This window comes from Microtus oregoni, unplaced genomic scaffold (genome assembly GCF_018167655.1).
Source record: "Microtus oregoni isolate MIOR12 unplaced genomic scaffold, Mior012 000044F_ref0000062, whole genome shotgun sequence".
Taxonomy (NCBI): domain Eukaryota; kingdom Metazoa; phylum Chordata; class Mammalia; order Rodentia; family Cricetidae; genus Microtus; species Microtus oregoni.
The window spans coordinates 10,105,658-10,394,015 of record NW_024543218.1 but is presented as its reverse complement, the minus strand read 5'-3'; the positions used below and the strand labels follow the sequence as shown (position 1 = coordinate 10,394,015).

The 288,358-nt window shown below is 43.2% G+C and overlaps 3 protein-coding genes, 2 long non-coding RNA genes and 2 pseudogenes across 10 annotated transcripts in view; 5 read left to right on the top strand and 2 right to left on the bottom strand.

Moving 5' to 3' along the window:
• LOC121434764 overlaps positions 1-2,519 on the bottom strand; it is a 15,994-nt gene extending 13,475 nt beyond the window's left edge. For both annotated transcript variants that reach the window (XR_005972501.1, XR_005972500.1), the window contains exon 1: positions 2,367-2,519. This is a non-coding gene — a long non-coding RNA (uncharacterized LOC121434764). The remainder of the gene's footprint in view (positions 1-2,366) is intronic.
• Positions 2,520-2,654: 135 nt separating this feature from the next.
• LOC121434739 (peroxisomal carnitine O-octanoyltransferase) lies at positions 2,655-41,290 on the top strand. Of its 5 annotated transcripts, none has more exons than XM_041633677.1 (18): positions 2,655-2,746; positions 3,255-3,340; positions 5,886-6,021; positions 14,694-14,818; positions 17,237-17,418; positions 18,088-18,212; positions 21,701-21,809; positions 24,318-24,411; positions 25,997-26,122; positions 27,526-27,627; positions 29,510-29,593; positions 29,954-30,061; positions 30,282-30,412; positions 33,562-33,685; positions 34,462-34,540; positions 34,622-34,715; positions 34,815-34,934; positions 40,436-41,290. In XM_041633677.1, the coding sequence occupies exons 3-18, from the start codon at positions 5,907-5,909 to the stop codon at positions 40,554-40,556; spliced, it is 1,839 nt and encodes a 612-aa protein (XP_041489611.1). In that variant the 5' UTR covers positions 2,655-2,746; positions 3,255-3,340; positions 5,886-5,906; the 3' UTR covers positions 40,557-41,290. The 5 variants fall into 5 exon arrangements, with proteins under 5 accessions (XP_041489611.1, XP_041489607.1, XP_041489612.1 ...); XM_041633673.1 differs by having other exon boundaries at positions 2,684-2,746; positions 3,194-3,340; XM_041633676.1 differs by having other exon boundaries at positions 2,721-2,746; positions 3,238-3,340.
• A 3,586-nt stretch (positions 41,291-44,876) lies between these two features.
• On the bottom strand, positions 44,877-97,953 carry LOC121434725 (phosphatidylcholine translocator ABCB4). Its single transcript, XM_041633646.1, has 27 exons — positions 97,859-97,953; positions 95,481-95,535; positions 92,542-92,692; positions 87,673-87,730; positions 86,631-86,822; positions 85,120-85,291; positions 83,527-83,651; positions 81,068-81,239; positions 78,549-78,662; positions 78,104-78,214; positions 77,773-77,898; positions 75,230-75,433; positions 74,497-74,667; positions 73,431-73,592; positions 69,230-69,406; positions 67,864-68,010; positions 66,348-66,452; positions 64,808-64,885; positions 63,617-63,700; positions 62,409-62,612; positions 57,483-57,583; positions 55,362-55,502; positions 52,882-53,038; positions 52,123-52,320; positions 49,444-49,650; positions 45,625-45,771; positions 44,877-45,133 (listed from the first exon to the last, which is right to left on the bottom strand). The coding sequence occupies exons 1-27, from the start codon at positions 97,936-97,938 to the stop codon at positions 44,927-44,929; spliced, it is 3,846 nt and encodes a 1,281-aa protein (XP_041489580.1). The 5' UTR covers positions 97,939-97,953; the 3' UTR covers positions 44,877-44,926.
• A 24,929-nt stretch (positions 97,954-122,882) lies between these two features.
• LOC121434822 lies at positions 122,883-123,032 on the top strand (annotated as a pseudogene).
• A 35,995-nt stretch (positions 123,033-159,027) lies between these two features.
• On the top strand, positions 159,028-163,622 carry LOC121434637. The gene is made up of 3 exons (XR_005972498.1): positions 159,028-159,125; positions 160,815-160,938; positions 163,516-163,622. It is a non-coding gene; the product is annotated as an uncharacterized LOC121434637 (long non-coding RNA).
• Positions 163,623-164,479: 857 nt separating this feature from the next.
• Positions 164,480-272,179, top strand: LOC121434746 (kinetochore protein NDC80 homolog). Its single transcript, XM_041633695.1, is given in 17 exon segments — positions 164,480-164,601; positions 165,416-165,559; positions 224,871-225,026; positions 228,284-228,445; positions 228,529-228,701; positions 229,751-229,853; positions 240,794-240,862; positions 245,382-245,475; positions 246,722-246,828; positions 247,693-247,837; positions 251,728-251,933; positions 254,138-254,290; positions 257,575-257,664; positions 258,314-258,406; positions 259,559-259,689; positions 260,272-260,374; positions 272,042-272,179. Coding segments are annotated over 16 exon segments (1,983 nt in total). The 5' UTR covers positions 164,480-164,601; positions 165,416-165,499.
• Positions 215,824-217,008, top strand: LOC121434647 (annotated as a pseudogene).
• Positions 272,180-288,358: the final 16,179 nt, after the last annotated feature.

Sequence of the window (288,358 nt, the reverse complement as noted above, 5' to 3'; positions counted from 1 at the left end):
AGTTTGGTCAAGAGAGAGCTTGACTTACAAGCATGAGGACGAGTTTGAACCCCAGAAACCAGCTAAAAAAGAGAGAGAGAGAGAAAGGTATAGTGGTACACACTTGTAACCTGGGACTGGAAAAACAAGTGGAGACAGGAAGATCACTGCTAGTGTCGCCTACATGGAGAGTTCCAGGACAGTAAGAGAGTCTATCTAAAAAGAAGAGAAAAGGGTAGACGGCACCCAAGGAACACGCTACGGTTCTTCTCCGACACTCGCACCTGCACACACATAAACACATCACAGAAAATCAAAGGAAATTAACTTTCGCCTGATGAAGGGTAAACAAAATATGGTATATTCATCAATACAATGTAGTATTATTTGACCTGTTAAAATAAAGAAATGCTGTTATAGACTAAAGCACAGATGCATCTGAGCAATGTAAGTGAAAGAATTCCAGTTCCAAAAGGTCATATAACTTATGGTTCACACCGAGTGCCTGGATCAGGTAAATCCACAGTGACAGAGAGTGCAGACTGGTTACACAGGGCTGGGAAATTGTGGGGAGGGCTGGACACCGAGTGACAGTTAATGGTATTTCTTTGGGGGAATGACAAAATGTTGTAAAAATCACTTTATAACTGTGCTAGTTTTCCCAGCTTAACACAAACTAGAGTCACCTGGGAGGAAGGACCCTCCTTTGGGGAATGGCTGCCACCAGATTGGCATGTGGATGTGTCTGCGGGCACTTTTCCTGATTGATGTGCTGTGTCTTTCTGGGCAGGTAGTCCTGAGATAAGAAAACAGGCTGAGCAAGCCGTGGGAAGCAAGCCAGTAAACAACAGCATTCTTCCATGGTCTCTGCTTCATTTGGGGCCTGGGCTTCTCTTACTCATAAACAGTCATGTGGAAGCACAAGCCAAATAAGCCCCTTCTCCTCAACTTGGTTTGTAATGAGCTAATGAAACCTCAGGTGAGCTGAGAAACTCTGGACAAGAAAGTTGACATGCTGCTAACAGCTTCAGCGGGCAAGGATCTGCAAGCACCTGATAAGATAAACATAACCTCCTTCGGTGTTTGCAACTTTGAGACCACAGGGGACAGAACAGACTTCTGGACAAGGGACAATTTGCTTCTGTACAGCTCGGTCTATTTTATTGCCAAGGATTTATTTACTTCCATGGATCTTGATCTAACAGAATTGGTCACTGTCTTACCACAGGAACAGATGGCAAATTAATACAGACTATGTAGTTGTAAATATAGTTAAATATTTATTTATATGCTTCAAAGGGGTGATTTTTGGTATGTAAATTACACCTCCATTCAGCTGTAAAAATTAAATTCTCAGTTTAGCCATAAGGAACTTGTCTGAGATGTGAAAAGGTCATCGTTAAATCAACACTTCCTCCAGGACTTGGGGGGCAGACTTTCATATAAATAAATATCATCAATGACAAACAAAGTCTGTGGCTGGTGGTAAAGTGAGCCCATATGTGAAACAGGGTGCATGTGCTCTGAGGGCCCAGTGAGACAGCACAGTTAACTTTTTGTATCTAGCATACTTTAGTTTGCTATCGGCTGTTTCTCAAAATAACCACACCTATGCAACCTCCTGTCATTAAAAATAAGAAAATATAAGCGAAGGGACTCTGGACAGCTTGAGTATCATGAGTATGGCTCTGGCAGGCCTTGCCCTTCTCCCCCACTCCTCCATTAGGTCACATTCCTAGCTAGACCCCAGGATCTACTCCCTTACTTGGCCACTTCCTCCTCCCGAGGCTGCCTACCAAGGTTCAGCTATCAAAGTATCGAAGTCCAGCAATCAAAAGCCCCCTTTGGCTCACCTAGTAAACATGCCTAATTAAAATTAAACACCTCATCATTCCCTCTGTACCTTTTAAACCTCCATTTTCCTCTATGCCACATCTGTCTCCTCTCTATTCAGACACTCCTTTGTCCCTCCAGGACAAATACCCTTGCCACATTTCCCTTCTTCCCTTCCCATCCTGCCTTGTCCCCTATATCCTCCTGTGTTTGCCTCTCATCCTCTGCCCTTAGTCTCTCTGGGGCAAATACATCTCCTTTGTGCTGAGAAGTTGGCACTGGGGGTCCTGAGCTGATACTTCTCAACTCAATAAGTATTTCTTCAACTTGCTTATTTGGGGTAAATTCAGAGTAAAAATCTACCCCACAGATTAGTACTATATATTACATTCCATTAAATTCACAAGTCTTATCAGTAAGCAAGCTATGAACCTGCAAAGGAGGCTCGCACTCGCTAGGGGGAGGGACGACTGGGCGTGAGAAGAGACCGGGACACGGCGCCCTGCAGCGGAGAGGTCGAGTGAAAAACCAGGCTGAGCCGTGGGCTTCCTTACCCTTCCGCAGGGTTGTGCCCGTGCGTGGGCGGAGCCGCCGCCATCTCTCTGGACCGCGGCCAACGTGCCGCAGAGTCCAGCAGGAAGATGCTTTAGCAGGGACTGCAGGACGCTAATCGGATTTTCTGCTCGCGTTCCTAGGGCGCAATCCGGGCCCGGAAAACCGCCGAGGGCGGGGCCAGGGCCGGGGGCGGGGCAGCGAGCCCCGGCAACCCACCCCTTCCAGCACGGGGTTGGACCCTCGAGGCTTTCTGTCCAATCGCGTTCCCCGACGTGCGCGGGGCGGGACCCTCGCGGCTTTCCGTCCTAGTTGGGCTCCTGGGCTGCGCAGGGCTGGCAGGCCGTCGTTGCCGAGGACCCTGAGAGGGGCGGAGGTGAAGGTGAGCGTGCAGCTGGCTCCCTCCGTTCCCTCCCACGGCGGCGAGCGGTCAAGGGGCAGTGGAGCTGCGCCAAGCCGAGCAGGGTGCAGTCGGGCAGCGCCTCAGAAACTCCGGTCTGGCGCGGGTGTGGCGTCCGCAGGCATCTCGCCCTTCGGGTCCGGGATATCCCCCCCCCCCCCGCCCCCCGCCATTGCAACGTCCAGCTAGCGGGTCGGGGTGCTTGTTCCTTAATTTTTCCCGATTTGTCCTCATCCCCTGCGCCGAGTTGCCCTTGGGTTGGTGGGAGGAGTTTCTGAACTTTCTTGCTGCTTTTTGCTTCTGTTTCAGCCTAAGTGCGGGTACCGGAAGGTGCTCTGTGCCCCTTGGGTCCATCTAATTAGATGCCTGGAACATAGCTAGCTCTGCAGCGATTTAAGCTAACAGATGACCATTCTTCTGTTTCTCCAGCTTCTTTCACTTCCTTTCCCCTCACTTTCTGGTCTTTACTTCAGCGCAATTCTTCCTACAGTCTCCAGCCTTGTTCAAGCCCCCGTGGTTTCACATCAGAATTGTTGGAGCTTCTGGCAGTCCTGAACACTTCATCTTGGTTTACTGGTATGTGACACTTTGTTTGCTTACTCTTCCTGGTTCTTGTTCCTGCTTCTTTGAGTTCACATTACCTTACTCTCAGGAAATCCACTCTAGTTAAACCCATAGTAATAGTGTTCTTAATGTTATTGTAATCCTTTAACTTAATCTATGTGGTCGAAAACTTAAGACAACTCTTAGCGAATCTGCTTTACCTGGTCCAGGGTTTAAGCAACACAGTGGTCATAAAATTAGTATTCTCTTTCTCGGCTTTGGGGGGGTCTGTTAAGTGACAGGGAAGTGGAAAGAGAGCGGCTTGCCATATTAGTTTCCTGTTGCTACCACAACAGATGATCTCAGGCAGTTAAAAGAACAGACTGAGCTTCTGTGAAGTCTGAGTGAGTTTAGCTGTTTATCCTACACAGAATCTCAAAAGGAGAGATCAAGGCGCCTGAGTTATTCTCTGAGGTTTTAGGGTTCATTCGAGTTGGCAGAATTTAATTCCTGCTCACTTGCAGGATTGAGGATCCCATTCCTGTTAGCGCTTTTTTGCCTCTGAGTTCCTCCAGGTCGTGGATGTAGACATAGAAATGGCAGCATCTCTACCTCACGGACTCAAATAATTCGGTTAAGTCCTGACTATTTAAGCTCATTTTTTTTCATAGCTGAAACCCAGTTGCAACCATAGGAGTAATGATCTCCTATCATAATGACGAGTTCTGGGAAATAGAGAGTGTAGGTAGCAGTTGAGGTCATCATAAAAATTTCTGCATACTCTAGTCCATAATATACTTGTTTCAGGATGAACTGTTTTTATGGCATGCTTTTTAGGGCATGCCAAAATAAAAAATCTGATGACAGTATGATTATACATTCAAAGGTAAAGAGATTCTATTACTTACTTGCCTAGAGTTTGGTGAGTATTAGTGGCACATACCTTTAATCCGAGCACCAGGGAGTCAGAGGCAGGCAGATCCGTGTCAATTCAGGCAAGCCTGGTCTACACTGCTAGTTTCAGGCCTGCCAGGGGTATATAGTGAGATTCTGTCTCAAAATAAGTAAATAAATAAAAAGGGCAAATTTTGAGGTCCTTTGAGATGTATTGTTAGATAATGGCACCTGCAGCCAAGTCAGCTAACCCATGTGTGAGTCCAAAGGACCCACAAGGTAGAGGAGAAAAAACTCCTGCAAGTTTCCTTTAACATGTGTGCTGTGACAGCCCACCACCACCAAATAAATGCTCCCAGTGTTTTCCAGTCACTTACCTAGCAGCAAATGGTTAAAAAGTAGCTGAGTCTATTTTTAGGACCAAGAACTACATTTCTGTTAAGTCCAAAGCGGTTTATCAATATTCAGATGGGATGTAAGGAAAACCATTAAGAAGAGGCTGAACTTTGAGGTCCTAAGGTATTAGCCAAAATAGTCTGCCTTGCCTTTGTTTCTGATACTGTTAACTTTTATAACACAAGTAGAATATTTAGCTTTGCCATTTTAAGATATGATATGAAAGGGCAGAAAGTTTTCATTTAATATTAATTTCTTGTTTTCTTAGTTACTGTTTTATTATGGAATTTATAAATTATTCATTCAGAAATCTTATTATTTAATACCAATATACCCTAATCTTAAATGGGATTAGTTTTATTTTGACAAGAATACCACAAATCTAGAACATATTTAAGATTGGTTTGTGATACTCAAAGCCAGTCTGATTAGGTCCCATGCCATCTGCACAGTTTTAAGTTAGATCAGCTTGTCACATGAAGTCTTACAGTATGTAACATCTATGACCTACTCTTCCACACGTCTGCATTGTTTTTCAGACATAATATTTTCCTACACACCTAATCCTACCTACCCAGTAAGACTCTGGAGGTTCCCTAATGTTCTGTAATGTTGCCTTGTGGAAGGAGAGATTACAACCTAACAGATCTGCCTGGGTACCAAGGACGACCTCTCAAACCAATGACTAAATCGGAGATTTCGGTTCTCATATGCGAGCATGTTTTCTGTAGCACACTGCGCTAACTATCTGGTGTTTGATGAGGATGGCTACTAGTCCCGCTGATGATGCTTTGGTTCCCTAGCTGTAGTGAGGAGTGGTGGGCTGCATTTTTCGGCCGCCTGGCTAGCTAATGCCCCGAAATAATTATACACGGAAACTGTATCCTTTTAAACACTGCCTGGCCCATTATATCTGGCCTCTTCTTGGGTAACTCTCATATCTTGCTTAACCCATTTCTAATAATCTGTGTAGCACCACGAGGTGGTGGCTTACCGGGAAAGATTCTGGCCTACATCCGTCTCGGGTTGGAAAATCATGGCAACTGCCTGAATCTGCTTCTTTCTCCCAGCATTCTGTTCTGTCTACTCTGCCTATCTAAGCTGCTGTACTATCAAAGGGTCAAGGCAGTTTCTTTATTAACCAATGAAAGTAACACATAGACAGAAGACCCCCCCCCATATCACCTAGCATATTGAATTAATGTTAAAGTTGGTTTTCTTTGTCCAACAAGTTTACAAATACTTAAAAAGTTGAAGTTGTGACGGATGCTGTTCTTCTTTTCTTCAGTTTTTCTACTGTGATTATATCATGGAAAATCAACTGGCAAAGTCAGTTGAAGAACGGACATTTCAGTACCAGGATTCTCTCCCATCATTGCCTGTTCCTTCACTTGAGGAATCATTGAAAAAATACCTTGAATCAGGTACATTTATAAACTTCTAGTATAGATTAATATTGATAGTGACATAGAAATGACAGAGACTGATGAGAGTCTAACTGCAGATGCCTCTAGACTCATAAAACATGCAAAGCTTTTAGAAGTTATTTTTCCACGGTGTGAAAAGCCCGATAGTATTAATAGGCATGCGGTGTAAATGTCAATTCTTTTTCTCCATCTGTGTGTACAAGTCCCACTTTGGCAAAGATCTTGAAATCTTTCTCTGCTTCTTTTGCTAGCACCATATTTGAACTAATCTTATGTTTCTTGAACCTTGTAATTCCTTCAAATGGTTGTGTAGTTTGCTGCTAATGCCTGTCCACGCATCTGTACAATCCATCATGCTCACATTTCCCCTCTGATTCTTGTCACCCATATACAAAGTCACCATTCTAAGTCAACAGCCACCTGGTTTTAGTAATTCTTTCTCTTAAGTCTCCTGGCTATTCAGGGTTGAGAGCAGTGGTTCTGAACTCTGTAATGCTGTGACCCTTTAATACAGTCTCTCATGTTGTGGTGACCCCAACCATGAAATTATTTTCATTGCTACTATATAGCTGTAATTTTTCTACTGTTGTGAATCCTAGTGCAAATATCTATGTTTTCCAATGGTATTAGGTGACCCTCAAAGAGGTTGTAACCCACAGGTTGAGAACCTCTGGTTTAGTTGTTCATAAACGAGCCAGTCATTTACTTTTGGGACTTGTTGTATTTCCACCTTCTTTTTCATTTCTTAATTTTTTCCTTTGTATTCAAATTTATTTCTAAACACTAGAATGAATGAACATTCTTGTATACAGTTAGACATAAAATATTGAGTCAGTTTTATTTCCTGTTAAAAACGTGCATTGTGGAGCTCTCTTTTCCCCTCTTCTTCTCTCCTTTCCCCTTCTCCTTCCCCCTTCTTTTTCCCCCTTCTCTTTCCCCCTTTCTTTCCCCCTCTCTTTCTCCCTCTCCTCCCCTCTCTCCTACCTCTCTCTACCCCTTCTCCTTCCCCCTCTCCTTCCTTCTCCTTCCCCCTTCTCTTCCCCCTCTCCTTCCCTCCCTCTCCTTCCCTCCTTCTCCTTCCCTCCCTCTCCTTCCCTCCTTCTCCTACCCCTTTCTCTTTCCCCTTTCTACTTCCCCTTTTCCTTCCCCCCTCTCCTTCCCCTCCTCTCAATAAGGATAGACTGCCTTGAGTTTGCTCCACAGCTGTGATTCAGGACATTTCAGTTGCCAGCAACCTGGCAGCTCTCTTCCCTTCTCTCCTGTGTTCTCTCTTTCCTGTCTGCTTTCATATGTTGCTCACCCTTGTAACTGCTTACAAAAGAGTATTTGAGAGAGCAAAAAAAAAGAGCTAATTGTTTTTACTTGATTGTTTAGCTCTGTGTAGATTTCTGAATTGGGTGTGCTTTAAGAATTCTGAAGGCCTTGTTTGTTCCATATGGGAAATATGGTGTCGTTCTGATTTTGGGACCCATCCCCCTAAAGATTATAGTACCTCCCATCCGATCATCTTCCCAAATTTATGTATTTTTTAAAATTATTAATTTATTTAACTAATCCATTGATTCCAATTGGTGCTGCCTATATGAGTAGAGTGTCAGTCATCCAGTGGGGGCGTGGGAAGCCAACTAGATGCTACACTAAAAATAAAAATGTAACTTTCCATCCTCATCTGTCAGTTCCTCAGCTAGGGGTAAAACCTTGGGAGTCCCTGTTAAAATGAGCTCTTTTGATCTTGTGGAGGTCTTGTGCTGAGTTCATGAGTGCCAGCACCTCACAGCACTCCTTCCCAGCCTTCTGCTCTCATATGCACTCCAACCCCTCTTCTGTGACACCGCAGTCTTGGTGTCCCATCGACTGTCACACACTCGGTCACCTGTTCTTGCCCTTTAAACAGTCATGAGTCTCTGCATTACCCCTTGCATTACCCATTGCAATAAGAAGCTTCTCCTACTAAGGTTGGGAACAGCACAAATCTAGGAATATATTTAGAGAACACTTTGACAACATGGTCATTTAGGAAAATATCAGTAGGTTCTCTTTGCCAGGGCTTATGATTTCTCTTTTGATGGGTTTTAATTATATTTGCAGGATGAGGCATGGATTTTCTCCTGAAGAGCAGGCCTCAGATCCAGAAAAGAGAGTGGTTGTTGCCCCCATAAGCAGTCTTGCCTCTATTGCAGCAGTGGTTACAATGTTTTCTTAAGGTTGGTAGTGTAGCATGCAGCTCCCAGCACTGGATACACTTTGATGTCGTTTATGCACCATCAGACTCTGTAGTACCTTCCAGCAGTATGCAAGCCAGCGAGCAGTGACGGTTTTCTGGTTAGTTCATTGATTTCTCTGTGGCCAGCTACCAAAATGTGTGTGATGTCTTTAGCAATAAGGTCTTATCCTCTAGACTAGTGGTTCTCAACCTTCTGATGCCGTGACTTTTTAATAGTTCTTCATGTTGTTCTAACTCCCAACCATAAAATGATTTTCCTTGCTTCTTTATAACTGATTTTGCTGTTGTTATGAATCCTAATGTAAATATCTGATATGCAGAATATCTGATTTTGTGACCCCAATGAAAGGGTTGTTTGATCCTAAAGGGGTTGCAGCCCATGGGGCTGAGAACGGCTGATCTAGCCACTGTGGGCAACAGAGAACAACAGCAATAGCCTGTAGTCTGTGTTGTTTTTGGTGCCTCTCTGAACAGTAACTCACAGGAAGGGAACTCATCCCTGGCTCAAGAGTTCAAAGCACCTGATACTTTTGAAAACAAAGAGAAAATGAAGGGAACAGCATTGTTTGCTAATATAGGGCACCTTTGTACAACCTGCCCCCCCCTTTTAATGTATTTTTGATTATGTCACAAATTAGTGAGTTTCATAAATCCTTAGTTTTGGCTAACATACCTCTCTACCTCCTTTCTCCCACCCCATCCCCATCCCCTCTGCATCCTTTGATTCCGTGTGTACTCTATCCCCTCATACTGTGTATATTACGTAGTGTGCAAAAGCCCAGGTTCCTACATGGTCTCCTAGAGTGGTCTTCATTTTGGTTGCAGCTTCTCCTGGCCTTTTGTTCCTGTGCCCTTTACTTCATTTGAGTGACCCAGACAGGTCCCCTTTTCTCTTTCTTTTCTTTTTAAATTCCCCCTGTGGCACTTTATAACCCCAATTTACTTTCCATTCTAATTCACTCAGGTAAATTAGATTCTTTCTTACCTTATAAAACTCACGATTCATTATTGGACTCAACAAAACAGTAAAACCCTGCAACCATCCCAACAATTCTGTTTTATTATTTTTTTTAAAAAAATACTAATTCAAATTCCCACTCCCTCCCCTTCTGCCATTCCCTCCACATACCCTCTCATACCAACCCCCTCCAATCCTAAGAGAGGGTAAGGCACCCTGCCCTGTAAAAAGTACAAGGCCCTCCCCACTACATCTAGGCTGAGCAAGGTATACATCCCCAAAATAGGAGAATAGGATTCCAAAAAGCCAGTACATGCAGTAGAGACAAATTCCAGTGTCACTGCCAGTGGCCCCCAGTCTGCCCCAGCCATGCAACTGTCAACCACATTCAGAGGGACTAGTTTGGTCCTATGCTTGTTCCTTCCCAGTCCAGCTGGAGTTGGTGAGCTCCCTTAGCTCAGGTAGACTGTTTCAGTGGGTGAACCCCTCATGGTCTTGACCTCTTTGCTCATATTCTCATTCCTCCCACTCTTCAACTGGACCTTGGGAGCTCAGTCCAGTGCTCTGATGTGGGTCATTGCCTCTGTTCCCATCTGTTGTTGGATGGAGGTTCTATGGTGATATTTAAGATAATCATCAGTCTGATTACAGGGCAAGGCCAGTTCAGGAACCCTTTCCACTATTGCTTAGAGTCTTAGCTGGGGTCGTCCTTGTAGATTCCTGAACATTTTTCTAGAGCCATGTTTCTTGCTAACCCCATAATGGCTCCCTCAATCAAGATATCACTTTCCTTGCTCTCATATCTGTCCTTCCTCCATCTCTGCTATCCCATTCCCTCAAGTTCTCCTCAACCCTTCCCTTCTCTCTTTCCTTCTCCTCCTGCCCTCATGCTCCCAATTTTGTCAGGCGATCTTGTCTGTTTCCAATTTCTAGGTGGGTCTGTATTTGTTTTTCTTTGGGTTCACCTATTACTTAGCTTCTCTAGGATCATGAACTATAGGCTCAATGTCCTTTGTTTATGGCTAGTATCCACTTATGGGTGAGTACATACCATATTCATCTTTTTGGGTCTGGTTACCTCAGTCAGGATAGTGTTTTCTAATTCCATCCATTTGCGTGTAAAATTCAAAATGTCATTGTTTTTTACCGCTGAGTAGTACTCTAATATGTAAATGTGCCACACTTTCTTTATTCATTCTTTGGTTGAGGGACATCTAGGTTGTTTCCAGGTTCTGGCTATTACAAATAATACTACTATGAACATAGTTGAACAAATGCTTTTGTAGTATGATTGGGCATCTCTTGGGTATATTCCCAAGAGTGGTATTGGTGGATCCTGAGGGAGGTTAGTTCCCAGTTTTCTGAGAAACCACCACACTGATTTTTAAACTGGTTGCACAAGTTTGCATTCCCACCAGCAATGGATGAGTGTTCCCCTTACTCCACATCCTCTCCAGCATAAGCTATCATTAGTGTTTTTGATCTTAGCCATTCTGACAGATATCAGATGGTATCTCAGAGTTGTTTTGATTTGCATTTCCCTGATAGCTAAGGAAGTTGAACATGTCCTTAAGTATCTTTTGGCCATTTGACCCCCTACAGCTGATAAATACCTTCAGTGAAGTGGCAGGATACAAGGTCAACTCCAAAAAACCAGTAGCCCTCCTATACACAAAGGATAAAGATGCTGAGAGGGAAATCAGAGAAACATCACCTTTCACAGTAGCCACAAAGAACATAAAATATCTTGGGGTTACACTAACCAAGGAAGTGAAAGATCTATTTGACAAGAACTTTTAAGTCTTTGAAGAAAGAAATTGAAGAATATACCAGAAAATGGAAAGATCTTCCATGCTCTTGGATAGGAAGGATCAACATAGTAAAAATGGCAATCCTACCAAAAGCATTCTATAGATTTAATGAAATCCCCATCAAAATCCCAACACAGTTCTTCACAGACTTTGAAAGAACAATAATCAACTTCATATGGGAAACCGAAAAGCCCAGGTTAGCCAAAACAAGCCTATACAATAGAGGAACTTCTGAAGGCATTACCATCCATACCAACAATTCTTTTTTTAAAAAAAATATTTATTTATTTATTATGTATACAATATTCTGTCTGTGTGCATGCCTGCAGGCCAGAAGAGGGCACCAGACCTCATTACAGATGGTTGTGAGCCACCATGTGGTTGCTGGGAATTGAACTCAGGACCTTTGGAAGAGCAGGCAATGCTCTTAACCTCTGAGCCATCTCTCCAGCCCCATCCCAACAATTGTTAACTGCAATAAACTTTCTTCCCTACCATACCTAGGAGCAGTCATGTCCTTCCCTTTTAAATTTCTTTTGTCATTCATGAGCCAGTACTTCATGTCATTCCCATGTTGTCTGGTTTAGTTGCCAGATCAGAGGCTATCATGGAGAATGAGTGCCACCCGCATGTATTTTTTTCTCGTTGTCATTCTTCCCTTCTGTGCAGTTCTTTCCTGGGGACAGGTAGTCTCAGCTGTGCGTATTATCTATCGCCTAGAGCCGGGGTAATCAGTCGCTCCCACAGCAGGGAGACACAGCCTTCCCTGCAAGGAGACTCCGGTGTCAGACTTGCTGTGCAGCTCCTCTCCTGTCAGCTTGATTTAGTCCACGTTTCCTTCCCATTGCAGCTGGGCCCTAAGCCGCCTTTCTTTACCTCTGTTGTGTCTGTCTGAGCATCAAATGTGTTAACTTTTCCAAGGAGACAAAAGCAACTAGTTGTTCATTAACCCTAGATAAGGCACCAACAACAGACCAAAAGAATAATTCCGCTGGAGTCCAGTTTGGTAAACCAAGGAGTTTATTAGGCTTGTTTACAAGAGTATGGGTGACTTCAAAACAGTCAAGTCATTGAGAACTCCTACCTCCTCCTGCAAGCCGGAGAGCTGGACTCTCTGCCTTCAGTAAACCCTCTACTGTCTAAATACTCCAGCATTTCCTTCTGAGATCACATGGGAGCCCAGTGACCCTATGAAGGCAGGAGGGCCACAGACAAAATTCTGTGAAGGTTTCGTAAATGTAGACTCAGTGCTATGATTAAAATGGTATGGCCATGTTGATGTTATACCCCGAGGATTGGTCTCCACTACACCTGCCCATCCTTGGGCATTCACATTTGTGATTGAGATTCTGAAAATCTCACTGGGAATGGTTTGGACTTGGTGACTAGTGGATCTTACTGTTGAGTGTAGGACAGAGACCTAGTAATTTCATTAGCACACACCTGAATTCCACCACTCTTTCCTGAACTGATCAGTTTGGGACGGGGAGAAAGCTGAGCATATAACTGAACTTTTTAAAAATTTAAGTTAAATTCAAGCTGTTACCTTGAAACAAAAATATATACATATTAGCTGGGTACTATGTAATTTCAATATATGTATATTATATAATGTAGGTCAAACATCTGTCTCTTCAAATATTATTTCATCATGTTGAAAACATTCAAAATCTTGCTTCCCGAGATACTCAGTATGTAAATACTGTCCGTAGCAGGATTCCAGACCTTCTCATTTCTCTCTCATTTTGCTCCCCCATCAACCTTCTACATCCTTCTCGCACTTCCCTCCCCATGTATCAGTGTTGCAGAAGGTGCTGGCTTCTGTTGTCGGCTTGGTTACTGAGCGTTTCTAGTTGTATCTGTGTTGTAGTGTCGGTATTTCATTCTTTCTTTAAATGGCGAATGAATAGCTTTTCCATGTATACGTAGTATAATTTCTTTCTATTCATCAGTTGACAGATACTTAAGTATTTCCATTTCCTGAATTTTGTGAATAATACCTCAAAATAAGATCTATAATACCTTATTTTTAGTATGGACCAAAATCCAGGTTTTTGTTTTTATCTGATTCATGTTTCAACTTGATTTTCCCTAGCACTGGGCAAACCTTGTGTGGGTGGGACGGCTGTCTCTCCTGGTTTGGGGGAGACATCGTGGCAAACCTTGTGTGGGTGGGACGGCTGTCTCTCCTGGTTTGGGGGAGACATCGTGGCAGTCTCATTTCACCCTTTGTTTTTCCTTTTTAGGGGACCTTGTGACTTAAATCTTGAATCTTGGGTTCTGCCACCAGAATTGGCTTATTTATGGACTTACATTTACCCCACTTGTATTTTCTGTAACCTTTTATTCCTCAGGCCTTAGATATTTTCTCTGTTTCACGAAGCCAGTCATCTCTTTCCAGTTTATTCTTGTTTGTTTGGTTTGGTTTTTTGACAGTGTCCCAGTTTATTGCCCAGGTTGGCCTGAGCTCCTCCAGCCTCGGCTCGCCAGTGGTTGGGACACTACAGGTTTGCCACCTTGTCTGACTCATCGTGTTTCCTGGGTTTCTGAAATGTCTGCCCACCAACCCCTGGTCTGTCTGTCTGCCTCCCTGTCTCGTTTGTCAATTTCATTCCCTTTTATTACTTAGTTTAGATTTTTTAAATGTATTTTATGTATCTTTCTGCAAACCAGATTCTGTTAAATGGTTGTGAGCAGCCATATGGGTGAGGAAATCAATTCAGGACCCCTGGTTGAGTCAGTGAGCTCGACCACTGAGCCGTCTCCTGCCCTGTATTCCTCCTGAGATAGCTTTACTCTCATTTTACTGGGTTTCTAGAGGGAGTGGAGATAAATAGGAACTGGAACAGGTGTGTGTGTGTGTGTGTGTGTGTGTGTGTGTGTGTGTGTGTAAATGTATGCTGTTATGCTGTTCTTTTTTTATTATTGGTTTTTTGGGGGTGGGGAATAGTGTGCACTTGCTTGCTTCTGCTTCATACTTTATGTTTGTTTTTAACATGGGTTTTTGCTAAAAAAAAAAAAAAGGTATACTTTCTCCTCCTCTTTTAAGTCTACCTTCTTCTGGGAACACTAACCTTTTTGAAATTCACAGATTATTGCCTTCTAGAGTACTCACATTTTCTCTCTGAACACAATATTTTTATATAGGACTTTACATTGTGCTCGATAGATTTTTTTAAAGAAGCAAAAAAACTTATTAGTTTCTAATATACTTTAATTTTTAAAACAATTGATTTTCATGGACTAGGAAATTTGGATGGTCTTCGTATTTCCCTTTTTCTTTTCTTCCTCCCTTTTTTCCCCTTAGTAGAAAACTGTTTTTTTGGCTCTCAGGCACCCTAAATATATTTTACATTGCCTATGTAAGAGTCATGGTTCTAATTTAAACAGCAGAGGTAAAGGCTTTAATTTCTCTTACCTGTGGTTCAGTCGGGCTTACCTTCAACTGCATAATAGCTATGTGGCAGCTTGCCCCTTTAACTGTCATCAGGAGTACTTTGGTGATAATATCAGATATTGTGACTCCATTCTACAATATCTACAGTTTTATTTCTGCATTTGCACTGCATTTTTCATGCTGTAGACTAAAACCTTACAGTATGCTAGTGATGTTTAGAGTTGTATAAAAATGAGTGAGGTGATATGGGAACACTTATAATTAATCACTTTTTTATAGTAAAGCCGTTTGCGAATGAAGACGAATATAAGAAAACTGAAGAAATAGTTCGAACGTTTCAAAATGGAGTTGGTGAGAAATTGCATCAGAAACTACTTGAAAGGGCTAAAGGAAAAAGAAACTGGGTATTTATTTTATTTATATACTTATAATTGGAAACATGATATTTAAAAAATTTAAAATGTATATAACTTTCCTGTTTAAATTATTGCATAAAATGCTTGGAGTCATTGTCATTATGGTCACAAAAGAATGATATATGTCATTGGAGAGCATTTATTTTATAAGTGAGCTTTTGTCTTACCTGAGAATGTATTAAAATGCAGGTTTCCGGGAATCAGTAATTTTTGACTCAGTAAGTCCAAATGAGACCCAGAAACCTTTATTTTAATTCCTCTGTGTGGTATATGTTTTGGCCAATATTTGTCATAGAGTCCAGAGTTATACATGCTGGGCAAGCTCTTTACTACTGAGCCATACTCTTGCCCATCCGTGTGGTTCTGAAGCAGGTGGATTTAAACAGCAGGTGATGGAGAAGTGGGAACCAGTTGGACATATTCTGAAGTTCCGACTTCTGCAGGAGAAGCTGCTGTGGTCACCAGGTCTCCATTAGCCAGCAGCTTCCTGTTGTGTGGAGCAGCGGGCTGCGTTCCTGCCACCCTGGCTCCCGGCCACAGGCTACCTTTATACCCGAAATAATTACACGGAAACTGTATTCTTTTAAACACTGCTTGGCCCATTAGCTCTAGCCTCTTACTGGCTAATTCTCACATCTTGCTTTAACCCATATTTAATAATCTGTGTAGCACCACGAGATGTGGCTTACCAGGAAAGATCTTTTTTTTATTATTATTTTTATTTTTATTTTTATTGAGAAAATGAAAAAAAAAGTTTCCCCAACCTCCCAGCCTCCCATTTCCCTCCCCCTCCTCCCACCCTTCTCCCCCTCCTCTCCCCCTCCCTCTCCAGTCCAAAGAGCAGTCAGGGTTCCCTGCCCTGTGGAAAGTCCAAGGTCCTCCCCCCTCCGTCCATGTCTAGGAAGGTGAACATCCAAACTGGCTAGGCTCCCACAAAGCCAGAACATGAAGTAGGATCAAAACCCAGTGCCATTGTCCTTGGCTTCTCATCAGCCCTCATTGATCGCCATGTTCAGAGAGTCCAGTTTTATCCCATGCTTTTTCAGTCACAGTCCAGCTGGCCTTGGTGAGCTCCCAATAGATCAGCCCCACTGTCTCAGTGGGTGGGTGCACCCCTCGTGGTCCTGACTTCCTTGCTCATCTTTTCCCTCCTTCTGCTCCTCATTGGGACCTTGGGAGCTCAGTCCAGTGCTCCAGTGTGGGTCTCTGTCTCTATCTCCATCCATCACCAGCTGAAGGTTCTATGGTGATATGCAAGATATTCGTCAGTATTGCTATAGGATAGGGTCGTTTCAGGTTCCCTATCCTCATCTGCCCAAGGAACTAACTGGGGACATCGCCTTGGGCTCCTGGGAGCCACTCTAGGTTCAAGTCTCTTGCCAGCCCTAAGGTGGCTCCCTTAACTAAGAATTATGCTTCCGTGCTCCCCTATCCAGCCTTAACAGGAAAGATCTTAACCTGCGTCTGTGTCGGGTGGGAGAATCATGGTGACTGACTGACTCAGCTTCTTTCTCCCAGCATTCTGTTCTGTCTACTCCGTCTATCTAAGCTGCTGTCCTATCAAAGGCCAAGCAGTTTCTTTATTAATTAACCAATGAAAGCAACAGACAGATGACCCACCTCCATCAGCTTCCATCTCTGATTCAGCTCAACCACTTTTCAGAATGTGAGTTAGGGGGTGACTTTTCCTAATTAAAAAGCATTGCCTTAGCTGGAAACTAATGATGGTAACTTACAATTTTAAAAGGAAAGTGTCTGGTTTTTATATAAGGCATTTATCCTTTTGATGAAAAATAATTCCTACTTACAGATTCCTTTGTTCTCAATGTTGAGTCGGGCGATTTTAACTAAAATGGGGAAAAGGTAAAGAAGATGTCGCTCTGCTTGTATTCATTTTACTCTGGTCTCTTTCTGGGTTAGTAGCTACAGTTTGTACCATCATTTTAAAAAAGCAAAAACCTCCAGGTAAACTGGTAAGATCTGGTATCTCTTTACTCGGGTAAGAAATCCAGTTATGTGCTGTGAAGGGGACACAGAAAAGGACTGTCAGAGAAAAGTCTGAGTTCGTTTGAAGCACACCGAAGGGTCTTGCACTTCTAACTGGAATTTCAGTTTCTCTTCGGCAAAGAGCATTATAAATGGCTGTTATCGTTAAGCGAGGTTTCAGGGAATGTCTTTTATACTCTAGGAGTTGCCTAAGTACCTTGTTGATAGTGTAGTTAAACCAACTCATATTTAGTAGTTTACAGCTCCAAAAGTGAGAGGATAGAAAGGAAGGGAGGTCAATACAGTGGGTCTTTCACTGTCTGTAGTGACGTAAAATAAAAGGAGCAAGTATTGCATGCTTCCTTTACTGGCTAGCACTTACATATTCTATTTTGAAGAACCAATGTTCTTATTTTTTAGCTGGAAGAGTGGTGGCTCAATGTCGCCTACCTGGATGTGCGTATGCCATCCCAGCTGAACGTGAACTTTGTGGGCCCTTGTCCTCATTTTGAACACTACTGGCCTGCGAAGGAAGGCACACAGTTAGAAAGAGGAAGTATAATTCTTTGGCATAACTTGAACTACTGGCAGCTGCTAAGAAGGTAAGAATGTAAGGGCCCTAACACGGGCTGAGCCATGAACATAAGGGCTCTGGACACGGGCTGAGCCGTGAAGGTGAGGGCCCTAAGGACCCTGGCACGGGCTGAGCTGTTGTGGGAGTTGCGGGTTGCGTTCCTGCCTCCCGGCTCCTGGCTGCCAGCTAGCTTATGCCCCGAAATAACAACACACAAACTGTATTCATTTAAACACTGCTTGGCCCACTAGCTCTAGCCTCTTACGGGCTAATTCTCATATTTTGCCTAACCCATTTTTAGTAATCTGTGTAGTACCAGTCTTACCAGGAAAGATTCAGCATGTCTGACCTGGTGGCTGGCTGTATCGCGTCTGCTCGGGAGAGGGGAGCATGGCCTCTGAGCTCACTTCCTTTTCTTCCCAGCATTCTGTTCTGTTTACTCCGCCTATCTAAATTTTAACCTATCAGGGCCAAGGCAGTTTCTTTATTTAACCAATGACCTTCCTCTACCACTGACCTGTGAAGGTGAGGGCACTAAGAACCCTGGCATAGGCTGAGCTTAGGTTTGCCCATTGTGGGAAATAAGAAAATGGTATCTACCCAGCTCAGTTATTCAGTGGAAGAATGATACAGTTGAGATAGCCTGATAGTGAGTTTTAACAATGACTTTTTTTTAATCAAAATACTTTTTTAATAGAGAAAAATTGCCTGCACATAAATCTGGGAATACTCCTCTAGACATGAACCAATTCCGGATGTTGTTTTCCACCTGCAAGGTTCCGGGAATCACTAGAGATTCGATTATGAATTATTTTAGGACTGGTAAGTAAACACAGAGACCATAGATAATTTTTTTGAAAAGTCTTGAGATTTGGGGAGTTTTGCTATGATTTCTAATATACTATTTGAAATAATTGGGGTTTTATAATATTTATCAGAAAGTTTCTGTGAAACTATCTTTCTTCCATTGCTAGCTCAGTAATATTCTTGATGACTTTAGCTTCTAGTTCTATGTTATCCCCTCATTTCCCTTAAATTCTATTCCTTAGTAAAACCTTTCTCCTGCAGACATGGCCCAGTTCCTGTCAGCTCTTAACCTAACCCTTTACACTAACCCCACATGCTGCAGTTTCTGTATCACTTGGATCACCGTGAGCACCCATATCCGTCAGTACCCCACCTTGGCTGTTTTTGCCTCCACATTGTGATGTACAGTCCATGACCTTACTGTTCTGCACAGCTATGTTCTTCCCTCTCATGGGGGCCATAACATAATGCTCAGTTTATTCTTTCTTGCCTGTTTCTTGCCTTTCTGCCTTATTCTCAACTAGTGAACTGTTTTCTTATTCATCACAAATACAGAAAAATTGCTCTTTAACCTGAGGTTGACCAGCAGCTATAAGAAGAATAATCTAGAGATGCCACATCCCGGTCCTCTGCAAGGAGGTTAGGGTTGTCAGTTGCCCTGGAGATGAGGTTATGCTGAACTAATCACAAGTCTGAGAATCGTATGGGTTCTTAGAGAAAAACAGAGATGGCAGCACAGACAGATTGTGATCTCCCCTTGATGGCTTTGAAGATGGAGAAGGGGACTCCTGAGCTGAGGAAGGGATAGCATCTGTAGAGCCTCTGGAAGGAACACAGCGGCACCTTCATTTCGCATAGAGAAACATGCTTCCGATTCATCCTGCAAACCCTAAATCATAACGGTGTGTTGTTTCAAGTCCCTTGGTAATTCTTGGTCGTATATTATAGCGCATTTGTACACTTCGCACTCCTTTTTGGAAAGTAGATGAAGAAAAAGCTGTGGTACAGCCTCGTCAGCACCTGTGAGGCCCCAGCAAAGCACAGAGAACCACTGACAAAACCAACTTGTCTGATCCTCAGGATGCTACTAATGGTGTGAGATCCCCTTCCTCGTGTTCGTTCATTATCCTCTCTTTCTCCTCTGCATTTCCAGTTTTCTTGCTTTGGTAGGTTGCTCCAATCTGTGTTACCGCTCATACTAAAAGGAAAGTTTAGCTCTCCCCTCTAATCCTCAGGCAAGCTTTGCTGGAGCACAAACACGACATTGCTGCTACCTGTTTACTATGTAAAACCACCTGCTGGCTTCCTTTCCACCGTGCTTAACACTGAAGCCCTGAGAGTCACAACCGGTCTGGCCTCAGCCTCACCTCTGCTCAAGGTTCCCTGGGCTTTTTGTATTAAGCAAACCAGTTCAGTTTTGTCTTAATATCTTTATACTTCCTGATCCTTCTGTCTGTACTATGCACAACTTCCATGGTTCATTTTCCCATTTCATTCAAATCTCTTTTCACGTGTCCTGAGAAGTTAGTTTTGGAGGACCACACTCCTGGCACACATTCTTCCAACTATTTATTTATTAAATGGGTGTTTTGAATATGATGCAAGTTGGGATCTTGGCAGGTGAGGGCTGTGGGCAGGAGACAGATACACTATGCAGGCAGAGTTTATTGAGAGAAGGGTAAGGGGAGGGGGAGAGAAAGGGAGAAAGAGATAGGCAAAGACCTGCTTGCCTCTTCAGAGAGTGAGAGTAGGCGGGGCTTGTCTCTTAAAGGGACCTTTGCACCTGCAACAGTCAGGGTACTTCTTGCCATGCACAGAGGCAGAGGGTTGACCCACTGTGCCATGTGTGCTTGAATGCTAACACTTGGTATCAGAAGTGGATATGCGGTTTATTTTCTTTTTCTTGTCAAGCTATGAATTTTGGAAAGGATTTCAGTAGATGCTGGTAATAAAGGGTATTTCTGGTAACCATGAAAGGATGGGGTGATGTCTGAAGGGGTCAGAGAAGAAATGACTTGGAAATAACCCGAGGAGCAAAAATATTTATCTCCTTGATACTGAGGAAGTTGGGTATAAGAGAAAGTAACGACGTTACCAAAAGATGGTCTCTCCTAACAGTGGATAAATACAAGAAATCATGTAAAAGCAGTGAATTCTGAATCCCAAGCAGTTACCTTTGTTCCAGTAGTACCGTGTGTCTTTACTCCCTTTCACTTTCCTGTCTTAGAGACAAGGACAGACGTAGACGAGGACATACGTCATCTTCCCCTGACACTCAGGAACATAATGATTTTTTTCTACTGAAAACTTTTCTCGGGGTCCTGCCTGACTAATTCGTCTATACTGGGAAGAGGGTTGAGGATTAAGAAAGAAATAGACAAGAGATGACAGATAGAATTGGGGGGCATCCAGTGAATCCTCCCAGATTTGTTTCTCATAGCCCGTACACCCCAATTCAAAAGGAGGGGAAGCAAAAGGCTTCTTTACCATGATACAAAGAACAAATAAATGTAATTACCTCCTTACATCTCAAAACATGAAGTAACCACACCTTAGAGCAAAATACCCTTTTCTAGGCGAAACATCCTGTAGCCACACTGAGGTCAAAACATCCTGTCATGGAACCTTGAAGGAGCAAGAATGGATCTGAACTCTGACCTTTAGTCAAGGTAGAATGGATTCACTCCTGAGGGCTCACTGAGGAATCCTTGCTAGAGAGTGCTGCAGTTAAACTGTCCCCCATTCAAGTGCTGAACCCCTGCCAGTGCTCCACCCTCCTTCACTTTGCAGTGAGGGGAGGGATTTACACGGTTCAGACTGGAATAGCTGTAGTCAGAAATTAAATCATCTGATGAGAAACTAACATTGGAATAATCTCAATGAGAAACTTCCTCAAGTGTCCATCCCTTTCCATTCCCATTCCTGTCTCTTAAGGAAAACTTAAAAGTTCTTATAGCACAAATACTCGGAACTCAAGGATTTCAAGATTCACATGGATAACTTTCAAGAGTATGTGTTTATGTCATAGAATCTGGAGTTCTGTTAACTGGTGATTTCTTCCTTGTGGCTATAGGGAGCATACTTGGTTTTGGGCACAGTAGACTTTAAGTATAGCCTTGAAGCTTTTCATAAATTGTGTTTTTTATCAAATAATTATAAACCTAAAAGTTGTATATTGATCATTTTAGTGATCTATCATATATTGTTAACGAGTGTCTACATTATAAAGTCAAGTTAAACTTGCCTGTCTCTTAAAACATCTGTCATTTCCTTAGCAAATCATAGTTTTTTCTCTTAGCGTTTTGAAATTTACTCTTGTCTGAGCATAGCTTCATGTTATTAAAGATTCTCCTCATCTTCCCTCCTCCATGAGAACTTTGTCCAAGTAATATATTTTATACCACACACATGCACGCACGCACACACACACATATTAAAAGAATTATATTCTGTTGGCTGAACGCAGCTTTATTGAGTCTTATGTTTTCTGTGTCTTTTTCCAGAGAGTGAAGGGCATTGTCCATCCCACATTGCTGTGCTGTGTCGTGGCCGAGCTTTTGTATTTGATGTATTGCATGAAGGGACTTTGATCACCCCACCAGAGCTTCTCAGGTTTTTAAACTACATTTTAAATGAATTATACATTTTGCATTTTAATTACTTAATTTTGTTCTTTGACAATTTTATACACACATAGAATGTATTCCTATTATTTTCCCCTTCCTTTTACTTCTCTCCTTGCCTCCCTGTCAGCTCTCCTTTTCCGTACAGCTCTCTTTCATATCCATGGCTTTTTGTTTTGTTGACGCAGTGAGTTTGACCGGGGCTGTCTGGGCTCAGCAGTGGGCACACAAGTAAAGGCCACAGTTCCCTTCTCTGAGACTCTGTCAGAAGTCAGCTGTCTTCATGACTTACCGTTCTGTTGCTGTAAAGAGACACCATGTTTTTAGCTAAGGATCTTACTTGGTTCTGGTTGGTAACTGTCTTGGTTAGGGTTTCTGTGCTATAATAAAACAATACAAGCAAAAGCAATTCTGGGGAAAGGAGTTTATTTCAGCTGGTATGTCCTGATCATAGTCCTTTATGAAGGGTACTCAAGGCAGGAGCCTGGAGGCAGGAACTGATGCAGAGGCCATGGAGGAGCCCTGCTTACTGGCTTGCTCCTCGTGGCTTCCTCAGCCTGTTCTTATAGGACCCAGGACCACCTGATAAGGAGTGGCACCAGCCACAGTGGGTCTCCCATATCCATCACTGATTAAGAAAATGCACCACCGGCCAGTCTGGGTGGGGCATTTTCTGAGTTGCAGCTCCTTCCTCTCAAATGACTCTAACTGTGTTGAGTTGAACTAAAACTGTCCAGCACAGCTAACAAGAGGAACAGCAGGAGACTATACTATTTGGTGTCGAGGGATGCTTTCTGGGGCTCCCTGGACAACAGCTCCTATGGAAGTACCCCACACCTCTCACTGCGACTTTTAGTCAGTGACCTGTTGCTTCTAAAACCAGCATTATGTAGCCTGTGGGATATCTTCCTTCAAGTTCATTTTTATGTTTTAATTTGGTTAGAAGATAGTAGGGTTCTATGGCTTTTTCATACCTGCTTTTAAAAATAGCTTTATTATTATTTTTTTTTAATTAAGATACAATTATGTCATTTTCCCTTTTCTCTCTCCACCCCTTCCCAGGTGGACAATACTTCTGCTTTGCTCTTTTTCAATGACCTCTGTTTCTTAAATTGTTCACACACACACACACACACACACACACATTTGTTTTAGTTAACCAGCCATCTTGCATTCCCTACCCATCCTATTTAAACCTTTGTGCCTTGTTTTCCTCCTGTCTACATTCTAAAACTGTAGTGCTAGCACCGGCCTGTCATTCCAGCAAGAGGATCAGGGATTAAGGTGTTCAAGATCATCCTGGCTGTAGCCAGCTCCTGACCCCCTGGGATATCTGAGGAGTCTGTCTCAGACTGCTTTATTGGATATCCTTTGCTTTCAAGCTCTAGCTTGAGTAAAAAATAAAATAAAATAAAATAAAATAAAATAAAAAAAAACGAATGTCCAGAATTGCCATTCTCTAAAATGACATAAGCTATAAAGGAAGAGTTTCATACCTGCTGTTGTACTGGGAAATCCCTTCTCTGAGACCTGGCAGTCTGGGTTATACCCAGGAGGATTCGGCAAGTCCTGGGGCAGATTGCACTCAGCTTCAGAAAAGATGAGGATGGGTGGTCGGCACAGTCCTACTAAAAAGCACCCTAACTGATAGGTGGATGCTGTAGTTCTCTGCACAGGAGCTCTTGAAAAGCACCCTAACTGATAGGTGGATGCTGTAGTTCTCTGCACAGGAGCTCTTGAAAAGCACCCTAACTGATAGGTGGATGCTGTAGTTCTCTACACAGGAGCTCTTGATTGGATGTGTGTGTTCTACACACAAGAGGCTGATTTGGTCTTCTGCTCTATTGAGCAATTTTTTGATAATCCTTTAATTTGAATGCAATCAGCTTATTAAACTTTGCCACATGAACTCTATTTTTGTATTTTTATTTTTTTTCTCTAAGTGAGCAGAAAGAGGCAAGACAAGTGTTTTATGAAGAAATCCTCATGCGCTCATAGAATATCTTTAGTTTCAAGATAAAGCTGAAAGCCAGCGGGGCGGTGGTGCAAGGAGGGAGAGACAGGTGGGTCTCCTGTGTTTGAGGCCAGCCTGGTCTACAGAGCGAGCCAGGACAGCACACAGAATCCCTGTCTTGGAAAAAAAAAAAAGAAGAAGAAGAAAGACAAGAAAGAGAAATTTTTGTTGCAAGGAAAGTATTTCTTGGCCAGTGTCGCAGATACAAATAAACAGAGGAAACTGGTATTTATTTATCTGATAAATAAATTACCTGGAAATGCATGTTTTCAGTAAATGATATCGTCTATGCTTATTTTTAAATATAAATTATTCTCCAATATACTTTTTGTGTAAGTAAAATATATAATCACTTTTTAAACACACACACACACACATATAACATATATATATATATATGTGTGTGTGTGTGTAAAGACTTCTGTAATTCCTATGTGTCCTGTCCATGCTCTTTCTGAGATGCTTTTTTAAATCTTCCCTAAGACAACTGACGTATATCCACCAGAAATGCTGTAGTGAACCTGTTGGGCCCAGTGTAGCAGCACTAACTAGTGAGGAGCGAACACGATGGGCAAAGGTAATAATTTATATTATTCTTTCCATGTGCTAATTTATTTTCTGTCTTTATTTGTTGAGAATTCTAAATAGTATATTTTTATCAGGCAGCTGCTCCCAGATCCTCCTTCCCTTTCTGCCCACCAAACTTCATGTTTTCTCTTAAAAACCAGAAAAGCCACTACCGGCCCGGAGTCAGATTGTGTTGACTAGCTCTTTCTCCACTACCAGCCCGGAGTCAGATTGTGTTGACTAGCTCTTTCTCCACTACTAGCCTGGAGTCAGATTGTGTTGACTAGCTCTTTCTCCACTACCAGCCCGGAGTCAGATTGTGTTGACTAGCTCTTTCTCCACTACCAGCCCGGAGTCAGATTGTGTTGACTAGCTCTTTCTCCACTACTAGCCTGGAGTCAGATTGTGTTGACTAGCTCTTTCTCCACTACCAGCCCGGAGTCAGATTGTGTTGACTAGCTCTTTCTCCACTACTAGCCTGGAGTCAGATTGTGTTGACTAGCTCTTTCTCCACTACTAGCCCGGAGTCAGACAGTGTTGACTAGCTCTTTCTCCACTACCAGCCCGGAGTCAGATTGTGTTGACTAGCTCTTTCTCCACTACCAGCCCGGAGTCAGATTGTGTTGACTAGCTCTTTCTCCACTACTAGCCCGGAGTCAGATTGTGTTGACTAGCTCTTTCTCCACTACCAGCCCGGAGTCAGATTGTGTTGACTAGCTCTTTCTCCACTACTAGCCCGGAGTCAGATTGTGTTGACTAGCTTTCTCCACTACTAGCCCGGAGTCAGACTGTGTTGACTAGCTCTTTCTCCACTACCAGCCCGGAGTCAGATTGTGTTGACTAGCTGCTTCTCCACTACTAGCTTGGAGTCAGATTGTGTTGACTAGCTCTTTCTCCACTACTAGCCCGGAGTCAGATTGTGTTGACTAGCTGTTTCACTACTAGCCCAGAGTCAGATTGTGTTGACTAGCTGTTTCACTACTAGCTTGGAGTCAGATTGTGTTGACTAGCTGTTTCTTCACTACCAGCCTGGAGTCAGATTGTGTTGACTAGCTCTTTCTCCACTACTAGCTTGGAGTCAGATTGTGTTGACTAGCTGCTTCTAAGCATGAGGCCTGCCTGGAGCCAGGCTGCCTTGTTCCATAGAAGGAACCTGACTTTCTGTCTCCAGCAGCTGTCATTTGTGAGCACTGGGCCTTCACAACCAATTGTCACCAGGTTGAGCCTGTGTCTGTGAGCCTGGGCAGGTCATGTGACTGCTGTCCCCCTCTCTGTGAGGTCATGTGTACCCTCTATGCCCTGATGTGTCTGGAAAATGCCGCTTCCTTCAAACTGTCCACCACTGCTAGCTCTTCGAGTCCTCCCACCACCACCCCCTTCTGCATAAATCCCTGAGCCTCAAGTGGGGGTGACAGCGACATCCCACTCAGGGCTGAGCGCTCCGAAGTCTCTCAGGCTCTGAACACTGCAACTGTGAGTCTCTGGGTTTACTGCAATCTTGTGCTGTTCTTAATAGACTTTCTCTAACAAACTCTTGATATTTTCTGCATGTGTAGTATTTAAATTGAATATCCATTTATCTCCCTGCTCTTTAGGCTAGAGAATATCTGATTGGTCTTGACTCAGAAAACTTGACTTTATTAGAAAAAATTCAAGCCAGTTTATTCGTGTATTCCATGGAAGACACTAGTCCACATGTAACCCCAGAAGACTTTTCTCAGGTAATTGTTCTGTTACCTTTCTATGCAGTTTTCTGGAGGATTCTTATTATCTGTTGAACATGAGATTTTTTTTTTTTAAATTGGGGTCTTAGAATTTTTCTCAGTTATGAACTACATTGTGTGCTAAACCAAATCTCATGCATAGTGAATAGAGCACTGTAAATACTTGATGTTTAAGTCTGTTTAGATGTATTTTGGACCTTGTTTAAAGAAGTGTGGCTATTTGCATGCATGTCAGTGTTTTCTACTCTTTTCATCAATCGCATACATAGAATATTTGCATAGAACATTGAGGCAAATTAACGTCTCTTTACAAAGGTGATGTATGACTCTACCTGTAATTCACACCAGTGTACCACATCAGTTAGGAATTGTATGTAGCACACATTCGGAATTATATCACCCTTGCAAGCAATTGATTATATCATTCAGTTTTATTGAACATACTGTTCAAGTGTTTAAGTTCATGGATAATGTGGCTTGTTTATATTTTTTATTTCCCAATCCTGGATAATGCCTTTACCTTCTAGTTTATGGATAATGTGGCTTGTTTATATTTTTTATTTCCCAACCCTGGATAATGCCTTTACCTTCTAGGAAGCGTAGTCAACCACATTAGTAAAGCCTTTGAAAGAACCTGTTATTTCATCATATATTCATCTGTATTAAATTATAGGGGAACTAATCCAGGATTTAAAATCTTGTAGTAAGAAACCAATTTTTATTTCAGACAGGAGGAAATTGCTGAAGTACCATTTAAGGAATAATTCAATGTTGTTCAAACCATAGTCTGTACTTGGAAACAGATTTAGCCCGCTATAATTAAATATACATGCACACACAGACACACACCCCTCTGCACACACACACATGTAACTGAAGTTTCACAAAACAATGAGTACTTTTACTATCTGTCATGTACTCTATTTCTATTCTGTTTTATTGTTTGTAAGGAATATTATTTTATGCTGCTGTAATTGTTTCATGACTTATTAGTGTGCCAGAATCTACAGTTTGGAAAGAAATGGTCTCAGTGTCATGTGAATTGTTAAAACATGTACTCTGAACTTATTAGGCTTCCTATACTACCTAAGTTTTGAAATGCTTTTTCTTTCAAGTATATGGATGTTCTGGGAACATTAATGAATAATGTTTTAGCATTCTATTTTCTGGATAGATTTTCATAACTTGAGGTTTAAAAAGTAGCCAGAGTCAGACCCAGAATTATTATCTGTATCTGTTGAATCTTTTGTTTTGAGACAGGGTTTCTCTGAATCTTAACAAAACTGCCATTTTATTAAACTCAGTTGACTTAAAAATAAAAAGTGAAATATGTAATCTTAAGTCTACTTGCAAACTTATGCAAAACACTTTTAATTAGAAAAAAATAAAATGTGTTTTAGGTCTTGGAAATGCTTCTTGCTGGAGACCCAGGAGTACGCTGGGGTGACAAGTCCTATAACTTGGTTTCCTTCGCTAATGGAGTGTTTGGCTGTTGTTGCGATGTGAGTATGCTGTTTCTAGGGTGCTGGACCACTTTCTTAAGTTAACTACCAATACCTGTATCATACTTCTTTTAGTCTTACCTCATTGTAGTAAAAGGTTTAGGTCTGACTAGTCAGTGAAAGCAGAACATAGGTCAAGTTCTTCCTTCTGCTGTAGGCTAACCATTTGGAGCATGCAAAAAGGATTTTGAATGTGATTTTTCTTTGCAGTGTAATATCTTAAAACCTACTGTTATCAGATAGCTCTCCCTGGGAAGAGCACAGCAGCTGATTGTGTGGTACCAAATGGTCATCCCTGAAAACATATAAGTAACATTACACAGGCTGAGCAGGTTATATTTAGAAATATATATATATATATATATATATATATATATATGTATATACCTGTGCATATATGCACATAACAGCACATGAGAAAAGAGGCTGTGAATTTCAGAGACAGCATGAGGGGTCTGTGGAGGGTTTGGAAGGGGAAAATGCTAGGATAATATAATCTCAAAAGGAAAAGAAAAAGTATTTTCAGAAAACAGTGAAAAATTTGAAAATCTATTTTCTTGCTAAAATTCACACCCTAAGTTGAAAGATACCATTTGCTATTGTATAGATGTTCTGTGTTTAAGGAAAAGACTACATGACTGTTTCCCTAAATGGCAGGTTATTTGGGACACAGTAGAATGTCTAGAAATGGCTACCAACAAAACAAAACAAAAACCCTGTTTCCCTTGTTTTTCTTTTTCTTTTCCAATGAATGCACTTGGCCAGCTCTGTCTTCCATTTGAGAAATCTGTAAACCAAGGAAATGAAACTAAACAGAGACCCCAAGCAAGCCTCAGGCCTGCAGTGGGCTTTGTTTGGGGGCGTGGAGGTTGAACAGAGGGTTTTGTGTGCATGGTAGGCAACAGTCCACACTGAGCTACAGTCCTAATTTTGTCGATGGTTTTATTGATCCTGCACTCTGTTTTATTTGATGAAATATAATCTGGAATTAGTTTAGAAGATGTTGGTATAATTATATTCTTAAATGTGAATAATACAGACGTAGTGTCCAGATATTTCCGTTATAAAGATATTTCCTCAGACTGCCCAATGTGATCATTGTAGTTACAGCTTAGGGTCGCTGCAGCTCTCTTAGCTGTTTCACTCCTGTGGAAATTGCCAAGTTGTTTCAATAGCTCCAGAAAAGGTCCCGAAATAGTTCTCATTGGTTATTATTGGCTTATGTGGAACACATCCTCTTGTTACCCTGGCCGTGGCCACTGTCTAGACTTGGAACCTCATGGGTAGATTCAGTCTCCTTATATTTAACACAGGGTGGTCGCCTAAAAAATAGTAGAGTAGCTGTTATTCCCGAAGTAGATGGATTGTTGATAAATAGTAAGAGTAATGCAGCCCATCTCCCCCCACTGCTGAACATCACAACATCTAGGCTTCCTTGTAGATCCGTACACAGCAGCACTGCTTTCTGCTGCTTACTTAGTGGTCTTCTCTTAGCTAGAGATATTCATGCTCTTCTCAGCTGCCCTAGTCTGGTGTCCTCACCTGAACACTACACTGTTTTTATAATTTCAGAATATTTTCACATGACACAGGGTGTGCCTGCTTGAACTCCCCGTAACCTCTCTGGGTTGTGTTTACAGTTACAAAGCCAAAACTAAGAGCTTTACTATGTGCTTTCAATTTTGAACGCTTGTTTTTTTTTCCTTGTCTTGAAAAATAAATAGTTCTCATTGTGTAGGAAAGAATTGTATTATGTCATCATTAGGAAGTCAGGTACTGGAAGTTGGGCATATCTCATCCATTAAACGTGAAGAAAGTAAAAAATACTAGCTCACATTTTAATCTGACACAAACTACTTAAAATCTTGTATTTTCATTTTAGCATGCTCCTTTTGATGCAATGGTTATGGTGAATATTGCCCATTATGTTGATGAGAGGATCTTGGAGAACGAAGGAAGATGGAAGGTAAGTCAGAGCAAGTCCACCATGCAGTAACCACACAGAAACACTGTTTGACCAGTGACTCTAGCATAGTCCTAGCTAGCTCTGATGTTACATATTAACCCACTTTATTAACTGTGTATCAGCACGAGGCTGTGGCTTACAGGTAAGGATCCAGCATCTGTCTCCTTCAACACTACATGATGTTTCTTTGACCCTGCCTACTTTCTATATCTCTGTTTGGGTTTTTTGCCTGGTTTTATTCTTTCCTGCTAGAAGCCAAAGCAGCTTTTTATTAACCAGTGGTAATAAAATATATTCATAGCATAGAAATTTCACATCACTCATGTTCTCAAAGATATAATTAAAGCCCTCCATTTTCAGGGATCAGAAAAAGTCCGGGATATACCACTTCCAGAGGAGTTGGTTTTCACTGTGGACGAGAAAATACTAAATGACATTTACCAAGCCAAAGCCCAACACCTCAAAGCGGTAGGTGTTAGTTTTTCTTTTAGATTAGTAATGTTTTCTCTGTTATCTGCCATATATGAAAATGTGACTATTAGCCAAGCATGACTTCTTAAAACATTTTAAAATTATAACCTTAATACCTTTAATTCTTTGCGTCTGGTGATTAATGCAAATAATCATGTGATCCTCTTTGACCTCTCCCGTCCGGTGATCTCTCACTGCCGCTGTCCACCTTTGCCAGGCATCTGATCTGCAGGTCACAGGATACACTTTCACGGCTTTCGGCAAAAGGCTCACCAAGAAGGAGGCGCTGCACCCTGACACCTTCATTCAGCTTGCGCTTCAGCTCGCCTATTACAGGCTCCACGGACGGTAAACCTTCGCTTCTCTGTTTTCGTATCTTGACTTCTAACTCCACAGTGGATTTTCTCACCTTTTCTTTCTGTGGGGTCCCATCAGTTTATCAGCATCTAGCCCGTGACAGTTGTGTGGGTTTTCCATTCTTTGTCACCAGTGTTTGGTACTTTTGAAGGATCCATTCTCTAGAGAGCTTTACCGTGTGAAATTGTGACTTGAAGACATTAGCCCCCATTCTGTAGGATGTCATTTTCTCTCTTCGCAGTATCCTTTGACTCCCACAGTTACATATTGATGAGAACCAATATATTTTCATTTTCGCTGGTTGCTTTTCAATGAAATCAACCAAATCTAAAGCAGTAAAGATTTTCCCATCTCCTAAGATTTTATAGATGCTAGTTCTTACTGTAGATCTGTGGCCCGTTTAAGATCATTTTATCTATCATGTAAGGAAAGAGTCTATGTTTGAATTCTTCATAGAATCAGCCTGCTTTGTGTATATCCATGTGGTTTGGGGGTCTTAAAGGGTGAAGCTTTTGATGGAAATTGGCATACAGAGGCAGTGACTTACAGTCCCATAATGCACTCTGGTGCTGTGCTTCAGTGTGAGCCTAGATTCTGAGAAGTGGATCAAATAACAAGGTCTATGTCCCAATCTAGAGCTGAGTGAGCGCCAAGGACTGGAAGCCCCGGTGTCTGAGGGTCCAGTTCTGAGCCCCAAGGACCGGAAGCCCCAGTGTCTGAGGGTCCAGTGTTGGGCCCCAAGGACCCGAAGCCCTGGTGTCTGAGGGTCTAGTGCTGAGCCCCAAGGACCGGAAGCCCCAGTGTCTGAGGGTCCAGTCCTGAGCCCCAAGGACCGGAAGCCCCGGTGTCTGAGGAGAGGAAGAGAATGCTCCAGCTCATGGGGTGATTTTTTTCCTGTCCTCTGATTTTTTTTTCCTATTCAGGCTCTCAGTGGATTAGATAATGCCCATACACATGGTGAGGACCAACTTTTTCTGATCCATATAGCTCACTGATACAAATGTTAATGTCATCTGGAAACACCCCCACTTTCTGATCCATATAGCTCACTGATACAAATGTTAATGTCATCTGGAAACTGAAGTAATAAAGGCGGCGGCGGGGCTGCGTCCCCAACACCCCGGCCGCCTGCCCAGCTAGCTTATGCCCCGAAATAATTACACGGACACTGTATTCCTCCAAACACTGCCTGGCCCATTCTCTTCTAGGCTAATTCTCACATATTAATTTAGCCCACCTCTAATCATCTGTATGTAGCACCCCAAGGTGCGCTTACCGGGGAGATTCCAGCCTAGTCCATCCTGGGTTGGAGCTTCATCCCGGGAGCGGGGCATGGCGTCTCTCTCTGAGGCGTCTGCTCCCGAGAGAGCTGTGGAGTCTCTGACCTCACTTCCTCTTCCTCCCAGTGTTCTGTCCTGTTTTCTCCTCCCACCTATCCTCTAACCAATAAAATGGGCCAGGGCAGTGCCTTTATTAGCCAATGACCTTCCTCCATCAGGAAACACCCCCACTTTCTGATCCATATAGCTCACTGATACAAATGTTAATGACATCTGGAAACACCCCCACTTTCTGGGCGTGTGTTCTTCCAAGGAAGTTAATGTCTGAAATTAGCTGACCGGGTCCAATTTCATACCTTCCCCGGTGGATATCAAGTTCCCCCAGCGCTGTAGAGGACGCTGAATATGTGGAAGCCTTCTGAATATGAAGTCAGCAATCTGTAACAAGTGCTGTTTTCCGGCGTGGGCGCTTTCCTTCCTTTCTCATGGGGCTGTGAGGCAGATGGAGGTGGAGAAGTAGACGTTCTCTCTTCCTGTGTTACCTGGGTTTTCACAGAAGCCCTGTCCCTGGTCTATTGTGTGTTGTGAATGAGTAAATACTTTTGTCAAATGCTTTTCCATACCTACTGAGATGAGTGGATGAGCCTGTTTTTGTGGTCTTGGCCAGAGTCCTCCTGACTCGTGCCCTGAATGCTAGTAATTCTGCCCAGAGCCCTGTCCTCCAGTGTCTATGCTTGACCAGTGATGTCCTGTTCATTCACGCCAGTCCTTCTGTTCATGAATCTTAAGAACCAGCATTAATCAACTTGTCTAACAAACTATTTTTATCTTCTCTCCACATCTTGGCCTTTAAGTCCTGGTTTTCTTGACAAATTTACAAAGCCTTGAGCAGCCTTTTTAAAAACTAAAACCCAGGGGCTGAACTTCCCCTCACTCTCTTCTTAAAAAGAGATATTAACTTTGCACCATTAAAGTCCCAGTGGCATCATCATTCAGACTTCCCACTCTCACTAACTTGATCCTCATTCACTATAACTAACTTTGCTTCAGCAAAATAAGAACACTTTGTATCTAAAAGTGTGTTATTCATCAGTTGGGGAAGCAGCTCAATTCTCATCATTCAACAGCCAAGAACTCCGTATGCATTCTGTGTAATAAAGTATGAAAACCATACTGATTTAGAACTCAGGTATTGGTTGTAGCGTAGTTCCCATAGGTGAGTAAGTACAGCACAGTATGGCTGGTGCATGTCTCATGCACTTGTGGTCAGAGTACTTCCAGCACCATGTGCATTTCATCTGCCAGTTCTCCTGAGGGAGGATCTGTCTGTGAGATCACCTCAGCTACTCCCTAAGTGCAGTCTAGAGAAACGTGTTCGGTTTTTAACTGCCTACTCCACTCCATACGGCAGTTCTCACCGTGGTAATTGGCTTTTTTTCAGAGCAAGGAAGTAAAAAGGAGAACTCTCTTTGTAAAAAAAGCCCTTGACTTTTGCTATTGTCTCTGCATTGAATGGAGTCACTAACTCCAACCCACATTTAGAATGTGCCAAAACATGACTAGCAAGAGGTGTGGGCCACTGGCATTCTTTGAGAATGCCTGTCACAGACTATGAAGCATACCTCATATAACATAAAAGCAGCCGAGCCTTTGAAAACAGCCTGCTAACAAACTGGTTTTTGCTCTTTGGTTTTGAAAACAGCCTCTGTTGAAAGTCTCAATTCTGGAATGATTTGTAGGCCTAGACGAGCCTCTGTTGAAAGTCTCAATTCTGGAATGATTTGTAGGCCTAGTCTGATCTGAAAGTTGCTTAGTATGTGACTATATTTGTACTAACACCAGAACATTTCCTTATTCTAGCCCTGGTTGCTGCTATGAAACGGCCATGACAAGATACTTCTACCACGGCCGGACAGAGACTGTGCGCTCGTGTACAGCCGAGGCCGTCAGCTGGTGCCAGTCCATGCAGGATCCCTCTACCAGTGTGAGTATTGGAAAGAAGAAACTCACAACATTGGAGTGACTTCTTTGCTTCTGTCCCCCCTAGATCATTAAAACACTTTAAGGCATTTTTCCTAAAGTTTTCAAAGTATTAATTTGCCACTGAAGTGTGCCAGGAACACTAGTCAGCAGATCTGAAAAGAACCCCATTGTGTGATTTTCTAAGGCAGATGACTTCAGTACAGAGTTTGTCAGCACTGTTGGTCTCCATTTCGACCAGCATCAGCGCAGTGTAGAACTCTCCAAAGACCTTTGGAAGAAGGCGTCTCCTCATGTAGCTGAAGGTCTGGTTTTTCTTGAAGTCACTAGGACGAGAACTGGTTGCATATGTTTTATTTTGAATCATTTTAAGTATTTAGACAACAATGTGTTTCTTTCCCTATTAACTTGAAATTTTACCTGTTTTAATTTGAAGAGACATAATTATGTTATTTTCATAGAAATTACATTTTAGTTTTAAAATTCCACTTTTTGTTTGTTTATTAATATTACAAATGTCTCAAAGCAGTTTTCAGCGCTGCTCTTTCCAATTTCAGAAAAGAAGAAAATAAAAAGTCAAGGCTCTATGGGGACAGAAAGGCAGTAGAATAAGGAAGGACGGGAGCTTGCATCACACCTGCATCTCCTTTCCCCTTCGTCCAGATTCTAGCATGGCGACATCAGTTGTCTTTTGCTGCTGTTTATTTGGGTTATACCGTTATGTTATTGATTTGATCTATGGATTTGTATTCAAAATTACTGTTCTCGCTCTTGACACAGCTTCTTGAACGGCAGCAAAAGATGTTACAAGCTTTTGCGAAGCATAATAAGATGATGAAAGATTGTTCAAATGGAAAAGGTACTTAGCATGAGTTGTTCTGTTTGAAAATTCTTTTACTGGAAGCTTTGTGTTTGGCTTACATTTGGGATGTCATTGCAGGGTTTGACCGTCACCTACTAGGTCTCTTGCTCATAGCAAAAGAGGAAGGTCTCCCTATCCCAGAGCTGTTTGAGGATCCACTTTTCTCCAGAAGGTATCTTGGGCAGTGGGCTGTTGTGTACATCATATGGTTCTCCCTGGATGTTAGAAGGAATGCAGCACCTACCTCTGATCTTTCCTTTGTGCCACACAGTGGAGGAGGCGGAAATTTCGTTCTCTCAACAAGTCTGATTGGTTACATGCGAATCCAGGGAGTTGTGGTTCCCATGGTACACAATGGATACGGGTTTTTCTACCATATCAGAGACGACAGGTGAGCCCACTCCCCTTTGTTCTTCAGGTAGAATGGGAACTCTGATGCATTTATAATTTTAGTATTTGTCTACATTATGGTTTTACTCGTGTTGTCTGTCATTTGCTAGAGGACTAGCCTCTTTGCCACCTGGGTATTCAACATGTCGATATTTCTCTACTCTGCTTTTGAGATCCTTTTAAAATCACTCTCTGGGGTGATTATGCAGAATGATATTTTAATATATTATAGTAACCATACCATCATCTGTGAAACCTGTACATTTTAAAAACATATCTGACCTATGCAAGATATTATTTTGACAAGTCAAAATTTATAAATATATGTGGCTTTTCATATGTGTGGGTCTGCATGTGCAGACTAAAATCAGGCTTGGGCACGTCAGGCTGGATACAGAAAACTCAGAAATAGTATACAGGACATTAGTATTTCAATTTCTAGTTCCATACATTCCCTTCAGAGAATTTTATTATCTGCTTTCCTTTTGCATGGTGTGTGCATAGTTACACAATGTTACTTGTCACTCGGCCTCTGAGACCCTGGATTGCATATCACCATAGGATTGTTTATGCACATTAATGTACAGATTAAAATGTAAGCAACAAGTTATACATGGATCTTGATATTTTCATGAAAGAATTTGAGGACCAAAATAATAATTGAGCATGAATAAGCATTTTAACATATTCCCTGATAGATAATAGGTTCTATGTTCTACCCAGTGACGTAAGTTCAGGCTCAGCTAGCTCAGTCAGTAGATCCTGTAACTCTTAATCTCAGGGTCATGGATTCGAGCCCACGTTGGGTGCCAAATGTAGCATGAATAATAAAAACCCAAAGACAGATATTGGGGTTCAACCCAAAAACAAGAAAAGAAAAGCAGCCACTAGAGAAGTCTTACTTATACCAAGGCTGGGTGACTGCAGACTAAGCAGACTAAGCCTCTCCTCCCATTTTATATTCCCTCTATTGCTGGAATTAAAGGTGTGACTCCTTAGAACTGGGATTAAATGTATGAGCCACCAACACCTGGATTTGTTTCAGCATTAATCTTGTGTAACCCAGGGTGGCCTTGAACTCACAGAGATCCATCTGCCTCTGTCTCCCAAATCCTGTGACTAAAGGTGTGTACCACTACTGCCTGACCTCTAGCGGCTTAGTTTTGCCCTTCTTTAGGCATACTTTATTTATTAAGACATAAATAAAATATCTCATTTTTTTTTAAGAAAACTACTTTTAATGTTCCTGGAGAGAATATCCATTCACTCATTTAGGAAATGTTTAGTAGACTCTGTAACAGTATGTCCTTTGTTTTGGGTACAAAGGACAAAAGACAAATAAGATTCTCTTTCTTAAAGACTTCATTTTCTACTTATAGATTAGTTAATTAATGGTGAATACTGTGAAGGAAATGACCTGCCAGCACATCAGTTGCTTCACTGGTAGAGAGGAGTGCTTTGTAGAGCATGGTCAGGTCCCTCCCTGAAGAGCAATAACAGGACTCAGATGTTAAAGATGAGGAGTGATCGGTTGTATGTATCAAGAAGATACTGCTTTCTAGAATGTGGAGACGTCTCCTAAGCCACCATCCTTTTTATCTTACACATCCTACCCTATCAACCATTCTGTACACTGATGCTCTGGTGGGCCTTCTAAGAATATGAATCAGGGATAGCAAGATGGCTCAGAGTTTAAAGGTTAAAGGTTCATGCTTGTAAGCCTATGACTCTGCAACCCACATGGTGGAGAAACTCAGGCCATGTCATTCTTCACAACTTTGCTCCCATTTCGCTCACAGTAAAATCCAAAGTCCTGCACTGAGACATGTAGGTGGCCCTGCTCTTGCTTGTCTTTGTGGCTGTATTCTGTGACACACATACTGGCTCATCCTACTCCAGCCACACTAAGCTTAGTCCATCCTCAAGGCAAGTGCACTTCTGCCATGTTTCCTTTTTCTTGAGATATAGAGGAATAACCCCCCCTCCTTAATTCACTCAGAGACCCCTCCTGAGAGGCCTTCCATCATCATATAAAATGGCTCTACTTTCTCTAATGAAATACTTAGGGATTATGTCAAAATTGTTTTCATTTTTAAATTTAAAGATTGTATGATTTAAAGTACTTTGACATAGCACTTTTCTTTAAATGTTCTACATTTCCATTGAAAAAAGATATAAAGTATCAAAACAGAAAGTTACTTAACGTTCCTATTTCATTGCACATAATCATTAGATAATACTTCTCTTATTAAAGATGTGTATTGTGTTTAATAATCTAAATCATTATTTTGCATCATTTTTTACTTTGTTTTTAGTAATTTCAAACAGTTCCCATTGCCATTTACTATGCTTTGAGCTATTTTAAATTTGAATAATTTAGCCTTTTTATGAAGGACTTACTCATGTACTAAGGAATAATTTTCAATCTTCCATGAGATTTGTTAATACTTTTCTACTTTGTTTTCCCACCATTACAAATTAGCATAGGTATTATATACCCTTTGTCATTTCATCATATAATTTCCAACTACAGGTTTAACAAAAGTAATATAACTTCAATTTTTTACTTATGTAGAGAGACTTTTTTCATCATTATTGTCATTTATGCTTTGTGAGTTGTCTAAGTACAAAAGGCTGTTTCTATAATTTAGAAATATAATTTTTAAAAAAGTAAAAGTTTAAATACAAATAGTTACTCCTAGAAACATTTTTATTTCTTTTTAAATATAATTTCTTTATTGATTCTTTGGGAATTTTACATCATGTACCCCAATTTCACTCATCTCCCAGTCCCTCATATCTGCCCCTCACCCTTACAGTGCTCCCCAAAAAAGAAATTTAAAAGAGAGAAAATTAAAAACAAACAAAACTTCTTTGTTCCTCCATCTTTCCTGCCTTTCCAACATCTCTTCACAGGAGTTGCATATGTCACATGGTACACCCTTTTGTCCAATCAGCTTTATCCATTGGTCTGGTTCAAAGCCTCAGGTTTTTGGTATGCCATCCTCACTAGACTGTCACCAAAACTCCTCTGCAGCTGCCCTGAGTCGTGGAGATCCTACAGTTACTGTTCCACAGGACCAGTTCCTACATGAGCTCCAGTAGGATAGAGATGGGGTAGATGTTAGGGTGGGCCAACCCAAGGCCCAGGATGTAGACCTGGGTGGTAGCTGAACTGGTCAGTCCAAGCCATGGGGCTGCTCACCTTAGGCAAGGGCGGAGCCAGCTCTGCTATGCTTGTGCCATCAGGGTCAGTTCTGTCACGTGCTGGGGGTGGCCCATCTAGTCTGTGTTGGTTGGGGCCAGGCTTCTTGCTGCAGTGTCCAGCGAGGAGCGGGGCCAGTCCTCCCAGGGCTAGCGAAGGGCACCCATTCCATCACTCATGGTTCTGTGGGTGGGCCTTAGACATAACACAGACCCTTGCTGCAGCAGGACCATAGACCTAGTCATGGTTCTCAGCAGCAGCAGGGCCTAGATATCACTATTGCCCCATTGGCAGCACAGGCCACTCAGATCAATGTGACCCCAGGGACAACATGACTCTCAGACACCAGCACGGGCCCAGGTGGCAGCTCAGATCTCTGGCATCTGCAAGGCCTTCAGTGGTAACAAGCCATGACTGCAGTAGGGTTGTGCACCCAGACATGGCCTCCTCTGCAGCTCTGGCCCAGATGTCACCATGGCAGTGGGTAGCAGCACAAGCCACTCAGGTCTGTATGGCCCCAGCTGCAGTTTGGCCCTCAGACACCAATGTGGTCTCAGATGGCTGACCAGAAGGAGCCTTGGATGTCAACTCAGACTCTGACTGCTGTAGGGCCATTGACCCAGACATGGCTGTTGGAAGCAGCTTAGGCCCAGACAACACCATGGCCCCAGGTGGCAACAGGCCACCCAGATTGGCATGGTCCCAGCTGCAGCGTGGTTCTCAGATTTCAACAAGATCACAGGCTGTCGCCTAGACCCAGAGCTTACATGTGGTCTTTGTTGGCGACATGGGCCATGTATCCCAGCTGTGGTAGGACCATGGACATTTGGCAGCACCCAGGGTTCATATGTTACCATGGCCTTGGGTGGCAACCAGACCAGCCACATCAGCCTACTCTCTCACCATCTTTACTCTTCATTCTGCTTCTCTCTCTCCCATTTCTCCACCGCACATTTGCTCATCATAATGGCTCCCACCTTGTGGCAAGGAGCAGACCCAGGCCGTGAGACTGGTCTGTGGGTGGTTATTCAGCCTGACATGAATGGCATCAGGTGGGTTGTAGATGTCTTCCCATCAGCCAGGCCTTGAGGACCCAGACCAGCCTGTGGATGGCTGACACCCTACTGAGCAGAATGGCATCAGGCAGACCCCTGGATCTTAGGAACATTTTGATATTACTAAATAGCCGAGAATTTTATTCACAGTATGACTATAAAATGACTCATACTACCCTTGAATTATTATACTCAAATAAGGTACAATTTCAGGATTCTCTTGTGTGTTTTAGCATTTGCTAAAAGTACACAAAGCCAGTTTATGTCTGAGGGTGTAACTGAACAGTAGTGGAACTTCCTAGCATACAAGAGGCCTCAGGCTCTCTAACATTGCCCAAAACAGTTCCATCACTAGAGCAGAGGGGCAGAGCAGGCTTTCCTTTCATTTTGCTTGAGCTAACGCCCATGTTGAAGATGTGCTTTGCCATCATTTCCAGTGATGCGAAGAAGGCATGGCTGGCCAGAGTCTTTACCCTGCTCTTCGGCTTTGAGCTTTGTCCAAAAACTTCCTAAATGCTTTGCAAGGCTAGTCTGCAAAGGGTAGGAAGCACATGTTCTGTTGGGAGTCTTACAGAAGCCAGCTTCTCTCCTGTTTATTCCAACTACCAAGAGCCCCTTTTTTCTCACTTCCAGATCTAGAATTGTACCATTGGGGGATCTAGTAGGAGATGGTAGAAGGCAAGACTTGTCTTAAGAGACCCCTCTTGCTTTTGTAGAAATAGAGAAAAGATATTTTTTTTCTCTCCTTTTAAAAATGCTTGTCAAGTGCTATACAGGTCAGATTTTAATACAAAGAATGACATGAGCTCACACTATAGCCCATTCTGGTTGCAACTTCTAGGTTCTTTTAAAGTTCTTGTGGGGTTTTGTTTGCTTCTTTGGTTGCTTGGTTGGTTGGTGGGTGGCTGGGTGGATGGATAGTTGGTGGTTTGGAGGGTGCTTGGTTGGTGGTTTGGTTGGCGGTTGATTGGTGAATGGTTGGTGGTTGGGTGGGTGGTTGGTTGGTTGGTTGTTGGTTGCTGTTGTTTAGTTGATTGGTTGGTTGTATTTAAACATAATCTCCTGCTCCAGAGGTTGCTTGTGGTCCATAGCATTGTGTAAGTGTGTGTAACTGTGACTCTGTCTTCAGCTGTACCAGGTTACATATAGCTAACATCATCACGAATTCCTATTTTATGTGTGAGCAGCCAGATGAAGCATGGTTATGCTATGGCATAACCATTCATGTTTTGTATTTCACAGGTTTGTGGTGGCGTGTTCGGCCTGGAGGTCATGTCCGGAGACTGATTCGGAAAAGCTAGTTCAGATGACTTTTCATGCATTCCATGACATGATACAGCTGATGAATACCTCTCATCTTTAGAAACTCAAGAGACACACACAGATCAACTCGGTACAGAGAGTAGCTGGAATGGGAGGAATGTTGACTTGAAGGAGATTTGTTAACTGTGGTAGTAGTAGGTTGTACTCCCTAGATTTATTCTACCTTAGAATGTAGAAACATCTTAAAGCTTCCTGTGTTGCAGCAGCAATGCACAGTCAGACATAGTGACTATAGGACTATGCAATGTTAAACAGGAGCCTCAACAATGCAGACCCTACTCTGATTTTAAAATATCTTTGTTGACACATGTATAGATGGCAGTTGTCCCCTGTGAACATAATTGTAGACTACTTTTCAAGCACTTTAATATTTTCTAATTGCCAGAGGTTATATGAAGCACATGGTTAGTTGCTAATGTCCATGAAGTCAGTGCCTTCTATACCCAGCACAGGGATACAAGCCAATTAGGTTTCATGAAAAAACCACTACATTTCAATAGTGATCTAAAATAGCTCCTTTGAATAGACAAAAGTTTCAAGTATAATACAAATATTTACATTAACACAGGAAAAAATCCTAGCAAAACCTATATGATATATTGTAATTCATTTTGTGAATACAGAATGAAGGCACTTCCATTTAAACCCAGTTGTTAGAGCTAGTGACTTTGAAAGGGTTAAATGTTGAATATTCTCAGGACTTTACAGTTGTTTCCCATTGCTGTTCAGTTTTGTGGTTTATAATTCTCAAAGAATAAAGTATCCAGAATCCTATAGCTTTTCAGCTTGTGTTTGAGAAGAGTGATTCCTGTTCTCTTTCTTGGCATTTTCTGTTATCAGTTAAATATTGTATAATAAACCATTTAAAAATTTAGTGTCTGGGCTGGAAATATGGCTCAGAGATTAAGAGCACTGACTCTTCTTCCAGAGGACCCAAATAATGCGATATTATGCATAAGTGTCACTTAAAATTCCATCAGGAAACAGCTACACTTTGTGTTTGATAAACACTTTCAGCAAAATGGCTGGATACAATATTAATTCACAAAAATTAGTAGCCCTCCTATATACAAATGACAAATGGACTGAGAAAGAAATCAGAAAGACAGCACCTTTCGTAATAGCCTCAAATAATATAAAATATCTTTAAGTGATTCTAATCAAGAAGATGAAAGATATGTGTGATAAAATTTTGATTCAAGACATTGAAGAAGATATTAGAAGACAGAATGTTCATGGATCGGTATGAAGAATATAGTAAAAAAATGGATGTCATATTAATTACAATCTCTATTAAAATCCCAACACAAGTTTTACAGATTTTGAAAGGACAAATTTCAGGTTCATGTGGAAACACACACACACACACACACACACACAACAGAATACCTAAAACAATCCTGAATAATAAAACAAATGCTGGAGGTATCACCATCTCCAATTTCAAGTTGTACTGCAGAGATTTTGTACCAAACCATGTAATATAAAAACATGGTATTGGCACAAAGAAACAAAATCAGACACATTGGGCTGGAGAGATGGCTCAGAGGTTAAAAGCATTGCCTGCTCTTCCAAAGGTCCTGAGTTCAATTCCCAGCAATCACATGGTGGCTTACAAAATCAGACACATTGAATAATGGAATTGAATTGAAGATACAAGCATAAATACACACACCTATGGACACCTGATTTTTTTTTTTTAAGAAGCCAGAAAACAATGAGGAAGGTAAAATAATGGCAGCCTCTTCAACAAATGGTGCTGGTCAAACTAGATGCAAATAGATTCATAGATTCTGCACAAAACTAAACTCAAATGGATCAACGACCTCAACATCATAAAACCAGATACACTGAACCTGATAGAAAAGAGAGAGAGGAACAGCCTTGAACACATTGACATAGAAAGGTTAGCACAGGTACTGAGATCAACAATCAATAAATAGGACCTCATGAAGCTGAAAACTTCAAAAACACCATCAAGAGCACAAAATGGCAGCCTACAGAATTTGAAAAGATCTTTACCCACCCCAAATTGGACAGAATGCTGATATCCAAAATATATGAAGAATTTAAGGAACTAGACAAAAAAAAAAAAACCAACCAAATAATCAAACCTTAATGGAGAATTCTCAACAAAGAAATCTCAAATGGCCAAGAAGCATTGAAAGAAATGTTAAACAACCTTAGACATCTGGGAAATGCAGATCAAAGTGACACTGAGATTCCACTTTATACCTACCAGAAAACACAAGTGATAGCTCATGTTGCTGAGGGTGTGGAGCAAAGGGAACACTCCTCCATTGCTGGTGAGAATGCAAACATGTACAGCCACTTAGGAAATTAAATATGGTGGTTTCTCAGAAAATTGGGAACCGAACCACTTCAAGACCTAGATACACCACTCCTAGGCATATACCCGAAGTATACTCTACTGTACTACAAGGGCATTTGCTCAACTATGTCCATAATAGCTATATTCATAATGGCCAGAAATTGGAAATAACCTAGGTGTCCTTCAACCTGAGAATGTTTATACAATGGAGCATTACTCAACTGTTAATAACATTATGAAATTTGCTGGCAAGTGTGTAGAACTAGAAAAGTTCATCCTGGGTGTGAAACCCAGAGTCAGAAAGACAAACAGCGTATGTAATCCCTTGTAAGTGAATATTAGCCATAAAGGAGGATAACTGTACTACAATCCATAGGCCCAGGGAAGCTAACTAACAATGAGAACTCAAGAGGGCACACATGACCCTCACCATGAAGAGAAAACAGAGTGGCATTGCTCGTGAATGAGGGGGTGTCTGGATGGGGAGGGTGGAGATGGAAACAGGAAGGATCAGGTATAAGGAGGATCTGGGGAGAGAGTACTGGGAAAGACAACTGAAATCGGGCCATTTCTGGGTCAAGATAGAAACCTAATGCAATGGAAACTAGATCCATAGATTCTCAGGAATCTATGAAGCTGACCCTAGCTAAGACTTCTAGTAATGGGAGATATGGAACCTGAGCCAGCCATCTCCTATAACCAGGCAAGACTTCCAGTGGAGGGATTAGAACACCAACCCAACCACAAACCCCTTAACCTATAATCTGTCCTGCCTACAGGCTGTGCTGGGTAAAGATGGCACAGAAATTTTAACAGTGGCCAACTAATGACTGATCCAGCTTGAGACCTATACAGAAAGGGAGCTCTTCACTGACATAGCCTGGAAGTTCAGGACCCAGAGACTTGATAGCCCAGAGACCTGGTAGAGAACCAAACATGACTGGAGAAAAAAAACAGCAAAAAAGAAAATGAGGCAGCATACAAAATATATCCCCACATGACCATGTTTCATTCAGGAGTATTCATAACAGCTAAGGTGTATAGTCTATCTACATTGATTTCTGTCAATAGAAAAATGCATAAAGAAATTGCTATATTTAGTCATAAGGATGAAAGAAACCTAAGCTACATGTTAAGAATGTATGCCTACCCTAAGTTTGATCTCTAGTAGCACAAGAAAAAAAAAAGCCAGCAAATGAGATCATAGTTTTCAGCAAAATGGATGAAATGGGTGTTTTGGGTTTTTGTTTTGTTTTTTGTTTTTTCGAGACAGGGTTTCTCTGTAGCTTTGGAGCCTGTCCTGGAACTAGCTCTTGTAGACCAGGCTGGTCTTGAACTCACAGAGATTCACAGAGATCCGCCTGCCTCTGCCTCCCGGAGTGCTGGGATTAAAGGCGTGCACCACCACCGCCCGGCGAAATGGGTGTTTTTTAAGTGAAATAAGCAGGACAGAAAGAAGAGTGCCACACGTCCTCACTCCTGTGATGCTAAACCTGACTCCTGCATGGAGAGTACTGATTACTGCTCACTGGGATGGGTTTGTGAAGGAATGGAAACCGGTGTTTGGATCTTCTCATGCGTATTCCATGTAGAGCAATACCACACGGAACCTCGTTAATATGTAGGATGGAACGTGTTGATAAAAATAAGTGTTCAATATGGCCACAACAAGCAACACCTCCTATTGCACACTGGAATAATTCAGAGTGTAAATTTAACTTTCCTTTGTACTCAGAAACCTGTTCCCGAGTCATCTTGTCACACACCTACCTATTCGGAACCATGGGAACTTGCTCCTGGTTTGGGGTTTCTATTAATCCTTCTCACTCACGTGCCTGAGCTTTGCTGCAGGTCTCCCTGGGTGGTGCTGATGGCTCGGGGAGAAAGAGCCACACTGTAGTTGGTAGACATCACTTTTGTCAAGGCAGGTGTCCCTTCGAGACCACCAGCCTCGGCTGCTTTAAACTCATGTGGAATAAAGTAGATCTTTACTTTGTAGCTTCAATGAGAAACTTCTTCTACACGTCATAAGTGTAAAACGTTTTGAATTTATTTTAAAAATACACTGTAACAAGAGTTCATAAGTTCTGGGCACCAGCCTGAATATTGACCATTGAGAAATAGATGCCTTTCTGGGCCAGCAGCTGCTGGTGGGTGCCCTGCTCCTTGACCTTGCCGTTCTGAATCACCACGATCAAGTCCGCGTTCTGGATGGTGGACAGGCGGTGAGCGATCACGATGCAGGTGCGGCCTTCCCTGGCTTTGTCCAGGGCTTCCTGCACCACCTGTGGAAAGCCAAGAGGAGCTGTGTACTGAGAACCACAGCAGCAGGCGTGCTCCCCCATCCTAATAACATCAACTCCCAGAATCCCCTTCTCTTCGAACACGGCTTTATGTATGCATTTCACATAGCTGTTAGTGTAATCTACATTGTTATGTTTTACTTTGCAATCATAACAGAAACAGGCTTCTATGATGCAAATGACCCTGGCAAGTATTTAGACTTTCTGACTCATTGCCATATCAACTTATCTAGCTCCTTTTTTATTTCAGTCCTTTTGAGTTTTTCATTACAGCTAATGTACCAAAGCTGTTATGTCTCCTTTTGAATGCTTGCTTTATGTTTAGGAAATATATGTACTTTGTTAGAAAAATTGGAATCATATATTCTATTACTTTAAAACAATTGTATCTCTATGTAGTGCTTGCTCTCCCTGTGTCTGCTTTTCTCATTCTCCTTTTCATAGGTTAGTGGGACAGACAGGCAGAGGCAGACCTTTTCACTCTCCGTGTCCAGAGCCGACGTGGCTTCATCCAGCAGCAGGACCCGAGGCTGTCTGATGAGGGCTCGAGCGATAGCGATCCTCTGCTTCTGGCCTCCTGAGAGCTGAGTGCCCTTGTCTCCTACTCTCGTTTCGTATTTCTGCAAGTTAGTCATCAATAAACGCAATGCAGTTTTAAGTCAGCTCTTTTTACAAAGGAAAACTGAAAATCAGTAGGCATTTCTATAGTAAGATATTTGTGTTTTTAACAATACATTTTCAGCTCCAGGGAATGTTTGCCTTCAAAACTTAACTAGAACACAGTGTCTTTAGTTTTCAATAGTATTCTGTCACAGGAATTTGAGATATTTTAAATTTTTTCATTCACATTAGTATCATTTTATATGACTTCAGAGGAATCATAGCTTAGACTTATAAAGGATTTTTTTCTTTTTTTACAATTTGAAGTACCTATAAGACCCATGTATAAACTAGTTCATTCTCTTTTAATAGTTTAATAATATTTACTTAAAGGTTTATTAAGAATTATATTACACAATATAAAAGAGAATGGGGGATCAGATGGAAGAAAGACTTTTAAAAAAAGAGGAGCGAAATAGAGGAGAGAAATATTTGCTTAGTGCAGGGGCTGGCTTTAGGAAAGCTCTCGGCTGGGGAGAGCACAGGGGACAGGTACATATTGGGTTGGCATCTTTGCAAAGCTCGGGGGATGCACACCATCCAAATTCGTCTCCCGAGGTCCAACATCAGATTAAAAGGTGAAGGTTTAGATTTCTCCTACTCCCAGTCACCACTGCTTGTCTGAGGTCAGAGTCTAGGCACAAAGGTTGAAAGGAGGTCGTCCCAAAGAGTTTTCAAGTCCTTTGTGTGATTCACTTGGGATTCCCAGAAGAATGCAATGGAACAAATAAAGTTCTCCTGCAGTTGGCCCTTGAGTTCTGGATTAATTCATAAAACTAATTGCATCGGTAGCATCACCCTACTGAGAGTTATCTTGCCATACATATATATGCTGCAAGCAATGTGTAACAGAATGGACCACATGCAGAAGGTGAGAGCCACAGCAACTAGAGTCTCTAAAGACGGAAGCATCTTCCAGACAGGGATGTGCAGGGATGTCACAGATTTGACATCAGAAGGGAGATGCATGAAAGGAACATAAATCTGACCTCACTACAATTAGAAATTCCGTTCTGTAGAGGAGGAACGCAGTCTCACTACGGCTTGGTATCCCATGAATTGCTGATATTCATGGGATGCCCACAGGTATCTGAAGAGAAACAGTAGAAGAGGAGTGGATGGGGCTGGGGCATGTATGTAGGGGGAAGACTTCGATAAATAAGCAAAAAGATCTGTTCTGTAAGGCATCTGTTTTAAATAATAGAAAACCAAATCACAGGCTGAGGAAAGTGTCTAGAAAGCACATATATAAAATTAATTAGAATAAAGGAAATACTCAAAGCTCAACCATAAGAATAATTAGAAATTTTGAAGAGATGTTTTACCGAAGTGGTTATATAGCTGCAGGTATGTATTAATGATATGAAGCCTCACTTTTCCTTTGATAAACACAAATCTACTGGGACATATCTTACATTCTATCAAATGGCTGCAAATAAAAATCTTGGGTCCCCTCACCAGCTGGAGCACCCAGAAGAGTGGGCATAGTACCACGCCTGGGCAGCACACTAGAGCTGACCCTGTTGGTAGGGACACAGGGGTAAACCAGGCCTGTGGTTCACTCCTGCTCTCTCCCTTGTACGCCATAGGATGGCAAAGGTAAGGGAACTATGCTCTCCCTTTCCCTTGCAACCTGTGACAGGCAGGGGAGCCAGTTTGGGGGGCCTGAGAATGGAAGGGTAGCCCTGCCCCCATCACTTGGTCCAGCAGTCCAGAGAGCAGCCCTGCCTCTAACCTGGCCAAAACCGTAGAGCTGGCCTGGAAGTGTGGGTTCAGGTGAGCAAGAGAACCGACCATGCTCCTTGCCGTCTGCTGCACTGGGCAAACAAGCTAGGGCAGTGCCGGAGAGGAGCTCTGCTGGTGACCATGAGGGAAAGCCGATAGGCTGACCAACCCAACTCCCCGGACCCAGAACCAGGACTATGAGGTAGCCCACCCCGACATCCACCTCATCTGTGAGCCTCTGGGGCATGTGAAGGGACCTGCAGATCCAAAGCTACAGGATCTCCATGACACAGAGCAACCCCAGGATATCCAAGAGGAGTCCCAGTGAGGGCCCAGTACCGAGGGTGTAGCAGAAGCCAGAGGCCTCAAACCAGACCGATGACTCATTGCAACAAATACAAGTAAAGATGTCAAAGGACTAAGGGGTGTACTGTGTGACTCACTCGGCCACACTGCAGCTTCCACACTGAGATTTTATTTTTTTTTTTGTTTATTTGTTTTTGTTTTTACTCCTAAGTTTTGTTGGAGTTTTTTGGGGAAGGGAGGATGCAAGGGCAGAGGTTGGAAGTGAGGGGATGGGGAGATGAGTGAGACTGGGATGCAGGACACGAAACCCACAAACAATATATACAAAGTTTAAAAAGTCTCCTATCCCCAGTAAGTACCGGCAAGTCTTTAGAACCTGCATCCCTCATCCATTGCTGGGAGGGCTGGAATGGCAGCTACAGGAAACTTCCTGGTGTGTTGCTTTGTAAACCAAGCATGCAATTATGATATGTGTCAACAATTGCACTGCTGTAATCCAGAAATACTAGACCCTAGGTTCACATAAACCATCAAGACTCACATTTAGATGAAGCATGATAAGTTTCTTCAGGAGAAAGGTAAACCTGTGGTCCAGCCAGGCATGAAAGGCCACTCAGCAAATCAAAGGGCGCAGATGGATGCTTCAGGTAGGTGCTGAGTGAGAGCTGCCCCCACGAGTTTACACACTGTGTGCATGTAAGATCCTAACCGTGGAAAGCGGTGCGAACTGAGGACAGATTAGTATTTACAGAACTGTGGGGACTGAAGTGGGGGAGTGGACTATGAATGGAAAGATGGCCGTGCGAGGGACCTTCATGTGCCAGAAATACTGTTGTCTGCAGTGTCAGTGCAAGAGTGTGCACCTGCACTGCAGCGTTACAAAATCCGTACTGCCACTGCTCGTGTGCACACGCACACACACACACACACACACACACGCACGCACTCACATGCGCACACAGGCACATGCATACATGCGCGCACACACACGCACGCACATGCGCACACACGCACGCACACACATGCGCACACAGGCACATGCATACACACACACATGCACGCACACACATGCCTTTAATCCCAGCACTAGAGGTGACGATAAGACGGGAGGAGACAGCGGCTCAGGGCTCAGTCCGGAGGTGCCCACCTTGGGAGAGATTAGGCTTTTCTAGAGGTTTGGTTGTTTTGTTTTTCTGATCTTCTGCTTAAACCCCAATATCTGCCTCTGGGGTTTTATTAATCGTGCTACGCAGGTATCTCTGTATCTCATGCCACTGTATGTGCATCTATAGGATCTCAAAATAAAAAACTTAAATTTGGGCGTGGGGAAGTAGCACATGAACGACACTAAACCCTAGTTGACATGTGGTCCAGATGTGAGAACTGGTGTAGAGCTCTCCGAACTGAATCTTACCTTGTTGGTTTCTCATTACATGAGGGTGGTGGAACACCCTGTCACCCACGTCAGTGCTGTCCCCAAAGCGACCATGTTGACACATCAGCCCATTCCTGACCCGACTGCTGGAAGAACTTTGGGGATTGCTTCCGGGATAAAAAGGAGCCTGCCTTGATTTTAGCTAAGAAGTTCTGAGTTAACTCACTTGGGGCAGTGTCTCGATGAAGGGGTGGATGTTGGCTGCTTTCGCCGCCCTCACGATCTCATCCTGGGACACGACCCGGCTGTTGTCTCCATAGGCGATGTTCTCAGCGATGCTGCAGTCAAATAGGATGGGCTCCTGGGACACAATGCCCAGTTGGGCTCGGAGCCACTGGACATTGAGTTTCTTTGCTTCTTGACCATCTAGAAGCTAAAAAACAGAAATCCACAAACTATTAGAGTCTTCAAAGAAAAGGGAAGCAATCCTAAACAAGAAGTGACTGGATCGGGTAGGCTCTTGCACTGTGCACAAGCCAAGTCTCATGTCTGATGTCAACATCCCAAAGGATATCATGGCTAGCAGAGTGACTCTTACGGCAAGCCTCTTTTGCTGTGCTCTAGAAGGTAAAATGAAACACATGTAACCTTGTCTTTTGTCTCTCTGTGCCCTCATCAGGCATCTCTGTGCCAGGTGCCTTTAGGAAGTCTGCGTCAAAATCTGACACTAGCCCTCCTGCCCCTAATGACCTTACTCCTTCAGTATGACTCTCCTTGTGCCCCTAATGACCTCACTCCTTCAGTATGACTCTCCTTGTGGCCCTAATGACCTCACTCCTTCAGTATGACTCTCCTTGTGGCCCTAGAAAAAGACGAGTGGATTAGTAACACAGCCCTAGATTCTGATATTCTGTGAAAGCAGCAGTCTTAAACATCACTCCTATTTTTGTGTATGTGTGCATGGAAATGATCGTGTGGTGTACACGCATGCATTTGTCTGCACGTGCACGTCCTAGAAGTTGATGTTGGGTATCTTCTTCAACCATTTTTCACCTTAGTGTTTGAGCCAGGGTCCCTCACTGAACCTGGAGCTCCTGAATGCGGCTAGACTAGCTGGCCAGTTAGCTTCAGAGCTCTGCCCCTCTCTGCCTCCCTAGTGGGGGATTTCAGACAAACACCTCTATGCCAGACTTTTTAAATTTATTATTTTATTAAGTTTCTTGCATATATTTGGATCATATTCTTTCCCTTCCCCAACTCCTCCCAGCCAGTCCATCTCCCTAACTATCCAACCTTACTTGCACGCAAGTGTGTCATCTCTCTCTAAAAACAAACAAGCAACAGAAAACGAGGATCAAAACTCCCAGTGAGACAAAACAAAACAAAAAGTGCATACACACACACACACGCACGCATGCACACACACACATACACACACATACACACACACACACATATACACAAACACACACACACATACACACACACAAACACACACACGCACGCACACACACACACACACACATACGCACGCACGCACACACACACACACACACAAAAAAAAAAAAAAAACCAAAGAACATGAAATCTGTTTTGTGTTGGCCAAGTCATGGTCCACTGCTAACGTCTACACTATATCAGTTAGAGACAACTTTACCTAGTGAGCCATCGTCCACTGCTAACGTCTACAGTTGCTGGGTGTGAGGTAAGTTCTGGAGGTTAAGTCTAAGTCCTCATGCTTGAACAGCAAGACTTTACCTAGTGAGTCATGGTCCACTGCTAACATCTACACTATATCAGTTAGAGACAACTTTACCTAGTGAGCCATCGTCCACTGCTAACGTCTACACTATATCAGTTAGCGACAGACTTTACCTAGTGAGTCATGGTCCACTGCTAACGTCTACACTATATCAGTTAGAGACAGACTTTACCTAGTGAGCCATCGTCCACTGCTCACGTCTACATTTGTTGACTATATCAGTTAGAGACAGACTTTTCACTCAGCGAAGAGAGCAAATGCCATAAATTTATGATAAAAGCCGAATGTGGCCGGTTGTGGTGGCGCACGCCGGTAGGATTTGCTGAAGGAGGCAGAGGCAGGAGGATCACGAGTTCGAGGCCAGCCTGGGCTACACATTTAAGCCGGGCGGTGGTGGCGCACGCCTTTAATCCCAGCACTCGGGAGGCAGAGGCAGGCGGATCTCTGTGAGTTCGAGGCCAGCCTGGTCTACAAGAGCTAGTGCCAGGACAGGCTCCAAAGCTACAGAGAAACCCTGTCTCGAAAAAAAAAAAAAAAAGCCGAATGTGAACGAGCTGGAGTTTAAGGGTCAATGTCAGAGAGCCTAGAGTTCAAGGTTAGAGAAATGAGGCCAAGCAGATGGCGGCGAGGCAAGAAGAGCCGGCACACCCCTGTCCTGAGAGTCTGCGTGGAGTGACGTCAGCTTTCTTCTGCTCTCTCTGAGGGTTGCCAGCCTGCAGCTTCCCTTCTCCTTTCTCACAACACAGGCCAGGGATTCAGTGGGAGGCAAAGCAGAGATCACGGAAAGACAAGCACACAGAGAGCAAAGCCGTCGGGAAGTAGTCTTGTTCCTGTTTTGGTTGCTGTGTGTGGAGGATGCGGTCTCCTTCCTGCCTTCAGAAGGCAGCTTAGTTTTGCTTAAGAGGACTGGACTGAGACAAAGTCCCCCGAGGCCAGAAATCCATCCTATACCAGCTTTAGTGCAACGCTTACGTCTCTGATATCCTTCCTCAAGTGCCCCGTCTATTTGTTTCATACAGGTGCCCGTTGAGAGTTTACAGGCCGTGGTCAGTACGCCAGACAGAATTTTGGGCCTTCACTCATCTCTTAGTCTGATCACGTAAAATACAACCTGCAATGGGTTTGCTAAGAAAGTGTGCTCACCACTGTCCCGGCCCTGGGGTCGTAGAACCGCTCCAGCAGCTGGACCACTGTGCTCTTCCCGCAGCCGCTGCTGCCCACCAGGGCCAGCGTCTGGCCCTTCTTCACCTCCAGGCTCAGCCCCTGAAGCACTGGGATGTCGGGTCGGGTGGGATAGTTGAATACGACTTCATTAAACGTCACACTTCCTTCAAACTTATCCTAAAAGTTTTTACAATATTTTTTTTTATTAAACTGATCTCACAATCATTGGAAATAAAAGTAGTACTTCAAGAAAATTTTACCACAAACAATGCCAGTGAAACATGAAATGCCTGTTGGGTGCAGTGCCGGCACAGTTTATGCCGAGAGCAAGATCGTTATCATAGAAACAAGATGAGTTACTAAAAGTCGGGCTACCAAAGCACAGCTTCTGATTCATGTAAAGTAAACACTGAGCCAAGAGCTTCAGAAAGCAGCAACAGTGTCTAAAGCGAAATTGCAAACTACAGCGCCCTGACTGAAATAGATGCGTAGACCTTCCTGCAGAACAGACTAAGCTCTTGTCAACAATATTTTGTTTCAGATATCTTCATTTTTCTTATTAATGTGCATTTATTTATCTTCATTTTTTTTGTAAAGTTTGTGTTAAAATTTTAAAGTGCCAAAAAGTTGATGAGATACTGGCAGCATAAATATCCCACCGATGCAGATGACGTCATTGTGATCTAGCAGAAAGAAAGCCTTAGGACAAAGCTCTGCCATCTGGCCAGAGGAACTTACAGGCCACAGCCCTTCTCCACTGTAGCTGTCAATCAGAGGCTGTCTTTCAAACAGGCTGAATAAGTGTGCAGCAGATAGCTTGGCTTTTGCATAGTCTGGAGCAAAGGAGCTGGCGTGTCCTAGGGCCACTGCGCCAAACACAATTGCTGAAAACACCCTGGATGGAAGGGGAGGTGTCAGAATTAGCTCCGTGGCATTCAAAGGCCAAAGACAAACTTTTAACGAATATTTGCGTGTCTGTCCTTCAACTGTCGTGTCCCAAAGCCCACACACATTTCTGTGAGATTCCAGTAGCAACGACAAAGTCTAGAAGGGAGGCAAGACCCACTGTCTCGGGCTGTTTTGTCTGTTCGCCTTCCAGCAGCAGGGCTCTGGCTCTGAGCTAATGCGACCTTCCAGAGGTTTTCACTTTCCTGAAGTGGCTCATGACTGAATCTTATCTGTCATCTCAGCTCATTTTAGTTGCCGGCTGTGCCCTTTTTAAGACTGAAGGAGACTGAAACCCCCAGGACCAAGGGGCTCAAAGAGTGGCAGATTGAATGACGAGACTACTGCCTTCCAGTTTGAGGTTTGGACAATCCTGCATCACGGGTGACAAGAGTCACCAAAGCAAACAAGTTTTTAGACATACATTTACAGACTATTTCATCTAATAGAGTATACATTCTAAGGAGTTTGCAGAGCTCGCTCTAAAATATACCAGTCTATATTAGAAATAATTAAGATCTCATATCTTTTCTGGTCACAAAGGAGCTAAAGGAGATGCCAACAATGGAAGACATTTTAGGGTATTTATAAATGCCTGGAGACGGAACAAAGGCTTGTAAATGAACAGTAGGCTACTAACAGAGTCAGAAAGGATAAAAACAAGCCCCCCAAACAGAGGCAAGTGTAGGCACAGCCTACTACAACTTGAGGGTTGCAGAAAACTAACACTGGGAAGAAACTGTCAGTGCCAACGTCAAAAGAGGAAAGGTTTCAAATAGACAACCTAAAAATGCATCCCAGGGCTTAGAGAAGCAAGAATAAGGACCTAGGGCATGGCTCAGTGGGAAAAAACTCGAATTCCCCACAAGCCTGAAAAAGGGGACAGACTTCCAAAGACTATCTTCTGACCTTCACACATGTGCTGAGCCAAATACATCTTCACCTTCTGTTTCTCCTCTTTCTCTCCTCTCCCCCTCCTTTTCTCTCTCTCTCATACACACACACACACACACACACACACACACACACTACACAATACTAGTAAAGTAAATAAGAAAGAAAAGCATGCACAAAACAAAGCAAACATTAGAAGATCAGAAAACAATAAACAGGAAACAAAATCAGTACAAATGATAAACACAACAGAGTTGGTCCTTCAAGAAAATATGAAAAACTCTTGAACTAGATTAGCCAGAAGAAAAAAACAGAAGGCCCACATAAGTAAAACGAGAGACAAGAAACTACAAACCTATCTCACTTTCAATAGTTACAAAAATAAGTAAATGAATAGCTCTGGAATAGACTTGACCAAGAATGGAAATCCACTGTAACAAAAATGCTGATTTTGGAAATTGAAAAAAAAAAAACAAGAAAAGGAAAATTCTTGTATGTTGTTTAAGGATTATATCACCCAAAGCAATCTATAGATTTATTGCAGTCAGTAGCCGCCAAAATACTAATGACATTATTCACAGAACTATAAAAAGTCTTTAAAATCATATAGAACTATGCACATAAAAATAGAATACAACTGAGCAAAAGGAATAAAGCTAGAGACAGCACCATACTTGGTTTTGGTACAAAATTCAGAGCCACAGCAACCAGGTCAGCATTGTGTTGACATAAAGACAGACTCGTAAACCAAGAGATACAACAGACACCCTAGAAATAAACCTATGCATCTTTATCAAGTGGTTTCTCAACAAAAGCATCCAAACAGATGCCAGACAAAGGGCAACCCCTATAATAAACAAAGACGCAGGCAACCCTGGGTGACCACATATAGAAGACAGACACTTGATAGCTGCCTCTCGCCTACTTAGGGGAAAGAGCCGGTTTGCTGGACTTTTGTCTGAGATCCCCATTGCATGGTCAAGGCCATGTGTTGGTTACAGAAAAGTAGCAAGCTACTTAACCTAACTCTGTTTTGAGCCTATGAGCTTCAACGACTTTCTAGTTACACTAGTCACACTCATACAACTTCCTCTGTTACATTCCATCCCAAAGTGGCTCACATACACAACCCGCCTCGTGCTTTGCAATCAACTTCACAAGGCTTCGTGAATTTTCAAGCACTCATATGATGAAAGTCTGCTGGGTGTAGTGACAAGATCAGATTTCTGTGCCTGCCAGGGTGACAGCTATAGGAGGCTAACTCCTTGATCTCATCTCCGGAGAGTTGTTTTTCCCGAGCCACACCTGTGCATACGCCTAGTGGCAGATGCCCTACGACGGGGCCGGAGAAGTCACCTTGCTCTTTTCAAGCTACTCACAGAATGACATCCTTGAAACGCATGTGCCCGTTCACAATGAGGTAAGCGCCAAACCGGAAACAGGCAGCGTAAGAAAAATACATAAATGCTTGTGAGATGCTGAACGTGATGCCATAGATGTGTGCCTTCCGCACTGAATTCCTGAAAAGCAAATGCATTTGTTCACAATTGATACTCGTAGCCGTTATCCTGCTTCTCTTACCCTCTGTCTAGCTAAAAGCACAGCTTAGCCTGTCCAGTCTGGGCTAAATGCCTGTCTTCTAGGGTATTCGGTTAAGTAGGGAAACCAAAGTATTTCTGACTTACACAATGAATCGTCTGTGGTTTTGAGAACTAAATGCACTAAACGACATGACTACCTACCATAGTATCTAGCACATGGTGGTTTTTACATTATAGCTGCTATGATACATTGGTTAATAATTCAGATATTAAACTATATTATGTAATAATTATGTCAAAAGTACCACAGATACCAATGTTATAAATAGCATTGTGATCATCTGTATATAATTTGTTTACGTATTCTTTTTTTTTTTTCGAGACAGGGTTTCTCTGTAGCTTTGAAGATTCTCCTGAAATTCCCTCTGTAGACCAGGCTGGCCTTGAACACACAGAGATCCACCTGCCTCTGCCTCCCGAGTGCTAGGATTAAAGGTGTGCAGCACCATCGCCCAGCTTGTTGATACATTCTTATCATGGGTTCTGTACACACAACAAGCTGTAGTCACATGTCAAACTTATTTCAGTTTCACAAAAGGTGGATAATTGACATTTGTATAGCTATACATCCCAAACTCTCCAAGCTAGATCCTGCCAGCCCCATACATAAGTTATTCTATACTGTTTCTAATTAGAATTGTTGCTACACTTTTTAAGATTTCTGAATCCAGCCCCAGTAATTTCTTACTCTTAAACCAGGAATTATTTGGTCAAGGAGATTCATTGTATTGTTGATTTGGGAGGCGTTGCTTGTGTACTGTGACCATGGTGTTATGTTTATTTGGGCATTAACTTGAATACTGTAATTACAATGTTACACTTAACATTATGGCTACATAATTAAGTTTTGATCAAATTAATAATTTTTTTCAGCTTTTTATTCTTTGAAGTTAAAACTACACCATAAGATAATGGGGTAATGGTGCACATACACATTAAATATCAAAGAGAAATGGTAGCTGTGTATTCTTTAGCATCATGGAAGTACACACAATGGACGAACCGGAACATGTTGAGGATCCTTGCTCAGATATTCAAGTGTTCAAAACTACTGATTCCTTAAGGCAGGTATGGTGGTACATGCTTTCCAACATGTGGTAAGCTGGGCAGAAGGATCACGAGCTCAAGGTTAGCCTAGATTGTATAACAAATTGTAGGTTAGCCTAGGCTACATAGTAAAATCCTGTAAGAAAGAAAGAGAGGAAAGAAGGGAAGATGGGTGGAAGGAAGGGAGGGAGGGAGGGAGGGAAGGAGGGAGGGAGGGAGGGAGAGAGGGAGAAAGGGAGGGAAGATGGGAGGAAGGGAGGGAGAAAGGGAGAGAGAGAGGGAGGGAAGAAGGGAAAGAAAGAGAAAAGAAAGGCTGTATCTACTGCTGTTCCAGTCTATACATCATGTTAATTTTGTCAGAGTGAAGGTGGTTTGTTTACAAAACCAGACAAGTAGAAAACAGAACACAGGGAGATTTCAAATGAGCCAACTCTAAACCATGAAAGGGGCTTCATGTCTTTTTCTTCAGAACAGCCTGGAACTGGTCCATATTTAGAAGACAAGGGAGACACTGTCCTCTGGAATAAAGCCAATAGAACTCATTCTTAAAGCAGCCTGTATACTCAAGAAAAGATAGGTTTGAACAACTTCCTCAGAGCATGCTCATCCTGAGCCACCCAGCTGAGCTACACCACAGTGACAAAGTTTTCTGTAGCCCCCGGTACCTCTTGGCCCTTAGAGGAGACCTAACCCTTACTATGTTCACGAGAGCAAAGAAAATTGAGTCGTGACATTTGATGAGATAATTATCAGAAGAGGTGATTACTGTTGAGTGCAGAGATTTCTAACGCTTTCAGGGGACAGCAGCCCAGTCTAGGAATGCAGTAGGGATGCAGCAATCAAGCTTATTACCTGTAAGGTCCATGCAATTTTTCAACATACATTGATTCAAATTTTCTTTCCTGGGTCAAGGATACAACAGTTCGAATGTTTTCTATGGCCTCTGTTGCGATCTGTAACAGAAAGACCTCAATTAGAAATAGTACTTTTATTTCTGAAATGAAAAATCTCTGTCAGATGTACTCTAAGGGTCAAGTCAATGATCTTAGATTTCTTCAAATAAAAGCAAAGGCAAAATACATTCTTTAAGACCAGGTTTCTAACGAAATTAGCCTTGGGGTTGTGTACACCGGAGCAGCTAAGTCTCTGGATGCTCATGGAGGCATATGGCTGAGGGCCAGAATGAGTTCAATCACAGCCTTTAGTGACCTCGCTTTCTTCATAGGGTAGAGTCTAGAAGGCACAATTAAGCAATGGTTTCTAGGGGTCCACTGGAAATGATGGTCATTTTTACCTGGACACACCGCTTCTTAGACAAGCTGTTTACCCAAAAGCAGGAAGGAGACTCCTGCTTGAAACTTGAAATAATATGGCCCTGTTCTAAGCTGCTGTTTAAATGAAGGAAACAAGCCTGATCCTGGTTAATTAGACTCGGGATCCTGGAGGTGGAGGCAAGTACCTGTTGTGAGGCCCTGTGGATTCAGAGGGGTAGTCATCACTTAGGGAACAGATCTGAATGTAGATGTTTGAGGAATGAAACAGATGTGCAGGGACACTTACTAAGAACACAGCCTGTGGACCTTAGACACAGAGACAAAGAGAGTATACAGCTGTGGACTTAAGAGACAGAGACACAGAGAGAATACAGCCTGAGGACCTAAGAGACAGAGACTCAGAGAGAACACAGCCTGTGGATCTCAGATACAGAGACAGAGAGAACACAGCCTGTGGATCTCAGATACAGAGACAGAGAGAACACAGTCTGAGGACCTAAGAGACAGAGACACAGAGAGAACACAGCCTGTGGACCTAAGAGACAGAGACTCAGAGAGAACACAGCCTGTGGATCTCAGATACAGAGACAGAGAGAACACAGCCTGTGGATCTCAGATACAGAGACAGAGAGAACACAGTCTGAGGACCTAAGAGACAGAGACTCAGACAGAACACAGCCTGTGGACCTTAGACACAGAGACAGAGAGAACACAGTCTGAGGACCTAAGAGACAGAGACTCAGACAGAACACAGTCTGTGGACGTCGGACACAGAGACAAAGAGAACACAGCCTGTGGACCTAAGAGACAGAGACTCAGAGCAAACACAGCCTGTGGACCTACTGCCTGCACTTGACATATATCCTTTATGTCAATCCACTTTAACCCAAGCCATCCAAAAGGTTTGCGATTTTGTTTTTCAATTTTTGTAGCCTACCCTTTGGGCATTGTCTGTGATTAGCGAGTGAATCTGCATTTCTGTTCTACAGGCATGTTCCCTGGATATACCAGCAACATGAGGATCTTACATTTTCCAGTTTTGTTTCATCAGTTTTAACATCTGTATTTCAGCTTCCTATTGTTAAGCAAGGAAAGATATTTGTTACCTTGGGCTGAAAAGGTCTATCTCTTTAGATAATAAATAATCTAACCGATAATAGAAGCAGCCAAAACGTTGCAACGTGGAAGGACACGATCTCCTTTAGCCTCAGGACAACTCTGGGGCAGTGTTACTCCTGCTCTGACAGGTGACAGAGGTGCAGGGCCTGAAGCCTCAGAATTAACTCAGGGTGTGAGAACTGCAGGGCTCCTGATGCCAAGTCTGCTGTCAGCCAGCTGCGCTGTGCTGCTCTGTCTATTTTGAGATTTGCACAAGGGGAAACTGGTTGTAAACAAATTTCCCATCAGCCCTTGATTTTCTGGGTTAACTTTGTGGTCTAGCTCTGATATTACAGGCTTCTGAGCTCGGAATATGGGATCTAGTCAAGCCATCCACAATATGAATCCGTTATTCGGATTACAAAGGGCATGCTGGTGGAGCTGATCAGTAGGATGTACATATATATTAATATTATATTTACAGGATCGCATTACAAGTGTACATATGATTTGTGGCTATAATCTTACTTTACCTTCCTCCCCCAACTGCACAGCAACAAATATTCTAAGTTTTCCTTGGAAAACTGAAATGGGACTGATGATATATTTTACCCATTAATAAAAATGTATACTCCAGTAAATGAGCACTTTCTTTAGAACAGGAGATGGGAAGGAGATCATCTAGGCTCCCACTCCCTCCTTTGATCCCAGTCCCAGGATGGTACTGCACCAGGCTGCCTCTTTATGGAGAGCAGACTGGTCTTACACTGGCAGCAATTCTCCTTCATCCGCCTTCGAAGTACCATACCACACTGCACCGCACCACATCACACCAGAAACTCCATCTAACCCCAGTTCTGTCAGTGAATCAACAGTTAATGGAGAAAACAACATTGAACCTTGACTGAACTGTTGGAGAGTAAAACAGCTTTAGTGCCTCCCAGCGTTCAAACCCGTCATTAGACTGCATGGCGAGCCGTTCATCTGGTCCCCAGGATGGCAGCTCCAGGAAGGTTACAGAGAAGCCTGAGCGGCACCATGCCCGGAGTCCCACTTCGCCACCGGACCCGGAAGCTTTCCCCGGCATCATAAGGTCTGAACAGAAGGCCAAGACTAAGAACTGAAAGTCTAAGTCTGTCTCCAACATTATTCAACTCTACTGCCTTACTTCTGCCAAAATTTCGGCAATTTTCATTGTTATAAAAATATTAACTGCCGGGCGATGGTGGCGCACGCCTTTAATCCCAGCACTCGGGAGGCAGAGGCAGGCGGATCTCTGTGAGTTCGAGACCAGCCTGGTCTACAGAGCTAGTTCCAGGGTAGGCTCCAAAGCCACAGAGAAACCCTGTCTCGAAAAAGAAAAAAAAAAATTAACTCTCTGAATAGAGTCAAGATTACTATGTTGGGTAGATTCTAGATGTTTTTATTTGTGTAATTTGCCTAAGGAAATTTTATTTTCATTCTGATAACTTTCTCTTGAGGAATGAAGACGAACTCCAAGATCGGGGGCGTGGGCAAAGCAACTGTTATTGGCTTGTTTGTTTATTTAGTTAGTTGATTTGTTTGTTTTCAGAAGTCAGCTATGGCACACAGAGTGAAGAAAATGGTACCCTCCATTACCTAAGTCAGAACGTAAGAGTGTGTTCAACAACTGGGAACACGCAGGGACAAAGTCCAGGACCCACAACACACATGCTCCCAGGGGACTCTGGTTCCAGGGCAAGGTCATGTACAAACGACAAGAGTTCTGACTGAAGCTGGGGACCACTAACCCATGGAGTGGCAGGAGGAGGGGGTGGATCTCAGGGAGAGAACCTGTCTAGTGGAAACACACCCCACTACAGCCCCAGTCTCGGGGGTTTTGGCTGCTGTTGTTTGCTCTGTTTATTTTGTGATGTGTTCCAGCATGGCCTTGAACTAGTGGCGATTCTCTTGCCTCTAACTCTTGAGTGATGAGCGTACAAGCACAGGCCACCACAACTGGCTTTAATCTTACCATTTTACGCCAGCCACTTAGAGGCAGTCACTCAACTTCAAAGTCTGTCTCCATGTTGGGTGGAGACACTGACTCCCCCCACCACACACACACACACACACACACACACACACACACTACACATAGCTGTAATGAAGATATTCAAAGTGATGCTTGTGAGTGATGCTGAGGTTTGTACTAACCACCTGCTTTACCCCCTAAGTTTTCACTACAGAATGATGTTTACATCCACGAGGACAGATGTGTCCTTGGACACAATCTGCACCTTACCATTTTGAATGTGCACGCATTACAAATCAAACGTTTATGTGTGGATTCAGACCCACTTAGATACCTATAGAGACTGAGGTGGTGAGAGTCTGGCATGGACTTGCTTCCTGTCCACATCCCTACATTTGCAAACACGAAGAATCTGGCTCGGCAGGTCAGAGTTCTTGCTCTGAAAGCGCAAGGCCTCGGTTCAAATATGCAGCATCCACGGAAGAAGCCCGTCACCCCAGGGTGTGGGAGCAGAGCAGGCCGACCCTGGGGGTTCACTGGCCAGTTCCTCTAAGCACAGTGCTGGGACCATCTATCAGGGAATAGGTAGAGAGCAAAAATGACCACACTCAATGTGCTTCTATGGTCTTGCACACTTGGCACTCGTGTGTGCATGCATGTGCACACATACACTTGAGAGGTGGCATTATCATCTGCCTCACAGGACGACCGTGATGATAGTAAGAATAAGTTCCTATATGTAGTATGGTTGTCACACAATCTCTATTGTCACTACACATTAGAACCACAAAATAAGGAATGACTGCCACCTGGTGGCTGCTAAGTTTAACAATAAAAATAACAGTGGTGTTGGGGGCGAGTGTAGGCAACAGGCTCTTTGTGACTCATCCAAGTCTATACTCTGCCTTAAACTCTTTTTCCCCCTAGAAACAGAAGCAACTCTTATTGAAAACACCATGGTAAAAGACTAGTCAGGGCTACAGAGAATAATTAGACTCTGTAGCCCTGAGAAAAGCCTACAGGTTTCTTTTGATAGCCAAAGGTTACACAGGGCAGATTTTGAGATTTAAAGCATCACGGTGTCACAGTGGCTTGGGACTGCTGACAGCTGCTGAAGCAATCGGACCGAAGGTAAAGCTACGCTCTTATCTATAAAATAGTGACTTTTGTTCTATCAGTGACTTCAGGATATACAGTTAAGATGAGGTGCATCTGGGCAAATTTGGAAGATCTTTATAGCAAGTTCTGCCTGGAAGCTGGAAGTTTTGCACGATCCATCCCATCTTTGAGTTTTAGGCATTACCGATTCGGTAAACACTTTGCACAGGTTGTATGGAAACAGTAAAGGTGCCAGTTCAAGCAAGGCATGTCCACAAGCAGCACGTGCTAGCTGGAACCCACTTAACTCACCTTTCCAGCGGCTTCCAGTTCTTTCTTATCTCTCTTGGCATTTCCAGCCAACATTTTCATTTCCACAACTCCCGAGACAGCAACGAACGGGACAACCGATAACAGCAAAAGTGTCAACTGCCACCCGTAGATAAATGATATGATAATTCCGGTTCCAAGGTTGGCTGTGTTCTGTGCAATTAAAGCCAACCTGGTTCCCGTGGCCTTTAAGAGAAGAAGAGTAAGGCAGCTGGGTGAAGTTCCAAACCATGGGTTCCTGCCTTCGGCTGCCTACTCAACGTGAAGGGTTTCATTACTCAGTAAACCCACGCTTGGGCCAACAGGCTTCACTCTCATCCCTTCAGCCCGTGAATCACCTACTGTATGGATAAACTGTGAGATCTCTCTCTCTCTCTCTCTCTCTCGCACACACACACACACACACACACACACACACACACATACACATCTTTTCAAAGGGGAACCTAAATCTCAGTAATATAAATAAAAATTTGGTTCAGTTAGCAGACAGAAATTTATACTCTTCTAGAAACCATAATACATGAGACCATTAACCATAAACCATACTGTGTTTGAATTAGTCATTTGCACAATTCAGAAAGCCAGGACCACTGTCATGGGCAATGCTGTCATCTCCCTGGTTCACCCTTTCCCTTCTCTCTTACTGTGGAATGAGGGAACTTCACAGAGTAGGGAAGCTGGCCAGAGAACCATTTTCTTTTGAGACAGAAATTGCCTCAGGCTTGAGCGTAACTTATGAGCTGTAACTAGTTCTGGAAGGGGTTTTCATTTGAAAGATGAGGCACAGATGTATGTCCTTTCCTTAGATGGGAAACACAGAAGCTTCTAATTCTAATTGCTATTGGTTGCCAACCAAGAGATCAGCCTGATGAAGTCAATGCCGAGGAGGCGACTCACCAAACAGACAGAAGGAACCTGGGGTCTCTGACGCCAGCAGATCATGCCACCCTGAAGTCTAAACTTTCCCCTTGCTGTTCATGATAGTTTCAACGAAATGCTCTACTATTTCCAACTGAAAGTATCTTTTGAAAAATGTTTTTAGGGCCTTGTACACTGCGGGCAATCTGTCCACCAGTGAGCTATCCCACACCCTCACAACCCCACACCCCCGGCTGGAAGCATCTCAAGAGATGGAACAAACAGGTTCACTTTATCAAGGAAAGGCCGGCAGAGCGCAGCCTACGTACTCCTTGGACTTGCGCAGCATCCGTGGCGAGTCTCGTAGAAAGGGCTCCGGTGCTGTTTCTGTAATCGTCAAACCAGCTCATGTCCTGTGGAATTAAACACGCCTTTAAATTAGCCCGCAGCTAAAACCAGCAGAAAAAACCATCTCTCCGGGCTCCAGTGAGAAGAAACAGCCACTCTGAGCACCCCACTGCATACGCTCTAGCCACAGGTCCTGACTGCCTCCCATGATAGGAAGGGGTCTCTAGTCAGAGATAAGGAACAGATTCATCTGCCAGCTCCGCCCCAAAGCTGGACTCCTGCGGCTGTTCCAGCTGCTAAGTTGTCACAACTTGAGCTAAGGACAGCTCTGCCCTGTAGGGTAACTTCTTTCCCACTGAACAGATACTTTCAGCTGGAAATAGTAGAACTTAAAAATTGTAAACAGGGAAATTAAATGCTATACTTCTGCTTTATTTTGTCGAAACAAGGACTTTAAAAGTGTATCTTGTATTTGACACAATTTATAAATATTTATTGGCAGTATCTTTTTACTGTCATATAAAGTTATTTGCCTCAAACAGCAGGAGTTTGAAAAGTTCCCAAAAGAACTCATCACTTCAGATGTGCTCAAAATATAATGCCTGTTTGTGCCTGGTGTGGAAAGAGATGCGACCAACTCAAGTCAATTGGCTTCCTCTTTCTTTAAAGGAGAAACATGTGTCTTCATATTTCCCACACACCCTACCCCAGAACGAGAACTTACATAATAAGTCACATTTTAATGAATTAACAAGTGAAATCAGCCTGGAAACAGAGCTCAAGGCAAAACAATAGCTCAACTTCTAGCATTTGGGAAAGCCTCGGTAGAAGGCCAACTGTACCACATGAACGTGGGTGCTACCAACTACTTTCTCCTTTGTACAAAGACACCTTACAGTCTCCAAAGACTGGCCAGTGTCTGTGCAAAATCCAGGAAACAGATACAGGTACTGGAAATAGAGTATCCGCACAGAGACAGACAACTGTCTGTCTTGAAAAGCCTGCTCCCATGAAGCTCCTGAGATGTCACTGGCTAGTTCAAGACTAGGTCACCAGGACCCTCGTCATTCCTGGTATGGAAGTCTCAGAGGGGGTATATGACCATTGGAATGCCAAACAAAGCAGGCAGAGTCTTAAATCTAAACACTGGGTACCATGTCCCATGCCCTCACCTGCCGCAGCATCGCTTTGAAGGCCATGGACCGCAGTCTTGTGGTGAGAATCTCGCCAGCTTTCCCAAATGTGAAGCCCTGGGGGAGAGAAAAAGGCTCGGGTTCCTTTCGATTCTCATGATTGTCTTCTCACAACTGCATGCATTCACGCTGATTTTACAGTATCTCTATGTCGATGCAAATAATGCAGGCCAACTTAAAACGCAGGCTCTGCAGAGTCAGTGGCGTGTGCTGGAACAGTAACACCGAAAACCTGTACGTGTCCCGTTTCAGCTTCTCTCTCATTTCGAGAGCAGCATCCCAGTAACCAAGATATCGCATTGAACTAGAATGTTTGTTGTGTTCCTAACACTTCGAACATAATGAAACCAAAAAAAAAAAAAAAACAAATTCTGCACAGAGACACACTTTGGCTGCTGTGCTGTAGAAAGAGGAGATTCCCCTCCACTGGCACAGCCCCACCTGCTCCCGGAATAGCCAGCAATTAGGTTTCACTTCCTCTCCAAGTCTGCCTGCCAGACAGTTTCCCTCTCCCTAACAATGGTGTCCAAGCTGGAGAGGAGCCCAGACGTCCAGAGCTGGCCTTGCTTCTGGAGCACGTAGCGTGGTTGGGCTCCAGCAATGATGCTGTGAGTGCCGGGCAGGCTGTGGCGAAAGCTTGTGAGGGCACACTGCAGGACTCTTGACTAAGCCAGGAGCGTGAGTGGGGCACAAGTGCCTCCCAGGGTCCTTGAGTAGGACAGGCCTCTCCTCGCCTGTCTTTGCTGGAGGACTGCTGCATGCTGCCCCATAGCTCCTATAACTTCCAGAATTCCGCTCCCCAGAGAGCCTGGCACCTCTGAGGCGCTCCTGACAAGGCAATGATTTCCAGATAAAAAAAAAAATCTCATCTTGCCATTACCTCTGACTCCATAATGAAAAGGGAGAAGCATGCTGGGCATGACTAGTTACATTCCGCTCGCACCCCTGATTGTCTTTGAGAACCCCGTCATTCCCACTGGATTGACCATGGCTTGGGGAAAGCTTAATTCGGTAGAAAAGAAAAACAGGTACCAATTTCTTGTTCTTGTCTACTTGTCTGAGTCAGGACTTCACTGTGTAGTCCAGGCCAACCTCTAACTTGTGATTCTTCTGCCTCAATTTCCTGTGTGCTGGGATTATAGATATGTACCACCTGCCTGGTTTTGACAAGCTTTCCTGGCCTGGTTTATAATATATGGATATAAATGTATGTCCTTTCTAATAGTTCGCCAATTAGGAAGGAAAAGAAATTCAAAGTTACTTGATATTGGGGAAAGTAATAACAAAAAAAGAGAGGATTTTATTCTATTGGTTTTCAGTTTCCAGTGGATGAGCCTGGGACTTCTTCTGCCATAATGACTATTTGCCAAGGACACACTTGTTTGCACACTTGGGGTTTCCCGGTGAAGGGGTGTGCCCTCTAACGAGCCTTGCCTCCCACTCACTTCAGTGTGAGTATCTGTTGTTTGGTTAGGTGTGTATCAGTTTCTCCAGTCCCAGACAGGCAGAGCAATCTTACCTGAAGGAAGAAGGTAAAGAACGAAAGGACTCCCAGGCCCAAGAAGATCAGTGAGAACATGTTACACTTCTGCTGCTTCACGGCATCGTCCCCGGGGCCGAAGATCTAGAGAGAGCATTAGAACACGTGTGAATGGCCGGACCCAGCCTGCTCACTCCTGCCCTAGACAATCTGTGAAAGCAGTCTTCCAATATGTGATGTTTCCAAATTGCAGGAAAGTACAACGAGCAAGGATTGAGTATTTTAACCATTATTAAGTGTACAGTTTAGTGGCCTGACATACATACATATTATCATAGGGCTTTTTGTCCCCTCCATTGCCAGCATGATTTCATGATCCCAATAAACAACTCTTTGTTCCCCCTCCTTGTAGGCCCTGGCGTCATCTGTGACTTGGGGGATTATGGGTCATACATAGGTTGAGAACAGCAGGGAGCTGTGAGATGCCTCTCCCCTTCCTCTGTCCCCTAGCACCAGCCCTCAGCCTTCCCCTTCAGGAGCTTATCCTGACCAACCTTCTCCTCTCCTTTGTTCCCATGCTCTGCTCTTAAAATACTTATTAATACCGGACACATTCTAAGGCTGTATCTTTGTGTGTGTGTTGTGTGTGAGAGATGCCAAAGGAAGATTCGTTTCATGAACTGTCTTTCTAGTGTCTGGACCTTAAAAAAATGTGCCTGCAAGTCATGAGTCTCTTGAGGTACAAGAAAGCCACAGATTGTCTTATACTGAAATTTAAAGACTCAGAGGGTCCTTTCTAATTTTTTTGTTGTTTATGGTCTTAACATAGATCAATGCCTGACATCATGAGACTAGTATGTTTCAGCATGTTGGAGGACAATTTGTTTCTATTCAACAAGTCTCCCCAATAATCATAGAGGGTGGTTAAGGTGTTACACAGCACAAAGACAGACACTTGGGATCGCTTCGTACTCACGTCCCTTGCTGGGTTTACTGATTGGGTTTGAAGCTGCACGGTTGGCAGACACTCTGAAATGCCCCCACATGGTTAGCTATGTGCTCTCCATCCCCAGGCACTCTGTGAGACTGCTCATTCCACACATGAAGAAACAACTGTGCAAGTGTAGTTCCTGGGGTCACCCACATGCTCAACATGGAGGCCAGCCCGTGCCTAGAACCTGGGCTTGCCGGAGAGTAGGATGTGAACTCACCTTCCCATCCATTCCGACCCCTCCGGGCCTGTGGTCCTGTGAGCCAACTGCCAGCCCTTCTAGATAAACACATACGAGCTACCACCTGACCCGGGTTTCACCCAAGTGATGACAGTTAACCAGAGTGATTTCTTCGTTGTTTTTATACTTTGTAAGTTCCTAATGTTGTGACAGGATGCTTCAAAGGCTACTCATTTTCTCTTATAATAAGATTGGCTTTAAAAGGAAATTAAGGGCTCTACTTAGGTTAATCCGAAGGGACATAGCCCTAGACCTGGCGAGGCTGAGCTGAGCAGTCTGATGACATGTCTCTGCTCAGGTTGCCATGGATTCTTCACACTTACAGCTATCATCTCTGACAGGATGATGGAGATGGCCGGCTGGAGGGCCCCGTTGACAATGGCACAGACTGTTCCCACCACAAAGTAGGGCCACTCCGTCTTATTCAGCTTCAAGACTTGCAGAAATGACACTGGTGGCACATTTGCATCCTAGAACATATAGAGGTCAGAACAAACTGGTGATACCGCCCTTTGGTGCCGCAGACACAAGCTGGTGACCACACAGTCGTTCGGTGCCACAGACACAAGCTGGTGACCACACAACCATTCGGTGCCCACAGACATGAGCTGGTGACCATGCAGTCATCTGGTGTTGTAGACAAAGAGGAGGCATGACTATTACCCTCAACTGTTATGCAGACTCAATACAAAAATATGTCCTGTCTTTGACAGTACCTACAATGACACAGGGTTGAGCATGAACCTTACACACAGGTGAAAATTTCGACGCTGTGGCCACTGTCTCTGATCTGCAGCTTGTGAGGTAGCAGGATCAAAGTTTCAGCTCGGGGTCTGTGTGATAGTTACAGTTAGGCCACCTGAGCTGAGCTATAGTTTCCCATCAGCGTATAACGCTATGGCCTTGCCTTTCTAACAGCGATGCTATCAGATCAAACGAGGCAATAGACAGAAACAGATGGATCCATATCCTCTCAAATGTAGAACAGCATCATTATCAATAATGATATTTCTCTGCCCAGGACTGCCAGATTAATCACAACCCCTTTCTTATCACAAAGGCTGATCCCAATGATGTGGGATTTCACTGGTTAATAAAGGAACTGCTTTGGGCCTATAGCAGAGCTATAGGGAAACAGAGCTAGGTGGGGGAAAACTAAGCTGAATGCTGGGAGAAAGAAGGCAGAGTTAGGAAGAAGCCATGAAGTCGCTGCCGGAGACAAATGTGATTTTGCTGATAGGTCATGACTTCGTGGTGATGCACAGATTAATGGAGATGGGTTAAATTAAGATGTAAGAGTAGCCAAGAAGAAGCTAGAGCTAATGGGCCAATCAGTGATTTAAATAATACAGTTTCTGTGTGATTAGTTCAGGGCTGAGCAGCCGGGAACCGACAAGTGGCCACCCACTACATCTCAGGACTCATTTGGGACTAGTTTTATTATCTCTGGACTACAAAGGTGAAGATTAAACATCTCAGCACAACGACTATATTTTATCTTTTTTTCCCTAGGAAATCCTTTTTTCATTCCCATTTGTTTGATTCACTGTCAAATATATTTAAAAATTGGATTTCCTTTTCTTTAAAAAAGCATGCAGCCCACAGTAAGAAACACATATTCTTTAAGGCTAGGATTTCAACAGCAAAACCCCAAGACAAAGGCTTTACCCAGAGCGGAAAATAACTTACGAGTTCACTGGCGTCTGCCTCTAGCCTGTGCTGATGTGCTCTTGAACTTTTAAGACTTTTCTTCGTGGAGTTCCTGAATAAGTGAGCTTTCCAGCCATTGGGGGCCATGCCGCTTGCAGCCTGTTCTTCACTTAGTTCAACTTCAAATTCTGCTGACAGGCTGTGGCTTCCTGATGTCTGAATGACAGATAAATCATTAAAATGTGTGTGTGTGTGTGTCCAGATGAGTAGAATCTCCAAGTTTAGAATAACAAAGCAACTCTAAATGTTATATGTATCAAGATATCTACAGAGTTAAATTTAAACCAGGTTGAGGTTTGAGAACAAAGAAACAGCACTAAATTGAGCATCCAGTGAGCCCTCAAGGTCACCATGGTTCCTCCTCCATTTCTGCTAAAGGACCAACAAGGAACTGGGAGTGAAGCACAATTAATAAAAACTCAGGGTTAGAAACTGGGGTTCAACCTGAAGATCTGAAAAGCCAAAGAGTCAGCCACTAACTCTAACTGAACCTCAGTGTGAAATGGCGATTCTTCCTCCTAGAATCTCAGGAGCCTGCATCTGAGAGTGGACTCACCCCATCTTATATTCCTTTCTAGGGCTTGGATCAAAAGCGTGCACCACTGGGACCAAAGGCATGCACCACCCGATTTCTATGGCTACTGGGATTAAAGGTGTGTGTTACCATAACCTGGTCTGTAAGGCTGACCAGTGGGACTGTTTGACTCTCAGATCTTCAGGCAGGATTTATTTATTAAAATTCATTTGAAATGCCACTACATGGGAGGGTAAAACAAAACTCAGAAGTAGGCATGGCGAGGGGACCAAGGGAGAAACACACAGGTCCTAAATTCCCCAGAACTGTTAGGAGCAGCAGAGGTGATTCAATGTAGCCCGATTCACTTCACATGGGATAACAAGGCCTAACTGGCTAAATTTGGCAGCACTACTACTGACAACTAGCTGCATATTATTTTAATTTATTCATATTGGACGACCATTCAGTTTGAAAATGAACGTGTTCTCTTGGGAAAGAAGGCCAAGAGAATATGGTACAGACTTTAGAGCAATCTGTTTGTCTCCCAGCCGAAGTCCTTGTAGTAATTCTTATGGGTTAAACAGACATGGGACAGATAAGGATGGGTAAGAGTTATTTCACTTGAGGATCCCACATGTCATCCCAAAGCCTTGCTCATAATCATGTCAACATGAAAACTAAAATGGATTTAAAATACCATGTCTCTGTTTCTTTAGCTGTAATTAAGAGCAAAAGCAACTTAAGGGACAGAGAAGAGCTTTGATTGGCTGGCAATTCCAGGCTAGGGTCCATCCCAGTCACAGCTTGAGGGAGCAGCTGCAGTGGATCCAGCATCAGGAAACAGAGAGCAATAAGACAATGGCACTTTGTGAGTCCGCGATTGTCTGCTCAGGGAATGGCGCCACCCACTGTCAAGGTGGGTCTTCCCACATCATTCGTGAAACCAAGATGGCATGCCTCAGAGGCCCATCTTCCTGGGGGTCTAGATTCTGTCCAAGTGACAACCTTACCCATTATAATTACATCTATTTTAAAATAGAAATTGATAAAGAGCATTTATATAAAACTGAATTTTATATATTTTTCTGACATTTCATTCTTTGAGGAATTTGAAATTTTGAAACTGTCCTGTGTCCGGGTCTTTAAAAACACAGTAACAGCTCAATAAGACGTGATCCAAATAGCGAATCCATCCTGTAAAAGTGGCCCGTAGCTTTCCAGGGTACTCAGACGTTCGTGTAATTTGTTTACTTTTTAGGACATATATGTAGTATGTATAACATATTAGCATATATGTTTTACTTGACATGTACTGCACACATTGAGTGAACTCAGTGTGCTATTTTGTGTGGGGTGCAAATGTATGTGTGGGAGTGTGTGTGTGTATGTGTGTGTGTATGTGTGTATATGTGTGTGTGTGTATGTGTGTGTGTATGTGTGTGCGTGCGTGTATGTATGTGTGTGTGTGTGTGCGTGCGTGTATGTATATGTGTGTGTGTGTGTGTGTGTGTGTGTGTGCCCCCTGAACGTGTGAGTGAAGGGCAGGTGACAACCTCAGGGTTGGTGCCTTGGATTTCTCTACCTTTCCTCTTTTTCTGAAAGAGGGTCTCTCACTTGTCTGGAACCCGCCAAGTAAGCTGGCCTGGCCACCCAGAATCCCCCAAAGATCCACCTGTTGTCCCCAGACACTACATGGTACATGCCATCATGCCTGACTTTTTTTTTCCTTCTGGAAACTACCTTAGGTCCTCGTGCTTAGAAGAGGAGCATGCTACTGGCTGAGCTGCCATCCCAGCCACCAGTGAGCTTCTCTACAGGTGCTTAAAATCGCCATGACTGGTCAGGGTGATTGACATTTTGGTTACTTTTCAAAGTCTCCCCTCCTCGTGCTTGTGTGCCAGGAAAGTAACTCAGTGGTGGAATGTTTCCCTTGCACAACAAGGCTCTAGTTTCAATCTGCACAGATGAAAAGGAAACAATCTCTCTCAGCTCTTTTGACATCCAGAACTCACTGTGGTCATAGTTGCCCTTCTGGGCTCTGGAACATTCTTTCCTTCTGCCTGCATCTCTGCACCTGTCAATCATCTTCTCCCTGGCGCTCCCTACCACTCCCCAGTCTCTACAAACCATAATTCTATTTCTTGTTCTATAAGAGCACTAGCTCTCGCATTTCAGGGCGAGGCATTCGGAAATATAGCCATGACTCTCAGTAGGCTTGCTAATCCCAATGCGGACTGATACTCAGCGGGCTGGGGCTCGTCGGGAAATTGAGGGAATTGTTAGCATTGCTTTCAGCTGTGCCTGTACTGCAATGTTTAAATAAAGGAAAAAATGTTAAAAAACAAAACAAGCTAAGTATTCAACTTTAGAGAAACAAATAGTTTCACATACTTCTATAACTACCGCTGAGTAATTGAAATAATATTTCATGATGTGTACCGGAAGTGTCAAGGGGGAAATCTGCGATACACACACAGGAGCTTATCATAATGCCAAAGCAGACGCACATAGTTTAAAATGTACGAACTACAGTCACAGCGACGTTCTAGGTTACTTATTCTGTAAGGCTGGTACATTGAGAGTCCACCACAGGAGACGAGGTGATGGTGTTTTAGTGGCTAGAGACCACAGGAGACGAGGTGATGGTGTTTTAGTGGCTAGAGAAAACAGGAGACGAGGTGATGGTGTTTTAGTGGCTAGAGAAAACAGGAGACGAGGTGATGGTGTTTTAGTGGCTAGAGAAACACAGGAGACGAGGTGATGGTGTTTTAGTGGCTAGAGAAAACAGGAGACGAGGTGATGGTGTTTTAGTGGCTAGAGAACACAGGAGACGAGATGATGGTGTTTTAGTGGCTAGAGAAAACAGGAGACGAGGTGATGGTGTTTTAGTGGCTAGAGAAAACAGGAGACGAGGTGATGGTGTTTTAGTGGCTAAAGAAAACAGGAGACGAGGTGATGGTGTTTTAGTGGCTAGAGAAAACAGGAGACGAGGTGATGGTGTTTTAGTGGCCAGAGAACACAGGAGACGAGGTGATGGTGTTTTAGTGGCCAGAGAAAACAGGAGACGAGGTGATGGTGTTTTAGTGGCCAGAGAAAACAGGAGACGAGGTGATGGTGTTTTAGTGGCTAGAGAAAACAGGAGACGAGGTGATGGTGTTTTAGTGGCTAGAGAAAACAGGAGACGAGGTGATGGTGTTTACGGGCTAGAGAAAACAGGAGACGAGGTGATAGTGTTTTAGTGGCTAGAGAAAACAATTTTTTAAAGCCAACCATTCACTTCCGAAAGCTACGAGTGTTGCCACTTGCTTTACCAAGTTTGTCTACAAAGGATCGGGAAATTGCAGCCTTTTCCGCGACCACTGTAGGTCTCTCTCTCGGTCCACTGAGAAGGACCTGTTAGTTTGGACACATGCCCCAGACAATCACTAATCACTGGGTTAATCTACTGGGTACATTAACTGTGAATTTTGCCTTTGCCTGTCTTCCCCTGACCTTTCGCTCTTTCCCAGGTTATGAATTAAGGCTTTGAGGCTTGCCTAATTTTAATGCCTCGATCTAGTCATATTTCCTTGTGTGAAATTAGCTGCAATTTGTTTTAGTAACTTAAAGACTACCGTATTCGCTGCCCAGAGAGCAGAGGGAAAGCAACTGGGCAAGCGGTACCTGCGTGTTCACGAGTTTGAAGTAGACCCCTTCCTTCTCCATCAGCTCCCTGTGACTTCCCTGCTCCACGATGACGCCATCCTCAAGCCCGGCGATGACGTCAGCATTTCGGACTGTGGACAGTCGATGGGCGATCACAATGGTGGTGCGCCCTTCTCTAGCCTAAAGGGGAAACGGACAGATCTGTGGTGCACTGGGATTATGGTGCAAACACTGTCAATCAACAGGCACAAACAAGCCTTGGGTAAGACGCTGTTTGAGGTAGAGAGTGACACCCACATTTCGGTGTATGCATAGGCACTTCTCTTCCGTAGAAGACAAAAGTCACATTTGAGCTCCAGACCAGGCAGGGAGCAACCCTTTCAATCTGAGGGCCGATTACTCTGGAACACTATGGAGTTTCTGATACTCAAGAAAGTTAAAGGTTTGTTTGTCCGATGGGCCCTACCTCTGAGCTGTGTGGTGCACTGAACACTGGCAGAAACATTTTAGGGAGGTCATTATGAAGCCATAGCTTTCTCCAGATCCTGATCTGAACATAATTTACATGTTACATACATATATATTCACATATTTATTTATATGTATTTTACATATACTTCAATGTATTTGCCCTTTTATTGGTTTAACAAAATTAGTAAATTTACAAAGAAAAAGCTTAAAATTTAAAATAAAGTACAGTAAACCACAGAAAGGGACACTATGCTATCACTAAAAATTGTTATAGAAAAATGCTTAGAAATTATAAATTTTTAAAATTAATTTCTTCACATAGTTTACCATAAGTGCTTTCGTCAAACAGAACCAAGCACAAGAAAGAAGCAAAACTAGACGGTTCCTCCCCCAAGCTTTAATCTAGGTTCATTGCACCATGGTGGACGGTAGCCAAGACCACTGACCTCTCTCTGCGGCAGACCAGGAGAATCGATAAACCCCAAGAGATGACTTCATTTGCCCTATGGGTTTGTTTCTCAATCTAGGCTCCAAAAGAACTGACAGAGATTTGCAAACCATTCCAATTTGCTGTCTCTCCCCAATCCCGGGTGTTTATCCCTCAGGTACTGACCTTATCCAGAGCCGCCTGTACCTCAGCTTCACTCTCTGTGTCCAAGGCTGACGTCGCTTCGTCCAGCAGGAGGATCTTGGGGTTGCGGACCAGGGCACGAGCAATGGCGATTCTCTGTTTCTGTCCCCCACTCAGCTGCGCCCCTCTATCACCAACCAGGGTGTCAAATTTCTAAACAGAAAACCCAGAAAAACTCTGGAAACATTCATTCAACCAATTTTCCAGTGTTGGGGATCAAACCCAGAAGGGTTTTGAGCATGCTCAGCAAGCTGTCCACCATTTGCCTGCATGTATATCTATGTGAGGGATCACCTGGAACAGGAGCGACAGACAGTTGTGAGCTACCATGTGGGTGCTGGGAATTGAACCTGGGTCCCCCCAGAGAGCAGCCAGTGCTCTTAACTGCTGAGCCGTCCCTCCAGTTCATGTCAGCCTTCTTCAAATATTTGAAACACGGAAGTGTGGACTTTGTAGAGACAGATGGAGACAGCTGAAGCTTTGACTGTCATAATGGGTCATAAACCCTAACAAATGAACACTGAATTTGAAAGTTACTACCACATAGCCTATATGCTTTTATATCGTTTTCATACAAATATAGTCTGTCATCCTTAACTGAATAATTCAAGGGATTCACCCAGCAAGGCTGAACAACCTTGTAACACAAACTTTAGGCTTTGAAGCAACAGCTCAGTCCCTAATGTTTCAGATCTGATTTTAAGGGAGTCTTTACCTGTGGTAATTTCATGATGAACTCGTAAGCATTGGCTTCTTTGACAGCTTTCTTTATCTCCTCCATGGTTACATTGCCACGGCCATAGCGAATGTTCTCGGCGATCGTGGTGGCAAACAGTACCGGCTCCTGACTGACCACTCCGATGATTTCCCTCAGGTACCTGACATTGAAGTCCCGGATGTCCTGGCCATCGATGCTAATCTGGAAGAAAGACTTCCTATTCGGTATCTTAAACAACCTGATCTCTAAGGCTCAATGGCTCTTTACTGTGAGAACATCTTAGCTAGTATTGAATTCATCCAAAAGTTAGATATAACAATTAAAATAAACAGTAATACGCAAGGATAAAATAAAGCATCCATAGTTTCTCCTGATATTTTCATATATATAAAAATAGATTATTAATGATCCTCCATAAGAAATTTTAGATATGTAATTATTTGACACAGTGCTGAAAAAATGACCCCAAGGCCTTTTATATACTCAAGGGCTCTTCCTCGGCAGTGCGCATCCAGTCAGTGATGTTTTAGGCATGCCACTGTTTCAATTACTAACGATAAATTTAAGTTAACACGCCCCCTTACCTAACTAATCCACATTTATTTAGATGGCATTTTGGTGTTTTGTTATGCTTAACATACCATAATTTACTTTATCATTTCCTAACTTTTGAACATTTCTTTTTTCAAACATATTCTAAAAGCGAGAATTATTAAGTTGAGAAGAAAGATTTTTTTTTTCCTTAGTGCCAATTTACTGTTGTTTGCTGGGCATTTACTCCTTGATGAAGAAAAGCTAAATACATCGCTTCATAAGTAACTTAGTAATGGACAGCATAAGCAGAAATAAACAAAACGTCTTCTTCATTATACCTTACTAGGACTGGGGTCCATTGCTGACCATTTTTTAATTGTTTGTTCTTCGGCAATTTAATGTTCAATACAGATCTACGTAAATAATGCATTCTGCTTATTTCACCCCAGTCCTGGCTTACCTTCCTCCCGTCCCTGTCCCTGTCAACTCTCCCTCCTACCTACAAGTCCTTTCCGTGGTTCGTGTCTTTTTGCTGTATTTTTTGACCCACTGAGGCCATCTATGTGACTATGGGTTTGGAACTAATGTTAGAGCCTGGTGGGCTCATAGGGGCAGGAGTATACAGGTAAAAAATGGTTGTCCTTCTCCCAGAATCTATATCCCATAGTTTAAGCTGACCATTTCTCAAAAATACTTTGTAAATTGATATTTATCTTCTCCTTTAAAGCTTAATTGTTTAAGAATTCCATGCATTGATTGATACATTCACCCTCTCGTCCCAGCTTTCCCCAGATCCAGCTCCCTTCCACACCCACTAATTCTTATTTATATATACATATATATAAATTATGATTTATATAGAGAGATAAAAATTATATTATCTTCATTTACATACACCACACACACATAAATGAAGTCCAACCTTTGTTGTCTATATACTCTTGGATGTAGTCATGTACTAGAGTACGGTAGACCTATCAGGGTATGTAAAGAAAATAACTTTATATTTATTCTCCAATCATTTGTTTGTTTGTTCATATCCTAAAATCATAGGAGCGCCCAGCACACTGTGGGTAGTTTCATTCCCTGAGAAGGTGGCCTGGGCTATAGGATATAAGTGAGCATGATGAAGAGAGAGCCAGCTAGCCAGCTCACTTCCTCCATGACCTCTGCTCCACGGTCCTGCATGAGTTCCTGTCCTGACTCAATGATGGCTGTCGCCAGTAAGGAGAAGCCAAATAAACCCTTTCCTACCCTCAGTCGCTGTTGGCCATGGTCACAGAAAGAGAGCTAAGATCCTTTGTAGAGTTGTGTTTCATAGTTGATGACTAACATTTGGGAAACACAATGTCCTTAAGTTGGGACAGCTGAAGAGGAGTGTAAACTAAGTTAGTCTTGTTAACTTGGGGTTTCAACAATTCCGATCGTCATTCTCTGTACAAGAGAATAGCCCTCTTAGGAAACATATTCTGAAGTCTGTCATATCCTGTAGCTTAGCCCACATACACGGAAAAGGAGAAAAAAGTAAATGGGTCAAAAATAAAGATGATCTAGGTGAAGGGTATGTGTATTCCCTGAGGGGGAAAAAAGAGAATATTCTAGCCTGTTCTCACCTCTGTTCTGGTAGGAGATTCCGATTTCTCCGTGTTATACTAAAGCTAAAGAAAACAATCATTTTTGCTGAATGTAATTGCAGTTTTACGATATCTGTGGCCACAATTCCAGACTGTCAGAAATAACTTTGTGGAATTTGTTTTGTCAACTCAGACTCAGCTGGGAGCAGTATTTGGTGACAGAAGAGTCCTGTCTAGTGCCTGTTGTTTCAAGGCTTTCACTGAAAGCATTTGCCCCATGCCCAGAAATATGTGCCTTGTCCCAATGTGTTGCGACACTGTGTGCTCTTGCCAAGCTCAGATGCACACACGGATTTATCTGTAAGAAAACAATATCTAGGGCCAATTTATGCCCAGCTTCCCCAGCTGGGGAACTTGGCTCTTCCCACTTACCGTACCCTCTGTGGGGTCGTAGAGCCTCTGCAGCAGCTGGACAGTGGTGCTCTTCCCACAGCCACTGTTGCCGACCAGGGCCACTGTCTGTCCACTCTGCACCTTCAGGTTGAGGCCCTTCAAGATCTGCAGGAGAAAGCAAGGCAGAACACACTTCACAACACAGCTCCAAAAGAGGAATAATTCAATACTAGTTAGAATTAGGGGGAAAAAGGAATCAATTAAGAGTTTAACTCCAACAGGACAAAGTACATAAACATCCCAGGAAGTAGACTATAGAACAATGATCAGAGATTATTTAAGCTGGGAATTCCAGTACTATTGACAGTACCTTGATATTAGCCCGAGATGGATATGAAAAGTGAACATCACTGAAGTCCAGATTTCCTTTGATGCTGTCTGGTTTGTGTCCTCTCTCTGAAAGACTGTCAATTTTAGGATTCTAAATAAAACAAAATTCAATGACTATTTTATCAAGGAATAAGCAATTATAATTTTAAGGAATAGGGCTCATCAAATGCTAAAAATAAAACCTGGAGTGGCATAATCTTGTTCATGTGAGCAAACCCACAGTGAAGGTGTGGTGTGTGTATGCATGTGCATGGCCCCTGTGTACACGGATGTATACATGTGCATGTGTGTATGCATGTGTGCGTTGTGTTACATGAAACGTTTATAGGGGATATTCATTTTATTTCATGTGACGCCTCACTTCCAGTTTTTTGACATATATGTGTAGATTTTCTAAATGGCCAAATAGGTATGCTTTTACTCACGTTGTCAATAATGTCAAAGATCACGTAAGCTGCTCCTCGTGCATTGGCGAAAGCATCAATACAGGGGGCAGCCTGCCCCACACTGAAAGCACCAATGAGGATTGAGAAGAACACCTGAGCGAAAGAGCATGGGAATGGTTAGGGCAGAACGACCATCCGAGTTAGAGCTCGCTTGAAATACCAAGTACAAAGGAGGGAATTTAAGATTTATTGAACATGTAGCAATCTTTATTTCATATTAAGAAATTGTATTTGCACATCTTTATGGACACATTGTGCTAATTTGATACATGTATATAATTAGAGTGATAAGCACTTTTGTCATTTATAAAAAATAAAAACTGCTTCAGTAGAGAACAAAATTTATAAAAATCAATATAGCATTCTATTACCTGTGCTTTTCAGCATCAAAAATAAGTTTTGCTTAGTCTTCCAAACTATTTGCTGCATTTTTCTGATTATATAATTACCTGTCATAAAGACTTCTGAAACCCATTTCATTAGCGCCAAAGTTAATGCCACCAATGTACTTTCCCACTAGTGTTATTATTTAGTTCTTTACCATTTTCTCTATCTCTGTGGGAACTGCACAAAACGTTCAACAGGAAACATTACAGATTTTGACCCCATGGAATTTTTCCTTGAAAGGCTATTGCAGACTTATATATGGACATATGGACAAAATTTTGTGCAAAATGTTAACTTATTTTTTTTAAAATACCTTCTTGTAGACCAAGATGGTCTGAAACCCATTATGTAGCCCAGGCTGACCTGGGCCTCATAGGAACCCCTATTTTCTAACCCCAGTCTCCTGTGTGCTGAGATTAAAGGTGTGTGTGGCCATTCCTAGTCAGTTCACCCATTTATAGGACACGAAATTTATAGGACTCTGGTTATTCTGTTCTACAGCACACAAAATAATGCATTTTTCTTCTTGTTTTTTCACTGAAAAATAAACTCATATATAAATTCAAGAATACAGTTTCAGGAAACCAGATTAATAGCATACATAATTTAAGAAAAATATAGAAGAGAAATTACTCTCTTCTCTCTAGGCATAGTAAAACTTCTACATATAGCTTATTTTCTCTGAAACAACAGTCTTGTTCATGTTTACAAAACCCAAACACATTTAATTATCTGTCTCTTATCTCAATATAAATAAGGACCAATGAGAAAAACTTCTCATCAGAGTAGATGCTAAGACGTTAATGCAACAGTCTCAGCGCTTTGTGTGGGGATCGCCAGGTTCCCTTTATCTTGGAAGCCACTTTCAGCCTTGTGACACGGATATTCTCCTCATGCTACAAACGTGAGCAAATTCATCACAAGGTTAATGGCAAAGTCACGATGCGACTCTGTCGAGTCATCAGGGGGAAAGGAGGAAGTGAGAAAAAGTGGCCAACTGACACAGAGCCGCCAGAGAAGAGAGGGCTGGGGCGGCGAGGTTGTTACTAATACCCTCAGCCTTGCCCAAGGCCTGGTGAAGCCAGCGTAGTGTACATTGTGAGATTCAAGTTTCTGTATGGAAAAAGTTCAGGGACCGAATTATACTTAGGATTTTCATTTAAAGAAACAAGTTTTGAAACATTTCTGTTAAAATGATTTTGTACTGACCAACCCCAACATGGGACGATGATCACAAAATATCAGTGGTTTACAGAAAAGATTGCCCAAGGAAGACCTAGATATTATGACCTCATTTTGGGGGAGAGAAAGCGTATATATCTGAAAAATACATACCAAAATTCACCATCAAGTCTACATGAATTGTTAGACTGTAAGTAATTAAAACTTTAAAAGTGTTTATTTTAATCTTTAGAATAATTAGAATATGTTATTTTCATAACCGTGTCATGAGGGCATTTTCACATAGACAAGTGAACTAACAAATTTTCTTTTATATTTTAAGAAGCTGGTACTTACTGTGTTGTGAATTGAATTCTATTTTATACAATGACCTATCTATGATAATAGATGTATATTATATCCTCAAGTTAAACTCAACAGGAGAATAAGGGTATTTCCAATACATGCTATTCCATTCATAAATTCTTTCCCTCTTCATTTCCCTTTGCATGCATATGTATTTCCCCAGTATGTTATTAACTTGTCCCCATTCATCACTAGGACTTGTATGTTTCAGAAGGTCAGCTCTACCCACACGACAGCAAAGATAAAACAAACAATCGCAACCTATTCTTCCAAAAGAAGGAAGATGGAAAAAGAATAGGCAGGGGCTGGAGAGATGGCTTAGGGTTAAGAATACATCCTGCTCCTGCAGGGACCAGGTTTGGTTCATCATACCTATAGCAGGTGACTCATCACAACCTTCTTTAACTCCCGGTCCAGGGGAATCCTACACCTCTAGAAGGTACTTGCACTCATCACACACACACACGCGCGCGCACACACACACACACTTTAAAATAACACTAAAATCAAATCTTTAAACAAGAAAGAGAAGGTGGGGGTAAAATGAGCACAGATTGCTCGTAAACATCGGAGGTATTACTTACGGTCACTGCATTTCCAATAGTATACTCTTTTGAGATGACCAGAGTGGACCCATACCAGAAGGCCAGTGCGTAGGATGCATATATTAACAAGAAGGCGATGCCCATGGATATGTTCGCTGAGATAGCCTTTTTTATTCCAATTTTTTTGGCATTTTCTAAATGTTTCTGATATCTGCCAGAAAATGAAGAGGGGAATGTTATGATGAGAAAAACAATTTACAACCTGAACCATAATCACCTCTTTTTCAGCAAGGAGTTTTTTTTTTTTTTTTTTTTAAAAAAAGGTAATAAACTCTTGGGAGCCCCAGCATCCTGAGAAGTGGCCCCATTCAGTCTCAGGGCTCACTAGAACAGACCTAGCCTGCTCCTCACCGGCCTGCTTCATCTATGCTGAACTCTCCCATGCCAACTAGTGTTCCCATGGCTGCCCCGGAATTGAAGTCGCACTCCTGGAGTAGAAACAATCTTATTATTATCTTCATGGCCAGCATCACCCATCAGGATTAAGGTAGGATTAAAATAAACAACATAACCCCAGATGGCTACTCTAGACTCTTTAATGGTTACATTCTTAACCTTTCTACTTCCCTCTCTATAGAAAAGAACATTTTCGCTAGATTGCTCTTCTGGGTAAGGGATTTTTATAAATCAAGCTGCCTTCATTGCCAAGTCAGGTGTAAGGTCAGGTGTCTTTCTCCATTTTTTTTTTTTTGACTTTAGTTTCATTGACTGAGAAATGGAGGCAAGAACTCTACCAACTAATGCCTACTTAGGAAGATAATCACGAGGCTGGCGGATAATTACAAAGCGGAGTTAGTATATTAATGGCTGTATAGCTGGTGGCGAACTTGCTAATTCTTGTTTCTGTTGCTCCTACCATACTAGAACATATTTTCTTATATTTTTCATCCTATTATCATCTTACTTTTGAATGATATTTTAGTATCTGAATATTTTAACTTCACATGCAGCTATATATGTATACATATGTATTTACAAATCTTATGAATGAGTTTAACACATCAAAGTATTTTTACATCAGGTTAAATTAATTAAATTAATTAATTAAATTCCGTGCTAGATTCAATCACTGTAGAAAGTCCAGGGTTGGCTCCCTAATGGATTTCCAATGAAACTCTGAGGGAAAACATCATATAAACTGGAGGATTTCTTTTTATCAACACTCCCCAGCAACATCACTATATTTTTTAGTTCAACCAAATGAGGCATGGAAATTCATTAGTCATTTTTTTTAATGTATGCTGCCAAGCAGAAAGGTTTTCCTAAACGCCTCTAAGCACCCAGTTCTCTAGAGTCCTTTCCTCCACTGTGGATGCTGCACTCATCCAGCAGAGCTGTGTTCGAGGAGGCAGCCAGGGCACCACATCCAACACTGTGGTTCCTGCTGAGCGGCAGAGCCTCCAGGTGCACGCAGCAGCAAGGTTGCCCTGTGCCCCAGGGTGACGCAATGCTCCAGTGAGAGTGGGCATGCCGTAATTACCTTCACTGGGTAACGGAGCAGCGTGATTACACGGCCATCCTGAGGTCCAACTGAGGGTTAGTGTGGTCTGTGGGGACTATTGTGTACAGGAAGCAGCAGTGAGAGAGAAAAAAGGAAGAGGTTAGAGAACCAGAGACACGCTGGCTGTGAAGAGGGATGGAGAACAGAAAACCAGAAAATGAAGAGGAATGGGTTGGAGAACCCGTGTATTTAACACTGGAAACTTGGGGAATTTCCAGACACTGTATTCAAAGAGTTGTGGGTATCAAAAATCTCACATAAAAAAGATATCTATATGGGGTCATATTTCAACTATATAGGGGTAAATTATTTTAATGAGAACATTAATGATTTATATAGACATGTATTTGTCTCCAAACTCATCAAGATATGCAAACTAAGTATATAGAGCCCTTTATCAATGCTATCTCAATGAAATTGCTTCTGTTTGTGTTGTTGTGCTTCTTAAGCAATTGCTTGTGTCCTCCAGCACATGGCCACAGAGAACGGCTTCTGGCATTGAGGCAGAAAGCCAGATGGGGGGTGGGGAGCTATGTCCGGTTCTCCTAGCCCCACAGAAAATCCTGGGTTGTGACCAGGAGATCCACATCTCAGATTTTTCTCTTCCGTATTCCAGTTCATTGCCACTAAGGGATTGGAAAAGTAGACAGTACCTTGGTAACTGTACTTTATTGATGGCTTTGGGACCCTGCATGTTTTCTTTTATGCAGTTAAAACTATTATGCTGGGAAGCAAGCCCCTAGGCATCATCGGGCCTCTAGAAGAGTCTGTAGAGCACAGAAGGATGACAAGTCACAGCCAGTGGCGACAGATGATTCTACCATATGGGGAAGGTGACTACCAGGAAAGAGAGAGCGGTAAACACGTACCACAAAAGGATGAATGAAACCACGGAAAAGTGGATTCTTTGAATCAGCAGACAAAGAAATTTCCTGACCTTTCTAGTTCTTTGTTCTGGCCCCCGAAAGCTATCACGGTCCTGATGGCTCCCAGAGCCTCTTCAGCCACGGCACCTGCTTTTGCGTATGCAGCTAGTTCTTTGTCACTGAACGTTGAGAGGATCTGTTCAGAAGAGACACAGTCACGACTTTTGCATGGAGAGAAGAGGTAAAAGACAGTCTTCACAGTGCTTTATCCCCCACTTGCCCACATAGACCCTACGCTTTACATCACTGAAAGCAGGTCTCAAGGCGGGTCTTGGCGTGCCTCTTATAAAGGCTTGATCCGGGCTACCCGAATCATCAGGGACAGTTTATTTGAGAATCCTGTCAAATCCACACCTCTCATATGTTTTTTTTTCTGTCAACTCTGAAGTTAGATAAAATAAAACCTTATACCTTGGAAAGATGAATTATGCTTGTCCTTTCTAATGTCATAATTTGTGTGTGTATGAGAGATGTGTATATATATTTATGTGCATAAAAAGAGTATTAATAGCAAAAATACTGTATCTTATTCCAAGCTCAGCATCCATGTTTCTTAAAGATAGCTCATTAGCTTAGAGCTCACGATTAGTCTAGGCTGTCTCAATGGCCCTCCCCAGGCCTGGAACTCACTAGTTAGGCTGGGCCAGCTCAATGGCCATCCCCAGGCCTGGAACTCACTAGTTAGGCTGGGCCAGCTCAATGGCCATCCCCAGGCCTGGAACTCACTAGTCAGGCCAGCTCAATGGCCATCCCCAGACCTGGAACTCACTAGTCAGGCCAGCTCAATGGCCATCCCCAGGCCTGGAACTCACTAGTTAGGCTGGGCCAGCTCAATGGCCCTCCCCAGGGATCTGCCTGTCTCTGCCTCCCCAGTGCTGACCTTACAAACTTGTAACACCAAACCCAGGAATTTTTTTTTTTAATTTGGGTTCTGGGGATCTAACTAAAAAAAATAAATAATGAGGACTTATCCTCATTTTTGCAAGGTGAGTTGAAAATGATACTTTCAAACTATTAATGGTGATTCTAGATAGTAGAACTAGATAATAGGATGGTTAAATAAGATAGCAGAGGAGAAAAATCAAAACAAAAGAGATACAACTAATTAAGTGAATCATCAGACTTAAGGTGTATGAAAATAGCCACCAAATTCACTCTACTCTAAAATGTTAGCTCAAGTAAATATGATTTTATGTGTATGCATACAAGTTAAAATCGACAGAGTGCTATGTAATTGTCACGGGGACCATAACCCCTGCCCCGTTTAAAACTTCTATTATTCATTCAATCATTTGGAGGACTATGTTTAAATTTGTGTTTCCTTAAATAAAAATAAAACCATACCTGTTATTTCAAACATCACATGAGAATATTTACTCAGAGAGGTAACAGTGAAATGAAGAATAGTGATTAAGGTAAGAACTGTAGTGTTTGGAATCATATTAAACATTAATATTGATATTAAAGCTCTATGTGAAGGACATACATGGCTTCTGCCGACACTGAGCACACCTCTGAATGGGCAGTAGATACACATACACGCTGAATACACAAAGCAACGCTCTGTGGGCCAGCACACAGAAGAATGTTGGGGTTTCACACACCTTTGCCCACACAGCTGTAGAGAGCCCCAGGATGGGGCTGATGGCCATGATCACCAGTGTGAGCTTCCATCCTCTGAGGAACCCCACTATGAAGCCTGCAAAAAACGTGGCTATTGCTTGAAAGAACATTCCAACCTTGTCACCAATTCCTTCACTGATTCTGGAGATGTCACTAAAAAAGATCACACCTAGGTGGTTACGGTCAGGAGGTCTTCAGTCAGAAGGTGAAGTAGACATTTAATAAACACACAGACAAGAACACCATGCCCATCCTACTGTGAGTCTTGTTTAGAGTCAGCCTCCTGGCTCTTTCCCCATGAAAACACTAACAAAGAAAACTCAGGATGAGTTCATGTTTCTAAGAAGTTAAGGCTATGAAGCTGATCCTATGAAATCCGTTAATCCTATCACAGAAGCATTAACACTGTGGCCAAGAGTCAATTTGTTTAAATGAAGAAATTAGAAAAGGTATTACAACAGTCAAAGCACAATCACAGAAAAGTCCTGTTCTAGGTCGAACATCATTTCTCTAAAATTAAAAAAAGTATATTCCTCTCCCTCCTTCCCTTCCCTTCCCTTCCCTTCCCCTTCCTTCCCTTCCCCTTTCTTTCTTTCTTTCTTTCTTTCTTTCTTTCTTTCTTTCCTTCTTTTCCCTCTTAACCACAGCCAGCATTTGTAACTTTATGAGCACTGTATTGATGCTAAAAGGTATTTCAGATTTTTCCTTTTAAGAGTGCTCCATTGGTAAAGTGTATACAGACATGTCAAAATCCCCAAGTCCACACATCAGGACCAACTCTTAGTTACAAGCATCTCATATACGAGGTATTCGACCTGTCCCCTTGCTTGTGTTCTCATGGTCAGTGTGACTGTAGTGTGACCATCCAAAGAAAGGAAATCTTACAGTGTTGTCATGGCTGCCGTTTCTTTCAGAGTGAAGCACGAAGGCCCTAAACGCCTTGGTCTTCTCTCTCTTCGTGACCTTACCTGTGCATGTGCCAGAATGCCCGGTGAGGAAAAGCTGATCATTTATTCCCCCTACTGGAGCAAAACACCAAAGAGACAGAGCAGCTTGCTCTGTTTGCTCATGTCCCGAGTCCCCAGGAGGACGCTTAGCATTTAACAGGCCCTCGAGTATTCGTTAAACAAGTGACGTGCCCACAGTTACTAAAGTAAGTCTTTGTAGTTAAGGCCACCACTTGCTCATCCATTCCACCGTCTTTAGGGGCTAGCACCTGCCAGGCCCGTAACAAGCTCCGTGAAAGAGAAATGCGTGTACGACACACACGCAGTCTTCAAATAGATTCACTAAATAGAGGGGGAAACAAACCCGAACATAAATGGGACATGTGACATAAGCTATAGAGGCTTCTATATGACTATCAGATATACACTCAATTTATAACTAACACGGAAAGTCATGATTTAATGTTTCAAATCGTCCTTCCCTTAGCAGTTCCCACAGAGTGCGTCATCTCTTCATGGAAATGTGGCGCCAACAACACACTTACTCTGTCAGGCGCGTATTGAGTTCAGCGGTGCCCTGGATGTCAAACCAGCCCATTTCTTGTCGGAGGATGGCATGAAAAAAGTGTTGTCTGATCTTCTTTATTTGCCGACCAGCTGCCAAAGTCCAGAACGAAACTTGGATGTAGGCAGCAATAAGGACTCCGCCACCTAGTCCTGAGTAGTAATATGCGTATCTGGAAAACAATGGGGAAGGCACCTTTGCCTGAAATACCACACAGTGATGCCTGCTGTGAGTCCCTCCAACAATGGTGGCAGTGCTCTGCTTTAAATTGGTGACAGTTTGTCCTAACTGTAGCCTGGGCTTGTGTACTTACTCTGAAAATGTCTCTACCCCTTCCACGTGGCAAACAGCACTAAGCATATGAAACATGTAAAACAGTTCTTAGTGGGAGGTTTTTCCATAAGGAAACCCCAAATCATCCTATTTTGCAGACTTTATTTTTCAAACATGAATTTTATAAGAAATTTAATAAATTCAAATTGGTTTGGAACAAAGTGTAACTAACTGGCTAACAGTTTCTTTTAAAATACTCAACTCCTTCTCAACGATCTCAAGTCTGTCTCTAATCTGACTTGACAAACTCCTTTCCATTTGCTTTCCAGACCTGCTTCAGCATGCAGAAATTCCTCGTTCATAGCTCAGAGCCATTAATATGCAGACATTGTGCTCCAGGCCTTTGAGATTTGTTAGGAAGACTGGAAGGGAGCGGAGGTCACACATGGCTCTACTGGGATCAGAGTGACCAAATGGGAAGAAAAGCTATAGATAACTGTGCTTTACTAATTTTATTAAAAGATTACCACGATTATGAACAGCATATCTTTTGCTAGGAACCACATGCAGGTAAAGGGTCATAAGCAAGCAACTTTCTTGAATCTGGGGGCTGGGACACAAACAATTGGCGGAGGTGGAGCTCGGGAAAGAACTCGGGTATTTTATATATTCTTAAAACACTGCAGTAAGAGACCATTTTTAGAGGAATCTTAAAAGGAACACACAGTGTATACATACACATAAATTACCTAGTCATTTCTTCTTCCAGAAGTCTTCCTGGATTTATCATTGACAATGAAAAATTTACTAAATAAAAACAAAAAAGAACATTTTAAAAAGAGATTATTAATAGGAATTGCTAGACTAAAAAAATCTGTTAAGAATATAACTGTGTGATGCTGCAGCCTAGTTTCTCAAAGAAAAATTTTTTTCACACCCAAGGTCTTTTGCAGTTCCCTGAAACACAGGTCTACGTGTTAAGGCACAGATGGGGGACCTGCTCTCCTGGTTCTACCCCTCCCATACACTCCTGGGCCTGCGGCCCAGCAGTTTCCTAAGGCACGTGGAAGAGCTGGTCAAAGGCAGAGGGTCACACAGCATACTGAAGGCAAAGGAGGCAAAAGGAACTGGACAGAAGGGAAACTTGGAGATTTGGTGGACACTGCTGTTTTTGGAGATTCAAAAGACTTGCTCTTGCAATTTTTATTTTTAAACTTTTTTTTTTCCTACATACTTCCCAGTGACAAAAGCAGAACATTACAGACAGGGGAAATCCCAAAAGAGCGGCTCAAAAATCAGCCCCTGGATCTGCGGTAATCAGTCAGTCTTACAATACGTCTTGCTTACTAACAACAGCACTGGATATACTGGATATGTGTGTTTTAGGTAGCTGTAACTGAAAAGAACTGTACTGATTGATAAAAATGTTAACAAGACATTCCGAGTTGTCCTGTTTAAATGACAATTCCTATTCATTACAAGCCAGGTTTTGCTCTGAATACTTTACAAACATTTGTTTAACTGTCATAACAACCTTACGAGGTAAAGGATAGTTCAAAAAGTATCATGTTATGGAAAAGGAAATGGACGCAGAGAGAAATAAACATGTCCAAAGCCACACAGCAAGCAAGTAGGAATCTGTAGGCCCTTTGCTCTCACAGGGCGCTGTGCTGATGGATTTGTGTGGTGATGGCTTATTTCCATTTCAAACACACCCACGAACAAAGAAAGAAGCAGACCGTCTATTTACAGCATTTACGAAGTAGCGGGATAAAGTATCCCTGAAGCGTTGTTGCGAAAGTACCAGGGCGCTTCCCCTCCTCTGCAACCCAGGAGAGGAAGTGTTCTTTCTTCATCCTTTTGTCCTGTGCGAATGACCCAGGGGTCATGTTTTCTTGCTGTTGTGTGGCTGTGTGCCCTTCTTATCTTTCTCCAGTGGAAGATAAAAAGTTCAAATTTATTTTAAACCTAAACTATGTCGGGGTCGATCACCAGGAGTGCAGTCGGAGTGCAGTCTCCGTGAGTGCACGTCCCAGACCCTGCTGAGTCTTTGAGGAATCCTCTCACCTCACTTCTGCACAGTTGTGTGTGCCCTTCTCCATCCTGAGTGCTATGCTTGGAGTGAGAGGCAGATAAAGACTGAAGCTGTATTTGTATTTGAAGTATTTGTAGAAATCACGAGGTGTTTCTTCCCCTAAACCTAGAGATTAGGTGAAACCTTACATTTTTATCTGTTCCGATCTGTACATCAAACCTTTAAAATCTTTCCTCAAGGACAATGTAACTCAAGTGGACTCTCCCCTTCCCCTTCTAGGAAAGATGAATCTATGAGCATTTCAGTCCTACCCGCTTCTTCCTAAGAGTCACGGGCCAAGAAGGATGAAAATAGTAACAGTGGCATTAAGGAATAAAGGAAGTGTCAGCGTTATCATGTGGGACTCTCAAAGTGAACTGACACACTCTTTTCTAGATTGCTCGGGAATTTCTTTATCACATGAATTTCCCAGCATTAAAACAAATGGGTGGGGTTTGTTCAGGCAGCTTGGGTGCTGTGGACGGTTAATATAAGTCAGAGCTCAAACACATTCTTTCTTCTCTACCACGAAGCAATGCAAGAGCGTGCAAGCTGCAGCAACTTCCCCACAGAATCTTCTAGATGATTATAACCACACAGAATTGTCCTAAACAATAATAAATTCTCCTCAGATGAACTGTTTTCTATGACTCTGTTCTTAAGGTTTCGGATGAATAATGTCTGTTCACAGCGCACAACCGAGTCACTGTGAGACAGCAACCCTGTCATGAAGTGACGTCACTCTGCTGACAATGGCTTCATCCACAGTTAGCCGTTCTTGGAGCCTTTTGGAATCTAAACCTTCTTTCCGTTCTCACTCGGCTTTCAGTAAGTCTACTTCCCCAAGAGTCCAACAAAATTCTAAATAGCATACTAAAAAACACACAAAAAAAAAACAAGCAAAAGCCCTCTATGTGATTAGTTAAGACTTCAGTACTCAACCCCCGTCAATAAACACAACAATGAGCACTCTACAGTTGGAGCAAGTTCATCCATGACTTCATTTTTCTGGAAAGAGAATGAAGTCTATTGCTTCCACAACCTACAGAATGAATTACTGACTAGAAATCCGTCACTTATCGGAAACCCCCCACCACTAATCCTCCATGACAGGCAATATGACCTGTGACCATGTGACTTCAGAGTCAGGAGTCCAAACCTCAGGCTTTATAATCTGAGGATACAGTAACGGAATTGTTAACCCTCTTCAGTCCACCACTCGGTAATCTCTGGCTCATTCAATTTCCCAGAGAGACCTTGAATTTGGACCTTAGCACAAAGTACCTGCCAACTTCAAAGCCACTGAATTGCATAATTAGCTACACGGAAAACAAAGGAGCCTGCTCCAAATAAGCGAGTCGTTGAATTATTGTAGAAAAAACATAAGCAAGATTATGATACTTGGTCCAGGGGTAAATTCATTCATGGTAAGTCAGTTGTATTGTTTAAAGCTGGTTATTTAAAATAAAGGTCGTTGTAATAAAAACACATAGAATAAAATTTACCATTTTGACAATTTTAAGCTTAAAGGTGCTAAATATTCCCATATTTTTGTCCAACCAGTTTTCTGCACTGTCTAAGATCCTATGCTGGTTAAACAGTAGCTCTCCAAATCCTGCTCCCACAGTCCCTGGGGGACGACTTCATGTTTCTATGAATTTTACTATTCTAGGTAATCCATATACGTGAAGAGTGCATACAATATTCATCATTCCTCCGCTAATTTAACTTAGTATAGTATCCTCAAAGTACATTAATGCTGCGTCATGCATCAAAATCCCCCTTTAAAGGCTGCAACATTCCATCGTATGTATTGCCCACATTAATCTGATTTTTTAAACCCTAAATAGAAGACAATTTTTGGTTGATATGTTCCATTATGGGTATCACCCTGGTACATTTGTCTGTGTGCATGTGTGTGTGCGTGTGTGTGTGTGAGTGTGTGTGTAATTAACATGTAACTGATGTAGTTAATATGTAATTGTAACAGATAAAGAAATAAAAGGGAATAAATAGGAAATTCCTATCTCTTACATTTCCTTAAATACTGTTACTTTCTCTCTCTCTCTCTCTCACTCTTTCTTTCTGACAGGGTCTCTCTACTATCACTAGCTATCCTAGAACTCATTATGTAGACCAGGCTGGCCTCGAACTCACAGAGATCCACCTGCCTCTGCCTCCTGAGTGCCAGGGTTAAAGGCGTGCACCACCGCATCAAGTTCGATTTTTTTTATAAAGATATATTTTATGTTATATATACAGGTGTTTTGCCTGCATGTATATGTCTATGCATCACAAGTTTGCAGTGCCTTTGGAGGCCTCTGGCAACTGCCATGTGAGCTTTGGGATTTAAACCTGGGTCCGTAGGAGAGCAGCCAGTGCTTTTCCCCGCTGAGCCATCTTCGTGGCCTTTAAAGCTATCTTGTCCCTTTCAACTTATCTTTACAATGTTTACGTTAAGGTTTTGGGTCACTGGTTTAGCATCAGAAACCTAAACTGATTTGAAATAGTTTTTTTCCTCATAGAGAAAGCATAATTATTTATACTGGAAGAAATACACAAGGTTATGATTATAGCTGGGATGGTAGGAAGACCTGGGTTGGAATTCTGTCCTAACACAAATAGAGTCTGGACGCTTCCACTGGCTTTCTGAAAAGCACTAGTATTTACCAGTGTTAACGTAAACATATCTTCCATATTAATCAAGCAATCACATTTTCTCTAAATCATTGGACTTATGTTTTTTAATGGCAACTAAATATGTAGTTCTCAATCAGTGGGACTGAAAATGTATATATAATGACATCTAAATGATAGTGTATATTCTACTCAGTTACATTTGCTATGAAGACTGGCTTTCCTTTACTATTATTTTATTCTATCATCTAGGTACCAATAAACTTCCCTTTGTTTTTCTCCTCCTAGACCTCCATTGTCTCTCAGAAGAACAAGCCTTTTGGGCTTAGGATAAACCATGGAACGAGTTCTAGATTAAGCTCCTTACCCTAGTGGTGTGGCTGGGACCCTCTTTAAGGTGACGTGGGCCCATGTGACGTCATTCCTTTGGATTTATGCTGAGGTCATTGCTATTTAGTAAAGTGCCTCATTCAATTCTAGTTAATCTCATTAGTTCAAACAAACAAACAAACATAGAAGATAGATATTTTAAAAATGAGAATGGCAAGAGAGAAAAAGACAAAACTCAAAAAAAAACCTACAAAAGTTACTGTATTTAAGAATTGCTGGGATATGTTTCAAACCTGTCTGACATCACCCGAGGACAGACACTGCAGAGCGATACTATAGGCCCTCTTTATTTAGCGTCAGAGTTTCCTGACATCACAATGTGCTTTTTGAGATTTGAATGAGTGCTCAAGCACTTTTACGAAAGTTTCACAACTCCCTTTGTGGTGTTTAGGGTCACCTAGATGTCTACATCAATAAATAAACAGATGACGCAGATCAAGATCAGTTTCTGCTACCTTTCACCCAGTTAAATAATACAATTTATTTTTTAAAAAGGGAGGGGTAGAGCAACAATTACCTGGCAAGGCCAAGTTCCCAGCATTATCTACAAACTTATCTGTCATTTCTCCAAAGACTATCATCATGAGGGGAAGACCTGATCCGTGAGCTATGGCCATGACGGTGCCCAGGAGCATAAACAATTTATCCTGCCAGTCAGAGTATCGGAACTGAAAAAAAAAAGAAACAAAATAAGATTCCATTTAATAATTTATGCTTTGGGAATTTTTATTTCGAGTTCTTTCTATTATCGCAGGTGCAAATGTGCTTATCAAAATCCAGATAATTATCATATTAGTTTCATGATTTATGTACATGTAAGGAAATCAATCTATTTCAACTTAATTAATGTTTAACTTGGGTGAATTATTACAATATAATCAAGGGAATAAAGAGTTGGATTCATTGAGAAATATTATTTAATCTCTCAGAGGTTGTGTGTAGTGAAATAAGGTGAGTTGAGGACAGACATTAAGTTCACAATAGTGGAGGCATAGAATATGATTTCAGCAGAATTGAAAATAGGAACAAACAGACCTTCTCAGTTTGAGGCCAGAACCCTTTGAAAGGGTAAAATTGGCCTGTAAAGGTAGTTCAGGAATGAACGGCTCATTGAAAGGTTATGGAGTATCTGTCTGTGGGTTTTAGGGGAGTCTAGCTCATGAAGAGTCTTGAAAGATGAGAGAGAAACAACTGGAAAAGAACAGGGACCATGGAGCAAGTCAGGATTGCAGGTTTGCAAAGAAAGGTGACTCACAACTACACAGAGCACAGCAGCACTCCTGGAGGTCACATTACAGGGAGGAGAGACCACTGGAACTTTGGGATTTGGTGTTACCTTTGGGCAGCAGGGTGGGTACCAATTATCACAGTGAAGTATGCAGTTCCTAATCACTGATTAAATACCACTTTGGACAACTGCAACTCTGCCTTTTTAATCTTCTCCAATTTACACCTTTTGCAAAATATGTTTGATTGACTCTTCTACGAATTTTTTTGTTCTTTCTCCTCTGTCTTCTAAACTACAGCCTTATTGGAACATTTCCATTTTAGCTTGCTCTCAGTCTCTTGTATTATTCCTCTCCTTTTAAAACTTTATACTCTGTCCATTTCCCCCAGATCTCCGTTTGGAGACGAGGAACAGTTATCTGAAAAGTACACAGTGATTCAGTGTGGTGAAGCAGCATCTTTGAGGGTGGAGGCTGAGTCACACTGGTCAATATTGAGTGGTGCTGAGTTTGGGAACACACAGTGGAGACTGAGCACGTGTGCAAACAGTTCTCAAAGAGTTTCAGTGTTCATCTGAGGCCAAGGGCAGCAGGGGCAGATTCCACCCTCAAACACACAGGGCAAGCGAGAGAACTAACGGAAATGAAGGTTGAGAACCAGAAAGAGTTTAGAATAAAGCATGGGCAGTGACAAACATCTGGAGGAAATGTAAACAGGATCCTGACTACTACGAAAGGACCTGTGTCCTCAAGGTCTGCTGTTAGTGGTCTAAGTGAAGGGGTTAATCATGAGCATCTTCCAGCCTCCTTTCTGGGCACACAGTCAGACAGCCTGTGGTGCTTTTTAGTGCACATTGTATGCCACTGAAGAGGGTTTTAATGCCTTTCATGTTAGTTGAATCAAATTTAAATTTCTAAGGTCAAATTTAAAGTTAAACAGCTTTCCTAAGCAAATCTAGATTGGTCTTTTTCAACAAAACAAGGCATTTTTAATTCTACTATACCAGTTTTGTTCTGGTTTTTCCTTCCAAAATGTCTACTCAGACACAGGATAATGATTAAACTTAAATTCAGTTTAAACTAAAATTAGTAAAGGCAAACGAAATGTCCATCGCTCTGCTTTGCATCAGGTATGTTTCTTTTTTCTATAGGAAACATGTTCTAAACTGAAATTAAAATGTTTCACACTGTATTCCCCATGGCACTAAATAAAATTCTTTTTTTCTAGGCTGGTGAGACGGCTAAGTGGGTAAAAGTACTTCTCCATCAAGACTGGCAGCATGAGTTTGATCCCTGAAACCAACAGGCTTGGGAGAAGAGAACCTGTTCCCCAAAACTGTCTCTTGACTTCCACACATGTGCTGTGGCAGAGACAGCTGCACTAGACACACATCAGGCAAATACTGCAGTGGGATCTTGGGCCATTGTCCATTACAAGTCAATATGGCATAAGCACACACACGATAAAACGTAAATAAAAGTGTACTCACAGTGAAACGTTTAAAACAAAGACACAGCGTAGTGGGGGAAGAGTGTGAGCGGAGTAGGGGCCGCTGAGTGGCAGGAGGATGTTTTCATGCTTCTCATCCATTTGCTTTCTAACTTGGCTTCAACTGGCACGCACTTAATCCTCTCTCTCTCTCTCTCTCTCTCTCTCTCTCTCTCTCTCTCTCTGTCAAAGACTGTCTGTTTGGAACATATCACATTTACCCAAGGCAGGTAAACACTTTTCTGCCCTAACTCTCTGAGACACATTACAAATGAAAACAGATTCAATTTCTTCCAAACACATGTTGCCTTACCTTGTACCCTGAGAAAATACTAGAAATAGCCTGAAGCAGAACCAGAATCCATAATCATTATGATAAATTTAACTAATTTTTTTTTTTTGGCTGGGAGGTATAGACAGGTTTTTTTTTTTTTTTTTTTTTATGGAGCAAGATGTTTTGTGAAGTCAATGAGCTTCCAGAGTGTTTCAAAAACGTTTCATTTTGTTCTGTCTACCTATGTAGCAGTGAGCGCACAGCCAGCTTGCCCCCTTGTCTTCATCTGTCTTGTGATTCGAGGCCACTGTTTACAATAAGCCAGCCTTATAGCACGGGTGCAGCAGGAACAGTCGAGGGCTGCACAAGACAGACAGACTTAAAGGACTCGCTCGCTGGCTATTGACTCAAGCTCCTAAACCTGAAGGAAAGGCAGGATTATTCCCATTTAGTATTTCACAGCTTACCAGTGTCAATGGTCCAATTAAGTTCACTTTCTTCTTTTTATTTCTGCCTTGGTTGCTGTAAAAATATAATCGTTCGAATTTAAAACTGTTATTAACAACCAGTTGAACATAATATTAGTAGCTATGGTTTTGAATCAGAACATTTTTAAATACAAAAAGGCTACCATTGCCAGGAGTATCCAGCTGCACAAATAACGGCAGCAAGGCAGCCGTCAAGTAACTGTCCAAGGTACCACAAGGACGTGGATAAATAATAAAAAAAGAGAGAAGATGAACATCTTAATAATGCTTACCAAACCATTTAAATCATTCTGTTCCTAAAGTACAAATTGACCTATAGGGAGAGAACTCTTCTGAGTGATGGAAGTAGTTTCAGGAAATACTGTTTTTCTGCATTCAAGATGCATCTAAGATCCAAACACGTCTCTCCTGTTAGGCTGGCATCCTGTGTAACCTCCCCACTTCACTTCTGTTTATGTTTGGTCCAGGGTTTTGGCAACCTGTAGCCAACATAATCATTTAAAACCCGAGCTACTTCTCTAGTCAGGAAAGAACAATTGCTGCACTTTTTCTCAGTGAAATCCAAACCTTCCTACTGGTCACTGAGTCCACCGGTTCTGTGAGTCCTGGTGAATACAACTCCCACTCCCTGCCTTACTTAGGCTGCTCAGAGAGGCAGCCTAGCTTCTCTGCTTGTTGTACCTAGCTCTGTTTTCTGGGTACAACAATCACAGCCCCAATCGCAGGGTCTTTTTGCTCTAAAGTATTGCTGTCAGGAAGATGCTCCCCAAATACCCACGACTCCCTCTGCTCATATCCTTCCACTCTCTTTGCAATAATTGCTTCAAAATAAGACCTACCGTAACCACCCTACTTAAAACTGACGAGTACTTCTGCTGTGTTCTCCTGACTTCATTCATTTTTCTTCATACTTGGCACCTATATGTATGAAAGAATGTGCCACAGACTATGTGCGCACCATCTTTGAAAGAAGCACATATACAATTTGCCCTACACAGCAGAAAGTGGGCTTAGCTTCCCTTGAGTGTATAATCCTTGGTATGACTAAGATTCAGTCTCATATTTAATCTTACCATCTTATAATATCAAGCTATTCTTAACTTCTGTATTTCAGTTTGAGCTGTTTCCCTCTTTCCACCCCAGGCTGTGAACTTCTCCCGAGAACTTCCCTGCTCCGTCGCCAGGGTTACTGCCCCGTTTGCAGGAGCTGCCCCTTCTTTTACTAGTCAGTGTGCTCGGCAAGTGTAACACATAAATAGCCTTCTTCATGAAAATGCCAGCTATTAATAGATTCACAGTCATCCCCAAGCTAAGTTGTCAGACAAGAAAACCACATTTTTTTTCTATTAGAAGTAACACCACCCGTAGGATTTTGTAACTCTATATGGACAAACCTAAATTTTCTGTGAATGAATGCCACGATTCTGAGAATGAACAACAGGTCAATGTCACTGTCCAAACACATTAACAGAGGGGAGTAACACTTCGGTTTGAGCATCAGATAGGCATACTTTCAGTTGGCTAATCAGATGCCTCGCAGCTGGAAGACCAACTACAGAACCTGATAAATTTGTCCCTCTAGCTGACAACCCCATGACACATATCACTTAGTTCCGGGTGGCCTAGCTTGAACTCAGAGACTGGAATAGCCTCATAAACTGTTTGAAGCTAAGGGCGAAAATGATTCACTATTCCCACAATGAAAGCGGAAACGCACACACACTTGACCGGGCTCTTCTGCCTCACAAAAGGCTGTATGCGTGCTGCATTGTGGGCTGGAGGAGGACCGAACAGAGAGGGAGGAAGAAAGGCTCATCGCAGAGGAAGCATTGCGGTTTCCCTTCTTGCACTTGGACAAAAACTGATTTGGAAGCAGAAGTTAGGGAAGAATGAGGTTGCTCTTCATCACACACACACACACACACACACACACACACACACACACGCCACCCCCAGAGAGGGAACATGGGGAACACAGTCTACACACGGGAGTAGGGGAAGACCTGGGATATAGAAGAGAAATGAGAGCGGGGGTCCTGCTTCACTACCCTAGTTCAAGAAGCAAAGACATCAACAGCAGGTGTCTGAGGCTCAACTAGCTGTAGCCAGATGATGGTTAAAGAGAGTTATCTTCAAATGTTTACTTTATAAAAATACAACGATACAACATCATCGAATCACCCGTGCCCCAAGGAGGGGAGTTCTTTTGAAGACAACCCATTCCAAACGGAGACCGGACAACATTCAAGACCACTTAAAATTTCTTCCCAAAGGTATGAGGCATCAACCGATTTTCTCAACTTCTTTCCAGGACTCAGGTATAAAGGCAAAGCCTGTGGCTTTGTGGCCCTGTATACCTGATGCTGCCTAGTTCAAAGTCGCCCTCCACTGTCCCGGGGTGCCGCGCTGTTCCGTTCCTTGCTGCCTCAAGATCCATCTCAGCCTGGAGAGAAACCACAGCCTCAGGTCCAAGTGCACCCAGCCCAGCCCCGGGGAGAGGGGACCTCGGGCCAAAGGCTCAGAGCGGAGCGCACGGATGGGAGCCCTTCCCGGGCTGGTCCCGCTGCAGCCGCCCTCCCGCCACCCCGGGTCACCCGGCGCGGCCTCCCTTCACCTGGCCTTCGCGCGCGTGTCTGCCGCAGCGGGGTGCCGTGCAGACCTGGACTTTGCTCGTCGTGGCTCGTCCCCGCCTCCCACACGCGTCCGGAGCCAGCGACGCCCGCCTCCCGCTGCAGCGGGGGCGAGGGCCCGGGCCCGCAGGAGAGTCCCCGCAAGCCCGCTGCCTCTGCAGGCCCCAGCGCCACCAACGCGTCGCCCTCGCCGCCAGGGGCGCGCGCTGCCGCCCACCCGGGCGAGCTGCCAGCCACCCACAGCTCAGCACAAGCTGCAGCCCCGATAAGCCCACCGATATGCTTGCCTGGCAGGCCGCCGGCCCCTAAAAAGTGACTGTCACTCTTTCCCAGAGCTGACTTTTCTTTTAGAACACTTTAGGGAGGCAGTGTCTTCGGGCTCAGCAACCAGACCCAGGGAGAGCAGCAAGGCCGTCACTTCTGCAACCTCAGCTTTAGTCCATGGCACCAAACCCAAACAACATTCCGGATGCTGACGATTATGAAGGTCCGGCCCAGAATCATCACCAGACGCCTGTTGAAGAAGAGGGACACTGCTGGTGTCCCCCACAGGGGAGGGGCACGTCGCGACCCAGAACTTGAGTGATGAAAAGGATTTTGAATGGTTCCACGATTAGAAGCACATTCTTTTAGTTTTTGTTTTCACACGTGAAGAAATCGGTGCTCAGAGCAGCTAAATGCCCCCTAACGCTATATCTATAGGACTGGCACCCAAGCCAAGCCTATTGTCTGCTGTTGCCCTGGCTCTCGGCTCTTATCACAGACTTCCCTCAATGCTAAGTTGCCTCTATTCTTAGTGCCTATGTGGAGATGGTTTCCCTGTGAGTTCTCCTTACTTTCTCCCCTCTACCCAAAATGAAGGCGCTAAATCAGTTGACAAAACATCGCCACTTTCCATGCTTCAAGCAAGTGAGTTTCACACTCAAGAGCTTCATAACTTACTGTGGCTTGCGGACAATGCTTCTTTCTCTAGGCTTCAGTTTCTTAAGGGTCTGTCTCGCCTACTAGGTTATTGTCAAAGTACCTATTTTGTTTATAAAACATAGAACCTGTTAAATAAGGGGCTTGCTTTTCTCCTCGTCCAGTAGCTCGTTCATCCACTGAGCTTTGGTCTCCTGTGTGGTTATTAGCACACTAGCGTCTCACTGCTTTCCCAGATCTCCAGACAACCTTAAAGGAGTGCAGAGTGTAGGCGCTGTCACACAGAACCTGCAGGAATCTCCACTCTGCCCTTTACTGCTGTCTGGGTGGCTTATCTGCCAAGTCTCAAAATCCATTAAAATAGGGGTGTTAGTAAGACTGAAGACAACGTGTATACAATGTCCCTCACACAGGGCCACTTAATAAACGGCAGCTGCTAGTTTGGTTAAAAGTGCAGAAGAGACAGACAAAGGTAGGGTAGAGGAGGAGCAGGCAGTCCAGATGCTCACACTTGAGTGTGCTGTGTATCTCTGCCTGCCTCTTCACAAGGAAAATGGCTCAAGTCGCATGTGGGGAGTTGATTGCAACTATGATGGACATGAATGTAGACACATGTTGGGGCTCAATTCCCAGCCTACCCCAACCATGAGGTCTCCTTGATGGGGGTTCTGCCCTTCGCAGGCCTAGCAGGTGTTCAAATTATCATTTTAAGATATTCTGAGGCTAAAGCAATTAGAATTGTTAAATTCAGACAAGGGGGAATTTTGGGTAATTGGGGGACATTACAAAATTCAGTAGGATCTAAGGGATAATATACACTTGTCAATCTCCAATGTAAGAAAGTTAGAGTAAAACAGAATGTTTGAAGGAACAAAAGGAGTCTGAATTAAAACATAAATAAACCAAATCTGGACATGAGGGGGAATGAGGTGCATTGCTCTGTCTGTCTGTCTGTCTATCTGAGTCAACCCATAGGTTGTCCTTGTACGAGTTACTCTGTTCTCTGCGTGAAGACAGACGTTAGCAGGTGGGTCACAGAATATCTACAGGGAATGAGTAGATATATCCTATAGCTATGCTTACATATCTGCCAAAAATGAAAATCTGAACCATTCAAAATCCCAGTGGCTCAATTATAGAAAAAATTTAGAGATTATTTGAGATATACTATTGATGTGGGATTCCCCTCTGTGTACTTTGTAAACCTTTGGTTAATAAAGGTACTGGCTTGGCCTATCTCAAGGTAGAACTTACTTAGGCGGGGAAAGCTAGGCCGAATGCTGGGAGAAAAAAGAAGGGGTCAGAGAGAAGCCATGGAGCCCTGCCAGATGCCGGAACTTTACCTGGTAAGCCACAGCCACGTGGTGATACACAGATTAATAGAAATGGGTTAAATTAATTTGTAAGAGTTAGCCAATAAGAAGCTAGAGCTAATGGGCCAAGCAGTGATTTAAATAATAAAGTCTCTGTGTGATTATTTCGGGTCTGAACTCTGGGCAGCCGGGAACCAACAAGTGGCCCCCCACTACATACTTATTTAAATTAAATGGGAATTTGTTTGAAAACATCTAAAACACTACAGATTCATAGGATACTTCCCATAAGAATCTAGCAATGATAAAATTTCTACATGCTTACATAAAGTAATGTAACAATTACATGGGTGTAGTAGTTATGAGAAGGAAACCGTCATAAGGAAATAGCTCAACACTCTTGAGAGTGTGGATGAGTGCAGTCACTTTGGAAATCAGTCTAGCGGTTTCTTGAATGAGAAGGAATAGAACTTCCACATGAGGCTGCTACACCACTTCTGCATGTATGCACAGCAGACTTTACATCCTAGTTCTGAGACCTTGGCACAGCCATGGTCATTGCTGCTTTATTCACAACAGCTGGGAAATGGAAGCAAGCACAATATCTGATTTAGTTAGGTTTCTCTTGCTGTGATAAAGCATCATGACCGAAAGCGACCTGGGGAGAAAAGGGCTGATTGCATCTTATGACTTGTAGAGCATTACCCAAGGGGCTTGAGGAAGGAACTGATGCAGGCCATGGAGGAGAGCTGCTTACTGGCTTGCTCACGGCTTCTTTAGTCTGACTTTTTTTAAAAAATTAATTTATTTAAAAAAACACTATCTTTTCCCATATTACATACCAATCCCAGTTCCCACTCCCTCACCCTCCCTCCATTTCTTACACACCCCAGGACCACCTGCTCAGGGGTGACACCACATACAATGGATTGGGCCCTCCCCATCAATCAGTAATCGAATAAACGCCCTACAGACTTGTCTGCAGGCAAACATTTCTCACTTGAGAGTTCTCTTTCCCAGATGACTCTAGTTTGTGTCAAGCTGACAAGAAGCCAGCTAGGATAATGTTCATCTGGAGATGAACGGATAAGAAAACCACGGTACATATACCCAAGGGAATAGGTAAACGGATAGAACTAGAAAAAATTATACTAAGGTAACTTAAAACCCAGAAAGATAAATATGACACATTCTTTCTCACACATAGATTCTAGCTTCAGATTGTTGGTTTTGTGTTTTTAACCACGAGCTTAATTGTGAGTGTAAAAAGGGATCTTTGGGGTCATAGTAAGGGAAGTGGAATACTGGGAGCCAAAATACTTGAGCAAGGAAGGTGATGGGCGTTGGGGGGAAAAGGTGAGGATTACCTCAAAGGAAGGGAGCATGAGAAGCCACACAGAAACCATAGAGTGAATTGCTAACCAAAACCAAGGGTCTATAAAGTAGTCTTATAGAAACTCATTAGTTTAGTGGTTTCAATTACAGCTTTTAAAACGTGCTCAAGCAGTATCACCCTGCATGGGTTGATAACGCCACTGCTAGAAAACGGGTTATTAGATGAAAATTACAGAATAAGCAAGGGATACCTCCCTAAGAGTTACTAGTCAGGGAGATTGCAGAGGTCTCTAAAACAATATAACTTTCATCCTTGATTGTCCTTGGTCATCCACCGTAACTATATTGTAAGACCCTGTTACTGAAGGCACCACACACTTTTCAGGAAATAGAGAAATCACTCCCTCCCTGCTGGCAGTTTTCACAGCATCCAAAGGGGCTATGCAGACTGTGAGGAGAGAAAAGACACAGCTGGTCTTAGCTAGCCCTGAACACTGCATGCTACAGTACAGACTCAATGGGAAGGATTGCCCACTGGTGCAGTAATGGCACAGCAGTTTCGGGGAACTGCTTTCTGGTAGGATTTGAGACCTGTTTGTTCTACAGGAGGGAATTTCATGGCTGAGCCCATTTATTCTGCTCAAAAACCCTTGGCTGGGGAGATCATAGATTCTAGGGTAGGGTAGAACTCAATATTACTTTTTCCTAAATGGGAGTCAAGCTGTTAAATTGCCTTCTGAAGATTTATGCTTATACTCATAAACCTTGGCTGCTCACTACCTCGGTCAGAGAAGCTTATTTTTGCAATGAATAGCTGTCAATGAATTGATGCATATTTAGTCGAAGTGCTGACATAAGAAACTGACTGTTAAATAGGCTATCTATATTAACACTGCACCCCACAAGGCTCAAGGCTATCACAGAAGAGGAGGCAGAAAGAATGTTAGAGCCAAAAGATGGGGAGGAGGGCTGTGAAACGCTGTCTTGTGGACGGGGCGTGGCCATCACAATCACAGCTATGAGTTGCCTGCACAAGATGTAGACAAAACCTAGCCATCCCAAATTTCCAATTTAGAAGGAGCAGATGACCTCAGGCCCCACCCCTTTCTGAGCTGCTACTGAAGTGGATGGTTGTCGGGCTGGGAGATGACCATTGTTTTTGAAGTTGTGGTCACTAGTAGGTTTCACATGTCAGGGGATGGTCTCAGATTCATGCACGTATGGAGAACATTAACTGGACTTAGTGGGATATATTATTAGACCTGGAGCTGGGAGAGTGCTTGGGGGTGTATGGAGGAAGGTGGAGGGGGAAATGGGAGTAGATGTGAACATATTTAATTGTATACATGCATACGGGCTTCTCAAAGGGACAATAAAAAAAAACCAGTCAAGAAATGAATAGTATAGACACGCACACTGTGGTTGGCTCTACTATATTCATAGCAGCATGGTTTGTAATATACTGTATTCTTAATATGCTTGCATTTTCCAGTTATTGTCAACTCTGTGGCTCATTTTGAAATTAGTTATGTTTAAGTTTTCTACAGTGAAGACAGCTGTATCTGTTATTTCTTGCATCTTATGGAATTCGCTTGCTTCTACTTCCTACTTACTCAGGTAATATCACTTTCCTTCTCGGGTCTTTGATGGGGTTGAAGACTAGATAGTTACAATTACAGTCCTCTCATATCTTAGCTAGGGCATATTAGGAACAAGACTTAGACTCTTCAGGATAGGACAGCTATTTGAATAATCTCTGTAATTTGCCAATTACCTATGGTCTGGACATCTAGAATGTGTTTCTTGTTTGATGTTGTTCTTGATGGTTGTAGTTTCAGTTTTGCTAATGTTATTACCAGTTCTTTCTTCTGCACAATACTTAATAGCTGTTCTTATTGTATATAGTTTTATGTTAGGGTTATGGCTTTTGGGGGTACAGCCAGACACAGTGGGTGTTCAGACCAGCAGGGGCACTTCCCTTATGCTGTATCAGTAAGTATTTATCCACACTTTATACCTTAATAAACCCTCAAAATCTATTAACAGACTCTGGTGGGTTCTCGTAACAAGACTCACAATGATATTTTTTTTTCTGTGTCATTCCTTGATGTATCCCAGCAAACACAGGTGTCTCTCCAGTTCATCCACACTATCGCATCCCAGCAAACACAGGTGTCTCTCCAGTTCATCCACACTATCGCATCCCAGCAAACACAGGTGTCTCTCCAGTTCATCCACACTATCGCATCCCAGCAAACACAGGTGTCTCTCCAGTTCATCCACACTATCGCATCCCAGCAAACACAGGTGTCTCTCCAGTTCATCCACACTATCACATCCCAGCAAACACAGGTGTCTCTCTAGTTCATCCACACTATCACATCCCAGCAAACACAGGTGTCTCTCTAGTTCATCCACACTATCGCATCCCAGCAAACACAGGTGTCTCTCCAGTTCATCCATACTATTGCTTTCCTCGGAGGTTATTTCCTGCCGTCTCTTTCCTCGGACCCGTTGTTCTCATCTGCCTTCGTATCCTACTGAATCATGGCGCTTCTTATTGCACTGATTAATAAATAACAGGAGCCATGATAAAGACATGGGCCCTCATGCTACATCTGTGCTCACTCAGCTGATCACGCCCCTGTGTGTAGCCTGCCGTTGTTAGCATCCAGGCAAACCTGGCCCCGTCCCTGGAGGACCTGACAGACTTCATCACCCCTGCATCAGGCCTGTGTGCATGGCAGACAGTAGCCTGTCCCTTTAAAAGGTGAAATTTCTGCCTAGCTCTTTCTCTTCTTCCTCTTCCCTTTTTGTTGTTGCATCTCTTTGTTTCTTTCTCTTTCTCTCTCCCTTCCCCCACTCCCTTTACCTCAGTAAAAGCCCCACTTAAGCTCTGTCTGCATGGCGTATTTGTCTCTCAACCCCTGTGGGGACCCGTGGCTCCTTTATACCAAGGTCCATCTCGTGCAGAATCATTACATTGATGTTGTGACCCTGCCAGGCTCTCCCCGGCATCCCTCCTACCAGTGGGAGAAGGCTGGAGGCAAACAGGGACCCTGACCTGGACCAATAGCCCACTTTCCAACTACCCAGCCACTGGATCACTTTGCACAACACTGGTTATTTCAATTGGTGAGGTCCCCCCACCCGCTTGGGGCAGCCACTGCCTTCAAGACTAAGGCTGGTCCGTTTTGCCGACAGTCACCTTGGGCAGGTCCCCACAGCTGAGGATCAAGGCCTCATTTTTTTTTTTTTTTTTTGGTTTTTCGAGACAAGGTTTCTCTGTGGTTTTGGAGCCTGTCCTGGAACTAGCTCTTGTAGACCAGGCTGATCTCAAACTCACAGAGATCCGCCTGCCTCTGCCTCCCGAGTGCTGGGATTAAAGGCGTGCGCCACCACTGCCCGGCTTCAAGGCCTCATTTTTGTCTAGGACTTTGTCCCTTGTTTCTTAGCTCTCGGGCTTTTGTCCCTCGGGTTCGCAGCCCAGCCCTGCTCTGTTTGATGGAACCTTGAGCAGCCTGTGCTATTTAATTCCATCCTCAGCTCATCTCTAGAATGCCTGGGATAAACGGCCATTGGATCTTTCTCTGCTTCCCTGGTGGGAACTGCTTCTTACCCCTCAAATATCAACCCAAACAGCCAATTACTGGCACTCCATATCCCGGTATTTCACGGGACCTTCACAGCCTGTGCCAGGGATCCAGGAGATGGAAAGAGATGCCATCCCCTTTCCCTATGCTCTCGCTGTCAATGTTCTCCTCTCCGAGCTTCCTCTGTTCTTCCTCATCATCCTCTTCACCTGTTGCGTGTTCTGTTCTCTTTGCCCATCTGTGGATGTCTGCTTCTTCTTCCCTATTTCCTGTCCAGCTGCAGGTTGGCCTGGGACGAGCCGCAGGCTGCCCTGAGACGAGTGGGAGGTGCCCAGGATGTTTCCTGTCGGTTCCATACCTATGAAAGGATGTGTGAATAAAGCGGTCACACGCGTGTGATTCTGATCGTTTTAAGTGCATGTTTTCTATGTCCTTTGTGTGTGTGTGTGTTGCTAACTGAGCACAACTGCTCTAAAAAATCAAATGGTTTGTCAGTATCTTACAACACATGGGCAGGTGCCATCTTGGCTAAGGGCCGGTCAGATGACCTAACTAAGGGCCAGTGCCATTTTGTTTGAGGCTAAAAGAGATGCTTCACTGACATCTTGGCTAAGGGCAATTCAGACAGGCCGGATGACCTAGTCGCCATCTTTACTAAGGGTACTCTTTGCCTCATGTCTCACCTTTGACTTAGGTTTTTATCTCTAATTCTCTCTCACACCGACTCTGTTGCGTGTGGCATGTTTACACAGGGCAGGCTTTTTGGCAGGGACTGCAGGGACCCCCGCTCCAGCTGATCTGCTCTCTTCCACCGACAATGAATCTGCTCTCTCATTCACTGGCAGCTTTCATCCTCCACTTTTTCCTTTTCTTTGCTCCAAAGGCCTGTGTATGCCTGTCTACTCCCTTTCTCTTTAAATGCTCTGTCTGTTTACAACGTGCAGATCAGAGTTGAAGAAGTCCGCTTCCTCATTCAGCAGACACTGGTTCTCCCTTTCTTATGTCACTCGACTCCTGTTTAATATGCATGTGTGCATGTGACTTTTAACTTTATGTGTGTATACCACTTAAATTCAACTGTGCATATGGGTTCATATAATTACAGTTAAAAATGTTTTAAACAGCAGCAATGAGCTCTTTTAAACACTCTGAATGCGCTCTGTTTGTTGTATCTCCTTAAGACAGCCCTCTACAACCTCTCTTCTTAGATCCAGCTCTCCAGGCAGATCCCGTACTGGTGTCTCTGCTGCCATAACTCAGATAGACCCGAGAGACAGCCCTCAATTGCTCAGAGGAGATTATGGCATTTAAAATGTTTAATTAAAAACTTTTTTGTTTTGCTTTGTTTTTCAACAGAGGGTTTCTCTGTAGCTCTGGAGCCTGTCCTAGAACTAGTTCTTGCAGACCAGACTGGTCTCCAATTCACAGAGATCCGCCTGCATCTGCCACCCAAGTGCTGGGATTAAAGGAGTGTGCCACCACCGCCTGGCACTTTTTTTTCTAAAAATGCTTTTATAATAGATAGGTCAGTTCCTACCCTTATTTCCTCAAAACAGATGATGTGAACAGAAGAACCTCCACCCAGAGTTTGCTCCATAAGTGATAGCGCGAGCTACTGAGCGAGCTTTCTTTTCACCTCAGAGACCCTCTTCAGACTGTGGACAACAGGACACTGGGGAGCCGCTTCAAATTGCCTAAGACCAAAGTGAATCCTCCATGACTCCTTACTCCACAGGAGCCCGTGGGATCTTCTGGGGCTTCTTCGTCCAACATCTTTCATCTGGAAGACATATATTTCCCTGAGACTTGTCCTCGGTGACCATGGAGGATCCTGGGGTAATTCTCTGGGTAGCCAATCAAGGAAGTCTCTGTCATTTTATAAAATGTATTATAAGATAAAAAGCTTAAGATGCGAGGATCTAAGAATGTTTTAAGGTCTAAGAAGGTGTTTTAAGGTGTGTAAATGCAAGTCATAATGGTCTGAGGAAAAAGGCTTAAGTGCTAATAATCTTAAAGTTAATAAAATTATAATAAACTATTAAGTACAACGACTATCATCATAACTACAATCTCAAGATCTCAAATTCCTTTTGGTTCTTTCCCAACCATAGACTTAAAAGGTACTTTTCATAGGGCTAGAAACATCTGTCACACATGATTTGTGGCATGAGCATACTTCCCTTTCTAATGGGGCTAAAACTGACGTCTTCACAAACTCAAAGAATTCTTGTAAGTTTTAGGAAGTCAACTTGGATTCAGCTCAAACAGGTTGGACACACTCTCCCCCAATTACCAATACCTAAACAGCCTAAGCCTCCCCATCTTCCCTGGTCTTGACACCCCCCTTCCTCAATTACCAGGACTTAGAAGAAAAATTCCCTAAGCTTAACCTTGTCCTCTGTTCTGCCAATATCTTGCCAGATAGTTCCACATAGCCTGGATAGCAGTGAAAACCCAGCTACCCTAGAACGTGGCCAGAACCTCAGCTTTCTCAGATCCCCCAAAGATGATCAACAACCCAGATCAGCAGGAAGCAGTCTTGAGAACCCAACGCCTCATTTCCCTTACCTGCCACACATAACTTCTCACCTTTTTTAATAAATAAAGGAGGAATGTTAGCATCCAGGCAAACCTGGCCCCGCCCCTTAAGGAGCTGACAGAGTGTCATCCCCACATTGCACCCACGTGCATGGCAGACAGTACCCTATCTCTTTAAAAGATGAAAACACTGCCTATTTCTCTCTTCTCCCTCCTCCCTTTTCTCTCTCTGTATAGCTGTCTTTCTCTTTCGTTCTCCCTTCCTTTCCCTTTATCGCAATAAAACCCTACTAAAGCTTTATCTGCATGGCGTATTTGCCTCTCACCTGCCATGGGTACTGTTGGCTCCTTCTGCCAAGGTCCATCTCATGCAGAATTCTTAGTCTGCCTTTGTATTTCATCTTTCTCACTGTCTTCAAAAGCTCCTATGCCAAAGTAGATGTTGTAGCTCTTCTACGCTCTTGTCCCTGTACCCATCCCTCCTAACATATACACGTATATTTTTCTTCCTGACAAAGTAGATGTCATAGCTCTTCTACGCTCCCGTCCTTGCACCCATCCCTCCTAACATATACGTGTATATTCTTCCTGACAAAGCCCTTGGCCCTCTTCCCTGCAAGCGGCCCCCACATCTCTCTCTTCTTTGGAGGCAGACTTCTTGAAAGAACTGTGCCATGACATCTATTTCCTGTCCTTTCGTTCTTTCTTAGATCCAATCCAAACAGGAATTTGACCCTTTAACACTAACGAAACTGCTCATGTCAGGGTCACTGATAACCTTTAGATTGCTAAACAGAAAGGCCTTGGTCCTTTTTCACTTGAGAAACTCAAGTATTTGACAACATAATCACATTCTCTTCCTGATTCACTTTTCTGGGGTCCAGGCTGCTGCCCATTTCTTGTATTGTCCACAGTTTCCTTGTCTTTCTTTCTCAGTCTATTCTGTTAGTCTCCTCTTTTTATAATTTATTGTCTTATTTTTGAGATTATAATAATTACAAGTTTTCTCCTTTCCCTTTTCTCCCTCTAAACACATACCCCTTCCACATCTCCTTCAAAACTATGGCCTCCCCTTTCACTAATTGTTGTTGCATGCATATAAACATGTGTGTGTGTGTGTGTGTGTGTATTTCTAAATACAACTTGTTCAATCCATATAATGCTACAGTATGTAAGTTTCAGGACTGACTGTTTGGTACTGGAAAGCTAATTGTTATGCCCTTCCTGGGGAAGGATTCATCTCCTCTTCCCAGCTTTCCTTGGCTGCCTGTAGTTCTCTGTGTAATGTTGAAGTCTCCTGGGCTTTTTCTTGTCCAGTTTGGCACGTTCACTGATGTCATCCTTATTCAGCTCACATTTGGACAGTCGTGTTGGTGAGACTTTATAAGTATCTCTGGTATTAGGAGGAGACACAATTTCCCTGCAAACTCCTGTCTGGTTCTTACAATCTTTCTATCTCCTTTTCAGAAATGTTCCCTGAGCCTTAGACATAGGAGTGTTTTGCAGATGTATCCATAGGAAATGAACTCCACAACTCTGCAATCTTATTGCTTGTGGGTTTCTGCAGTTGTCTCTGCTGGGGTACAGGAAGTGGAACTGTGGGGAAGGCTAGGGGAAGGCTGTTACCAAGGCATGGGTGGCCAGACTTGACTGGAGCTTCTGCTGTGGGACCTGGGCCAGATCTGCTGGGCTGTGAACAAGCAGGGATTGAAGGGTAGGAAGTACTCACCAGGCTATAGAGTAGAGGAAGATGTGGGAAGGCTGGATCTGGAGAGAGTGGGTCCTTTTACAAATTTCATTTTCCAGAAAGTGACAGTGGTGCTCCAAAGCTCACTTAGTGGTCTTTTCAACTCTACATTCTCACGATCTCTGTCATCTCGGTCTCGTAGCTTTAAATAGAATTCAAATCCAACAGTTTCTCGTTGTTATTTTTACCTTACATCTTCTTCCCAAGTCCTACCTTTTATGTTCACAACATCAAATCTAATATGCTCACTGGACTCCTGATCTGTTCTTCAAACTGGCTCCTCCAACAGGCTTCTTCTCAGTTGGTAATTTGGGTTTTCTAGTCGTCAGCACAATTAAAGTCTTCGGTCCATTTCCTCCTATTTCTTTGATACCACATAATCAGTCCATCTGGAAATTATGTTGATTTTCCTTTGAACTATACCCCAAATCTTAATACTTCTCCATGTGTCCAGTTCTGCCACCACGGCACAAGGCACCACTATCTCTAAGTTACTCCAAGAACGTAATTGTTCCTCCGCCTTGGTCTCTGCTCCATCTTCTGCTTCTGTCCTCTTTCCAAAGAACAGTCTAATCCAGTAGCAGTTTGAGAGGTGAGTCAGCTTGTGTTGCTTTGCCACTCACAACTCTCTGCAGGCCCAGTTCACTAGTCATAGCCCACAGTGCTTCACACACACACACACACACACACACACACACACACACACACACACACTTGGATTTTGGATTTTCCTAAGAGAGGCAGTACGTACACCAGTTCTGCCTCAAATTCTCTCTTCCTAAAATTTACCCTTTCACTTCTTAAAGTCACTCCTCAGTTACAATCTTTGCAGTGACGGCAACTGTATTCCACAGTCCCTAGTTTCTCAGCTCTTCCCCCTCCGCTTGGTTTGATTTCTCCACAGCATTGATAGTCTTCATGTGAGCAAAGATAATTTTCTGTTTCGTTCATAAAGACATCTGACAATCCCACATGTTTCTGCCTTCTTGTTAGAGTGTGAAGAGTGTCACTCCTGTTTACACTCAGGTGTTTCCATCTGTCAGACCTGAGACACAGTGACAGCAGGACACATCATCCTCAGTCACCAAGATGCAACTACAGCCACTACAACTCTCCCTTATACAAAGGAAGGGCCATCTCCCCTTACCCCTTTCCTTCCACTCATGCTCAGAGGCAGTCTCTGCATCATTCCCCCCAATAAAGCTTTTATGTGGTACCTTTGCATGGCGTGACTTTGTGGAGTCCTTCTGCTCCACCCCATCAAGGTAACTTCTACCATTAAATCATGAGAACTCCAGTACAAAACCCATTCAAATTTAGATGGTATCTTATAGTACCATTGTAGACAGAAGTTTCTGTCCTGCCCAGTCCTGCAGCCATCAAGTCCCAAAGAAACACACAAAGGCTTATATTAATTATAACCTGTTTGGCCTCTTAGCTCATGCTTATTATTAACTACCTCTTAACAACTTAAATTAACCCATAATTCTAAACCCATGTTTTGCCACATGGCTTGGTACCTTTTCTCAGTAAGGCATTCTCATCTCATTTCCTCTGTATCTGGTTGATGACTGTGTCTCTGCCTTTCCTTTTCCCAGAATTCTCTCAGTCTGGTGGGCCCCGCCTATAATTCCTGCCTGGCTACTGGCCAATCAGCATTTTATTAAATCTTTACAGCGTACAAAAGCATTATCTCACAGCATGCCATCACCATGTATATATGATATCATTTGAATCTCAAACTAAAAAACATGTTTAAATAAGGAAAGTGCTGGTGCATTCAGCTTAGAGTGGGAAAACAGGGACTTCCAAAGAGTAGGTGAATTTATACAGTTGGTAAATGATGGAATTGGGGTTCCACCTCTGACCACATGACTCCAACTTATTCTTCTATATCCCTGGGGAAGATTACAACGAGTCAGAAACCATGTTTTTTTCCTTCTAGTAATAGTCCCTTAGCATAAAGGGGGTTCATGTGTGTGTGATAAATCAATGCTTTCAACTGTACAATAAAATATTTGCATTACAAATAAAATCATATAAGTAAAGATCAATAGAAAGCAAACTACATTTATCAAAATATTTAAAATTTAGCAAAATATTGCCAAATATACCAATAACAGTTTTCTCTGAAAAGGGTGTCAAGGATTCTATTCTAGACACAGTTAACTTGATGATGATCTCTGTGATACTTTCTCCCAGTATTTTGCTTTCATGGTTGCTAAAGATTGGGTCTGGCATGCTCCAAAATGTCTGGAGCATGTGTTAAAAGGCCTGGTCCCCAGAGGAGCGTTTTGGAGAAGTGATAAAATCGCTAAGTCTAGTGGAAGATGTCCTGGTCAATAGGGGACATCTTAAAGGGCACTATGGGGATATAGTGTCTTCCTCTTTTTCTGCGCACTCTGATTTGTCACGTGAGCAATTTAGCTCTGCCACATATTTTAGTGCTGTGCCAGGGTGTGATGCTCCACCACAGACACGTAGTGCTGTGCGAGTGACCAAAGAAGTTGTATGGTGACTCATTTCTCAAAGTGTCCTGCCTTACTAGGCTGCGCCCTCCTAGGTCCTTTGGCTAGAGAGCAGGAGCTTTTATTTCTGCATGTTGCCATTTCTGGATCATTTCCTCCTTCAGCTGGGACAGAGGATGCAACAAACCAACAAACCAGGAACTCGCCACCACAGGCTGTTCTTTGCATCCCAAGACCTTTGGCCAGTCTGACTTCTTATCTCCAGTTTTCAGAACTTTCAGAAAAGTCAAAAATTTCGTAATTTTTTTTTTTTAGATGTGTCATTCGGTATTTTCAGTTGTAGTTCACAGGACAACTAAAATAATACACTTGCTCTATTCCCTAAAAGCGATTGCTAAATGTTTAAGGGTGTGTGTGTAATTGTTTTGCTCATAGTATAGGAGAGTTCAGTCCATGGTGGCTTGGCACCATGCACTAGAGCAGAACATTGTACTGGTGAGAGGGTGTAGTACAGTAACTTCTTCACCTCATGCTGGATGGGACCCAGTGTAAGGTGTGGACTAGAGGCCTGCCTTTTCTAAGTAAGCCGCTTCAAAGGTTTCCGTATTTCCTAAGATAGCACCACCAGTTGGTGCTTACACATGAGCACTGTGGGGAACATTTAATTATTTAAACCATAATAATCTGTCCCTAGTCCCTAAATGATTCATATATGTCTAATAATAAAAGATGAAACAAGACCCGAGCCAGTGACCTCTGCCAGAGCAGCCCTGAGACAGCAACCTCCCCGAGAGCAGGTGCAAGGCCAACCACCTGTGTGGGACCAGGCCCGAGCCAGCGACCTCTGTGGGAGCAGGCCCAAGACGGTAACTTCTATGAGAGCAGGCCCAAGCAAGCGACCTCCCTGGAAGCAGGCCCGACTGAACTCTGGGAGTGTCGAGTGACCTTCAGGAATGACGAGTGACTTCCGGCTTGACTGGAACTGTGACCCTGACTCCACAGTGAGAAACAACCATCTGAGCCTTGGACCCACTGGCACCTGGAAGAATGGTCACCAGAAACACAGCCCCAACTACACCAATCAGAGGAAAAGAAGGGCAGACAAGGGAAGATTACTTTCAACACTACAAAGAGCAACACGTCACCAACAAAACTAGTGTCTCTAAAACAGCAAGACTTGAACACCCCAATACAGATGAAGCAGAAGAAAATGACCTAAAAAATAACTTTAGGAGAATGCTTGAGGCCCTTAAAGAGGAAAGAAAATTTCCTCAAAGAAATGGAGGAAAAGACAAACAAAAAATTGGGAGAAATCAACATATCCCTTAAAGAAAAGTAAGAAAACGCAATCAAACAGGTGAAATGAATAAAGACTGAAAACTGCAATAGAGACAATACAGAAAGCACAAACTGAGAGGATTCTAGAAATGGAAAATACGGAGAAATCAGGAACCACAAGTGCAAGCTTAAATAGCAGAATTTAAGAGCTATAAGAGAGAATCTCAAGTGTTGAAGATACGATAGAGAAAAGAGTCTCATCGGCCAAAGAAAAACATTATATCTAACAGAAGTGTAACACAAAATGTCCAGAAAATGTGGGACACCATGAAAAGACCACACCTGAGAATAATAGGAATAGAAGAAGAAGGGGTCTAACTCAAACGCACAGAAAATACATTCAACAAAATCATAGAAAAAAACTTTTGCAACTTAAAGATATGAATATGAAGATGGAAGAAGCTTACAGAATGCCACAAACAATGAACCAAAAAAACCCCACTGAACATACATAATAAAGAAATAATATTAAGAGCTGCAAAGGAAAAGGGTCATGTAACATATAAAGACAGATTTATCAGAATTACACTTGAATTCTCAGTGGAAACAATGAAAACCCAAAAGTCCTGGTCAAGCCTTATGCAGATATTAAGAGACAATGGATGCCAGCCCAGAAAAACTTTCAATCACCAAAATATCTTGGACAAAACAAGATATTTCATGACAGAACCAGATTTAACCAATACTTAGTCACAAAGTACTAGAAGGAAAACTCCAACCCAAGGAAGTTAGCTACAGCCACAAAATCACATATAATAGATGATCTCACAGCAGCAAATCCCAAGAAATGGAAAAACACAGACAATAACATCACCAAAAAAGGAAACTAAAATAACAGGAACTAGCAATCACTGCTCATTAATATCCTTTAATATAAATGGACTCAACTGACCTATAAAGAGACACAGCTAACAGATTGGATATGAAAAGAGAATCCATGTTGCTGCATTCAAGAATCACACTTTAACCTCAAAGACAGACATCGCCTCAGAGTAAAGGGTAGAGAAAAAATTTTTCCAATAAAATGAACCTAAGAAACAAGCTGGAGTAGCTATCCTTATATCTAACAAAAAAGAATTCAAACTAAAATCAATTAAAAAAAGACAAAGAAGGACATTCCATAATAGTGACAGGAGAAATCCATCAAGAGGAAATCTCAGTACTGAATGTCTATGCCCCAAATACAAGGGCACCTTCATATGTAAAAGAAACACTACTAAGGCTTAAATCATACATTAAACCCCACACACTAATAGTGGGAGACTTCAACACCCCACTATCACCACTAGACAGGTCTGCCAGAAAAAATTTAACAGAGAAATAAGGGAACTAACAGATGTTATGACTCAAATGGACTCGACAGACTTCTATAGAGCATTCCATCCAAACATAAAGAATATACCTTCTTCTCAGCACTTCATGGATCATTCTCAAAAATTGACCACATACTAGGTAACAAAGCAAACCTCAACAGATACAAAAGTATTAGAATAATCCCATGTATCTGTTCAGAACACCATGGCTTAAAATTAGAATTCAACAGCAACACTAATTTCAGAAGGCCCACAAACACATGGAAATTAGATAATGCTCACCTGAATCATCAATGGGTCAAGGAAATAAAGAAATAAAGGAAGAAATTAACAACTTCCTAAAATTCAATGAAAATGACTACACAACATACCCAAATTTATGGAACACAATGAAAACAGTGTTAAGAGGAAAGTTCACAGCACTGAATGCTTACATAATAAATCTGGGAAAATCCCACATTACTGAGTTATTAGAACACCTGAAAACTCTAGAACAAAAGAAGCAAACTCACCTAGGAGGACTAGAAGGCAGGAAATAATCAAATTGAGAGCTGAAATCAACAAAATAGAAACAAAAAAAAATAATACAAAGCATCAATGAGATCAAGAGTTGGTTCTTCAAGAAAATTAATAGAATAGACAAACCTTTATCCAAGCTAACCAAAAGGCAGAGGAGGAATATCCAAATTAACAAAATCAGAAACTGGTGTGGGGAAGTCCTTTTGTATATGTTTTGCTTTTATTGGTTAATGAATAAAGCCGTTTCGGCCAGTGGCTTAGCAGAATAGAACTAGGTGGGAAAACTAAACTGAATGCTGGGAGAAAGAAGGCAGAGTCAATGGGAAATCATGTAGCCTCCACAGGAGACAGACACCTTTGCTGGAGCCCATTGAAACTTTACCAGTAGGCTACAACCTTGTGGTGATGTATAGATTAATGGAGATGTGTTAGTTTAGGATATAAGAGCTAGCTAGAAAGATGCTTAAGCTATTAACAAATAATATTACAATTAATATACTTTCTGTGTGATTATTTTAGTTCTGGGAGGCCAGGAAATGAATGACCACTACAAGAAACAAAAAGGCGGACGTAACAACAAATACAAATAAAATCCAGAGAATCATCAGGTCATAGTTCAAAAACTTGTACTCCACAAAATTGGAAAACTTAAAGGAAATGGACAACTTTCTGAATAAATATCACTTAACAAAATTAAATCAAGACCAGATAAGAAAATTAAATAGACCTATAACTGCTAAAAAAAATAGAAACAATAATCAAATCATCTCAATCAAAAAAAGCCCAGGACCGGATGGATTCATCACAGAATTCTACAATGTCCAAGATAAAAAACACTGATGACAACTTATACTGGAGAGGATGTGGGGTAAAGGGAACACGTCTGCATTGCTTGTGGGAGTGCAAACTTGTACAGCAGCTTTGGAAATCAGAAAATTAGGAAACAACCTACCTCAAGAATCAGCAATACCACTTTTGGGTACATACCCAAAGGATGCTCAGTCATACCACAAGGGCATGTGCTCAACTGTGTTCATAGCAGCATTGCTTGTCATAGCTAGAACCTGGAAACAACCTAAATGTCCCTCAGCTGAAAAATGGATAAGGAAAATGTGGTACCTTTACACAACGGAGAACTACACAGCAGAAAAATTAATGACATCTTGAAATTTGTGGGCAAATAGATGGATCTATAAAACATCATATTGAGTGAGGTAAACCAAACCCAGAAAGACAAATATCATATTTACTCACTCATAAGTGGCTTTTAGACATAAAACAAAGAAAAACAAGCCTACAATTCACAATCCCATAGAACCTAGATAACAAAGAGGACCCTAAGAGAGACATGCATGGATCTAATCTACATAGGAAATAGAAAAAGACAAGTTCTCCTGAGTAAATTGGGAGCATGAGGTCCATGAGAGATGGTAGAAGGGGAGGTGGACAGAAAAGAGGGGAGTGGAGAAAAATATATAGCTCAATAACAACAATTAAAAAAATAAATTAAAAAATAAGAAAAAAGAAATATGAAGCTAACCAAGTTCACAGATAATAAAAAGAGAATTATTTATTTCTGAGGCAATGCTTAATGTTTCCTTTGAAATCAAAGAGGAAGGCTCTATGATCCTATAACTTTTATACTCTTCACCTATACAACCAGAACCATGTGGCCATTCTCCTTGAAAGTGCAAGCAACTGGGCCTAGGGAAGACATCCCTAGCAGACCTGAATGTGTAGGCTCATGGTTTACTGGCAAGGTTTTGGCGATCTCCAGTAGGCATCTTTCCCCTTAGGCAGCTACATGTTATCTCTCCGACTCTGCCTTCTTTCCCCCTCTACCTGCTTGGAATTCTGACCTTACTCTATTCTGCCCTGTCATAGGCCAAAGCAGCTTTATTCATTAACCAATAAAAGCAATACATATGGCCCTTCACACCTCTCTATTTCCCCAGTGCAAAATACTGGATTTCTTTAATGGTCACAGTTTCTTTAATAGCCACATTCTGTTTATCCTCAGCTCTAAATATACTCATTTTCTGGCCAGACTGCATATTTTTCAAATCATGCTGCCCTGATTTTTGCCCCTGATTCTCACAATAAAATTGGCCAAAAGCAGCCAGCAAAACCACACCAGATACTAATTGTGGTATTGGCTTAAAATGTTTTCCTCCAAACTAATTAGTCCATGTCTTACTTAGGATTTCTATTGCGGAGAAGAGACACCACGATCAAGGCAACTCTTATAAAGGAAAACATTTCATTGCGGCTGACTTAGTAAAGAGATTTAGTTCATACACGTGGTATGCAGACAGACATGGTACTGGAGAAGGAACTGAGAATTCTACACCTTGATCCGAAGACAACAGGAAGTGAACTGAGACACTGACTGGCTTGAGTATATATGAGACCTCAAAGCCCACCTACATAGTGACACACTTCCTCCAACAAAGCCACACCTCCTAACAGTGCCACTCGCTAGAGGGCAATTACATTCAAGCTACCACAGCCCATTTCCTTTACATTCATATTTACCCAGACAAAATATAGACTTACAAAAGCATATTGACCTGTAATTCAATTGCAAATAGAGTCCCCCTCCGAAACGTTGTGATGCCTACCTTCAGCATCCATGTCCCTGAGCATCCCGGTCTTCTGAGCGCCCGCCAGAATCCCTTGTTAAGCTCTGCTTCCAGCCTTTCTAAACTTCGCAGACTCCTACCCCAAACTACAGAGTTTCTGAGCTGCATGTGGACAGAGAGTCACAGCAGCAGTCACACTTCCCTGGCATAAATTTCTCTATCAGTCACCGTCTTCATCACTGTCACAAAATACCTAGAACATGGAAGGAGGTTGGACTGTTTACTTGGTTCAGACTTTCAGAGATTCTTATCCACAGTCCTGACTCTATTCATCCTTGGCCCATGGTGGGGCAGAACCCTGTGGAGGGGCAGATTATCATGGTGGGGCAGAACCCTCTGGTCAGGCAGAATGCCGTGGTGGCAGGAGTGTGTGGCACAGAGGAACTTCTGACACTGATGAGTTTTGGGTTTTTTTTATGTTTGTTTGTTTGTTTTTGTTTTTCAAGGCAAGGTTTCTCTGTAGCTTTGAAGCCTGTCCTGGAAACTAGCTCTTGTAAACCAGGCTAGACTCGAACTCACAGAGATCTGCCTGCTTCTGCCTCAAGAGTGCTGGGATTAAAGCCGTGTGCCACCACTGCCCAGTTGACACCTATTTATTCTCATGGGTCAAAAGACAAGGAAAATTCTGAAGTCACATGGCCAATCTATGTGTTTTTAATCAGTGGAAGAGGGATGTAAAGTAGCAGATTAAAAGGTTTCTCTAATTTATCTACTCATTTCTTGGAACCATCCTCTTCGATCCTCAGAGAACATCTCTCATTCTTTGTGGCTGTTACAAAATCTTCATATGGCCTCATGTTTACTCCACAGTAAAATTAAATCAAATATTAGTAATTATAGACCTTCTCATCACAAAGTAAGATGTAGAATAATGCTTAAAATGCAAACAGCTTATGTACCACTTTACATTAATTATTCCCATGTTTGGACGCTCTTTGAATGTATTTTCTGAGCGCTCAGTTTGGAAACCTGTCCCACAGAATGTCGGTCCTGTGTGATCATGATATGTTTATGAGGTGTGATCAAGTGCATTTTTGTTAGGTTACTAGGGTTGATGCCTCAGAAAGAATCAAGATAGGTGGGCTGGAGAGATGGCTCAGTGGTTAAGAGCAGTGTCTGCTCTTCCAGAGGTCCTGAGTTCAATTCCCAGCAACCACATGGTGGCTCACAACCATCTGTAATGAGGTCTGGTGCCCTCTTCTGGCCTGCAGACGTACACACAGACAGAATATTGTATGCATAGTACATAAATAAATATATTAAAAAAGAATAATATTGTATGCATAATACATAAATAAATATATTAAAAAAGAATCAAGATAGATTCTTGAGGGACTTTGATTTATTTCTAAGACAAGGTTCTTATAAAATTAAGATTGGACCCTTCTCTGTTCTCTGACTTCTTGTTTCACCATGTGACCTTTCCTTTTCTCAGTGATGCCATTCACCCTGAAGTGAAGTAGCTGGGGTCACCGCCTTGAGAGCCAAATCAATGACGATTGCAAACTATGAGTTAAATAAATTTCATTTCTGCATAAAGTAACCTGCCTCAGGCATTCTACTGTGTCAGTGGAAAGTGGACTAAAGTCGTGATGTTAGTTACATTGCGTAAGTTCTGCAACTGCACATTCACTATATGATTCATGTTTCTCTTTGGTTCTGTCATCTCTCACTTGACTGTGAGCTTCTTTGAATATTACAAGCCCGGAGGTATGCTACTCTGTCACCTCATGCTCATTCTTTTTCTACACTTTTAATTCAGGAGTAAGCCCAGAAAGATGGGGGGCGGGGATTTTCATGTACAACTCATCTAGGTTTAGTTTTTAAAAGTCCTCTGAGGCTGGAGAGATGGCTCAGGTTTAAAAGTGTTCTTATAGCAGACCCATGTTCGATTCCACACTTGAAAGCTCACAAGGGCTAGTAACTCCAGCTGTAGGAGATCTGACATATCTGGCCTCCACAGGCACCTTTCTCTCTCTCTCTCTCTCTCTCTCTCTCTCTCTCTCTCTCTCTCTCTCACACACACACACACACACACACACACACACACACACACACATGAATGCGCACACACACTTAAAGGTTAAAAAAAAAACAGAAAAACATCTGAATGAATGACCAGGACCTCAGACTGGAACTTGCAGGGAGTACTGGTCACTTTCTACCTTACCCCCACAGCCTTTGAGATTCTGATAAATGCAGAATCAATGGATTATCTCTTAGAACTGTGGCCGATTTTGTCTGTATTTATCAATTTTTTGATGAATATGAATGAAAGAAGAGAAGGACAACATGTAGAACATATTCATAGAACAGGTCATCCAGCTGTGACCTGAAGAGTGCCAACCATTGCTTAGTGGCAACAAGTGTTGCCTGGCTTGAGAGACACTCTGCCTCCTCTTAGAGGATTTTGCACTTCCAAGGTTTTGAGAACTTTTGTAATGAAAAAGTTTGACTTTTCTGGGCTAGTATTTCCTTCCCTTTCCCATCAGACTCCACCATACTCAACAACCATAATATTCATATTCTCTTTAACTTCACACATGAGGCTGCTTCTAAGGAAGATGGGTTAAAATTTCCAAAAGCAAGCAAACAACCCCGAAGACAGATGGGGTTAGTAAGGAAGCCCTGGAAGAAAGCAGGTGTGACCCTAGTTTAAGGGTGGGTGGCTGTGGTGGTTTGAAAGAGAAATGTTCCTCATAGTTTCATATATTTGAACAATAAATCCTCGGGTGATGACATCGTCTTTCGGCCTTTTAGTGGTGTGGCGTTGCTCAGGGAAGTCTCTCAGTGGGGAAGGGTGTTGAGGTTTTCTAACCCAACTGTACTTCCTGCATTCTTGAGCTTTTTCTGTCTCTGTTTCTCTCCTTTCCTCCTTCCCTCCCTCCTCCCCTTCTATTTCCTGTGTGAGGATGAAAGGTGAGGTCAGCATCCTGTTCCTGAGCCCGCGGCTGTTTTGTGCCAGGCCCTCTCCACCATTGAGGACTGTATCCACTCTCAAACTCTAAGCTAAAATGAATACTTTTCTCCCCACTTGCTATCTGTCAGAATGTTTTCATCAAAACAAGACAGGGGATAATACAGTGACATGTGGAAAGGATTTGATACTTTAGTAGTGTCTTGGTTACTTTTCTCTTGTTGACAAGAGACACCATGACCAAAGCAACTCATAAGAGATTGTAGAGGATTTACTTACAATTTCAGAGGAGCACGGCAGAAGGCAGGTGGGTACAGTGCTGCAGCAGTAGCGGAAAGCCCACATGCTGAAACAACAACCAGGAAGCAGAGGAAGAGTCAACTGGAATGGTGTGGGTTTTTGAAACCTCAAAACCTGCCCCCAGTGACACACTTCCTCCAACAAGGCACACCCCCCAATCCTTCCCAAACAGTTCCACCAACTTGGGACCAGCATTCAAACATATGGATCTATGGGGGTCATTCTCAATCAATCCATTGTAAGTAGGTTGAAACCAATAGAAATGTAGACTTTCAGAATTTTTGAGGTGTTTAGAAGCAATCACTACAAGAATTATGGCTCACCCCGCTGTGGGTGGTGCATGCCTTTAATCCCAGCACTCAGGAGGCAGAGGTAGGCAGGTCTCTATGTTTGAGGCCAGCCTGGTCTACAGAGTGAGTTCCAGGACAGCCTGGACTTTCCACAGAGAAACCCTACCTCAAAAAACAAAACAAAAACCCAACAAAGCAAAAAGAGAGAGAGACAGAGACAGAGAGAAAGAAAGAAAAAGAATTGTGGGTTGTGTATGTTTGTCTGTATGTGTGTGTGTACACACGCAACACATATGTGGAGGTCAGAGGACAACCTTGGGGCTTGGCTCTCACCTTCCAAAATGTTTGAGACAGGGTTTATTATTTGTTTTGCCACTGTGCCTGCTAGTCTGACTGGCCCTTGGGATTGCAGGGATTCTTCTATTGTAAGCCAATCTTCTCATAAGAACACAGGGATTACAGATGCCCCCATTGGGTGTCCTGCTTTTACATGGCTTCTGGGATTCAAACTCAGGCCCTCGCATTGCTCTGCACTCTTACCCACTGAGGCAGCTCCCATGCCCCCAAATTACAGAGTTTTATTGTTGTTGTTGTTGCTGTAATAGTTGACCTGTTTCAATCAGGGTCTCTGAAAGAAAGAATGTTCAGTCATACACTCTCGTTCAGTCATTCCTGCAGGGTTTGGGGACAGAAGTTTCAGAACAAAATAGACAAAACACAGGCAACAGTAGGAACTTCATATGGACAATGAGCTATCTTAAGGCCACAAAAGGTTCTGAAGAACAATATTGTCTCTCTACATCGGCATGGGGTAGTGAGGGCAGTTACTAGAAGCTGGTTTTAAAGCAGAACTACCTTGAGAAGAGCTGTGATACCCACCTACTTCTTGCTTGCCCCTTCAGCTGAACCCACAAAGGGCAGAGATCAGTGTGGAGAGAAGGGTGAAGACTAGACACGGAGGGCAAGCGGAAGGTATGAGGCACATGTCTCAAAGTAGAGGAATCTGGAAACTGGCAAAACACTGACCATTTCCTGAATATTGGTGTCCCTCATGATTTCTGTGTTGCTTTCTCTGCCTAAACATCGGTTAAATACCAGCGAGGCCCGAGGAGGCAGATAGAGACTCAGCCCTCGGTGTGTGAAAACAGCTCCAGAGTACACAGTAAACTACAACACAGACTGAAACCTAAGGAGGTGTAGAAATCATAGAAAGAGTTCAATGCTGGCCATTTTTAAAGGCCATTTATTACTTTAGTCTTGGCCTGAAGTACTGGTATACAGCATAAATGCAACATTCAAGAACTTAAATTAAAATGAAATTGAGTTCTTTATATCAATTAATAAGTTTGATTACTATTATCCAATAAATCCCTTATTTTTTTAAAAAAAACTTATCATTCAATCAGCATGCTTGTAACCCTAGGTGTTGAGGAAAATGGATTGCAAGTTTGAGGTAAGTCTAGGCAATTTAGTGATAATCAGTCCCAAAAATGAAATTTAAAAAGGGATAGAGATGAGTACTTACTTGGCAGGGGAGATCACAGCATGGTTTTCCCAGGGTGAGGCTTCTCCATTGCACTCTGCATGCACTGGTCCCTGTGATATCCCCAAATGTGGGAAACTCGGATGCATAATTTGTGGTAGTAGAAGAAGAGAAATGTCTCTTACAAATAAGTTATCCTCTAACCTCTACAGGTGTACAATACACACACACACCACACTACCCACATATACACACACATGTACACATACCACACACACCATATACACACACATATACCACACATACTCATTTATGCATGCACACATACTATATATATACATATATATATATATCACACAAATACCACCCCCCACACATACACCATACATACACACATATGCACACATACACTAAACAAATACACCATACCGATGTGGGATTTCCTTTTGTATACTGTGAATATCCCTGGTTAATAAAGAAACTGGCTTGGCCTGCTGGAATAGAACAGAACTAGGAGGGGAAAACTGAACTGAATGCTGGGAGAAAGAGGAGTTTAGAGAAGCCGTGGAACTGCCGCCAGAGACAGACTTTGCTGGTAAGCCACTGCCACGTGGAAATACACAGATTAATGGAGATGGATTAAATTGAGATGTAAGAGTTAGCCAATAAGAAGCTAGAGCTATGGGCCAAGCAGTGATTTAATTAATACAGTTTCTGTGCGGTTATTTTGGGAGTCTGGGCAGCCGGGAAATGAACAAGTGGCCTCCTACAACACCATGCACATACACACTCACTTATGCACACACACTCACACACATACACCATACATACATGACACACACACACTTTACATACGCCTCACATACCATAATATATCACACACACATGCACACACCATACACACTCACTTATGCACACACTCACACACATACACCATACATACACGACACACACACATTTTACATATGCCACACATACCATAATATATCTCACACACATGCACACACCATACACACATTTACCACACACACACACACACACACACACACACACACACATTAAATATTTTAAACTTCAAAACTGAAGTTTGCTTTTCTACTTTAACTGGTCATCTGCATTTGGCTTCTCTCCCCAGGCTTTGTCTCTGTTTAGAATCCAGGGCTCCCTGACCTCACTCCTGCTTGCATATTGTAGCTACAGGGATTTTCAGGCACGCAGGTCGTATCATCCATAGCTTGGTTGAAACTGGTACTTTCTCCAAAACAACATGGAAAAATCCATGGGTAAATTCTGCCTGAGTCATCTGTTTAAACTATAAAGAGCAGGGGTGATGGGGTCATTGCCCACGCTGACCAAGATTTTTCCCTCAGTCATGCTTATATCGACCTTGTTCCTGACAAAGTGTGATCCAACCCCCAGAGATCGGGTTGAGTGTGTGAGGGTGTATCCCCTAGGATCTTTGACTATGGTGTGTGTGTGTGTGTAGTATATTTGGATATTCACTGTACATAACACTGGATTCCTAAGGATGTTTTCAAGCTAGTATATTCTATAGTCTGACCATGTCTTCCCTCCCCGTTTGTTCCCTTTTCCCACTCCTCCCAGTCCGTTCCTTCCCCTAAACAGGATGTTTTCCATAAGACACATCTGAAGAGTGAGCATGAGCTCTTCTGGAATGCAAACATTTTCGGAACAAGGAAGCCTCCGCCATAAACTAGTTGAAATATAGAAAAATAAAGTAGTCCCAAGACAGATAACTGGCATTCTTTTTCTTCACTTTCTGTCTCTAACTCCTGGTTAAAGAGGAGGAGGAATTGTGTTCCCTCAAGACGGCTCTGCCCCCTCCTCCCTAAATAAAATGGTCTGACTCCCACCAGGAACCCAGGCCTCTGTGTCTGACCACATGTGGAAATCCAAACTCTAAAGATAAAACCCTCTCGGGCCGCTCGCAGGCTCAACAGCCACATCAGATTCCTAGAGTCAGTCTTTCCTCTTTCTTTTGGAACTGTTACAAGGGTTGAATTTTTATCTCTATAATATAAATTCAAGGAATAAACTGTTGCCTGTACAGACAGTTAGAATGTGACTTCACCATTGGATCTGGTCTCATCTGTGTGGTGGTCCTTCTCCTATGCTCCTGTGCGTCTGACGTGCTCCAGAAGGGATCTAAAACAATCTAAATCAGTACCAAGTAAACCTTACTTCCATCAAAGAGAACAGTATGCTTGAAGATCCAAAAAACTATGGACTGAAAGGCAGCCAGAATGGGTTGTCCTAGGTGCTTTTATTGTATTTAGTACCTGAGCAGCACAGTGAAGCAGCCAGAGAAGGAAACTTTTTTTTTTTTTTTGCCAGTGGGGAAACAGGGTCCATGAAAAATAAGTAATTTGTCCAAAGAACCACATTCCACATGCTAATAAACTATGACCCCAAACAGAAACTCGGGCTCTCTGATTGTAGAGCCTACGTTTTCTCTGCCATTATGCAGCAATCAATGAGAGGAAATATTTAAATTTGTCTGCTCACAGAGAAAGGGAAGCCTCTCAGGTTTCAGCTCAAAGGTCAGTTATGACCCACACTGGCTCTTTTGAAAGAGCCCAGGTGAAAACATTTCATCATTTCTCTTTGCCCCTGCTCAGAGGTTTCTCTTTGCTCTCTAACTTCTCCAAGGACACAGAGAGGTCTTTCACCTTAGTGTTGCACATTCCAAGTGGGACATAGTAATTTCATTGTGGAAGTGTCCTAAGTCAATCATTTGTCTGATCATTTTCTTCCTCCCAGAACAGCGCATCTTTTCGTTTCATTCAATAAATATTTGTGATTAGGACTTTCGGTGTGTAGTGTTGGTAGAAGTATCAGCACAATGCACAGCAGCCGCCTGCGAGGACATTCTAGGTGCACAGCAGAGCCTGCGAGGACACTCTAGGTGCACAGCAGCGCCTATGAGGACACTCTAGGTGCACAGCAGCGCCTGCGAGGACACTCTAGGTGCACAGCAGAGCCTATGAGGACACTCTAGGTGCACAGCTGTGCCTGCGAGGACACTCTAGGTGCACAGCAGCGCCTGCGAGGACACTCTAGGTGCACAGCAGAGCCTATGAGGACACTCTAGGTGCACAGCTGTGCCTGCGAGGACACTCTAGGTGCACAGCAGCGCCTGCGAGGACACTCTAGGTGCACAGCAGCGCCTGCGAGGACACTCTAGGTGCACAGCAGAGCCTATGAGGACACTCTAGGTGCACAGCTGTGCCTGCGAGGACACTCTAGGTGCACAGCAGCGCCTGCGAGGACACTCTAGGTGCACAGCAGAGCCTATGAGGACACTCTAGGTGCACAGCTGTGCCTGCGAGGACACTCTAGGTGCACAGCAGCGCCTGCGAGGACACTCTAGGTGCACAGCAGCGCCTGCGAGGACACTCTAGGTGCACAGCAGAGCCTGCGAGGACACTCTAGGTGCACAGCAGCGCCTGCGAGGACACTCTAGGTGCACAGCAGCGCCTGCGAGGACACTCTAGGTGCACAGCAGCACCTGCGAGGACACTCTAGGTGCACAGCAGAGCCTATGAGGACACTCTAGGTGCACAGCAGAGCCTGCGAGGACACTCTAGGTGCACAGCAGCGCCTGCGAGGACACTCTAGGTGCACAGCAGCGCCTGCTAGGACACTCTAGGTGCACAGCAGCCGCCTGCGAGGACATTCTAGGTGCACAGCAGAGCCTATGAGGACACTCTAGGTGCACAGCTGTGCCTGTGAGGACACTCTAGGTGCACAGCTGTGCCTGTGAGGACACTCTAGGTGCACAGCAGCGCCTATGAGGACACTCTAGGTGCACAGCAGAGCCTGCGAGGACACTCTAGGTGCACAGCAGCGCCTGCGAGGACACTCTAGGTGCACAGCAGCGCCTGCGAGGACACTCTAGGTGCACAGCAGCGCCTGCGAGGACACTCTAGGTGCACAGCAGCGCCTGCGAGGACACTCTAGGTGCACAGCAGCGCCTGCGAGGACACTCTAGGTGCACAGCAGAGCCTATGAGGACACTCTAGGTGCACAGCAGCGCCTGCGAGGACACTCTAGGTGCACAGCAGCGCCTGCGAGGACACTCTAGGTGCACAGCAGAGCCTATGAGGACACTCTAGGTGCACAGCAGAGCCTATGAGGACACTCTAGGTGCACAGCTGTGCCTGTGAGGACACTCTAGGTGCACAGCAGCGCCTGCGAGGACACTCTAGGTGCACAGCAGCGCCTATGAGGACACTCTAGGTGCACAGCAGAGCCTATGAGGACACTCTAGGTGCACAGCAGCGCCTGCGAGGACACTCTAGGTGCACAGCAGAGCCTATGAGGACACTCTAGGTGCACAGCAGAGCCTGCGAGGACACTGATAATTGCACAGCAGCCACTTCAGAGAATATTCTAGGTGCAGGAGTTCTTTGGAGCATCAGGAGAGTTGAGTTTATCTCTCAGTATTAAATTAAATGCAGAATTTTACTAGGTCTGGTTATTCATCGAGTTGATAGGCATAGTGTTTATAATCGCTTGTTGTTGTATCCACTGACTGTGCTCAGTTTTTGTCTCAGAAACCAACTGAGGCTACAGCCTCCCGAGCATGGCAGGCCTGTTCACATGGCTGGCATGTGATGCTGGCTGAGTACCAAGGGCTCTGTAGGCTCAAGTCACATAGCCACCTTACAGGACTTCGGCTTCTCATAGGAAGGGGGCTTGATTTAGGGGGAAAAAAAGAACTATCGTCACAGCTTGGGATCTTGTTCTCCATTTAAAAATAACTCCAACAGCCACTTTGTTAGGTGGAGCTTGCAGTGTGAAAAAAAGTCCCTGCCTCGTGCTGTGTTCTGCCTTGTTCGGCACACTCTGCCCACGGGACTCAGTCCTGATCTTCAAATGTTCCTTCAGGTGCTGTTTCCTCCTTCTTTCTCCCTCCTCCCTCTCTCACCTCTTCTACTATAACACAGGCTACTTTTCAGTTCAAGAGTGAAGCCCTTATTATTAAATTCATCAAAACTTTTAGACTTTCCATCTGTTGTCTTACTTTTTTCTTAAGAATTGTAATAAATAAAGACTTGTAGGAAATTGCAGGTATCTTACATGGGCTCATGTGTACTGGTGCGTCAGTTTTCCCAGTGATAATCTGTGATAATGGTAGTTCAAAATCAAACCCAGAACTCTGACATCAGTACCAACCTGTGCACCTCCAATTTCCTAAAAATAAGACTACATACACATGTATGCCTCCATAAATACTTTCTTTTATCTTAAAAACTTAGACACAAGGCTTTTCTTCTCCATTCTGGGGATTGGGTAAGGCTGAGTTGCCTGTCTGAGACTAGCAGTAGCTCTTCTCTCTCTCTCTCTCTCTCTCTCTCTCTCTCTCTCTCTCTTTCTCTGTCTCTCTCTCTGTCTCTCTCTCTGTCTCTCTCTGTCTCTCTCTCTCTCTCTCTCTCTCTCTCTCTGTGTGTGTGTGTGTGTGTGTGTGTGTGTGTGTGTGTGTATGTAGAATTATATGGCTTCAGGCAAGACTCCTGTTGCTATGCCTTCTGTTAAAAACGACTTGTCAGCCTCGGATGGGCAGCACAGTAGAGCTGGCCCTGGGATGAATGTGGTGAGCTGGAACCAAAGATGTGCAAGCAGAACTGGCCCTAGTCCATGCTGTTTGCTGCACTGGGTGACCTATCTGGGTGTTCTGGAGAGTTCACCTGGGTGATGGTAATGACGGAAGGCTGGCAGGCTTTCCAATCTAGCCACCACCTAGGCCCAGGACCAGGGTTTTGAGTTGGCCCAACCCAACATCCACTTCATCTAGGAACTCCTGGGGCATGTGAAGGGACCGCACCTGCAGATCCAAAACTACAGGATGTCCATGACACAGGGCAACAACAGGATATCCAAGAGGAGTCCCGGTGAGGGCCCAGTACTGAGGGTGTAGCAGAAGACAAAGGCTTCAAACCAGACCAATGACCTATTGCAATGAACAATTACAAGTAAAGACGTATGGAATAAACGGTGCACTGTGTGATTCACTGGGCCACACTACGAGAGTTTTCATTTGCTTGTTTTTTTTTTTTTTTTTGGTTGGTTGGTTTGAGTTTTGATTTGGGTGGGTTTTTTTTTTGGTTTTATTTTTAAATTTTGTTTTGGGTGGAAGTAGTAAGGATAGAGGAGGGAAACAAGGGAACAGGGAGATGAGTAAGATCAGGATACATGATGTGAAATCCACAAAAAAATCAATAAAAAGTTTTAAAAGATTTGCTAGGTATTAATTTCTGGGAAAACTGACACAAGGGTGATATAAACTGGATCAGAATTTGGTACTATTGCACCTCTACTGCACGCCGAGGGTGTTCCCAACCTCAGTGACCCGCCCCTCTAGAGAGCTGCAAACTGGGAACGCCAGGGTTCTGAGCTGAGTAAGCAAAAATGGATTTTTATAAAAGGACCTGTTATTGAGACCTGAGGACAAACGACTGCTTTGTATACCAGAATAGGTTGAAGCATGAATTGGCTTAAATTCAGAGGCTGATGCTGTTGAGTCAAATAGTGTGTCATCACTGTGAGAGTTGGGCATCACTGGGTAACTTTTGAGATGGAGCAAGAGAAATCAGACTAGAAAGGAATAAACTCAACAGAGGGCACACATTGGAACTGCCTATATTTAGTGTGTGTCCTGAGACTTGTATTAGTTAAGGTTCTCTAGAGGAACTGAACTTATAGCAATGGCTCTATATAGAAAGAACAATTCTTATATATACAAGGGGATTTATTTGAGTGGCTTATAGGCTAATCCAACAATGGCTTTTTACCAAAAGAAAGTCTAAGAATCTAGTAATTGTTCAGTCATGAGGCTGGATGCCTCAGCTGGTCTTCAGTGTACTCTGGAACCCCGAAGAGTAGGCTCTAATGCCAGGGAAGCAAGAACGAAGGGCAGGCAGGCAAAGAACCAAAGCTTCCTCCATCCTTGCACATCACAGGCTGCCAGGAGAAGGTGTGGTCTTCCTACATCAAATGATCCAGTTAACTAAGAATACCCCACAAGTGTGCCCGGTGAATTGAGTTTTTAGTTAATTCCAGATGTAGCTGACAACCAAGATTAGCCATCACAGGGCCACACCTCACATACCTGTGTGCATGTGAACAAGGTGCTTTCCTGCTGAAGAAGTGCCTCAGATCTGTCAGTCACAGCAACATCTATTGTGCCCAACTATGTACACAATGGATCTATCCATCCACCCATCAGTAAGTTTCTCTCTTTTCCTTTTTTTAATTGATTTTTATTGAGCTCTACATTTTTCTCTGCTCCCCTCCCCGCCTCTCTCTTCCCCCTTCAATCCTCTCTCAATGTCCCCATGCTCCCAATTTACTCAGGAGATCTTGGCTTTTTCTACTTCCCATGGAGAATAGATCTATGTAAGTCTCTCTTAGTGTCTTCATTGTTGTCTAAGTTCTATGGGATTGTGGTTTGTAGGCTGGTATCTTTGCTTTATATTTAAAAACCACCAATGAGTGAGTACCTGTGATAATTGTCTTTCTGTGTCTGGGTTATCTCACTCAAAATAATGTTTTCTAACTCCATCCATTTTCCTGCAAAATTCAAGATGTTGTTATTTTTTTCTGCTGTGTAGTACTCCATTGTGTAAATGTATCACATTTTTCTTATCCATTCTTAAAGGTGCGTGCAATCACTGCCTGGCCTGTATGGCTGACTAGTGTGGCAAGCTTTATTTATTAAAACACAAATATGCCACTATAACACCCTCCTCTTAGGAGACCTTGCTGTGGAATTTCAATGTGGCCTCCCATCTGCACAAACAAATGTGTAGGGACTCCCAGATCATTCTCCTGACTACAGCCCGCATGAGATACAACGAGCGGGCGTCCCTTGCTCGTGTGGCCGTTCTCAGTGCACCTTTCACAGTATTGTCCTTCATAGCCAGGGTTGCAGGCGTCACACCGGAAGCCACCGTCACCTTCCAAGACACAGGTGGGGCTGAAAGAAAAATGGTTTTACAGAAACCTTCAGACATTAGCTTCAAATCTTTATCCTAAAGTATTTATTTCTCATCACGTTCTAAACACTGAGTGGTTATACCGGGTGGCGGGACAAGCGGCTAGAGCTCAACTCTGTAAAACAGAAGGAATCGAAGCCTGCAGACAACGCTATGGGACACACGGAGGTCTCCTGTATCCAGCGTTTGCTGCAGGGTGGCAGCAGGTGAGTGCTAAGTAGATCAGTCTCACAGAGCATAGCCAGCTACCCAGGAAAACTTTCCAAATCAATTTGGAGAGAGGGGTTGCCATGTTTATTAGACAGCGATTGAGCTGCCCAGGCGCGGGAAACAGGAAGACAATGTTGTTGGTTAGTACAGTTCCACGGACTGCGACGATGTGCAGAGGACAAGTCACAGAAAAGCTACTTGGCGGAACAGGGGAGCATGACTGGCAGCTGCAGGTAGACCAGAAGTAAACTGATACAGCCCAGTTGGAGCTTTGGATTAGTTATCTTTTTGTAAAAAACTGTCCTGGTGCCACCTGGAGGCTGAAGTGGGTAACTACAACCTACAGGAACCTGACTCAAACCAAGTGGGAAATCAGGTATGGTTCCTTGCTGGGTGTCCACAGCATAAATTATCAGCTCTGCATCTCCTCCAGCATCTCTCTCCTTAAATCATCAGGTGGACTTCAAAAAAATACAAATACGTGGAAGATGAACCAAGTGAGCTGTGGCTTCTCAAGTTTGTAAATTCTTGTGCCTCATGGGTATGACTAGAGAGGTTGAGGGGATGGTTATCCTTTTTTGATGTAGGAAATAAAGTGCATTATTCCACAGTATGGAAATATACACACTGAATGGCGAAACAGCCACGGACACACTTTTGTGGGTGCACACAGCCATTGGCCACAGATGTGGAATATACGTATAGAAATTATCTTTTCCAGAATGGTGCCACATTATCTATCCAGAAGCACGGCACCATGTAAGTTACTAACTGTCGGATTAATGTCATGTATCTTTCCTCAGTGCTTGTGTGTTCCCCTCTAGGAACATGTATACACAATCAATCCTTATTCCCTTACATTGCATATGAACTGGACCCCATAGCTGAACCCATAGCTGGGAACTCAAATTAGTCTTGAAAATTCTCCAAAGCCCATTTTTAAAACTGGTTCCATCCCAACACTCAAGACCAACATGATGCTTTCCTTCTGAAGAGATCCTGCTCAGACACCCCCGAGAAGGTGTGCTTTTCTTTAATGTCCCCACAGGGACAGCATTAACAGAGGGCACTCAGGGACTAAGCAAGCAAGCTTAGGAATGCAGGGTGAGGGGGGCGGTGAGGACAGGAACACGGGGTGCAGTCTCCAAGCAACCCAATCTCCTTCCCATAGAAGCAGGGAGCGCACATCTCGCAGTGGTCACCAGCCGTGTGGTCGCGGCAGTTCTGAAGGTCAGCATTTCAGTGGAAGAGAGAAACAATGGGAAACAGTCAAATATGACTCTCTCCAGGGAATAGCTTTTTAACAAACTGAGTTTCACAACAGCAAGTATTCTTTAGTGCTTAAAGAAGATGGGGCATGTGAGATATATATATATATATATATATATATATATATATATATATATATATATTTCTAGAATTCTGGAGCTTTTCCAGATCTGTGGCCTTTATTGACCATAAGATTACATAAGCCTAGAAACTGCTAATACATTCTCCCGGAGGAAAACAGACCCAGGTCTAGTATCAATGACCAATGCAGTCAGGACTGAGATCCTTAGAGCTAATGTAGATGGAGACCAGTGGTGAGCCCATGGGTCTTTAGGGCTTTGTGTGGTTGGTACGAGAAACGACTCATACATGTGGGTGCTTGCCCCCAGGTGTTGGTGCTGTTTAAGGGGAGTTATTGAATACGGAGTGTTGATGGAGGAAGGCAAGTCACTGCGGGTGGCCTTTGAGAGTTTAAAGTCCTGCCCCATTCCTAGTTCACTCTCTGCTTCCTGTGTACAGTTGACATGTGATCCCTCAGCTTCCTGCTCTGGCCACCTGCTGCCATGACTTCCGTATGACAAACATATGGACTCCCCCTCTGGAACTGAAAATCAAAATAAACTCCTCCTTCTGTCTCATCGCAGCAGGAGGAAAGGCACTAATCCAGGATTCCATATTCTCATGCAGAGAGAGAAAGAAAACAGAAAAATAACTACTCCAAGATCCGACATTCACAGGCAGGGAGCTGCGGTGGCAGAAGTGAACACGCATTTGGCTTGGGAAGCAAACCAAGGAGGGAGGAAACTCGTGGTCACAGAGTGCCACCAGCAGGTTCCTGTAGCAACCAAATAAACATCAGTTAAGATTTTATGCCATTAGTTAAACCAGCGGCCTTCAAATCAGAAGATCTTGTAGATGCATCTCTAAGCTCAGAGTGCAAGCGATTCCCGTCACAGGTCTACTTAAAATCTCTGCTGCTCGGTCCCTCACTATTTGCTTGGCTGCAGTGCACAGGGCTCTGCGTATGATGCGGCCAAAGAGGAACAACAGCAAAGCAGAGACCCTGCGCAGCCGGTCACCCCTCCTCTACCAAGTCCCTCAGTAGCAAGAAATGATAGAGCGGGAAATCGCTACCAAATATATATGTTTAAAAAACCTATTTTTATAGACTCTTTGCTACTAGAAATCATCTGAGCCCTTTCATTTAAAAGTTTTATTCCTGCTTCATCTGCTAAAGATAGGTTTGATTAGCATCCGCTCAATCTCCCAAATGGGTCTCCCTTCAAAAGAACTATCGGCAATCTCTTCAAAAATAAACTGTAATAAATACTCGTTTCATCAACACGGCACAACACAGACAAGGGCCGAGTACTAGATGACGAGCTAAGATGGAAACAGCTCTAGGCGCTGGTCCTGTTGACTGTCAACCCCATGAACAAGCATGAAGTGCTTCACTTAGCAGACCATGGATCCTGGCTTCCTGGGGCCTGCTGTCCTACAGAACGAGCCACCCCAGGGAGTAGCGGAGAAACAAGGACCAGCTACTGAGGACTAGAGTGAGGGAGGCATCCATGGCTGAGGGAGACACAGAAACAAACCCTACCAGTTTCCCAGTGACAGGAGGAGGAGGAGGTTTCAATGTCTTTGAGACTGCGATGGCGGTAGCAATGTGGCAAGGACCAGCTGGAGGGTCTGCCTGGTTCCTGGCTGTCTTTCAGGTCACGCTGAACTGAGGTCAGTTCCCACACAAGCAAACATACCAGACACTGCCCAGTTTCCGGGTCACAGACATCACTGTGGTTGTTGCAACTGCAGGACACACAAGGAGCCAGCAGAGGGCGCAGTCCCCAGGCACTGCTTTCTGGGAGCTTCCCTCTGTGGCACCCAGGAGCACAGTCCTACAGGGAGGCAAAAGGAACAAGAAAGAGGATACTGGTTAAAAGCTGGGCAAAGGTAAATGCTCTTCAGCAAAGACAGGTGGCTAAGGAGCTCATGAGAAGGGCAACACCACTATTAGAAAGAAATGCAGATGAAATCCACAGTAAGAGCTGAGCATGGTGACTTAGACATACAATCCAGCTGGGGGTAAACTGAGGCAGAAGGACTCCTGTGAATTTCAGTGTAGCCTAGGCTACAGAGTAAGTTTCAAGCTAGCCTAGGCGACAGAGTAAGACACGGTTTGGAAACGCTCCCACCAATAAAACAAGTGTCCTGCTCATTACAAAACCAGTGTCTCCAATCAAAACAGCGAGCAGAACAGCATTGAGGATTAAAGAAAGTGGGGTGCTCATACACAGCTGGTGCGGAGGAAAGGCAGTGTGCAGTCCTCCAAAATTAAAGATGACACTAGCCGTGCCTAACAAGGCTACTTCAAGGAGAACGACATGAGGGAACAGGAAAAGCCATTCACACTCCCTTCCCCACAGAGCTATTCACAAAAGCAGCCCACATCCCCACAGATGAACAGACAGATAGGCAAAGTGAATGTGTCCAAGTGACGGTGTAGTATTCAGCCTTAAAAGGGAAGAAATCTCAGCATGTGTGAAACACGTGCTAAGCAAAAACGAAAGCCACAGCTGTAGATACATTGCAGGGTTCCTTATGTGGGGAACTTGGAGCAGAGGCAGACAGAATGAAACAGCACGTGAGGGGCTGGAGTGATGGGCAGGTGGTGGCTGTACAGACGCAGTTTCCATCTGGGAAGAGAAAGAAGGCCCTGAAGGACGACTGTCTACAGAACCATGTGAACGCCCTTCACATTGCTGACTTCTACACTTAAAAGTTGGTGGAGACAATAAATATAGAGATCAGATTGAATTAGAAGGAACGGCTCTCAAAGCCTGAAACCACCTTTTCAAAGGATGGTGCTCACCAACTGACCGCTGTTCTCCCCAGGGCAGACCTAGCACTGAGGAGCACATTCAGCAGCTACTAGTAACTACATTATAGGCTTCATGAATTATTGCTTTAGAAGGGAGAAAAAATAATGTCAACTAAGGAAACCGTAAAAGATTTACAAATCTAAACATCTGAAGACCCACACCTCTGCAGGGGTTTTCTATAAGCGCTGGATGTCTCCACCGTCACCCAGAAGAGCCACTGAGTAGCCAGTCCTTTAATGATGGGCAGAAGCAGGCACTCTGATTTTCTCTCTGGGAAGGGAATGGGCGGGGCTGGCGTGTGCTCACCTGATCTCCCTCAAACTGTTTTGGAAGCTGCCAGTAAAATGGCTCCCCATGGACATGCTGGTGGACAGCCTCTGCATCCAGCAAGGTGTCAGGGTCCTGGAAATGCACGCCTTCAACTGTGCCCTTGAGGTTGCTCTGGGAAACCACATGCAGGAGGAGCTGATCGGGGGCAAGCATTATCTAGGCATGGAAAGAAGAAAGACACACTTCAGGTTAAGTACCCAGACACAGTGGGTAACAGTACTGGCGGTGTAAGGATGAGGACCCATGATGTACCAGCACTCATTCAAAACACTGGGCGAAGCTGCATGTGTGCCCATACCCCAGTATAGGGTACAGAGAAAGGATAGCTGTGGTTCACAGGCCGCTAGCCAACTCCAAGTGCAGTGCAAGACCCAGGCTCAAGGGTCTGTAGTGGAAAGTAATAGAGCAGGGATATTTAACATCATCCTGCTGGCTTCTACACACACACACACACACACACACACACACACACAACACACACACATGCACGCACGCATGCATGCATGCACACACCGCGCACACACATGCACCCACCACACACTTGCATGCATGCATACACATATACTCACACACAGTGCACATACAACACACACACACACACACACAACACACACACACATGCACGGACGCATGCATGCATGCACACACCGCGCACACACATGCACCCACCACACACTTGCATGCATGCATACACATATACTCACACACAGTGCACATACAACACACACACACACACACACACACACACACACTTTAAGAGCCCAGATTTTATCTTTGAGATCCCCCAAGTAGTCCACAGATGAAATAGCTTCATTTAAAGGCTAGAGAGTAAAGCGTTTTCCTTTAGATTGTATGTATGGATCAGGAAGACCTGAAGCACTGTGATTAGGTTCGAGTTTAGGTTCACCCTGGAGCAGATGTCAATGACAGTAGGTACTCCTTGGAGAGGCACTCTGGCTGTTAATCTCAATCTTCTAGGCCACATCCCTAACTGAAGCTTGTGACCATTAGTTCTCTCAGACACCAGAGCTCCCCAACTATTACTGAGGATCAAAACTGCGGTGCAAGGAGCTGGAAATAATGTATTCCCTAATGTGATTCTCCAGTGGTCCCCAGCTGACCCTGAGGGCCTCCAGGTGGAGCGTCGGGTTACGTGAAGACAGCCCAGGTCCTTGCCATTCTGACTGACTGGAGCAAGGACGGTTGCTAGCAGATGTGGGAAGATTCTCAGAAAGTGTGCCCCAAGTGACTCCTTTCTCCACCACTTCTAGCTGCACACCAACCCACCACAATCAGGCTGATACCTCATCCTGCTTGCAGAGACGACCAGAGAAGGTGGCAATGATCTGGCAGCAAAGCATGTTGGGAAAGCCAACAGACACATGTGCAAGCTGTATTCAGAGAAGTTAGGTTGCCAGACATGTGGAAGTGGTAAAAATTCTATTCTAAAAATTGTCTATCATTTCAGGAAAGAACATGGAGGGAGACTCTTATGTTAGATATCAAAGTAAAATACTGTTCAAGAAAGTTTTTGAAACTGCTTCTAATCACTAGACTCTAAGGTCAGAAGTCCAGGGGTGGGAATGAGGAGGCCAGAGGAAGGAAACAGAGGCTCAGTGGACCACAAGTACCTTGCAGGAGCATGTACCGCTGTCCTCTGTGCAGCTGCAGAGACCCTGTTCCAGGTCACAGGTGTCTGCCAGTGTCCCCTTCAGGTCACAGTCACAGGAAACACAGTCAGGAAACCTCCTGTAACCCAAGGAGCACTGATCGCAGCTCTGTCCACCAAACCCTTCTTTGCAATGGCACTGGCCAGAGAGAACATCACACTGGGGACCCGTGGAGCCAGCAACGCTGCAGTTGCAAGCCTGGGGTGGGGTAATAATGAAATTAATATAAGGGCAGAACCTATGTCCTCAGAAAGCACACAAAATGAGACACCAGAAACACTGTGTGGGGCAGCAGTTCAGATAAGCTGACCTAGTACTGTTCCTCCGTGGAACCATTCGGTCAGGGACCAATGGGACAAGGGCTGCACAGCAGGGCATGCTCATACATTGGTGGCACGTAACAATGCATCAACACTGTGAACTAGAACTGGATCTAATTGTGCTATCGACTCAGCAGAATTATTTTAGAGACCAAACTACTTTAAACCCCAAACTACACCTAATTCTATCCTAAGAAAATTATTTACAGAAAACTATAGCTCTCAGATTCAACCTAATCCTCTAATGAAACTATTTACAACTCCATTGGAAAATAGATTAGACTAAAACAAATTTAAAAGGCAATATCTCTATCTATCTAATCTATCAATATCTATATATATCTATGTACAGATCAATCTATGTAGATATAGAGATATATATCGTTATCTATAGATTCTATCAATATAGATCTATCTATAAGTATATATTGATACCATCTCTATATATCTATATATATCAATATCGATATCAATATCTATCTATAAGTTATTCTATGGATAGATATAAACATTGATATAGATATAGATATTGCCTTTTAAATGTGTTTTAGTTTTATCTGTATTTATATATAGATAGATGAATATAGATACTGCCTTTAATAACTAGATATATAGATATTGCTTTTATATTTATTATAGATAGATATAGATGTTACCTTTAAATATGTTTTAGTCTAGTCTATATTTTATCTATGGGTATTGCTTCTTATCTAGATAGATAATTAATTACCTATATAGATAGTTAGTTCTAGTTATCAATTTCAAAGCTAAATTCTTTTTTTTGTTTATTTTTTTTAGTTGTTGCAAAAAAAAATTTCTGCCTCCTCCCCGTTTCCCATTTCCCTCCCCCTCCTCGCACACATTGCCCCCCTCCCCCCATTCCCCTACCCCTCTCCCCCTTCCCCCCACTCCATTCCCCCTTGCTCTCAAAAGAGCAGTCCAGATTCCCTGCCCTGCGGGAAGTCCAAGGTCCTCCCACTTCTATCCAGGACCAGGAAGGTGAGCATCCAAACAGGCTAGGCTCTCACAAAGCCAGTTCATGTATTAGGATTGAAACCTAGTGCCATTGTCCCTGGCTTCTCATCAGCCTTCATTGTCCGCCATGTTCAGAAAGTCCAGTTTCATCCCATGCTATTCAGTCCCAGTCCCGCTGGCCTTGGTGAGCTCCCAATAGATCAGTTCCACTGTAACAGTGGGTGGGTGCACCCCTCGTGGTCCTGACTTCCTTGCTCATGTTCTCCCTCCTTCTGCTCCTCATTTGGATCTTACGAGCTCAGTCCGGTGCTCCAATTTGGGTCTCTGTCTCTATCTCGATCCATCGCCAGATGAAGGTTCTAAGGTGATATGCAAGATATTCATCAGTATGGCTATAGGATAGGGTCATTTCAGATTCCCTCTCCTCAGTTGCTCAAGGTACTAGCTGGGGACATCTCTCTGGACACCTGCGAGCCCCTCTAGAGTCAAGTCTCTTGCCAACCCTAAAATGGCTCCCTTAATTAGGATATAAATTTCTCTGCTCCCGTGTCCACCTTTCCTTTATCCCAACCATCCCATTCCCCCAAGCTCCCCCCTTTCTCCCCTTCTCACATTTTTCACCCCATTTCCCCTTAGCCCCATGCCACCTCACACCCAAGATCTCAGGTTTTGCTCTGCAATCTTGTCTACTTTCCATATCCAGGCGGATGACTATATGTTTTTTTTTTGGGGGGGGGGGGTTCACCTTCTTATTTAGCATCTCTAGGATCACAAATTATATGCTCAATGTCCTTTATTTATGGCTAGAAACCAATTATGAGTGAGTACATCCCATGTTCACCGTTTTGGGTCTGGGATACCTCACTCAGGATAGTGTTTTCTATTTCCATCCATTTGTATGCAAAATTCAAGATGTCATTGTTTTTCACCCCTGAGTAGTACTCTAATATGTATATATTCCACACCTTCTTCATCCATTCTTCCATTGAAGGGCATCTAGGTTGTTTCCAGGTTCTGGCTATTACAAATAATGCTGCTAAGAACATAGTTGAACAAATGCTTTTGTCATATGATAGGGCATCTCTTGGGTACATTCCCAATAGTGGTATTACTGGATCTTGGGGTAGGTTGATCCCGAATTTCCTGAGAAATCGCCACACTGATTTCCAAAGTGGTTGCACAAGTTTGCATTCCCACCAGCAATGGATGAGTGTGCCCCTTACTCCACAACCTCTCCAACAAAGGCTATCATTGGTGTTTTTGATTTTAGCCATTCTGACAGGTGTAAGATGGTATCTCAAAGTTGTTTTATTGTTTTTTTTATTGAGAAAAAAAATTTCCGCCTCCTCCCAGCCTCCCACTCCTCCTCCCCTCCCCCCACTCCTCTCCCCGTCCCCCCACTCCTCCCCCTCCCTCTCAAGTCTGAAGAGCAGTCAGGGTTCCCTGCCCTGTGGAAAGTCCAAAGTCCTCCCCCCTCCGTCCTGGTCTAGGAAGGTGAACATCCAAACTGGCTAGGCTCCTACAAAGCCAGAACATGTAGTAGGATCAAAACCCAGTGCCATTGTCCTTGGCTTCTCAGCAGCCCTCATTGTCCGCCATATTCAGAGAGTCTGGTTTTATCCCCTGCTTTTTCAGTCACAGTCCAGCTGGCCTTGGTGAGCTCCCAATAGATCAGCCCCACTGTCTCTGTGGGTGGGTGCACCCCTCTTGGTCCTGACTTCCTTGCTCATCTTCTCCCTCCTTCTGTTCCTCATTGGGACTTTGGGAGCTCAGTCCAGTGCTCCAGTGTGGGTCTCTGTCTCTATCTCCATCCATCGCCAGATGAAGGTTCCGTCCAGATGGGATTCCTCAGCAACTAATCAGGGCCCTCAAAGTTGTTTTAATTTGCATTTCCCTGATCACCAAGGAGGATGAGCATGACCTTAAGTGTCTTTTGGCCATTTGAACTTCTTCTGTTGAGAATTCTCTGTTCAGTTTAGTGCCCCATTTTTTAATTGGGTTAATTAGCATTTTAAAGTCTAGTTTCTTGAATTCTTTATATATTTTGGAGATCAGACCTTTGTCTGTTGCAGGGTTGGTGAAGATCTTCTCCCAGTCAGTGTGTTGCCTTTTTGTCTTAGTGACAGTGTCCTTTGCTTTACAGAAGCTACTCAGTCTCAGGAGGTCCCATTTATTCAATGTTGTCCTTTATGTCTGTGCTGCTGGGGATATGAGTAGGAAGTGATCTCCTGTGCCCATATATTGTAGAGTACTTCCCACTTTCTCTTCTATCAGGTTCAGTGTGTTCAGCCTGATATTGAGGTCTTTAATCCATCTGGACTTGATTTTTGTGCATGGCGATAGATATGGATCTATTTTCATTCTTCTACAGGTTGACAACCAGATCTGCCAGCACCATTTGTTGAAGATGCTTTCTTTCTTCCATTGAATACTTTTAGCTCCTTTATCAAAAATCAGGTGTTCATAGATTTGTGGGATAAAATCTGGGTCTTCTACTCTATTCCATTGATCGACTTCTCTGTTTTTATGCTAATACCAAGCTGTTTTCAATACTGAAGCTCTGTAATAGAGTTTGAAGTCAGGGATGGTAATGCCTCCAGAAGTTCCTTTATTGTATAAGATTCTTTTGGCTATCCTGGGTTTTTTGTTTTTCCATATAAAGTTGATTAATGTCCTCTCAAGATCTGTGAAGAATTTCGATGGGATTTTAATGGGGATTGCATTGAATCTATAAATTGCCCTTGGTAGAATTGCCATTTTTACTATGTTGATCCTCCCAATCCAAGAGCAAGGAAGATCCTTCCATTTTCTGGTATCCTCCTCAATTTCTTTCTTCAAGGACTTAAAGTTCTTGTCAAATAGATCCTTCACATCCTTGGTTAGAGTTACCCCAAGATATTTTATGCTATTTGTGGCTATTGTGAAATGTGATGCTTCTCTGATTTCCCTCTCTGCTTCCTTATCCTTTGTGTATAGGAGGGCAACTGATTTTTTGGAATTGATCTTGATCTTGTATCCTGCCACGCTACTAAAGGTGTTTATCAGCTGTAGGAGTTCTTTGCTGGAGTTTTTGGGGTCGCTCATGTACACTATCATATCATCTGCAAATAATAAAAGTTTAACTTCTTCCTTTCCAATTAGAATCCCTTTGATCCCCTTATGTTGTCTTATTGCTATTGCTAGAACTTCAAGCGCCATATTGAAGAGGTATGGAGAGAGTGGACAGCCTTGTCTTGTTCCTGATTTTAGTGGGATGGCTTTGAGTTTCTCTCCATTTAATTTGATGTTAGCTGTCGGCTTGCTATAAATGGCTTTTATTATAGTTAGTATGACCCTTGTATCCCTAATCTCTCTAAGACCTTTATCATAAAGGGATGTTGAATTTTGTCAAATGTCAAAGCTAAATTCTTGACGAAACCCTGAAAGATGCTATTCTTCTGCATTATCCCTGAGTTCATATGTATTTGTTTATTTATTTCATGGTGGGGGGTCCCCTTAGTCTAGCTTCCCAGGATATTTTAGAACTAGGCTCAAACAATGCCCCTGCCTCAGCCTCCCAAGTAGCTGGGACTACAGGTGCACCACCAGTGTGTCAAGCTGTACCAATATTAAATATGAACTATGAAGATATTTAACTGCTTAAAACCAAGTGACTGGATACAAGAAAGCTTGCTCCAAGGAAGGTACTCTTACCCCAGCGTGATGACAGAACCCACCTGGCACCCCCGCTCTGGGTCCAGGTTCCAGTACCCCTCTTCACACTCCTCACACTTCAGACCCCGGGTATGAGGAGGGCAGAGGCACTCTCCAGAATCGGGGTCACAGTTATTCTGAGTATGTGCGCAGTCGCAGGCTAAAACAAAAGAAGCATCACAGAGTTAGATGCTTGATGGGATTCAAGGCTGACAGCACAAGGGGCCTCTCTTTTGTATCAACTATCAGAGCCACTGTTAAAGGGGATGTAATCATTCCTGAGACCTCTTCATAGCACCTGGAGGTAGGTGCTCCCCACGTCTGAGAGATCATAAGCCTGAAAGAGGTGGGACTAACATGCCTTGATGGCCGGAAGAACAGATGGCTCGAAGACAGTGGTTCTCAACCTGTGTGGTCGTGACCCCTTGGGTTCAAACGAGCCTTTTACAGGGGTCACACATCAGATATTTCCATTGCAATTCATTACACTAACAAACCTCTAGTTATGAAGTAGCAATGAAATAACTTTATGGTTGGGGCCACCACATGAGGAACTGTATTAAAGGGTCTCAGCACTAAGAAGGTTGAGAGCCACCGCTCTAATGTCATCAAGTCCTCATCATCTGCGAACTGTTGTGTTAGATGTGACCCTCAGTCCTTGCAAAAGTCTCTGGATGCTGACTGCAATCAAGGTCTCAAAAACCAAGACTAGGCTCACACAAGCAGGTGGGGACCCAGGACCAAATGCTTGTATCTAGAAACAGAAAAAGGGTATGGGAACCCGCTGTAAAGACAAGAGAAAAGTAATGTCACAGAAATTATTCTGACATCAAGGAAGGTCACAGAGAAGGCTTTATAGGGAACATAAGGAACTCGAGAGCTTACGTGTACAGCCACCATCCTGGTACCCATAGAAGCCGTGTGAACACCTGTTGCATGTTTTCCCACTGACGCCCGGTACACAGGGACACTGGCCATCCTCTGTGCAGTTGTCTGATGTGGAACCCTCCACACTGCAGTTGTAGGGCACACAGCCACGCCCTGTGTCCAGCCCATAATAGCCAGGCTATGTCACAAGAGAGGAAGGATCACGGGTTAGTGGCATATGCACACACTGGAATGTTCTCCACGTCACACACAGAAGATGTTCCACAGACTCATCATGCTCTCAGCACATGTCTGTTCCTGGGCACTCTGCACACATGCTCTTTAGATGGGAAGGTACAGCAGAGACCAGTCAAGAGTATGCTCGTCCCACATCAATTCAAGTTCCCGTGGACCTAGGTTAAGCGTCAGTCATGCAACAATGGCAAGCAACTGAACAGCCTGTAGTGACTGGTAGATGTCTTACCAGGCACTGGTCACACTGCTGGCCTGTCACTTGAGGTTTGCAATCACACAGCCCAGTCTCCAGATGGCACACGCTAGAAAGGGAGCCATTTTCATGGCAGTACAGCCTAGAAGGCACAAGACACAAAATGCTTTAAGAAAAAAATGTATGGGTTAGAGTAAAATCCTTTTACTTCCCAAAGGAAAAGGCTTAAACATTCAACATGCCAGATCACAAAGCTAACATACTTCACAGACAGTGAGAGCCCAGCCAGGTTGTGAAGGAACCACAGCAGAGGGAGCACTGACCCTAGACACTGCAGACTTGATAGCCTGAGCTAGGGCTGGATCAGCTTCTTGGCTAACCCCAGCTTGCCTAAGAACCTGGCTTCTTTCTGGCCTTTGGTTTTCCTTGGCGTATGTGGACAATGCCACAGCTTTGCCTGATATCCTGAGGGACTGCAACCCTGCTGCCCCATTTCTTGCTGCTCTAGAAGGGCTTTACTCTTATTCTGTAGCTTGATTCCAATTGTGACTCCTAACTCCTCACCGCTGCCCTAGGCAACACATGAACAGATGCACTCTGATGAAGCGCCCCCTCTCTCCCCACCCTCCCTCCTTGCCCCATCTCCCCTGCCCTATCCTTCTGAAGGCAAGTCTCTTACCACTCCTCCTCTTCCCCATCCCTCTTTCCCTTAGGATGTCCATCAACCTCAACTCTTATTTTGTGTCCTCCTGGTGTCTTATTTCCTAATGTGTCACTTTTAGAAGTCTCTGGGACACCGCAAGTGTTAGAGTCAGTGAGCAGAGTTGAGTACCCATCTTATGGGATCTTTCTTCAGACTGGAACCCACAGACCTCTCACTCCCTGGTCTTTAAACCAAGGTTTCCATGTAGTCCAGATTGATGGGTCAAAGCCAGGATTAATTTCCTCTCCTAATGTGTGTCTACATTATTCTTTTCTGTATGGCTGGCACCGCCTTTTCTCCAAGCTGTAATATAAGACCAACACACTTACCTGGCGTTATCAAAATATTTAAGTGGCATTATTTTCATGAATCCTTTCCTAAGACTGTGCAAAACCTGCACAAGGCCAAGCCAGCAGAAATCACAGTGGGAACCAGGGAGGGGACCCATGAAGCTGAGGAGTGATCAGCAGTTGATGGCTACTAGAAAGTTTTCTTCAGAGATGCAACGCCCCTTTTTACTGCCCATGCTTCAGTGGATGGCCCCAACTCTGAGATCCACATAATGGCAGCATTAAACGGACTCAGTGGCTTTAAAAACAAGGTACATAAAGTTGTCAGGGAGAAGTCCAAGGGAGACTGGAAGACTTGGTGGGCAGGATTTGATCAAAGTACATTGTATGCATGTTTAAAACTCACACAATAGAGTTTTCTGAACAAAGCAACAATACAAATGCTGAGGGCTCCAGTGTTAGCCCCAAAGCTGGGTCCCCTTAGGCATAAAACTGTCTCAGTAAGTGGCTTTACAGCAACCCTATGTTCAAGGCTCCAAAACTCAGCAAATCAGGGTGAGGCGGTACAGGAGCAGACCACCAGGATACTCTACCACCATGCTTGAGACAGCCTCCTCCCTGGTCATGAAGGATAATGCATTTTCCAGACTTCTGACCATAGAGGTGACAGTGATTTAAGCCACTGTAGAATGCAGAGGAAGGAACTGAGTATCAGATCTACTTCTGACCAACAGGAGACCCACAATCAGTACACAAGATACACTAAGGTATAACATGGATGGGGGCCTGCTTGTTGTTGGGGTTTTTGTCCCATGCGGTACCCCACAACTGTTTAGCCCCAAAGAAAAACAATTCTCCCGCACCACTAAGGTCTCCTCCAGGCTGAGTTCTTTAGGCAAGTGTTAAGAGATTATATGGCGACATATAACAGCTATGACTGCATTGGTCACGCACTCACCCCGGCAATTTTTGGCAGTCACAGCATCTCCATAGAAGCCATCTGCACACCTTTCACAATGGGCACCATCTGTGTTCCACAAGCACTTCAGACATTCCCCGGTGACAAAGTCACAGTGGCCAACCTCCAAGGGATCAGCATTGCTGCTGCAGTTGCATGGTACACAGGTTTCCTCTGGCTCTGTTGGGTTTCCATAGTAACCCTCTGCACATCTGTATCCAGGATGGAAAGCAGTATCTAATAAAAAAGAGGGTTTGAGATAATACCTCACTAGCCAGGGCCTCCCTGGGTGGCTAATAAATCAGACTCTGTCCCTTAAGATTTTGCAATGGAGGGACTGGAGAGATGGCTCAGAGGTTAAGAGCATTGCCTGCTCTTCCAAAGGTCCTGAGTTCAATTCCCAGCAACCACATGGTGGCTCACAACCATCTGTAATGAGGTCTGGTGCCCTCTTCTGGCCTGCAGGCATACACACAGACAGAATATTGTATACATAATAAATAAATAAATAAATATTTAAAAAAATAAAAAAAAAGATTTTGCAATGGAAAAACGGTGACTCTGTCCAGACAATCACAAATCTTCCTTGCCTCTTGTGAGGTGGGAATAGATCCAATACGAGCATAAACAAAGATGATGTGCAATCATGTCCAGAGCCAACTCTGACCTCCCTCTGGCTACTCAGGATGTCACCCAGCTCTTGACAGGATGCACCAGGGGCAGAGACACCAAGGCTTATGTGTGGGAAAACACAGACTGGTTTTTGGTTGTCAGAGATGGCTCCTAAATCAAACCTCCCAATGCCTTCACCATTGTCTGGACAACTGAATACTCAGACACATGATGACTGTAACTACTGACCCCCCCACCCCCCATAGTCTTTGGTGTGATCACAGATGCACTCCAGGAGGTGAAACACTGTTCTCTCCATGGACATCCTGCTTTTCTCCATGACCTTATGCAATATCAGCAATGCACCGAGATGCCAAGACCACACTTAAAGCTATTGATTTTAACTGTCCACCACTACATATTATATACATACATTGAATTATCACATCATATCTACAGGGTCTGTACAATTGCTATGTATCCACTAACATTAAAGATTTGTAGATATTGAAGAAGGAAATACAGACTTTCTGCTGGACTTTTGAAATAGTTGATACTGCTTTGTGAAACTGGGGGTTGGAGAGCCACAAGGTACCTCTCACACCAGGATCCTGAGTAACCCAGAGCACACTGGTCACAAACCACATTCTCTACAAACCACATCAGTAAGGTAGCATGTGGGGCTGAAACTGCGAAAACACTTGAAATTAATGTGTTTTTTTTCCAGTGGACGCTGCTCCTTTCTAAATATTTTAAATGGTTATCTTTGGATACATCTGTCCTAACAAATGCTCTGCAGGTTCTCTCTCAGTCTTTAGTCCTGGATCCACCCTGGCAGAGCCATTAGCCTCCTCTGTCCATCATCTATTGCTTCCTCCATGTGTGTCCTGCAGAGGTGGCCAGAGCATAGGCGGGCTGGAGGGGGGAGCGGCGGGCCGGGAAGGAGGGAGGGAGGGAGTGCGACGGGGGCGTCGGGGGCGTCGGAGGGACGTCGGGGGCGTCGGAGGGACGTCGGAGGGACGTCGGAGGCGTCGGGGGCGTTGGAGGGATGTCGGGGGCGTCGGGGGCGTTGGAGGGACGTCGGAGGCGTAGCGGGCGTCGGAGGGACGTCGGAGGCGTAGCGGGCGTCGGAGGGACATCGGAGGCATAGGGGGCGTCGGAGGGACGGCGGAGGCGTCGGGGGCGTCGGAGGGACGTCGGGGGCGTCGGAGGGACGTCGGAGGGACGTCGGAGGCGTAGCGGGCGTCGGAGGGATGTCGGAGGCGTAGGGGGCGTCAGAGGGACGTCGGAGGCGTCGGGGGCGTTGGAGGGACGTCGGGGGCGTCGGAGGGGCGTTGGAGGGACGTCGGAGGGACGTCGGAGGCGTCGGGGGCGTCGGGGGCATTGGAGGGACGTTGGAGGGACGTCGAAGGCGTCGGGGGCGTCGGAGGGACGTCGGAGGGGCGTCGGGGGCGTCGGAGGGACGTCGGGGGCGTCGGAGGAGCAGCTGGGTCGTGCCGGGTCCTCCGCGCCAGGTTGGGGCCAGAGGACTCGGCTCTCGGGGCGGCACCGCTCCTCCTGCTGGGAACTGGTCCTGTGCATGCATCCCCTTTCGCGCGGCCGGCCGCCGCGCCGCTCTGCCTTACAAAGGAGGACGAATGAGGCGGGCGGCGGCGCGGTGCGGGCCCCCTCGGGCGGCGGGGATGGCGGCCGCCCCCGGCACCACCTAAGACGCCCCCGCGCGCCCAGCCTCGGCCCAGGCCCGAGCCCCGCAGGCGGCCGAGCGCTGCGTGTCGCCCGTGGCCCGCGAGGAGGCGGAGGAGCAGGACGAGGCGCCGCCTTCCCCGCGCACTGCCGCGCGCCCTCGCCGTTGTCTGCGCTGCGCGCTGGACCAGTTTCGCGAAGTTGCCCGGGCCCCGCGCCGCCCATAAGTGCGACCTCATTGAACCTCAGCCTAGAAAGAATATCGGCAGGATGAAGAAGTTGAGGAGAACTTTGTCAGAGAGTTTCAGCCGCATCGGTGAGTGTGCTCCGCTGACCCTCACCCCACCCCACCCCCGTGGGCTGCCGGCTGTCCCCGGACTCTCTCCCTCGGCCCCGCGCCCCCACCCGTGCTCCGAGCACCAGCCAGGCAGCTGCCACCTCTGGGCGAACTGTGGACCAGGGATGGAGGGGGATGTCGCTCGCAGAGCCGCCCCTTTTCCCCAGGATCTGGGCTTCCTTTGTGGACCTTCCCAAGCCTTGAATTTGGATTCCTCCTCTCAGCCACTAGTATCTTTTCGCAGTGGACCGCGAGGGGACACCCAGTCCTCACCGCCATAGGGGTTCTGCGGCCACCCACGTTATTTGTTATTTTTAAAGGGTTTGGTATTAGGTGTTTAACCAGTAATTTAGCTTTGAGAATCACAGAAACGTTGACATGTGCCTAATGTTGTTTAACTTAGCCAACCTAAAGGAAGTGGGACAGATACCTTGAGACCTTTTGTTCCCTACTTCGGGTCCTATAAATGGAGGTTTGGGTGTTCAGTTCTTAGGACGCTGAACCTTCCAGCTGCTGTAGGGAAATGTGAGCTATGAAGCTGTGGGGACTCTATGAATCAGTCTCCTGAACTGCTGCAGCAGTACTGTTCAGAGTATTGTCTTTGAGAAAGAGCAACCGACTTCACAAAGAACAAACAACAACAAGATCAGGGAATGTTTAGGATACTTAAAAAGATAGATCCGTGTTCTAGGGAACAGCAAGAGGACAACAGTGTCATGTGGAATGGGTTTGTTAATCTTGAGGTTTACTGGCAGGAAGTGCGCCTCTTAACCTGGAGGTGTAGCTGCCTACTAAACTGTCACAACTTTCTTTGACACAGGTAACTGTGCCAAGCAAGGGATCCCCACAGAGCCTCAGACAAACCTATCAGAGCGTCCAAGCGTACCTTCTGGCCCTTGATTCGCTGTGATCATGTTCATGAAAGTGTTCATTAATTAATGATAAACAAGCTAATTCCTTAAAACCCTGATGTGAATGTCAGCTGTCTGTTCCATAGTTTTTTGTCCATGCATGAAAACTGACTTCAAGTGAAAGAAAACACGGTAAACATTTAGTCAAGCTTATTATTGTTAATTATTGTTATTGTTATTATTATTTTGGTCAACTTGTTGATTTTTTCTGAACACGGCTGGCTGGCACTTAGCGTTGTAAAAATATCCTGTGGTCTTTGGAAATGGAATAATTTTCAGACTTTACCTACACTTACTAATCTTTGGACATTGATGCCCTAGGGTTTAGAGAGTGGGAGGGAGATGGCAAGGAAGCTTGATTCTGTTACCTTGCTAAAAAACACATGGCATTTAACAAGCGCTGAGCTCAAAGTTTCTGCGGGAACAGACCCAGCAAAGCCACTGAGCTGCTCCAGTAGCGTTGGCACTTAAGTTTCATTACGTTTTGTGCTACCGAGCAGATCCAGTGTCAATAAAGCAGAAGTAATAGTACTGCAGCCCCTCTGGAACTTGGTTACGGAGCCCCAAACCCTCGCTTGTGATCATAACTTGTTACTGTAAAGTGGGTTTGCCTGTGTCACAGCTCCACCATTGACTCCCCAGAGAACCTCCAGATCTAGTGTTATGGAAGAGAAACTGAGAGCTGTAGACAACAGTCAAGCTCCTACCATCTTAAGGCAAGTGTATACCATCTACTCTGTAGTTACCTGGTACCATATGTCAGCCTGTAATGGTTTGCAGAAATTATCATTCTAGATATTACATGAGTTAATCTCATGCTGAAAAGTACTATCTATCTGGTTTCATTGGAGTGATCATCCTATATGCTCCCTGGGATTGCTAGCTACCGTATGTGGGTAATAATACTCCTTTTGCCTGTTGTTATAATTGTTCCTATAGGTGCAAGCTCTTTAGGTTGTTTCTGGTTTTCAGTTTAAACATAGCCTCATTCCTTGTTTTGAAAATTCCTATAGTTTTTGATTCTATACAATGATTTTGGTTTATAATTATACTTTTTCTGCCTTTGGTCTAGAATCTGCCATTTCTCTAGACAGCTCTCATCTTCCCCCACCCCCGCCAATTGCAGAATGAAACATAGAAACCATGATTCGATTGCTGTGTGTGCTTATTGCTAATGGAGGCATGTAGTATGAAAAGTCAATGGAATGCATTGTGATGTAAACATTAACAATGTCCTGTGAATACTCATTTATAGGTTTTAATAAGAATTAACTAAAACATCCTTATCCAAAAAAGCTGGGACCCGTTTGTTGTATTTGATACTTCTCTTTCCACGTGAAGTTTTTTTTTTGTTAATGTAATAGACTTGAACATAGTTTAAGGGTCAGATTTGATAGAGTCAGTCAGAGGGTAGTGCCATAGGTTTTGAAACCCACCATATAATTAGAGAGACTGGTAGAGTAAAGCCGAACCAGAAGACAGTTTCTCCAGTAAGCACACAGCATCTCCATGAAGCTCAGGTCATACCGTGGGAAAAAGTGGAGCAATAACTGGGCAGTGTCACTGAGGGGGAAGCTGAAGACCCCGAAGTTCTCACCAGGGACATGTGACAGCTCACTGAGAATCCTGCAGAGCACCTGACACCTCAGAGGGTTTCCATGGCTTCTGTGGTAAGGGAGAGCAAGGAAAGTGCAAGAAGTCTCTGGATGCAGGTGGTCTCCTGCCTTTCTTTGGGGGACTTCTCTAAACTGACAAATTGAGTTACTTTTCTTGTCCTACATAGAAAGCATTAGAATAAATTCTGCACAGGGTAGATTCAGTAGAAGCAAGGGAACAAGGAGGCCCAGGAAGAAGTGACATAGAGAAACAGAATTTAGGGATAATTAGTAATTTATGGGATAATAGGGAATATACAAAGCATTTTCTCCGTTATATTTGTATCTATAAATACATGTATATAACATTTTTTTGCTTATATTAATATATAGCATTTAGCAGTGTATTATAATACAGAAAGGATACTGTACTATGATTACATTACTAATTTTTATTACTTATAATTGCATTTTCTTTTCATTTGTCCCTGACTAGTAAGATTGGTAACACTGTTTCAACCTCAACAGCAATGCATTAGTTTGATTATTTTATACCTGTGATAACTGTAGGAAATCATGACTCATGAAAACCATTGGCATGTGATGGTATAGTTGTGATTGCTAGATCCGAGCACCCTTGCCCTGACACAGCGGTATTGATTTGTACCCTTCATCTTGTCATTATTTCAAACTATTGGTTAGTTAGAATTGTCCCTAGGAGTACAGTTGGAAAGACACCGTGATGAAGTGTGGCGGTATTTCTACGGTTATAATGAGGAAATGACTATTTCTTATACAGACTGTGGCGAGACCTATTTCAAAATGGCATACCTTGGAATGGGGATGGAACTCAGGGGTAGAACAATTGTCTCTCACGGATGAACAAGCTTCATGTTCAATCTCCAGTACTGCACAGAAACCAAACACAACACAAAACAAGAAACTAAAGCCACTGAAAACCTTACTCACGCCTTCATCTCTTGTACACGTGTGTGTTCCTGGGTGTGTTTCCCAGGTGCAGGCTGTTATATGCTGGGAACAATGGCTGAAGTACAGGAATCAATTGAACCTTGCCATCAGTGTCTTTTATGCTAGTCCATACTTGTGTTTTTGTTCCCAGACCATGACATGTTAAAATTCAGGGGTATTGTAAAGAATAAAGTAATTAACATATTTAAAACATACTTGATAGTTTCCAGCATTTTGTTGAATGCCCACTTTTTTATACTATTCATCAGTATTTGATGCAATTACTGACATGGTAAGCTTGCACTAGGCTTTTCTGTCACCTTCAGCACAGCCTGCCACCCCCTTCTGACCAGCCGTAGCTATCGGGAGGACCACAGGTGGATGCTTGTCTTGGTGGACCAAGTTAGAAAGCATTTCCCTGAGTTGGGCTGACATCTGCTAAGCCCAAACAGAGTGTGTTTTCAGTTCATATTCAGGTTAGTTTTCTCCAAACACTCTAGAAACTTCTTCAGATTTACATCTTTTCATACCATAAAAATCTTCATGCCATAATAGGCGGTGCTAATTCTGGAGCGAGAGGAGGAAGGTATGGGTTTGCAGGAGAGTCCTCACATACACATTCTGGGGTCATGTCCTCTTGGCATTGTTTCCTTTCTGTTGAATGAAAGATCCCCCCAAACCAAGCCTCTTTGTCAGCATGTTTCCATGTCTGGTACTTGGGGCCGTCCCTTTGTCTAGTCAAAGTTAGATCTTCCTTGCAGTTATCTGTTTACTGTGAATTGCCTTAGTGAAGGGATCTGGGGCTCAAGGGATCCTCCTCCTCCTCCTCCTCCTCCTTTCTGATTCTCTCAGTACTGCTGAGCCAGTTTATATTCCCACCGGCAGTGAATAGGGCTCCTCTTTTCCCATAACGTCACTAGCATTAAATGTCTTTTTCCTTGATGGTAGCCATTCTTATTGGGGTGAGATGGAATCTCACAATTATTTTTATTTGAATTTTTCTGATGCTAAAGATGTTGAACCCTGTTAAAATTATGTATTGGTCATTTGTCATTTTTCTTCCTTTTTTTCTTTTAATTTTGGTCTTGGAAAATTTCAAACATGTATATAAAACATGCTGGTTACTTCGTCCTCCTCATTTCCACCTCTGCCAGCCACACCCCCTTCCCTACACAACTCTTCTTATGAATTCGTTAACTTGTTGTCTAGTGTCCAGCGGACTTTAACTGCATGTTTGTGAACCTGAATTTGAAACTAAGCATTAGAGATTGCTGACCTGCTCATCAGTAGGTACACCTGGCTACTATGCCTCTCCTTCTCCCACAACCTCTTTACTGACGGTCGTTCACCACTAAGTGCAGGAGCCTGTGAGCACATTCTCTACTCACTGACTCTTTGAGCTCACCTTATTACTTAGTTTCTCTAGGATCATAAACTATGGGCTCATTGCCCTTTGTTTATGACTAATATCCACTTATGAGTGAGTACATACCATATTTCTTTTGGGGGGGTCTGGGTTACCTCACTCAGGTTAATACATTCTAATTTCATCCATTTCCATGCAAAATTCAAGATGTCATTATTTTTTACTGCTGAGTAGTACTCTAATGTGTAGATGTGCCACACTTTTTTATCCATCCTTGAGTCGAGGGGCATCTGGGTTGTTTCTACGTTCTAGTTATTACAAATAATGTTGCTATGAACATAGTTGAACAAAGGCTCTTGTAGTATGATTGAGCATCTTTTGGGTATATTCCCAAGAATGGAATTGCTGGATCCTTAGGTAGGTTGATTCCCAGTTTTCCTAGAAACTGCCACACTGATTTCCAAAGTGGTTGTACAAGTTTGCATTCCCACTAGCAATGATGAGTGTTCCCTTTCTCCACAACCTCCCCAGCTTTTTATTTGGGTTATTTAGAATTTTAATGTCTAATTTCTTGAATTCTTTATATATTTTGGAGATCAGTTCTTTGTCTGATGTGGGATTGGTGAAGATTTTTTCCCATTCAGTAGGCTGCCTTTTTGTCTTATTGACTGTGTCTTTTGATTTACAGAAGCTTCTCAGTTTCAGGAGGTCCCATTTATTTATTGATGCTCTTATTGTCTGGGCTACTGGGGTTATATTTAGGAAGTGGTCTCCTGTGCCCATGCATTGAAGGTTATTTCCCACATTCTCCTCTATCAGGTTTAGTGTGGTCGAATTTGTATTGAGGTCTTTAATCCATTTGGATTTGAGTTTTGTTCATGGCAACAAATATGGGTCTATTTTCATTCTTCTACAGGGTGACATCCAGTTATGTCAGCACCATTTGTTGAAGATGCTTTCTTTTTTCCATTGTATCTTTTTTGCTTCTTTATCAAAAATCAGGTGTTCATAGGTGTGTGAATTAATATCCGGGTCTTCACTTCGATTCCATTGGTCAACATCTCTGTTTTTATGTCAATACCAAGCTGTTTTCATTGCTGTAGCTCTGTAATAGAGCTTGATGTCAGGGATGGCGATGCCTCCAGCAGTTCCTTTGTTGTGCAGGATTGTTTTCACTATCCTGGGTTTCTTTTTTTTTTTTTTCCAAGAAGAGTTAAGAGTCTATCTTGTTTTTTCATATGAAGTTGAGTATTGTTCTTTCAAGGTTCTGTGAAGAATTGTGTTGGGATTTTGATGGGGATTGCATTGAATCTATAGATTGCCTTTGGTAAGATTGTCATATTTTACTGTGTTGGTCCTTCTTATCCAAGAGCATGGGAGATCTTTCCATTTTCTGATATCTTCCTCAATTTCTTTCTTCAAAGACATAATGTTCTTGTCAAATAGGTCTTTCACATCCTTTGTTAGTGTTACCCCCGAGATATTTTATGTGATTTGTGGCTATTGTGAAAGGTGATGTTTCTCTGATTTCCCTTTCAGCTTTTTTATCCTTTGTGTATAGGAGGGCTACTGATTTTTTTTATTTATTTTTATTTTATTATTATTATTTTTTTATTTTATCTTGTATCCTGCCACTTCACTGAAGGTATTTATCAGCTGTCGGAGTTCTCTGGTAGAGTTTTTGGGGTCACTTATATACACTATCATATCATCTGAAAATAACAAAAGTTTAACTTCTTTCCAGTTTGATCCCCTTCATCTCCTTATGTTGTCTTATTGCTATTGCTAAAATTGAAAGAACTATGTTGGAGAGATATGGAAACAGTGGACAGCCTTGTCTTGTTCCTGATTTTAGTGGAATCGCTTTGAGTTTCTCTCCATTTAATTTGATGGTAGCTGTCGGCTTGCTGTATATTGCTTTTATTGTATTTATATATGATCCTTGTATCCCTAATCTCTCCAAGACCTTTATCATGAAGGGGTGTTGTATTTTGTCAAATGCTTTTTCTGCATCCAATAAAATGATCATAGGTTTTTTCTTTTAGTTTATTTATATGATGGATTACATTGATTGATTTTCATATGTTGAACCAGCCCTGCATCTCTAGGATGAAGCCTACTTGTTCATGATGGATGATTTTTTTTTGATGTGTTCTTGGATTCAGTTTGCCAGAATTTTATTGAGAATTTTTGCATCCATGTTCATAGTGAGATTGGTCTGTAATTCTCTTTCTTGGTATGAGTCTTTGTGCGTTTTTGGTATTAGAGTAACTGTAGCTTTTTAAAAAGAGTTTGGCAGTAAGCCTTCTGTTTCTATTATGTGGAACACTTTGAGGAGTATAGGTATTAGCTCTCGAAAGTTCTGGTAGAATTCAGCACCAAAACCATCCGGCCCTGGGCCTTTTTTTTTTTTTTTTGGTTGGGAGATTTTTGATGGAAGCTGCTATCTCCTTGCAGCTTATAGGTATATTTAAATTGCTCACCTGGTCTTGATTAAATTTTGGTAGGTGGTATCTATCTAAAACGTTGTCCATTTCTTTAACATTTTCCAGTTTTGTGGAGTATAGATTTTTGTAGTAGGACCAAATGATTCTCTGAATTTCTTCCATGTCTGTTGTTATAACCCCCTTTTTATTTCTAATTTTGTTAATTTGGATATTCTCTCTTTGCCTTTTAATTAGTTTGGATAAGGGTTTGTCAATCTTGTTGATTTTTTTCAAAGAACCAGCTCTTTGTTTAATTGATTCTTTGTATGGTTTTCTGTGTTTCTATTTTGTTCATTTCAGACCTCAACTTGATTATTTCCTGTCTTCTCCTTTTGGGTAAGTCTGCTGCTTTTTTTTCTAGAGCTTTCAGGAATGCTGTTAGGCCATTTATGTGAGCTTTCTCTGTTTATGTGGGCACTTAGTGTTATGAACTTTCCTCTTAGCACTGCTTTCATTGTGTCCCATAGGTTTGGGTATGTTGTGTCTTAATTTTCATTGAATTCAAGGAAGCTGTTAATTTCTTTCTTTATTTCTTTCTTGACCCAGGAGTGGTTCCAGTAGTTGACTGTTCAGTTTCCATGAGTGTGTAGGCTTTCTGGGAGTAGTTGTTGTTGAATTCTAACTTTACTCCATGGTTATCTGATAAGACACAGTGGATTACTCCAATTATTTTTTTTTTGTATTTGTGGGTGTTTGTCACTGAGAATGTGATCAGTTTTAGAGAAGGTTCCATGAGATGCTGAGAAAAAGGTATATTCATTTTTGTTTAGGTGGAATGTTCAATAGATGTCTGTTAAGTCCATTTAATTCATTACATCTGTTAGTTCTCTTATTTCTCTGTTAAGTTTCTGTCTGTTTGACCTGTCCATTGGCGAGAGAGGAGTGTTGAAATCTCCTATTATTAGTGTGTGTGGGGTTTGATGTGCGATTCAAGTTTCAGAAATGTTACTTTTACATATGTGGGTGCTCTTGTATTAGGGGCATAGATATTCAGGACTGAGACTTCATCTTGATGAATTGTTCCTGTTGTGAGTATAAAATGTCCTTTTCCATCTCTTCTGATTGATTTTAGTTTGAAATCAATTTTGTTAGATATTAGAATAGCCACACCTGCTTGTTTTTTTAGGTCCATTTGATTGGAAAACCTTTTCCCAAACCTTTACTCTGAGGTAGTGTCTGCCTTTGAGGTTGAGGTGTTTCTTGTAAACAGCAGAATGTTGGATCCTGTTTACGTATCCATTCCTCTTTGCCTTTGTCTTTTATTTAAAGATTAATTTATTTATTATGTATACAACATTCTGCCTCCATGTATGCCCGCACGCCAGAGGAGGGCGCCAGATCTCATTACAGATGGTTGTGAGCCACCATGTGGTTGCTGGGAATTGAACTCAGGACCTCTGGAAGAGCAGCCAGTGCTCTTAACCACTGAGCCATCTCTTCAGCCCCCAGCCTTTGTCTTCTTATAGGTGAATTGAGACCACTGATGTTAAGCTCTGGTTATCTTTCAGTAGTAGTGTCTATGTGTTTCCCTTCTTTGGGTTATGCTGGCAGGGGGGTTATCAGATGCCTGTATAATTGTGGGTATAGCTAGCTTCCTTGGGATGTGGCTTTTCTTCTAGTACTTTCTGTAAAGCTGGGTTTGTGGATAACATGTTGTTTAAATCTGTTTTTGTCCTGGAATATCTTGCTTTCTCCATCGATGGTGAGTGGAAGCTTTGCTGGGTACAGTAGTCTGGGCTTGCATCCATGGTCTCTTAGTGTCTGCAGCACATCTATCCAGGACCTTCTGGCTTTCATGGTTTCCATTGAGAAGTCAGGTGAAATTCTGATAGGTTTTCCTTCATATGTTACTTGACCTTTTTCTTTTGCAGCTCTTAATATTTTTGTGTTCTATATGTTTTGTGTTTTGATTATTATATGGGGATGGGATTTTTTTTGATCCTGTCTATTTGGTATTCTGTAAGCTTCTTGTACCTTCATAGGTTTATCCTTCTTTAGGTGGGAAAGTTTTCTTCTATATAATTTTGTTGAATATATTTTCTGTGCCTTTGAGCTGGAATTCTCCTTCTTCTACTCCTATTATTCTCAGGTTTGGTCTTTTCATGTCCCAGATTTCCTGAATGTTTTAAGAATTTGTTTGACCAATGAGTCTATTTCCTCAATAGAATTTTCAGGGCCTGAGATTCTTTCTTCTGACTCTTGTATTCTGTTGGTTATACTTGTCTCTGTAGTTCCTGTTCCTTTACCCAGATTTTCCATTTCAAGAGTTTGCTCGGTTTGTATTTTCTTTATTACCTCTATTTCAATCTTCACATCTTAAACTGTTTCCTTCACCTGTTTGATTGCTTTTTCTTGGTTTTCTTGTGTTTCTTTGAGGGATTTATTAATATCTTCCAGCTTTTTGTTTGTCCTCTCCTCCATTTCTCTAAGGGAGTTTTGCACTTCCTCTTTAAAGGTCTCCATTGTTTTCATTAAGTACCGTTTTTAAAGTCGTTTTCTTCTATATCTTCTGGGTTAGGATGATCAAGTCTTCCTGTTGTGTGTCTGCTGGGTTCTGCTGGTACCATGTTGCTTTTTAGGACGTTGGAGGAGTTCTTGCATTGGCGCCTTCCCATCAACTCTTATGTCTACAAGAATTGGTTTCCATGGAGCTCACAGGGAAAGACCCGTTGGAGGCGGGATAGATGGCTGTGTAGCACACAAGCTCCTGCTGGCTGCTAGGAATGCCAAAGGCATCTGGGGAGGGGGTCCCTGGCCTTTCTCCCACGTGGAGATTTTAGGGAGTGGGGGGTGCAGGGTCCCAGGGCCACTGTTGTCTCACCTCTGATGTCCACAAAGTATTGGTCTCCACGGAGCTGGCAGGGAAGGATGTGTTGGGGGTGGGGTAGATGGCTGTCTAGCAGACCAGCTCCAGGGCCTGGGGAGGGGGTCATGGTCTTTCTCCCACATGGAGGTTTTAGGGAATGGGGAGGCCGGGGTCCCAGGGTCACTATTGTCTCACCTCGTATGACCTCCAAGAATTGGTCTCCAAGGAGCTCACAGGGAACATTGCATTGGGGTAGAGTTTCTTTCTACACACAGAGAAGCCTACACATGGGTGTTTCTGGCCACTTTATTCATAATTACTAGATCTTGGAGCAATCAAAAATCTCTATGGTTATGGATAAACTGTTACATCTGGAGAATGAAGTAGTCAGTTCTAAAAATTAGTAGATTATGAAGCCATGAATAAAGAAGATCTTTAATACATATTGCTCAATGAAAGAAACCAAAAGATACTTCAAAACATATGCACACGTTAATTAATTATTTAACTGAGTTATTTGTGAAAATTACAAACTTACCTTATTAATAACTATTATAGTAATAAATATTAAGCTAATCCCCCAATATCTATAGATTTGTAGACTCATGAGTAAAAATGGGATTCAGATGTCTGATAAAAGCTTTTAACATGTTTATTTCAAAGGTACTGTAGAGTGCTTAACTAGAAACTATGAAATATGAAAATTTGGAAATAATTGAACTTGGTTCTCATCTATTTTTCTTTTTCAACAAATCATTACTTTTATTTTAGATTTCAGCAGCTGACCTCCCAGGTCTGATAGAAGGAGCACATATGAACAAAGGAATGGGCCACAAGTTCCTCAAGCATTTAGAGCGAACCAGACAACTGCTCTTTGTTGTAAGTCATACATTTCAGTGATGTTCACATGACTTAGCTTGGTTTCCCTGGAAACACTTTATAGTAAAATTAAAGATAATGTGACACAAACCCCACTTTCATCATTGCTGGTCTGTTGTTCATCCTGTAGAGGCGTCAAACGCTTTTACAACCTGGTGGCATCAGAGCCATCTTAGACGTGTGATCGTGATAAGATCATTGGGCATGTTTTCAGAATGTAGCTCTGGTATATTAGGTACATGACTGTACTAATAAATATCACTCCAGTAAGTCTGTGTCAACGGGGACAAGTCAGTAGATCACTGTTTATAGCGTGGGGGTGGAAATGCTGTTGCTACTGTAGTGTGTGTACGTTTGGCCATACTTAGCAAGACTTGATTCCTGGAGATTTTGGCATGCTCTTCTATAGTATCTCTTATATTCTTAATTGGTGATGCTTAAGTTATGGATGAGATTGTTTATAATAATATCAATTATCTGTACTAGTTTTTCACCAATGACTCATTTTATAGTAATGCTTATAGCTATCATAACAACTCAATTTCTGTTTTTGCACTTCATGACTAAGTTGCCAGTAAAACGTACGTTGAGAAATGATTCAGAGAGAAGACATTGCTAAACATAGAACTGAGCAACCGTTTTATGTACTGGGTTCTCTCTTCTCTTTTTTTAGGTTGATATTTTGGGATTTCAGCTCTCTTCTGTAACTCCATACAGAAGTCCCTTTGAAACAATAATACCTTTTACAGAAGTAAGGTGTTTGTGGGTTTTTTTCTGTGTTCTGGAGCTAGTTCTCCTTTTATGTGAGTCACACAGTAATCAGAATAATCACCTTTTTAAAGATTTTATCCAGTTAAAGAATCAAAGTTGCTATTTCCAGTTCTTTAGTATTCCCCGTTTCTCATTATTATGTGGGTACTGCCCTCTCATGCCCCATGTCCCTTCTCAGCTGACCTTGTTTCTGCCCTGGCGTCTGTCTTCTTGAAGCATTCCCCACTTAAAATACTCTGCTCACTCTTTTCTCCTTTTGTGGAGGTACTGATGGTCAAGCCATGAACATTGCACAAGCATTCCACCATTAAGCTGAAATCCCAGCACTTGTCTTACCATTTAAGCAAGGTTACTGAGAGTTATTTGTGATCTTACCCACTGCCATTATTTCCCATTGCCTACAATGAATGTAGCCTTGACTGCCAAATCTGTAACCGATAACCAGATCTTTGCTCCTGCTTTAGACTGGGTACTTACTAGGCATCTGTGAGTGAGTGACATGTTAACCACTCACAGTCAGAAGCAAAACAACCCAATCTGTTTTGGTTTAATTCTTTAGCGACCCCCACAGCTTTTGATATTTACTAAGTACATATGCCTTTTCTGAGAATGCAACAATACTGAATTGTTATTTTTGGCCTATGAGTCTTTTCTCTGTTGAGTCTAGTTACTTTCATTTGGCTCTAGACACAAAATCAGCTGCTTCTGAGAAGTCGTGTGAGCTAACATCTTATTCACATGGTTTAGTAAAAAGCATTTTCTGAATTTCCTTTGTTGGTTTTATAGCTGCTGGGATTTATTGCCCTGTGGTGATGCGAATAAGCCCCAGATTATCCAGGTCATTAAAGAAATATCGCTGTAGTATTCATTTATATACATACTGATATAAAATTACTTGGTTTCTCTTTTTATTTAAAGGAGTTGGAGTCATACAAAGAGGAACTGCAGACAAAACCTGCACTCTTGGCAGTTAATAAGATGGACTTGCCCGATGCCCAGGTTAAGCTTGACGAACTGATGAAGCAGCTCCAGAACCCCGCAGGTAAAGCGTCATTCACTTCTCTGTTCCTCGGTACTAGCTGCATCACAGAATGTTGGGGCATTTTTGGTGAAGGGGTTAATGTTTTGAGACAGGGTTTCCTGTAACCCAGTCCTGCCTCTACCTCCCAGGTGCTAAGGTTATAAGTATTAATATCCTGACCAATGATAGTAAAAATCAATGGGAAAGAAAATCAGTAGTTTCTACTCTGAGAAACTATATTTGAACTCATAATGTATAAGCACTGAAGTATCATTGACCTGTCATTATCAAGTCTCCAAATGATGATGCAGTTAAGTTAGAAAAAGAAAAGAAAGATTACTTTGGTCCAAAAAGGTAAAGTTTTATAAAGAATTAAAATTTATGTGGACCTTTAAAGGGTATGGGAGGGGGCCCAGAGATGTCGCAGCCATTGAGAGCACACGCTATGGTGAAGGACCAGAGTTTGGTTTCCAGCATCCATGTCGTAGCTACCTGAACTCCAGCCTCAGGAGGGTTTGCTGGCTCTTGTGCTCACACACATCTGTATCCCAGACATCCATTATTAAAGATAAAATAAATCTTTTTGGTTGGTTCTTGGGTCTGTTTGTTTTTATTTTTTCTTATTTTTAGACAGGGTTCTGTAATGTATGCCTGCCTGGCCTAACAATAACTGTGTGGACCAGGTTGGCTTTAAACTCAGAGATCCACCTGCTTCTCCCTCCTCAGTGCTGAGATTAAAGCTGTGTACCATCATAACCAGCTAAAAATAAAATAAAACTTTAAGAAAAAGAAGACAAAACTAAAATAGAGGAAATGTGGGTAAAAGGAGGAAAAGTCTACAGCTAACCATGAAGCGTGAGCAGGTTTTATCAACTCCACAATTTGTCTCTGTACAATAGTGCAGTACACTATTAACAAACCCAGTAGGGTTTTACCTGTGTTTAGGATTTTATATATGTCTGGGTGTTTTTTCTGTGTGTCTGTCTGTGTACCATGTGCATGTCCAGTAGAAGGTGTCAGATCTGGGACTGGAGTTATAGACAGTTGTTAGTTAGCTTGCTGGAACTTAACCTGGGTTCTCTGGAAGAGCAGCCAATACCCTTGACTGCTGAGCCATCTCTCCAGCTTGAGAGCTGGTAGCTTTAAGAAAGTTTAAGAGGTTTTTTGTTTTACTACATTAATTTAGTAACTCTGAAGAATATCAGTTTTTAGAAAAGAACATCTAGTCCTGTGTTTATGTGACACAGAAAATACATCCTCTGACTAAAAGGATTTGTCTGAAACTTCCTAAATGAAAATATTTCCACTATATAAAGAAACTCAGGGGTCTGTCTTAGTCACTGTTCTGTTGCTGTGAAGAGACACAGTGACCAAGACAACTCTTACGAAGGAAAGCATTTAACAGGGGACTTAGTCCATTGTCATCATGGGGCGGGGAGCATGAGCCTGGAGCAGTATCTGAGCGCTGAATCCTGGGCCACAGGCAGAAAGAGAAACAGACATGAGAGACACTGGGCCCTATCTGGGCTTTTTGAGATGCCAAGCCCACGTACTTTCTCCAACAAGGCCACACCTCCTCATCCTTCTAATCCTAGCAAAGAGTTCCACTTGTGCTGACTGAAGATTCTAATGTGTGCGCGTGCAGGGGCCGTTCTGATTCAGACACCAGAGACTCTCCACAGTGTGGAGAACTGGCTGTGGTAAACACTATTATCCTGTAGCGATGATGGTCTTAGCTTCTGGTCTAGAAGAAGGCTCATGTGCACATAGGAGCAGTGGCACAGATGACAAGTGGCCTCCGCTTTTGAAGAATGCTGATTTGTCTCCTTTCTGTTCAGGACTGATAATTGAGGAAAACAGACTTTAATATACTAGGATGAGCAGACAGCACCAAGGTCATTTTTCTTCTCTTGAAAATGGTTCCCCACATGGTGTACGTGTTAGAACTGTCCCTGAGACAGCACATTAGTCCTGGGTCATACGTACTCCCTAATAGTGTTCATTCCCTAATGGCATTTGCTTTTGTAGGTCAGTAGTCAGTTCTTTTTGCTTCTTGTGTTTGTTGGCTTTCCCAACATGCTTTGCTGCCAGATCATTGCCACCTTCTCTGGTCATCTCTGCAAGCAGGATGAGGTATCAGCCTGATGGTGGTGGGTTGGTGTGCAGCTAGAAGTGGTGGAGAAAAGAGTCACTTGGGGCACACTTTCTGAGAATCTTCCCACATCTGCTAGCAACCGTCCTTGCTCCAGTCAGTCAGAATGGCAAGGACCTGGGCTGTCTTCACGTAGCCCGACGCTCCACCTGGAGGCCCTCAGGGTCAGCTGGGGACCACTGGAGAATCACATTAGGGAATACGTTCTTTCCAGCTCCTTGCACCGCAGTTTTGATCCTCAGTAATAGTTGGGGAGCTCTGGTGTCTGAGAGAACTAATGGTCACAAGCTTCAGTTAGGGATGTGGCCTAGAAGATTGAGTTGAGCAATGCTTGTAAGTCATGAAAGTCAGTGTTGTTTTTATTCCTTTGTATCCATGTATATATAAAATCACATCTCTTCTTTTTCAGATGTTAATTTCTTTTTTCTTTTTTCTTTCACCTTTAGGAGAATGTCCTGGGACTCCAGTGCAGTGAGTGCCGAGCCGGCACCTTTGCTTTGCAAACTGTCAGCCCCCTAGGCTGCAGCCCATGCTTCTGCTTTGGTCTGTCCCAGCTCTGTTCAGAGTTGGAGGGGTATGTAAGGGCTCTGGTAAGTCCCGTACACACAGTTGACAGGGTCGTAGCCTTTTTTCACCTTTGAGAGTCAGGTGGACATTGGGAGGGAGCAAAGACATTAGAAATTTTAGGATAGTGATTTGCTTGGCATACAGCCAGAGTGCCTCTCCAAGGAGTACCTACTGTCATTGACACTTGCTCCAGGGGAGCAATAGCTTGAACCTAATCACAGTGCTTCAGGTCTTCCTGATCCAGACATACAATCTAAAGGAAAACGCTTTACTCTCTAGCCTTTAAATGAAGCTATTTCATCTGTGGACTACTCGGGGATCTAAGAGATCAGATCTGGGCTCTCAAAGTGTGTGTGCGTGTTTGTGTGTGTGTGTGTGTGAGTATATGTGTATGCATGCATGCGAGTGTGTGTGCATGTATGTGTGTATGTGTATGAGTGTGCGTGCGTGCATATGTGGTGGGTGCATGTGTGTGTGTGTGTGTGTGTGTGTGTGTGTGTGTGTAGAAGCCAGCAGGATGATGTTAAATATCCCTGCTCTATTACTTTCCACTATAGTCCCTCGAGCCTGGGTCTTGCACTGCACTTGGAGTTGGCTAGCGGCCTGTGAACCACAGTTATCCTTTCTCTGTACCCTATACTGGGGTATGGGCACACATGCAGCCTCGCCCAGTGTTTTGAATGAGTGCTGGTACATCATGGGTCCTCATCCTTACACCACCAGTACTGTTACCACTGTGTCTGGGTACTTAACCTGAAGTGCATCTTTCTCTTTTCCATGCCTAGATAATGCTTGCCCCCGATCAGCTCCTCCTGCATGTGGTTTCCCAGAGCAACCTCAAGGGCACAGTTGAAGGCGTGCATTTCCAGGACCCTGACACCTTGCTGGATGCAGAGGCTGTCCACCAGCATGTCCATGGGGAGCCATTTTACTGGCAGCTTCCAAAACAGTTTGAGGGAGATCAGGTGAGCACACGCCAGCCCCGCCCATTCCCTTCCCAGAGAGAAAATCAGAGTGCCTGCTTCTGCCCATCATTAAAGGACTGGCTACTCAGTGGCTCTTCTGGGTGAGGGTGGAGACATCCAGCGCTTATAGAAAACCCCTGCAGAGGTGTGGGTCTTCAGATGTTTAGATTTGTAAATCTTTTACGGTTTCCTTAGTTGACATTATTTTTTCTCCCTTCTAAAGCAATAATTCAAGAAGCCTATAATGTAGTTACTAGTAGCTGCTGAATGTGCTCCTCAGTGCTAGGTCTGCCCTGGGGAGAACAGCGGTCAGTTGGTGAGCACAGCGGTCAGTTGGTGAGCACCATCCTGTGAAAGGGCGGTTGCAGGCTTTGAGAGCCGTTCTAATTTAATCTGATGCTGAGTTTTCTGGGATAGGGTTCAATTTTCCATCCTCCTGCCTCAGTGTCTTGAATGCTAGGGTAACTGATGCTCTCCACCATGCAGGCTCACTTTGATCTTTAAAGTATATAAATCTACTCCAGTGGTCGCATGGATGAGGATGATTTAATTTAAAGGAGCCTGAAGGTAATTAGAGTCCTTGCCCTGTGTGCCGGTGGTGTCTGGTGACATTACCTTTGGTGGAATCACTGGGAAGCTTAGCCTAGCTCTATCTCATTGTTAATGTGCAGATTAGAAGGCCGATCCCAGAACACATGTTTGAAGTTGGATACATAATAACATGTAATGCCTTTTGTGTAATGGCAACCTTTCCACAAAACATCTTTAAACCAAGGCTGGGTCACCAGAATAACATGAGTTTGTCATTTGTTAGCTCTTGGCTTACAGAGGGAAACACATCCAATTACGAACCTCAAGTTCTCATCAATGGAGGTCGGGCCAGGAAGCACATCATTATATGGATGCCCCAGCGCCAGAGAATGGAGTGAGACCAACTTACGACGTGGGAATGAAAGAGGTGATGTGTGGTTGTTCCACATACGTGCGTTCCTTCGGGAAAAGTCTAGAGTGTAATAAAGACAGCAAGAAGGCCCTGGTCTAAGCTCCAGTGAGCTTATCAAGAGTTCTAAATGTGATTGACCTTTCATGGCCTCACAAAAGCACAGCTTTGCTGTCCACAGCTTTAGATATGCAAGTTCAGCTGAAGGCCAGAAACGCTTCTTAAGCTTATGAGTGCTATTTTTAGTGAGTTGATGAACTCGTGTGCCCTGCCTAAGATGCATGGTCTCATCCCTTTAGCGAGTACATCCTCCTTGTATGTCACCTGCCCGCCCACCCGCCCACCCGCCCTCCCTCTCTCCCTCTCTTCCTCTCTTTCTTTCTTTCTTTCTTTCTTTTTTTTTTTTTTGAGACAGGTTTCTCTGTAGCTTTGAAGCCTGTTCTGGAAGTAGCCCTTGAAGACAAGACTGGCCTCAAACTCCCAGAGATCCAGCTACAGCTGCCTCTGGAGGCCGGGATTAAAGGCCTGTTCCACCACCGCCGGGCTATTTTTTTTCTAATGTAAGCACTTACAAGTTTCCCTTTTAGGACTGTGATTAGTACAGTTATTAGAAGTTATTTTGCATTGTGCTTTCATTAATTTACAGGAATACTTGGATGTTCTCCTTACGTTATCTTGTGAACCACTCTTTATTTAGCAGTGTGTTATTTCTTCTGCCAAAATTGCCTAATTTCTAAACCTTCATTGTTCCTTATTTCATCACAGTCATCTAAAATATAATCGTGAAATCATTTGCATTTTTATTTGTGGAAAAAAAGTAGGTTGTATGCAGACCAAGGACCGAGTACTCTGTTTACCTACTGACAAGGTATTGACCTACAGTGATATCCCTGTCACCCAGAGGCAGGACTGGGGGACACACAGGAGTCCTGACTTCTGGAAGTTCCTGGGGGCAGTTTCAGCTTTTGCACTTGACCCCATTAAAACGGGGCCTCTCCCTCCCTTTGGAGCATTTGCTCTCTCTGTAAATTCGAACCTACCAAGCAATTCCATAAAGTCTATCCTAAATTGACCAGGTCCCTGAGGACAGCTAGCATAGGCTCGCACCCTCCCCAACCCCTCTGTACCAGGGACCACAAGGAACCCACAGCAGCAGGTGGCCTGGGTCTGAGTATTGCCCATTAAGGCCAGCCCTCCATCCAAGTGCCTCTGTGGTGGAGTGAGGCAGTGGAGTCCAGGGAGTGAGAGGTTGCAGGGGCCAGAGCAGGACCAGCTGAGAGGGCACAGGGCAGGTCCTGGAGGGAGGAAGAGAGGGTGGGAGGGAGGGAGGGAGGGAGGGAGGGAGGGAGGGAGGGACTGAGGGAGGAAGGCAGGGAGAGGAGGAGGAAGGGCAGAGGTCTAGGGAGTCCCAGTGGCAGTGGGGTTGTGCTGGGGTCCTGACTGCCAGGATATCTTTCCATCTGAGCTGTAACAGTTAGACTTAGCCCATGGGTGGGGGGGGCACGACACGTTGTTATAACGCTGTTCAAGATGCCCTGGGAGGTAGAGGAAGCTGGCTTGGTCAGTCAGTGAAAACAAGACTGTCAGCAGCACTCACTCTTCTGAGGTCTCCATTCCATTTACTACCTCCTGGTCCCTGCCCTGGTTGTGTTCCTCCCTTAACTGCCCTTCAATGATGGTCAATTATAGTGAGTGTTTTGTTTGTGTTTTTAAAAATAAAGCTTGCCTGGAAATCAGAGCTCAGAGCCACCAGAGGCCAGGCAGTGATGGCTCACACCTTTAATCTCATTACTTGGGAGTCCATGCCCTTCAATCCATTACTTGGGTGTCTCTTGCCTTTAAATCCAGCACTAGGGAGGTGGAGATGGGAAGGGATGTGGCTGGGCAGAGAGAGAAATAGGAGGAGAGAGGAGACAAGAGCTCACTGCAGTCTGAGGCTTGGTGGAGACAGATGCATTCTGTAATGCAGGACAGGATCCCCTTCCTTTCTGAGCATAAGAACTCTAGGGCTTGACCCCTTACTTCCCTGATCCTCATCATTAACCCCTATACCTGTCTCTTGGGTTTTTATTAAGAACAACTAGAATTTGTGTTAGAGTAAATGATGTGTGAGTCAAATAACCCTTCTCCACCCCAAGTTACTTTTCTTGGTGATATTTGTGACATTAATGCAAAGTAACCTAGGACAGACATGTACTTGACCATTGGTCCTGCTCAGAGGCAGGGGATACTTTGGTGGCAGAGAATGAAGGAGAAAGGGACGCTGAGAGACAGGCCCCATTTGAGAATGGCAGTTGGTGGGCAGAACTGTGGGGGATGGGCAAGCCCTAACTGCCACAAGCTGGGGTTGGTTCAACTCACTTTATGTGACCACTTCTGCAGAGGTGGTCCTCATATAGGGGGCTCTATCTCCTCATGACATTTCTAGTTTCTACACACATCTCAAAAGCATGAAGATAATTTCCTTTGCTAGTCTGGGGGTTTCTTGAAGAATTTGCCAGTGTAGCACACTGAATGCATTTGGGGAGAGGCAGGGAGGGGAGCAGAGAAAAATGTAGAGCTCAAAGAAAAAGGAGTTAAAAGTTGTTTTCGTAGAGGATCTTTACCTCCTTTTTTAGTTATATTTCTAGATCATAAGCTTTACTAAAGCTATTGTGCACGGGATGTTGAAATGATCACTTTCTCTGCATGCTTGTTGTTATAGGTATAAAAGTACCAATGATTTTTGTTAGTTTTCATCTCCTTGATACTCTTCTGGATGCATTAATAATTTCTATAGGTTTTAATTTTCGATTCATGTATAATATAATGTTATCTATAAGTATAGATGATACAAAATTCTTCTTTTGCTGCTTGGATACCTTTAATTTCTTTATCTTCCATGACTGATGTATCTCATGCTTCAAGCAATATGCTGAAAATGAATGGGAACAGTGGACAGCTCTGTCTCTTTACAGATTTTAATGTAATTAATTGCTTTGAGTTTTGCTCCATGTAGAATGACATTGTCTATGAGTTTGTCATCTAAAAACCTTTTATTATGTTAAAATATGACCCCTATAGTTCTTCTGTCTTTGGGACACTTATCATGAATCATCAGATTTGTCAAAGGGCTTTCCTTTCTCAATAGAAAATATTGTGTAATATTCACCTTTAAATGAATTTCTATAATTTTTAAATGTATAAATTTACGTATGTAAACTTACATTTCCTGGGAAAAACCAAAATGTTTGTGGTAGATAATCATTTTGTGTATGCCTTCCTTCAGTTTGCAAGTATTTTGCTGAAAATTTTTGCACCTGTGGTTTTATGTCTTTAAGGATATTGGCCTGTATTTTCTGTGTTTCTTGTACTTTTTGCCTTGCTAGGGTAGTGGGATTTTACTGGCATCATAGAAGGAATTTGGAGTGTCCTGCTGTCCAGCATGGGTAGGCTGGTAGAGCCTCCATAGCCACCCACAGGGATGTAATGTGGGAGTCTGCTGTTTTGTGTTGATTTCATTGGTTAAATAAAGAGACTGCCTTGGCCCTTTAATAGGACATAAAATTAGGTAGGCAGAGTAAACAGAACAGAATGCTGGGAGAAAGAAACTGAGTCAAGGAGTCGCCATGATTCTTTTACGGGATACAGACGCAGGTTAAGATCTTCCCTGGTAAGACACCTCGTGGTGTTACAGAGATATTAGAAATGGGTTAGATCGATATGTAAGAGCTAGCCAATAAGAGGCTGGAACTAATGGGCCAGGCAGTGTTTAAAAGAATACAGTTTCCGTGTAGATATGTAAGAGCTACCCAATTAGAGGCTGGAACTAATGGGCCAGGCAGTGTTTAAAAGAATACAGTTTCTGTGTTATTTCAGGTAAAGCTAGCCGTGCAGGCGGCCGAGTGCCGGGAAAGTAGCCCGCCGCTCCTAATACAACAGGGATGATACCCCAGTCAAGGATTTCACTGTAGTTGAGGACATGAGCAAAATAGTAGTGAGATGCGTTCCAGGGGATTCTTTAAGACTGGGTTCAGGCTGAACTTCCAGTAGTAGAAGGGAAAGAAATTTCAGGAAGCTTTGGTCACAGTCTGAAGAGGACAAGGACCCTTGCACTGAAATGCTGTCAGAACTGGGGGGACAAGTGGGATGGGCACAAAGGCTGTCCACACTCAGACGAAGCCTGCCAGAGGGAAAAATACATTGTCTGACTCTTCAAAACTAGCTTGGTCGTTCTCATGGTGAATCCACTGGCTAAAAATCATCTGGATAGACTCCCGAAAGGCAGAAAATTATCAAGTGTCTTGAAAGCACTTTCCCTTCCTTGATGTGTACTGGTCTTCAGCCCCTTAGTGATTGCTCAGAGACTAGAGGAAAATGCCTCGAAGCTAGAAGGCATCAGGTAACAGAGAGTGGGCTCCTGGTGAGGACCCTTCCTGCTCTGCAGGGGCTGTTTCTCTCTTGGTCCTCCTAGGACAGGGACTTCTTTCTAGCTGCACTTAAGTGCCTGCTAAAAACCTTGCCCTCGGGCTGGAGAGATATCTCAGAGGTTAAGAGCCCTGGCTGCTCTTCCAGAGGTCCTGAGTTCAATTCCCAGCAACCACATGGTGGCTCACAACCATCTGTAATGAGATCTAGTGCCCTCTTCTGGCATGCAGGCGAACATGCAGGCAGAACACTATACATAATAAATAAATTTAAAAAAAAACCGACCTTGTCCTCAAAATCTGTCTCTCCCTCCTGAAGGCCCGTCTGGAAACTATTACACAGGTTGAGGGCCTGGCCATTTAATCCGGGAAGATGGCAGTACACATCTCTTTTGAGCTGCATGTAGCAACAGAGCTGTTAAAGGCATGCCTTCATTCTGCAGCCCTCCTTCTGGGGTGCCTTTAAAGGTGGAAGCAGATTGCAAATCAAGGTGCTGCTCAGGTGACAAGGGCATTGCTGCATCTAATGCAAAGGGCAGGTGCAGCTGAACACGGGGGAGCTGGGCTCTGCCAGGGGAGAATTGGGAGGAATTCCTTCCTGGGAAAATAGAAGTAAATGAAAACAAGGGGACACTTTTATGCAGCAGAGGTACCCATTGCTCAAAATTCAGAGAGGATCCTGCCAAAACTCCACCCGTCATTCTTATTACATCCTCTTAGAATATGGGAGCAGTGAAGGGTCAGTTCTAGCATCCATATCTACCCTTAGAATTGAGTCCAGTGTCAGTGGCCTTGAAATTGTAGTCTGTATCCAAGCGAGTGGTTTCAGCTTTGATCTGAGGCAGTATCTGATCGCTGTAATGATCTGTTGAGATTGGTTCGCTCCTCTTCTTCCTGCAACCGTCAGAATCCTCTCTACCACGTTCAGTTACTAAGTGAAAATCGATGCCACCGTAATGTGGAGAAGGCAGGCTTGGTTCAGATGCTGTGAGCTTTGGAGAATGGGCGTTTCTGATGAAGATGTAGCACAGATCCTTCTCTGTGCTTTCTTTTCATGCGTCCGACAACTTTTCTGGCCACCCAGTTGCCTCTTAGGTGATGATAACGCAGACTGAAAAAGCCAAATGCAATTTGGCCAGTCATGCATAGCACTTTAAATTGACTTTTCAGGCTGTTCATTCAGGGGATGCAGGCCTTGAAGCTAGATGGTCAATGTGGTCCTGTGCAGACAGGTCCTGGTGAAGTCTCACCCCGATATCATGGGGGAGCTGGGGTCAACCTGATGAGTCTCCTTTGGACAGCAAAAGAGAATGAAACTTAAGGAGACACTTCCCACCCCTGTGACATTTCCTTGGGCACTCTAAGCAAGTATGATGGTTCAGTGGCCATTTCAGTGAGAATCTCATGTCATTTCTGCTTTAGGAAGGACGTTTGTGAGGGGAGGTGCAATAATAGACGTACCGAGCTGGGATGCCCAGGAGCCACAGCAATGACCAGCATGGCACGATATCTAGCTCCTCAGAGAGTTCCTGAAATGAGCTGTTCTAAACTGGAACTAGGGCTGGAACTGGCATCGTGGGTTGCAGCTGCCCTTGACTCACCAAAGCTGACCTTGCTCAAGGGGCATAGCTATAAGTGGGGCTCTTCTGGAGCCTGCAGAGAAGCATGGAGGCACTTCTGGTCTTCTGCCCTGGTGGGACATTAGGCGTGTGCTGTTGTGAACGCTGGGTGTGGAAAAGGCCAGAGGTGGGGTCACTCAGTGGCTCTTCGTGTTAAGTGACGACCTGACATAGGAAGGAGGTACCGAGATAGTGGATGTGCAGGGCCAGGGTCTGCCGGCTTGACAAGTGTTGGGGTCAACCTCCCAGCCCCTTGTGTACCAATTCTTTGAGTGTTAGTTCTGCCCCCATAATCATCATATTTGCAATTCAGCAAGGAGTCGAAGATCTTGTTGACAAGATCCGTGGGAAGGAGCATGTCTACAATTACAGGGTCTGGGGGTTTGGGATCACTAGAGATGTTTCGTTTCCTTCAGGGTTCTTGACCCATGGATGTTGCTGAATATCTCTAATAGAGGGTCTCCTATTTAGGGCAACTGCTAAAATTTGGTTAATGAGAAATTTAGGTTGCCCAGGGATGTGAACTGGGATGTTACGTGTGCCATTGTTTGTGTCCTTTTCAGTCTCTTTCAGGGTCCTTCCTCTGAAGGGGTAGTTTCCCGTTGTGATAAAATAGAGCACTATACCCAGACTCTAGATAACTGCCTTCCTCCCATCATCCCCTTTCCTCAGAACCAGTTCTGGAGCATTGGAGATCTCAGTCCCACAGCGCCCCTGCAGCACAGTGCCAGCTCCACACCGGGTAGCAAGGCCAAAGTCTCTGCATCGAGCAGGATGCTGTCTGGCTTCAGGTCTCGATGGACAGTACCATGGTCATGGCAGCCCTTTACGGCTGACACTAGCTGCCCGGACACTTCCTGCGCCTTTTCCTCAGGCAGCCTGCTTTCTTCCGATATCTGCTTCCTCAGATTTCCTCCTGGCGCATGCTCCATCACTGTGAAAGTGTAATTTTCTGTATTTAAAATCTGGGAGAGGCGAATGATGTGTGGGTGTTTAATCATTTTAAGTACCGCCACTTCAGTCATGACTAAGTGGTGTTCGTTGTCATTGCCACCAGCAGGTAAACTTGGCGATGGCAGGCCAGTGCCACAGTGCCAAGTCCACCCGGGCACATGGTGCACACGCAACACATTTAATTGCCTATCTATGTTTTTATTCCTGGGGAAAGCAGGCCATGAGGCTTGTTGTTACTGGCCGTCTGTCCAGAAACAGTTGTGCCAAAGCCTGAAACCAACAATTAGAATGAAGATACCAATGAGTCTTACAGGTCACCAAAATTCTGTCCCTGGTCTGTTGGGACAGAAATGTAGCCCAGCCTACAGCCTTTATATACAGGGTACTCGTTCTTCAGTCTCAGTGACTGTTTTTGAGGTAAAAGCTTGGAATGTTCCAATCACAGCAGTAGTGATTGTCTCTATGTTGGGCCACAGGTGCCTTTTCTTTCTTATGAAAATGCAACTAGCATCCCCCAGCTACTGCTTCAGTGGATCAAAGAGACAGATTTACTCATTTAGAACTTCTAACCAGCACAGTGGCAGCAGCCTTTGTAGCTAGGTCTTGAGAATCCCAAAATATGTCTGGCCGTTTAAGGATGGGGTGCAGTTAGAACAGGTGTCCTGCAAGGAGACAGAGTCATTAGCAGATTCTGTCAAGGCCATGTTTAAAGCCTTCCATTCTTGTGGCCAGGGGAATAAAGGCGGAAAGACAATAGGGCATGGGGAGCTCTTGGTCGTACTGGCCACACTCTATCCCGACCCTCTTAGATTTAGACCTTGTCCAAGGGCTTGCTTCTGCTGTGGACAGAAGGACGACTTTAAGTGTGAAAGCTCAGAAAGTAAGAGGCTGCCCCCTGGGATCTTTTGAGCATGGGGTTTCCATCCTCTCTAGGCAGCAGTGATTGTTGGGGGAGGGGGGCGTAGGCTGCTTTTCTGCCTGTTCACCTCATGGCTTCTTGGGCAACCACTGTGGCGAATAAGCTCCGTATTGATTGGAGATCTCACCCCAGAGTATGGTGTAGGAGGAGGTCCTTCTGCATTCGTGTGGCTGAAGATGGAAGCAGAGAACACTTTGTCCTCCAAGCTAAGGATGATCATGAGGTCTTTGCTGGTGAGAGACACAACACAGCTGTCCTGTCTGGTGCAGGCTCTTGGCATCAGGAAAGTCTAGCTGATGAAAGCAGTATTTCAGTGGGTTGTTTGTCTGCACACAACATCTCCTTTGGAGAAGGGAGCTGGGCCCCACAAGTTAAAGAGCATGGATAACTACTGTGAGAACTGAGGATGGTGTGGAAATGCTCGGGGGGGGGGTCATAACACCCCCTCCCCCCCCACACACACAGATACATACCCCGATGTTCAAAGAATGAAGAGGAACAAACAGGTCCAACCAGATCCCTTACTGGGCCCCTCCTCCTGCCCCAGTGGAGCCACTCTTTTTTTGAAGGAGGCCGGGTTTGTGCATTCGGTGCCCCCGGAAGCAACAGAGTCCCGACAGGCTGGCCCCGGTTGCCCTGCTCATTCTCCAGCAGCACCCACTGTCCTGAGCAGAAGCTGTCTTTATGTCAGAGTCTAGGTCTGAGCCAGGATCTCTGCCAGTTTGGGCATGAATCTGGAACCTCCAAGTGAGTTGGCAGGAACCAGAGATCTCTTGGGGCCAGGCGTGTGTCTGGGACCTCATAGGGAGTAGTCCTAGCCAAGACCTCTGTGGGTCCGAGTATTGGTCTGGGACATCAAAGGCAATAGGCAGGAACCTGGAACCTCTGCATGTCTGAGTCTGTGAACTCTGAGGGAGGAAGCCTGAGCCAGGTCCTCTGCGGTTCTGAGAGCACCCGAGCCTGGGAACTTTGAGGCAGTAGACCGGAGCCAGAAACCTTTGCAGGACCAACTCCAAGCCAGGGACTGTTGTAGGGAGAGGGCCCGACCCGATTGTTAGTCCTGCCTGCCTGGCTAACTTAGCCCCCAAATAACTACAGAGAAATTATACTAATTAAATCACTGCTTAGCCCATTAGTTCTAACCTCTAATTGGTGAGAGACACAACACAGCTGATGCAGGTCCAGGTGTCCTGGCTGGTTCAGGCTCTTGGCATCAGGGAAGTCTAGCTGATCAATGCAGTATTTCAGTGGGTTTTGTTTGTCTGCACACAACATCTCCTATGGAGAAGGGAGCTGGTACCCACAAGTTAAAGAGTGCGCAAACTTTTTAATGGAGGGGAAGGGAGCTTGGCTGAAAATGATGTTTCAGAGTTGAAAGAACAGATCCCACCAGAGGCATGTGAAAAGTTTCCATTCAGGGATCCCTTACTGGGCTCCTCCTCCTGCTGCCTCTTCCAGTGGGGCCACTCTGGTGTTAGTCAAAGGCAATGCCTGCCTATTCGGCAGCCTCGCACAGCAGCAGAGTCTCCACAGGCAATCCCTGGTTGCCCTCATCAGTGACCTGAAACACCCGATGTTGTTAGACGAACATTTACCAGGTGGCAGGGGCACATTGTTTCTGCAGCCGACACATGGGGCAGACGCAGCCTTAGTCAGTGGGGCATGGCTAGAGGTGGGGATCTTCTTCTGGGAACACCATAGAGACATGGGGGCCATCTGGCCATCATCTGCCCTCATAGGCCAAAGGTGGGCTCACTGGTGTATTGTTCCAGGTTTGACCAGTTGTTGAAGGAGGTACCGGAAATGGTGGAGGGGCAGGGTCTGCCCACGTGGCTGAGGTGGTGGAGTGAAGCCTGTGGTCTGCCAGTTCTTTTAATATTCAATACATCCCCATTATTTTGTCGTGTTTCCTGTTCCTCGGGGACTCAAAGATGATGTTTCTATTAAAGCCATGATTAATTAGGTTGTCCATTATTTTTGGATTTAGGTAGGGCTCCCTCTGGATGTTTATTTTAGAACCCTTGGCCCATGGGTTTTGGATGATGGCTTCGATGAAGGGTCTCCTCTCTGGGGCAACTGTTAGAATTTGATGAATTAGTTGTCCTACATGTGCAGGAATGTCATCTGGGATGTCATAGTTGCCAATGACAATTGTTTTCCTCAACTTCTTTCGGGATGCTTCCTCTGAAAGGGTGATACCCAGTGGTAACCAAATACAGAACCACTCCAAGGCTCCACACGTCTGCCTTCCTTCCATCATATTCTTCACTTAGTGCCAGTTCTGGCCGTTATAGATTTTGGGTTCAAACGTCCTTTTACCACAGGGCCAGCTGCACATCTGGTAGCAAGGCCACAGTCCCCAAGCTTTATTTTGTTCTTCACATCTAGAAGGATGTTTATCAGATTTTAGGTGTCGATGGACGATCCTTTGTTCATGGCACTACTTTAAGGCGGACACTATCTGTCCAAATGTTGTTCTTGACTTCTCTGTTGTAATAATCGGTATGTCCCCATCATCTTAGAGGCATAAGCTGGGATGTAATCAAGATTCTGTCTCCACGTCAGAGTCAGGTCTAGGTGCCATGTACATTTCTTCCTCTAACATGCTACTGTATGTCCCGCGCTACCGTCTCGCCAGCAAGAACGATGTGGCACATTCAGGATCCTTCTGCAGAAAAGCTTTATGCGTCTTGAGAGGGAGAGCATAAGCTTACGGAGCGAAGACCTCAAGGGTCAAAAACCCAGCCCTTATATAGCTTAACAGTCCTCGCCTCGGACGTGTCAAACTCTGACTGGCTGCAGCCTGTCAAACCCTATGATGCCACGGGAGAGGCAGAGAGCAAGGGATGGAAAGTTACTATGTGCTTGCGCACTGGCTTGACAAGGTAAACTGTCATTTACCATGCACATGTGCACTGGCTTGATTACAGTGGTGGTGCTGATGGTCAGCGTCATCTTGCAATGGAGTATGTGGGAACGGCTCCCCACAACTGTAGACACTCGAGGTAGATTTAGCCTCGGTTAGTGGGGCATGGCTAGAAGTGGGGCTGTTATCTAGTGACCCCATAGAGGTATGGCAGCCCTCTGGGCATTTTCTGCCCTGATAGCATCAGGACATTAGGCGTGTCCTTTTCTGAAGTCCCTGTGTGGAAAAGTCCAAAGCTGAGCGGGCTCACTGGCTCTCCTTCAGGTGACGACTGGATGGTCATTAAAGGATGTAGCAGAGATGGTGGAGGTGCAAGGCCAGGGTTTCCGGGTTTGACTGAGGCGGTGGAGTCAAGCTCCTGGCCTTCCTTATCTTATTAGTTATGTCCCTATTATCTTACATATGGAAGGTGTGATGTAATCAAGATTCTGTCTCCCCGTCAGAGTCAGGTCTAGGTGTCAGGTGCATTTCCTCTTGGAACATGCTACTGCAGACACAGGAGGGATATGTAGCCTTGGTCAGTGGGCCCTGACTCGAAGTGGGGCTCTTCTTCTGGTGACAGCATAGAGGCATGGGGGCCCTCTGGGCATCCTCTGCCCTTATAGCGTCAGGACATTAGGTGTGTCCTCTTCTGAAGGCGCTGTGTCTTTGGAAAAGTCCAAAGGTAGGTGGGCACAGGCTCTCCTCCTCAGTTGATGACCAGATGGTCATTACAGGAGATAGCAGAGATGGTGGAGGTGCAGGACCAGGTTTTACAGGCTTGACTGAGGTGGTGGTGTCAAGCTCCTGTGGTTCCTGTTCTAATAATAGGTACATACCCATTATTTTAGAGGTGAGGACTAAAACTAAGAGGTTGGGGATAGAGTGTGAGCAGTGTGACTAAGTGTGTCCCCATGCCCAATTATCTTTCTGCTGTTATTCTTCATAGCCTCAAGAATGGAACGCTGTAAACATGGCTTTGATAGAATCTGCTGTTGACATTGTCTCTTTGTAGGATACCTGTTCACACAGCAACTCATTCTTAAAAAGGCCAGATATGGTTTGTGTTAGGAATATTTCCTAACGTGAGTTCCCTGCCGACACAAAATTCCCAATCAAGCCAACTCAAAACAAGCCAAATTAAGAAATATCCATGTTTAACAGGAGTTCTGCACTCTCTGGTGGTCCCGAGGGAGAAACCGGGAAACAGCAGAAAGGCAACCCCCGGGAGCAAGAAAGGGAGACCACGTGTTCGTTCCTGTTCTGGGGAGTGGTATTTAAGGTACCTGTCCTGCTGGGATTTGAAGGCCAGACCTGGTCTGGGGGCTGGGATAGATGCGAGGGCCTGGGGCTTATGCTACCAACTAGACATTCTCGAATCTTTGGATATAGGGGTGACAGAAATTTGGAATGGTAATTATGACAAACATTTAGGCTCTCTTTGGAAAAACAGGGCGTAGACTCAAATCTCTCTTCTTCCTGTGGGCATGGGACAGCGTGGGGAAGGGGAGAGCCAGGTGCCCATGTTTAGCAAGAGGCGTGGCTGGAAAGGCATCCCATGAACTGTCATCCTGGAGAAGGCAGGCATCTGTTCTTTGGGGGAGATGAGAAGGCAGGTGTCTAGGAAAAAAATTGTTATCGCTAAATATGAGTGTGCCAGAATGAAAAGCAGGTAGGCCCTTCATTGCGGCATCCTGGAAAACCGGAGGGTGGAAGGTCCTGTCTGCTGGACAGACCAAGTGTCCTGAGTAGGTGTGCGCTTGAGTCTGGAGAGATGGTACCAGCATGGGTGTCCCAAGAGCTTGGCAGCTGAGGGGATGGTGAGCATTACCGTGTGAGGTCCTGTCCATTTATGTTGGAAAGACCTAGGAGTTAACTGTTTGAGGAGTACTCTGTCCCCTGGGGAGAACAAGGCAGGCTTGGGGGCATTAGGGTCCACTGGTGTGGTGGCAGGAAGACAACTGTCAGTGAGTGGATGGAGAAGGGACCTTAAAAGGGAGAGGTAGGGTAGGTAGTCGGCCAGTGGAGGAGTTTGAACTGGGAGATGATGGTTAAGGAGAAAGGACCTGCCATAAAGCAACTCAAAAGGGCTCAGGCCCGTAGGGGAACGTTGAGTGGCCCTGAGACAAGTCAGGGCAATGGGGAGAAGGGAGGACCAAGATAACCTGAGTTCAATGGAGAGCTTGGTTAGTTGTTGTTTGATGAGTCCCATTGTCCAGGAGATGTTGCGAGCTTCTGACATGAGCTCCATCACACCTGCTGTTTCCCTGGAGACTGGAAACGCTTCTATCCATCCTGTAAAAGTGTTCACAAGTGCTAAGAGATAACAGTTTTTTATGAGTAGGCACATGGGTAAAATTAACCTGTGAATCTCTGTCCTGTTGGTGTCCTTGGAGCTGGTGTATGTGGAGAGCTCCTTGTGGGTTGGCCTGGGCACACGTCTGGCAGGAGCAGTGAACCTGTAAAATAGAATCTTGGAGATGAGTGGGGTTAAAAGGGTCTCCAAGAAGCAGAACAAAGATTTGGAGAAGCAGCTAAGGATATCTCCACGCAGTAAATGTGCTGGGCAGATCCGTATCACTAAGAAAGAATGAGAAGAAAAAATGTCCTGCAAGATGGTAGGGCAGTGGCAAAGTTTTAAGTGGGGAGGAATTGGTCCCGTCTACCCCCATAGCTGAAATTGGTGATGGAAACTTAAGGCCCAAGTGAGAATAAAAGTAATGGACTTACCCGCCACTTGTATCATGACCCTAGGCTCGGAGAGGGTTACAGGATATATCAAATCTGGGCAGTGTCAATCCTCTGCAAGGCTGGCAGTTTCACCTTGCCGATGGTGGTGAGGCCAGACCTTCATGGCTTAGCATAAAGGACAAGCCCACACGGGGGCATTGTCATTTCCAGTGTCCAAGTTGTTGGCAGACAGGGTACAGCCTCGGAGCAGGTGTAGTGCAATATCGTGCCATGTGCCCATTTAGGCCACACTTGATAGAGCCCTGTGGTTGGCTTCCCTTGTTCCCCTTCCTGTGACCTTAGGGCAGCTGCTAAGGCCTGGGCCTGTAGATTGTTGTAGCTTTGTCTGTCCGGAAGACTCAGCTGATTCCTCTCGGGCATTAAAAACTTTAAAGGCCATTTTCACCATCTCAGTTTGGGGACCATCCTCAACCTTTCTTAACTCTTTCCTAATATGTGGTACTGACTAAGGAAGCAGAATGATTAGTAGAAAAGGAACCTAGCTACTTTTCTACCTGAGAGATTTGGAAGAGAAAAGGGAGTATGGGAGGGGCTTGCCCAGTGCGCAGAGGGGGTCCAGGAGTGGAGCAGTGAGGTGTGGGGAGCAGCGGGAGGGGAAAGTGGAGGTTGACCTTGAATCTCCAAATTGGGATAGGGAGGGGAAAGAATGTTGCTCCAAGGGATGGGGTTGGGAAGTGTGGACTTGAGGGAGTGGGGGAGGGGCCAGTGCCTCTGGGTGTGTGGTGCTGTGAAACACTGGCTACTAAGGGGGGGGGGGCGAGAGTGCAGAGAATAAAAACAATGGTCATATATATGTAAGTTCTGTTCATTTGTATCAGGCTCATTAAAAAGGTTTTTGGAAGCCGGGCGGTGGTGGCACACGCCTTTAATCCCAGCACTCGGGAGGCAGAGGCAGGTGGATCTCTGTGAGTTCGAGGCCAGCCTGGTCTACAAAGGGAGTTCCAGGACAGGCTCCAAAGCTACAGAGAAACCCTGTTTCGAAAAACCAAAAAAAAAATTTTTTTTGTAAGAGGCTTTACAGGGGCAACAGCCGACCTGGCTTTGAACTGTAAGTGCCCATTTTAGAGTCTATGCCCAACCACGTGGCCTAAGTCCATTTCAGTACGTCCGCCAAAATGGTTCTAAGTCCAAAAGAGGCCGTGGAGATTGAATGCCCAGCGTCCCAGGACAGACAAGCCCAATCCCATGGGATTGACTGCCACCTGGGTCTCAAATTCCAGGCGTGAGCTCATGACTACAACAGGAATCCCAAAATGACAAAATAAGTACGAATGGGTCACCCCAAAACCCTATAGCATAGACAAGAAAAAGGACTCACCAAGATGCAGCTGCTGTAGCCCAGAAACCGGTTTTAAGTGTGGTGTAGAGAGCTCGAGATTGTAGACCAGGGGCCTTTCAACACGTGGTCTGCTGCATGGAAAGGGCCTGCCCTATTGTTGTTCTTATTTTCTGGCTTTCTTGTCTGTGGGGTTAAAGGGTAAAGACGTTATGCGGGGAAAGGAAACACAGACACGTGGCGGTCCCACGTGGGTGCACTTTAATGGGGGAGGGGTAACGGCATGTAGGTACAGGTGTGCAGAAACAACAGGAGAGGCGGGGGGGAAAGGGAGGGGGTCGTGGCGACCCTCGCCTTTTAACGAGGAATGCAAAGGCTTCTGGGAAATGTGTCCTGCGCTTGCGCGCGCTGGTATCCATAGTCCAAGGGAATGCTGGGAGCTGTGGTTTCCAAAAGGAACAACATTTCACCCTTTTGGTTTGATTAAAAAATTGGGGGGGGGGGCTTAAAGGGTAGGGAATGGGGGTGTAGCCTGGTCTCTCATGACTGCTTCTTGCTGGCTTTGGTTGTCGAGGGATCCAGGGAGTGTCCTATTATTCTGGCGATATTTTGTTGGTTATATCCTGTCCACTGGCATTTGAGGTCTTGGCTGGTGTCCTGTCCACTGGCGTCTGGGGTGGCCGATGTCCGCTGGCGTCTGGGGTGGCCGATGTCCGCTGGCGTTTGAGGTCTTGGCTGGTATCCCATCTGCTGGCGTCTGAGGTGGCTGATTGAAGAAATCGCATCTGTCTGGCTTTTCTGAGTAGCTGGGTCATCGTTAAGATGCTGGAAGACAAAAGTCGCATTAGTAGAGAAAAAAATTAAAGGGGAGAGGAGGTTAAAGGGGAGATCTGGGGTGAGATTAGAGGGGAGATCCGGGGTGGGGGAGTCTTAGGAGGTGTGGGATTAAGAATGATAAAAAAAATTAAATGATACTTATTCTGTTAATGATCCACTTGTGTTTGATTTGTTTAGGTGGGTCGGGCTGGCATCCTGGAGCTTAAAGAGTCTTAAAAGAAATAGATTTTAACTGTATATTCCTTAACATTTCAGGGGCCACTGCTGCAGTCAGCGGCTGACCTGTTATGTCAAGGAGCTTTGTTGAGAATCTGCTTACCGCCTGAGCCCTTGACTCCATATTTGATAATGATATCTGTAACGACAGCTGGATGGTTATTTATGAATTTAAAGAAGGGAGGGTGTGTTAACACAGCGACGGATGGGACCACTGTCTTCCTTAGACTGGAGTAGAGGGGGCTGAACCCGGTGTCCTTTGGAACTTAAGAGAACAAGGTCCCGTCTGGGTTACCGTGTATGAAGGATTATCTTGACCTGTGGAGATAAACGGTTTAAGATGTGACAGGTGAATCCAATGAGGAATTCCTTCAAGCTTGGCAGCTGTGGGAGTCAGAAGAATTACTCTGAAAGGGCCCTGCCATTTAAGGGAAAGAGGTGAGGGATGTTGGCCTGGAGGTGAGAGTAATACCTTATCCCCTATGTTAACCAGCGGTGGACATGTATTAGCACATGGTTGAGGTAGTGAGTGATCTGTGAAGTCCCACAGTAGCGAACGTAGGTGGAAAAGGAGGGGAGTAAGCAGGTGATCAGGAAGGGGAGAGGTCTCCGATGAGAGGCCGGGGGTTAAGACCGGCCGCCCATACATGAGTTCAAAGGGTGAAATGAAAAGGGGGCCCTTTGGGAGAGCCCAAAGCCTGAGAAGAGCGAGGGACAGAAGTCTTACCCAGTCGAGGTGAAGTTCCTGTGACATCTTAACGAGAGCTTCCTTTAAAGAGCGGTTAGTCTGTTCTACCTTACCTGATGACTGAGGATGGTACGGTATGTGGAAATTCCAGGGGATTCCAAGCGCTTTAGACAGATTTTGAGAAATCTGGGAAGTAAACTCTGGACCGTTATCTGACTGAAGAGAAGTTGGGAGTCCAAACCGGGGAATAATCTCTCGGAGAAGAACATCAGAGACTGTCTGGGCTCTCTTGTTAGAGGTGGGGAAGGCTTCAACCCACCCAGACATTGTATCCACCAAAACCAGGAGATATTTAATTTTCCTGACTGTGGGCATATGAGTAAAATCCAGCTGCCAGTCAGTTCCCGGAAGGGAGCCCCTGGCCTGGTGGGTAGGGAAAGGGAAGCTACGATATTTGGTCCTGGGATCTGACTTTTGGCAGATCTGACAGGAGGCAGTGGTGGCTTTTAGGAACCTGATATCCTCAGGCGTGGGTTTGATATGTGTTTTTACAAAATGAAGTTGAGCTTTCTCATTGAGATGAAAAAGCTGGTGTAGGTAGGACAGGATCTGTTGGGTGTTAGGAGGTGTCTGTGGGGTTGTAGGCTGTGCTGTAAGGACTCCCTGAGGTGACTGAGGCAGGTCAGAGCTAAGTGCTGCTGTCTTAGCTGCTCTGTCAGCCTGGTTATTTCCCTTGGAAACAATAGAACTGTCAGACTGATGAGACCGACAGTGAATAATTCCTATAGCTTTAGGGAGATGTGAAGCTTTTAGTAAGTCCATAATATGCTCTGAGTTGGTAATCCTCCCTTCGCCGTGAGGAGCCCGCATTCCTTCCAGATGGCCGCGTGAGATAACAGGATATATGAAAAGCATATTTAGAATCTGTGTAGACATTTAAAGATTGTCCCGCGGCTAACTGAAAGGCACGGGTGAGAGCTATCAGCTCAGCCTGCTGGTTGGTAGTATGAGCAGGGAGTGGCTTTGCCTCGACTATCTCTGTGTCTGATACTATGGCATAACCTGCTCTGCGGGTCCCGTCACATAGAAAGGAGCTGCCGTCCGTGTACCAGGTGTGAGTAGCCTGGGACAGGCTGCCCTCTGTATATGTGAGGGGTGGGGCAGTAGGTCCTCTAGGACCTCAATGCAGGAATATGATGGGGAATCATTAACATTAAGTTAAGGTAGAAGATTTGAAATATTAAGAGGTGGGCAGCATTGAAATGTGAGACTCGTATCTTCCACCAGCGCCACCTGAAGGGAAAGAACTCGAGAAGGGGGTAGGGTCTGTAGGCCTTTGTAGGTTAAGAGGTTAGACAGGTTATGATGAGAGAAAACCATAGTGGGTGCTCCAAAGGTTAGCTTTTTTGACTCACGAATAAGGAGTTCAGCAGCCGCCAAAGGACGTATGCAGGGTGCCCAGCCCCGAGTGGTGAGGTCCATCTTCTTTGACAGGTAAGCTACAGGTGCGAAGGAGGGTCCCAGTTGATGACCTAGGACTCCCAGAGCATACCTTCTTTTTCTGCTACGTAAAGAGAAAAGGGGCGGGTTAAATCTGGAAGATGGAGAGCTGGGGCTTGGGTAAGGGCCTGTTGGAGTCTCCGGAAAGGTTTGGCGATGGGGTGGAGAAGGGGCTCATGCAGAGAGCCGAGAGCTGCTTCATATAGGGGGCGGGCGAGGAGGAAGAATGAGGGGATCTAGGAGCTCAGGAAACCAGCCACTCCCAGGAATGATAGAACCTCTTCTTTGGTGGAAGGAACCGCAAGAGATTGAATTAGTCTTTTTCTGTCCAGGGTGATAGCTTTTTGTGTTGGGGTTATGGTTAATCCCAAATATGTTACCTGAGTGGTGGACAATTGAGCCTTAGAAGGCGAGACTCTGTAGCCCTTTTTGGATAAGAAATTTAATAAGGCGGCAGTATCAGTCCTGCTGGTCTCCAAAGATGGGCTACATAGCAGGATGTCATCGACATAAAGTATCAGTTTTGATTTAAGGAGGGACAGTGAGAGCAGATCAGAGGCCAGAGCCTGACCAAAGAGGTGTGGGCTGTCCCGGAATCCCTGAGGGAGAACGGTCCAAGTTAGTTGTGTGGAAAAGTTTGTATCAGGATCTGTCCAGGTGAAGGCAAAGATGTTTTGAGATTGAGGGCTGAGAGGAATAGAGAAAAAGGCATCCTTGAGGTCTAAGACTTAGAAGTGGGAGGCCCCTGAAGGAATGTTAGACAGAAGGGTGAGGGGATTAGGTACGACTGGGTGCAAAGGAATGACAGCAGAATTGATGAGCCGGAGGTCCTGAGCCAAATGATAAGTTCCGTTAGATTTTTTGACAGCTAGTATAGGAGTGTTAAAGGGGGAGGAGGTGGGAAGAAGCAGCCCCTCCCTCAAAAGATCAGAGATTATAGTTTTAGTCCTCTGAGGCTTTGGTAAGAAAGGGGGGTACTGGGCTTGGGTGATATACTTAGTGGGGTTTTTTAACTGGATAACAACGGGGGGAATGGTGTCTAGCGACAGCTGGGTTCTGGGTGTCCCACACGAGAGGGTCCACTTGGGAGGCTGGAAGAGGAAAAGGCATGTTAGTATCAGAAGATCACGGGGCCAGGAGAAGCAGCAGCTGTGTCACCGACGAATCTGGAACAAAACGAATAGGGGGAGCGAAAGAAATGGAGGCTCCCAGCTTGGTCAGAAGATCTCTTCCCAAGAGTGGGACTGGACAGGTTGGTAGAACTAGGAATGAATGAGCGAGAAAGATACCTCTAAATATGCAATTGAGAGGTGGAGTTTGGTGAGGTAGATAAGGCTGTCCCCCTACCCCGACAATAGGGGAATTTGAGGGGGAGGTTGGCCCCCAAAATTCCCTTAGAACCGAATATGTTGCTCCCGTGTCCAAGAGAAATGAAATGAGAGCCACTGTGAGAATTACCCATGGCTCCTGGTTGCAGATGGGCGTAGCAGTCCGGTTGTCAGTGGAGAAGCCCGGGAACCTTCAGTCTTCCAGGGCCAAGCCCAATAGGTCAACCTGGGGATCCTCTGGGGCGGCTGCCCCCACGTCATCGAATGCACGAGGACAGTCTGCAGACCAGTGACCCTCCCTGTGACACCTCGGGCAGGGGCCCCTTGGGTTGCGATGGGGATTGCGGCACCCCTTCACCCAGTGACCTGTCTTACCACACTTGAAGCATGGGCCTGGCGGCTCACGCATCCTGGGGCGGCGGGGGAGCAGTGCAGGGAGGACGGGTAGTGGAGTCCATCACCTCGGCTGGCCAGGCGGGTGTGGTGATCACGTGGCAGTGGTTCCGGGCCCTGTCGTTTCTCGCGTGGTACACCTTGAAAGCCACCTCCAGGATCTGTGCCTATGGGGTTAGGGGACCCTTCTCCAAACGTCTGAGCTTTGCCTTGATGTCTGAGTAGCATTGGTTGACGAAATGGGTCATCAGGAGCTGTCTGCCCTCCGTGGATTCTGGATCCATGTTTGTGAACTGTAACATAGCTTTAATAAGACCGTCAAGAAATGCAGAGGGATTTTCCTTAGTGTCTTGGAAAATTTCTGCAAGTTTAGAATAGTTTACTGGTTTGAGAGCAGCCTTATGAAGCCCCACCATGAGGCAAGTTAGGAACCGGTCTCTGGCCAGAATGCCCCCGGGGTAGTTGTAATCCCAGTGGGGTTCCTGGTCCGGCACCGCCTCTGCCCCCGAGGATGGGAGGCCAGGGTTTGGTGAACTTCATCAGTGTGCAGCCTCGCCTGTTCCCAGACCCGCCAGCGCTCCTCGGGAAGTAAGTTATTACAGAGAATCATATAAATATCATGGTAAGTTAGGTTGTAAGATTAGGTTAAATATTGAAATTCTTTTATAAAATTAGTGGGGTCAGCTGTGTACGACCCGAGTAACTTAGAAATATGTGAAAGTTCTGATAAGGCAAAAGGAACGTGGACTTTCATCAGGCCCTCCACGCCAGCCACCTCCCGCAGGGGCAGAATGGCGGCCGGCTTGACTTGATCAGGGCCAGACTCCGCTGCTGCAGCGCACGAGCACGTGAGGGGAAGGGGTGAAGGTGGGTGCAAGGCCACGGGTGGGGTTAGAGCCTGAGGGGGCTTTGGAAGATCGATGAAGCGGGGTAGGGCAGGGAAGTGACCCGGAGGAATCCAAAGACGCATCCGACAGTCTGTGTGTCCTGTGTCGAGAGGAAATTGTTAGCTGTCTGCGCGACTGTGACCGGCTGCGGGAGAAGTTGGGTGAAACTGTGTCGGAAGGACTAGGATAATGGGACTTTTTCGGGGATTTAGGGGAGCGGGTAGGTGACCCAGAAGAATATTTATGTGGGACTCCTGGAGACCAAGGAATGAAACATTTAGAGGTGTCGTGGGGGGAAGGTGTAGGCGAGTCCTTTCTGTGCCTAGAAGAAACTTTTGAGGAAAGAGGGATAGGTGAGGTGTCCCCCGATTGGGCAAGGCGGGAAGGGGTGGTCCCTCGAGGTTGGTGGTGGGGCTCGTCCGCTGGATCCATGGCGGGAGCGGAGGGTTCCTGGAGGGAAGGCATTGCTAAGAACATGTAAGCAGGTGGACAGTGGGAAGAGGTGGTGGGGTCAGTCTTTAGGGCCATATAAAAGAATGCCATAATGTACATCATTTCTTTCCATTTAGCTGACCGGTGACAAAAATTGGCCAATTCCCGTAGAATGTCGGGGTCAAATGAACCCTGAGAAGGCCAACGGAAGGAACCCTGTAAATTGTACTTTGGCCAAGTCTTGGAACAGAGACAGATTAATGTAGATAGTTTTACAGAGGGAATCAGGGCATGAGGCTTCAGAGCTTCCAGAAGCTGCCCGAGAGGAGAGGATGGGGGAATTGTTTTAGACGGCTTGGAGCCCATGGCTAAAAATGTAAGCCTGTCTGCAGAAGGTACTGGGGTACCACGAACACGGCAGCCCTGAGTACAGGCGTCCATGCACCCAGGGGGTGTGGTATTGCTCAATCGACCCGAGCCCAGCTCTCAACGGGAAAGCCCCGGCTGGGAGGAGACAATTAAGCCTTTGGGGGCTGGCCATACAGCTCGGAAGCAGTAGAGACAGAAAAAGATTAGAAAGAGAGGGAGAAGTTGGAAGCACTGAGCTTCCAGGCACAGACAGAGGCAGGTTTTAGCCAAGGGCGGAAGACCGGGGGGGGGGGGGGGGGGGGGGAGTGGGGTCGGCGACCTTGCCCAGGACACGCCAAAGAAAGCTGGCCGGACAGTCTCTGAGCGCCCCAGAGGAAGGAGCCAACTTAGGTTAACTCACGAATCAGTTGGTGTTAGATGGCCGTGGTAAACAGGTGGAGGCAGTTGGGTTGTCGGTTCAAACCTTGTTCCCGTGAGGCCCGAGCTCCGGGAGGCGCCAGGGAGCCCAGAGGCCAGGGCCCCAGGTACCAGGACGGAAAGGTTACCAAGTCAACGGCGGCACCAATTGTTGTTCTTATTTTCTGGCTTTCTTGTCTGCGGGGTTAAAAGGTAAAGACGTTACGCGGGGAAAGGAAACAGACATGCGGCGGTCCCACATGGGTGCACTTTAATGGGGGAGGGGTATCGACAGGTAGGTACAGGTGTGCAGAAACAACAGGAGAGGCGGGGGGAAAGGGAGGGGGTCGTGGCGACCCTCGCCTTTTAACGAGGAATGCAAAGGCTTCTGGGAAATGTGTCCTGCGCTTGCGCGCGCTGGTATCCATAGTCCAGGGAAATGCTGAGAGCTGTGGTTTCCAAAAGGAACAACACCTATCTCGGTGGAACCTCCAAAATGTTAGGAATATTTCCTAATGTGAGCTTCCTGCCGATGCAAAATTCCCAATCAAGCCAAATCAAAACAAGCCAAATTAAGTAATATCCGGGTTTAATGGGAAGTTCCCCAAGAGAGAAACCGGAAGCCGCAGAAATGAGAGCCTAGGGAGGAAGAAAGGGGGACCATGTGTTCCTCTTTCAGAAGATCTCTTAAATACCCTGGATGGGGTCAGGACCTGACCTGCTGCGATTTGGAGTCCAGACCAGGACTGGGGGCTGGGATAGATGCGAGGGGCTAGGTCCTACCTTCCCAACTTGACAGTTTGAGGTTTCAAGACCCAACTACAAAGGCCACTGCCACTGTGCTGGTTGGAAGTTCTAAATGAGTAAATCTGTCTCTTTGATCCACTGAAGCAGTAGCTGGGAGATGCTAGTTGAATTTTCATAAAAAGGGAAAAGGCACCTGTGGCCCAACATGGAGACAATCACTATAGGGTACAGCCTGCTGTGATTGGAACATTGCAAGCTTTTTTACCTCAAAAACAGTCACTGAGATTGAAGAACGAGTATCTTGTATAGCAAAGGCTGTAGGCTGGGCTACATTTCTGTCCCAACAGACCAGAGAGCCAATTTTGGTGACCTGTGAGACTCATTGGTATCTTCATTCTAATTGTTGGTTTCAGGCTTTGGCACAAACATTTCTGGACAGGAGGCATGCTTTCCCTGGAATAAGGATGTAGACAGGCAATTTGATGTATTGTACACCATCAGCCAGGATGTATTTGACACTGTGTCACTGGCCTGCCATCGCTGCGTTTACATGCTGGTGGCAATAATAATCATGGAAAATGACAACAAACACCTTCATCTAGTCATGACTGAAGTGGCGGTCCTAAAAATGATTAAACACCCACACATCATTTCGCCTCTTCCAGACTTTAAATACAGATAATTATACTTTTATACTGATGGAGTATTCACCAGGAGGAAATCTGAGCGAGCAAATATAGGAAGAAGGCAGGCTGCATGAAGAAAAGGTGCAAAAAATATTCGGACAGCTCTTGTCAGCCATAAAGTGCTGCCCATGACCATGGCATCACCCATTGAGACCAGAAGCCCCAGAACATCCTGCCAGATTAGATGCAGAGGGCGATGTGAAGCTGGGAGACTCTGGCCTTGGCACCAGGTGTGGAGCTGGCACTGGCTGCAGGGGTGCTGTGGGACTGAGATCTCCAATGCTCAAGTTCTGAGGAAAGGGGATGATGGGAGGAAGGCAGTTATCTAGAGTCTGGGTATAGTGCTCTGAATGGGTTCCTCAGTGGCCACTCTCTTCCGAAAAGCTGCATGCAGCCCATCAGCTACTTCAAGAACAGTTAAATGAAGGACATATTAAACCCTCTCTGTCTCCATGGAATACTCCTATCTTTGTCATTAAGAAAAAATCTGGAAAGTGGAGACTGCTGCATGATCTTAGAGCTATCAATGATCAGATGAAGATCATGGGTCCTGTTCAACGTGGCCTTCCCCTGCTTTCGGCCTTGCCAGGGAATTGGCCTATTATAATAGTAGACATCAAGGATTGCTTCTTTTCCATCCCTTTGAATAGCAAGGACAGTGAAAGGTTTGCTTTTACACTGCCTTCCATCAATCATGAGGATCCTGATAGGAGATACCAATGGGTTGTCTTACCCCAGGGTATGGCCAATAGCCCTCCTATGTGTCAGTTGTTTGTTGCCTCTGTATTAGAGCCTTTAAGAACTCGTCTTTCAGGCATAAAATGTCTCCATTATATGGATGATATTCTGTTGGCTGCCAGGGAGGAAAGGGTCTTGCAGGAGGCTTATGGAGTATTGGTGGAGACCTTAAAACATATAAGGGACTCCATATAGCTCCTAAAAAGGTGCAGCAAAATAAAGTAGTAACCTATTTAGGGTCAAAAATAACGCATGATCAAATCATGCCACAAAAGGTGGAATTGAGAAAAGATCATTTACATATGTTAAATGATTTTCAAAAATTATTAGGCGATATCAGTTGGATTAGGGGCAGTTTGGGGGTGGAAAATTATGAATTGAAACCATTATATGATCTTTTAATTGGTGATGTGGATTTGGATTCCCTCAGGAAATTGACCGATGAGGCCCGACAGACACTTCTAATCATAGAGGAAAAATTGTCTAAGGCCTTATTAAAACGAGTAAAAAACGTGAATGACATTGTCTTGTGCGTTTTACCCACTAAACTGCAGCCCACGGGCTTGTTGTGGCAGGAGGGTCCATTGCTTTGGATTCATCCAAAAATTTCCCCAGCAAAATCCATAGAATATTTTCCTACTGCTGTGGAAAATGTGTCTCCTACATATTCCTGAAGGCCTAGGTCTCCTATTTTTGTCATTCCCAGAGGAGATAATATTCCTAGAAATTCTGTGCCTGCAATCCCTTTTCAGATGTCCTAATTTACCACAATTAAAACACCTGGCAGTTTGATGTCTCCTCATTGCTGTGGAAATCGCTTCTCCTACCCAAGATTCATCGTTATAGCTAAACGTCTCAACATTCATTGTATGCTGAATCCATTCATCCATAGGTGCTGATCTAGTCTTTAAAGGCCCAATTATCTTTTTGCATTCTATGTTTGCATTCTCAAAAGCTAGAGATTCAAGAAGTATTCATCTAGCTTCTGGGTCTGTTACCCCTATGTCCAGAGCCTTAATTAATCTTTGCAAAAAGTCAATAAAGGGTTCTCTCTGTCCCTGCCTAATTCTGGTATATGATTCAACCCTTTTTGCTGGATCTTGTATCCTATTCCAAGCATCTAAAGCTGCTTGGTGACATAGACACAGTACTTCATCATCATAAAGAGCTTGGACCAGTGGATCAGCATATTCTCCTGCACCAAGAATTTGATCTTGGGAAACCTCGACACCTTTTGCTCTTCCTTGCTGTTCCATATGTTTGGATTCTTCTCTGAAATAAATTCCAAACATCAAGGAAGGTCCATTATCTAAAACTGCAGACACTAACTGATGGAAATCATGGGGGGTAGCTCTAGCATTAGAAGCCCAAGTCCTTATCATTTCCTTTACATATGCAGAGTGCAAGCCAAAATTAACAATAGCTTGCTTAATTTCTTTTAGATCATTCATTGCTATTGGTGTCCATCTAGCTTCTCTGACTCCCTTTGAGCCTTTAGAAGTTGACGCTTTGTCAGAATTAAGTATAGGGTATGCCGCTAAAACCTTGGGTAAGCCAGTTCTAATAGCTGGTGTTGGCATTGTATCCTGTCCTTGTGCCTTATTACTCTGTTCACCAGCTCCAATCATTTCTTCAATCATTTCAAGTCTTTTTATTATTGTCTTTATTATTGTCTCTTTTGAATCCTGAATCTCCTGACCTGCATGAGTTTCTAGTAAAGATTGTATGGTTCTTAGGAGTGCCACGATCTTCCTAAATGATAGAATATTCAATGAAAAGTTTAATAGATATGAAGAAAAGCTAAGATGTTTTCTAAACTCATATTTCTATCTGTCCCACATCATGGCTCTTGACATGAGACAGAAACTCCAGAAACTCTGGGTTTTTCTCTAACAGGCTTGGAATTGGAGAGGGACTGAGCCAGAGTCCAACTTCAAAACCAGCTTTATAAATTTAGAAATATGGTTTAATTTTACTTACACAACCCATTCAGTTTTCTTGATATTTCCTATTGGGCAGATATTTTTCCATCTGTCAGTATCCAAACATCCAGGGTCCCTTGAATTTCTCAAAGATGAGTGTTTTCCTGTGGAGATAAGAACAGATCCCTGCCCCCATTCTATATGTTTTTCTTAACACCTGTATGAATATCATCATTGTGGATGAGTTGTCATTTCTCCTTTCCAAGAGGTTTCTCCTCTTCAAATCGAAACTTTATTAATTTTGATGGTATCCACAATTTTTCTTCTCCTGTGGAAACAAGAGCAAAACCCCTTCCCCAATGTAGCACATCTCCTAGCTTCCACTGAGAGGTCAGCACATCTTTGAAATAAATCGGTTGATTTAGTTCAGCAGACTTTTCCATTATCCAATGTCTTTCTGCTGCTGTCGTTCCTTTCTCATTAGCGTTAAGAAAATTCAAGGTTAATAAAGCATTATGTAATCTATTTCTGGAGGTATTTTCGGTCCCTTTCTGTTTGTTCAGCATATCCTTTATAGTACATTTGATCTTTCTATAACTGCCTGACCTGTAGGATTATTTGGTATACCTGTCATGTGTTTTATATTATAATAACCAAAAAACCGTTTCATTTTCTTAGATACATATGCTGGACCATTATCTGTCTTTATTTGCGCAGGTATACCCATGATGGCCATAACTTCCAATAAATGTGTGATTACTGAATCAGCCTTTTCTGAGCTCAGGGCAGTAGCCCATTGAAAACCTGAATACGTGTCTATGGTGGGGTGTACATATTTTAATTTACCAAATTCCATAAAGTGGAACACATCCATCTGCCAGATTTCATTTCTCTTAGTACCCTTTGGGTTACTCCCTGCAGGCAACGGTGTTTGATTATAGAAAGAACAAGCAGGACATCTCTTTATAATGTCCTTAGCTTGTTGCCAAGTAATGGAAAATTCTTTCTTTAGGCCTTTACTATTGACATGATGCTTCTTATGAAATTCTGAGGCTTGCAACACACTTCCAATCAATAATTGATCAATCTCAGCGTTACCTTGGGCTAGAGGACCAGGCAGATCTGTATGGGACCGGATGTGTGTTATATACATCGGACAAAGCCTGTTCCTGATTATGTCTTGTACCTGGATAAACAATGAAGTCAACTCTGTGTCATCTGGTATAAATTCAGCGATTTCAATATGCAAGATAACTCTTTCTGCATATTGTGAATCTGTAACTATATTAAGAGGTTCTTTAAAATCCCTTAGCACCATAAGAATGGCATATAATTCTGCCTTCTGGACAGAATTATAAGGGCTTTGTTCCACCTTACTCAATTCATCTGACTTGTAACCTGCTTTCCCTGATTTATTTGCATCAGTATAGAATGTACGGGCTTCAGTTATTGGAGCATCACATACAATCCTAGGAAGAATCCAAGAAGTTCTTATTATGAGGTTAAGTCTACCACTTTTGGGATAGTTGCTATTAATTTCTCCCAAAAAAATAGCACAAGCTCTTTGCCACGGTTCACTGTCTTCTCATAACTTTTTTATTTCTTCAGTAGTAAAAGACACTATAATTTCTGCTGGGTCTATACCTGCTAGTTGACAAAGTCTCAGCTTACCTTTTATAATTAATTCAGAGACTTTTTCCACATAAGTTTTTAATTTTTTACTTGGTTTATTAGGTATAAATATCCACTCTAAAATAATATCTTCCCTCTGCATTAGAATCCCTGTAGGAGAAATTCTGGAAGGCAATATGACTAGGATGCAGCTAAGATTTGGGTTCACCCTATCCACATGTGCCTCCTGTAATTTTTCCTCAATCATTGTCAGTTCCTTTTCTGCTTCAGCTGCCAGTTTTCTTGGACTATTCAAATCTTTATCACCATCTAAGGTTTTGTTTAAATGAGCTATTAGATCAGGTGTTATCCCAACAGCTGGTCGTAGACTGGAAATGTCTCCTAACAATCTTTGGAAGTCATTAAGAGTCTTTAACCGGTCTCTCCTAATTTGTGCCTTTTGTGTTTTAATTTTCTCCAACCCTATTCTGTAACCTAGGTAATTAATAGAATTTCCTCTTTGAATCTTTCAGGGGCAATTTGTAATCCCCACCTAGGCAAGTGGGGATTTTACTTCTTCAAACATCCTTTCTAAAGTATCTTTATTTGAATCAGATAACAAGATGTCATCCATGTAATGATAAATTATGGACTTGGGGAATTGTTTACGAATTATTTCCAATGGCTTACTTACAAAATATTGGCACAATATGGGACTATTGAGCATACCCTGTGGGAGGACAGTCCATTGATATCTCCTATTAGGCTGAGAATTATTATAAGTAGGCACTGTGAAGGCAAATTTTTCTCTATCCTTTTCTTGTAACGGTATAGTGAAAAAACAATCTTTCAAATCAATAACTATAAGAGGCCATCCTTTTGGTAACAGAGAAGGCAAAGGAATTCCAGATTGTAGTGGGCCCATAGGTTGACTTACTTTGTTGACAGCTCTTAGATCTGTCACCATTCTCCATTTACCAGATTTCTTTTTTACAACAAACACAGGAGAATTCCAAGGGCTGGTTGATTCTTCAATATGGTGAGCATCTAGTTGCTCCTGCACCAGCTGTTCCAATGCCTGTAGTTTATCTTTAGCTAGAGGCCACTATTTGATCCGTATTGGCTTCTCAGTTAGCCATTTTAAAGGTAGGGCTGTTGGTACCTCTAAAGGTTTGGTATTTGCTGTATGTTCTTGTACAGCCTGAATGGCTGGTGACCTTTTTCCATAATACCTCATCATATCCTTCCCAGAATTATGAGTTCCTGGAACTACAGGAATCTTAATCTGGGTATTCAATTGCTGTAGCAGGTCACGGCCCCAACCGCATTTGAGAAAATGCGCTCAACAAGGTATTCAAACTTGCTTCCAACATTTCGGAGTTTTACCTAGCATGTTAATTGTTCCATATGATAGTAATCAGATTAAAATTTTATGTGTTGCTGTTGATGATTGGGCCATTTTGCGCTGCACATATTCAGGGCATATAGATTGTCATTATCCTAAACATCCCTTGCTGACTTTCTTTAAAGAACATCCAGTGATATTTCCCAAGACCACTTCTTTACAACCCATTTCAGGTGCCAGTGTCATATTCACAGATGAGTCTGAGACAGGCTGCGGTGCTTACATGGTGGATTTTGCAGAACCCATCAAACACTAATTTCCTCCTGGAGCACCTCAACAAGTTGAGTTGGCCATTGTAGTGGAGGTATTTAGATCTTGCCCGTTTGCATTTAATTTAATTTCAGACTCATGTTGTCAATGCTCTAAGGCATCTTGAGTGTGCTGGACCCATAAAACCCTCCAGTCCTGTGCATGCTCTGTTTACCCAATTGCAATTGTTACTTTGGCAGCGGAAATGTCCTTTTTTTTTTTGTACAGCACATTCGTGCACACACAGGTCTGCCAGGCCCTTTAGCCGATGGCAATGACAAGGTGGATCGCTGTACCAGACAAAAATGGATGTTTCTTGCTTCTACCTTACAGAGAGCATATGATTTTCATAAAGACTTTCATGTTAATGCCAAAACCCTGCAACAAAAATTTACTATCCCTCGTGCTGATGCACGGAGGGTGGTTATGGATTGCCCACAATGTGTTGTTCATCACCATCCTCAAACTTTGGGAATCAATCCACGAGGGTTGCTCCCCCTCAAAATTTGGCAGATGGATGTAACTCATGTTTCTGAATTTGGTAAGCTGAAATATGTGCATGTTTCAGTTGATACATGTTCTGGCATTATTCATGCCACGCCTATGTCGGGTGAAAAGGTGACTCAGGTGATTGCTCATTGTCTAGAAGCATGGGCAGCTTGGGGCAAGCCCCAACAGATAAAAACTGACAATGGCCCTGCTTATACTGGGCAAAAATTTACATCATTTTGTCAGTGTATGGGTGTTCAATTAACACATGGATTACCATACAATCCACAAGGCCAAGGCATTGTGGAATGTGCCCATAGATCCTTGAAGGAATTGCTTCAAAAACAAAAAGGGGGAATAGGCCATGGGCAAACCCCCAAGAATAGACTCTCCTTAACCTTGTTTACTTTAAATTTTTTGAACCTGGATAATTCCAATCAGTCTGCTGCAGACAGGCATTCATGTCCGTCCAGTCTTTCAAAAGGAATGGTGACTTGGAAGGACGCCCTGACAGGGGTCTGGCATGGACCGGATCCCGTGCTGGCATGGGCACGAGGTGCTGTTTGTGTTTTTCCACAGGATCATTTGGACCCTATCTGGGTGCCAGAACGCCTGGTGAGGAAGGTGCAAGTGCAGACGGAGGCAGAAAAGGATGTTACGGATATGTCTGGGGATCCTGTGCCTGTTCCTCACCCACTCAACAGAGAGGGTGATGGCGGAGATGCGGTGGGGATTCTATCAGCATTCCCCAAACCAATGCCAGTCTGCCATGATGCTCAGGTGTTCGCTCGTCTATTCAACACCAATAAGAAGTTAAACCTGCCATTTATTCCATTAGATACAGAAATTGCCCCCATAGGAGAAAATAGATCTTTAAGTGAAGAAGGAAATTTATGTGTTACTGTTAATGCTTATGCTAATAGTTCCTGTATTACTTTATTCTGCTTTAGTGCAGGATGGTTTTATGGGTATCGTAATTATGGGGCTCAGTCATATAGTTGTAATTCTTCCATTGCACAAGAGAATATTACCACATCCTATTCTGTGAATGTGGTTTGGTTCAATGGCACATGGCCTTGGTACCAGCATGTCGGTAATTTCTCCATCCCTCGACCACAACCCAAATGGGCCCCTACTTGCTGGGGAACTTATGAGGGAGAGTCTTGGCTGTGGAATGGGTGTCAGTCCAAAGTGCTGAGGTGGGCAGATAAGGGTCAGAAATTCACCTTTTCCCCTGATGTGGTGGGTCCAGAAAAATACCTTCAAGGCATGTTCCAGCAAACAGATATTGTGAATCCCTTTAATGTGTGGATGCTTTGTGGAGTTAATGGTAGTTGTTTAGATGCTTCTCCTCTAGTTATGCTTAATGGCAGCAGCTTTGGAGAAGGGAATGTTAGCTGTCAAGTAACAGAACTCAGAAGGAAAAATTGCAGTGATGATGATTCTCAGGAAACTTTGAATGTTACTCACCTTTGTTCGAGGGATTTTCAACCTTTGAAAAGTACCGAGCATTATACAGCTGCCCCTGTGTGTGTATCCACCTTTTGTGTTTATTGTTAGTAAAGTCCTGAGCATTATACAGCTGCCCCTGTGTGTGTATATCTACCTTTTGTGTTTATTGATAGTAACTATCGCTTACGAGATGGTAGTAATGAGACTTGCTTTTATACACAATGCTGGAGTGCTTCCCGGCATAGCTTTGCCATGATTGCCCGTGTCCCTCATTGGATCCCAGTGCCAGTGGATGCGCCTAATGCCATGAGCCTTCTAAGATATAGAAGAGACTTTGGCAGTACAGCAGAGATTGTTGCAGCAGTAGCCCTTGCTGCTGCAGCAAGCACAGCCACGGCTGTGGCCATGACTTATACTGTGCAAACATTAAATAGTCTATCTACCATAGTAGCACAAGTATTGGATGCACAGACTGGGCTAGATAGTCAACTCAAAGGTGGGTTAATGGTAGTTAAACAATGTATAGATTTGGTTCAAGAACAGATAGATGTTCTCTGGCAATTGGCTCAGCTTGGCTGTGAATGGAAGTATCTGGGGATGTGTGTGACCAGCATTCAGTATGAAAAATTTACCCATGCAGCTAATTTGTCTAAAGAACTGTCTAGCTATCTTTTAGGTAATTGATCTGGTGAATTTGAACAACAACTGGAAAAGTTGCTGTGGCGATGGTGACTGTGAACTCTACACGATTGGATGTCGGTTTGGCAGAAGGACTATCCTCCTGGATCACTACAGCCATGGATCATCTTAAGGAGTGGGCAGGGATAGGAGCCCTGGCAGGCCTAATGGTGCTTGCCTCCCTGGTGTGCCTGTAGTGTGTCTGTCGCATGAGGGTTTCACAGCGTCGCAATGCGGCTTTGGTCATACAGGCCTTCACGGCCATTGAAGCAGGACAGTCTCCCCAAGTTTGGCTATCTACCTTAAAAGAGATGTGAGCAAGCACAGGATGCGAGGCTTGTGCACTGCACTTGAGGTAAGCATACATCCACCTCAAGAAGAGCAAGTCTGAGTGCATGTGGGTTGGTGTCTATCTCCCACCTCTGTGAAAAGGACACTGGACAGGTATAATGTTCTCTGGTTGGATGACATCCGGAAAGACATTAGCACATGTCCCATTTCTAACAGAGATCAGACCTCTACTCTTGCCTGTCGCTTTGCAAAATAAAAAGGGGGAACTGTAGAGAGCTGCGTGGAGCCACACCTTAAAAATGGCGCTGGCTTCCGCCCTCCGCAATCCCGAAAGCGAGTGCTCTCTAGGATAAACAACTCCTTATTTGGCTGAGGCCAGACCCTTGCGATCATCACCCGATGATCACAAGCTGTTTGCGTGAGCGTGGACCAATGAACGGCACCCACGTGGCTATCCAGGGTTGGTAGCCCAGGCCTACTTAGGACTGGGGGAGGTTTGCCCGGAGAGAGAGAGAGATTTCTTTGATTGTCAAAAGTCCTGAATAAAACTGCTTGTAAGAAGAGCTCCGGTGTCGCGTCATCCTTGCTGGACGAGGCGGTTGTGACAAAGAACCCTGAAGGAAACATCCCTAGTAAGCCCTTCCCAGATCCTGTATTTTCAAAGAGCTCCTTTCCTATGGATTTGCTCTAAAAAGATCATTTACTCCTTATATAAAAGAGAATATCATGAGACATTAGGACATACCTATTAGAACAGGAACAACAGGAGCTTGACCCCACCCCCTCAGTCAAGCCCATAAACCCTGGCCCTGCACCTCCACCATCTCTGCTACTTGCTTTACCATCTGGTCATCACCTGAGAGGAAGAGCCAGTGAGCCCGCCCATGTTTGGCCTTTTCCACACCCAGTCTTCAGAAGAGGACACACCTGATGTCATGACATTATCAGGGCAGAAGATGACCAGAAGGGCCCCCATGCCTCTATGTTGTCCCCAGAAGAAGAGCCCCACTTGGAGCCATGCCCCACTGACCAAGGCTGCATCTGCCCCGTGTCTGCCACAGCATGTTAACAGAGGAAATAAATGCCCCTGCCAACTAGACCTGACCCTGACATCAGAACACTGGGTGCTGCTGGAGAATGAGAAGGCAATCAGGGCTTGGCTGTCAAGACTGTGTTGCTTCCCGGCCTGTGTTCAACACCAGAGCGGCTCCACTGAGAGAGGCAGGAGGAGGAGCCCAGTAAGGGATCCCTGAGTCCCTGAATGGGGACCTGTTTGTTCCTCTTCATTCTTTGAACATTGGGGTGTATGTGGGGGGTATGCACTCTTCCCCCCTGTACATTCCCACATCATGCTCAGTTTTCAGAGCTGCCTTCCTCTTCAGTAAAGTGATCCCTGCTGTTGAACGTGTAGGTCCCAGGTCTCTTCTCCATAGATGTGTGCGGACAGACAGCCACTGAAACAGTGCGCCTGCACCAGACAGGACACCTGGACCGGCATCAGCTGTGTTTCTCACTAGCGAACACCTCGTGATCATCCTTTAGCTTGGAGGACACAGTGTTCTCTGCTTCCATATTCGGTTACCTTGTCTTCTCTGAACGGCCATTGCCTGGTCCTAGTGTGAGCCTTGCTAATCTGGGAACATGGGGAGGGCCTATATTCCCATGCCATCTGTGCGGTCTCTGCTGTCCTCTCTGAGCACTCTGTCCCCTGTGACTCACTGTGTGGATAATTCCTCCCTTTGTCTGTGCCCTCATCTTCCTTCAGGATCTATCTGTTCATTGTCAGGGCCTCAGGATGGTGTGGGCTGGCTTATATTCAGGGTTCTTGGGAATCACCATCCTTTTCATCCCATGGTTTTCCACCCTCTCACTTCTCCCTCGGCCTCCTGGTGCACATGGACTCCTGGCAGGCCATGGTCTCTGTGAGAAGGACAGGAGGCCGTCATCGCTAGGTCAGACATCCTCATCTGCATCGTCACCACCATCTCTAGTGTGGAGGTAAGTGGATGCCGGCCTCTCTCTTCCTCGGCCTGCCACCGTGCCCTGTAACACAGGTCATTCCTTTCAGTGCCTAGACCTAGAATCCCTTTGGAGATGGGAATTTACAGAGGGCCACGTGGGCAGAGGTCCTGCCTTTTCACATCACTGGTTATTTTGGGAGAAATCTGGGGATCCTGTAGGCCCGTATTTCTACATGGTGTGACAGCCAAGTTGGTGGTTGGTACCCCTGCCAGACAGGCTGTCACTACCCTAGCAAAAGCTCAGGTGTAACAAAAGCTCAGGTTGTGTAGATATGTAGATCCCCTGAGAAGAGTTGTGAATTCCAAGCTAGTGACTGAGCTGCTGACCTGACTGTAGTCCTGCTACCCGGAAATAGAATGTTAATGAACTTCCACCTTAGTTTACCTGGGGGGATAAAAAGTGTTGGGATAATAAACATGGGTGATCTTCAGGATTTGAATGAAGCCTGAGACTCCCTTCTGATATTGCTGTGTGAACTGCGTCTATTCCCGCGCCTCCATGCTGGTCCAGAGAAGGAAAAGTAGTTTATGTTGGGACATGGGACCCCGACAGGATCCGTGCTCTTCGCCCGTGCTTCAGTCAGGGTGCTGCTGACAAGATCCCTCAGTGGAATGGTGGTGAGAGCAGCAAGAAGAGGCTCACGGGCTTTCCTCTCATTGAAACTGCTTCTCCTTGGAAGGTCACTACTGGAGGATGCTCAGGGCCTCTGAAAGCTCCTCCTTGCTGTCACCTGACATGCGCCATGCACTGACAGACATCCCTCAGCTCCTTGTCAGAATTCCTTAGGCCCTGGGTGCCACAGAGCACCAGTTGGGAGCCAAAGTAATGAAATGATCATGTGGTTTGTATTTTTCAGATTGTTTATATGGTGGATTACTTTGACAGATTTTCATGTGTTGAACCATCCTTGCATCTCTGGGATTAAGCCAACTTGATCATGTGTATAATGGTTCTGATATGTTCTTGGATTCGATTTGTCAGTATTTTTTTAGTATTTTTGCATCAATGTTCATGAGTGAGATTGGTTTTTAATTCTCCTTCTTAGTAATGCCTTTCTGTGGTTTGGGTATCAGGGTAATTGTAGCCTCATCAAGAGTTTGGCAATTTTCCTTCTGTTTCTATTGTGTGGAAATATTTGAGGAGTATTGTTATTAGTTCTTTGAAAATCTTGTAGAATTCTGAGCTGAAACCATCTGGTTCTGTGCTCTTTTTGGTTGGGAGACTTTTGATGACTGTTTCTATTTCTTCAGCAGTTATAGGTCTGTTTTATTTTTTTATCTGGTCTTGATTTAGTTTTGGTAAGTGATATCCAGAAAGTTGTCCGTTTCCTTTATGTTTTCCAATATTGTGGAGTACAGGTTTTTGAAATGTGACCTGATGATTCTCTGTATTTCCTCCATGTCTGTTGTTATGTCCTCCTTTTCATTTCTGATTTTGTTAAATTTCTCTCTCTGCCTTTTGGTTAGTTTGGATAAAGGTTTGTCTGTTTTGTTGATTTTCTTGAAGAACCAACTCTTTGTCTCACTGATTCTTTGTGTTGTTTTCTTTGTTTCTATTTTGTTGATTTCAGTTCTCACTTTATTTCCTGCCATCTAGTTCTCTTAGGTGAGTTTGCTTCTTTTTGTTCTAAAGTTTTCAAATGCTCCTGTTAATTTACTAGTGTAGGATCTTTCTAGCTTCTTTATGTAGGCATTTAGTGAATTTTAGGAAGTCTTTAATTTCTCCCTTTATTTCTTCCTTGACCCATTGATGATGCAGGTGAGAATTGTTTAATTTCTATGTGTTCCAGAAAACCCACAGTTTTAAACCATGGTGATCTGATAAAGTACGTTGGGTTATTCCATATTTTTTTGTATTTATTGAGGTTTGTTTTGTTACCAAGTATGTGGTCAATTTTTGAGAAGGTTCTATGAGATGCTGAGAAGAAGGTATATTCGTTTCTGTTTGGATGGAATATTCTATAGATGTCTGTTAAGTCCATTTGAATCATAATATGTTAATTCTCTTATTTCTCTGTTCATTTTTTTGTCTGACTGAACTGTCCTGTGGTGAGAGGGGAGTTAAGTCTCTCACTATTAGTGTGTGGGGTTTAATGTATGATTTAAGCTTTCAAAGTGTTTTGGGGCATAGATGTTCAGTATTGAGATTTCCTCTTGATGGATTTTTCCTGTGACTAATTTGAAATGACCTTCTTTGTCTCTTTTGACTGATTTTAGCTTAAAGTCTATTTTGTTAGCTATTAGGATGGCTACACCCACTTGTTTCTTAGGTCCATTTGATTAGTGTATTTTTTTTAACCCTTTACTCTGAGACGATGTCTGTCTTTGAAGTTGAGATATTTCTTGTATGCAGAAGAAGGATGGATTCTGTTTTCATATCCAATCTGTTAGCCTGTGCCTTTTTAGAGGTGAGTTGAATCCATTTACATTAAGGGATTTACATTAATGACAAGTGATTGCTGTTTCCTGTTAATTTAGTTTTCATTGTTGGTGATGTTAATTTGTGTGCTTTTTCCATCTTTGGGATTTGCTGCTATGAGACCATCAATTGTCTTTGTTTTTGTTGGTGTAGCCATCTTCCTTCTGTTAAAGTTTTTCTTCTAGTATTTTTTTGTAGGGCTAGATTTTTGGCTAGGTATTGGTGAAATCTAGTTTTGTTATGGAGTATCTTGTTTTGTCCTTCTATGGTGATTGAAAGTTTTGCTGGGTATAGTAGTCTGGGCCAGCACCCATGGTCTCTTAATGTGTGCATATCGCTTAACCACAACCTTCTGGCTTTCATTGTCTACACTGAGAAGTCAGATGTAATTCTGATGAAATGTCTGCTAGCATTCTCACAGACACCAGAGTATAGTAAATAGCACACTGGCTAGCCCATTTATTACATTTATGATGGAGGAGGGTCATCTGTCTATGTGTTACTTTCATTGGTTAATAAAGAAACTGCCTTGGCCCTTTGATAGGACAGAAAATTGGTAGGAGGAGTAAGCAGAACTGAATGCTGGGAGGAAGAAGAGAGTGAGGCAGATGCTATAGCTCTCCTCTCCAAGATGGAGCAGGTTAAGATCCTTCCCTGTAAGCCACAACCTCGTGGTACTACACAGATTATTAGAAATGGGTTAATCAAGATGTGAGAGTTAGCCAAGAAGAGGATAGAACTAACGGGCCAAGCAGTGTTTAAAAGAATACAATTTGTGTGTTGTTATTTCGGGTATAAAGCTAGCCATGCAGGAGCCGGGCGGGAACGCAGCCCGCCGCTCCTTCTACACACTTATATCAGCACCGCCAGTGGGTGAACAGGGGACTCTACTACTGAGCTACATCCCAGTCCCATTTTATTTTTCTATTTTTAGTTTTGAGACGCTAGGGCTAGAATACATGCTGGGTTCTACTGCGGAGCCACATTTTCCAATTTATTTTTAAAAACCAAACAACTTTATATATGGCTGTAGTCCAGATATGTATTTTTCCAATAAAAATATTATATCCAAGTATCCTTGGAAGATGTGAAAAAATATTCCTTAACTATTGTATAGAACTATACTACATACTTCATAGTTTAATAATAGTAACAATTAATACAACATTCAAAGAAAATATTTTCAAGAGGTTACATTTTAATACTACTTTCAATCAACATGATTAACACAGAAGTAAAAACTGTAATAGAATAGTTTGGAAAGTCTAGGTAGGTGATTTATGTCTGTACTCCCAATAGTCAGAGTCTGAAGCAAAAGGATTGCCACAAATTCAAGACCAACTAAATATTCAGTTCCAGGTCAGTCTGGGCCACAGAAGAGGGACTCCTGTCACAAAGCAAAAATAAATAAATTAATAATTAAATTGATTAATACACAAGAAATTTAGAAAGTATTTTAAATGTTAATGCTGACAGTTACTTTTTTTTAGAGAAATATTGAAATTCGGGAAAAATGTTTATGCGAAATTTACTATCTTTATCTTTTTCTTTTTTAATTCCCCTTTGTTATGCTAAGGATAAAATTGAGGACCTCACACATCATGATGGAGCTCGGCTCCCACCTCTGTCTTAATCACCTGAGTACAGTGTAGTAGTATTATTATATTCAGAATGCTGTGCATCACTGCCAGAATTGTTCTCATTCTGCAAGAGCTGAGGTCCATGCACAAACAGCACCCATTTCTCTTCCATCAAACCTCCCCTTTATTAAATGACTAACTAAAAAGCACAAGTAGGGGCTGGAGAGATAGCTCAGTCAGCTGGTAAAGTGCCTGCTGCACAAACTTGGAGATGTGACTTCAGAGCAGCAACACAGAAGTGTGGTGGCATGTGACCAAAACCCTAGCACTAGATGAAGACATCTGACATTGACTTCTGGGCCCCATACATGTGTGTGTGTACAAATAACACACATGCACATGCATAATTAAGAAAAATGCCAATGGAGTTCAAATGCACATCTGTATCTTTACCTACGCTCCTATAAAGTTGAAGCGAATGAATTCCAGACAGTGTCAAGAATCTAATCATTCTTGAGCACTATGATCTCTGGGAATCCACAAAGCAGTGAAGGCAGAAGCTGCCAAGCTGACCAGGCAGGAAGGAAGATGATGAAGAAACCTAAAACAGCTCCTCATTAGGACTGTGTGGAAGGCCCCATGCCAGTTCTTCCCTGGTGGACTTATAGTCTGACCATCTGGGAATAGTGACACTATTACATGTATGTCTAATACAAAACATATCATCTCTTGGAATCCTTCCAACATCTAGGTCAACCACACTTTGATCTCTGCAGCTAGGAGAGTTGAGGTTAAAGCTGTTAACTAACATGTTGCTCCAACACTGATATGAATGAACCTGAGGAAGCCAGCAGCATGAACATGTGGGACCCACTGACTGTTGTTTTTATTTTCTTAAGTCACCTACTACAAGCTAAGGCTGCAATACTAGGAAAAGAAATTTCCCCTGAGGACCAAGGAATCAAACCTGGGTTTCAGGTCCTGAAAAATCCCAGCAACTAGTAGAAATGTTATTCCTAAAGTTTTATTCATTACACAAGAATTGATTGCATTAGACTCTAACTTTGGGTACTCAAAAAGTTAACTGGAAAAAGGATAAAAACTCTTAAATTTGGGCAGTAGTGGTTTTGGGGGAGGCTGCTTGTTTGTTTCCAGCTGCCCAGACCACAACATAATCACACAGAAACTTTATTATTTGCAGTACTGCTTGACCAATAGCTAAAGTGTATTTCTGGCTTACTCATATCTTCAATTAACTCATTTCTGTTATTTTATATTTTACAATGAGCCTCGTGGCCTACTTACTGGTAAGGTTCTTGACTGGCATTTTGCATCTGTCTCCGGTGGCAGCTCCATGGCTTATCCTGACTCCGCCTTCTTTCTCCCAGAATTCAGTTTAGTTTTCCCCACCTAGGTCAGTTCTGCCCTGCTATAGGCCCAGTGCAGTTTTCTTTATTAATCAGCAGTAATCACAGCACATCAGTGGTAGCATGCCTCTTATCCCAGCACTCAGGAACTCAGGAAATAGAGGCAGGCAGATCTCTGTGAGCAAACTCTGTATCAAAAGAGCAACAGCCAGCTTCAACCTCTAGCCTCCACAATACAAACTCATACATTTACATACACCAGGCACACACACATACACGCATGCACACAAGAGTACACACACACACACACACACACACACACACACACACGGTCTATGTTAGTACCCATAATTCCAGCACAGAGGAGGTTGAGGCAGGAGGACCAGAGCCAGCCTGCACTACCTGTTTCAGAAAGCAGGCAAACAAAGGTCTATAATAATTTTTTTTTTTTATTTTCGAGACAGGGTTTCTCCGTAGCTTTTGGTTCCTGTCCTGGAACTTGCTCTTGTAGACCAGGTTGGCCTTGAACTCACAGAGATCCGCCTGCCTCCCAAGTGCTGGGATTAAAGGCGTGCGCCATCACCACCTGGCAATTTACTGGGATTTCAAATGAAAACTTTCCTCAGAAAAAGAGGGCCTGCCATGGTCATGACAGAGGTGCCTGGAAACCTTCAGAAAGGTTTAGTTCTCTCCTTGTCCTAGAGGAGGAGCTGAGACTCCGAGGCTGGGCTCGCTAGTGTCCTGGTCACCTTTCCTTCAGAGCTGTCATAGGTACTGCTGGGGTACAGGGAGAAGAGAAGGTCTCCCCAGGAAAGGAAGGAGCAGAAAGTATCCTGGAGAGATCCCCTCAGTGTCCCACAACACCTCCATAGAGAACCCTCCCCCCAAATACGGCAAACAGCAGGGTCATCATCCTGACTGGACAGCAGAGGCGTTACCCGTGGTCCTCTTCTCTGACCTCCCCAGTGTCACCAGCCTGCTCTACCTCACAGATGCCCCTGCCTAAGCTCAGGTCTCTTCATCTCTCTTGATAGTCTCAGGCGTTCCTTCTAGTACTTTCTTCTGTTCACTCTACCTTCTGGCAAAAGCGATCCTGAAAAGGGAAGTCCTCACTAGAAAACCCCCCAGAGCCCTGGCCCACTCTTCAGGGCTTCTTACTTGTATGGTATCTGCAAGCTCTGAGCATACATGTCTTCAAACTTCTGCTCCCGAGTCAAAGAGACGACAGTGCGGAAGTTCTCTATGGCTTCAGTAGTGATCTGTAAAACAACAGGCACAAGACCCAACAGGATCTCTTTTGAAATCTATAAATATCGTTAATAAAATAAGTTGCTACAATGTATTTAGCATGTAGTATTATCTATGAGCATCTTCTTTACTAAAAAAGAATATTAAATAATTTCTCAAACTGGAGTTCAGGTCTGTATGGGACATCCACTAATCTTCCCCCCTCTTTAGAGAGATGGCCTAAAGCCACTGTCTTTACTTGGTTTTAAAAGAGGTACTTGAGAATTCAATATGTCCTTTACAGTGCTTTCTTACACAGTGGACGTATTTCAACCTTCAATTGCTTTAGACTGACCTAAAACTTGAGAACTTCCCACTCCGTCTAGGTGCGGTTAATACTGCCATGCACTGGCTTTACATATTTTTTGTTTTGTTTTGCATATTTTTAAAAATGTGATATTTATCTATAAGTGCCATTGCTTTAAGACCTATCTGGAATATGCTGCAAAATAAACCGTTCCACATCAGCATCTTAGACCTTCACGTAAGCAGTGCTCTTCCCCCAAGTTTACACATGGCTAATGATAAAGTGGATTCTGAATCTATACTGTCGTTGGTAAAGAGCATTCCAAGGTTCCTGAATACATGCAGTGGGTACCATAGACAACCTTAACAATCCACCTGTTTTCAGCCCTAGCAGCACTTTCAATTCTTATTCCCATAGATATCTTTGAATATGAGGATTTACTGGCATGAAACAATTTACTTAGGAAAAATTTTTGCAAGTTAAATCACTAGGTCAAAGACAGTAAATGCTGTTTGTCATCAACAAATGTTGTACAGATGAACAGGATTCTCTGGCATTTCCATATATTCACATATCGTATCCATCTTCCTTTCCACCCTCTCCTCAACCCTTCCTGGGTCCATACATTTCTCTCTCATCTTCTAACATATTCTACACATGGAATAAAACACACTTGTTTTTTCTTATTTAACATGACCTACTCCAGTTCTACTTTCCTGCAAATTTACTTTGTATGTGGCTTCTCATCTGGAAAACGAAGGGGAAAGATAAAAGCTCTCTACCATTTCTTTAGCTCTAAAACTCTAGGTCACCAAGAGAAGTTCCTTAGATATTCTTCTCTCAGGCTTCCACCGTCAGACCTGATTTTATTAAGGACACATTCCATTATGTCATAATTTGTAGGACAATACCCCAAATATGAAACCCACTTATTTTTCACTGAATCCTGTATAAATTATCTAAATATGAAGAGGAGATAAAAAATCACTTTATGTTATCAATATCAGTGTCTTTGTATGTCTGTGCACCACTTGCATGCCATGCCCATGGAAGACAGAAGAGGGCATCAGATGCCCTGGAACTGGAGTTACAGATGGCTGTGAGCTGCTGTGTGGGTGCTGGGAACCCAGTCCTCTAGAAGAAGCTCATTTATGGGTGGAAGAGTTGTAACTCCAGCACGGCTGTTTCTTTTCCAGGCGATTTCTACTCAATACTTTAAGCTCTGATTTGCTGTTACCTTTATTTGCTCTCTGAAGCAGTCTACTTCAGTCATTTCTGTTGTATGCTTGGAGTATTTTATTTGATGCTGTATTGCTAGCTATCTGTTGCTTCTTCCTATCTGCTAGTTGCTATTATTTTTGTACTTTGGTTTGCTAGCTGCCCACTTTATAAGTTCACTTAAATCTGAAGGTATGGCTATCACAGATTATTTTTCTGGATGGTCACCACACACACACACCCATGCACAGGCACACACACACACACACACACACACACACACACACACACGCTTTCTCTCTCCCTCTACTTGTGATATCAGCACTGGGGAAGTGGAGAGAGAAGGACCCTGGGGACTGGCTGAGCTAGTCTAATGTAACCAGTGGTTTCTAGGGCCCAGGGAGGGACTCTGACTCAAAGACAAGGAGGATGGTTCCTGGGAAATGACCCGAGCCTGAGCTCCCCACGCATACGCACAGCACCCATACTCATGTACAACTGCATACACACACCAAACACATACATATTTTAGAAAACGCTGAGAATAAGGAAAGTAAGATGGTAGGGGAAAAATGATCCAGAAAATCGTTGTTCAGATACATTGAACTATTTTTAATCACAGGGGTTCTTATTTGAACCCCTGCGCCAGGTTAGTCAGACAACTGAAGAAGCCGCAGCGAAGGGTGATGGGAAACAAGTTACACGGTCAAATTCAATGAATGTCTGAAAGACTTCCTGTGCAAGGCCCCGGGTATCGCTGATAAAAATGAGAGTTTGAGCACAGGCTTCATATGGTCAGTGGAATCACATTCTATTCTACAGAATTATCTCTTCATTTTGAGGCGCAATGAAGCGATGAGAAAAAACCTGAACTAGAAGCTTGTACCCTTACAGCTTCAATCTCCACAAGTTTTAAAGACTAAGTAATTCCCTAAATGAAGAATTTTTAGTTGGAAGAGTAAAAAAATAGTACTGTTTCATTCAGAAAGTATCATTTACTAAATAACTTGGGAGAAAGGAACATACATGATTTTGGAAAAAAAAAATGATTTCTTTACCTTCTTCCTCCTGCCTTCAAAAAAATCATATTTGATTATGGCTTTCAAGACTGAAAATCCCTACATGTTTTCAGTAGTGCTCATCAGTCCATAAGAACACGACTGCACACTGCCAAGCAGAAGCCATAGACAGTGGAGCTATGAGCTATGAGCGTGTTCTGACAGCACAGAGTGAGAATGGTGAGCAGCTCTGTCTTCCCAGACACCATGACTCCGGCTAACAAGGACAGTCTGCAACACCATACTATCAGGACAAAAGAAGGCCCTGACATTCCATTGCTGGGATGTGAGCAGCCCTTGACATCACACACTTGAGTATGTGTTCTGTGAAATTACACAGAACGGCTTAGAAATCTCAAGCTTACCTTATTTCTTTAGAGGCAAATCATCAGACACAGGCTTGTCCTTCATGGAACTTAAGTTTTAGCAAGGAATACACCCCATTCATTAATAAAGAAACAGGACAGAAACATCAGAGGAGGCACACATTCAGTAAGCGTGTGGCCTCTGAAAACACAGCTCAAAAACCCGAGTGATGGAAATGAGTCGTCCATGCGGTCCAAGGGAAGCAGAGTCGTGTGATAGGAATTGCACAGCTCCTGGCGGCTGCAGCAGTGCGGACAATGACGACCACAGTGCAGGGAAAGAACAGTCAAGGACTGGACCGCATCGGTGTGCAGCCGGGAAAAAAGCTTGGACTGTGTGCAGCTTGTTAAAGGTCACTGCAAAATTTAAAGCACAGGCTAGCACGACCCAATCTGTATCTAAGAGATATGAGAATGGGATCGTGTGGAGAATGTAGAATACAGGAGGAGATTAGAGCTAGCGTGACCCAATCTGGATCTAAGAGATATGAGAACGGGCTCATGTGAAGAATGTAGAATACAGGAGGAGAAGTCTAGAGAGTTAGATCAGTGAGACCTCTGCTACCTTGTGGCTTTTGACACGACCCAGGATCCCTCTAAACTTTGGGCTTTATCATCTGTCCAATAGGGACAATTCTGCACAGTTACTGACAGCCTTAAGTGAGAGAATACACATACAGCTCATAATGTGATGGCAGCTATAGGCCATCTATTTAATAACAATGAGCTTGATTTTTAATATTAAGTAGATGGCTGGAATAGCCACCGCCAGAGTCTCTATGCACTGTACTCCCTTCTAGGATCTACCACTGAATTAGAGCCTGACCGTGACTCTGAAAATCTGCCTTAGACAGACACATCCATGTCCAACTGTGCCGCTTTCCTCAGTCATGCTGAAGTAAGCCTGTCCCTTCACAAGCCTGTCCCTTCACAAGCCTGCTCCTTCACAAGCCTGCACCTTCACAAGCCTGCTCCTTCACAAGCCTGCTCCTTCACAAGCCTGCACCTTCACAAGCCTGCTCCTTCACAAGCCTGCACCTTCACAAGCCTGTACCTTCACAAGCCTGTACCTTCACAAGCCTGCTCCTTCACAAGCCTGCACCTTCACAAGCTTGCTCCTTCACAAGCCTGCACCTTCACCCGCCTGTCCCTTCACAAGCCTGTACCTTCACAAGCCTGCACCTTCACAAGCCTGCACCTTCACAAGCCTGCACCTTCACAAGCCTGCACCTTCACCCGCCTGTCCCTTCACAAGCCTGTACCTTCACAAGCCTGCACCTTCACCTGCCTGTCCCTTCACAAGCCTGCTCCTTCACAAGCCTGCTCCTTCACAAGCCTGCTCCTTCACAAGCCTGCACCTTCACAAGCCTGCTCCTTCACCCGCCTGTCCCTTCACAAGCCTGCTCCTTCACAAGCCTGCTCCTTCACAAGCCTGCTCCTTCACAAGCCTGTACCTTCACAAGCCTGCTCCTTCACCCGCCTGTCCCTTCACAAGCCTGTACCTTCACAAGCCTGCACCTTCACAAGCCTGCTCCTTCACCCGCCTGTCCCTTCACAAGCCTGCTCCTTCACAAGCCTGTCCCTTCACAGGCCTGCACCTTCACAAGCCTGCACTTCACACACCTGTCCCTTCACAAGCCTGTCCCTTCACCCGCCTGCACCTTCACCCGCCTATACCAGATGCCTGGTTCTTAGGATTGGTCATCTTCCCACCATCACTCTACGGCATTTGAAGAGTATCAGTGCTATAAAATCGCAATGCATTTCTTCAAATGAAAAGTCTTCACCATAGAAACAAAGAACCCCAGCACACTGTTAGCTGGAGTTATTTCTCAGGAAGCTGGGCCTCGGTTGCTCGGGCCAGAGCACTCAGAGGGCATTCACACTGTGAAATCTGACCCTGGAAACAGTAGTTGGAGGCAAGAAAGCTGGCCATGCGGCTTTCTCTCAGAGAAACTCCAGGGAAACGGGTGAAGCACCTGGGTGATGACTAACTTCAGGAACCTTCCTAATCATTCATGTCAGGGGGTGCCTGCCTAGGAGACAAAGTATCAAACACACACCCACTGGGAGCCCACATCCACTCACATTTGCCTTGGGCTAAGCCCTAAGTCTTGGGAATTTGGAAAATCCATCCGTAGATATAGCGCTAGTAGACACTGGGCTCATTTGAGGGGGCAGCCCTGTTCCAAACTCTCATTTCTGGGAGAGCATGTGATATCTGAGTATTCTCCACCATAACAGAATGTGGATTCCCAGCTAATGAACAGGAGTACCACTGCCTGAGTTTGGATCCTGGCTCCAGGAGAGACTGATTCTAAGGCGTGAAGAGCACAGCCTGTGTGCCCATCGGGCTCACCTAAGAGCTTTTTAGCAGAACAACCTGGTCGGGTCAGTACAAGAAACAAAATATTTGCCAGGAAATCCAGTAGGTCCCACAAAAGCATTTGTTAAGCTGTGAAAAAAAAAATAGCTAAGGGTGCACAACAAACAGGACCGAGGGGAAGAGGGCAGATGTGAGAGAAAGGGGGGCATGGAAAAGAGGAAAGCAGTAGTCTAAAGTGGAGCGAATCAATACTCTTGGGACTTTTCCATACTGGATCTCCCCAAATATGCATAACAAAATGTGCCTATGTCTCCACAATACAGGAATGGCTTAAAGAAAGAAAGATAGAAAGACAGAAGGTGGGGAGAGAAGGAAAGGGGGAAAGAGAAGAATGGAAGGGAATGCAGGAGGAAGTGGAGGCAGCAGCCTGAAACCAGAAAAGCCATGAAAAGCAGCTGCCAAGCTTCGAGCCGAGAGAGGCGTTGCCCACTTTTCTTCGGATACGAATCTGCAAAAAACTGAAGTTTGCTGGAAGAATGGTTAGGACAGCATCCTCAGGGCACAGCCAGCAACAGGGAAGGTGAACATCACCACCAAGGAACTTTTTCTGCTAGAGAAGAATTGCGCTTTGTTGGACTCACCTTCCCAGAAACCTCCAGTTCTTTCTTGTCTTTCAGAGCTTGACTAGACAAGAGTTTCATTTCCATAATGCCATCCAAAATAATGAGGGGTACAATCACCACGAGTAAAAGTGTTAACTGCCAGCCGTAGATTAAAGATATGATAACTCCTGTCCCCAGATTTGCTACATTCTGGGTAGTTACAGCAAGCCTGGAACCCATAGCCTGAAAAACATAAGAAATTAGAGACACATTTTTATATTAACCATAAAATTCATGTACTCTTATGACTTAGGAGAATTTGCTTTCATGTGAATACACTAATTTTCTTCTTGGTTACTAAATTTGTGTTTCTAAAATGAGGATTTCCCCGACTTCTACAAAAATAGGACAGTGGATCAATAATCCAGAACTCATTTTTCTTTCTATTCTGATTCCTTTTTCTTCCCTTGGTGTTTTTGTCTGGGGGTGCATGCGCGTGGTTGTGGGGTGCATTTTCATGAGCATGCTGGCGTACCCACCCATGTGGAGGATAGAGCAGGATGTGGGGGGAATCCCGCTACCGTTCTCTGCCTTACTGCCTTGAAACATTAGCCATAGCTTGCTCCCAAGCTCCTGGGGTCCACCTGTCGCTGTCCCCCCAGTGCTGAGGCTACAGGCATATGCAGTCAATCATGCCTGGCTTTTTTACGTTGAGTGTTGTGGATTCAAAACTGCAGAGAAAGTGCTCTTTCCTTCCGAACCTCCTCCCAGCCATGACTGATTCCTCAACTCAAAGACATACTCGGTATCTAATGTGTCCATAGGGGTTTTATATGAAAGTTAGCTGTCTACCCGATATCTAATGTGTCCATAGGAGTTTTATATTAACATTAGCTCTCGATAACTGCATTATGGTCATATAACAACACCTCTGCTTTTTTCTCAAATATACTTCAAATTTTAAGAGTATCTGTCTCTTATTTCATTCTCAAATGGTTCTAAAATATATATATATACACACATAGAGATACAGATACACTCACAAACATAGATATCTATACACTCCAGAATAGATACATGTATTCTTTGCACAACCCATACAACTTAAAAAGAAAATTATCACACACCTTCTCGACAAAAAAGTAAGCTAACGATAATTGCTGAGAGGAAGACCTTCAGTCTAAGTTTATAACAAAGCAGGAATGTGAGATCTGGGAAGCTGAAGGGTGAGAAGAAGTGAAAGTATTCATCAGAAGTACAAGTTCATTCACAATGCAGTTAGTAAGAGTGAACACCATCCCAGTAACCAACTGCGCTTATCTTATGAGACAACATAAACTAAGTTATGATCAAATACATGACCTAGAGGATTCACTCCTAGCACATTACTGTAAGTTTCTGAATGCGACAGGGAAGAAGGCAAAAGGATGGCGCTCAGTGCTGCTGAGGGAACCATGAATGATTCAGGCCTCAGTCACAGCAGCAGACACTGTTCCACAGATATAGGAGTTTCAGTTCAAGTATCTAGAATCAAGGAAAGTAATTCTTTGATGAATGTTTTATCAGAAGCTTCAGATAACTGCTCTCATGTTTACAGTATACTAAACTAGAATGCACAAAGGACCGCAGCTTCCAGAAAGCAACCTAACAAACACGTTGTCCCCACTTACCTGGTACTTCTAACCGACTTGTTCTGCCACAGTGGATCAATCACAATGACATCAAACTTCTTACTACCTGAAATCAAAGACACATTTTCAAAAAACATCCTCTGTATGAGTTTCAGAGGTAAACACTAGGTTTGAGGAGAAGCCATAGAGCCCACACTCTCATAATCAAGCTCTGAGCTAAATCCCCAGACCCTTCAGAGATAAGAACTGAACAAATAAAGCACATGTGCACACACACACGTGTGTACACATACACTAATGACTAAAAATAAAATTAAGACAAAAAAATTAAGGAGGACCCAGCAGATGCTCTGCTGATCTGGGCTGGATCCCAAACCCACACGAGGGAAGAGTCCCCAGAGCTGTCCTCTGACCTCCACACACGCCACAGACATACACAATGGTCATAAGAAATCAATACATTTCTAAAGTAAAGTACTGTTTTTTGAACCGAGGATGTTGGGCATGTTCAGGAAGCTGTGTAACTGAGCTATAGCTCCAGCCCAAGGAAGGCCGTTCATTATAGACACAAACACAATGGAATACAACAAAAGCGTTTATGGCTTTTATTCAGATACTGTAATTCTGGACCTTTGAGACAACAGCAATTGCAACTGTCCACACTGACTTCTGCAGAGTCATGTACTTCCTAAGCTTACTAAGCTAGGTCCTAAGAACTTGAAAATCCCCTTACAAGCCGGGCAGCCTCATTCATGGTCCTTCTGATCACTACTTTCTAAACTTTCTCTTTCTTAAACATTTTTATTTTGAAATTTCAGTTTTATAGCTGATATGGTAACCATAAAAAAACTTCTCCAGTTATCAAAAAATTCTTAAGACTTTTTCTTTCTTATCCAGACCAAAACCAGAATCATATATTGCTTTTAGTTACCCCATCTCCTATTTCAGATTATTTTTGATGTCCCTAACTTGGGCTTAGTAGTTCCTCATCACTAAATTTAGATCCTGTGTTTCTGGCAAGGCTGTTACCAAAGTAAGTCTGCGGCATTATACCTGAGAAGCAGGTGATTTAGGATGTCAAACTGGGGCACAGCATCACTCTGCTAAAGTGCTATCTGCTGGGTCTGTCCAGCTTATTTTGCTCATAAACAATTAGCTGTGACAAGATAGGTTAAAAGCATGAGGACACTCGCTCCCCATCTCACCCACTACTTTGCCACTCAGTGGTTTGTCAAATGGAAATTTTCTGGATCCGTCATTCCATTCATATTAGCCAATTGGAATTTAATCTAAGGAGGAGTTGTTCTTCCCCACCAATTACATAACATAGATATATTTGATAAATGTGCAAACTCATAGGTAATCTAAAGGATACAAATTAAAATAAGGATAGAGGGAAGCAGGTGGGCTGACTGCTGGTCTTCACCTGTCCCCCAGTCTCATCCCCAGCTCTGGAGCAGACCACCTGCTGCAGACCCCCTTCCCTCACGGCCCTCATCTTCAGTGGATCACACAGATCTTCAACTCTCCTCCCCCCCCACTCACTGCTTTATCCCAGCCCCTAATTCCGGCAGGCATTCCCTGAGAACTCATGGACCAAGCAGGCCAGAAAGTCAGATCGGCCACCAGAGCAAGTGGATGAGCTTCAACTCTTCTCTCTCCCTCCTCTCCTCCACATCCAATCCCCCAGCCTCATCCCAGCTCTGCAGCAGACTACCTATTGTGGCCTCTCCCCAATCTTTGCCACCATTCTCAGGGGACTAAGCAGAACCTGGGGAAACACCACACTTTCCTCCCTCCTGTGGACCTCCTCAGGACGCTCCAAGTCCACCCCGATTCCCAAGTGTCAGCTCCCATTGGAATCCTACCCATGTCAATTCTAGGGTCCAATCTGAGAAGAATCCCCTGCCAGGCAACACATGGACTCCATACTTTCTTAAGAAAAGGGAGATAGAAACCAAGGAACAATACAGCCACCCAACAAAAACAAGACCAAATATCAGCACATAGAATTAGAATGTTCCCAACCCCTGATGCCTTCATTCAAACCCAGCAGCTCCATGCAGCCATGGCTGACACCTTCTTGGAACATATGTGCCACCTGGACATTGACTCCGCACCCATTACGGTCCGCAACACTGGCATCATTTGTACCATTGGTCCTGCTTCCCGGTCTGTGGAGGTGCTGAAGGAGATAATCAAGTCGGGAATGCACGAGGTTAGGAAGATCCTGGGAGAGAATGGCGAGAACATCAAGATCATCAGCAAAATCGAGAACCAGGAAGGCGTCCGCAGGTTTGATGAGATTTTGAAGGCCAGTGATGGGATCATGGTGGCTCGTGGCGACTTGGGCATGAGATTCCTGCAGAGAAGGTTTTCCTGGCTCAGAAGATGATGATTGGACGATGCAACCGAGCTGGGAAGCCAGTCATCTGCACCCCACAGATGCTGGAGAGCATGAACAAGAAGCCCCGCCCCACCCGTTCTGAGGGCAGTGATGTGGCCAATGTGGTCCTAGATGGAGCAGACTGCATCATGCTGTCGGGAGAGACCGCCAAAGGGGGCTACCCTCTGGAGGCCGTTCGCATGCAGCACCTGATGGACGTGAGGCAGAGGACGCCATCTACCACCTGCAGTTATTCAAGGAACTCCACCGTCTGGCGCCGATTACCAGCGACCCCACAGAGCTGCTGCCGTGGGTGCTGTGGAGGCCTCTTTCAAGGGCTGCAGTGGGGCTATTATCGTGCTCACTAAGTGTGGCAGGAGTGCTCACCAGGTGGCCAGGTACCGGCCGCGTGTGCCCATCATTGCTGTGATGCGCAATCCCCAGACAGCTCGCCAGGCCCATTTGTACCGAGGCATCTTCCCTGTGCTGTGTAAGGATGCAGTGCAGGACACCTGGGCTGAGGATGTAGACCTCCGTGTGAATTTGGCCATAAATGTTGGCAAGGCCCGAGGCTTCTTCAAGAAGGGAGATGTGGTCATTGTGCTGACTGGGTGGCGCCCAGGCTCTGGCTTCACCAACACCATGCGTATAGTGCCTGTACCTTGGAGTACAGGCTCTCTCTGGAAGCCATCTTCTTGCCCCTGTCCCATCTCCTTCCCCATCCCATCCATTAGGCCAGCAACGCTTGTAGTGCTCACTCTGGGCCAGAGTGTGGCACTGGTGGGCTGGGACACCCGGGAAAATTACTGCCGCTGAAACATGGAATAGAGCCCAGCTGTCTGTCTATCACATGGCCCTACCCAAACCAGGGGTGACAGAGGAATGCAGAATTGGAAACCCTCTGGCTTTATCACAAAGGGGCAGCAACATCTCTGTGTACTTTGCTCCTGTAGAAAGTTGCACAGAGAACTTCCAGCCCTGGCCTGGAGTTAGGAGACAGCAAGGCATGGGGCCCAGGTTCCTGTGTAGATAATAACCTCTGGCCCCCGGCCGGACTTGCTTCGCCAACAGCTTTGGCCTCCCCATTGCTCATTGTACACTTCTCAGCTGTCACTGCAGGCACACCCTGCACTCTCCACCTCCGTTCTACTGTGCAGCATCTCCAGGCCTGTTGCTATAGTGCCTACCTGAGTGTCAATAAACAGCAGCTGAAACAAAATAAATAACTAAATAAAAATAAAAACTTCAAGGAAATAAGACCAAGTAACATATAAATGCAGACCTATTAGAATTACACCCAACTTCTCATGGAGACTCTAAAAGCCAGTAGGGGCTGCGCAGATGTTTTACAGACTCTAAGAGACCATACATGCCAGCCCCACACTACTGTACCCAGAAAAATTCTCAATAACATTAGCTGGACAAAGTAAGACATCCACTAGAAAACCAAATTTAAGCAATATCTGTCTACAAGTCTAGCCCTACAGAAGGCACTAGAAGGAAAAATCCAGCCCAAAGAGGTCCGCTACACTAAAGAAAACACAAGAAATAAATAACTCCAAAGCAGCAAATCAAAACGGAAAGACGCATACACACACCCGCCACAATAACAAAATAACAGGACTTAGCAAGCACTGTTCACTGATATCCCTCAACGTCGGTGGTTTCGATTTCCCACTAACAAGACACAGACTAACAGAATAGATGCAAAAGCAGGATCCACACTTCTGCTGCATCCAAGAAACACACCTTAACATCAAGAACAGACTTCACCTCAAGTTAAAAGAATGGAAAGAGATATAGCCAAGCAAGGGAGCCAAAAAGTAAACAGATGCAGCCATTTTAATATCTGAGAAAATAACCTTCAAACCAAAACTAATCAGAAGAGATCAAGGACTTTACATATTCAAAGGAAAAATCCACCAAGAGGACATTGCCATTCTAAACATTAATGCACCATATACAATGGCACCCAAGTTTACCAGTTGGCCTGGATCTGAAAAAGTATGGGATAAAACCAGACTCTCTGAACATAGCGGACAATGAGGACTACTGAGAACTCAAGAACAATGGCAATGGGTTTCTGATCCTACTGCACGTACTGGCTTTGTGGGAGCCTAGGCAGTTTGGATGCTCACCTTACTAGACCTGGATGGAGGTGGGGATTCCTTGGACTTCCCACAGGACAGGGAACCCTGATTGCTTTTCGGGCTGGGGGGGGGGACTTAGTTGGGGGAGGAGGAAGGAAATGGGAGGCGGTGGCGGGGAAGAGACAGAAATCTTTAATAAATAAATAAATTAAAAAATTAAAAAACAAAAACAAAAAAAAACACTACTAAATCACATATTGGCTTTCACACATTTTTGTGTGTAACTTCAATACCCCACTCTCAACAATAAACAGGCCACACAGACAAAAACTAAACAGAGAAATGCTTGAGATAACTGATGTCATAAACAAAATGGACCTACCTGATATTTACAGAATATTTCACCCAAACTCCAATTATATGCCTGCATGTCAGCACCTCATGGAACATTCTCCAAAAATGACCACATACTCAGGCACAAAGCAAGTCTCAACAGATACAGAAAAACCAAAACAAAACCATGCATCCTATCTTACCACCCTGGATTAAAACTAGATATCTATTTTGTTAGTTTGTTTGTTTGGTGTGATTTGGTTTTTCAAGTCAGGGTTTCTCTGTGTAGCAGTCCTGGCTGTCCTGGAACTGACATTGTAAGTAGGTTGGCCTCAAACTCACTGAGATCTACATGCCCTTGCTTCCCAAAGTACTGGGATTAAAGGCATGCACCACCACTGGCTGGCTTAAATCTGGACATCAATGATGGAAACAACACAAAGTTTACAGACTCATAGAAACTGAAGTCACTAATGAATGAAAAAACTGGCTCAAGATAGAAATAAGAAAAAAAGTAAAAACTTTTTGGAATTGAAAGAAAATGAAACACAACATACTCAAACTATGGGACACAACAAAAGCAGTGAGTTCTAAGAGGCAAGTTTGTAAAACCAAGTACCTACATTAAAAAACAATTGAAGATGTCTTATTCTAGTAATTTAACAGCTTACCTGAAGGCTCAGAACAAAAAGGAGAAATCATACCCAAAATGAATAGATAGCAAAAAATAATCAAACTCAAGGATGAAAGCAATAAAATACAATAAAACTACAAAAATCAATGAAACAAAAAGTTGAGTTTTTGACAAAATCAATAAGATTGGCAAACCTTATCTAAATTAAGTAAAAGATGGAAAGAGAATATCAAGATTAACAAAATTAGAAATAAAAAGAGGGACATAACAACAGACAGTGAGAGAATCCAGAGAATCATAAGGACGTGTTTTAGAAACCTGTTGTCCATCAAACTGGAAAATATAAAAGAAATGGGTATTTTTCTCTATACCGCTTACCAAAGTTATATCAAAATCAGATAAACAATTTAAATAGACCTGTAACCCCAAGTAAAATGGAAACAGTCATTAAAAGTCTATTAATCAAAAAGAAAGCCCAGGGTCTTTTTGTTTGTTTGTTTTAACACAAAAATCTACCAAACTTTCAAAGAAAACTTTATGTCACTATTCCTAAAATTATTCCACAAAATAAAAACACAAGGAAATCACTCAATTTGTTTTATGAGGACACAGTTACCCTGAGACCTAAACCACACAAAGATACAACAAGAAAGAGGATTCCAGACCAATTTTCCTAATGAATGTAGGTGCAAAAATTCTTGCATAAAAATGCTTGCAAAATAAATCCAAAAACAAATTTAAAAGATCATTCGGCATGACCAAGTAGGCTTTCATCCCAGAGATGCAGAATGGTTCAACATATAAAAATCAGTAAATAAGCCAAGTGGTGGTGGTGAACGCCTTTAGTCCCAGCACTTGGAAGGCAAAGGCTTGCAGATCTCTGTGAGTTTGACGCCAGCCTGGTCTACAAGAGCTAGCTCCAAGACAGACTCCAAAGTTACAGAGAAACCTCATCTCATAAAAAACAACAACAACAAAACAAATCAGTAAATGTATCGATCAAATAAACAAACTGAAAGACAAAACTACATGATCATCTCATTAGATATAGAAAAGACCTTGACAAAATCCAACGCTATTCATGAAAAAAGGTTTGGCGAGATTAAGGATATATACCTCAACCTAAAAAGGGTAGTTTACAGTAAGTCCATAGCCAGCATCAACTTAAATGAAGAGAAACTCAAAGCAATTCCACTAAACTCAGTAAAAAGACAAGGTGGTCCAATCTATCACCATTCAATATAGTACTTGAAGTTCTACCTAGAGCAGTAAGGCAACTAACAAGGGAATAAAATTGGAAAGAAAGAAGAGAAAGTATCTTTATTTACAGATGACATAATAGTACACATAACTGGCCCTAAAAATTTTCTGGGAAAATCCAAAGTAACTAGATACAAAATTAACTGATAAAATCAAGAGCCTTTCTGTATACAAATGACAAATGGACTGAGCAAGAAATCAGGGAAGCAACTCCTTCCATAATAGCATCAAATAACATAAAGTATCTTGGGATAACTAACTAAGCAAGTGAAAGACTTGTACAATAAAAATTTTAAGACAATGTCAGGTGGTGATGGCTCATGCCTTTAATCCCAGCACTTGGGAGCAGAGGCAGGCAGATCTACGTGAGTTCGAGGCCAGCCTGTCTACAGAGAGAGTTCCAGGACTGGCTCCATAGTGACTGAGAAACCCTGTCTCGAAAACCCAAGCCAAAACAAAACCTTTAAAACACTAAAGATTAGTTTGGATAGGGTTTTGCCAATCTTGTTGATTTTCTCCAAGTACAAACCAGCTTTTTGTTTCATTGATTCTTTGGATTGTTTTCTGTATTTCTATTTTGTTGATTTCAGCACTCAGTTTGATTATTTCCAGTCTTCTACTCCTCCTGGGTGAGTCTGCTTCTTTTTTTTTTTTTTCTAGAGCTTTCAGGTGTGCTGTTAAGTCTAATGTGAGCTTTCTCCATTTTCTGTATGTGGGCACTTAGTGCTATGAACTTTCCTCTTAGCACTGCTTTCATAGTGTCCCATAGGTTTGGGTATGTTGTGTCTTTATTTTCGTTGAATTCAAGGAAGACTTTAATTTCTATTTTTATTTCTTCCTCGACCCAGGGGTGGTTCAGTAGTTGACTGTTCAGTTTCTACAAGTTTGTAGGATATCTGGGGGTAGAATTGTTGTTGAATTCTAACTTTATTCCATGGAAATCCAATAGTACATAGGTGGTTACTACAATTTTTTTGTATCTGTGGATGTTTGCTTTGTTACCAATTATGTGACCAATTTTTGATAAGGTTCCATGAGATGCTGAGGAGAAGGTATATTCTTTTCTATTTGGTGGAATGTCCTATAAAGTCTATTAAGTCCATTTGGTTTATTACATCTGTTAGTTCTCTTATTTCTCTGTTAAGTTTCTGTCTGGTTGATCTGTCCCTTGGTGAGAGGGGAGTGTTGAAATCTCCTACTATTAGAGTGTGGGGTTTGATGTGTGCTTTGAGTTCTAGTAATGTTTCTTTGACATATGTGGGTGCCTTTATAACAGGGGCATAGATGTTCAGGATTGAGAATTCCTCCTGATGACTTGTTCCTGTTATGAATATAAAGTGTCCTTCTCCATCTCTTCTGATTGATTTTAGTTTGAAATCAATTTTCTTAGATATTAGCATAGCCACATCTACTTGTTTCTTATGTCCATTTGATTGGAAAACCTTTTCCCAACCCTTTACTCTGAGGTAGTGTCTGCCTTTGAGGTTGAGGTGTGTTTCTTGTAAACAGCAGAATGTTGAATCCTGTTTGTTTCCTATCCATTCTCTTAACTTGTGCCTTTTTTATAGGTGAATTGAGTCCATTGGTATTAAGTGATATTAATGACCAGTGGTTGTTAACTCAGTTAATTTTTTTGGTGGTAGTGCTTGTGTGTTTCCCTTCTTTGAGTTATGCTGGTGGAGAGTTGTCAGATGCCTGTGTTATTATGGGTGTTGTTGGCTTCCTTGGTTTGTGGTTTTCCTTCTAGTACTTTCTGTAAGGCTGGGTTTGTGGCTATCTATTGTTTAAATCTGTTTTTGTCCTGGAATATCTTATTTTCTCCATCAATGGTGAATGCAAACTTTGCTGGGTTTAGTAGTCTGGACTTGCATCCATGGTCACTTAGTGTCTGCAGCACATCTATCCAAGACCTTCTGGCTTTCACAGTTTCCACTGAGAAATCAGGTATAATTCATGTACCTACGGACACCTGATCTTTGATGAAGAAACCAGAAATACATGGGGGGAAAGATAGGATCTTCATCAAATAGTGGTGGTTAAACTGGAAGATTGTATGTAGAGAATTCCAAACAGGTCCATACTTATCACTCTGCACAAAACTCAACTCCAAATTGATCAAAGAGCTCAGTCAAGCAGGGCGTGAGACTCTTACTCTCAGGGAGGTGGGTTTATGCCCCACACTGGGCCACAGGTTTAGGCAAGGGTAAGTGAGTTCATGAAAGCCCAAAATAAAGAATATCAAATATTTATTGGGGAAGACTCATGAATAACAATAAGGTGAAGAGTCACCACTGTCCTCTGCCCTGGAAGCAATGGAAGCTGCAACCAGATCTCCAACCACCACAGAAGAGAGTAAAAGAGACCATTCCTCTCCCTTATAAGAGATGGTGTCTGCACATAGAAGCCACCCTAACGCTGAGACTCCCCACCCAAAAAAAAATTTTAGTGGAAAGGGGTTCCGACACAGACCTCAACCTAAAATCCGATATCTTGAACCTAGCAGAGATAAAGTAGGAAACAGCCCTGAAATCAAAGGCACAGGAAAAAACCTAAACAGAACAGTATTAATACAGACACTAAGATCAACAATTAATAAATGGGATCTCGTGAAACTGAAAAGCTTCTGCATGGCAAAAGATCCCATCATTCAGACAAAGCGGCAGCTTACAGAATGGTAAAATATATTTTTTCCAACTACACATCTAATAGAGAGCTAATATCCAAAATTATATAAAAAACTCAGTCCGGGAACTGGCAAAGCCTGCTTCCTTAAGCTTACTGGCCACAGGCGTTCTGACGTCACGCGGGCGGAGACTTTAAAAGCCAAATGGCTCTTGGTTGGGGTTGGTGGGTGTTTTCCCATGCAGTTGTGCATTTACTGGAAGTGGGCTCTGGGTCTCCTCAAGAACCCTAGAGAAAGGTAACTGCTGACGGGGGTTAACTCTGTTCCTGCTAAGAGGCTCTGTGGCATCAGAGACCTGGGGCGGCATCTGCCAGGCTCTGCATTCAGGGAACAGTAAGTTTATGCCTACAGCGCCTGTAGAGGGAAGAGAGGATACTGATTGCTGATCGAGGTGTGGGGCAGGGTGGGGGTGGGGGACCTGCCAGGGAGGGACAGGTTAAAACGCTGCTGCGTTCGCATGGTAATGCAGCATCTGAAAAGCCGTGTAAGGAGAAAAAGTCTGGGAAACTGAAGTCTTGAGAATAAAATCTAAGTGGGATGTAAGCAGCTGAACAAGGAGGGATGTGGCTCAGTGCACAGCCAAGCGTGCTAAAGTCCCCAGCTCAAACAAACAATAAAGCGGGTGTTAGTATTTGGTGTTAGTATTTGGGCATCTGCGTTGGCCTGCCTGCCCTTAGGGTCCTGACAGGATACTTCCTCACCTGTAGCCACTAAGAGCACTTCACCTGTAGCCATTTCTGCGCACATTTGCTATGGTTCCTTGTAACAGGTGGGCCTACTCACCAACCAACCCCCCTTCTCCCAGTCTCTGCCTCCCTCTCCCGCACTCTTGACCCCAGGGACTAGTCTGCCCCCCTCTCTGCCTCCTCTGCCCCTTCTCTTTCGTCTTCCAATAAACCTCCTATGTAAGCCTTATCGCATGGCGTGACTTCTCTTCGCTGCTTATATTATTATTATTATTATTATTATTATTATTATTTTTATTTTTTATTTTTACAACAGTGAGTTCTGTCTCACCCTCGAAGGAAGCCAGGGCAGGACCTGAAAAGGCTGAGTGGCTAGCATCTAGCGCTGCAGAGATGAAGACAGGGTCCGACATAGGCCTGCTTACCAAACTAAAATGTTTTGAGAATGGAAGCAGCCTCTACATTATGTTATGGACAGGATTGCTCATCTTTATTGAAAGGGACATTAGAACCAGAAGACAATAGTGGGTATTAAACTACGGGGTTAAACATTAAGCAAGGAAAGTAGATATTAGGAAAACAGAATGACTCCTGTTTTTGAAGCCAAAGGAAACATTTTGAGGAGAGTTAAGAAGCCTGAGATTTCATGTCAAGCAGTCTGTGAATTACCATAGAAATAGACATAAGAGATAGCAGTGATGTACTCAGGGATAATGCATTGAAATTTGGCAATGATGGATTGCCTTGTGATGCGGGAATCATATATGTTCGTTTTTGCACTGCCTTGTTTGAGTGTATTGAATACTTGAAGTTGCATAGGTGTTATCTGTACTGAGGACTTAAGTGTACATGAAAAACAAATATAGCACACAGGGAAAATGCTATCATAAAGGAACAGACTTACTCTTCTACTTCAGAATAAAAGTGATAATTGTTGCTTAATGAACCACTTGCATCTGGAACATTTTTCTGATATTGAAATCATGAATTAGGTTCTAAGCATGAAGCGCAGGTCCGTTTCCACCGGTGGTGCTGGCTGCCTCTCCACACAGGAACTGAGATCCCAGGACCTCGATAAAGCAGAACTTTATACCCCTCAAACGTAAGTGCCGCCAACAATGGGTCTCACCTGCATACTGCCATGTTCTGTACCTAGTTCTCAGAAACTGTAGAATCAGATGGAGAGAGTGGAGACATCTCTAGTTCAGTATTGGAGTCTTTTACTCTCCAAAGGTTGAGAATGACTTCAAAGAGCTTTGGTTATACCGTCTAAGTCTGTCAGTATTAATTATATTAGAAGTTAGTTCAACATTTGAGTCTTTTACTCTCTGAAGGTTAAGAATGACTTCAAAGAGCTTTGGTTTTCCTGTCTAAGTCTGTCAGTATTAATTATATTAGAAGTTAAACTAAGAAAATGTCAATATAATCTCAATTTAAAATAACAATCTCATTATAGGGTTTCAAAAATAAAATGGTTTTATTTGTTTATTTGCGTCTTTGTTTGTTTTGGTTTGGTTTTTGGAGACAGGATTTCTCTACATAGCCCTAGCTTTCCTAGAACTCACTCTGAAGACCATGCTAGCATAGAACATTGAGATCTACCTGTCTGTGCCTCCCAAGTGCTCGGATTAAAGGTGTGTGCCACAACTGCTTACAATACTTTTAATTTTAAAAACAAATTTCTGGGTGAGCAAGATGTCTTAGCAAGTAAAGGCACCTGTCACCAAGCCCAAACACCTGCTTTCTATCCCCAGACCCACGTGGTGGAAGAGAACCTGCTGCTTCAGGTTGTCTTCTAACCACCAGCTGCTGTTCTCTCCCTCTCTCTCTCTCTCTCTCTCTCTCTCTCTCTCTCTCTCTCTCTCTCTCTCTCTCTGATACACACACACAAATAAATAAATGTAAGAAAATTAAAACATTTCCAATGCAAAACAATTTCATTGGGCAGCAAAACATGGACTCCCACTTTTAAAGTCAGATCCCTTTAATAGCAGACTAATGAAAGATGGTTAGAATCCAGGTCTAGGAAGGTGAGCACCCAAACAGCCTAGGCTCCCACAAAGCCAGTACATGCAGTAGGATCAAAACCCAGTGCCATTGTCCTTGGCTTCTCAGCAGTCCTCATTGTCTGCCATGTTCAGAGAGTCCAGTTTTATCCCATGCCTTTTTAGACTTAGTCCAGCTGGCCTTGGTGAGTTCCCAATAGATCAGCCCCATTGTCTCGGTGTGTGGGTGCACCCCTCGCGGTTCTGACTTCCTTGCTCATGTTCTCTCTCCTTCTGCTCCTCATTTGGACCTTGGGAGCTCAGTCCGGTGCTCCAGTGTGGGTCTCTGTCTCTATCTCCATCCATCACCAGATGAAGGTTCTATGATGATATGCAAGATATTCATCAGTATGGCTATAGGATAGGGTCATTTCAGGTTCCCTCTCCTCAGTTGCCCAAGGTACTAGCTGGGGACATCTCCCTGGACACCTGGGAACCCCTCTAGTGTCAAGTCTCTTGCTAACTCTAAAATTGGCTCCCTTAATTAAGATATATACTTCCCTGCTCCCATATCCACCCTTCCTTTATCCCAACCATCCCATTCCCCCAAGTTCTTCCCATCCTCCCCTTCTCACTTTTCTCTCCCCATCTCCCTTTTCCCCTCTTCTTCCGTCTTATTTCCTCTCTCCACCCAGCCATATTATTCCTGTCTCCACCTCCCTAGTCCAGCGCTTATAGGTGTGTGATCCCAAGGGCTGGGTTCACCTCTCTGTGAGTTCTGTTTCTCTTTTAGACAGATTCAGTTTTGTGTAGCCCAGGGTGGCCTTGAACTAACAAAGATCCCTCTGACTCTGTCTCCAACGTCCCAGGATTAAGGGTGTGTGTCACCAATCCCTGGCCTCTAGTGGCTTAGCTCTGCACTCTGATCTTTAGGCAAGCTTTATTTGTTAAAACATAAACAAAATACTACTACATTTCCCCTTTTCTGCCTGAAATTAAAAAAAAAGAATGATGCTATAACTAAGTTAGAAACTACATACAATAAATACAATAACTATATACAATAATATGCAGGCAGTAAAAACATCAAACAATGTCTAGACTAGTTGCATTTGACAATTCAGAGAAAATAAAATTTCCATATTAAAAAAAAGAAAGATGGTTAGAATCTATGTCTGCTACTGCATTCAGACTGTCCTAGCAGCCAGTCTCGAGGAAGCAATGTACGCATGACAGGATGAGCGTGAGAAGAACAAACAGCACCTTAGTTTTGTTGTAGTGATACCTAGATACACTTTGGAGAACTTTTTCTAGACTAGATCAGCAGTTGTCTGGATTGGAGGTGGGGAAGTTTGATACAGATGGACAGGAAGCAGTCTGTTATGTGTATGACCTGGTGTATGACCTCACCTTTTTGTACTTTGAATCCCTTGTGTATAAGAATGGAGATAGGTATAGTGGTGGTGCACGCCTTTAATTAGGCAGAGGCGGTCTAATCTGTGGGTTTGAGGCCAGCCTGGTCTACAGACAAGTTCCAAGACAACCAGAGCTACACAGAAAAACCTGTCTTCCAAAAAAAAAAAGAGTGGATACTGGGAGATGGCTCACGGGTTTAGAGTCGTTCCATTTCTACCAGAGGACCCAAATTCGGTTCCCAGTAACCCCATTGGGCAGCTCACAACCCCCTGTAACTCCAGCTCCAGGAGATCCTATGCCCCTCTTGTGACCTCCATAGGCACTCACGTGCATGTGTGGTTATGCATATACAGACACAATATACATAAATAAAAATAGATCTTTTCAATTTTTTAATGGAGATAAGGGCAGACTCTCCTTTACAAGTAGTTCTGAATATTGAGTGTTCATATGGGTCAACTGTTCTTATGTTCTTCATGCATATTAACTCTTGATACTCAGAGACAATTTTCCCTTAAGGCATAACGGCAAACAAGGGAGTACAAGCAAGGGAGCAGTTATAGTGGTGTAAATAGAGATGAAAGTGTTTAGGTTATTGAACAGGTTTGTAGACTACTTGGTACAGAAGATCTATGGGCCTGCAACACACTTTTAAGGATAATGTTTGTGTTGATAATGTCATGCACTAGGAAATTTGGTTTGTTATTTGTGGTTCTGAGGATTGAGCAGATGGCACTACACAAAGCTGAACAAAACACTGAGATGTATCCTTGTTCCAGAAGTACATTTTATTCCCCCCACATTTTATGCCTAAAACTGCAGTAACCTCGTGGTATGCTCTCCTGCTTTAAGGAATACATTGTGTTTAGTTATTTAAAACTTAAAGGTAATGTTTGGTGCTGTTGTTAGTGTGTGTGTGTGTGTGTGTGTGTGATGGATAGCCTTGAAATAATGTAGACTTGAACACAGAAGGAAATACTTTTTTTTTTTTCCCTTCCCCCCAGGAAATACTTTTGATTGCCTTCTTAAAATATTATTCTAGGACCAGTGGCCATTCATCCAGAACTAGACAACTTGGGAGATGTTCACGTTCTGAAATAATGAAAGATCCAAGACCCCTTAATGATAAAGCATTCATTCACGAATGTATTAAACAGCTCTATAAGGTATTAAATTGTCTGATTTGTGTTTTTGCTCCCAACATTTTTTCTAATTCAAAACTTTCCATGCCTCATAAAAATTATTGTAGTTTCTTACAGAAAATGGTTATAAACATCATCTCTCAATAAAGTCTCTACAAACCCCATCGACAAAAGACTTCCTTAGGATCTTTGCATTTCTTTATGGTTTCCTCTGCCCATCATATAAAATTCCTGACAGGAAATTTGAAGAAGAGATTCCAAGAATTTTTAAAGATCTTGGGTATGTAATATTTTTATTAGCCTAAGATCTTATCAGAACAAAGAAGAAACACATGTTATAAGTTGGTGAATACTTTGAGTTAGTAGGTTCAGTTGTAGGATGAGCACTGTGAACAGTATGTGTAGGATGAACTGAAAAGAAAGGAAAATTGATAGATTGTAGCATATTCAACTTTTTTTTCCTTTAACAAAACACCAATGCTTGGTAATTGGTAAATATAGGAGTTATTGAGCTAAAGAGATGGCTCAGTGGTTAAGAGTACTGGCTGCTCTTCCATAGGACTCAGGTTAGGTTCTCAGCACCCACATGGTGCCTCACAGTCATAAACAGTGATTCCTCTTTTGACCTCCACAGCCACCAGGCACACACATGTTCTGCATATTTGGGGGAACTATGAAGCCAAGCTGTTTACTGACTAGTTCTCCATAGCTTGCTCAGCTTGCTTTCTCCTACAGTCAGTACTACCTACGCGGCTGGCACTGCCCACAATGGACTAGCCCTCTCCCATCAGTCATGAGTTAAGGAAGTGCTCCATAGATATGCCCACAGGCTAGCCTAATAAAGACATTTCCTTTATTGAGGTTCCGTCTTTCCAGATGGCTTTAGTTTGTGTCTGGTTGACAAAGCTAACCAGCAGAGAGAAGAAGTTTAAAGGCATTATAAATAAAGACAAGCACAGATCAGATGTGGTGCTGCACACCTGTGATCCCAACACTAGAGGAAACTGAGGATGGGAAGCTGTTTGTTTGGAGACACAGGGACAGAAGTAGATTTAGTGACAGATAATCACAAAAGTGTAATACAAGTACATTGAATGTAGGAAAATGAAGAGTTTTTTTTTGGGAGAATCCTTCTATACTCAGCTGTTAAACACCGTGTAAAGTAATCTGTGGGATGTGAATAAATACACGAAAATCATTGATGAATAAGATCTTCAGAGCAGACTCAAATATCTTCACAGCAGGTGTATGTGCAGCTTTAAAATACACCTTTACTGTAGCCTTTATGCTAGATAACACGGTTGCTCCTTATCTTCCTGTTTCTCATAGGTATCCCTTTGCACTGTCCAAGAGCTCCCTGTATGCAGTGGGAGCCCCTCATACCTGGCCTCACATCGTGGCAGCCTTGGTATGGCTGATAGACTGCATCAAGGTATTTGATTGATAGTTTAAATCTTACCTTTAAATGTTTTGTTTTGGTTTTCCTCACAATGAATTTCTATTCTCCCGCAATCTGACTTTTGCAACTTATCTCAAACCCTGCTTCTGCTTTCAAAGCACATTTGATTTGAAGTTCTTCAGACTGTTAGTGTAAGAACGGTGAGCAGGGAGAAGTTCTGCTTGACAGATTGTGTTCCTGGGGTGTTACTGTTTAGAAAAAAAATGAGCCCATCATTTTTCTTTGCGAAATTCATTTTCTCCTTTTTAAAAAATGAAATCAGTATTAATCACAAAAAATAGGGAAATATAGAATGAATATTTTCCCAACTTACAGATAACTTTTAAGTCATTTTCTTTGGATCTAGTTTTATTTGGTTTTGTGGTGTTAGGTGTTGAACCGTGGGTGGCTCTACCACTGAGGTGCACTTCAGCCCTGGATATAGGTTTCAAAGTCCTGTTTACTCTAAAAATGTGTACAGTCATGTTTCACATGCTGATGTTCAGTCATTGATGGAGGGCATGGTGGTCCAATAAGATTATAACAGATATGAACTAATTTCTGTCACTTAGTGATGGATCCATTGCAAAATTGCTCATGTCTGGTGATGCTGATATAAACCTGTGCTGCAGCCATATAAAAGTATAGCACATGGGTTAATGTTGCCTAACATGTTTACCCTATTTATTTTTAAACAGATAATTTTTACTGTAAAACAGTGCCATGTTAATCTGGAGCAGCCTCTTTTTTTCTACATATTAACAAGTTTTCCTCCAAGGAAACTTATAGCAATTAAAAATACTCAGCCTTCAGATGTGATAGCACACCCCTTTTAGTCCTAGCACTTGGGACAGAGGCAGGCAGATCTCTTTGTTCAGGGACAGCCTGGTTTACGCAGAGAAAGCCTGTTTCTAAGCAGCCATGTATGAGCATTGCGTGCCTATGGAGAGGCATTACTGTTTCAAACTCTACCTATGTGGAAACTTTAAAACTGTTTTCTTAGTTTTACATCTCTCTATGTGCTTTTGCTATTAATTTGAAACTTTCTTTCTTTGGTTGGTTGGTTTTTCTGAGAGTGAATCTCACCATGTTGCCTAGTCTGTACTCTGGGGTCAAATAATCTTCCCACTGCAATCTGGTAAATAGCTGGAACTACAGGTATGTGCCCCTGCATCCAGCTTTAATCCAGCATTTAATTTGAACCTTTTCGTATGAAATCCCTTCTGTCTCAAACTGAGCCAATGATTTGGGAAGGGTTATTGTTGGGTTTGGTTTGGTTTGGTTTTGTTGTCAGGTTGCTGTGCCTTTGAGGAAGGAATGGCTGGGATATTGTGAGTGGTTGTTTTGGTTGATCATTTTGGAATAGAAACTGTATTTCACTGGTAGTCTTAACTGGGACCACCAGTCCTTGGCATTATATCCATATTTGTTTTTTGTTGTTGTTTTGTTTTTTTTACCTTTGGACTTGACTTCATGTTCCCTAGGTTTATGAGCCTCTTTTATTCTGTGTATTCTTCAGCTGAACCGCACTTCCCTGTCCTCATGATGCCTTTGAAAGCTTTAACTTGTTATTTCTGTGTGGGTGAGCGATGTGTAGACATGCTCATGCTGTGGCACACATGTGAAAGTCATAGCATAATTTTTTGAAGTTAGTTACTGAGCCAGGTCTGTTGTTCATGGTTTTAATAACTGACAACATGATGAAAAGCATATTGCTAATTGTTTATATTTTTATTTTTGTTTTTAAAGTTGAACTTAAAATTTCATACAAGAGTAATTGCCTGGGCTGGAGAGATGGCACAGAGGTTAAGAGCACTGACTGCTTTTTCAGAGGTCCTGAGTTCAATTCCCAGCAACCCCATGGTAGCTCACAACCATCTATAATTAGATCTCATGCCCTCTTCTGACATGCAGACAGAACATTGTATACATAGCAAATAAATCTTTTATTTTAAAAACAAAAAGAGTAAATGCCTATCATTTCCTTTTCTTCCTTTTGCAATGATGCAAAAAATATTACTGTGTATTATTGTGTGCACATGCACATGTGTGCATGCTACAACATATATGTGGAATCAAGCCCAGGTTGCCAAAACTGTATATCATGCTGTTACCTCCTTCTCGCTAGCCCTTTTTTCCTTTTTTCTTATCAATTTACAAAACCTTGTCTCCACTTCCTAGCACTGGAACTGCAAATGCTCATCTCTACATTCAGCTTTTACATGGTTACCTTAGCAGGAATTCAAATAAAAACTTGGAGTCAGCTATAAGGGTAAGCTGAGCAATCCGGGAAGCAGAGTGGCCAGGCACTAGAGAGACCTTTAACCTCTACCTATGCTTAGACCGAAGGGGCAATCCTCTTCTCAGGCTCCCTCCTCAGGCTCCCTCCTCAGAACCAAGGGACAATCCTCAGAATGCACTGAGCTCTTGTCTCCTCCCCTCTTATATTCCTCTCTCCATCCAGTCCTATCCATCCTGTCTCCACCTCTCTAGTGCTGGGAATAAAGGTGTGGGATCACCTTTGTGGGAGCTCTGTTTCTCTTTTAGACATTCAGTCTCGTGTAACCCAGGGTGGTCTTGAACTAACAGATCCCTCTGTCTCTGTCTCCTGAGTCCTGGGATTAAAGGTGTGTGCCACCACTCCATGGCTTCTAGTGGTTTACTCTGCACTCTGATCTTAGGGCAAGCTTTCTTTGTTAAAACATAAAAAAAAAATGTCACTACAGTTATTGGGCCTCCAAACTCCAGTCCTCATGCTTGTATAGTAAGCATTTTATCCACAGAACATTTTCCCAGCCTATCAATATTATTTAAAATTCTGTGTTTTGTTTGCCCCTCCGCCTTTGGTTTCAAATTGCATTCATAAACATTAGGAAAAAATTCCCATTTGGACAATATTTAACATTATCATTTGGAGAAGTATTGATTTTCTTTTTTCATCTGTTTCTTCAGTCAGATATAGCTTTCTTAATACCAAGTACCATATTTCAGTTCCATTTGTTTTGATGTTTTCTTAACTATATTTCTAGGTTATTAATGCTGAGACTTGTAGTGATATTTTAAGACTTTCTTGTCTCACTACTCTTAATAAACTATCTTCCCCCATTCTAAATCATTTTCTATTACTACCACTGTTTACAAAGAAAGGGTTTTTTTGTTATTTAGTCATGACATATTCAGATAAAAAGTAGTGTTTTTCCTACAGAAGTGGATCTGCTATTATCTCAAAAATGACTTTTGAAGCCAGGCTTAGTGATTCCGGCCTGTAATCTCATCTAATTAGAAAGCTAAGGCAGAAGAATCACAGGCATCTGTCCTTACAAGTGCTTCTACAAAGAGAGGTTTAGGCCAGCCTGTGCAACTTAGATCCTGTCACCAGATAAACAGGAAAAGAGAACTTGAGAATAGCTCAGTGATAGCTTGCTCGTCTAGCATACATAAGACTGTTAATTCAGCCCCTGCCTCCCCCTCCCATGAGGTTACTCCTGGCTGGTGATGGAACAGAGTGATAGGGAGCTTGTCTAAGCAAGTACAAGATCCTGACATAATGGTTGTAGGAACAATTGAAAATATTCCTTTAAAATATTATTTTTACTTATCTATGTGTGTGAATCTCTGTGCGAGGCCAGAAGAGCATTGGGTCCACTAGAACCAATGTCGCAGGCATTTGTGAGCTATGCAACATGGGTGCTGGAAACGAACTTGAGTCCTCAAGAAAAGCAACAAATACTCTTAACAATTTGAGCCCTCCCTCCAATACTGAAAATATAATCATTCTCTTCACCTCCATATATAATATATGATTGATGGCCTCTGTCCATTATTTGTTATTTTTTCTGATCCCAAATTGCTTCATAATATTTTATAAGTGGTTTGATACTTTTCTCTCATTCTTCACTGTGCCTCTTTGCTCACTTGGCACACAGTCTGTCTGCATAGCAGCAATTTGACCATGGCCCCATCTCTTTTAGAGACTAAATGTAGGGATAAGTCCCGCCCTTTGGGAGGTGTGTTCGCCTCGGGCTAATGTTTGCCTAAAAATTTGGCGAGCATGCTCCCAGCCATCCCTTCTGCTTTCCTGGTCTCCGCAGGAATGGTGGTTTGGTAAGTCTATTTTGCCATTAAAGCTGTATATATATATATTTTTACAATCTGTCTGCATTCGTTTACAACGTTACATTTTGGCGCCCACCGTGGGGCTATTTTGCCCCCGACTCAAGCGGGTAGCCCGCTAGCTAACACAGCACCCTCCTGGGTGCTGTTTTTTAGTTCGTGACTCGGGCCCCAGTGCCGAGTCCGAGACACACTCAGCCACACAGGCCCATTCTGCCCTGCCTGCTTGCCAGAGCAATTAACCCCTCCCTGCCTGCCTTGGCTAAGTTTGGAGCAGAACCCCACTGCCTGAATTAGCAGAAACTCAAGTACTTGCGGTTTTGCAACAAAAGCTTCCACAGCAGCAGATTAGGTCTGATACAAAGTGACTTGGAAGGGCGGTGGTGGCGCACGCCTATGATACCAGCACTTGGGAGGCAGAGGCAGGCGGATCTCTGTGAGTTCAAGGCCGGCCAGGCGGTGGTGGCACACGCCTTTAATCCCAGCACTTGGGAAGCAGAGGCAGGCAGATCTCTGTGAGTTTGAGGCCAGCCAGGTGGTGGTAGCACACGCCTTTAATCCCAGCACTTGGGAGGCAGAGACAGGCAGATCTCTGTGAGTTCGAGGCCAGCCTGGTCTACAAGAGCTAGTTCTAGGACAGGCTCCATAAACACAGAGACCACCACTGGCAGGAACCGATCATTGCAGGTAAAAAAATTTTCTTTTATAAATAAAATGTCTGAACACATTACTGTTCAAGAATTTAACAGTTTTTTTAATTGTACCATGTGGGAGATTTTACAAGAGGTGTCTATCACCCCACATCTATGGATCCTTCTGGGATTCATAGTTTTCATTGGCACTAAATGGTTTGATAATAGAAATATGATAAAGTCTTTACGAGACGAATCCAGGATTCTTAAGGCAGAGATTGAATGCTTAAAAACAATTGAGAATGACAACAATCTTCTCAAGAATCAGTTTGAAGTTCTCCAGGCTGATGTTAAGGATAAATTCATTGCTATGGAAGAGGGAACAGCTGATTTGGATCATAAGCTTCAGTCCCTTTCTGTAGGAAATGAAACATTAACTGAGAGAATCAAAACTGCTGAATGTGACAATCGGATTTTGTCTAAAGCTTATGACAGATTGACGGAAAGATTGTCAATACAAGAAGGCACGGTTTATGCCATAAAAATTATGTCCAAAGATGAGACGTTATCTCTAACGGACAAACTTCATACTTTAGAATCCTCAATGATGGCTTTGGAACATAATTCTGGACAGGAGATTCAGACATTGCAGAAGGCAATGGTGAATAGAATTGAAAAGATTGAGGAGTTTCTAAATTCTGATGAAGAAGAGCAAAGGGTAGAGAGGCAAATTTTAACTACATCTGTGGGTAAATCTCTCCGGGACAATTTCCACAAAGCTCTACCTACAGCTCTACCTGCCTTTCCAGTAAGGCAGAGCACGAGATGGGTTGAATGTATAGGGCCAGAGGGACAAATAGGAAAATTAAGGCCATATGTAGCCAATATCGCAATGAATTTATGGGGTCGTGACCTATTACAACAATGGAATACCGAAATTAACATTCCTGCTACTTCTAGAGCCTATATTTCTGAGAATAATATTAAAAGATATTACAAACGGAGAAAACAGGCCATTCGGGCTATTCAAGAACAAGCAATTGATGTCACTTCAGAGATACCAACAGCCTTGCCTCTAAAATGGTTGACTGAGAAACCAATATGGACAAAGCAATGGCCTTTAGCTGAGGAAAAGTTACAGGCTTTAGAACAGCTGGTACAAGAACAATTAGATGCTGAACATATAGAAGAATCTACCAGCCCTTGGAATTCTCCTGTGTTTGTGGTTAAGAAAAAATCAGGTAAATGGAGAATAGTGACAGATCTCAGGGCCATCAACAAGGTTATTCAACCTATGGGCCCTCTGCAATCTGGAATTCCTTTGCCCTCTTTATTACCAAAAGGATGGCCTCTCATAGTTATTGATTTAAAGGACTGTTTTTTCACTATACCTTTGCAAAAAGAAGATAGAGAAAAATTTGTCTTCACAGTGCCTACTTATAGCAATTCTTAACCTTCGAGGAGGTACCACTGGACCGTCCTCCCCCAGGGTATGTTAAATAGCCCCTCCCTGTGCCAATATTTTGTGAACCAACCATTGCAAATAATACGCAAGAAATTTCCCAAATCTATAGTATACCATTACATGGACGACATTTTGTTATCCCATTCAAACATGGATACCTTGAACAGACTGTTTGAAGAAATAAAGATACTTTTACCTAAATGGGGATTGCAAATTGCTCCTGAAAAGATTCAGAAGGGAGATTCTGTTAATTATTTAGGTTATAAAATAGGTTTGCAAAAAATTAAGACACAAAAAGCACAAATTAGGAGAGATCGCCTATGGACTCTTAATGACTTTCAAAGACTGTTAGGAGACATTTCCAGTCTATGACCAGCTATTGGAATAACACCTGATATAATAATTCATTTGAACAAAACCTTGGATGGTGATAAAGATTTAAACAGTCCCAGAGAATTAACAGCTGAAGCAGAAAAGGAACTGACAATGATTGAGGACAGGCACATGTGGACAGGGTGAATCCAGAGCTCGATTGTATTCTCATCATACTACCATCAAAAATTTCTCCTACAGGAATTTTAATGCAGAGAGATGATATTATTTTGGAATGGATCTTTTTACCACATAAACCAAGTAAGAAACTGAAAACTTACTTGGAAAAAGTCTCTGAGTTAATTATAAAAGGCAAGCTGAGACTTCGTCAACTAGCAGGCATAGACCCAGCAGAAATTATAGTGCCTTTCACTGCTGATGAACTAAAGAAATTATGGGAAGATAATGAACCATGGCAAAGAGCTTGTGCTAATTTTTTGGGAGACATTAATAACAACTATCCAAAAAGCAAGAGGCTTAACTTCATAAAGAGAACTTCTTGGATTCTTCCTCGAATCGTCCGTGATGCTCCAGTAACTGGAGCCCGTACATTCTATACTGATGCCAATAAATCAGGGAAGGTGGGTTACAAATCAGAAGACTTGGGTAAGGTGGAACAAAGTCCGTATAATTCTGTCCAGAAGGCGGAATTATATGCCATTCTTATGGTGCTAAGGGATTTTAAAGAACCTATTAATATAGTCACTGATTCACAATACGCAGAAAGAGTTATTTTACATATTGAAACGGCTGAATTTATACCTGATGATACAGAACTAACCTCATTGTTTCTCCAGGTTCAAGATTTGAACAGGAACAGGCTTTGCCCTATGTACATAACACACATCTGATCCCATACGGGTCTGCCAGGTCCTCTAGCACAAGGTAATGCAGAAATTGATCAATTATTGATTGGCAGTGTGCTATAAGCCTCTGAATTTCATAAAAAACATCATGTTAATAGCAAAGGTTTGAAGAAAGAATTTTCAATTACATGGCAACAAGCTAAGGAGATTGTAAAGAAATGCCCTACTTGCTCTTTCTATAACCAAACGCCACTGCCTGCAGGGGCTAATCCAAAGGGCACCCAAAAGAATGAAATCTGGCAGATGGATGTGTTCCACTTTGCAGAATTTGGCAAATTAAAATATGTTCATCACACCATTGACACTTATTCAGGCTTTCAGTGGGCAACTGTTTTAAGTTCAGAAAAAGCTGATTCAGTAATCACTCATTTATTAGAAAGTCATGGCTATCATGGGTATACCTACACAAATAAAGACGGATAATGGTCCTGCTTATGTCTCTAGGAAAATGAAACGGTTTTTTGATTATTACAATATCAAGCATGTTACAGGTATACCATACAATCCTACAGGTCAAGCAGTCATAGAAAGATCAAATCGAACTATAAAGGATATGTTGAACAAACAGAAAGGGGTGGAAAACACCCCCAGAAATAGGTTACATAATGCTTTGTTAACCTTGAATTTTCTCAACGCTAATGAGAAGGGAACAACGGCTGCAGAAAGACATTGGATAATGGAAAAGTCTACTGAACTAAATCAACCAGTTTATTTCAAGGATGTGCTGACCTCACAATGGAAGCCAGGAGATGTGCTACGTTGGGGAAGGGGTTTTGCTCTTATCTCCACAGGTGAGGAAAAATTGTGAATACCGTCCAAATTAATAAAGATTCGGTTTGAAGAAGGGAAGCCACTTGGAAAAGATAAATAACAATTCTTTCATAAGGATGGCGAGCATACTGATGGTAAGAAATACAGATAGGTTGGAGGCAGGGTTCTTTTCTTATCTCCACAGGAAAATACTCATCTTCAAAGAAATTAAGGGACCCTGAATATTTAATTACTGATGGATGGACACATTTTATAAGTATTTATATATATATATATATATATATATATATATATATATATATATGTCTTATTAAACATTTCTTTATAAATATGTAGAGCTGGTTTTGAAGTTGGACTCTGGCTCAGTCCCTCTTCAATTCCAAGCCTGTTAGTAAGAGAAAAACCCAGAGTTTCTGGAGTTTCAGTCTCATGTCAAGAGCCATGATATGGGACAGAAAGAAATATGAGTTTAGAAAACATCTTTGCTTTTCTTCATATCTATCATACTTTTCATTGAATATATCTATCATGCCTTTCATTGAATATATATATGTATGACTAGATATGTCTATATGATTAATGTTTAAGTTTTTCACAATGAACAATGAGTTTTTCCTGAAGTGATATTTGAAGTTTCCAGGAAGATGGGGCCCCACAACAACAACTCTACCTGGTTGATATGACGTCATGATACTGATAGCGCTACTACAAGACCTGTTTTGGATACCAGCTGCACAAGACGATCCCAACTTGGTTAGCTGAAATGGTGCACATCTTGTACAACATTCTGGCCAGACCTCCACAAAATACTCAGAGACTATTTGCAATTTTAAAAGACATTGATCTTGAAATTTAACCATCATTTTACTTTCACAGGATCCCCCAGAAAGAATGTCGCCCCCATGACAGCTGGAAGTAATTCTAGAGGACGACGTCCCCTCTCCCAGTAAAGTTTACCCCTGGGTTTAGGGACATCATTTAGGGGTTGGGAGGTTGGGGGAGGAATTTTATAAGCTCAGGGATCATTTTGAAAAAAAAAAGAGGGAATGATGGGATAATAGATTTATAATTGTGAGTAACTGCTTTTAGACAAATATATTGGTATCCACTCTTGTATATTGATACAAAGTTAAATTATATTGACTATTGTATGCATGCATGTTTCTATCTCTGTTTAAAACATTTTTATGTATTGACATATATTGTATTGATAAATATATATTGTATATATTTACCATATTGCAGTATACATTTCTATCTTTGATTAAGATACTTATATAATGTTTGTGTATTGATATATATTTACCATATTGCAATGTATATTTGTACAGTGTTTATATTTGGAGGTCATTATCCTCATTTGTTACACAGTTGTTTATTGTCTTAGTCTTTAAGTTAGATAGATATTGAGAATTATATAGATAAATAGTCATCTAAGTTTGTCATTTATAATTAGACCAATCAGGTTCTCTAGATATATAGAGATTATAATCAGTATAGATAGATAATCTTCGACCTCTTCAAAGAGCTGTAGAAAATGGCCTTTAATCTAACTCAGAGTTTCGTGATAGTGAGACACAATTGCTCCTGGCAACACTACTCTATTCCCGAGAGAATGTTGAGCACCAAAGGCACTCCACCTGGAGCCTTTCTATTTGGCAGAACTGGCCTTTGGGCAAGGAAATGCCCATTCCTCAACCACTGACAGAGATACAGAGCGTGCATCAATGGATAAAACAGGACTGTCATATCCTGCCAAGACAGGGTAAGATAGTTTTGAAAAGTTCCTTGCCTTTAATAATGGTATGTCAGTTATGTTAGGCCTTAGCCAAAATTGGTTGACTCAACATTGCAAACGAGACTTTGGGTGATTGCCCAGGTAGTCAGTTGTCTCTGTCAATTGTTGCACATTTTGGATATATCTCGTTTGTTGAGTAGTGTTTATTCCCTTCTCAGATCTTTGACGGAGTTGAAGATTATATAATTGTAGTTACTCTCTACATTATTTGGACTCCTTGAGATAGAATGTTTAGCAAAGCTTTTGTTCTCAATATTGTTTGTTATATTTATTATTTGTTGTTATTGTATATAGTTGTATTTGGTTTGGTTCTGTCTTATTTAGACAAAAAGGGGAGATGTAGGGATAAGTCCCGCCCCTTGGGGGGCGTGTTCACCTCGGGCTAATGTTTGCCTATAAATTTGGCAAGCTTGCTCCCAGCCGTCCCTTCTGCTTTCCTGGTCTCCGCGGGAATGGTGGTTCTGTAAGTCTATTTCACCATTAAAGCTGTATATATATATATTTTTACAATCTGTCTGCATTTGTTTACGCCATTACAACTAAATAACAAGGTTGCATGAGCTCCAAAATAAATTTTGGTTAGGGCGTGGCTTGGATCTCTTGTGCCCTGAACAATGCTCAGAAATAGTATTTTGTTAGAGAATACCATCTTCACCTTCACCTGGTGGGAGCTCCATTCTCAAGCAAAGGGCTTGAGAGATGACATGGTTAAGAGAACTTCCTACCCTTCCAGAGAACCAGACTCCCAGCACCCACACCAGGTAGCTCTTAATTGCCTATAACTCCAGCTACAGGGAGGCCAGTGCCCTCTTCTGACCTTGCAGAACACTGTATATATAATAAAGAAATCTTGAAAGAAAATGAATTTTACAAACTATCAAACCACTAATCTAATGTGTTGTTTGTTTACTAATTAGATTCATCGTGCCATTAAAGAAAGCACACCTTGTGGAGAAGAGACAGAAGATGGAATTAAACATAATAAGGTACCATATATTACTATAAACAATATATAAAGAGGATGCTTTTATATTCTTCATGAAAAGGTGTTCTTTTATAGAACTTGTCTTTTGCTTTCTAGGAAATTTCTGAGGTTGATTTTTTTTAAACCAGATTTAATCCATTAATTTTTCCTGTGTAAAATCCCTCATGTGGTGGCCACAGCTAGAGCCTTTGTCCTCTGAGCAGAGATACTGTTGCAAGTTTTCACAGATGGTCAATGAATTCCCGGTAAGGAGACTTGGTGAAAATAGTCTTTTTCTGGAGGTTAGGGGTCAGTTAACTATAGGTCATGGACATGGCCTCAAAGGTGGCCTTGGCAAGGTTGCCCAAATTCTTACTACATATTCCTGACTGTCCTAGAACTTTCTATCCAGACCAGGCTGCTCCTAACTCAAAGAGATGTCCCTGCTTGGCTTCCAAATGCTGGGACTGACAACATTGAAAGCCATTCCAAAGCAAAATGCATATAAAATAGATTAATCTAAAGGAAAATATTTTTAGTAAAATAAGATTGTTCTGGGGCTGGAGAGATGGCTCAGAGGTCAAGAGCATTGATTACTCTTCCAAAGTTCCTGAGTTCAATTCCCAGCAACTACATGGTGGCTCACAACCTTGTGTAATGAGATCTGGTGTGCTCTTCTGGCATGGAGGTGCACAGGCAGAAAGAACATTGTATTCCTAATAAGTAAATAAATCTTTTTAAAAATTGATCTTTAAAAATTACTTAGTGTGCCTACTATTGAAATGACATTATAACTTCCTAAAATTACTAAGCACAAAACTTAAAAATGTTAACTGAAAAATGCAAATTTAACCATGTTCACCCCTTTAATCCCAGCACTCAGGAGGCAGAAGCAGACAGACCTCTGTGAGTTCATGGCCAGCCTGGTCTCTATAGTAAATCCCAGACTAGCCAGGGCTACATATTGAGACCTGTCTCAAAAAGAACTGAAAGGAAGAGAGAAAGATAGAAAGAAAGATAGATAGGTAGAAAGAAAGAAAGAAAGGAAAAAAAGTATTGGAACTAATATATGTGTTATAGATAAGTTTCCTTTTCCTCCTGTTTCTTACTTTAATGTAATTATTTATCAATACAAAACATAACTATTTGGTGAGGAGAGGGGTTAGGGAATTGCTGGGGCTTGAATCCAAGGCATTTTGCATGCCAAAAAGTCCTCTTAAATTATTCAGACTGGCCTTAAACTACTCTGTACTCAAAGAAAGCCTTGAACTCACAAACCTTCCGCTTTGGCTTCACAAGTAGCTGACCCTTAAAAATACTGCATGTAGGTTGTTCTGGTTTATTTTGTTTGGGCTGCTGTAGTTAGGCATATTGTTACTTAGCTCAGTTACCACTTCCAAAATTAGTTGTGCTAAATGTAATAAACAGTTGGGTATGGTGGTATACTCCCATAACCTCAGCACTCAGAAGGCTAAAAAATGGGAGGTCATAAATGCCAAAGAGAAAAGTAATTATTTGTTGAAGAGATTTCTGTCTTGCCCGGTTCCTGCAAACATTAAGTTCCAAAGAAATCACACAGAGGTCTACATTAGTTATAAACTGATTGGCCCATTAGCTCAGGCTTCTTGTTAACTCCTATATTAGTCCATTCTTATCTGTGTTAGCCACGTGGTTCAGTACCTTTTTCAGCAGCATAGTCACATCTTGCTTCTGTGTCTGGATAGGAGTGCAGAGGGAGCTTCCCTCTTCTCAGAATTCTCCTTTTCTCATTGACCACCTCTACTTCCTGTCTGGTTGTCCTGCCTATACTTCCTGCCTGGCTACTGACTAATCAGTGTTATTTAAAACATAATTGACAGAATATAGACAATTGTCCCACACCAATTATTTTTAAGAAAATAAGTATATGGTTCCATATGCTTTATTAAAACATAAAATGCACAGCAAACCCCACTTTATTCTAAAATACAAACATTAGCTCGAGAATGAACTTGACATTATTCATATTGCCAGATATATATTAAGGACCATAGGCATCTCAGAATAAAAAATGGTTTGTGCACTAGTTTTAACTGTGTCTTGTTAAAGCCTGTCTCAAAAAACAAAAGTGGTAATCATTCTAGTCTTATTTTTTATCAATGCCTGAGAAATAGTTTAAAGTTACATTAACTGACTAGCGTAGCATCAATGACATGTTTTGCTCAGAGTGTATATGTGTACATTCATGTGTGTCACATGCGCATGTGAGGTCAGGGGTTGACTAAGGAGTCAACTAAGGTCCCACTATAGACCCTGAATCTCAAACTCAGCTTTCAGGGGTTGACTCCTTCTCCCACTATAGACCCTGAATCTCAAACTCAGCTTTCAGGGGTTGACTCCTTCTCCCACTATAGACCCTGAATCTCAAACTCAGCTTTCAGGGGTTGACTCCTTCTCCCACTATAGACCCTGAATCTCAAACTCAACTTTCAGGGGTTGACTCCTTCTCCCACTATAGACCCTGAATCTCAAACTCAACTTTCAGAGGTTGACTCCTTCTCCCACTATAGACCCTGAATCTCAAACTCAACTTTCAGAGGTTGACTCCTTCTCCCACTATAGACCCTGAGTCTCAAACTCAACTTTCAGAGGTTGACTCCTTCTCCCACTATAGACCCTGAATCTCAAACTCAACTTTCAGGGGTTGACTCCTTCTCCCACTATAGACCCTGAATCTCAAACTCAACTTTCAGAGGTTGACTCCTTCTCCCACTATAGACCCCGAGTCTCAAGCTCAAGTGGGCAGACTTGCAGAGGAAGTACTTTCACCCACTCAGCTGTCCAACCAACCCACCCCTTTGTTTTAAACAAGAATGAACCTGCCATATTAAGCAGTGATCCAAGCTGCAGAGGCTGCTGGAGAACCTTTTACCCTTTCCTCTTGAGAATCCTCAGGCTGGAGACAGAGCTCTTTCAGAGGGCTTGCCTGAAGCATCCAGAGCCCTGGGCTCTGTCAGCCCCTCAGCAGTAACAGCAAAGCTCCTAGGGAAGAGCCCACCATGGCAGGACATGTACAGCGGATTACACTTCTAGCACAGTTTATCACAGGATAACTCAGCTTCTGGCCGTCAGCTCTGTGGGACTACAAACTACTTAGGATTCAAACTTACCACACCTAAGGAAAGTGATTACAAGAGAGCAGACTGAAGTGGCATGAAGGTATAGTCATTTGCCACCAGTGGGCTCCCTTTCTGGTTACAGGAATGTTTACTGCCTATCAGGCTATCTCTTCCATATCAACAGGGTAACGAGAGGGTTTGTTAGTAAGCACAGTATTGGTGAAAAGGCACGCGTTTGTCTTGGGAAATATGTACTTTATCTAGGCTGTGGAACACTCTGATTAGCTGTTCTCAGAGTCATGTGTTGTGAGACAATATGATTCCAACATTCAGGGAGGTTGAGGAAGGAGAATCACCAGTCAGAGGCCACACTGGGCTACATAGTGAGTTCCATGGCAGGCTGAACTACACTGGTCAAAATGCTTCATGTTTGAAAACAGAACTTTCTCTTGGGTGACAGCTCTAATAGTCTCCTCTTAGAGCTCCACCTTCCATAGTATTATTCACCTGAAGTTTCTGACTTTCATAATTAGTCCCTGTCTGTCTAATTGGAATTAGACAATCATAATATATTTCAATTTTTCATAAGGTGCAAACTCTTCTTTTTTTCTTCCAGTCTTATACATGCATAGTAGTGACTCAGAGCTTTTGTTTTGGCTTGTTTGTTTGAGTCTTTGTTTAAAAATATACTATTATTTTATGTGTGTGGATGATTTGCCTGCGTGTAAGTCTGTGTACCATATGTGTGCAGTGCCCATGGAGGCCAAAAGAGAGTGTCAGATCCTCTGGACTAGAATTACAAAGAGTTGTGAGCCACCATGTGGGTGCAGAGAACCAAAACCAGCTCCTCTACATTAGCAGCAGTTACTCTCAATCACTGAGCTATCTCTGTAGCCTCCGCTTTGTCATCATCATCAACATCATCATTATTATTGTTAGGTTTGTTTGCTTTTTTATGTTTGGACATATTTTGCCTGCATATATGTGTGAACCACATATTGCCTATTGTCCCAGGAAGTCAGAGAGGGCAACAGCTCCTCAGGGACTGGTGCTGTGAATAGTTGTGTGGCGCCATGTTGGTGATGAGAACAAACCAGGTCCTGTACAGGAGGACCACTGAGCATCGCCAGTCCCAGCATTCTCCTTAAAGAAGACTAAGTTTGTGCATTTTATGTCAAATTATACTTTTTAGTAAGCTTCCTGGGTTGACTTCAAAATATCTACCCAAATTGTGTATTTTCATCCATATTCATGATTAGAAGTAATAGATTGTGTACATCTTTATAGCACAGTTAATGGCAGGTTTTCAATCTCTTATTCTAAGGAACTTATATAACTGCCTACTCCATTTTTATTCAAATTTAAATTTCCAATTTGAAAAAAATGAAACAAACTAAATACCAAATCATGTCTTTGTTTTAAAAATCTACTCATCACAATCAGTTGTTTCTGGACTACACCATCAAATGCTATGAGAAGTTCATGAGTGGTGCTGACACCTTTGAAGAGGAGAATGCAGAGCTGCAGTCGAAGCTGAGTAAGTGCCCTCCCTGCTGTGCTGCCACTTAACTCTGGGTGCTTGTTTGTTTTGTCATGCCTGTTTTTTTCTTTCATTAGCTACTTTATGAGGTGGGTACCTATGAATTGTTCTTTGATCGTTCTTTAATGGGGACAAGTAATAGTTAAGCAAAAAATAGTCAGCCCTGAGTCATACCCCTTTCTGGCTATGTGAATTCAAGACATGTTTGACCTCTTTGAAACTTAATGAACTAGAAAGCAATGGAATAAAATACCAGATGAGTCAGGCGATGGTGGTGCACTCCTTTAATCCCAGCACTTGGGAGGCAGAGTTTGAGGCCAGCCTGGTCTACAAAGTAAGTTCCAGGAGAGTCAAGGCTTCACAGAGAAACCCTGTTTCAGGAAGAGAGAGAGAGAGAGAGAGAGAGAGAGAGAGAGAGAGAGAGAGAGAGAGAGATTGGTTGATTGATTAAAGGAAGTTAACAAGCCATTATATTTCCATATAAATTATTTTTCCCTCAATGTTATGTAGTGATGGGGGAATATCACTTTGACATCTATGGCACAAAAGGTCAGAGGGGAAAACCAACATTCCTCAGGATGCACTAGGGATGTAAGAGCAGAGGACAGGCCAGCTGTTGTAACTATCCTCCCTCTGTCCAGGGAGCAGATAGACATAAAAATGTCAAGTGTAGCAGGTGGAAAGGTAGAGACTTGAGATCCCTAGAGCTTGTCAGCCAGCCAAACTGACCAAACCAGGGAGAGATCTTATCTAGGACATTAGATGAAAACAGCCGAGTAAGGCTCACAATGTAACCTTGATTCTGTATGCACACATGCATACTCATAACCACATAAACATGCATAACTCACACAAGGGAAAATTCATTGTGATCTAATATGGAAAACATTTGGTGATGTTTCTATATTCAATTAAACATATAAATTAATCTACTCAAATATATTTTTACATACCTACTGTGTGCCAGGCACCAAAAATGCAGTAATGAAGAACAGATTATCTTGACTTTATTCTCTTAGAAAGTAATGATAATTAAATGGGGAACCCTTAGGCAAATAACAACAGGTGCTATGAAAGAAAGCTTAAGCAGGTTGAGGGCCATAGGCTATTCCATGGAGTAAAAATAGACTTGCTATTTTAGAAGGTAGTATCTGTTGCATTGGGGGAAGGGAGGGAATAAGGTACTGAAAACATGAAGGATGCTGTAGGTTGATTCTGATGAAGTGTTTGGGCTTTTTTCCAGAGGATTTATATAAGGTAGATGCATCCAAGCTGAAGTCATTAGCAGCAGAAAACAGAGCACTCAATGAGCAGATTGCAAGATTGGAGGAAGAAAGAGAAAAAGAACCGGTTAGTAACCGTGTTTTTGAACTCACTTGACAACTCTTTAGACTCTTGAGCCTGTTTGAGAAGACCCTCTTATGGAAGGTGTTTTTAAATGGGTTAACAAATAAGCTTCTTAAAGGTAGGATGGTACAGACTTTCAGTGGAGCCGTGGGTGGTATCTGCGGTGCTTCCCTTGTGGTCTATCAGTCCTGGACTAATGGTGCTCAGAATGTGATGAAAGACTCCTGCCTGTTTACATAAGGCCCAAACCACCCTTTGGACAGGGTCCCTGGGGTATTCACTTGCAAGGAGCATTGTTCTCAAGAGGCCCTGAGTTTATGTAGTGAAAACACAGTGGTATACTGTATACTTATAGAGTATACTGTAACATGCATTTTTTTTATAAAAGCAAGATGATAATGTGGCTGTTTATTTGAATATGTAAGGGTATTTTGCCTATATGCATATCTGTGTACCACATGCTCACAGTGCCTGTGGAGAACAGAAGAAGGTCAAATCTGAACTCAAGATACAGAGAGTTGTTAAATTGAATCTAGGTCCAATGAAAGCAGGCAGCGCTCGTAACCCTGAGCCAGCTCTCCAACCCTGATAGCAGAATCTTTATCTTGGTTTTATTAGTGGAACATCTAGATTGTTCTGAAAAGTAATCAGATATTAAGTATTTGTGTTTCTACATTATTCTTGGTTTTTCCCTATCCGAAACTGAAGTCTTTCATTAAATTATAACATTACAGTAATACCAAAATTCTTTTTTTTTAGTTCTTTTTACTTCTTCTAAGATAAGTGTAAATAATATTTCTTTCTTTAAAATACAGAATGCTTTTTGGTAAAAAAAAATAACTAATTTAATATGTTTTTTTCTTCAAGAATTGTCTAGAATCTTTGAAAAAATTGAAAGCGTCCTTGCAAACAGATGTGGAAAAGTATAAAGCATACCTGAGCAGTTTGGAGTCACATTCGTCCATCCTAGATGAGAAACTGAGTGGCCTGGATGAAGAAATTAGTAGACTAGGTAAGCAGAGCTAAGGGATCATTTAGATTGGCCTATGGCCCTGTGAACGGCTATGTGATCTTTTCCTTCTGATAACTTCCTGTAGTAGTTATCAAGTTTTCAGTATTGGTTCTTTCAACCAGGCATAGTAGCGCACACCTTTAATCCTAGCGCGTGGGAAGCAGAGGAAGGCGGATCTCTGTGAGTTTGAAGCCAGCCAGCCTGGTCTACAAAGTGAGTTCCAGGACAGCCAGAGTGGTATCGTGAGACGCTGTCTCAAAAAAACCAAGATAATAATTGTTGTCTGAGCCGGGCGGTGGTGGCGCACGCCTTTAATCCCAGCACTCGGGAGGCAGAGGCAGGCGGATCTCTGTGAGTTCGAGGCCAGCCTGGTCTACAAGAGCTAGTTCCAGGACAGGAACCAAAAGCTACGGAGAAACCCTGTCTCGAAAAATCAAAAAAAAAAATTGTTGTCTGGGTTTTCATCCTGCCTAGTTTCTGTCTTCCCACCAGGTCCCACAGCCATTTATCCCCAAAGAAATCACACAGAGGTCTATAGTAATGACAAACTGATTGGCCCATTAGCTCAGAAGTCTTATTAACTCTTATAACTTATATTAACCCATTATTCTTATCTATGTTGACCACATGGCTCGGTTCAGCGGAGCAGTCACATCTTCCTTCTTCTGTGGTTGGGACAGGACTGGGGAGGAATAAATTCTTCTGTTCTCCTTTACCCACCTCTCCTTCCTGCCAGGCTACTGGCCAATCAGCATTTACTTAAAACATAATTGACAGAATATAGACAATTGTCCTGCAACAAATAATAATTATTTTTTTCTCTCATAGTTCCAAATGTAATCTAAGAGCCAATGAATATGGGCTTGCCAAAAGACTCAGGAGGAATCTGTTCTTCCAGCTTCTATGGCTGAAAGCATACCTGGGCTTATGTCCACATCACTCTAATCTCTACCTCCATCTTCTTACTGTCTTTTCTCTGTATCCTCTTTTTTCTTCCTTTTTTTAAGACTATATTTGTATCCCATGCTGGTTTTGAATTGAAGATCCTCTGGCCCCAGCCTCCAGGGGCCCATAATAATACATAGCCCAAGCTCACCTGAAACTCAAAATATTGCCTCCAAAAATTAGAATTATAAATTGCCACCACACCCTTCTCCCTTCTGTCCTCTCTCTGTCTTTTCTTTTTTTCTTTTTGATTTGCTGGTTTGGTTTTTTTTCTTCAGAGATAGGGTTTCCCTGTGTTGTCCTGGCTGTCCTGGAACTCTCTTTGTAGACCAGGATGGCGTTGAACTCACAGAGATCTGCCTCCAGAGTGCTGGGAATAAAGGTGTGTGCCATCACTGCCCAGATCTATTTTTTTTTAAGTTTTAATGTATATGTTAAGTTTATGTGTACCACCTGTATACCTGATACCCTCAAGTCAGAAGAGGGTGTCAGATCTGCCGGAACTGAAGTCACAGATGGTTGTAAGCTACCCATGTAGGCCCTGAGAACCAAATCTGGGCCCTCTGGAAGAGCACTGAGTACTTCAACTGCTGAGCATCTCTCTGGTCCTTATGTCTTCATCTTCCTATCTACATGGACTCCATTTGCCTCTACCTTACAGTGATACCTATGGTGATATTTAAGGCACACCTACATAATCCAGGGTTCTCTCATGTCAGCATTCCCAATCACTTGTATGAAGACCATTTTCCAGATAAGGTGATATTTACATGTTCGAAAGATGTGTAGCCCTTCCCAGCCCACTGTAACTTCCAGTGTTCTCAGTACATAGCTTTTTTGGTTTTGAACAGTCCTACCTAGCAAACCCGGTTGGCCTACACTCTTGACCGTCCACTTACCTCAGCTTTTCAAGTACTAGGATTATAGGTGTGTACTGCTGTTCCTGTCTGGCTTAAGCACAAGGCTTTTTGAAGCCAACAGACAACCTATTCTAAGAACAGAAGTCCTCTAATATGAACCTGTATGTGTTTTTAATATAATAATACATTATATATAAATTTATAGCTATATATTATATATATACTATAAACTATAATTTTATATATTTATGGTACATTCTAATATATTCTATATAAATATATTGTTTTACATTATAAACCATATCCCTTTTACATTTTTATTTAGTATGTGTATGTTATATGTGTGAGGACATGCCACAGGACACATGTGGACGTAAAAGGACAACTCTTGCAGTCCATTCTCTCCTTGCAGCTTTACATAGTCTGGGTATCAATCTCAGTTTGGCAGGCCATAACCAGCAAGACTCTTGATCTCTGCCTCCTTCGGCTGCCTGTAACTGTCGTATCCTCTGTCAGTGCCATGTGAGCAAGTCCGCAGCTGAAACGGGTTAAAAACAAAGTGGAAACCTGCACGTGCCCCATCCTCTACACACAACAGCACAGCAAAGGATGCTCCTGAGTGTCCTGCATCTTCCTAACATTGGATTCAGGAGCACATGCCAACTGTAGTTAAGCTTTGGAAAATACTATGACACATAGTACTTGCTAACTTCTGTGACGCCAGAAACAGCAGAAGTTGACTGAAGTCACAGAGCCATTAAGCTACAGTTTGAAAATAAGTATAAGGAAAGCTGCAGTTTTCCTAGAATTCAGCAATTTCTTCCTTCAGGATTTCCCAATTTATGTCTATCATATGTAGATTGTGAAGATAGTCTTTAGAGTTTTGGATTTAACTCTATGTAGTTCTGATCATCTACAAAACCAAGGTTTATAATTGTCACATAGTATATACTAAAATCAAGTTTATACAAAATACTCCAATTGTGCATATTGTGTTTGCTCTAAATGAACGCTGTTTTCTTGGCCCCTGATCTATGTCCTTTGCTATTCCATATCATAGACTATTCTCTTAGTTCCAGTGTAATTAAACCAATATTAATATTATTCCTTTCTTTACACATAATCAAAAGAATTAGTACATATGTTCTTTTTGTGAGTGTATAGGACATGGCATACATATATCTATGTGTGGGTTTATGTACATGTATGGTATGTGCATACATGTGGAACCTGGAGATCAACACCAAGGTCTTCCTTGATCACTCTGCACCTTACTTTGAAACATGGCATCTCTCTAAATTTGGTGCTCATCTGTTCAGCTAGACTGGCTGCCACTGACCTCTAGGGATCTGTGTCTGTCCACCTTCCACCCATAACATGAGGGTTCCAGAAGTGTGCCCCATGACCAACTTCTATGTGGGTGCTGGATCTAAACTCAGGCCCTCCTTCTTGCACCACAGACTCTTTACCAACCACACCACTTTAGCACCTCCTTATTCTTAGGAGAATATTACATCCAAATGTTGCCAGCTGTGTAGATGAGAGAGTAATATCATCTGTCATTTGTTTGAATTCTCTGACTAGGTTAACTTCCTTGATTACTTAAAGCCATTAGTGACTAAAAATGGGTAGGACATACTTAGATTCTGTAGATCTAACATGCTTTTGTGCAGAGACATAATAGAGGCATAAAGTTACTTAAGCCAGCTAGAGGTAGAGTTTACCAATGATTGTGTAAAAACCACATTTCTGAAGAGTTCAAATCTGTAAAAGAGTATTAGAAGCATTTAAAATGAACATTAACAAAGTTGAACTATGCCTGTTTACAAGTTTTAAATTTAACTTTGGATGGAGCCACAATTTGTCAGACTCTTCCTTCTGAAACTGTTGTAAGCCAAACATGGAAGATATCAACCTAAAGTTGTATGGCTTCTGTCATTAATGAGGTAGGATCACTTACCTAAGAGAATGGATGTATATGTATAAAGTTGATATTTAAACAATCGTAAACAGTGCCATCAGTTTCTCTGTAAGTTTTTTTTTTTTTACAGAAATTTCAGAAAGCTTTTGTTTCTTCTCTTGCAGAATTGCAATGTGAAACAATGGGAGAGGAGAACGCTCGGCTACAGAATATTGTTGATAACCAAAACTACTCAGTTGCAGACATCGAGAGAATAAATCATGAAAAAAATGAATTGCAGCAGACCATTAATAAATTAACCAAAGACCTAGAGACTGAACAGCAACAAATGTGGAATGAGGAATTAAAATATGCCAGAGGCAAAGAGGCGGTAAGTCATGAATATCCGCTCATCACAGAAGACCTTACTAAAGGCCTGTGTAACCAAGGGGAATTCAGTAAGTGGAGGGATAAATTTACTAACACTGATATTTAGAACAGCTAAAACACTCATATCCTTATGCCAGCTCATCAACACCTCTAATATTTATCAGTCAAATTTAAGGTAAACTTGGTTTTCTGAGGGTGAACTAAGATCTCAGCAAATAAATAAATGTATGTATGTGATTCTAATATAGAGTGAGCAAGCAGTTCACTGTGAGTAGTCATCTGTCTTCTCTTATCTCCTAACCCTGGCAGGTAAGCTCCATCCCTGGGTATAAAGGAAATAGGTATACATCTGTATACACATTAGAGGTCTATCTAATGATGGAACACAAGCTTAGCATGCTCGGGGTATCAAGTTCAATACATAATCCTAATGAAAAGGATGTGGCACCCAGTCTTTGAGCCTAGAATTTGGTCAAACTTGATTTAGCTTTAGCCTGTAATTTCTTATTAACAGCATGCATAGTCTACATCATTTAACCTTTTTATAGCCTCCACTTGCTTCCTTAGAAAATGAAGTGTAAGAGGCAGAGGGAGGCAGATGTCTGTGAGTTCAAGGCCAGCCTAGTCTACAGAGAGAGTTCCAGGACAGTCTCAAAAGCTACAGAGAAACCCTGTCTTGGAAAAAAAAAGAAGAAGAAGAAAGAAAAAATGAAGTGTAATTAGACCACATCAGTTAATCTGAAGTGAGTTACTTCAGGGTACCTTATCTCTCAGAGGCTGTGTAAAAAAGGAAAGGTTGTAAATCTCTAAAGTAAGTAAACATTGGGTTTATGAAACTAAAAGGAATAGCATTTTTTTTTGGTTGAACGTGCTGAAAGAAGAAAATAATCTAGGAGGTAGGTAAGCAGTGGCCTAGGGAGGAGTCCAACTCTGGCCATGAGAAAAGAACTTAGTGGGCTGGGTACCCAAGAGCTAAGAAGTATCAAATGTCTGTCTAGGTTAGAAAAACTCACCTAAACAATGTATCTGTAACCTTTTTTCTGTACTAAATTTTGCCCTGGTAGTATAGCAGAACTCTTGTGAAATATAACTATAAGTATATATTTATATAAATATAAAATCTAGAACTCTTGTGAAATATAATGGTTGCAACTGCACCTAGATCATCAGAAGTGTCAGCTGTGGGAACTGATAATGGGAGAAAGAACTAGAGACATAAGCAGTGCACTCCTGGATGCTCTTTCATTAGACTGAAAAGAGGAGCAGGAAGCAGGAGAAGAGACCACTGATTGGGCCTAGAGAGTAACAGAAGAAAAGAGAAAGTGCCAGGCTGTGTTCTAGGGCTGGGGGAGGAGATAAACACACACACACACACACACACACACACACACACACACACACGCACGCACGCACACACACACACGCACACACACACACACATATCTGATTCTATAGAGCTTACATTCAGCTAGTAAAAGTGAACAGATATGTCACATTGTAAAGTAAATTAAGAGTTTGGGAAAACTGGGGAATCCATTAGAGGGAAAGCACACCATCCTGGTAACAGATGGACCCTTGAAGGACAGAGAAATGTGAACTACTAAAAAAATTTTCAGTATATTTAAGATAATACTTTGAAGTGTAAATTATCTATTTCTTTTATTTGGGGTAATTAAAATGTGTTAATATATATACTGTCAAATGTAAGTTTTAGGTTCCCCCTCACACTGGGTTTTTTGTTTTGTTTTTGTTTTGTTTTGGTGTGTGTGTGTGTGTGTGTGTGTGTGTTTCTGTATGTAACCCTGGTTGTCCTGGAACTCTCTGTAGAGCAGTCTAGCCTCAAACTCACAGAGATCTGCCTGCCTGTGCCTCCCAGTGTTGGGATTAAACGCGTGCCCAGTTCTAAACTTTGGTCTTATTTCATATTTTTGTCTAGGTTTGAGAATATAAGTTTCAGTTGATAACGAAACATGGATTTACTCTAGTTTATATGGAGTATGAACACTGGTATACTGCTCACCAATTCCAGCCTTAGAATTATTGTCGAAACTTTTCATTTATATATTTTAATATTACTGTCCATTAATTATCAAACTACTAAAAACTGGCATAACCGCTTGTGTAGATTTACAGAAATGACCATTGAAAAACCACACGGTCTAGGACTGCTTTATTTTTAACATTTCTTTTTGTGTTCTCTTCCAGATCGAAGCACAATTAGCAGACTACCACAAATTGGCTAGAAAATTAAAGCTTATTCCCAAAGGTGCTGAGAATTCCAAAGGTTATGACTTCGAAATTAAGTTTAATCCTGAAGCTGGTGCCAAATGCCTTGTCAAATACAGGGCTCAAGTTTATGTAAGTCTGTGTCTGAACCTCACCTTACCATAATGCCATAGGACTAGACTAAGAAGGAGCACTTTCTTCTGAGTGGTAGATGTCTTATTTCACAGCTGACTTTACTTTAAGAGCCTTCTCCTCTCTGCCTCCTTTACTTCGTCCAACTATCCATTAAAACGTTGGTTACAAGTAAAATCTGTCAGGACTATGTCAACAATCTGAGGTAAGCTTTGTTGTCTAGCTACCATCAGCCCCTCTCGGGAGATCATCATTAGCAAATGTCAGGTGCCTGCTTTATTGATGGTAAAACTTAGAAGGTTAGTTACCAGATCGGGTCTTCCAGCCAGACTGGAGCATGGTAGCCCTTCAGGGAAATCTTGAAAGATGAAATAAATGTCTGTGGTACGCCTGGGCGAATAGTTGTAGTCCAAACACACACAGTAAGGTATGAAGTATAATGAATTATTTTTCAAGGCAGAAAAAGGAAAAAAGTCAGTAATCAACAACCACAAAAAAACTGTTCCTAATTTTGAAACGACCAAGGAGATAATTTTGAGAAAACATTTGTTACAATTTTAGATTTATTCACAAATGTCACAGATTTATTGCCAATACTAAAATACCACCTTTAAAATACTTACCTTTGGAATTCAAATATGTTGAGTCTAATGCTATAGGTTTTTCCCTTGAGAATTGTTCATCCAGACTATGTCCATCCCCCTGAACCTGCTTTATCTAATCAAAAGCTAAGCAGGTCAGGTCTGCTTAATACTGGGATGGGAGAACTGATCACCTACCATGTGTCTACTGTGTACAGACTGTGTTCCAGCCCAGCTGTGTGCTGGAGATGAAATAGCCAAGGAGAACCATATCTTCTCAGAGATAGCGGTTTGCTGATGAACAGACATTGCTTACATCAAGCCAGCTCCATTCACACATACACGCCACTTTTCAGTAGCGTTTAGACGAGATCTTACTGTGAATCCTGGCCTGCAACTCCCCATGCAGCCTGGCTGGTCTCAACTCAAGACAGTGCTGCTGTCTCGGCCTCCTAAGTGCTGGGACGGCGGATGTGTGCCACAGCAACTCCACTTCCACATCTGCTGCAGGATGTCACTGTGTACTTCTTGTTGGCCTGGAACTGCCTGTTAGACCAGACTGACCTCAGTCTCCTCCAGGTGCTGGGATTAAAGGGCTACAACACTGCACTCAGTTTAGATTTACTGTCAATTAAGAAAAGAAAGTAGACACAGTAAATCATTGCTTACTGGTTTTGCAAGCCATTAGTTGTCAAACTACGCACATTGACTTCTTTTGCTTTTTGTTTTTCAAGACAGAGTTTCTCTGTGTAGTCCTGGCTGTCCTGGAACTCACTCTGTAGACCAGGCTGGCCTCGAACTCACCGAGATCCGCCTGCCTCTGCCTCTGCCTCTCAATGGCTGAGATTGAAGGCATGCGCCACTACCGCCCAGCTGGTACATTGATTTCTGTCAGTAGCCAGGTAGCTGGCTGATTTTGCACATCACTACTTTGAATGGTTTCATATTGCTGCAGCAAGAAATTAATTACCTGATTTAAACACGTTTGTAAAAGGAATTTAGGCACAAAGAATATGTTCAGAAAATTAATTTTATTCTAGAAATATTTTATACAGTAGTGAGCAATGGACGTAGAAGTAGGATGCTGGGGAGAAAGCTCAGTGGTTAAGAACATGCACTGCCTGTAGAGACATCCCAAATTCAAAGTCCAGTGCCTACCGCAACTAATTCACACCTGATTTTACTCCAGCTCCAGGAGAATCCTGTGTCTCCAGCCTCTACAAGCATCTTTATTCAACATGCACATGTATCCACAAAATTAATATAAATAAGTCCATAAGGAAGAAAGCAGAAATAGTTAGGAATGATGGAGAGCATCTGTCATCCCAGCCAGTTGGGAGAGAGTTGTAAAAAGGCATTGAGTCCTTCAAAAAACAGGCCTGGGGTGGTTTTGTGTTTCATCATGTTATGCTGTTTGGGGTCCGGCAAGGGTTTTCCTCTGTTTTGCTTTTAATTAGACTGTGAAAAGACGTGTGGGAGAGTACACGCAGTGACACACATGTGGAGGTCAGTTCTCTCCTCCACCTTAGGTGGTTTCTGAGGATCAAACTCAAGTCTCCAGGCTTGGTCAGCAAGCTCTTCATCCACTGAGCCGTCTTTCACATCCTGTTTTTGTTTTGTTGAAACTGTAACTCGTAGTCCAGAGTGGCCTCAGACTGCTGTGCTTACAGGCTAGTGCAACCACACCCAGTACCAGGAGTTGGGTTTATATTCAGTGGTAGAGCCCATGTTTGTTGTAGAATATCTGGGTTTGATGGACAGCATAAGAAAGAAACCGATCAAAATTAGAAGTCAATAGTAGCTTTAAAAGACTTACTCAAGAGCCAGGTGTAATGACACAAGGCTGTACTCCCAGCACTCAGGAGGCAGGGGAACGTGGATCGCTAACTTTGAGGCCAGGCTGATCTACATAGTGAGTTCTAGGACAGCCAGGGCTACATAGAGAATCCCTGTCTCCTAAAAACAGAAACAAAAAAGACTTAATACATAATGACATATGGCATTTTCTTTTTGGAGTAGTGAAATATGTTTAAAGTACAATGGCATTTAGATAACAATGTGAGTATACTACAGCCACTGAATTGTACACTGTTTGTACACACTAGTTGTATAGAAAGTTCAGTTTCAGGTCACATTTAACAGAACTATTTCTGTTTAATCATTTTAAAGTGAGCATTACCTCAGTTTTCTCAATACAGTGGGAAACAATGCAGTATGGTGTTGAAGTAAAATCAGCAGGTTAGAAGACAAATAGAAGGAATAAAGAGAAATGGGGTCTGGAGAGATGGCTCATAGTTAAGACTGTGTCCTGCTCTTGGAGGGGGCCAGGTTCCGTTCCCAGCACCCACATCAGTCACCTCACAGCCTCCTGTAGCTCCAGCTCCAAGGAGACCCAACTCTGGCCTCTGCAAGGACCTGCACTCACACGTACATACATACAAACAGATAGAAAGAAGTGGACTGTCAGGCACTGTGACAGATACCCATAATCCTAGCACTTGGAAAAAGATTGAGACCAGCTGTTTTTTCTTTCCTAAACCTTGGCTTCAAAAAAATAAGACGTTTTCTCACCAATGGTATATTATATTTAAAACGTCATAGCTTTATTTTTTTTTCTCTGAAACTGTCTTACATCTTAATATAATCATACCTCATGGGAATTTTATAATATATCTTGACTCCCATATTTCATGTATTTTCTAGGTACCTCTGAAAGAGCTCTTGAATGAAAGCGAGGAAGAAATTAGCAATGCTTTAAATAAAAAAATTGATCTGGAGAACACTTTAGAGCAAGTAAGTGTGGTGCATGTAATGCAGCCTAGTGTCGAGTGTGACTTGTGATTGCTGAGCAACAGTGGTTTAAATTCTGATTTGTCTGAGACAGGATTTCTCTGTGTAGTTCTGGCTGTCATGGAACTCACTCGGTAGACCAGGCTGGCCTTGAAATCACAGAGGTCTGCCTGCCTCTGACTCCTGAGTGCTGGGATTTGCTGGGATTAAAGGTGTGAGCCACTACCACCCAGTTTTATTCCTTTTTTAAAAATCAATATGTAAGTAAAATCCACAGCTTTACATAAATAGCTATTCAAGTAATCCGCACAAAGGTGTTTTCAGTGTTAACAAATTTCCTGGCATCTGACCTTATGGGCTACAAACATGGCTCTGTAGTAAAGTATTTTCTTAGCATGTGGCTGCAGCCCTGGGTTCAATTCCCAGTACCACCAAAAAAAAAAAAAACCCTGCTTTTTACTAGGAAGATCCTTTCCTCTCCTCAATAAAATAGAGGTCAAGAGTGTGCATTGTACCAGCAATTCCAGCACTTTGTTATCAGAGGCTGGGAGGATTGCAAGTTCCAGGCCAGGCTAGGTCACATAAAGAAATATGCATAAAAGCAAATATAAAAGTTCTATAATGTTTAATGTTAATTTTGATGTCTGTCAAGATGGATACCATGAAGACGGAGAGCAGGAGAAATGTGAAGATGCTGAAGGAAGAGGTGCAAAAGCTGGACGACCTTTACCAACAAACTGTGAAGGTAGGAGCTGGACCTGTGTGTTCATCTGACTCGAGTCTGAAATCTTAGCTGGATGTGGTGGTATACAAAAGCTGAGACGAGGCCTCAAAACTCAGCCAAAAAAGCCAGGTGTGGTGTCCTCATACCTGTAGTCCCAACATTTAGAAGACCCCGTGGGAGGATTGGCACAGCTTTGAGACCCACCTGGGCATAAATAATTGTCCATTAAGAATCATTGCAAGGGGCTGGAGAGATGACTCAGAGGTTAAGAGCTCTGTCTGCTCTACCAGTGCCCCTGAGTTCCATTGTCCCATTGTGGTCCCAGCATCCACACAGTGGCTCACAACCATCTATAATGAGATCGCGTGCCTTCTTCTGTTATGCAGGCAGAACACTATGTACATGATAAATAAACAAGTCTTGAAAAAAACCATTGCAAACTTACTTTCCCAGCTAAATTTCGGTCTGTTCATAAGAGCTCCAGAAGGTAGGTAAGGTGGAGGACCGACTGCCGCTGTTCTGTCCAGCCCTGAATTTTCAGACAGGCATTGAGACCCCGTTCACGAGCCATCATACAATTAAGTTTTACAACTGTGCCATTAGTAGTTATACCAGCAACGTATCACAAATAGAAACATTTGTATTGCCCTATATTATATACGGGATGCTTTTTGAGCAGTGTAGAATTTTTGGAAGTTGTAACACAACATCTAATCTGCATGTGAAGTGTGAAATGTGTGCCTATTATTTTTACTGTTATCATATTCCCTGCATGAAAGGTTAAGTTTATTCTTGAAAGCACTCAAGTGAAAGACTCTGTAAGTCCATACTTCAGCATCACAAACCTAGGCATCTGAGAATGACTGGAACTAATTTTGCTAAACATAGTTAATATGTGTGTGAAATTTTAATCAAAGTACCAGGTTTCCTTGAATTAGACTTGAAACATTGTTAAATAGAGTGCTACACAGAATCTTCCTGGAGGGGGCACATTTGTGTTTATCATATGGAGTCCCCACTGGAACAGTTAAAGAAAGAAGGCAGTCAACAGCTTGGAAATATAAATGATGCAACGTTCTGGTTTTTTGTTTGTTTTTAATGCTTAACCTACTTTACTTAAATCTGCCTTTAGCAAATGGAATATGAATGGAAAAAATGATTTTTCTCCGCTAGGAGGCTGAGGAACAAGATGAGAAGTGTGCCAGGGAGCTTGAATCCCTGGAGAAACACAAGCACCTACTGGAGAGTGCTGTGAACAAGGGCCTCAGCGAAGCCATGGATGAGCTAGAGGCTGTCCAGCGGGAGTAAGTTCACCTCGCCAAGATCTGATTCTTTAAACTTTGTAAAGCTGCTTCCTGTTTTTTATCTTTAATTCCTACTATGAAACTCTTTGGGGTGCAAAGAATGATATTTTAAGTATTTAAGCCAAAAAAAAAATAAGATACCTTATGCCACTATTAGAGGCGGGTCATAGCATCAGGGTAGCTGACCACACATCAAGTGAACTGAAGCATCTGGTAGTGATCTGTGTGCTTACATAATGGCATTTCGATGGATTCTACCAGGGATGGTTTTCTTGGTAGTGGGGGTGAACAGGGTTTCTCTGTAGCTTTGAAGCCTGTCCTGGATCTACACTCTATAGACCAGCCTGGCCTCAAACTCACAGATATCCACCCATCTCTGCCTCCTGAGAGCTGGGATTAAAGGCATGTGCCACCACTTACAGCCAGGCATGGTTTTCTATATCCACCAAATATTTCTAAGGGAAAATAGTAACATATATAAATGCAAAATTTGCATTTTGCTCAGGTTACTACACTGTACTAATTTATTCATTTATTTTCTAGATATTAAACAATTGGTTTCTTTTTATTTTAATTCTGTAGATACCAACTGGTTCTACAAAGCACAACTGAAGAAAGGGGGAAAGTGACAAATGACTTACTGCATCTTTTAGAGATAGTTGCTACACATGTAGGGTCTTTGGAAGTAAGTATGAAGCTCTTCGCTGAATTCTAGCTGCTTTGTTTCTATAGGAATTGAATAACAAATTTTCCATTTTTCTTTTATTTATTTGTTTTTTTTTCTTTTTTTTATTGAGAAAAAAAATTTCCGCCTCCTCCCAGCCTCCCACTCCTCTCCCCGTCCCCCCACTCCTATCCCCGTCCCCCCACTCCTCTCCCCCTCCCCCCACTCCTCTCCCCCTTCCCCCACTCCTCTCTCCCTCCCTCTCAAGTCTGAAGAGCAGTCAGGGTTACCTGCCCTGTGGAAAGTCCAAAGTCCTCCCCCCTCCATCCATGTCTAAGAAGTTGAACATCTGGCTAGGCTCCTACAAAGCCAGAACATGAAGTAGGATCAAAACCCAGTGCCATTGTCCTTGGCTTCTCAGCAGCCCTCATTGTCCGCCATATTCAGAGAGTCCTGTTTTATCCCCTGCTTTTTCAGTCACAGTCCAGCTGGCCTTGGTGAGCTCCCAATAGATCAGCCCCACTGTCTCCGTGGGTGGGTGCACCCCTCTTGGTCCTGACTTCCTTGCTCATCTTCTCCCTCCTTCTGTTCCTCATTGGGACTTTGGGAGCTCAGTCCAGTGCTCCAGTGTGGGTCTCTGTCTCTATCTCCATCCATCGACAGATGAAGGTTCTATGGTGATATGCAAAATATTCATCAGTATGGCTATAGGATAGGATCATTTCAGGTTCCCTATCTTCAGCTGTCCCAGGAACTAACTGGGGACCTCGCCTTGGGCACCTGGAAGCCCCTCTAGGTCCAAGTCTCTTCCCAACCCTAAGATGGCTCCCTTAATTAAGATATGTGCTTCCCTGCTCCCCTATCCAACCTTCCTTTATCCCAATCATCCGGTTGCCCCAAGTTCTTCCCATCCTACCCTTCTCACTTTTCTCTCCCCATCTCTCCTTACCCCCCCTCCCACCCCACCCTTAAGATCCCGATTTTTTGCCTGGCAATGGGATGTACTCACTCATAATTGGTTTCTAGCCATAAATAAAGGTCAGTGAGTCTATAATTTGATATCCTAAAGAAGCTAAATAAGAAGGTGAACCCAAAGAAAAACATATAGCTATCCTTCTTTTATTTATTTGAAAAAAACCTACATTTTAACATTTTCATACCAATCCCAGTTCCCTCTGCCTCCCCTCCTCCTGCTCCCTCCAACATCCAACTTATCCCCCATCCACTCCTCAGAGAAGGTAAGGCTTCCCATGGGAACTCAACAAAGTCTAGCACATTGCTTTGAGGCAGGACCACTGCTCTTCCCACTCACTACCTAGGCTGAGCAGAGTATCCCTACAAAGAGAATGGGTTCCAAAAAGCCAGTCCAAGCAGTAGAGATAAATCTTGCTCTCACTGCCAGTCGCCCCACAGTCTGCCCCAGCCATTCAACTGCCACCCACATTCAGTGGGCCTAGTTCCCCCCACTGTCAGACTGGTGTCTCTAATCTTAGGACCAGGGCACATTTCTTTGTCTCCCTCTGATTCTAGGGACAGTCTGTGTTTCTTTGACACTAGTTCAGAGTCAGAGCACATGTCTTTAGTCCTGGGTTCAGGAATAACGATGTTTCTTTCCCTGGCCCAGGTCTCAAATCCAAGGTGTGTTTCTCTCACTGGCTCTGGGTTCAGAGTCAGGGTGCTCAGTGATTGGTTGGTTTCCTATTCCAGTTGTCCCTTTTACCCTGCACTCCCCCTTTTTATATGTTAATAAATAACAGGGGGATTAGAAGTGGGCGATGTTTTCATGAGACTACTTCCTGCTGCTTTGGGGCATTGAAGTTCTTGGGACAATTTTGATCTTCATCCCCAGGAAATAACTGGATGCAAAGGACTGTGGCTCTGTAGCTATAGGCTGGTAATCCTGCAATAGTAACTTGTTCAAAGTCTGGTTAGAAATCTTTTGGATTTGTTGTTGAAGAAATTTAGACAAGAGGTTTAAGAGACAGGGCATAATTAGTAGAATTAAGAGAAATATTCCTTAATGAGGGGTTAGGAAGGGAAGCATCCAATACCATATCTGACTATTAGTGATCCACTGCCTAGATTTTGAAATCTAATCCTCTCTGATTTTGTAGTACTACGGTGGCTAGTGAGTCCCATTTGTCCCTGAAGAGTAAGGATAGTCTGAGCTACCTTTTGCAAATTCCAGATGGATTCTGAGGAAAGCAACGGTAAACGGCTAGTCCTGCTGTTCCAGTGGCTGCAGCTGCAGTTTTGCCCAGGGCTGCTAGAAAGGGTATTACTTAGATTGCTCATGTGCCATGCCGTGCCAGGAAGGTATGAACTTGGCGGTGGGAATTGACAAGGGTTCCTCACCAGGAACCACCCCTAATTCAGGGAAGGGGAACACTATGGCACAACTCCTATACCCCCTATCAGGTAAGCAGAATATCACAGAGAATAGATGCATTATGAATGTTTGGACATAGGGGCTAGGTGGTAGTACCAAGGGTAATGGTATTATTGCAGGTTTCAGAATCCAAAATGCCCACAAAGTGTGTTCCTGAGAATTAACGCAGTTTGAACTGCCAAAGAGAGGAATATGAGAAAGATAAGGGGTGGTAGTGAGTGACATTTGGCTTGGAAGAATTAACACGTGGTAAGGGGAGAGAATCTAATAGGACAATGGGTGAGGCCACAAAGGGTGAGTGAGAGCTTGACTCTGGAGGGACACACAACCAGCATTCTCCAATGAGGTCACGCTGAGTGTTATTCAGCAGCTGATACACAGTAGTCAGGGTTTGAAATGACATGGTGTTACAGGGAGCTAGGGTCCAATAAAGGTGATTAATAAGGACGTAAGAACCTTTGAGGAGCTTTGGACCACTTCTTCTACTGTGGGGTTGAGCGAGTGGGATGTGTACCCTCTGTATTTTGAGCGCTCCTGATAAGAGCCTGCGGTAAATGCCATCATAGAGCTTCCCAATGACTCTCATTTCCCTTCTGGGGTACCTTGGATTCTTAATCAGGATGTAAAAGGTTCCCCCTTCTTCATAAATGGCAGAGTGTTTTCCTAAATGTGCATCATGTCTTTTACAGGACCAATGAGGACAGTCTCCATAGGTTTCGGGCCAGTGTTGACAGTAACCTTTAGTCTGATCATAGAGGAAGCAAGCACAGGGGACGGGTGTTCTTTCCATTGACTTTGGTGTTACAGGGATAAGTGTCTCTTTTTTGACAGCCTGCTAGTGAGCAGTCTCCGGACCCTAGCAGCTGAGTGATCTAGTTGAACTGTTGAGTATGTTTCCTGAACCTCAAATCTCCACATGTAGAGATAAGGAGTGTATGAGGAGCTAGAATCAGAAGAGGTAGGGCATAACCCAATAGGGTTGGGATTGAGTCTTGACCTATATGGATGTGTGAGGCCTCATTTCTCTAAGACCGGAAGGATGCTGTTCAGTTTTGGTATCCTCTGAAGCTTAAGGCAGCAAAGTTTTGTTGGGGATCAAAAGATTGTTTTGAGCTGATGGTAGAAAAGGTTTGAGATGGGAAAAATTAATCCAGTGAGGGGAATCCTGAAGCTTAGCAGCAGTTAGAGTAATAAGGATTGCCCTGAAAAGGCCTGTCCATTTTGGAGCAAGAGTGCGAGAATTTTGTCGTGGAGGAGAGAGGAGAACTAAATTCCCAGTGTTAATTGGAGAGGGAAGAGGATTTGGGAGGGGTTGTGGCAAATGATGATTGGAGAAATTCCAAATAAGAGTACGAAGATAGTGGAGCAAAGGGGTACCTACCCATCCCGAGAATGTGTCTACTGGGACTAGAAGGTATCTGAAAGGTCTAAGTGTGGTCATGTCTGTGAAATCGAGCTGCCAGTCTGACCCAGGGAGGAATCCCCTGCCTGGTGAGTGGGGAAAGGGGGACTCCGATGCCTAGAGGTGGGATTAGAGGTTTCACAAATTTTATATGAAGCTGTGATAGTCTTTAGAAAAAACAGATCCTCAGAGGTGAGCTGTAAATAAGTTTTGATAAAGTGAGACAAAGCCTGGCTATTGGGATGAAAGATCTGGTGTAAACAGAACAAGATCTGTTGAGTACCTGGGGATGATAATGAAGAGATTGGTTGTAAGAGGAGAGTGTCTTTTTTTTTTGTTGTTTAAATTTATTTATTTATTAAGGATTTCTGCCTCCTCCCCGCCACCGCCTCCCATTTCCCTCCTCCTCCCCCAACCAAGTCCCCCTCCCTCATCAGCTCGAAGAGCAATCAGGGTTCCCTGACCTGTGGGAAGTCCAGGGAGAATAGAAAACACTATCCTGAGTGAGATAAGCCAGACCCAAAAAGAGGAACATGGGATGTACTCACTCATATTTGGTTTCTAGCCATAAATAAAGGAAATTGAGCTTATAATTCACGATCCTAGAGAAGCTAAATAAGAAGGTGAATCCAAAGACAAACATATAGGCATCCTCCTGAATATTAACCTTCATCAGGCGATGAAAGGAGACAGAGACAGAGACCCACATTGGAGCACTGGACAGAAATCTCAAGGTCCAAATCAGGACCAGAAGGAGAGGGAGCACGAGCAAGGAACTCAGGACCGCGAGGGGTACACCCACACACTGAGACAATGGGGATGTTCTACTGGGAACTCACCAAGGCCAGCTGGCCTGGGTCTGAGGAGAGTGTCTTGTAGTGTGTGAGAAAGATCAAAATCTCAAGGTCCAAATCAGGACCAGAAGGAGAGGGAGCACGAGCAAGGAACTCAGGACCGCGAGGGGTACACCCACACACTGAGACAATGGGGATGTTCTACTGGGAACTCACCAAGGCCAGCTGGCCTGGGTCTGAGGAGAGTGTCTTGTAGTGTGTGAGAAGGATCCAGATTTCCAAGAGCTGCGGCTCTAGCTGCCTCATCAGCTCAGTTAGTTCTCATTGAAATAATGGAATTGCTTGATGTGATCAACAGTAGACAATTCCTATGGCTATGGAAGATGGGAAGCCTCTAATAGGGCTATAATTTGGTCTGAATTATTTATGGATCCTTCTTTTGTTGTTAATAGCCCCGTTCCCTCCAGATAACTGCATGTGACAAGAGAATATAAAAAGCATACTTTATATATATATATAAAATTTTAGGGATTGTCCCTAAATTTAACAAGCACGGGATAGAGCTATTAATTCAGCCTGCTGATCTGGTGGTGTGGTCTGGAAGGGCCTAAGCTTCAACCACTCTGGTGGAAACAACATATCCTGCTTCACGTACTCCTTCATACAGGAGGGAGCTGCCATCGGTATACCATGTATAAGTACTACTATAAGGAGAAGTGCTCCTTTCTGTATATGTATAGGATAAGGTAGTAACTCTTCTAGGGTCTCACTGTATGATTGTAGTAGGGAGTATTTCAGGATTGGTTGGGGGAGAAGATTTGAAATGTTAAAAGGTAGACATGGTTAAAAAGTTAGTATTGTGTCTTGTACAAATGCTACCTGAAGGGAGAGAACTCGGGAGGGAGGTAGTGTTTGAAGTCCCTTGTATGTTAGAAGATGTGACAGGTGGTGAGGAGAAAGAGCAGTAATAGGTAACCCAAAGGTTAACTTCTTTGATTCAAGTAGAAGCAGTTCAGCTGCAGCCAGAGCTCGTAGCTATGTGCCCAGCCTTGCACAGTCTGGTCTAGTTTTTCTGACAAGTATGCAGCAGGTGCAAAGGAAGGACCCAAGACCCTCCTTTTCAGTAACACACACACACACACACACACACACACACACACACACAGAGAGAGAGAGAGAGAGAGAGAGAGAGAGAGAGAGAGAGAGAGAAAGAGAGAGAGAGAGAGAGAGTTAAATCTGGAAGGTGTGGGCTGGAGCCTGGAGCTTACGAAATGCCTTGCTAATGGACTAGAAGAGGTTCATGTAGGGGCCAAGGGCTGCATTATATAGGGGGTGGGCATGAAGAGAAAAAGAAGGAATCCAGGTGCGAAGGAAGGCTGCCATACCTAGGAAAGATAGGATTTCATCCTTTGTGTTAGGAACTGTGAGTGACTAGATTGTTTTCTATCTAGGGTAATGGCTTTATGAGTTGGAGTGATGGCTAATCCCAGATGAGTAACCAGAGGACTGTATAACTGGACCTTAGAGGGGCTGGACAGAAAGTTCAATAGAGCCAAGGCATCTGCCTGGCCAATGTGCAGGGATGGACAACAAAGGAGAGGATATCTGTGTACTGTATGAGTTTAGATTTTGGGAGAGACAGAGAGTGAGTAAATGTGGACTGTCCTGGAATCCCTGGGGTAGGATGGTCCAAGTGAGCTGGGTAGAGACATGGTTGTCTGGGTCAGTCCAAGTAAAGGCAATAATATGTTGTGACTGGGGATCTAGAGGAATAGAAAAGAATGCATCTTTGAGGTCAAGAACAGAGAAATGGGAAGTTTTTGAAGGGATAGTGGAGAGGACAATATAAGGACTGGGTACTATAGGATGAAGGGGAATTACTGCTGAGTTAAAAGTCGGAGGTCCTGGACCAACCTATAGGCTCTGCTGGGTTTTTTGACTTAAGAGAATAGAGACAAGAGGATTAAGTCTCCTGAGGCTTTAGAGAGAGAGAGTGGCTATTGGGCCCCCGTGATATATTTGATTAGACTTTGCAGTTGGATGATGTCAGGGGTGATGTTTGACTATAGAGGGATTCTGGGTGTCCCATACCTGGGCATCTACTTGAGAGGTAAGCTGGTAAAGGAAAAGGAGTGTCAGAATGTGTGGTTTGAAGTAGAAGAAGGAGGGAAATGCTGGTGACCTTAGGGTTAACCGGATGGAGGGAACAAAGGAAATAGAGGCTCCTATTTTGGTTAGGAGGTCACCTTCCAAACAAGGGGATGTGGCAGGTTGGTACCACTAGGAAAGAATGGATGAGGGGAATACCCCTAAAGAAAAGGCTAAGTGGTGGGGTTTGATGAACTTGGTAAGTTTGTCACCCTACAAAAACAATAGAGAAACAAGACGGTAAGGTGGGCCCCCAAAATTTTGTCAGAGCCAAAAAAGTAGCCCCAGTGCCTAAGAGGAAGGAGATGAATCTCCCTGATACTGTGATAACTACCCGGTTCTCCCTGTTGGTTATGGCAGTGGTCTGACAAAGGGAGCCCAGGTTCTATCAGTCATCCATTGCCAGACACAGAAGGTTGGCTGAAGGGTGGTCCCCCATGGCATGGCGACAATCAATACTCCATTGTCCTTCTCAATGGCACCCTGGACATAGTCCAGGTGGTTTACATGGGTTGGGACAAGTCCTGGAGCCCGTGACTCTCAGGACCACATTTGCAACAAGGGCATACAGGTTCTTGGGGTTCTGGATGCCAGGAACTTGGGTTTCTACTTTTGCCAGCTGAGAGACCCTAGCTATCATCAGGTATTTTTGTTTACAGACTTTTTCATCTCTTCCATGAGATCTCTTTATATCTTAAAGGCCACTGCTAAGGCTTCTACTTGTGGGGTCAGAGGTCCTCTCTCCAAACGTTTAAGTTTAAATCTCTGGGAAATTCTGAGAGGAGAAATAGGTCATAAGGAGCTGCTTTCCATCTGGGCTCTCGGGATCCAGGTTGGTGTGTTATAAGAGGGCCTTTGTAAGGCAGTTGAGGAATTGAGATGGATTTTCATGTTTTTCCTGAAAGGCCTCTTGGGCCTTTTCATAATATACTGCCTTCAGGGAAGCCCTACAGAGACCAGTTAAGAGCTATGTTATGAAACAATTCCTAGCTAGGGTGTCCCTGGAAGTATTATAATCCCATTCAGGGACCTGAACAGGGACTGCCCCACTGGGTAGATGTTTTCCATTTGATGGAATTCATCTGCATGGGCCCTAGCCTGACCCCAGATTTGCCTACACTCCTCTGGGAGGAGATGGTTGGCAAGAATCATATAGACATCGTGAAAGGTAAGATCATAGGATTGGGTAATGTACTGGAATTCTTTAATAAAAGTGGAAGAATTGGTAGTATAGGATCCTAATCTTTTTTATACTTGGGTGAGTTCAGATTAACAAGAAGGGTACATTTAGCTGACTAAACCATCCACCCCAGCAACCTCTCACAAAGGGAGAACTGGGGCTGCTTTAGATTGGGGAGGTACAGGAGGTTCTATGGCAGAGCGAGAATGAGTAGCAGGAGGACTAGGGACTGTCGGTGGGCTGAAAGTAGCTTCCAGGGAGATCTGACCTGGACCACCTGTCATAGCAAGGGAGAAAGAGAGGCTGAAGGGACCAGAAGAGGGGGAACTGTGGGCTTTTGTCTGTAGAGGGGAGGCTCATTGACTGGATCAAAGGTAATAAATTCATCCTGTTCTGATTTGATAGCTAGTAGGAGTTGGGTGGGTGAACAGGAGGCACAGAGAGGAGGCTTGGAGTGAAGGTAAGAGAACGTTTTAACATAGAGGGTCTCTTTTCACTTCCCTGATCACTGACAATAGTTGTTAAGGTCCCAAATAATACTGGGATCTAGTGTGCCTTTAAGCAGCCATCAGTTGGTTACCTAAGGGATATTGAGGCCAAGTGGTACATACTGTGCTCATCTTTCTAGGTCTGGTGTTTCTTTCTGTGGTCTGAGATTTCTTAACCTCACTCATGACAGTTTTTTCTAGTTCCATCCATTTGCATGCAGATTTCAAGATATCATTTTTTTAACCACTGAGTATAAATCCATTGTTTAAATATACCACATTGTCTTTATCCATTCTTAGGCTAAGGGGTATCTGGGCACCTAGGTTGTTTCCAGGTTCTGGATGTTACAAATAATGCTGCTATGATCATAGTTGAACAAATGTTTTTGTATTACGATTGAGCATTCTGTGGGTTGCCCAACAGTGCTATTGCTGGAAGGTTAATTCCCAATTTTCTGAGTTCTTTATATATTTTGGAGATCAGTCATCTATCTGATGTGGGGTTGGTGAAGATCTTTCCCCATTCAGTAGGCTATCGTTTTGTCTTATTGACTGTGTCCATTGCTTTACAGAAACTTCTATTTCAGAAGGTCCCATTTCTTTATTGTTGCTCTCAATGTCTGCGCTACTGGCGTTGTATTTAGGAAGTGATTTCCTATGCCCATGCTTTCAAGACTACTTCCCATTTTCTCTTCAGTGAGGTTCAGTGAATGGTGATGTTTCTCTGATTTCTTTCTCAGCCCCTTTATCATTTGTATATAGGAGGGCTACTGATTTTTTTAGTTGATCTTGTATCCTGCTACATTACTAATGGTGTTTATCAGCTGTAGAAGTTCTGTCGTCGAATTTTTGGGGTCACTTAAGAATACTATCATATCATCTGCAAACGGAGAAAGTTTGACTTCTTCCTTTCCAATCTGTATCCTCTTGATCTCATTTTGTTGTCTTATTTCTCTAGCTAGAACTTCAAGTACTATGTTGAATAGATATGGGGAAAGTAAGTGGACATTCTTGTCTTGTTCCTAATTTTAGTGGAATTTCTGTGAGTTTCTCTACATTTCATTTGAAGTTGTCTGTTGACTTGCTATATGTTGCTTTTACTATGTTTAGGTGTGTTCCTTTTATCCCTGATATCTCCAGGAGAAGAAGTGTTGGATTTTGTCGAATGCTTTTTCAGCATCTAATGAGGCGATCATATGTTTTTTTCTTTCAATTTGTTAATAGGGTGGATCACATTGATAGACAGATGCTGCACCAGCCCTGCATCTCTAGGATGAAGCTGACTTGATCATGGTTGATAATTTTTTGATGTGTTCTTGATTCAGTTTGCCAGTGTTTTATTGAATATTTTTGCATCAATGTTCATGAGGGAGTTTGGTCTGTAATTCTCCTTTTTGGTTGAGTCTTTGTGTGGTTTCCTTATCAGGGTAACTGTAGTATCATAATTGGCAATGTTCCTTCTGTTTCTATTTTGTGGAACAATTTGATGAGTATAGGTATTAGCTCTTCTTTGAAGTTCTGAATACTGCACTGATTCCAGCCAGCCCTGGACTCTTTTTGGTTGGGAGACTTTCAGTGACTGCATCTATTTTCTTGCATGTTAGAGGTCTATTTAAATTGAGACCTCACCTTGTTGGATTTTTCCTGTGATGAGAATGAAGTGTCCCTCTCCATATCTTCTGACTGATTTTAATTTGAAGTCTATTTTGTTAAATATTAGGATTGCTACACCTGCTTGTTTCTTAGGTCCATTTGATTGGAAAATCTTTTCCCAACCATTTACCCTGAGAGAATGTCTGTCTTTGAGGTGAAGGTGTGTTTCTTGTATGCAGCAGAAGGATGGATCCTGTTTTCATATCCATTCTGTTAGCATGTGTCTTTTTATAGGTGAATTGAGTCCATTGATCTTAAGAGATATTAATGACCAGTGATTGTTAAATCCTGTTATTTTTTTGGTGGTAGTTTGTGTGTTTTGTTGGTGTGAGGTTATCTATTGACTGTGTTTTCATGGGTGCAGCTAGCTTCCTTGCATTGAAGTTTTCCTTCTAGTACTTTCTGTAAGGCTGGGTTTATGAATAGGTATTGTTTAAATCTGATTTTTTTTGTGGAATATCTTGTTGTCTCAATCAATAGTGATTGGAAGTATAGTAGTCTGGGCTTGCATCCATGATCTGTTAGTGTCTGACTTTCTGACTTTCACGTTTTCCATTGAAAGTCGGGTGTATTTCTGATAGGTCTGCCTTTATATGTTTAGTGTTCTGATTATAATATGGAAAGGAGACTTTTTTGGTTCAGTCTACTTGGTGTTTTGTAAACCTCTTTTACTTTCATAGGGATATCCTTTTTTAGTTGGGGAAGTTTTCATCTATGATTTTGGTTGAATATATTTTCTGTGCTTTTGAGCTGGAGTTCTTCTATTCCTATTATTCTTTTTTTATTGATATTTATTGAGCTCTACATTTTTCTCTGCTCCCTCCGCTGCCACTTCCCTTCCACCTTCAACCCTCCCCCAAGGTGCCCATATGCCTAATTTACTCAGGAGATCTTGTCTTTTTCTACTTTCTACTTCCCAGTAGATTAGATATATGTAAGTCTCTCTTAGTGTCCTCATTGTTGTCTAACTTCTCTGGGATTGTGATTTGTAGGCTGGGTTTCTTTTCTTATGTTTAAAAACCACCTATGCGTGAGCACATGTGAGAGTTGTCTTTCTGAGTCTGGGTTACCTCACTCAATTTCTAGCTCCATCCATTCTCCTGTGAAATTCAAGCTGTCGTTATTTTTTTCTGCTGTGTAGTACTCCATTACATAAATGTACCACATTTTCTTAATCCATTTTTTTTGGTTGAGGGGCAGTTAGGTTGTTTCCAAGTTCTCTCTATGGGAAATAAAGCTGCTATGAATCTATGAGCACGTGTCCTTGTGGCACGATTGAGCATCCTTTGGATATATACCCAAAGTGGTATTACTAGGTCTTGAGGAAGGGTGTTTTCTAATTTTCTGAGAAATCACTGCACTGACATGCAAACGGGCTGTACCAGCTTGCACTCCCACCAGCAATGCAGGAGTGTTCCCTTCACCCCACAACCTCTCCAGTATAAGTTGTCATCAGTGTTTTTGATCTTGGCCATTCTTACAGGTCTAAGATGGAATCTCAGAGTTGTTTTCATTTGCATTTCTCTGATGATTAAGGATGTTGAACATTCCACCTCATTCCTTTACAAATGTCATTCTTGTATGTAAATGTCACACTTGTTTGTACATTAAGAGTTGTGAATTGTTTACACTAGAAACACCTTGAAGAACAGACTGCTAAAGCTGACGCAGAGTATGAAGGAAGCATGTCTGAAGACCTCTTGGAAAATATCAAAGAGATTGCAGAGAAGTACAAGAGCGGCGCTGCTCTATGTGAGAGTCCTGGGGAATGAAGATAAACCGACGGTGGCTGTCTTCTGTCTGTCATAGACGTATATTAACTAAAAATGGATATGTCCCAAAACTGTGTAACAGTTAATAAAGTGCATTAGTAAAGTGAGGGTTTCCCTTCATTTCTCTGACTCACTTCTGAAGAAAGAACATGGTATGGGCTAAACCGGGAGTTGGCAGACTACAGTGTGAACCAAGTAAGACATGCTGACTTTCTGCAAGTGCTTGCCCACTGTGATGGTGTTAAACAATCTAAAGAAGACACCACTTGGCCTGCAGAGCCAGACATATTGACTCTCAGGTCCTTGTGACTTTGCCTCGGAGGGTGGGAAGAAGCATCTGTTCACCCTTTCTTCACCCGGATGAAAAAGGTAACAAAAAAACAAAGAAAAAGGATTCCATCCCAATCCGGGTAGTGAATCAGTGAGTTCATTGGGGTCACTTGTAGGATCACAAATGACTCAAGGCAGCTACAGCACCAGGAAACCTCCTGGACAGCATACCAGCACTTAGACCATGAAGAGTACCTCTGAAAACATGGGCAACTCACAAACACCTTCACCACCAAAGAGTTTTGGGCAGCTTAAGGGAGACTACACTACCACAAAGATCCTCTACTCCAGTCAATTATGTACGTCTTATAGAACCTCAGGGCAGGGACCCCCAAGCTCCCTAAGCTCCCTACTCTATCCATGAGGAAATGTCGATTAAAAGACAGTTATCTGCAGATAGAGCTAAATGAACACAGTCTAGAGGTGGTTTTAACACTCAGGAGAACAAGCCAGGGAAGAGGAAGACTCTGCCTGTTCAAGTCAAGCAGAACAATGTATGGGGCACCACAGTGGCCTTAGAGTCAGAAACAAGTCATGTGCAAACCCTGTGGAGGGGACTACTCACTGAGGGTGATGGGGTTACTGCTGCTCCTGAGAGCTCACGGAGCAGCAGAGCAGCACTGACCGAGACCAACTGGGCACTCGGTAACAAGCAGGCTCCATGAAGTGTCTTCCAGCCTCGTGGAGCCAGGACTTGAATATTCAACAGGCTGGCCTGTCCGTGAGAAAGGGAAACAGTGAAAATAGTCTGGAAAAACGTGAGCTGTTGAACTATTGCTAGATATAAAGTATGGGCGGTTAAAATCTTAAAACGGCGTTGTTAATAAGGTGGAACCCAGAGGAAAATCCATAGCTTTGAAATTTATTTTCTTTAGATGATCTAGTGTAACTGGCGAGGAGTGGGGCAGTCGGCGAGGGCTAGCTAGAGTGTGTGTCTAGCATGTCATAGCCTTTGGATTTGATCCCAGAACCCAGAACTAGAAGTTCAGCTAGGCATGATGGCCAACACATGTAATCTCAGCATTCAGAATGCTGAGGAGCAAGGATTTTGAGGTCAGGCCAGGCTGAGCTATATAGCAAGCTAAAGACCAAGGTGGCCTTTTAAGGCTGTGTCTCAAAACAAAGCCAGAAAAGAATAAAATTTAATAATAAAATATTTATTAATTAAAAAATAATTTTTGAGGCAAAGTCTCTAGTCCAGGCTGGTCTCATACTCCCTGTGTAGTTGAAGGTAACCTTGAACTTCTGACCCTCTGCCTTCTACTTCCAAAACGTGAGATTACAGTTTGTCTCCTTGTCTGGATTATGTGCATTGGAGACCAAACTCAACTCCTCTTGTTTGCTAGGCAAGAAAAATTATCACCAACTTCTGAAAAGCAAAACTTAATCAGGAAAGAAAGAAGGTGGACAGTGGTGCATACCTGTAATCCATCCTTTAGGCAATTGAGAGAAGAAGATCAGGAGACCCTGTCAAAACTAAAGGGTAAAGGAGCATGGCAGAGAGACACTCAGATGGATGCAGCCTTCCTTGGCAGTAAACTGTCAGCTCTGGCGATCTGGGCTTAAGGAGTGCTTGATCTGCAAGCACAAAGTTCCACATGCACAGCTAAAGAAATAGAAATGAACCCATGACGATGACATCTACTGGCTGCACCGCCCTTCTAGAATGCTGAAACAGATTCTAAAGGTGCAACCAAAATGCCAGCCTGACGAACTCTGAAAGCACAGAACACTATGCTGTACTATACATCCCGTTTGTGAAATCAGAGATTTTTCTATGGCACTGTGTCCCAGTGAAAAGGATGCCAGTCAGTGGAATCCAAGAGTAAAACCAAGAGCCAGTCTTAGTTTGGCATAGATTTCAACAACTAAGATTTTGGTGCTTTGTACCCCCAAATTTACTTAGAGGTCATTTGCTGTGGGACATCTTTCCTATATGCTATATGTTTTATTAACTTCCTCTATGCTGTGAGTATGTTAATAAAGAAACTGCTACACCAACTCTTTGCTCTATAGCAAGACAGAATAAGCCTACGCAGGAAAGCCAAACTGAAAATACAAGGAAGATTGGTGGGGTCTGGGAGATGCCACCAAGCTGCCAAAGCAGCGAGATGTTCTAGACCAGAGGTAAAGCCATAGCTCTATGGTAATGCATAATAAATAGAAATTTAAAAGTAGGAGCTAGATAGTAATAAGCCTGAGCAACAGGCCAAGTAGTTTACAATTGATATTAAGTCTCCAAGTGGTTATTTAGAAGTAGGACAGAGAAAGCTCCAACCGCAATTGTCTCCAGAGGGGGCTTATCTCATCTAGAGATAGAGCAAGGGTACTTTGACCTGCCCATTACAACTGCCACTAGAAAGCCTCGTACTCTGTACTTGGGAAACCACAGGAGGCTAAAGGAGCCACGATCATGGCAGAGATAAATGACCCTTCTCCACAAGGAGCTAGACAGGCCTTTATATATGCCCTTGCTGAAGGGTGACTGGGAGATGCTTCGTATTTTCCCACTAATAACAGCTTTTGTGATGACTCACATTTTACAAGTTTTTTTTTTTTTTTTATGGTTTTTTGAGACAGGGTTTCTCTGTGGTTTTGGTTCCTGTCCTGGAACTAGCTCTTGTAGACCAGGCTGGTCTTGAACTCACAGAGATCCGCCTGCCTCTGCCTTCCGAGTGCTGGGATTAAAGGCGTGCGCCACCACCGCCCGGCCTCATTTTACAAGTTTTAAAGAACCCATTTTTCTTACTGTATTATTGATTGTTAAATTTTATCTAGTGACTTTCAGGCATCTAGGACATTGATAGTAACTGTTTTCATACATACTTCCATATGATTAATTTCCAAACATAATCATCATCTCCATGATTAAGTACTTGCTTAGCCCATGTGTGAAGTCCTAAAATCAATTTAAAGTGCCATCAGAAAAATAAACCAAAACTACATGTATACATTGCTAGAATAAATCCCACCTGGTCATGGTGTAGTTTTGTGCTACTAGATTCAACATTTGTCTGTCTGTTTGGGTTGTTTCATTTGGTTTTTTGTTTATTTTATTTTTAATGCATGAGTTTTTGCCTGTGTGTGTGTGTGTGTGTGTGTGTGTGTGTGTGTGTGTGTGTGTTGTGGGGAGCCGTTCCCACATACTCCATTGCAAGATGACGCTGACCATCAGCACCACCACTGTAATCAAGCCAGTGCGCATGTGCATGGTGAATGGCAGTTTACCTTGTCAAGCCAGTGCGCATGCACATAGTAGCTTTCCATCCCTTGCTCTCTGCCTCTCCCGTGGCATCATAGGGTTTGACAGGCTGCAGCCAGTCAGAGTTTGACACGTCCGAGGCGAGGACTGTTAAGCTATATAAGGGCCGGGTTTTTGACCCTTGAGGTCTTCGCTCTGTAAGCTTATGCTCTCCCTCTCAAGACGCATAAAGCTTTTCTGCAGAAGGATCCTGAATGTGCCACATCTTTCTTGCTGGCGAGACGGTAGCACGGGACAGTGTGTGTCTACCTTACATACATACTCATGCACAAAGAGGCTAGAGAATGTTGGATCCCCAGAATTGCAGATGATTTCCGGCCAACTTTGTGGGTGCTAGCAATCAAATGCAGGTTCTCTGAAGTCAACTCTCCAGCCCAAATGGTTTATTTGAGGAATGGTCTAGCAACTCATGACAGTCTTCCTGTCTCAGTCTCCTAAGCTAAGATGACAGGTTCTAAGCTCCCATGACCAACATTTTGTTTAGTCTTCTTACGCTGTCCAGGCTGGTCTCAAGATTTAGTGAAATCAATCCTCCAGTCTCCCAAGTAGCTGGGACTAACAGTATATACCACAGTACTCCATATGTTTTACTTTTAAATTTTTATCGTAAAAATAAATATTAAACGTTGGAATAATATGAAAGTATTAAAGATCAGGAGTGATGGTAGATGCCTCTAATCTCAGCATTTGGGTGAGGGAGGAAGATCTGAAGGTTGAGGCCAGCCTAGGATCCTCTCTCAAAGATAGATAGATAGATGATAGATAGATAGATAGATAGATAGATAGATAGATAGATAGACAGACAGACAAGGAGAGCCTAGAGAGATATGAGACTGTGAATTCTACCATTTTCTTCGGGGATATTTGCCTCATACCAAGAGAATTCAGGATAGCTTTTCAGCTTCCCAGCCTGTCGGTAAGTTGGCACTGGGCCTGTGAGCTGGGTCAAATGATGTGGGAGTGTCATATATCAATCTGTTGATTTCATTGGTTAAGCAATAAAGAAACTGCTTGGCCCTCATAGGTTAAAACATAGGTTGGAGGAGTAAACAGAACAGAATGCTGGGAGAAGGAAGCTGAGTCAAGGAGTCACCATGATTCTCCCACTCCAGGCAGACGCAGGTTAAGATCATTCCTGGTAAGCCAGCTCTTGGGCTACATAGATTATTAGAAATGGGCTAGTCCAGGTGCAAGAGTTAGCCGAGAAAAGGCTAGATATAATGGGCCAAACGGTGTTTAAAAGAATACAGTTTCTGTGTAATTATTTCGGGGCATAAGCTAGAGCTAGCCATGTGGGCGGCCGGGTGCCGGGGACGCAGCCCATCGCTCCTATTACAACAGTCAAAGGTGCTGCTGTGCGGGGCAGCCACCTGAGTTTTAATCCCAGAGCTCACAATAAAAGGAGAGGGAGCAAAGCAGTTTTGCAAAGTATCCAGGAAATCAAGTAGTTGTTCAAGAAGCCAAATTGAGCAAAAGGGTAACATGAACAAAGCAAAAAAAAAAAAAAAAAAAAAAAAAAAAAAAAAAAAAAAAAAAAAAACCTAAATGTTATTCAACTGGCTTGCATGTTGCCAAGGAACCGTATACTAACCAAGGGTGTGATGTAGCAGGTCAGGAAGGCATGGTTTAACGTGGGCAGGTCAAATGGGTGCATGGGTGAGTGGGTGGCTGGGGAGCAGGCTACACCGAATCTGTGAAAGGCAATGGGACTGGGGCTGGTTATCCTTTACAGACTTTCCAGTCTTGAATGGAAGAGAGGGATCAGCTCTAAAGCAGGCCACTTCATCCAACCTACACTAGGAGAAAGGGACAGGTGACAACTCAGTGAGGGGAGGAGGATAAGGTGCAGTCTCCTGAGAAAGGAGAACTCAGGCTGTTCATGAGCAAAAGAGGCCACCCCATGAGGATGGGGATGGCTCAGTGATTAAGAGCTCTGCCTTCTCTTGCAAAGAATGAGTCAGTTCCCAGCACAGACATGGTGACTCACAGACATCTGCAACTCCAGTCCCAGGGGAAGTGACACTGGCTTCAGGCCTCCATGGGCACTGCGCACACACATGATGCACTTACCTGCATGTAGTCAAAACTTTCACACAAAAAAATAAATCTTTAAAAAAGAGGCCGCCTTAGGGAACTTTGGGGCTCTCTATTTTTAAAGAATATAGCCAGTTGTAAATATCTGTAATTCCAACAATCCAAAGGCTGGTGCAGGAGGACAGCTATGAGTTCCAGGCCAGCCTGGACTACATAGTGAGACCCTGTCTCAAAAAGGAAAACAACAAATCAAAAAGATACAAAGACTGAGGGGATGGCTCAGTCAGTATGGAGCCTGCTGTGTGAACAGAAAGACTGAGGTCCCATCCCACATCCTGTAAAAAGCCAAGGTCGGTGGTGCGTCCCCATAACCCTAGTGCTGGGGGAAGCAGGGTAGGACAGGCAGATGGATCCTGGAGTTCATTGGCTAACCCAAATAGGGAATCTGTGAGTTGTTTTTTTTTTTGTTGTTGTTGTTGTGTTGTGTTTTGTTTGTTCTAAAAAAAACCAAACAAACAACAACAACGAAAAAACAAGGCCAGGAGGTGGTGGTGCACACCTTTAATTCCTGGATGGAGGTGGGGGTTCCTTGGACTTCCCACAAGGCAGGGAACCCTGATTGCTCTTTGGGCTGACGAGGGAGGGGGACTTGATTGGGGGAGGGGGAGGGAAATGGGAGGCAGTGGCGGGGAAGAGACAGAAATCTTTAATAAATAAATAAATTTTTAAAAAAGAAATAAGGTATAGGGAAATAAAGGAGGATACCTACAGTAGACCTCTGGCTTCCATGTATACGCACAGATAAGTGCATGGACACACACATGCACACATAAAAAATGCAAACTGAGAAGAATGGACTAACGAGACAACTTGTCCTTGCTTAACTTTCGATGTCACAAGAAAAGTGTCTTCTCTCAAGAAATTAGGTAGTAAATTAGTTACAGCCCCTCAGCTCATAGTCATCCTGCCTCAGACTCCAGACTGCTGCGATCACAGGCATGTCATAGCAGACCTGGTTTAGTCTGCATTTTTGGAATACATATATATTGAATGTGAAATACCCACTTACAGGTTCATATCCGGAATGCTTGGTCCCTAGTTAGTGGCACCGTTTGGGGAGGTGGTAGGAGCTTTAGGTGACACCCAGCTGGAGGAAGTATGTTACTAGTGAGGGAGTAGCTGGGTAGGCTATACCTAGTGCACTCCTTCTGTTTCCTGGCACTCATGAGATGAGTTAATCTTCCCATGACCACAGACTGATAGCTACAGATGGCATGCCCATAAGAAAGTGTCTGTCTATCCCATGGGAAAGAAAAGGAGCTGGGGCTAGGGGCATCCCTAAGTTGGTAGAGCACTTGTGTAACATGCTTGAAACCCATAAACTGGCTGTGGAGGCTTGAATGAGAATGTGCCCCCTTAGACTCATATATTTGAATGTTTGCCCCCCCACCAGCTGGTGGAACAGTTTGGGAAGAATAGGGAGAATTGCTACTGAATGTGAGATTTAAAAAGGCCACACGAGTCCCACTTGTGTCTCAAGATCTGAGCTCTCAGCTACTTCTCCAGTGCCATTCTTGTCTGCCAACTGCCATCCTCCCTTCTGTGATAGCCATGGAACTCACCATCTGAAACTTTAATCCCCAAATTAAACATTTTCTTCTACAAATTGCATTGTCCGCAATTCCTTCTCACACCAATAGAAATGTAACTAAAATATTAGGTGTCGTGGTATCCACCTATCATCTCAGCACTGGGCATGAATGCAATGATACGCTGGGCTAAGTGGTGAATTTGAAGCCAACCTGGAATAAATGAGACAAAGGCAGGAAAAGGAGAAACTGGGGAGTTTCAATCAAGTGAGAGAAAAAAAAGGAAGAGTCAGGAGACTTCAATTCTTTTTGAGAGTCTCAGAGAATTAAGAAGACATCCAGTAACCAAGTACGTTTTGAAGCCAAACCCATCTGTAGTCCAAACTTGGGAAGCACAGGATATCTTGAGCTTAAATTCTAGAGAAGGTTATTCTAGAGAACAGTAAGAGCAACACAGTAATACTTCACTCGGCTGTCCTGGAACTCACTCTGTGGACCTGGATGGCCTTGAACTCACAGAGGTTCCCCTGGCCTCTGCCTCCCTGAGAGCTGGAATTAAAGGCATGGGCCACCATCTCCCTGTGTTGTTTTTTTTCCATTAAATGCAGTGGCTGCCTCTTAAACAACTGCGGTCCTAAGCAGCAATTGCTGTTATGGAATATTATTTTAAACGTGCAAAGGTGTGTTATTTTTTTTTTTTTGCTGCTTTTGTTAGCAATGCAAGGATGTGTTACATTTGTTTGATTAAATAAAATTAACCTGGGGACTGAATCAGCAGCTAGCAGACAGGAAGTGGTAGGGAGGGTTCTTAAGTGGGGGTTGAGCAGAAGAACGCCCCCTTTTCGGGGAGGCACCAGAAAGGAGAGGATAGCTATTTGCTGCTTAGCCTCTCTGGGTGAGCCTAATGTCACATCAGTTTTTGAGTCCTGAGTTCTGTAGAAGGACAAAGATCTAGATAAAGTTCCTTTATTGGTTGTGATAGAATCGGCGCCTGGGGATTCCCACATGGCTGTGGGCAGTGCAGCTGCTGGTAGCTGCTGGAGTTGCAATTGCTGTTTAAGAGAGCAGTTGTTTCAGAGGCAGCCACTGTATTTAATGAAAAACAACAGGGGCAGTGGTGGCCCATGACTTTGATCCCACCACTCAGAAGACAGAGGCAAGGGGAAGCTCCGTGAGTTCAAGGCCAGCCTGGTCTACAGAGTGAGTTCCAGGACAGCCAAGGCTACACAGTAAAACCCTCATCTCAAACAAGCAATAGAAAGATGAGAGAGAGAGAGAGAGAGAGAGAGAGAGAGAGAGAGAGAGAGAGAGAGAAGGTTGGAAAGATGGCTCAGCAGTCAAGGGCATATAAGGAGGCTTCATAGTCACCTGTAACTCCAGCTCCATTGCATCCAATCCCCCTTCTGGCCTCTATGGACACCCACATGCATGTGTGCATACATACACAGACACACCAAAATGAACTGAAATTAAATACACCTCAGTACCAATAGGAAATTCCATATACCAAACCATTCTTGTGGATAACTGACTGAGGGATCTCTCAATAGAATCAACTGAAGAGGGCCTTACCATGAGGTTTGCTATGGGTTGACCCACTAAGGAATTTCTAGTCATGATTTTACAAATGCAGTGCAGTGTTGATTATGTTTGGTTAGAATCGTGTTTCCACGTCCAGGGGAAAACATCATTTATCTCCGTTATCAGTGTTTCCCCAGTCCTGGTTAGAGGACACGGTGCTGATTGGAGAAGTGATTTTGCTGCCTAAAGAGCTACAGAGAAGCCTAGCAGGGATGGAGCTCCAAGGCTCCTACATGGACAGAGCAAAATGGGAGCTCTGATTTGTGTAGAGCATAAGCTGTTAAATATCTGGGAGACGTTTTTCCTCCCATTCCACTGGCTGTTTCCCATAGGAGCACAGTCCTCCCCTGGGAGCAGGTTTAGAGTCTTGGGAAACACAGAGTAGAGAAAACACATTTAAACCAGTAAAGGCCTCTATTGTCTCTTCTTTGTGTGTTGGTTTGGGAGAGGGAATCTTAAGGGATGTGGCTTTGAGTCTGAAGCAGTGTTTAGGTTGTAGACTTGCAAAGCTGAAACAATGTGCTATTTAATGTCAACCTTTTTTGAAGATTTATTTATTTATTATGTATACGACAGAGACTGGGAGCTGGCTCTGCGTTCTGCTCTTGCAGAGGACCTGAGTTCCGTTCCCAGCACCTGCATTGGGCAGCAGACAACTGCAGCTGTAGCTCTAGGGGATCTAATGCCCTCTTCTGGCCTCAGCAAACAACTGCATTTAAGAGCTCATCAAAGACAGCTCCCAGTCTCTGTCCTTACACCACACTTTTCCTGATGTACTTGTGCAAGTCCTCTCCTTAAGCTAAAACAACTTGTACATGAAAATGTAGATTACTGATATTTCCAGTTAAAAAGTAAAGGCAATGGAACAATAAATTGGTACTTGTAAATAGTAGAGACAGGAAGCACTGGGCCCTCATGCCTTATTATGACCCCAGCAGCTGGCGTGGGTCACATCTGCAAATACACTGGAAGGAAGTCTCCCACATCCTGCTTTCTCCTGGTTTGTATCTCTTGTGGGGGAAACCAGGGATCCTGTTTGTCGGTAGGTCTGGAAGAGAGTCGATTATGTCCATGAATTGTATTAATGTTAAGTGTGTGGTATGTCCCCAGGGACGGGCACCCTCTGACAGATGACGAGATAGCGGGGATGCTCATCGGACTGCTGCTGGCAGGACAGCAAACCTCCTCCACCACCAGGACCTGGATGGGCTTCCTTTGAGCCAGAGATAAACCGCTTCAAGAAAAGTGCTACCTAGAACAGAAAGCGGTGTGTGGCGAGGACCCGACTCTCTTAACCTATGAGCAGGTTTGTGTACAGTTTGAGGCCTTCTGTTCACTATAGCACCAATTGCTAGGCCCTCAGAGACCTTTCTACAAGCTAAGGGAGCAGAAAAAGCCAAGCTATTGCTTCTGTAAGCTTCGCAGGTGGGTTTGCTTCTATAGCGCACTCTGCCCTGCTGCTTTGCTGCTTAGGTTTAATGTCTGCCCTCTGTCCACGGAGCATGTATGTATGTTCTGTCTTTTTATGAAGAGTAGGAGCCTTGGATTACATGGAATTCATGACCTGTGTTTGGGCAGAAGTGATATAGGCACCCCACACAACTTGCTGTGCAGGAAAGCAGGAGAGAACTCATTTTGAAGCACACCCTAGTCTTACCATTTTTCTGTTATATTTTGTTTAGACACATTATTAAAATGGTATGTTACATTCAGATATTCTTACATTCCTGGGCAAATTCATATATGTGTGAGTATGTGTGGTTTTCAAAAAAATTTTGATAAGATAAGCATAGTATATTAAATGTTATAATAGTATATATTATAAACATATATAATAGTGAGTATATAGCTATAATTTTATTTTGTCATCTTTGATAATAAGCTAACTACTTCTTTTTTTTTTTTTTTTGGTTTTTCGAGACAGGGTTTCTCTGTGGTTTTGGAGCCTGTCCTGGAACTAGCTCTGTAGACCAGGCTGGTCTCGAACTCACAGAGATCCGCCTGCCTCTGCCTCCCGAGTGCTGGGATTAAAGGCGTGCGCCACCACCGCCCAGCTAGCTAACTACTTCTTAATTAGCTTCTTTCGCTACCAATTGACCCTAACTCCTTCAGAGGATCATGTCTCTTATGACCACCTATTATAAATCTTTAAAAAATGCCCCTACTACTTCTTGCCATCATGATATGAACCTTTGGAGAACACTTTTTTTTGAGGGGGGGGGGAGAGGGGAGGGGGGAAGGAAGGAGAGAGAGATTCACTGTGTAGGAGAGAGAGAGAGAGAGAGAGAGAGAGAGAGAGAGAGAGAGATTCACTGTGTAGCTCTTGGCTGGATTAGAACTTGCTATGTAGAATAGGGTGTCCTCACACCTGAGTGTTAGTGGCTGGTGAACACTTTTAATGACATCCAGGCTGTAACAGAGGGTTAAGGTTCATCCATGTTGGAGCATGTGTCGTATTCCAATCTTTGTCTCGAATGATATTCTATAATATGCACATACAACATATTATTTATTCATTTGTCCATGTTTAGACATTTCTGCTGTCTCCACTTTCTGAGGTCTATATTTGGGAGTGTGATTTCTGGGCCATACAGCACTATGTGCTGATGTATTGAACTGATAAATGGTTTCCAAACACTGGCTCCATTTTTAATCTTGTCAGCAGTATTTGCGTGTGTTCTGATGTTTACATGTGCTTATTATCTGTCTTTTGAGCTGGGTGGCTTTTCCCTGATGGCTGAGTATTTTGTGCTGTTCTCTTCGGAGAGTGTCTGTTCAGATCCTGTCCCTTTAGAGTAAGGGTGCCTTTCACCATTCTGAGCAGGTGTGTGTTTTCAAAAGGTGTGAAGACTGACTTAGCCCTCTGCTTTCTTCTCAGTTTTTCCTACTTTTGGGTCTTTGTCCTGTTTTGAATTAAACTGAAATATAACGTGAGTGAGGAACCATTGTACCTTTCTGTAAATAGAAAACCCTTTGTCCCAGCACTGTGTGTTGAAAAAACTGTTTTTCCCCTGAATGGGCTTGGCAAAAATCTATTGGCCATAAATTTAAGGCTTTATTTCTGAACCCCGAATTCCATTCTATCAAGCTGATTGCCTAGCTTTTGGTTTAGCTATATGTTTACTTCTGTAAATTTTGAACTTTAGAGTGAAGCTCTAATCTTTTCCAACTATTATACATATTCCTAGTTCCCTCAATTTTTATTAAGAATTTTAAAGGAGATGTGTTGGTGGGGGGGATCAGGAGGAGGTAAGGGAGGGGGAACTGTGATTTGTATGTAAAATAAAATAAAAAACAATTTTACAGTCAGTTTGTCAATTTCTGTGAACTTGTGATTGATTGCTCCGCATTTGGGAGTATTACCACCCTAACACTGTTAGTTTTTAGACACACCCCATTTCGCTCTTCTTAGTCTTTCAATCTCTTCCAACATTTTCCTTTTTTATTTTTTTACTTTTCCACGGAAAGGTTTATACCCCTTTGTTAAGCCTATTCTTTTTATTCTCTCAATGCATTGTTTCTTATTTATTGTGTGCGCTGTGTGCCTGTGTGTGCCACGGTGCCCAGGAGGTGGCAGAGAGCAGCACGGAGGAGCCGCTTCTCTCCACTGCGTGGGTCATCAAGCTTGGCTGCAAATGCCGTTTCCTGCAGAGCTGTCTTGCCAGTCCTTAAGTATTCCTTTTATGTTCATTTTCATGCCAGTTCAAATCTGCTATTGAACTACTCTAGTAAAAATTTTATTTATATCTTCCAGTCCCAAAATTTCTATATTTTACAATTCTATTCTTCATTTCATGAGGCATTATCATATTGTTTCATATTTTAATTCTTTAGGCTTAATTTTTCTTTTTGTTCTCTGAAGGTCTTTATAATAGTCTGTTTTAATTCATCTGGTGAGTTCAGTGTCCTTCCTTATTGGGGGCTGAGGCCATGGCCTCCCATTTCCTTCTGAGGGGTCCAGGATGGCAGCTAGAGCTGCAGGTCTGGTCCCTGAGGTCAGTTGGTAGCTGCTGAGGATGTAGGAGAGGCAGAAGGATTGACAGAGAGGTGGCCAGCCAGGAAAATAGACTGTGTACCCCCAAGTGGCCTCTGATTGTTACGCCATTGTTGTTTTCTGTTCTATTCCTTTGTTACTAAATTTTAATGCTTGTAAGAGTCTAGTTGCTTTAGTTAAAAAAATAGAATTTGGTGATACATCCCACTTATTTTCCATTCGTGGTATATACTAGCTCTAGTTCTTATTTTCATTTTGTTCAAGTTTCTAATACTTCTGTTGAATTTGCTACTCTGGAAAGCAGGAGCAGCTCTGGAAATGAGATTCCTAACCCCTGGGTTTGTTCCTTCTGCAGGCTTTGTAAACGTGTGTGATCCTGTCTATGTTCAGAGGCTCTCATAAACAGATGAACAGGATTCTGTGTCTGCTGTATTCATGTGTATTCACCGAACTCCACTATTTGTCTTTGTCGGCACATAATGACGGGAGACTTTGTAAATGTTGTGGCTGTTGTTTTGTTAGAGACATCACCTCACTATGTCTTTCTGACTGGCATGGAACTCACTGTGTAGACCAGCCTGGCTTTGAACTCCCAGCTATCTGCCTGCCTTTGAGATTAAAGATGCTGCCATTCCTGAGTATATCAATTAGAGATTTCTTAAATTGTCTTCAACTCTTATCTTTTGCTGAGGAAGCCATGCATGTTCAGGGCATGTTATTAAGAGTTCTTCAGGCAGTTACAGCCCTGTCTTTGCCTTCACTTGTGGTGTGTGTTGGTCAGCCACATGTGGGAGACTGGATCTCTGTCATATCTGTGCTGTACATGGACATCAGGAGAGAGTTTGCTCATGTGTCATTTGGAGCTCGTAAGAGGACTGCTTATATTTTAGGGTGAAGTGTTTGCCTCTGTTATTTGTCTTTCTTCAGTTAAACTACTTGAGAGAGAGGAGAGAGAGGAGAAGAGAGGAAAAGGAGGGAGAGATTTTGGAAATGCAATCTTTATAAAATGGAGTATTTCCTAAGTCTAAGGATAAATCTTTGTATAATGCTCCATTGCTCTCTGACCTGTGTCCTTTTATTAGTTCTGAACATATGAAAACCTTGAACACCAGATCATTATTTAATAGACTTTACATAAGATACAAATGACTGTAGATTAATAACTGAAAGGGCCTTTAGCTGAGAGAGGCAGCATCTCTAAACTGATGCCTGTTTCCACTGCGGTCATGAACTAGACTGCTCCTGTGCCTTATACAACATCTCAGTCCATTTCAGATGGCCCTAATCACAGTCTTGGCTTTTCTTCATTGCTGTGTTTGTATTTTAGAGTTTCTATAGCTACATAATCTAGTTATCTAAAAATAGGATTGCCTGTCACCTTGCCATTCTGGAGGCCAGTTGTCTGAGATCAAGGTGTTGGCAGGGCCATGCTCTCTCGGAAAATTTTGAAGAAGGCAGCTTGCTTAATTGTAAAAGTTACTGGCAATTCTTGGTTTGTGGCTGTGTATCACCCCACCCCCTGCTGTCTTTCCTGTTTATTTATCTGTTTATACTTTTTATGTAACATTGTAAGTTGATGTGGGAGTCCCCTCTGTATGCTGTGAATACCATTGGTTAATAAAGAAACTGGTTTGACCTCATAGGGTAGATAGAACAGAACTAGGCAGGGAAAACTAAACTGAATGCTGGGAGGAAGAAGGGCAGAGTCAGAAGAAGCCATGGAGCCACTGCCAGAGACAGACATGCTGAAACCTTGCTGGTAGGCCATGCTGGGTTAATTCTAGATGTAAGAGCTAGCTAGCAATATGCTTAAGTATTTGGCTAATAAGTAATTTAATTAATACAGTTTGTGTGTAGTTATTTTGGGAGTCTGGGCAGCCAGGAAATAAACAAGAGGCCTCCATACAACAAATTGGCATGGCAATGTGGCCAACTAAAATTCACATAAAACCTGAGAAGGCTGGGAAAGAAATTCTAGACACTAAAAACAAAGTTTAGCCACACATTTTTTTCCCAAGTGGGCTTTGCTTGCTGGTAGCATGCTGTAGCTTCAAGAGAGGTCTTACTGATTCAGCAGTAGTAAAAAAAAAAATTGTGCTGTTTTGAAACAGCAGCTTCCTGCTCTGTGCTTCCAGCACAAACACTGGCTCTTTTTTGGGGTTGATGCCTACTACCCACTTCGGGTCCTGAGTGTATTTGTCTACTCAGGGTAAGAAGGAAAGTAGCTGAGACCATGTCCAGGCTCAGCACTCTCTGCCTGGGCAATCAGTGGGATCTAATCTGCTAGGAGTGCACAGGCAGAAAAGCATGGTGGATTCTCGCTGCCATACACAAAGATATATTCAGGCCATGCAATGCGCTGCAGAGCAGATTTAGCTTTTGAGGTGGTAAGGATGGCTCCCATCTGGTGGTCCTAGAACCTGTGGTGACCTATCTCCATCACATTTAAAGCCCGAGAGAGGGGGAGCCAGCAACCATGGCCTCTGCGACCAAGCTGCTTAGCATTTTAAAAAGTACTCTTGGACAGAAAATGATTTCAGATACACAATAGGATGGATTCAGACATAAAATACTCTAAACAAGTCACAGTGTTGGATAAATGTATGTAAGCTAGAGAGAAAAGAAAAAGAGCATAGAGAGTTATAAAAAGTTTAAATGGCTTTTAACAGTCATAGATAAAAGGAGTAAAGATAAATATTAAAAAGTAATACAGTAAAAATAAGCCATATAAAGATGAAATATACAAGAGATTCTGGATTATGTATATTATTGTATTTTCTTTGAATTTTTTTGACTGTGAATGTGCTAGGTAGAAACATTTCATTGTATAGGCTGCTAAGGTAAACCAACATATATATATCTTAAAGGTGTCTTGATTTTAAAATATGGGTCTAAGGATATGTTGCTTTGGAAAAGAGGTTCTTCTTTTGTTATCACAGAAGATGAGAACCTATGGATTAATTTCCGACTACAATGATTTGGGCCAAGACCCCATGAAACATCACTGTAAACACCCCCCAAAATACTTAGCCAAACAAAAAGCAGGAAGCAATTTGGAGAAAACTATGCCCATATTCCCAAATATTGTTTATAAATGTTTGTTTACATTTAAAAGGGAATATGCTATAGATTTGCATTGGTATGGCTACTGGTTTATTGATACAAATTTAAGATCAATTTTGTTACATGTATGTTCCTGTTCTTGATTAAGGTATTGTGTTTGCGCAACTCATTTAAAATGCAATGTATAATTAAGAAATATAGGTCAATAGATAGTCATCTATAATAGTCAAGCTTGTAGTCATGTTAGTTAGGTTTATTAGATATAGAGATATATTTCAATTAGGTAGGTGTACCTCAAACCTTTCAAAGACCTACACAATATGCCA

What these genes read in the sequence shown, in the direction of transcription:
- LOC121434739 (XM_041633677.1), top strand. Translation starts at nt 5,907, where the DNA reads ATGGAAAATCAACTGGCAAAGTCAGTTGAAGAACGGACATTTCAGTAC. An exon ending in ACCCCACCAGAGCTTCTCAG is followed by an intron (nt 21,810 to 24,317) that starts GTTTTTAAACTA and finishes ATCTTCCCTAAG; the next exon opens with ACAACTGACGTATATCCACC. An exon ending in AGAACGAAGGAAGATGGAAG is followed by an intron (nt 29,594 to 29,953) that starts GTAAGTCAGAGC and finishes CTCCATTTTCAG; the next exon opens with GGATCAGAAAAAGTCCGGGA.
- LOC121434725 (XM_041633646.1), bottom strand. Translation starts at nt 97,938, where the DNA reads ATGGATCTTGAGGCAGCAAGGAACGGAACAGCGCGGCACCCCGGGACA. An exon ending in CTGGAAGAAGAAATGACTAG is followed by an intron (nt 86,823 to 87,672) that starts GTAATTTATGTG and finishes ATTGTTTTCCAG; the next exon opens with ATACGCATATTACTACTCAG. An exon ending in ACCCCAGGGCCGGGACAGTG is followed by an intron (nt 49,651 to 52,122) that starts GTGAGCACACTT and finishes TCTGTTTTTTAG; the next exon opens with CTTCTAGATGGTCAAGAAGC.